Here is a 288,358-nt window from a genome sequence, read left to right on the forward strand (position 1 = left end):
TAGAGCAAAAATATAATTTTTTTCTTATTACATCACAATTGTTGGATTAGCAATTCGTAACTAAACTGTCATCTTCCAACCTAACCAAGATCTCGACCTCCGACATTCAGCAGTCATTTTACATCAGTTACCCTAATGATAATTCTCAGTATACTTTCTCAACTCTTTCCCTTCATCGCTGATTGCACCGTTACTTAGTCCAACAAACGCTATTACATGTTATATATGGATATTTCAGTTCAAATAACTTTCTGGAGTATCTGAAACTGGCAAGTATTGTGCCTCTTCTGAAGAAAGATGACGCAGAAGATATTAAAAAAAAATCCACAGATCCATTTTTCTGCTGTTATCAGTGTCTGTTATAATAGAATTCATAATGAAAGGCAGGCTTATGAATTACTCGAACAAATACAATCTGCCAAGTAAAGAACATTTCTGTTTTAGGAGTAGCTGAAGTGGAGAATCAGGCATAGCAGACATTAAAAAAGTAATACTCGATGCGCTGTACAAAGATAAATGTGGGTCAGGCATATTTTTTAATGTATCAATGCCCTTTCATACCACTGACCATTAAATTCTACTAAAAATACTAGAGTCGTTAGGAATAAGAGGAATATCCAATGACTGCTTCCAATGATATCTGATAAACAGGGTAAAAACGGTAGAAGTGATCCAGCCTTCAAATAAAGCAAAATTTTTAGTGACAAATTAGTCAGAACACAAGCACGTTAGCATATGAGTCTCTCAGAGCAGTATCTTAGCATCGTTATTGTTTCTGATGCATATCAACAACAGTCATGAGTCAAAAAATGCTTAATTGACCGACTGGATGCACTTGTAGTTCAGCAGTGTCGCTAATATACAGTATATAATTTAAGACTCGTAAGACACATGAAAAATTCAACAAAAGTTCTTGTACATATACGCACAAAACATTCTCGCGTCATGACAAAAAATGCCTAATCGAAGGATGTAACGCAAAAAAGGCACATACTGGAACATGACGAGCATACTACTTCGTCGACCGCCTAGCACAAACGACAGCCAATAGAATGTGCAGGGAACAGCACACAGTCCTACACTGGACTGGCTTGTGAGCGCCACTCAACGAAAGAAGTCAATATGCAAATATACTGCTCGGCACGTATTGGGCGTAATATATCACCGTGGACTGTCATAATTATTTCAAACAAAGGTGATGACCTTGAGTGCGAGAGTGTATCCTAATAAATACAAATAGTTGCAAGCTCAGCTTCAAAGTGAAATGTAAAATTACTTATACATTATTTACACTATGAATGTGTAAATGAAATTTAGATGAACAAGTTACAGAGCCTAGTCAAATGCAAAAGACACCATACAGTTTCTCAAACAGTTCTCAGATTGTGTCATCATTGTACATAGAAGATGTCATTTCCTTTTGTTAGCAAAACTAAACGTGAGCTATGCTAAGTATGTAGCTAGATCGTAGCACTGCTAATGTTGTGTGAACTGAAATAAAAAAAATGTGACAAATATGCACAAAAATAACAGCAGATGTACGTAAAATTTAATCATAATCTACATGGCTAAAATTTGGAAAACTACATAATATACTAACTTCGGTATCTTCGTATTTCATCAGGCATCAATACAAAGTTTATAGTCGTGCGGGAAGTGCATGTGAAGTCTGCATGGCAAAGTGAATTATTATATTCGTCTTTGTGTAGCACGTACCTTTAGCGTTTTGTCTGGCGATTAAGCATTTTTTGAGTTATGGCACAGGCACATTTTGTGATCAGTAGTTGCGAAGACTGGTGGTGCATTTTTGATATTAGTAACATTTCACATATTACATTGATCTTTCATTGTCTTTTAGCCTTATGTATCTCTTGTTGAAAAGCAAGTCATCTGAATGTCACCGTTTAGCGAGCAACTGCTTGTGACATAAAAAACGCGTGTGCAGTGGCAGTTGTGCTGGTACCATTTATTTATGTTTACTGCAGTATACTGTGGTGAGGACCTGTGATGGTTCACTCTAACCTCTTTCATTTTATTGAGTTCACGATTCATTGATCCGTCCCTCGTGGGGATATATCTAGAACAAGTGCAAATTATCCATTTGCATAACTGTATTAGTTGCTTAATTACCTCTTTCGTTTTATTGAGTTCACGATTCATTGATCCGTCCCTCGTGCGGATATATCTAGAACAAGTGCAAATTATCCATTTGCATAACTGTATTAGTTGCTTAATTACCTCTTTCATTTTATTGAGTTCACGATTCATTGATCCGTCCCTCGTGGGGATATATCTAGAACAAGTGCAAATTATCCATTTGCATAACTGTATTAGTTGCTTAATTACCTCTTTCATTTTATTGAGTTCACGATTCATTGATCCGTCCCTCGTGGGGATATATCTAGAACAAGTGCAAATTATCCATTTGCATAACTGTATTAGTTGCTTAATTACCTCTTTCGTTTCATTGAGTTCACGATTCATTGATCTGTCCCTCGTGCGGATATATCTAGAACAAATGCAAATTATCCATTTGCATAACTGTATTAGTTGCTTAATTACCTCTTTCGTTTTATTGAGTTCACGATTCATTGATCCATCCCTCGTTATGATATATCTAGAACAAGTGCAAATTATCCATTTGCATAACTGTATTAGTTGCTTAATTACCTCTTTCACTTTATTGAGTTCACGATTCATTGATCCGTCCGTCGTGGGGATATATCTAGAACAAGTGCAAATTATCCATTTGCATAACTGTATTAGTTGCTTAATTACCTCTTTCACTTTATTTAATTCACGATTCATTGATCCGTCCATCGTGGGGATATATCTAGTACAAGTGCAAATTATCCATTTGCATAACTGTATTAGTTGCTTAATACTGATCAGGATCAGGCTGCCATTATCAATGAGTTGCAGAACAAAGGTATGGAATTACAAGTGAAGTTGAATGCATTAGCACAGAGCACCATTCGATTTGGTGATAATGAGCTGGTGGTTCTCGTGAGAATATGGGTGAGGTTAACTGGAAGATGAGAGGGAGTATTAGTAAGTGAGTAGGGCACCATTTTGCTGAGGTATCCAACCCAGTTTTGCCGACATTATGTGGTGCTGATAGACACTCAATCGAGAATGTTCAAGAAATACATTTTTGTGGTCTTATTTTACCTGTAAAACCTATGCCAGTGTTCTGAAGACAGAGAATTCAGTAATTTTTTAAGTTTTAATTCTCTTGTCTCGTGGTTGTTTGAGCCAAATGATTAGTTCCATCTTGTATGATCTTAGTGCAGTGGGAGATTTATGAAAAATGCCTGTATGGCAGCGACTGTCAACGGGACCAATTATTTCACTGTACAATCATGATTTTGGCCTATGATCAGTTTCAAATATCATGATGTTGGACATGATTTGATTCCTTTGAACGAAGTCATTGTTGAAACATATTAAACTTGGTAACAGGAGTAACATCTGGACTATCAATTAGGCATTTTACCAACAGCGTTTCATATTTATGTCTCATAAGTCTTTAGTAAGTGAGAGTGCATCTGCTTTGCTTTCGAGAGAATTTAAGAGATTTTGCTTTCAGAACTGTACATCATATATCAGGACCATTCCATATTACCCTCAGCCTCCTTTCGCTGGGAGGATGAATCTTAATCTGAAGTGTGGTCTAATAACACTTCATTCTCAACCTCGGACAAAATGGGATAGGCGTATTCCTCGGTTGAATCTAGCATTTGGCACCGCCGCTCAAAGGGTCCATAACATGACCCTGGCACCTTTAATGTTCATTTATTCTACCAGTTTTCTCGTGTCGAATCTTTGGACAATGAATGGTCTCCTCTCCAATCGCCTAGCTTCTGAAGCTATTCAGACTAATTTGAGGGGAGCAAAGATTAATACTGACCATGCACGTTGCAGGGTAGGCACCCTGCCATGTTGAATATTGGAGATGTAGTTTTCACTGAGAATTTCTGAGCCCAAGTGAAGGCTGAAAAGGAAATGTCATACAAGTTGTTACCCAGTTTGTGGGACCTTGTAATATTGTAAAAGTACCTACATCAGTTAGCCATCCGGTTGAGGAGCAATTCACAGGTGAGATGCTACGAGTACCACAAACCATGTTAAGACTGTCTCTAGAAAAAATTTTGCAGATCCCACTCCCAGGCTCTTTACGAGGGTCAGTCAAAAAGTAATGCCTCCTATTTTTTTTCTACGTTTAATTGTCAGGAAATTTAAATGCAATTACATAGGTTGAAAACCACAACATTGAGGATCATTTTGTCATTTTTCAATGTAATCTCCGCCCATCTCTACAGTTTTGGTCCATCTTTGAAGAAGGGCATGCATCCCAGCACGGTAAAAATCACAGCTCTGCTTCCTAAGCCATTGACGCACGGATGTTTTGACGGCCTCCTCATCTTCAAAATGAATCCCACGATGAGCTTCTTTTAGTGGCCTGAACAGATGGAAGTCTGATGGTGCCAGGTCAGGGCTGTATGGGGATGAGGCAAAACTTCCCATCCAATTTTGACAATCTCGTCAGAGGTGTGACGACTGGTGTGTGGTCTTGCATTGTCATGCAAAAGAAGAACATCTGCCATTGATTTTGTTGGGCGAACTCGCTGAAGACGTGCTTTAAGTTTTTTGAGGGTTGTAACGTATTGAACAGAATTTATTGTGCATCCCTGCTCCAAAAAATCAACCAGAATCACACCCTCTGTATCCCAGAAAACTGTTGCCATAACTTTCCCTGCCGATCGCACAGTTTTGAATTTTTTCTTCCTCGGCGAGCTTGTGTGACGCCACTCCATTGACTGCCTCTTTGATTCGGGTTCAAAAAAATGCACCCATGTTTCGTCCCCGGTCACAATTTTTTTTCAGAAACTCATCTCCCTCCAAACGGAAGCGCTGCAAGTGTTGGGAGGCTATTGTTTCCCTTGCCTCTTTATTCTGATCGGTTAACATTCTTGGAACCCACCGTGCACAAACTTTTGAGTACCCCAATTGTTTAATAATCGTGATCACACTGCCTTTACTAAGAGAAATAATGCGACACACTTCATCTGCAGTCACCCGACGGTCACCACGAATGATGTCATCAACTTGCTGAATGTTGTGTGGAGTCACTGCACTCACCGGCCTGCCGCTCCGCTTTTCGTCAGTCAACGGTGTTTGCCCTTCAGCTTCCTTACAACGACGAACCCATCGTCTAACAGTGCTGACATCCACTGTCACAACACCATACACCTTCTTCAGTCTTTCATGAATGCGTATGGGCGTTTCACCTTCTGCATTCAAGAATTCAATCACACAACGCTGTCTCAAACGAACATCGATGTCGGCCATCTTACAAACTTCTGCTGTGCTGCCACCTATTGACATAGAAAGTTACTACTGCAGTGGATTGCAGAAGAAGGTTTGAGGAATGGCGCCAAATTCAAATTTTTCACTTAACTTAATTTTTTTAAGTAGAAAAAAAATGGGAGGCATTACTTTTTGACCGACCCTCGTAGTTTAGTGAGGTTGGGAGAAATTGAACTGTACCATCTTTTATTGATATTGTACATGGTTATGCTCTTTTAGTTTTTATCGAGCAATTGCTCCAAATGTGGTGTCCGAGAGGTCACACGTGGCGACATCCAAGTAATTTGCATGCAAACTGGGCCCGCAGGGTGACTCTCTGTCTGCAAGTCAAGAAGGAAGGTTCCAAGCTAGAAACAGGAACACGGTATCCATTCCGAGTGGACAAGCTGAGTGGGCAACCCCAGAGCAGCGCGTAACCGAGTCCATGAGGCTGGTGTGGCGGCTATGTGAGTGTGCTGACGGGAGGCGAAGTGGGCAGCTATAAATCCGGTGAAGGCATCGTTGAGTCGTGGGGCGTGGCCAAAGAAAGACGTGTCACGAATGGGTGGCGTATGTGAGTATAAATGCATAAGACTGCATAAGATGTACATGTAGCCAGGGCACTGGGAAGCAGGAGAGGTTGCGTTTTTGTGGCAAGGGACCCTGGACCTACATGACCAGCTACGACAGAATGTTCTGGAAGGACGACAGGACACGGGAGGCGAGCGTGATCGCGGGGGATTGCATCAGACGAGCCTGTATAAACAGGGCCGCTGGTGCTGCTAGGAGATTCCTTCGACAGTTGCCTCAGACGCTGGACCTGAGTTACTCTGCCCTCGAGACTGGACAAAGTTTCTCGTGGGGTACATGCAGAACTGGCCAACTTATGTGTTGGTGCCTCTAAGGGTTTGGCAGTGGTCTTATCCTACCTCTTGTTATATCTCGGTTATTTTATCATAAGTATACGTTCTTTATCCCACCGAGTTCCCTCATCAGCAAAGAATTGTTTTCCAGCACCAGGACTTCGAGCTGGACGAGCCACCTTATTACTGGATTTAACGTCTAGCTCCCATCCTGATCCGCTCGTAGGAAACTACAGACGCGTCAGACTGGTGTGTCAGTTACCAATTCGAGCATTCTCTAAACTACCAAAACGAACTGATCTTAGTGAGCTGTTTTCAGAAAATTTCTTGTTGCTGTTCACTTGCACCGCAGAGCGAATTTTAACGTCCGATCTAGTCTGGTTTAGTGCTATTTACCGTAACTTCACTCTCTGTTCGACTGCAATTGGTTTTTTACTTCGTGTTTGGTATTGGTGCCAAGGAAGTTAAAAAACGTGAAATATATTTGTAGATGCGAATACGGACAACCATTAAGCGTATAATGAAAAGACGACAATGAAAATTTGTGCTGTACGGGAACTCCAAACCGGATATCCCGCTTGACATGCGCGCTCGCCCAAGCGGCTTTGGTTATCCATGCACGGCTCACGACCAGACCAAAACTTCCATATGACGTCGTTCATGCGTCAGAATCTGCACCCATACACAGTACGTAATTCCCGTACAGCGGAAGGACATTTAAACTGAAAGTCGCTTCCTGGTATCGGCGGATTAAATGCGATATTGCAGTGTCTATCTTGTTAAGAAGTACGATGCAAAGTTCCTTCGGACGTGCAATGCTAGTCAATACTGTACCTTTTTCTTAATTTTATTCGACTATGCTTCCGTCATCACCGACGTTTCTTGAAAGTTTCAGGCTGGCTTCTGGATACGGACAATGCAACGTGTAATCCTGTGAAACTTCCAAGAGGTACCCACTTTTGTTCACTAATTATTGTGCATTTGTTTAATGTGTTATGTTTAAGAAGTACCAATGACTCGCCGTTTGACCAGCATCCTGTAGAATGAAAGATCCCGTACTGTGAACTGGTGTCTGGTTTGGGTCCTGCCCGCACTCGATTGATTGAAGAAGGAAGCTATGTGGACACCTGTTGTTATTTATAATGGTGTTGTAATCTTTCAGGAAATCATTTGTATTTTGTTACATAATGAACGCTGTGCTGGTTTATTTTAATAAAATTGTTGATGTTCCAGTGATGTTTATTTGATGGCCTAGGCCTTTCACTTCTCAAGTACACACTTGTCTGACCACTAACATACTGAGACCATAATGAGGCTATTTTCATCACTGTCTGAAGGAGTGCGTCTTAAAATTTTTTAAACAAAAATTCGCTGCAGCTGCTCTGAATGGTTTCCCCATTCCATGCCCTTATTTTGCTCATAGAATGTTTTGTTTTACTGAAGGTAAGCCGATGTGACAAAATGTTGAAAGAGATCAACCACGTAATTTGTGAAAATACTTTCCAACTGTGACATAATCTCATTAAGAGTAAACAGTGATACATCAAAACTCACCTTAATTTCACTTGGAATGAATGTGAAGGATATTAATTTTTCAATAAAAGATCATAATCCTTCATGTAAGAGTCTGTTTTTCATATAAACGTCTGTAAAAGCTTGGGGCTAAGTGTTTGGCAATCTCGTAGGTCGGAGAGTCAATAGCGCTAACAATGGTCTTAAGTGAATGCGAGGTTTGTGAAACTTATAAACTATATAGCTTTGGTGGCTATGCTTCTGACCTGATGAGGCTCTTATTGTCAGAGGGAAAAATCTAAGTCTTTTATTAGTTTATTTGTTAGTCTAAGAAGAGAAATTGTTGGGTCATCCTAAGCGCTCTATATATTCCTGATTATAACATGTCCCTAATTTTACTGCAATGGTCTTCTTTCTTCTTTTGTACTGGAAAATTTCCCCTCTCTACAAAAATTACCGCCCACCTTAACCCTGGAACACTAAAGGGGAAAATCTTTACAATGCTACTATACTATCGTAAGTTTTACGACTCCATATTTCACTCAAAATACACCATAATTTAAAGTTCATACACCAGTTAATTACAATTCTAAGATCCACAGTGGTATGTCACATACAGAATAAGTACAAAATGTCCTTTTTTACACCCTATATTGACGATACCAATTCGTTAACAACTGCAGTCGTAGAGTTACGATTGTTGAAGTTAAGAAACACACATTAGTCTCTAATGACCTGGATATCGACCGGATATTAAACCCTACTACTGCTTTATTCTTTCCTTAGGGAAGAAAATAGCAATTTTCGTCTGAGCAACAAGGATAAATCGGCAGTAGCAGTACATGCATTGGAGCCAGGGAGCCACCACGTTTTTATGAAGTTTGAATCTTTACTATGCAATGCAGGGAGAGTCAATAGCAATTCAAAACACAAAAATAATTTTAAGAGAAAAAGAAGGAAGTTTGGCGTTAGACATGTTGTGGTCAGTACTGCTAGGTAAACCTCCATAACACTTGTCGAAACGACTCCGCGATCTTAGGTAGTATACTATGACGTCACGTACCGACCGTTGCCTGGAGAAACAGTTCTGACACCTGAAATCGTCTGAAACTGTAACTGCTGTCTGAGTTCCTATAGCCTCTGATGATGTCTCCAACATTGGAAGACGAAACGTTAGGCTGAGACATATGCCTTGGAACAGGACCTATTGCTCATAAAACAAATATCACCAAAAACGCAAATACCGGCCGTTTAAAAGTCTGTATGCATTAAAGCTGTTGGTGGTGTGACTGTGAAGTGAAAACACAAAGGAGTAACCACAGACAAATCAAGACCCGGCAGATGTCATGTATAGAGGGACAGGTACCACCGAGCATCGGAGGGGACGATAGTAAACAATCGCATTAAATCAGTGGAAGGAACCACTCGTGAGTTTCACAGTGCTTCCGGTACTCCCGTTAACACAAAGACCCTGCGTATCTAGTGAAAAATAATCAGATAGAATGTTCGGGCAGCTCTTCATACGCAATACATTTACGTAGTCAGTGCTAAGCAGTGTTTGAGGTGGAGTAAAGAGTAGCGCCACTGGACAGCGGATGACTTGGAACGAATGATTTGGAGTGAAGAATCATGCTATACCTTGTGACAATCCGACGGAAAGGTTTGTGTTTGGTGAATGCCTGTATAAGATTACCCACTATCATGTGTTGCGGCAACAGTGAAGTATGGAAGACGTGTTCTTACAGTGTGGCGTTTTTTCTCGTGGTTAGATTGTAGAACACGTATTATACTTAAGATAACCCTAAATTCTAAGGAATATAAATACATTTTATTGCGTTGTGTGCAATGTACAGTAGAGGAAAGTTTCGGAAATGGTGGCTGTTCGTATCAGCATGACAATGCACCCTACCCTATAGCATCACCTGTGAGCCAATGGTTTGTGGACAATAACTGGACTGAAATGAACTAGTCGGGCCAGAGTCCCGATATGAATCCAGTGGAACACCTTTGGGGTGAGTCAGAACGTTGACTCACTCCAGACACCAGTATCCAACATCACTGTCGTTCTAGTTCTGGCATTTGGGGAGGAATGGGGTGCCACTCTTCCATAGATATTCAAACAAATCCTTGAAAGTGTCCCCAACGAAGTTCAAGCCTGCATAAACGTGAAGGATGGAAATGCACCTCATTAATGTTGACTAACGTGTCTCCAAATACTTTTGATCAGAGAGCCTATATTTTCATGCCACTGCTTAATAACTTGGCGTTTGAAACTCGTGGCCAAGAAAGCAGATCACTGTCTCTGTGGGCTGACACAAGACTCTTCAGAGTGCCATGCAGAAGGGGATATTCTTTTGCATGAAGCTACAGGCAGGCTGTGTTGGTACAGAAACAATCGCCGCCCAGGTCTTATGGCAGGACGAATTACCTGTGTATCCAGCCTTGACGCCGCTGCCAGTGCTTCTATACTGCAATCCATCGAAGTATCGGAGCTAGACTGTAGCAACGGTGACCCAATTACCACACACCCGTGCCTGGTGCCGTGCCACTACAACAGCCTATGGGATGAAGAATAAAGTATTGTCAAAAATGGGGTGGAACGAGTCTTCATAGATACAGCACACTTCCGCTGTGCAGAGCCTGTGATCGTTTGCTGCCAGCTCCGAGAGGTACTCCAAGCCAGTCATATAGATGTGGGTCATCCAGCCTGGTATTATCAGACTCCAACTCCGTCCCAAGTGAAACTATGGGTTGTACTTAACTCTAGATGTTGCCGAGCTGAACTCGTGCCTCGAGCTAGAACACCACTTCCTGACTTCTGCCGTCTTCAGGTTCCTACATGGGAATTCATGGTTCATACCTGGGCCTGAGTAGCTGCCAGGACACCACCTGCCATATGTGGGCACTCTGTCTTGATTCTGACGCCTCTGCAGGCCACTTTCTCTGATCTCGCCGATCCTTCACTGGCGTCTCAGGTTCGCCTCCACACTCAGGACTGCACTGAACCAAGAATCTCCACCAGCCTGTATTGCTACCTTCTATAAGGCCCGTCATTGCTGTGTGCTGGCCTCCTGCTGGGGGCCTGAAGCTGTGTTTTGCTCGCCAGAGTGCTTACCATGTAACTTCACACTGCTACCTTCTGTTGGACTGGGTGGCACTGTTTGCCACCATTCCATTAGGCCACATGCTGAGTTCAACACCCTCCCCGCACTTGAGGGCGGACTTACATCTGTGGGTGCTGAGTGCAGGAAAACACCAATAGGACTGCTGTACCTTACACAATGAATAAACACACTACTGCTTATCATTTGTATGATATGCTGTCAACCACACTGCACTATTTACCTACTGCACTGCCAGTCTTCTGATAGCATCATCACAACCTGTAATGGAGTGCATAAATGTACCAACCATCTTGACCCCATGTACAACGAGCGCCAGAAGTGGCCATTGGATTTTGGCCTACGAAGACAGCGTCCTCAGCAGGGAGGAGTGAAACAAAAATGTTTTTCCACTTTCGTATTTGTTTCGCCCGGATTGACGGATGCGTTTTAGGGTCAAACTCGTTTGGATAGATAAAGACACGGATTTAAGACCGCTTAAGAGGCAGCTAAAGGCTGAATAGTGGGGTATACGGCCAGTGAGGTAACCAGAATCTAATCGGTTATAGAGCGCCCTGTATGGAAACAGTCCCAAGGACCCGTTTGACATGACATGGGTATGGGCATTACGCTACTGTCGTGAATCAAAATGGCTACTGTTTAGGTGCAAAGACGAAGAATAATAAAGTGATGTGAAATACTTAAGGACTAAACTAACTTTCGCATGATGTGCCAGTGACAAGTAACACAGAGCTTCGAAACTTGGGCCACTAAAAGAAAGAACTGCTACATTATAGTACAGACGGTAACGGAAAGAAATAGCCAATAGGACGTGCAGATACGACATTTTTATCAAAGACAGTAATTAAAATGAAGTCACCACGATTGATGATGGTCCCTTGGACTTTACAAAAGGCGGAACATGGTTTTTAACAAAGTTTATGGTCGGCACTAACGGCACATCAACCTCTCCACCTGCGCTGTTCAGTGCGGTCGCGTATTGTCAAGTACAACAATGAAATGAAAAATCTTACATGGTGAAGGATTACAGTGTCACAATAAAGATGACCTTAAGTGAACCATAGTCTAAGATTTAGTAGCCACTATGCTCATGAAACCTTATCCCTACCCACAACATAACGCCTGGGACACCAAACGATCATGTTGGACAATGCCATGTGTACCCTCATAGAGGATGGGAACATGTAATGAACCCAGGAACATTGCCGAACATGACTGTTGGATCGCTATGTAGTACACTGTACCAGGTCTTTCTATTCATGGTCCAAGTTTCATCGATCTATGTTATTTGGCAGTGACACACCAAGCGAAATTAACATTCATCCTATGTATTTCAGTGTTATCGCTAGATACAGTTTCATTGTTCCCATTTTGTGTTTCGCCTGTATTGCATAAATGCTTCGTAATGCCAGAGTGAAGAAGAAGGGTGGCACTTACCCCTGAAGAAGAGGTTGAATCTTTGATAGAGCAAGTATCCTAGTGGAGAGTGAATGCTGTAGACCTCGCATGACCAGTTAGACGTTTTAAAGGAAGAAAATGCGGAACTACATAAGCAGTTAAATGCTGTAAGTGAGAGTAGGGTCTCGTTCTGTTTGGCTGCTCCCATATTATATTCAGCCACAGCTTAATCCTCTTACGGGCAACACAGGAGATAATACACTAGCATATATAGATAACCTATTGATAGCAGGAAAGCTGGGATTTTGGACAGAACCAGTGTTACAGATGACCAGATTGGCGTTGACAGGAGAAGCAAAAACTTATGTTATGTACAATGAGGGCCTAAGAAATACTGAAACATATGACGAACTCAGGAAAGGCCTTATTTAGCGAAACAGGAGGTAAAACAACTGCAGATGCTATCGATAACAATTAAATAAGGTGTTGTAAATGCGAAGTGAGTGTATCGAAAATAGATAGGATATGTAAGGTCAGTGGTGATATCAACCAAGTGATGGATAGTATTGAAACGAATAGGATCGTTCTGCTGGAAGCATAACATAGGGCATTCGATGCATTATAAGGAGACTGCCAGCTCGTATGTCAAGAATTGCGCAAGCAGAATTTCTGAGGGACTACTCTGATACTATTAGTATAGCTATAGTTCAGACGAAATCCCCGTATAGAGAAAACGAAAACAAAAAAACATCTTCGCTCCTGATGTAACTTGCTATTGTTGAGGGCGTTTGGGTCACCAACCACAGTGTAAAAAAAGTGAGAACCTAGAACATTATTAGCAGAAATTGGAAATAAAGGGCGTAACGGAAAGGAACGGAACGCAAATAATTAAATGTTAATCAACAATAGGAACTCCTAACTCGTTAAACAGAGTTCCCAGTTAGTTTTAACGCCAAAAAATGTATCCAGTGACGGAGGTTTGCTTTATTGTCGTAGAAGACGATAGGCAACGTAGAATTTTGTTAGACACAGGGGCTCATGCGTCTGTGGTGAGTGTGAATCTTTGGGGAAGAGGCGGCTAAACGGTCAACGGTATGAGTTATGTAGATAGAGGATAAGGATGTACGATTGCTAGGTTTTCACGTTGGAGCAAAGTAATTCCAGAAAGGTGTGGAAGTTTTGCCTCATGTGGATGAAGAGTACTGTAAAATCCTTGGGGTAGAGTTCATCTACAAGTACCGAGCTAAAATTGGCCTTACTTGAGCAACCGATGGCAAAACTTGGGGGAACATTGTTCAACCTGGAAAAAACTGTGAACAGTAACGTGCTGCCGCAAAGTTCATCTCTCGCACAGGACAAGCCAGTTAAACTACATTAAAAGTTACTACATCTCAGTTCGCGTGATATAGTACTGCAAATTATAGAGAAACTACTTCGGGTGAATTTGGAAACGGCACTACTTTCGAACGTACTCGTATTACAAGAGATAAACCACTAGAAGAAAACGATGAACTATTTAATGTGTGATGTTCATCTACAATAGTATTTATGAATGTAGGAAATAGACCGTGAATGAGTAATGCCTTTTGGTGTGGATACTTTTGGTACTGAGGACGTAAGTTTGTCCAAGGGATAATCAGTTACCAGTTTACATGTTCTAGATGAAGATTATCCTGACAGATCAAGTTTGGATCCTAGCTATGACCAAGCCTTCAGTGTGACTTCATTATGTGTGAAAGTACAGTATTTGGAAAGAATGGAGAAGCAGCAATGGCACGCGTACTGCAAGCCGTATTAGGGTACCCCATTACCTATGACTGGTAACGCGGAAATTCATTATCCAGCAACTTCGCGACGGCATCGAAGAAGAAAGTAACAGCCCATGTGGTGCACTATCATCACAGTTGCTAAAAAATCTTTGGCAGTATGAAGAAATATCGATTCTGTTATGATTACCTGTACCTCAACAGTAAAAAAAGTAGATGCATTTCCAATACTGAATATAATGGAAACCCTGGATGACTAGGAACTATGTAGATATTCCTCCATAGTAAACCAAATTAGTAGATGTCTTCAGTTAGAAGTAATGGCAGAGGACCGATCTTAAAAGATGTTTACGCTTCCTTGGCGTCACTTTCAGTATTGGCGAGTGGCATTTGGGTTGAAAAACGCACCAGTCACATTTCAACGGTAATTGGAAGGCGCTTTGTGGGGCTTACAGCTGAAACGGTGTGTGGTGTTCCTGATAGTATTATCGTGGTTTGAAGGACGTAAAGGAACATGCACAATGGCTGAGGAAAGTTTTTACAAGATTATGTTCAGAACAACTGATCCTCCGCACAGAGAAACGCCATTTTGAATCAAAGGAAGTGAATTATTTGGGACGCTTAATTAGTCAGGATGCAGCAGCCACAGAGAGAAAACTATATACACCATAAGGAGCCTTCCAACACTGCAAGTAATTAAGTAATTGCAGTCTTTTTGGAAAAGGTGAATTACTATGGGAACTTCCTTATGGGATTTGTTGAAACAGCACTGCAGCTCATGCAGTTGTTAAAGAAAGGTGTGAAGTTCCAACAGATACCACAGTGTAAAACTGCGTCTGAAAAATTGAAAGAATTGTTAACAATTAGTTCCATACCGAACTTCTGAGATTACACAAAGGACTTCATTTTGTCACGTGAGGCTATCAACAAAGTGGTGAGTTGCATTTTAAGTCAGGAAGCCGCGCGGGATTAGCCAAGCGGTCTGGCGCGCTGCAGTCATGGACTGTGCTGCTGGTCCCGGCAGAGGTTCGAATCCTCCCTCGGGCATGTGTGTGTTTTTGTCCTTAGGATAATTTAGGTTAAGTAGTGTGTAAGCTTAGGGACTGATGACCTTAGCAGTTAAGTCTCATAAGATTTCACACACATTTTAAGTCAGGGAGTACAGGGGTCGGAACATCCATCTCCTTACAGATCAAGGTAGCTGAACAAAACTGAAAAGAATTAGTGTACTACTGTCAAGCTTAGTATACGGTATGACGTAATTTCACTGCTATTAGTATAGGAAGAAATTTAAAGTTCTAACAGATTATCAAGAATGAAATGGTTGTTGGGATTGAAGGATCCATCACGTAGGTTTACATGATGGAAATTAAAATTGGGTGAGTCTGAGGTTGAAGCGGTTCACAAACCCAGACAGAAACGCAGTAATGCAGATGGACTTAGTCGGAATATTCACGTAGTGTAAACAAAAGATAGTAGGGTTGCTGAGCTGCTGTGAGCTCATTCTGTTGACGCAGACTGTTAACTATTTGCAATGCATCCCAAGTTGGCTATTAGGCTTGTGTAGTAGTCCTTGCCATACTGCAAGAAAAAGTGGTAAAAAAGCACATGATCACGTATTCTCTGCTCATGGAGGGTGTAGAACCACAGACTGAAGAGTAACTGGGCATTGATTGTGGAGAACATGAAATCAAGACGTAGAACAGTATGTGAAAATAAGTGTGCCATGTACACTATGTATGGATTTAAGTCATCAACGTGTGACACTACAGAGATCGTCAGAGGCTAATAAACATTTTGGTTACATAGATATTTTGTAAATTTTAAGTTTTAACAGCAGAACACCACTATGTTCTGACTATTATAGATATTTCTTTTATTATGTCGCAATGACTGCTATTCAAAACCAACAGGCTGAGATGGTTGCACGTGTAAAGGTAAATAACTGGTTATTAAATTTCAGTGTTCAGGAGACGATAGTCACTGACTAAGGCACCAGTTTTATGTCAGAAATGCTGAAGCAGTTACTTCATTTGCTATGTATTCACAAGCTGAGAACTAGCTCATTACATCCACTGGTTAAGAGAACAATATAATGCCTGGTGTAACGATAAGTGAGATGCTAAGCTACTGTGTGAATAACCACCATAATGTTCGGAGGACTTTTTTGTCATTTGTGATAGATGCTCATAATTCAAAAACCCATGACAAAGTGGGGTATGGTAGAAAAATGACTTCACGATTTAAAAATGGCCAAATCAGAGGTAAGGAAACACGGTGAACCTGTGCAGAAGTTCGCAGTAACACTAAAAAAAGTGTGCGGTTGGGTTATAAAAACTAATACAAAGGGCCTTGAGTGACAAGAAAAGATAAGACTAAGTAATGTTAAGCTACCAGAATAAATAGGTGGGTATTGCTGACAAGCTCGTATACCTTGAAGGGTAAAACAAAGAAATTCGTCAGCCAATAGCAAGATTCAAACCATGTTATTTACTTCACGAGTAAATGTCAAGTTATCTACGTATACCATCACTGTACATTCAGGGCATATTCATTTATGGGCACAAGCGATTCTTTGCCGCTGGTATCGGCAGTACTCCATCAATGATTAGCGGGGGTATAGTTGTGGGGGTGGGCACAGACCGTATGCACATTTCCACATGAGTTACGATCACATACCCAGGGACATTATGGAAAGATGTTATATTTTTATATGTTTTTACGCTGTCGTGGCAACGAAGAACGTCAGATGATGGAAACAGGTCTTTTATACATGTTCGGGGGTTTTAGCAGATGTGAAGCTAGACTTGGACAAGAAGCTCATGCAAACACTTTCAGTACGGAAACAGTGGCCAGCAGTGTTCCTGGGAAAGATTGTCTAACCAAATTTTCTGTAATATGCAGTTTCTATGGCCTGTTTATCTAACCCTAAATTTTCTCAAGAATAACTGATAGGTGTAGATGTTGATGTAGATATATTAGCGTGACTGTCACACATCGCTTTGCCATTTTGTTTCAGCTGTGGTCGGAGTAAGTTTTAACTGGTCTCCTGAGCTTGGGACATTTTGTTGGGACTGGAAATTATTCGATTTCTCACCCAAAGGGGGTGGGTCTGGATGGTTTGACAGCCCCATAGGTTCAGCAGAGGGCTTTTCGCGGTATCTCAAAAACAGGCCCAGATGTAGAAGTCTTATTCATTTATGTTTCCTTAGCCAGCCAACTATATGCAAGTCTCACGGAGTTTGGAGTCATTTTATTTTAGCTTCCTATAATTTTCAGAGATTTGCTCTGTATTAGTCCTCGACAATTGCTCATTTGTTTAGATTCTCCATCTGACTTACATTTTGAGACCCCAAATGTCCTGCAACTTCCCTAAGGTTAGGCGACACTTAGATAATAAATTTCTGCGATGTTTGGTTCATTGTGACGAGTTTCTGTTGTGTGCAGTAGTCAAACGCTATGATTAAAGGTATGAGAGAGTTGCTAAGAAGTGCGAAACGCAGGTGTTTTTATAGCAGAGGTAATTGGTGCACAAGTCTTACTTCATCCTTTTCCATGTCTGGAATTGAGTCACTATTCATGATAACTGTGCTGTCCGCTCGGTGTAGGAACATTTTGCATACTTTGCATCTAATTTCCACAGGCACTAAATCAGCTAACTCTACCCTGATAAACGTCTTCTTTACAACGCGAGGAATGTAATTTTCAACTTATTTACCTATTCTTTCGCTTTTCATAGTATCTTAAGGTCACTCGCTGGTAACGTCATTTTCCTTGTCTGCGTCTGGCATGCATGTCCAATTTACATCTGTTACTCTGATAACATTATCAATACTGTTTCTCGGAATATACGTCCTCTCTCGTTTCACAGGATGTCCTCCAGCTTACCTTCTGGTTCATAACGCTTTCTACAGGAAGTCATGAAAGTAGACATATATATTTAATATTTATTGATTAAAATTTATACACAATTAGCATTTTTCACATATCGTTAAACCTAGGTTGATGATAAAATATAGAATGCACGATGACAATAAAATGGTTTATCCTTGGCTACGCTATTTTTATTTAACATTTAGAGGAATACCTTCTCACATAAGTTTGGTTGAATGAACTGAAGAATGAGCTCGTGCCTTTTTAATAGGTATAAATTAGAAAAATGGTGTCTAAACAGTAGCATTCTACCCACAAATTGAAAGCACAGCAACCATACGATTGGAGAACTTACGCTCCTGTACACGAAACCCCAAGTCTCGTTATTGACGATTAACTCGTTTTTTGTCGGTATCCTTTGCCGACGCTACGAAAGCCTCAAGTACTGGTTCTTTATTTGGCCATGGTGTCAGCTGCAGCAGTTGATTGTTGAACCCGATAAGCATGAAACAATCTAGTGTGGTACGAGTTGCAAAATTCGTAGCTCAGTAGCTCGAAAGACCATGATCTACCATTTCACTCGATGATATATACATATATAATCTGTTGACGATATACAAATGATTTGTAGGCTCTGGTCAAAAATACAAAACTATATCTAAACGCTTCTACCAAAAGCGATAACCCATTCTAAAATTTTACATTGAATCTGTTTTGTTTAGAATTAATCCCTCCCCCCCCCCCCCCCAAATAGTAATTGGTGCGACTTTCTTCTTCCTGTTCACTGGGCGGAAGAAATGGAATATGAACTATAAGCTGTGAAAGAACAAGCTGCAATAGTTTCTCAGCTGAGGATTTGATTTGCCTGTTTATACAGATTTTTGTAAAAATGTCGCTATGAGCTTATTCATTCGGTTTCCTTTAAAACAAACATTATTAATGTAAGGAAATAGTAATAAAATATAACGCATTAGAAACTATGTATGTATATACGCGGCAGGAATCTTTGTTATGGGTGTACTGATTTGGGGACAGCTAGCTCATTTTTAAGTAAATGAGTATTAGTGTTCAGCATAAAATTTCAAAGCACGGAGGCGACGAGCTTATTCAATCTTCCATTCAGGTTTCTAAGTTCAACACAGTTCATTATCATCTATATTCACATGTGTTGCCCAAGATAAATTATAATTTTCCTTAACTCCTATTTCTTGCTGATATTCATGCTCCGGAAACATCGACGTGCATTGTCCTATTAGCAGTTTGTCATGATTATATAATATACAGTTTTACATAAACCTAGAAGAAATTATAGGAACATTGAGAACCACCATCAGTCGTACTGATAAAGGCACAGAGTGCTGTGTTGTGGAGGCAGAAGCGGTCTTTAAGTTTTCTGCTCTTCTCGGCAGTAATTATATACCTCTTTTAATGCTCATATAGTCAATTTTTTACGAAAACATAACTCAGAAATAATGCTAGTGAAGCATAAGGGCCGCTGCGCTCTTATCAGATTTTTTTTAATATTGATAAATTCATGACGTATTTCGAGACACGTTTAGAATCCGACTTTTAAAAACATTTAGCTGATACGAAACTCAGTGTTTAAAACCAGATGTACATTTTCAAAGTGAGATCATTTTTGAAACTTCCTGGCAGATTAAAACTGTGTGCCCGACCGAGACTCGAACTCGGGACCTTTGCCTTTCGCGGGCAAGTGCTCTACCATCTGAGCTACCGAAGCACGACTCACAGCCGGTACTCACAGCTTTACTTCTGCCAATATCCGTCTCCTACCTTCCAAACTTTACAGAAGCTCTCCTGCGAACCTTGCAGAACTAGCACTCCTGAAAGAAAGGATATTGCGGAGACATGGCTTAGCCACAGCCTGGGGGATGTTTCCAGAATGAGATTTTCACTCTGCAGCGGAGTGTGCGCTGATATGAAACTTCCTGGCAGATTAAAACTGTGTGCCCGACCGAGACTCGAACTCGGGACCTTTGCCTTTCGCGGGCAAGTGCTCTACCATCTGAGCTACCGAAGCACGACTCACAGCCGGTACTCACAGCTTTACTTCTGCCAGTATCCGTCTCCTACCTTCCAAACTTTACAGAAGCTCTCCTGCGAACCTTGCAGAACTAGCACTCCTGAAAGAAAGGATATTGCGGCGCACACTCCGCTGCAGAGTGAAAATCTCATTCTGAGATCATTTTTGCCTACCACTTCACTAGAGTATTTCACACAGCTGCAGACCATTCTCTTGTGTAACTTGCACGCAAGCCAGTTACTCATCGCACCCATTTGCCGAGCAACACGCACTGCCGGACCTTATGCAGAGTTTAACTCCACTGTTAACTGATTTTGTGTACACCGTAAGTAAGGGCACTAGAAGTCACCGTGGCACTGTCACACGCACGTGGGTTCCCTACGAAGCCGTGCCCTGATTGTCCTGTGGCCGCCTCGGCGAGACAGCGTAGCTAGAGCACGTAGTCTGGACCAGTGCTGCCGATATCACAGAAAAAGTTATTGCGCCGCGTTGAGCGTTGAGCCGGCCTCATGAGCAGGCGCACTCGCAGTCCTCCGGCACGGGGTACGGCACCTTGAGCCACGTGCACCGGTACTTCTTGCGTCGCTTCTTGCGCCGTTCCACCTCCTTGCGCAGCCTCTCCGCCGTCCACACTTTGTTCGTCTCCAGGGACTTGCGCAGCCTGAAACACACAAGAGCGCACTGTTACTTCAACCGCTTCACACTGTAACTTAATGAAGCGTATGAACCCTGCTATACCAGCGAGTATCGATATGTCGCTCACAAAATGAAACGTTCATACAAAAACTATGTCCATAAAAATCATTTCGCACCTGAATATTTATATTCCACTATTTTCGATTAAATATATACACTAATGACCAAAGACTAATAATTTTCCACAGTAATTAGCGCAAAGAACGTGTAAATTGTGATGAAAAAACTTCGGAACACGAAAATGTGCTTACTTTAGTAAGTGAAGTGCGACCTCCAGCATGTGATCAGATGAGGGGAAACGCAGATGTCAGTCAAAAATTCTAATAACTGTAAGTAATCACTTACTTGCCCAAAAAAAGCAAAACGTGAACTATTTTATGATCTACAAATATCATGTGTCAAAACAAAACTGTGTCAAGATAGATTACCCTGAAAATGCCGTGAAGTAAAAGGGGAAAGGTGTCTGGAACAAATAAAATACACTACGTCACGAAAAAGCGGTTTTTTAAATTTAGAAAACGGATAATTATAATGTTCACTACATCTTACGTTTGAAAACATATTTCATGCAGAAGACGATGGTGATATTTAAAATACAATACTATATAACAAAGAAAACAATGCTTTCAAAAGGCATGGTACGCTGCAGTCGAATATAACTAAACAACATGTTATGAGTTAGACCAGCCTGAGAAACACATGCTTCTAAGAAAGACAACGAAGCCACCAAGGCAGTCAGCCAAACAAACACGTTGTATCTTAGTGTGGTGTTATAACTTTCGATGCACTCACTCAAAATAATGACCAGCATTCGGTCCGAGGACAAGTATGCAACATTGAAGAGGGATACGGCAACAGTGCCCTCTGTGGCTCAGACGGATGGAGCGTCTGCTATGTAAGCAGGAGATCCCGGGTTCGAGTCGCGGTCGGGGCACGCATTTTCAGCTGTCCACGCTATACATATATGTTATGTATATCAACGCCTGTCGACAGCGTTGGGTCTTGACTTAATTATCATTTCGACGCAAGACTTGGTTCGCTGCAGGACCCACGTACTGTTTGGCCAGGCATAATGTGGAGTATTAATTGGGCACAGCATAAAGCAAAGCATCTAGGTTAACCAGTGATTAAGAAGAGCGCTGGTTGCCCAAAATTAATTGTAGTTAAGAGCATGTGGCCGTACATTGTCATGGTATAATGGACCACGTCGGACTGATTGCACCGCTACGAAGTAAGACCCCTCCAGTTTACCAAAAAATGGTTCAAATGGGTTTTAGCACTATGGGACTCAACATCTGAGGTCATCAGTCCCCTAGAACTTAGAACTACTTAAATCTAATTAACCTAAGTACATCACACACATACATGCCCGAGGCAGGATTCGAACCTGCCACGGGATACGGTGGCACGCTGTTTCGGACTGAAGCGCCTAGAACCGCTCTGTCACAAAGGTCGGCCAAAATTGTAAAAGGCTTGCCAATGTTAGCTGCGTAACTTCCGATAGCAAACACTTAAGCAACTTTCGTGTGTTAAGGTGTGTAATTCTCAGTAAGAGCTACCTGAGAACATCATCTCCGTATCCGTAACTTACCGAGTGTGTCATTAGTGAACTGAAAGTGTTAGTGAACTGATAAGACTAGTGAAGTGTATCGAATTGATAGTTTAAATGAAGTGAACAAAAAGTTACTTTTTTGGACTTGCTAATTAAGTGCTGGTTATTGACAAGCAATTTGACAAAGCAGTATATTTAACAGTACTTAAGGTTCAGACAATTTTGTATGAGAAGTAACTTACGTAACAATAAGTCAAAGTAGTGAACTTTAAAAATCAGTTACTATTGTAGAACACTCAGTTTAAATACTAAAGTTACTCTTTTCGAAAAGTTTACCTTTTGCAAAACAGTTTAATAGCAGTTAGGATTACAGTGAGAACCACAGTTCAGTTGTTAAGTAACTGGTAGTCTAAAGAACTAATAAACAATGTCATGCAGTAGTTGCAATTTTGCTTCTGTCCATGACTGAAATTTTTCTTGGAGATCATCGTGGTTTGATAATGTGCGCGAGACACTGGCCTTGCAACTGTCCACGCCTGCCAACATTCTACAGTAGTAACGTAATGTAATTGCAAAGTATGAGTTTTAATTAATTCCGCTCACACTGAGTGATCTGGCGACCGTTCACTTACAGTAATTTCTGAACGGACTCAAAATTAATTCATAATTTCGGATCAAAATTGCACTAACTAGTTTCCGTATTATTTTGTACATTTTTTGATTTCTGCAGGTGGTAACTGCGCGAAGCACCTGACTTCTTCCGGGTAATGCTTTCACTTCGGATTCCAAGCCTGTTTCGAAATTAAAATCAAACCATTAGCAATACGGTAATTCATTAATTAGACTATCATCTGGAGAGGAAGAGGGGGCTGCTTAAGACCAGAGACTGTGTTCGAAGTCAGCGTGCAATAATCACTCACAGACGGCAGGTGACAAGTCTAACAATGGAGGATATATAAAACGTGTCCAGGGAACATGGTAAACAGTGCAGTCGTTGTTGCAAAGCAGCAACTGAGCGATTTATCTGACGGTCCAGAAGGGCCTTATCTGATATTGGGCCAAGGGCACTAAGTTTTCAATGTCTGCCACCGTGGTTAAAGTATAAAGTGCGTGGCAAAATGGCGCTATCCAAAACCGGCGCCGTGGTAACTGTAGTGCACCACGGGCCATAGGTGACAGGGGCTGTGGTGATATAAGGTCGAACAGAGGTGCAACTGTTGAGCAATTACCCCTCCAGATGAACCAAGAGGCTACAAACAGTGTCTCCTCAAAGACCATTCAGCAAACGTTGCTGTGTATGGGCCACCATAGCAGGCGCTGGATTCATGCACCGGGTACTGCCAGCTGCTCATCAGAGACGAAGATTGGAATTTCCATGCCCATACCGCAGTTAGACGTCCATTGAACGGCGACACGTGGTCTTTCCAGATGAATCAAGTTTTACGCACCATCGGAGTGAAAAGTATGAAAGCCAACACCCTATAACAATCGGGCCGCGGGAAGAGAGAGAGGTATGGTCTGGGGAATGTTTTCGTGGCATTCCCTGGGTGATATCGTCCCTCTGGACGGCACAGCGGATGAACAAAAGAATGCAGTTGTCCTTGGGATCGTATCCAGCCCTCCGTGCAATTTATTTTTCCTCAGTACAAAATGGCTCTGAGCACTATGGGACTTGACATCTATGGTCATCAGACCCCTAGAACTTAGAACTACTTAAACCTAACTAACCTAAGGACATCACACGACACCCAGTCATCACTAGGCAGAGAAAATTCCTGACCCCGCCGGGAATCGAACCCGGGAACCCGGGCGTGGGAAGCGAGAACGCTACCGCACGACCACGAGCTGCGGACTTTCCTCAGTACAGTCGCACTTACCAACAGGGCAATGCAACGTGTTACACAGCTCGCAGTGTACGTGCATGGTTCAGAGACAACCGGGACGAGTTTACGAAACTCCTCTGGCCATCAGACTCCCCGGATTTAAGCCGAATCGATAACATGTGGAACCACCTCGTTCAGAGTGTTCGCGCCATGGATCATCAGTCGAGAAACCTATCGCAACCGGCCACGGCTCTGGAGTCGGCATGGCATCACATTCCTGCCTGGACCTTCCAGAACTTCAGTGACTCTCCTGCTGCATGTCTAGCAGCGGTCAGCGCTGTAGAAGGTGGTAATTCAGGCTTTTTATAGGTCATCACATTAATGCGGCTGGAGAGTTTAATATATACTTTAATCTGATCTCCAGTTTGTAAGAGCCGGCCGTTGTGGCCGAGCGGTTCTAGGCGCTTCAGTCCGAAACAGAGTGACTGATACGGTGGCAGGTTCGAATCCTGCCTCGGGCATGGGTGTGTGTGATGTCCTTAGATTAGGTTTAAGTAGTTCTAAGTTCTAGGGGACTGATGACCTCAAATGCTAAGTCCCATAGTGCTCAGAGACATTTGAACCAATTTTCAACCAGTTTGTAAGAAGGCATTTACTGGCAGGTGTGAAACTTTCCGAAACACTGGTACAATATGCCATTCATGCAAAATACGTACAATTTAACTACAGAAGAATGGAAAAACTGTTAGAAGCTCTCCACGCGGAAAACCAGTTTGGGTTCCGGACAGTTAGACTTGAGGCCATTAAGTTCTTAATGACTTGTCTTACAAGATAGACTGAAGAAAGGCAAACATTAGATTACAACGTCCTACGAATACTGTCCGAATTGGCCGTGAAGTCCCAACGGCAAGGACCGCCGTGTCATCCTTAGTCCTTAGACTTCACCGGATGCGGATACGGAAGGGCTTGTGGTCAGCACACCGCTCTCCCGACCATTATGTTTTCGTGACAGGTGTCGCTTCTTTTCAATCAAGTAGCTGCTTAACTGGTCTCACAAAGGTTGAGTGCATGCCCCCCTGTCAACAGCACTCGGCAGGCTCAGGCGGTGACTCCTCCAAATGTCAGCCAAGCCTAACAGCGCTTAACTTCGCTGATCTGACGGAAACCGGTGTTACCATTGTGTGAAGGCCGTTGGCAGTATAACATTCTAGAAAGTTCATAACAATATTGGCTGCAATACACTCTTTAGAATTCTCAAAGTAGCACAGATAAAATTTGCGGAGTGAAAGGGTATCTATACTGTCTACAGAAATGACAACACAGTTATTACAGTCAAAGGGCATGAAAAGGTGTCAGTATTTGTGAAGGGAGTGATTCATATTTGTAGCTTATCCCCGATGTTATTCTATTTGCACAGTGAACAAAAAATAAAGAAATTAAGGAGGAAATGCAAAGGGACTTTACTTCAGGGGAAAGAAATATAAGTCTTAAGAAATTGGGCTTCGGATGATCGGTTGATCAGAATGGTAAGATAGATCTTACCAAAAGTGAAATAACTTCAAAGGAATGTACTTCAATTAAAACAGGCGCTGCTCAATTAATTGTATGAGGAAACGAGACGCTAACAGTAGTAGCTGTGCTCTGAGTTTTTAAACAAGTGCCGGCCGGAGTCGCCGTGTGGTTCTAGGTCCTACAGACTGGAACCGAGCGACCGCTACGGTCACAGGTTCCAATCCTGCCTTGGGCATGGATGTATGTGATGTCCTTAGGTTAGTTAGGTTTAATTAGTTCTAAGTTCTAGGCGACTGATGACCTCAGCAGTTAAGTCGCATAGTGCTCAGAGCCATTTGAACCATTTTTTTAAACAAGTAGAGAAGGTATAAAATATCGATTTCAAACGCTAGAAAAACTTTTCTAAGAAAGAGATATTTTTTATAATGAAATATAAATTTGAGTGTTAGGCAGTATTTTCTGAAAGTATTTATCCGATTCGCATCCTTGTACTAAAGGGAAAGGTGTACGATGAACAGTTCAGACAAAATGTGATGTTTTCAAACGGATGTAGATTGTAATATTATAGTAGCGACGCTGAAATGACGTTTACTGCACCACACCAGTCTTCAGGAGCGTGTTTAGACCACAACAAAAACCATCCAGTTTAAACAATAAGCGTAACAACAGAAATAACTGTAAATGAAATTATTCTCTGAAACAATTTCCTTTCTTACAGGCAATCAGTTTTGGAACAGTAATTCTCCACCTTCAGACATTTATCAGTGAAAATTCCAGCTATGTGACAAATTATGGCACGTAGGTAGGCTAAGGTCCCCAGCATAAATTGGCGTAAGCAATCAACACTTGCCCACACTCAAATCTATGAGGGTGGGAAATTAGTCTTCTGAAAGTGGAAACCATCAAAAAACAGCATTGTAGCAGAGGTGAATTTTAGTTACTGTGATTACCAACTGCCATTGACGGGCTACGAACGATTATGCTCACATGCTAAAAAATCTATAGAGAGAAATGAAGACTACTGTTAAATCGGTTTTTCAACTGAAACTCCAGTTTACCGCAAGAAGTCACCTTTACTTTGCCTCCATTATCTTCTACTCTCCTTGCGCTCGCAAATTCAGTTCTTGGGAATATTTTTAATATTTTTATACATTTATATATAATACCACAGTACTTTGAAGAACAGAAATTGGACCACTTGAGAAGTAAAGCTTCAGAAGCAAAATCAAGATCAATTATTCGACTCAAAATATAATAAATTATAAATCATTTGGTGCTTGTCCTTAATGACTTTAAGCAGCGTGAGATTCACTTCCATTTGGAATGTTAAGTTACTTAAATAAAAGCCAAAATAAGCTGATATGCGTGCCTTTACCGGTTTCTGGCCGAATTTTATTGATGAAGTCTTGTCAGGTTATCAGTTGAAGTGTTCATCTGAGGATAACAAACAGGAAACTTGTTGAAAAGTTGGCTTCAAGACAATATAGTCACTCGGTTGATATCTCGAGAGGATTCCATCGGATGCTACGTTCTTTGTATGGAACTATGATAAAAAAGTCTGAACTAATGTTTCGAATTTTGTGGTGCTGATGTCACAAAAATATGACTAATTCTTACACAGAAGACGTCTTTCCGACACATTCATAATACGCGAAGTAACCAATGACTGACCACTCTGCTTAGAAGTTCGAAATGCAATATTTGATGAAAACCATCCAGACACACTATGTAATGTGGAACTGACCATTGCATGTCTTGACATGCGGACCTACCAGTAAAAAAGAAAGCGTGGAGTATTTATGTTGTTAGTAGAGAATCAGTAACAAAAGAATGGGTCTCAGTGACTTCGAACGTGGAATAGTCATCGGGCGTCAACTGAGCAACAAATACATCTGGATCATTTCAACCGTTCTAAGGCACGCAGAGTCGACTGTAGGTGATGTGAATGAGTGGAAACGTGATGGAACAACCACCGCCGAAGTTTTCGGAGAGTGGTCGTCAATAATCGAATAAAATCACCGGAACGTACCATTGGTGAGATCGAAAGTCCTGTCAGTAGTACAGCTAGTATGACTCTCCGTAACTAGTTGAAAAAATGTGGTGCAATGTTCAGATTGCTCCTCATAACCCACACACTTCTGTTGTCAATTCTGAGCGACACTTGAGATGGTGGAAATAAAAGAGTGACGCCACTGGATTGTGGATAACTGGCAACGAGTGATTTAGGGTGATGAACCACAGTGGCAATCCGATGGAAGGATTTGGACTTGGCGAACGCCTGGAAAACGATATCTATCATCATATGTAGCACCAGCAGTGAAGCACGGGGAAGATGGTGTTATGGTAGGGCTACGCGAATGTTTCTGGTGAATAGTGTGAGTCCATTACTGTGCTTAAGAATACGTTACATGTGGAAGGATATAATATACACTCTAAGAAAAAGAAAAGGGTAAAAAACACGCAACAGAAGGAATTACTCGAATGGAATGAAAATTGGTAGACGTGATATACAGTTAAAGACAAGCAAATTTTTACGACTTCAGAAGAATTCTATGATGAATTCAAGAGAATGAGCTTCACAAATTAAGCAAGCCAGTACCGCATTGGTCCACCTCTGGTCCTTATGCAAGAAGTCAATCGGCATGACACTGATTGATGGAGTTGTTGGATGCCCTCCTGAGGGATATCGTGCCAAATTATGTGCAATCGGCTCGTTAGTTTGTCAAAATCCCGTGCCGGTTAGGGGGCCGTACCCACAGTGCTCCAAACTGTCCCAGTTGGGAGAGATCCAGCGACGTTTCTGGCCAAGGCATCGTTTGGCAACGACCGAGACAAGCAGTAGAGACCCTTGTAATGGATGGGCGGGCGTTATCTTGATGAAATGTGAGTCCAGGATGACTTTTCATGAAGGGCAACAAAAGGGGGAGTAGAAAGTCGTCGATGTTCCGCTGTGCTGTAAGGGTAGCGCAGATGAGAACCAAAGGGGTCTTACAATGAAAAGAAGGGGCACCCCAGACCGTCGCTCCTAGTTGTCGGACCGCATGGCGGGCGACACTCAGGTGGGTATCCCACCTCTGTCCGCGATGTCTCTAGAAACTTCTTCGGTCTGGAATCTCAATTAACGGAGTACAGTTGTCTTCAGTGATGCGTCCCTGTTCGAACTGAGCCACAATGGCCATCACATCTATCAAATTCTGTTGGTAGAGGAATAGTTCGGATAGTTTGTACAGGCATGACAGTGGAGCCTGTCATTAAACAAAATGGTTCAAATGGCTCTGACCACTATGGGACTTAACATCTGAGGTCGTTAGTCCTCTAGAACGTAGAACTACTTAAACTTAACTAACCTAAGGACATCATACATATCCATGCCCGAGGCAGGATTCGAACCTGCGACCGTAGCGGATGCACGGTTCCAGACTGAAGCGCCTAGAAGCACTCGGCCACAACGGCCTGCTGTCATTAAACAGCATCTGTGTAGTAATGGTTTGTGGATAATAACATTCCTGAAACTGACTGTCTTGATCAGCACTGCAACCTCAACGCCATGGAACATCTTTGACGTAAGTTACACCTTTGACTTAATGACAGCCAGATTCTGCTTCTTCTTGTAGTCGCTTGCTCCAGTCAAACAAAGGCATGGGCTACAAAATTGGATTTGTCCTGATTTGATTCGGTATAGCTTCTCCCTGTATGGATGTCCTTGCCAACAATTTCTTGCTATACATACGACAGTCCAGGTGCAGATGTGTTTACGTACATTTATGGAAATATTTGACTAAAGCCTGAAATAATATTGCATCCAAATTGTATTTTTTAGTGAGCTTATGATAGCCAAATTATAAACCAAGGCTCTTCCACTTAAATAACGATTAGTTTATAACATTACTTTCATAAAATAATAAAGATTCGCATTAATATGAGTGTCACGAGTGAAACGAAGCAGAATAGCAGGACATTTAGTTAGTAAATTTTGTTTGTTTACAGAGATCAAAGTGAACCGGTATTGTAATTTTAAACATAACTCACATTATTCGAGAGGAAGAACTGCTTCGTGAAAGGGTGTTCTATATATCTACACATATCTACATCTAGACACACATTAAGAGCTAAAATCGTGTCTAGAGTTGAAATACAAAATTTCATTTGGTAGGTAAAATGTAGGACTTTGATTAGAGATTATCTTTGTTATGCTATTTTCTAGGGCAGCTACAAGGCAAAGAAAATAGTTAGAAGTGTGAGCAGAATTATTTTACGCGCAGACTGCAACATTACAACTGTAGGCAAAATGTAATCAATATGTTTTGTATTTAAAGGAGCACAGCTGATTTTTTCTTAAATAGAAGAACAACCATGGTCATTTTTATATATGATTTGTTAAGCATTTTGGGTGGGGATGGGGTGGGTGGAAATCGTCTTTTTGACGCTGTCGGATCTGAAATTGTGACCCACGCGACAAACACTGCCTTCTAGACCACCCTTCAGTCATGGCTGGCTAGCGGACGGCCTAAACAGCAAGGCGAAGCCAGCGCAGCAGTACTTTGGCAGTATTCAACACACGTAGCTAGCACCGACTTCACTAGTTTGTGCGTCTCTGTCACGTGCAGCCAACCAGACAGAAGTGTGGTCTCATTCGAGTGAGCAGCTATTCAAGCAGAAGCCTGACATCACTCCGCATGAGAGCTCTGACTCAGATTGCCCTCAAATCACTCCGAACTAGCGGAAGAAGTGCAATGAGACAATACGAATCTAGCACGATGCTATTGCTACTCTGACTGCTACTTAATATTATAATCCACTACTAATTGAACAGGGAGAGAGAGAGAGAGAGGGAGAGAGAGAGAGAGAGAGGGGGGGGGGGGCTGGGGCTCCAGAGAGATACACGGGTGCAAAGCTATGTACGCCTAATGTTGTACTTATTGTAAATAAGTACATTTATGTGTTGTGTGTACTTGAATGTTGATTCATATCTTTACACTAACAGAGACAACTGTGTTGTGAACTTAGTTCTCAGTCACGACAGTATTATATTCCTGTTTTACCAGAACTTGACTTGAAATTTCATGGTTCCCAGTAATATAGAATGTTATTTTCAGGTTATATTAATCATAGCTGTATTGGAGTTACAAAGGGAGTGGACTTGTAAACACGTTAGTGGTATCGTCTAAAGATATAACTGAGTCCGCCAAGGTTGTGACAGAAATAAAAAAGTATTTTCATTACGAGCATATACGAGATTAAATGTTAGAAAACAGAATCAAAGTTGCCCCGGAAAACTGGTTTAATTTAAACAGAAACAAAAATACTGAAAGTAATAGCTTTAGTATGAAAGAACGTGGATTTATATTCATGAGCTGCTTATTAATGAAATGCAAAATATTTATTCGTACCAAATTACTCTAATTATTCTCTGGTAAAAAATCTCGAAACATATATTAAGTTATAACGGCAAAATCACTTTCATTTAAATATCAGTGTCAACTAAAAAAGAAAAAGTTAGATGCATATTTTCCAGGTTGAGTGGATTAAGTACTGCAACATTGTTTCATAGACAGTTTTAATGTCAGATGATGGTCGCTGGTGTCGTATTTTAGTAACAAGTGCGCTGTGAATTGTAATATTGTTTCCTCTCTCTCCTATAAAATCGCTATCATAAGTGGTGCGACCGAAAGGAAAAACCAGCCAGTAATTTTTTTAAATAATAACCAGTATTTATTTCCCCTGATTTGTGTTTGTAACGTATCAAAGAAATATTCACAGTGATAGTGATACATAGATTTTATTATTCACTCGCGAGTAATCCACAGGTATAGCCCCCGTGACGTGTTTGATAAAATAAACAAATAAAATAATGTAAATCACTGAACATCTAAGACGGTGTACTATCACCTTATTTCAGTTTCACGTTGCTTCCAAACGGCCTTCAAAAGCATCAACAGTTTTGTTTTCAGTATTTCATAAACTGTTATCAGAATATAAAAATTTAAAAATTTAGGAGTGATAATTTGACATCACAGGTGTAGCAAAATAGGAGAAGGATTACAATTAGAAACCGTGCGTACACCTTGAGGCGGTTTAAGTCACGGCGCGCAGATACCCAGGCTGTGATCATTCAGTATTTGAGAATGACAGCACTTAATGGCTTCCAACAAACTTTAAACATAATTTTCTAAATTTTTTCTCACTTACTTGCTCAACGTCAAATATTTAACATATTAAATCATTTGTAATCGGATGCTTGAAGGTGTTGTTGTTGTTGTTTGTTGTTGCGGTGGTCTTCAGTCCAGAGACTGGTTTGATCTAGTTCTCCATGCTACTTATCCTGTGCAAGCTTCTTCATCTCCCAGAATCTGCTTAGCTTATTCAGCTCTTGGCCACCCTCTACGGTTTCTTCCCCTCCACGCTGCCCTCCAGAACTAAACTGGTGATTCTTTGATGCCTCAGAACATGTCCTATCAACCAATCCCTTCTAATCAAGTTGGGCCACAAATTTCTTTTCTCCCCAGTTCCATTCAGTACTTGCTCATTAGTTATGTGATCTACACATCTAAGCTTCAGCATTCTTCTGTATCACCACATTTCGTAAGATTCTGTTCTCTTCTTGTCTAAACTAATTATCGTCCATGTTTCACTTCTATACATGGCTACACTCCATACAAATACTTTCAGAAACGACTTCCTGACACTTAAATCTATACTCGATGTTAACAAATTTCTCTTCTTCAGAAACGCTTTCCTTGCCATTGCCAGTCTACACTTAATATCCTCTCTACTCCGACCTTCATCAGTTATTTTGCTGCCCAAATAGCAAAACTCATTTACTACTTTAAGCGTCTTATTTCCAAATCTAGTTCCCGCAGCATCGCCCGATTTAATTCGACTACATTCCATTATCCTCGTTTTGCTTTTGTTGATGTTCTTTTTATATCCTCGTTTCAAGACACTGTGCATTCCGTTCAACTGTTCTTCGAGGTCATTGCAGTCTCTGACAGAATTACAATGTCACAATCTTCTCCATGGATTTTAATTCCTACTCAGTATATTTCTTTTGTTTCCTTTACTGCTTGCTCAATATTCAGATTGAATAACATGGGGGTAGGCTACAACCGTGCCTCACTCCCTTCCCAACCATTGTTTCCGTTTCATGCCCTTCCACTCTTATAACTGCCACGTGGTTGTAAACAGCGTTTCGCTCCCTCTTTTCGACCTCTGCTACCATCAGAATTTGAAAGAGAATATTCCAGTCAACATTGTCGACAGTTTTCTCTATGTCTACAAATGCTAGAAACGTACGTTTGTCTTTCCTTAATCTATCTTATAAGTCGCAGTGTCAGTATTGCCTGACGTGTTCTAAAATTTCTACGGAAACCCAACTGATCTTCCTCGAAGTCGGCTTCTACCAATTTTTCCATTCGTCTTAACATTTTGTAGCCGTGACTTATTAAACTGATAGTTCGGTAATTTTCACATCTGTCAATACCTGCTTACTTTGGGATTGGAATTATTACTTTTTTTTTTGAAATCCGTGGGTATTTCTCCTGTCTCATACATAATGCTCATCAGATGGTAGAGTTTTGTCAAGGCTGTCAGTAGTTCTAATGGAATGTTGTCTACTCTCTGGGATTTGTTTTGACTTAAGTCTTTCAGTGCTCTGTCACTTAGGAGCTCGATTCTTTAAAGAACTGAGGGTTTAGTAGTCATGAGAGAACATTGTCACAGTGAACGCTCATCGTTACCCCACCTTCCTGTGCTTGTATTAAGTTACCCATCTCTGAAACCATTCTGTACGTTGTGGCCTGGCAGACTGCTTGCCTATTCCTGGCTGTTAGTAGCGTTAACTCCTGTGGATAGTGGTGGTGAATATTTTCGCGCGCCCGAGAATTTTGTCTCAACTGTCGTATTTGAAAATGGAGAACCTTTTACCCATTTATACCAGCTACCAAAGTGATGCAGTGTAAGACACTGGAATCGTATTCTGGAGGACAGCTGTTCGAATAGCCGGTCAGCTGTCCAGATTTAGGGCTTCTGTGATTTCCTTAAGTACTTGAGGTAAATGACAGTATGATCTCTATTCAGTTTGAAATTGAAACTCGTTGTTGAGTCCGCATTTGGCTAAATGGCTCTGAGCACTATGGGACTTCTGAGGTCATCAGTCTCCTAGAACTTAGAACTACTTAAGCCTAACTAACCTAAGGACATCATACACATCCAAGCCCGAGGCAGGATTCGAACCTGCGACCGTAGCGGTCGCGCGGTTCCAGACTGTAGTGCCTAGAACCGCTCAGTCCACATTTGCTCACACACTCACTTACAACAATGAAAGCAGCTTACAGGACAGGTGGCAGACTCAGAAAACAAGGACTGACGAAACCTTACAGAACAGATAATTCATATAGACAAAATTAAGGACAATCAATACCAACACTGACAAATACAACAAATCTGATATTTATCGACTTATAGAGAGTGCAGTTCAACTTAATCTGTGATGTCAAAAGGCATGGAATACAGTAATATCTTGTCGAAACCTGTTTTGCCCGGCTTAGTGCAGCAATTGGACGTGGCATGGACACAAGTCTTTGTAAGTCCCCCGCAGAACTCTTGAGTCACGCTTCCTCTACATATGTCCACATTTATGAAAGTGCTGTTCACGAAATGGCCTCTCGATTATGTCCCATAAATGTTCGATGGGGTTTATGTCGGACTGTCTGGGTAGCTACATCATTTGCTTGAATTGACCAGAATGTCCTTTATACCAGTCACGAACAACTGTGCCACAGTGACATGACGTCGTTGTTAAGAAACATGGAGGACATGAATGGCTGAAAATGGTCTCCAAGTAGCCGATACAACTATTTAAAGTCAATGATCGGCTCAGTTCTTACAGCGGACAGAGGGTCCATTCCATCTAAACACAGCCCGCACCATTGCGAAGGCACCACCAGCTTGCATGCGTTGTTGGCAACCTGAGCCCACTGGTGAGGAACTGCAGAGCCATGTCGTGCTGTTAGCAAAGGCACTCGCGTGGGTCGCCTACTGCCGTAGCCCTTAAGGCCAGATTTCGCCGTCCTGTCCTAACGGATACGTTCGTCGTACTTCGTACACTGGTTTCTGTGGTTCACGCAGTGTTGCTTGTCTGTTAACACTGACAACTCTACGCGAAAGACGCTGACCTCGGTTCTTAGGTGAAGGGCGTCGGTCACTGCGTTGTCAAAGGTGAGAGGTAATGTCTGAAATTTAATTTTCTCGTTACACTCTTGACACTGTGAATCTTGGAATAATGAATTCCTTAACGACTTTCACAGTGGAGCATCCCTTGCGTCTAGCTACTATGAGTTCAGAGTCTGTTAATTCCCGTCGTGCGGTTATAATTACGGCGCAAACTTTTTCGTATGAATCACTTGAGCACGAATGACATCTCTGCCAATGCACTGCCTTGCATACCTTGTGTGCATGATACTAACGCCATCTGTATATGTGCACTTCGTTATCCCTCGACTATTGTCACCTCAGTGTATATACAAGCTGAAATTTCAGTATTAGACTTACAGACCACAGAAGAGCATTAAAATGTGACAACTGTCAGTTTACGTTCTCAAGACACCTTATTGATATGAACTAGAGAACCCCACAGAATCTAATAACTGAGAAAATTTACCAAATGCGGAAAGCCGTATCAGATAGAGGAGAAATAATAAATGAATACACAGCTCTTTGCAGTGCAACCCTGTTCTCGTCCCTCAAAGGACTGTCAGAGGACCAAACCCTTGACCAAACACGTACAGGCACACAAACACACACACCAGATACGCATGTAAAAGTCTAAAACCAAAACAAGATTCAAAAATTACACCCAGAATACATTCAACTCTTCGCGGGTCATATTTTCGTATCTTCTAAACAGTGACACAGTGTAGGTTAAAAAGTACAGTTTCACAGTGAAGATGATGTCGAAACCAGAGAAATTTGTGGAGACATATTGGATACATAGACATAAACACGCACACGTACAGACACCCAGTCTTTCACAGAAACAAAAAGATGTTAACCACAACTCTAACATTCCGAGTGATAAATTTCAGTGTAAATAAGTTCTATACAGTTACACAAATGACAAATTGTGAATTAAAAACAGCCATATCGCAAAATATCTCAAGCAATAAAAATCGCAGTATGTGATAAGAAGCTACACTAACATATCCTGCATGTTTTCAAATTTGTGAAGCTGAAAGTCCATATGTGAGAGAGAGTGTTGTACTTTGAAACACTTTCCACACTTCTGCCTCTAGCCCTATAAGAAAATTTTCATTTACTGCATGTGAAATTATAAAAATTACTCCGGGAATGGAAGGACTTTACAAATGTGAAAAGTTGTTCCAATGTAAAAAATGGCTATGTATGTAGGAACAAATATTCTGTTCCAATTTAGAAGTGTTGGAATCTAGAAAATCTTGTGAAGACTGTATTTAAGTGTATGTATGTTACAATATTACTTTACTATATACAGGGGTTGGACAGAAATGTGGAAACGCTCCGAGATATGCATGTCTGAACATAAACGCAGATACCAGCCAAACCACGAGGTTGGGCAATTGTATCTAGCCATGAACGATACCTGTGCAATGTCCTCAATGCGTTGCATGTATCAGTCTTGGCCATAACAGCGTTTGTGTATCTGTCAGCGCATTATGTCGGAGCTAAATGAGTTCAGACTTGGGCAATTTGGAGCGACTGGTATGATGGGTGCTTCCGCAATCGGCATAGTGGAAGCGTTCGATGATTAAAAGAAGCCCAATATCGAAGATTTGTACCGTATGCAGCGAATGCGAAAGAACATCATCCGCTAAGCGGCAACGCAGAGGGATGTGTTTGTTGAGTGATCGTGGCGGACGGTCATTCAAAAGGATTGTGTCGAAAAATAATACAACGATAACGGCGAAAGTCGCTGCAAAACTGAATGTCGCACTCGAGATGTCTGTGAGGACCAAAACAATACGAAAACAGCTCCATATGCAGGAAACTGGAGGGTAAGCTGGAATTTCGAAACCAGTTATCAGTGACGCAAATACTCGTAAGAAGGAAAGGTGATGCCTCAGCCATAAAACCTGGACTTTGGAGCAAGCGAAGAGAGTCATTTCTGTGGATGAGACATGTTTCACTCTGTTTACAACTTCTGGTCGAAATTATGTCCCGACCGTGAAATCTGACGGGGGTTTATTTGGGCTATCATATCGTGGTGCTCCATCGCGACCATGGTTTTTCCGGAAGAGTGCATTACCGCCAAAAATTTTGTGATTATTTTGGTGACTGAAGAAACGATCGCACGCCAAGATTGCTAAAAAAGTATTTCGGTCATCCAATGAAATTCTTTCTTAGCGATGTCGGCTTATGAAGTTTTCTTCAGTTACCATTCACCGCACATCGTCACCAGGCTGACTAGGTCAGGAGTATACAGTGATCATTTTTGCTGATCACGTTCATAGCGTGGTACGATGTTTGTTCCCAAGTGATGACGCTGTGTTCGAAGAGGACAGGGCCTCTGCTCACGCAGGCCGAAACGTCATGGTCTGGTGTAGTGAGCGCGAAGATAAGTTGTCGCGTGCACCCTGTCCGTGACAATCACCAGTTTGTATCAGTGAGCCATTGTGATCACTTTGGTGAGAAGGGTGCGTGATAGTGATAACCCTACATTATCGACACCTGAACTTGTAAGAGGTCCATGACTGAGGAATTTATTGCTAGCGCAGTCGAGCAGATCTAACCGATTGATTGCTCACGCGCTGCCTGCGATATGTAAGCTATAATAGAATCGCAGACCAGAGAGGACTGTCGACAGTAGTGGTGGTAGCTCGCAGTTGGCTGGTTGGGCCGGTCGTGCCTGAGTAGTATAAGGGAAAAGCAGCCCCGCGCGTATCTAATTTGTTACAACTAAATTTGTACTATTGTTATATCAAATCCCATGTCAATGTTTTAAAAAAAAACTTTTAATAATAATCTTTTTTTTATAAAATCAACTTTTTGACAATCGTTCATCTGAATTTAAAGAATTTACTAATTTCTGCAGTCCATGGTCATTCCGGGCAACGGCTTTGCTGCAATGGATACACCGGTTCCCCTCAGATCACCGAAGTTAAGCACTGTCGGGCAAGGCCGGCGCTTGGATAGGTGACCATCCAGCCGCCATGCGCTGTTGCCATTCTTCGTGGTGCACTCAGGCTCGTGATGCCAACTGAGGAGCTACTCAACCAAACAGTAGCGGCTCCGGTCAAAGAAAACCATCATAACGACCAGGACTGCGGTAAGCTGACCACACGCCCCTCCTATCCGCATCCTCAGCTGAGGATGATGCGGCGGTCGGATGGTCCCGATGGGCCACTTGTGGCCTGAAGACGGAGTGCAATCCATGGTGATCCCAATTATCGTAAAGAAAAAATCAGTTTTTCTTTTTATACATGACAAATCTAGCGCACTCCAGGCAAATGCCGGGATGGTTCCTCTGAGAGGGCACGGCCGAATTCCGTCCCCATCCTTCCCTAATCCGATGAGACCGATGACCACGCTGTCTGGTCTCCTTCCCCGAACAACCAACCAACAAATCTAGCGGCCAGCATTGCACTGGGCTGTTCCAGAAACATTTCTTGTAGGAGCAGATATGTAACTGATTACTTCTCAGAACTTCACAAAAAAAAAAAAAAAAAAAGATCCTGGCCGGTTGTCGACAAGTGTAACCTCCCAACAGAATATATATATATATATATATATATATATATATATATATATATATATATATATATATATATATATATATAAAATTACATATAAAACTATAACATTCACATTTAGTGTAACCTCAAAACAGTTTATTATTCCATAACCTCGCAATAAGAAAGTGACTAACCTCCCAATGAGAATTGTGACTCACATATAACCTTTCAGTAAGTAACTGACTGTGAATTTGAACTGGTAAATTTTGGACGTCAGCAGTGCTGCGTCATGGCCCTGAAAGACCATTCAGAACAAACTGAAAATTCTTACCTCAATGAAGTCGCCGGATAACTTGTATATATCTGCCCCTATAAGAATTTTTTTGGCAGAGCCCAGTGCAATGCTGGCCGCTAGATTTGTCATGTATAAAAAGAAACGACTGATTTTTCTTTACGATAATCGGGATCACCATGGATTGCACTCCGTCTTCAGGCCACAAGTGCCCCATCAGGACCATCTGACCGCCGTGTCATCCTCAGCTGAGGATACGGATAGGAGGGGCGTGTGGTCAGCACACCGCAGTCCTGCTCGTTAGCCGGCTGGTGTGAACGAGCGGTTCTAGGCGCTTCAGTCTGAAACCACGCGACCACTACGGTCGCAGGTCCGAACCCTGCCTCGGGCATGGATGTGTGTGATGTTCTTAGGTTAGTTAGGTTCACGTAGTTGTACGTTCTAGGGGACTGATGACCTCAGATGTGGAGTCGCAAAGTGCTCAGAGCCATTTGAACCCGGTCGTTATGATGGTTTTCTTTGACCGGAGCCGCTACTGTTCGGTCGAGCAGCTCCTCAGTTGGCATCACGAGGTTGAGTGCACCACGAAAAATGGCAACAGCGCATGGCGGCCCCGATGGTCACGCATCCAAGTGCCGGCCACGCCCGACAGTGCTTAACTTCGGTGATCTGACGGGAACCGGAGTATCCACTGCAGCAAAGCCGTTGCCCGGAAGGACCATGGACTGCAGAAATTAGTAAATTCTGTAAATTAAGATGAATGATTGTCAAAAAGTTAATTTTATAAAATAGATTAATATTAAAAGATTTTTTTAAGAATTTACATGGGACTTGATATAACAATAGTACAAATTTAATAAGTTTCCTTTAATTTACGTCTATGGTCAAAATCTTTTCTGTTTAACAGATTACCGGTTTCGGTCTTTAATAAACATCGTCAGATCTGTCTCATTAGGACTTTGTTTTTATGAAACAGATCTGATAATGGTCATTGAAGACCGAAACCGGTAATCTGTCTGTCAAACAGAAAAGATTGTGACCATAGACGTAAATTAAATGAAACTTATTACTTATACGGGTCACTGTGTTTTTGACGACAATGTCGCAGCTTGTGTACAAATTTAGTTGTAACAAATTAGATATGCCCGCAGCACGAGTGGCTCAACCACCCGACAGTGAGCTACCACCACTACTGCCGACACAGCTCCCACTGCAGCCGACACTGCTCTCTGGTCTGCGATTCTATTATAGCTTATATGTCGCAGGCAGCGCGTGAGCAATCCATCGAAATTACATCTTCTCGAGTGCGCTAGCAAAAAATTCCTTAGTGGTGGACCTCTTACAAATTTGTCAGTATTTTTCAGGAAGAATGGGGTAAGATTCCCTCGAAAACCGTAAAGGCCCTGTATTTATCCTTCCCGAAATGAGTGGAAGCTGTTTTGAACGTCTGCGAATTTTCCTACACCGTACTGTGTTACCGGTGTTCCCACATTTGTGAGCACCCTCCGTGTAACGCACCTGCAGTGCCAGCGCAGGATGTGCAGGTTGCGCGCGACGCCCGGCTTGCAGGTCATGCCGGGCGGCCAGGAGCAGGCGCGGCGCGCGTCGCTTGCGTTGCCCTGCAGCGCCGCCCCCAGCGCCGCCCCCAGCGCCGCCCCCGCCGCGCCCTCGCCACCGGAGTCCCCGGAGCGCCGGCCCGGCGCCAGCGCGTCCTCGCCGACGGTGTCGCCGTCGTCGTCCTCGTCGACGAGCAGCCCGTCGAGGATGCGCGGCGCGCGGCTCTCGGCGGAGTCTGCGCCGCCACCCGCGCCGCCCCCGGCGCCGCCCGCCTGCGAGTCGCCGCAGAGGCCGCGCCGCACCCAGCGCGGCCAGAACTCGACGCCCAGGTCGGTCCAGGCGAACGAGATGGGGCAGGAGGCGCGCGCCACCAGCCACGCGCGCAGCGCCGGCCGCAGCTCGGCCGGCAGAGACTCGGGCAGCGGCAGCTGGTCGGCCAGGCGCCGCAGCTGCGACACCGACGGCCGCTCCTCCTCGCGCTGCAGAGGAACAACACGCCACACGCTGCCTCACTTCACCGAATCTGGCAACCGTCAGGTGACGAAACTATCTGTATTAATTCACAATTTTCTTTATTGTTTCCTAGGAAGGGTAAAGGCACCAAAGAAGCAATTTTGACGTTGCACCTGATAATGGAAGCAAGACTAACGAAAAATCAAGACACGTTCATAGGATGTCTCAACCTGGAAAATCAGTTCGACGATGTAAAATGGTTCAAGATGTTAGAAATTCTGAGAAATATAAAAGGTAAGCTATAGGGAGAGACGAGTAGTATACAATAACATATATAAGAACCAAGAGGGAATAATAACAGTGGACAACCACGAACCAAGCGCTCCGATTAAAAAGGATGTAACATAGGGACGCAGTCTTTTACTTCTACTTTTATCTGAACATCGAAGAAGTAATGATGGAAATAAAAAGAGGTTCAGAAGTGCAATTAAAATTCAAGGTGAACGGATATTGTAAGTAGGTTGTTTAGGTTTTTATCGGCATTGTTGCAATTTTCGCTATTGTAGTCTTGGGCAGTTGGCTGTTAACAGGGAGTAGCGTTGCGCAGTTGGAGGTGAGCCGCCAGCACTGGTCGATGTGAGGAGAGAGATGGCGGAGTTTTGATAGCGGATGATCTGGACGTGTGTCCATCGGAGACAGTAAATTTGTAAAACTGGATCTCATGAACTGATATATATAATTTTGAACACTATTAAGGTAAATACATTTGATAACTATGCCTATCAGTAGTTAGTGCCTTCAGTAGTGCAGCTCGCTGTATTGCAGTAGTTCGAGTAACGAAGATTTTTGTGAGGTAAGTTGATTCATGAAAGGTATAGGTTATTGTTAGTCAGGGCCATTCTTTTGTAGAGATTATTGAAAGTCAGATTGCGTTGCACTAAAAATATTGTGTGTTAGTTTAGTGTTGTTCAGAATAAGTAAAGAGAGAAATGTGTGAGTACGTTCAGTTTTGCTCAGCTGTTTAAAAATCAAATAATGTAAGTGGTTTATCAGCACAGTAATTCATAGTTTTTTCTAAGGGGACGTTTCAGTATCAATGATACGTTTCGCTGATGACATTGCTATCCTGCGTGAAAGTAAAGAAGATGATCTGAATCTTCCTGGCAGATTAAAACTGTGTGCTGGACCGAGACTCCAACCCGGGACTTTGCCTTTCGCGGACAAGTGCTCTTCCAACTGAGCTACCCAAGAACGACGCACGACCCGTCCTCACAGCCTTAATTCCGCCAGCACCTCGTCTCCTACCTTCCAAACTTCACAGAAGCACTCCTGTATACCTTGCAGAACTAGCACTCCTGGAAGAAAGGATATTGCGGAGACATGGTTTAGTTGAAGGTAGGAGACGAGGTACTGGCGGAATTAAAGCTGTGAGGACGGGTCGTGACTCGTGCTTGGGTAGCTTTGTTAGTAGAGCACTTGCCGGTGAAAGGCAAAGGTCCCAAGTTCGTGTCTCGGTCCAGCACACAGTTTTAATCTACCAGGAAGTTTCATATCAGCACACACTCCCCTGCAAAATGAAAATCGTATTCTGGCTTTACATGATCTGCTGAATGGAATGAACAGTCTAATGAGTACAGAATATGGATTGAGAATTAATCGAATAAAGATGAAAATAGTGAAAAGTGGCAGAGATGAGAACAGCGAGAAATTAAACATCAGGACTGATGGTCACGAAGGAGATGAAATTAAGGAATTCTACTACTAGGCAGCAAAATAACTAATGATGGACGTAGCAAGCAGGATATCAATAGCAGACTAACAATGGCAAATGTGTATTCCTGCCCAAGAGAACACTGATAGTATTAAACGTAGGCCTTGGTTTGAGGAAGAAATTTCTGGGAAGGCACGTCTGCAACACAGCATTGTATGATAGTGAAAGGAACTGTAATAACATGTCTTAATTTTAGGAGGACATTACTGGGAATATAAGTCTGGAACATTGCACTATTTTGGGATGAGTTATGGAATATGGCAAAACCGGAAAAGAAGAGAATCTAAGTGTCCGTGGTGTGGTATTACAGGGACATGCTAAAAATTAAATGGAGCGGTAAGAAATGAGGTATGTTTCCTCAGAAACATTGAGAAAAGAAATATTTAGAAGACATTGACAAGAAGCAGCTACAGGACGACAGGACATATGTTAAGTCTTCTGCAAATAATTTATATGGAGAAAGGTATAGAAGGCGAAAACTGTAGGTGAAGACAGAGATTCGAATACGTCCAACAAACGATTAAGGACGTCGGGTTCAGATCCTATACTGAAATGGTAAAGGGGAAAGTGAAGGGGGGGGGGGCAGTTGTGTCGGGCTGTCGTACTTAACCCTTTTTGTTTGTTATTAATTGTAAATGGCGCACTCAAATGTAATAGTTTGTGTGATTAAAGAATGTAGTGACGGTAATTATTTTGGAACCTTAGCGAATTGCGCGCTATATAGCTGGCGTCAAGTGTCTGGCTTGACAACAAATTCGTCACTACATGGTATAAATGGACCTAAACGACGTATGTCGTACAACGCTTTTTACGAACAGTTGCAGCACAGTCTTAATATACAACCGCAGCACTCACTGCTATAAGGCTTGTTACCATCTAAGAGTCAGTAAAACTAGCGCCATTCATGAATGAGTTGTATGTAACTGCAGTTAACTACACGGTAAACAAGAGAGGATACTGTATCCCGTACATAAGAAACAAGCTTCTGGTTCTGATATTTGTTGTTCTATTACAGCACCAATTTCGGAACTGGTTCCTAGTGTGTTGGGAAACGACTTTATTGCTGTTGATATATTATCAAGGCTGCGTGGCAGTTTTACCTCCAACGTCCTTTTTTTCCATGGCATACTAGTTTTACGCTTCAAGAACTGGTTTGGCTCGAAGTGTAGCGAACAAAATTTCACTTTTTTGTGTAGGTATACGGGGTATTTCTGCGGCTGGACAAATCTTCTGTTACTTACTCGCCATTTTGTACTCTAAAAGACACGTTAAACGTCACAAAATGTCTCTACCAGGGACGTCGTAGTTACGGAGTAACCTTTCGTGCCAGAACTATCATATGACAGCGAACAGATAGTCGCATTACGACACGTTACTCTGTGGCTGTGACAGGTGATCTGCAGATGTGCGACACTGCCCGAAGCCGGTCACTTTTAAACTAAAAACAGCGATTAACAGACAAGAAGATAACTCTGTTTTGTGTATATACTGATCGCGGATATATCCCTTGTGACAAATATATCCAGTTTTGGTAAATCATCAAATATCGCTTACAGCTGAGTAGCTTACTTGCCGCTCGGAGTGTTGTTCCCGCAGTATACAGCAAAAACGAGTACGAGTCCTGCAATCAGAGAGCACTACTGGAGAGATTACTCACAGGTGTGTTTGCCTATAAAACTGTGACACTCTTTGGAGGAGACGCCATGTTAGCGAGAGGCATGCCATTCGCAGTTGTTAGCAGCGCTAGGGTTTTGCGACTGATGTCTGATGTGTCAGTGAACTACCAACTAAACTTAGACAGCGTCATGTAAAATAATTATCAGCAGCAGAACCAGCAGCTCCACATTTATGGATTAGGATCGACGAACCTATCGCGACTTCAGCTTCTTAGTTACATCCTTTCTTGGGCCGACCTACAACCCTTAGTCCTCTGGGTAGACGTTACAAAGATTTTTTCAGGATATCTGCACTGTTTGATTCTCTTTGCATGTTCTTCCTTGACTGCTTAAATGTGTTGATTTTTTATATTAGAGCAAATATTTTAAGCTGATTTCTAATACCTTCGTTTCTTGATCCAGCTTCATGCTAAAAAAAGTCTTACTTTCATTTCTGATGCCTCTATTAGTTTTATATCTTTCTTGTTTGATATCCAATACTCAGATCCGTAAATCAGCAATGGAACAGCTTGTGTTTTATAGAATTTCACGAGCCTTTGTGTAGTTGTCCTTTTTGATTAATATCTTTTTTAATATTACACAAAGACCCTGAAAGTTTGTTGTCTTCTTCTTTTACATTTATCATGATCAAAAGAAGAGGTCGCAGCCCTGGAAGTTAAAATAACTTTCTTTGTTTTCTAGTACTAGTTTTGATCGGACGTGTTGTTTTCCTCGGAATGCCATTCCTTTTGTCATTTCTGTAGATATTTTGAAATCATGATTTTATCCAATTTGAAGAAGAAGAATACATTAATTTTTTTGTACAATGATTCTTATCTAGGTTTATTCCATTATTAATATTTGTCTTCTCATTCCACTTTTAATCTTATCATTTGTAAATAGTTTAATAAAATAGAGAAAGTACTTCAATCTTGCTTAACTCCTTGGTTAACTATCACGTGATTTTTACTTATTATGTTACACGTTTTTATTGCAAAATCCAAATTTAATTTCATTGTATAAGGTTATTATGGACAGTATGAAGTGAAGCTGAAATCCATATTGACCAGGATTTTGTCTTGTTTAAGCTGTCAAACGGGTTGTCATAGACGATAAAAGCTGTCTGCGTCTCACTATTGAGTTCTTTTCTTTTGTTTATCAATATTTTCAACTGTTGTGGTTTGTCGTGATCCACTATGATCTTTAATCAAAATTTTTTAGGCTATTGGTCTTAATCTTGGAGTTAGTGAAGTGTTAGTAAACAACCACTTCATTTTGAAATAACTTACGGGGATGCAGCCGGGTGATGTCATTCGACATTAGCACACCCCGCCAGTTTCACGGAAAAACTGTGGCAAGTAAGTGCTGCGCGAAGGAATTTAAAACCCCGGTTTTCAGAGAAACTCCGGAAAGATAATACATCACTGTAAACACTAGAACCGCCACTAACCAAAGATGATCAGTCTCAAATGTATCGACAGTGAAATTAATAATCGACGGATGAAGTAGCATAAACTCTGCCCCTGTGTTTCTTGACAAGGGAGAGAGCAGGATTCAAAGCAGAATTTAAACAAAAATCAACATATCTATTTGTATGCTTACTTGCTAATTTAATTTCAACATCTTCCTTAATCCACTACCCCAATAGCTGAAAGTGCATGTCAGTGTCTCTGTGTTGTTATATCCTGTAGGATGCCCGGTGCCAAGACAATGTTCTGTGGTGGCGTATTTGCATGGCTGTGTTGCGCTTATGCTCAGTACAGCTGACCTCGACAGTCCCGATATTCTGACCCGTATATGACAGGCCACGGTTGCAAGGAATAAGATTGTCACATATTATTGCAGATTTGTTTATGGAAGATTTCAGATTGTCCGCACAGCTTAAATCTTTTGTTGTTTGGCCTCATGGCAGTGAGAACCTGAATGACTTTTTAGAACACCTGAATTCAATGCTCCTGAATATTTGTTTCACGATGAAGGTGGAAAAGGATGTCTGTTTTCCCTTCCTTGAGGTGTTGGCGAGGAAGGAAATGGATGATATGTTGGAACATGCCATTTATAGGAAGCATACTCAGATTGACTTGTATCGGAAGGTTGATAGTACTCACGATCAACTTGAAGAGGTTCATCGTACTTTGGTACACAGGACCCATGTCATATCTGACTTTGAGAGTTTGTCAGCTGAGTTAGCCCATCTCGCAGTCACCTTTCGTGAGAATGATTATAGTGAAAGGCAGATCAGCCGTGCGTTACGCTATCGAATGACTGTGAATCATGTGAGTGACAATAATACTGAGAGAGCACTAAAGTCTACACCCTTTTTTCCTTATGTAGGGAGCATATCGAACAGTATTGGTTGTTTTTTGCGAGAGTATAATTTGAAGTATTTGTATTTTTTCAGGTGGGGATATTCAACCGCCAAATACTCGTAATTGTAAAATTCGTAGTGAAACCTTCAGTTGTCATTTATTTTGCACAATTTGCTAATAGTTTCGGTCAACGGCCATTATCCAGCTCGGTTGGCATAACAGCAGTAAAGTTACACCACAATTTGAGCAAAAGTAATTTGCTCTTTTAAGACCACCATAGTACGCACAATAAGAAATGTGTACGATAATTTTTATCAAGAAGCAAGTCCACATCGACAGCTAGTAATGCATGCTATGGCAGGCTTAAAAGGGCAAATTACTTTTGTTCAAATTGTGGTGTAACTTTCCTGCCGTTTACACTAGCTAAGCTTGATAATGCTCATTGATTGAAACTAGTAGTGAAATGTGCAAAATAAATGACAGATGTATGTTTCACCGTGAACTTTAACAAAGATGTGAAGGGTGTTTTTCGAACATGAGTTAATTTCATGGTTCTTTTAGATTCCGTAAAAGATGATCTTGGTTTTAGTAAGGCCGGTGTCTACCGCATTGCTTCCAGTTGTGGCATGCAATGTATTGGTCAGACTAAGAGGGGCTATGAGGACCGTTATACTAAACATAAGCGATACACATGCTTACAACAGCCTAGCAAATCCGCCATTGCAGAATACTGTCATGACACCGGTCATCCTACTGAATATAACAACACGGAGATTCTGGCATGCACTTCCAGTTATTGGGCAGTGCTATCAAGGAACCAGCTGAAAAAAGAAAATGTGTGTGAAATCTTATGGGACTTAACTGCTAAGGTCATCAGTCCCTAAGCTTACACACTGGTTAACCTAAATTATCCTAAGGACAAACACATACACCAATGCCCGAGGGAGGACTCGAACATTCGCCGGGACCAGCCGCACTGTCCATGACAGCAACGCCATAGACCGCTCGGCTAATCCCGCGCGGCGAACCAAGCAAACTTATCAATATCGAAAGTGGGTTTCGTTTGAATTCTGAATGGAATCATGCTCCCAAACTTGTCAAAAAGCGGGTGGGGGGGGGGGGGGGGGACATAGTTTATGCTACCTCACCCGTTGATTATTAATTTCACTATCGGCAGTTTTGACGTTGGTTGGTCATCAGTGGTTTGTAGTGGTGCTAGTGTTTGGAGTGTATGTGAGTGTTGTATTTCCAGAGTATCTCTGAAAACTGATTTTTAATTCGTTTGCTCAGCGCTTACTTGCTGGAGGTTTGCCTCGAAAATGGCAGCGTGTGCTCCTGTCGAAATGTCGGCGGTTGTCGACGACGTCACGCGGCTGAATTCCCGTAGGTCATCTGATCATTATGTGAGAAACTCAGGTCTCAGTAATTTCATTTCTCCTGTTCAGTGGAACGATTTGAGGGTGTGTCTCGATCCAACAAGGCGACAGTGGCGCCAGCGTTACAGCTTTGCTTCACAGAGTGGACTCTCCGTATAGTACTGGGCTCATTGTTGGTGACAGTGATCGCGGTGGCAAGGAGTGAGTGTTTGCGTAGCGGCAGTGCCCTGTTGGCGGGTACTCACGATTGGGGGCGCGCTCTGGAAGGGGGTGTGCGCGCGCCGCATCCAGCGGGGGTCGAAGTCGCTGCCGAGCCTGCGCAGCAGCGTCTCGTCGTGCAGGTCCTTGCGGCGCGGCCGCACGGGCGGCTTGGGCGCGCCCACCCAGAAGTTGAGCGAGGGGGCGTGGTCGCGCTCCGGGGGCACGCCCACCAGGCCCGTGTTGTCGGGCGGCAGCAGCGCGCCAGCCACCGCCGCCAGCATCACGCAGCTCAGCGCCGCCGACACGGACGCCGACGCCGACGCCGACGTCATCTGCTGCCACATCCACATCGTACATTAGTTACTCCTCTACGGGCACGTACCAAAATCGTACAAACTTTGTCAAATGGCAAGATTTTTCGCCTTTGCCTGTGATTCTGTAATCTGTAACGTCACGAAAACTACATCTTGATACTTTAGCTGCTGTGACATAGGCTTTTACAGAGCCTGGCGGAATGAATAGTGGGATATAAAGGGTTTTGCAAATGGTTCAAATGGCTCTAAGCACTTTTTTTCCACTAGCTGCTTATTTTTTACGATCCACCGTCTAATTTCTTATGGTGGGTCGTATGTTGCCACTTAGCCGCTGTGACTGGGTCCGGGGTCCGGTGTGACTGAAAGTGACACCATCCCGGCTCCCGTACCCTCTCACACCGCTGCCTGTGTCCCGACACGTGGAGACGTTCTCTATTTGTTTACATCCACTTGATATCTTTTTTGTGCAGCATTAGAAAAACTTATAACTAATACAAAACCAAGTGAGATATTAATAAACAAAACTGAATTAAATATTTAGAAACAAGGAAGGAAGAGCATTTAATAGAGAAGAGATAGGTATAATATTGCCCGTCACCTCGTTGTGGGCGGCGGCCCGGGTCTTGGAATGACCCTCAAGACGCTGGCCATCGCTCACCATTCCTTTAACATCTACCATCCTAAAACCTAACTTAACTAAAAGAGATTAGGCTACGTTAAAGCTAGAAACTAAGACCTGCATGTCCAGCCTGCTAAACTATTTACGATATACAATAGAGAGGTAGCTGATTTCGTGCTTGGCTCAAAGTTGCTAATGAAAGGGTTCTTGTGGTAATAGTAATAAAGGTAATGACGCCAACCGTTTGTGCTGAGCCTACAAGGCTCCTAGTAGAGTACATGAGGCGCAAGCACCTCCCGGCCCCGCCGACAACACGACCTGAACGGTGGTTTTCCCCGATCTACCATAGGTATCCGTCGGGTTGGGTTCAAAAGTGAGGAACGGCAATCAAGATCCTTCGATCCAGGCCGTGCGCCGCCTCTTACCAGGAGGCGTAGGTCCCTTGAAGAGGTGCACTATGGCTGTTGAACACTATGGGACTTAACATCCGAGGTCACCAGTCTCCTAGACTTAGAACTACTTAAACCTAACTAACCTAAGGACAGCACACACGACCATGCCTGAGGCAAGACTCGAACCTGCGACCTTAGCAACCGAGTGGTTCCGGACTGAAGCGCCTAGAACCGCTCGGCCACAGTGGCAGGCCAGGGTTTTTAGATGAAATCATGGTCCAAGTAGGCTCTATAAAAATAAACTCCGCCCGAACAGACCGTAAATGCCCAGCGGTACCGACCGGCCGCCGTGTCATCCTCAGGCACACGTATCACTGGATGTGGATATGGAGTGTCATGTGGTTAGCACACATCTCTCCTGGCCGTATGTCAGTTTACGTGAAGAAAGGCTCTATTAGTTGTATTATCTATGCGATTGGCCAGTTTCAACCTTGGTCATTTTCAAGCATGCACCATAAACTTCCAGTCAAAGACTAAAATTGGCCAATCACAGCCTATCTGTACCATGTCTGCATTCTCAAAACACGTTGTGGCCCTGGAGCCCCACAAAAATAAAATTTTAAATTTTGCTGAGCGATTCAGCAGCTCCTGCCAATGTCGCTTAATGTGACCCGCAATGTCATTCTGGCCTTCATAATCCACGCGCGAAGTATTTATATTCTCTTATTCACTATGTGCAGACTATAAGTCCTGCATAAAAAAATGAGGAGGAAATTTTATGTAGTTAAAATTTGTACTGGGATACGTTTTTGCTGGAGGTCAATGTTTTCGAGTTATTCAAAAAAAGCACCTCCACCCCATACTTATCCCTCGGCAGTCAGGATTTCTAGTATGTTTTTTTTTGATAGTTCCCCCTGCCAGTATACAAAAATTTCCGGCTACACGAACTATTCAAGTTATTTTACCTTTATGGATTCTGTTGATTGCGCTATTACACCACCAGCATAGTCGTCTATTTCGTTAGCATTATTGATTTGAATGTGCCCGTGAGGGTAATGAACAAACAACGATTTTTGTAAACGTTAGCTAAAAATGATTACATAGACAATTCGATCGAAACTTAATCCTTAAAAGCACAGCAGTATCGTAGTCAGAAGGCCTGACGGTTGCAACGATGAACTTGTTTATTTGAAATGCGTTCTCCTGTTAACGTTATGTGTTAGATAAGGTATTTCATGAATCGAGTGCGGAAAAAAAACTGCGAAGCAAATACCGAAAAATAAAGGAGAACATGTTTGGCACGTTGAGGTCAGCATACGTTGGCTTACTCATTCTGTCGTCGCAGATCACGTCTCTCAAGACTCACACTTGTGTACTCATTTCAAAAATATTTCACGGACGTTGTTGCACTCTTTGTGATCAAAAACGAAGTTGATCATATAGCGTCAGAGATATGACTTTTAAGAAGCTGACAAATGAAAGGAATAAATTTAAAATAAGTCTTTAAAATTACTAAAATAACTATGGCCAGCGAAATCTCTCTGTTCATCTAACATAGATTCAGGATTTTTGATTTTGTGGAGATACTGTATATTTCCAATAGTTTCGACAGATTCAGGGTCTTCAATGTGTAGTTCTACCAAATTGTTTCCCACACTGTTGATAACGTGACGGTTTCTAGCATATGGTATGCAGTAACTGATTCTTCGTAGTGATCACGTCAGGCTAAAATACATCTCTGAAGAATCTTTAAAATGTGAACACAAATGTGTGGCGACAGTGTGAATAAACCAGAGTATGCTGACCTCAGGAAGTTAAAAATGCTCTTCCTTGTTTGTTCGGCAATTGTTTTTCTCGTTGTTTTTAATTATTTATCGCATTCGATTCACGATATACAAAACCTATCTCATAACAGGAGCCGGCCGGGGTGGCTGAGCGGTTCTGGGCGCTACAGTCCGGAACCACGAGACTGCTACGGACGCAAGTTCGAATCCTGCCTCGGGCATGGATGTGTGTGATGTCCTTAGGTTAGTTAGGTTTAAGTAGTTCTAAGTTCTAGGGGACTGATGACCTAAGAAGTTGAGTCCCATAGTGCTCAGAGCCATTTGAACCATTTTCATAACAGGAAAACACATTTCACCCCACTCAAGAACAATTATAAATTATGTACTAGACGAGTTTCACTTTAAGATGGACCCACAGTATCCGAAATTCATTGTGTAATTTAATGAAACACTAAGAATTTGTAGGTGAAAGTTTAGGTTTTTATTCAAACTTCCTGTGAGGAAATAATTCAAAATTTCATGTAATTGTTGGCCGAATTTAAGAAATTAATATCCTGTCATATTCTAATCATTAAGAGGTATAATCTTAAGTTAAGGATTTAATACAATAAGACAAGTATTAACAGTTACAAAATGTGTATACGTCTTAAGGCAGCGTAACTGATTACGCGTGTTATATTCACCCACTATTTAAGAATGAAATCAGTTAGTGATTCTTAACAAAATTTATGCATAATTTCAAACCTTTACGGAGCTTCCTCTTGATGACAACCCCCACAAAATGATGAAAGGGAAAAATTTTATCATTTACTACAATTTCTCTTTTCATACAGTAAAACTTCAGCATCTGACATGATGTTTTAATTTATTTCTTCTTTACCAACACATTTTGCATACAGTACCCACAGATACAACTGAATATTCCTGGAAAAATATATCATTGTACGTCACATAAAAATAGGAGATACGACGTAATAAACATTGAGACGTGGGGAAACCAAGTTCTTGCTTAAAATGTATGAAATTATTTCAAAACTTTTCTCAAATTTTTCTCGATTACGTCAAATGTTTAACGCATTAACTTAATGGTAATCAGACATTTGAAGCTGTTTTATACGTGGGAGTTCGAGTCTTTGCTGCTTCATGGCTGATTGGACTACTGCAAAATGTAGAACTTATATTATACAATGTGGCTTAAATCCTGTTACTGCACGGCTTATTGCGTTGTGATTTGCTAAGTCGTGGCAGTTCACACGAAGACTTTTCTCACTCATTGATCGTAGCATAGGCTATGTGGTAGCGTTGCCTTTATCCTGGCCTCTGATTGGCTAGAACTACGAGACGGAAACTCTGCTGCGGATTCAGAATGAGTTCAGTGGCGTCGATCTCTGAGTGCGGTCGTTAACTCAGAAGCCACTGGTAGAGAAAGTTCGTGGCCTGAGCAGAAGTATGGTTCAAATGGCTCTGAGCACTATGGGACTTAACTGCTGAGGTCATCAGTCCCCTAGAACTTAGAACTACTTAAACCTAACTAACCTAAGGACATCACACACATCCACGCCCGAGGCAGGGTTCGAACCTGCGACCGTAGCGATCGCTCGGTTCCAGGCTGTAGCGCCTAGAACCGCTCGGCCACTCCGGCCGGCAGCAGAAGTATGTTCGCTGCTCAGAGAGCATACAGTTTTATTCGATTTTAACTGCATTTATTTTGTTGAATTACGAAGTGTGTAGCAGGGCAATTGCGGCTGTATCAGCAACTCCGCAAAGTGTTGTGTCAAGAACTACAAATATGGAACAAATTCCTGAGATTCTCTAAAAATTAAGAATTAATTACTGGAGAATATACATCCATATTCCTGTAACAGATTCACAGACCCAGATTTAGAAAACCCAACCTACGCCTAACATGTTCATGTAATGGAACTGGACAATGGCTCATTTTCGCCACATGTAGGACTTGACGATACACACAAATAATCGGATTACTCGAAACAATGAAACAAACACATTACTCGACATAAAGAAAGAAAAGGATTAATCGATGCACTGACTTCCTCCTGAAATCACAAAAACTTTAGTTTTCCAGTAAATAAATAGTGAAGTATTAGTTTATTTACATTCAAATATAAAAATTTGTATTCGAGTGATGGATCTAATATATGATGTAGTTTATAACATTAATTTAAGTATTCTTTAAATAACGTAACTAATTTCCATATATTCGATTTATTTCAAAATTATAATCGTATTTCTAGTCATTTGCACTGCAATTGTTAATTACAGTCTTCTGAAATAACTTCATGGAGTTGGAGCAAGAGAAGTGCGTTTGTATTTTTATGGCAACGAACACGCTGATGTCGTTTCTTCAGTTCCCTCCAGAGCTGAGCATTGTCCCAGGGGGTCGACATCAATCGAGAATAACCCATTCAGCGTTCCTGAAGATCGTTGCCATGACTTCACCGTTTAATAATGCAGCTTTGAATTTTTCTTCGGAGGAGAGGTTGTCTGGTGCCGCTCCATGGATTACCGGATTTGTTTCCGGATCGAAGCGTTGAGCCCATGTTTCATCACAAGTGATGCTGTTCAAAAAAATTTTTGCTATCAGCCTCAAGAAGCGCAAGGTATTCCGCACAGACAGCTCATCGTTGCTGTTTGTGATCTTCTGTTAGGCGGCGAGCAAGCCAGCGGGCACACATCTTTGAATATGCCAGTTGGTTGACGAATATGTGATCACTACCAACGAAGACGTCGAGTTGATCAGTGAGGTGTTTGAGTGTCATCCGTCAATCTGCTCAAATGAGAGTGTCCGGATATTCCAACAATGCAGGAGTCGCATCACGAGGGAAATCGGACAGGTTTTCGCGAACTTGTTGATTGACGACAGACGCCTCGCCAACGAGTCACAGAGCTTTTCTTCACTGTCTAGTCTCCGCAGACATTCTGCAAGCGCTTATGAATATTTGCGAAGTTCTGGTTTTCCGCCTAAAGAAACTCGTTGACAGCAGTCTACTTGGAATGCGCCTCCGCTACAGATCTTACTTTGTAGGTTACGTATAGCGCCGCCACCTATCGAAATTTCATGGAACCATGGGGGCTGAAGCGGGAGTATTCCAAGATATACCAAAATAAGTTACGTATTTCTCCAGCCGAAATTGGCAGATAAATGGTGTGTTGCTTTACTTAACGAACAAAGGAGCAAAGTGATATAACGCTTACTAATGTTAGCGTAGACTGTTATCTGAGGAAAGCACTCTAGCTGAAAGGGAAGGTGGCCAGAATGGGCTATATGAAGATGGTATCTTTATACAGTTAAGGTTAACCGGTCATTGACCTTATTCCGCACGGATGAACATGCATTGCCCGAACTCTTACGGGACTCGGTGAGATTGTCTGCCACGTGTAATGAGTGTAATGGGCAGGAGCAGGACGAATGTAGTGTGTGGACATTAAGTTGGGAATGTGGGTCTCACGGGGAGCGTGCAAGAGATTTGCCGGCACGGTAGTTCAGCGTGTTCGGTCAGAGAACTAGCGTGTCTCTGTAATAAAAAAAAAAAAAACTGAGTGAAACAACGAACTTCAATGATTGTCATGTGACGTCCGCTTCGACCAAATACACAAAAAAAGATGGATAAAGCGTCTGCCATGTAAGCAGGAGGTCCCGAGTTCGAGTCCCGGTGGGCACACATTTTCAACTGTCCCCGTTGATGTATATCCTGTCGGCAGCTTAGTGTCTTGACTGAACTATCATTTCATTCAGAATGGGCTATCGTGGAGTAAACTCCGCCAAGAGGACTTCTCACGCCATGTCCGAAAATCGATTGCGCATCGCATTTCACAGCCATGACATAGGTCAGCGGTGAAGGGTAACATGAACGCCTGGTACGAGTGCTCCAAAGCGGACAGCGTATTCATTTAAGAGGATGACTAACGTTTTGTCCGTTAATATTATCCGTTGTAGTAAACTAAACGATTACAGGATACACCTCAGAGAAGGACAGCAATTTCGTTGGTAGTAGTCTCTTCCTATGACAGCAGACAGAACCTATTGTCGTGACGTTTCTCTTTTTACGCGTTTCCCGATGGCACCCGGAACAAGTCGCTTACCTGCTGCTGCCTTCGAACGGGTGTGGTGTGGTGTGGTATTTCCTGCTGCTGCGGAGTAAGCCTGACCGACCCCTCCGACCCCTTTGACCAGCAGTCTCTGGCAGCTGAGGCGCTGGCAGTTTATAAGCGTCCTCGCAGTCTGCGCTAACTGGCCATTTTGCTACCACGACGGCCCTCCTAATTTTCTCTTGGAGACAGACGGCAACCTTTTCTGAATTGTGTGGGCCTGGCACGCGTGTTTTGGTGTTCGGTCACCGCAGATTTGTTACGTTAACGGGGCCATACGTAACTTCCCCGGGCTGCCAAGAGCCCACCTCGCCAGCCTTGGTCACACTCCCAGCGAAGTTCACACGTGTGGGTCCGCCTTGTCAAGGTTATCGACGGCTTATTTAGTGGAGCTAAGTGTATATCTCGCGCTGTTTCTGCTGCAGTATATTGACTCCAAGCAGAAGTGGAGATAAGAAACTGCTAAACATTTCTCTTTAGATTTTACCATGGTCATTTCCACTGTGTCGTTACTCAGCCTGACAAAGAGAGCGACGACTCAGAAGACATGGTCGGGTGTCAGGGTAACTTCGTACACGTACAGTCCGTCAGCAGATATGTAAATGACTAGCCAGTCCGACAAAGCTTCGCATTTGCTAAATATGTATGGGAACTGGATATACGTCCTAATCTCCTCCTCCACTCTCTCCTCTTCCCCTCCCCCCAATCTCTCTCTATATCCTCCTCTCACCACTCTCTGTCCATGTCCTTCTTTTCCCTCGCTATCACTCTTTCCTTTTTCGTCCCTCTCTGTCCGTCTCTTCTTCCTCCCTCTGTCTTCCCTTGAGATCTGTTTATTATTACTGCAAATTCAGACCCCGTAGTAGTGTCCTAATCATAAGCCAGTGAGTCATAAATATAACTTTTCTGTTTTCTCTCAAAGCTGGCTGAGAGGCAGAAAACCAAGCAGAAGATTTTTGTGTACAATTTTTGTTTAAAAATGTATATATCACGAGAAAGAATATATATGGGAGAAACAATTTATCTAACTTTTATATTCCGTGCTATCGTAGTTAAAACTGACTGCAAGAAAGAAACAATAATGCCATTTTTCAAAACAGACAACAGCCAACATTTTCTTTCTTGCAGCCGATTTTAACAGATAACCTGTACCTGTACATCATTGGTTAAAAATGATTATAACTTTCTTTCGTCTCAATGTTATTTAGGGTACTGTGTAAAATTTGAAGTAAATCGATCAAGAATTTTGATATCAACGTTTTCAGTTTCTATATTAAATATAGGATTTTAGATTATATAAATTTTAAAACATATAGGCTTCGCCCGTCGTAATGTTCATTATATTGAAGTAACAACCCTTACTCTTTATATATTACGTATATATTTATATATTATATATATTTAAAATGTATAGTCTATGTCCGTCCGAACGCGCATAGGAGTAGGCTTAGCGTTTACAAATTTGAGTAAATCGTTGAGGAAATTGGTCAAGAGCTTTTCGAGAATTTCGGTAACGCGGTTTCTTATATATATATATATATATATATCGGTAACGCGGTTTACTCAAATTTGTACACGCTAGGCCTACTACAATGCGCATATGCGCATTCGGACGGACATGGACTATACATTTTAAATATAATATAACATAAAAATATATCCGTTATAATACCGACGTTTTTTACAGTGCTTCTGTATGGAACCTCGCCGATCCGTTCCGTGCGGGCTAGGAGCTTGGTCGCAACACATAATAGTTCGCACAATTGGAGGAACATTTATATTCACCGCCGGCCGGTGTGGCCGTGCGGTTTTAGGCGCTTCGGTCTGGAACGCATGACCACTACGGTCGCAGGTTCGAATCCTGCCTCTGGCATGGATGTGTGTGATGTCCCTAGGTTAGTTAGGTTTAAGTAGTTCTAAGTTCTAAGGGACTCATGACCACAGATGTTAAGTCCCATAGTGCTCAGAGCCATTTGAACCATTTTTATATTCACCCATATCATCACTGCAGTAGGTACTGGGAGATGAGGAAACTTGCACAGGATAGGGTAGCATGGAGAGCTGCATCAAACCAGTCTCAGGACTGAAGACAACAACAACAACAACAACAACATATCATCACAATACATTACAGTTCAAATTTCATTTTCAATTGGAGATATTGTATTATTTGAAATATTGCCACATGTTAAAATAGTAACAAAACGAAAAGAAACGTTGACACGCTAAAAAATCTTACACGAAAGAATAATGTACGGAAGTCCGTTTCCTGTCAAATACGTCGATATCACACGGTAAGATGATGTTACTACGAGTGAAAGTTTAACAACTGTACACACCTTATTACAGAACTGCATCGACACCCATCTGGTTTGCACTTAACGGTTTAAAACATTAAGAACCACACGATGAAAATGATCAGTTCTTAAGCAGGACGAAAAAAGTCTGTAATGATCCAACATTGATTTTGCCGCCAAGTTCCGCCATTTCTTAATCGACAAAATGTCTATTGCCTATTGGAATAGGCGCAGAGGTTTGTTCGGTGCATCAAAGGGCTATATCAAATGCATTTTTAACATCTGTATGCGATACTCGAGCCGTGGGTTCATTGTCTTCGTTGTCGTCATCATCTTTCTCGTTCTCATCGCTTGTTCGAGTTACGGTTTCAATGATTTGGTCGTCAGTTGATTTTGCTTCCGTTGAGCAGTCAACATCAGCTGTACTAATCCACTCACTTATGTCACTGGACTCAACGTCCGACTGTAAAAGTAGCGTCACATGTTCCCGTTTAGTTGGTGGCATAATTTTTTTTACACACTTCAATATGTAAGAAGAACACTGTGACTAATTTATAAATCAAGTGCGTCGACAAAAACACGTTTTGATACATTTATAAACAACTTACTTAAACTGATCGAACCATCGCACCTGTCAACTGCCTTCTCATCCACATCGTAGACGATAAGCCATTGACAAGTCCTATGGCATCGACAAGCGTACGTGAACATATACCGAAAATGGGATGGTCGAACTAGAGGACAGTCGAACCATATGAGGTCAGAATGAGGTTCTACTGTACCATATTTACTAAAAATGTGCAGCCTATGGCTTTCCGAACGTTTATTGAGTGTTAAAATCTGAAGTAAATTAGTAAAGAATTCGTGGCTTTTGGTAAAAAAAACAACGTTATATACACTGAAGGAACAAGGAACCTGGTGCACCTGCCTAATATCGTGTAGGAGCCGTGCGAGCGCGCGGAAGTGCCGCAACATGACGTGGCATGGACTCGACTAACGTCTGAAGTAGTGTTGCAGGGAACTGACACCATGAATCCTGCAGGGCTGTCCATAAACCCGTAAGGGTACGACAGGGCGGGTATCTGTTCTGAACAGCACGTTGCAAGGCACCACAAATATTCTCAATATCGTTCATGTCTGGGGAGTTTGGTGGCCAGCGGAAGAGTTTGAACTCAGAAGAGTGTTCCTGGAGCCACTCTGTGGAAATTCTGGACATGAGGGGTGTCGCATTGTCCCTCTGGAATTGCACAAGTCCACCGGAATGCACAACGGAAATGAAAGGATGCAGGTGATCAGGCAGGATGCTTACGTATGTGTCACCGATCGTATCCAGATGTGTCAGCAGTCTAACACCACTCCAATTGCACACGCCCCACACCATTACAGAGCTTCCACCAGTTTGAAAAGTCCCCTGCTTACATGCAGGGTCCATGGATTCATGAGGTTATCTCCATACCGTAGACTTCCATCCGCTCGACACAATTTGAAACGGGACTCGTCCCACCAGGCAACATGTTTCCAGTCAACAACAGTGCAATGTCAGCGTTGACGGACCCAGGCGAGGCGTAAAGCGTTGTGCCGTGCAGTCATCAATGGTACACGAGTGGGTCTTCGGCTCCGAAAACCCATATCGATGATATTTCGTTGAATGTTTCGCATACTGACACTTGTTGATGGCCCAGAAGTGAAATCTGCAGCAGTTTGTGGAAGGGTTGCACTTCTGTCACGTTGAAAGATTCTCTTCATTCATTGGTCGTCCCGTTCTTGCAGTACCGTTTTCCAGCCGCAGCGATGTCGTAGACTGATGTTTCACCTGATTCCTGACACTAACTGCACACTCGTGAAATGATCGTACGGGAAAATGCACAGTTCATCGCTACCTCATAAATGTTGTGTCCCATCGTTCGTGCGTCGAATGCAACATTACGTTCAAACTCATTTAAATTTTGATAATCTGTCATTGTAGCAGCAGTAACCGATCTAACAACTGCGCGAGACGCTTGTTGTCTTACATAGGCGTTGCCGGCCGCGGCGACATATTCCGCCTGTTTACAAATCCCCGTGTTTGAATACGCATTCCTATACCAGTTTCTTTACCGCTGCAGTGTAATTAACCAGCTGTTCATACAGTGGAAGATCGGCGAACGGCGAGATAGAAGAATACAGCCAAATTAATGAAGATTATGAGAAAGAAAGGAATCCAGAAGACGAGAATCCGCTTCTCCCAGACGCCTGCGCTTTTACAGAGCGCCTAGCGCCGTTTTTACGGGAGACGCTTCCTGCTGCTGCACACGGCTGCCGCATTGTTCTCGGAAACCGGTCCCGTCACGTGCCGTCCACTCGCGGACGTGATCGCTTGGTAACCGCTGCGCTACTCCCCCAAAAATCAGTACTGGATGCAGGGCTGCGCGGCCTCTCACCCCGCTGCCTGTGGCTGTCCCGTATATCAGACCGCGAGGATAATGGGGTCGGCCAGCCTCGGCCCTGACATTCAGCCGCTACGTCGCCGCTAACGCAAGCTGTCTCTGACGTTCATTGCTTACGTCCTCGGCGGACAGATAAGCAGTGTTTGGTATAATGCCCACTAAAAACAGCTCAAGGAAAGGTCTGCACCATCTGCATATCTGTGAGCCTGTGTAGACTAAATTCAAGGAGAGAAGGGAATTAAACGAAACAATATGGCTAAAGAAGCGAAAAAAAATATTTTCTGTGGAATAAAATCGAAACAAACACTCTTTGAAATTCTGGAGGTGGCAGGGGTAAAATACAAGGAGCGAAAGGCTATTTACAATTTGTACAGAAACCAGATGGCAGTTATACGAGTCGAGGGGCATGAAAGGGAAGCAGTGGTTGGGAAGGGAGTGAGACAGGGTTGTAGCCTCTCCCCGATGTTATTCAATCTGTACATTGAGCATGCAGTGAAGGAAACAAAAGAAAAATTCGGAGTAGGTATTAAAATCCATGGAAAAGAAATAAAAACTTTGAGGTTCGCCGATGACATTGTAATTCTGTCAGAGACAGCAAAGGACTTGGAAGATCAGTTGAACGGAATTGTAAGTGTCTTGAAAGGAGGCTATACGATGAACATCAACAAAAGCAAAACGAGGATAATGGAATGTAGTCGAGTTAACTCGGGTGATGCTGAGGGAATTAGATTAGGAAATAAGACACTTTGCTATTTGGCGAGCAAAATAACTGATGATGGACGAAGTAGAGAGGATATAAATTGCAGTCTGGCAATGGCAAGGAAAGCGTTTCTGAAGAAGAGAAATTTGTTAACATCGAGTATAGATTTAAGTGTCATGAAGTCGTTTCTGAAAGTATTTGTATGGAGTGTAGCCATGTATGGAAGTGAAACATGGACGATAAATAGTTTGAACAAGAGGAGAATAGAAGCTTTTGAAATGTGGTGCTACAGAAGAATGCTGATGATTAGATGGGTAGGTCACATAACTAATGAGGAGGTATTGAATAGAATTGGGGAGAAGATGAGTTTGTGGCACAACTTGACTAGAAGAAGGGATCGGTTGGTAGGGCATGTTCTGAGGGATCAAGGGATCAGCAATTTAGTATTGGAGGCCAGCGTGGACGGTAAAAATCGTAGAGGGAGACCAAGAGATGAATACACTAAGCAAATTCAGAAGGATGTAGGCTTCAGTACGTACTGGGAGATGAAGCAGCTTGCACAGGATAGAGTAGCATGGAGAGCTGCATGAAACCAGCCCCAGGACTGAAGACCACAACAACAACAACAACAACAACAACAACAATAATGAGTATGCAGATGCACAAAACGTGAGTACGAAAGTAACTTCGGTATGTTGTGTCACGGCCAAGTAAAAAAGCTCGATGAAACATGGACCATTCATTGAAAGAACTATTACAGTATAATACAAAACGTAACTGAAAGACATCTGCATTCGGACGAACAGAAATTATGCTTTTATTCAAAGACAATAGTTATATTCAAGAGACAGCGATTCGTGACGTCCCCTCCATATTACAAAATGGGAAACATGGTTCTTAATACGTTTTGTGATGACCACAGACGCATATGCATGTTCTGCAACGTGGTTCTCTGCAGGTCAAAAAGTTGGTAAAGAGTTCTTGTGACAGGACGCCCATTTCCTCCACCAGCGCTGTTGACAACTGCTGGAACATGATCATTTGATGATCAATGTGTTGCGATGTGGAGAGACACAGTTTTGCACGGGCGTATTGACCTCAATATCTCTGAGCACCGTACGCTCATAGTTTAATTGGAGGCTGCACTCCTACACAACGTGTGTCTTTCAGGTGTGCATCCGGCCCTGACTTCATTTTTATGGCTGACAGTGAACGAGAGTGTCGAACAGCGCAAGTGGAAGAATTCTGGGAACGAGAGGCTATTCGGCGACTTTACTGACATGCCTGTTCACTCTACTTAAATCCCACTGAGCGCGTGTGGCAAGCATCGTGAAGAGGTGCTGCAGCACGTCCACATTCTCCGACAACCATCCAACATGTGGAGAATGCAACACCCGACAGTAAGAAGTCCTCACCAACCTTGCGGCCAGCATCGGAACACATTGGAGAGCTTGCATTGCCATCCGTGATGAACACACATCCTATTAAGAATCACATCTCGCTATTTATAATGTCCAGTGAGCCTTCATGAATCGCGGTGTCTGCAATGTAATTATCGTCTTGGAATAAAAGTGTCATTTCTGTACGTCTCATTGCGTATTTCTTTCAATTAATCTTCTCTCCTATACTGTATCACTTCTTCCTATGTATGCTCATAATTTCACTGAACTTCGAAACTTGTCTCTGGAACATAATTCGAAAATTACTTTCGTCCTTAAGATTTCTCAATAGTGTATTTCGGTTCTATAGCTCCGTGGTAAGTTTTCTAAGAATCACATTAGGCTTTCCGACATGACCTGGTGAGCAAGTCGTAACTGTGAGATGTTACATAAACATAAGGACGTATGACAGCTAGTAAAGACAAACAGTCGTCCGATGTGGCCGAGCGATTCTAGGCACTTCAGTCTGGAACCACGTGGCTGCTACGGTCGCATGTTCGAACCCTGCCACAGGAATGGATGTGTGTGATGTCCTTAGTTAGGTTTAAGTAGCACCAAGTCTAGGGGACTGATGACCTCAGATGTTAAGTCCCATACTGCTTAGAGCCATTTGAAACATTTTTTGAAAGACAAACAACAACGCTACTGTTTATGCTTGAGTCAGAAATACGTACGAGGGGTGTTCAATAAGTAACGAAACACTTCTTTTTCTCAAAGATGGCTGGTTGTATTCAGGTAGGCTGTATTATCCCCCACTCTTTTGGCTATAAAATCCTATTTTTCTACATAATCTCCTTTCAGTGTGACGGCGTTACGCCACCTTACTGAGAGGCCCTGTACCACTCTACTGGTTGATATCGGAGCCAGTGTTTTGCTGCATCAAAATCCTCTCAATCATCCATGTACTATTCCTTGTGCAGTGCATCCTTCGTTGGTCCTGACAGATCGAAGTCAGAAGGTGCCAGATCGGGGCTGTATGGTGGATGAGAAAGTCCAATGACGTTTTGTGAGCTCCTCTCGGCTGCGTATGCTTGGGTGAGACCTTACATTGCCATGCAGAAGGAGAAGTGCATTTGCATCATTTCAAATGAGACTGTCTGCACGCTCCAACAGTGCAAGAGTCACTGCTGTAGGCGGCCGGCCGTCAAGCAGCAGAGCTGACAGATTTAAGCGACTTCGCTGCAATGACGGCAGACGCCTCACCCGACGACTCGCCGTGCTTTTGTTCTCTTCCAGATTTCCATAGACATTCTACAAGCGCCTACAAATGCCTGCGCTCCTCTCAATGACAGCTCTCTGCTTCGAATGCACCCCCGTTACAAACGCCATTTTGAAGGCGACGTACGCCACAGCCAACCATCGGAACCTCATGAAACTATAGGCATCGAAGCGGGAATATTCCATTATGTCCCACAACAAATTTAGCATTCCTTCAACTTAAATTGGCCGAGAAAAAAAATGTGTTACATTACTTATTTAATGCCCCTCGTAAATATTGATTGACCAACAAATCAGGAAATTGAATAATTAGACTGGCAAATGCAACAATGTGATGAACTTGTGTCTCCAAATCACATGTGCTCAGAACTTTGTAACCTCCGAAGCACTCGGGATGGCATGAACTATATCGCGCTCTGTACAGGATCTTGGGCAGAGTAATCATTGAAAAACTTAGCTTGTGACTTGCTCTTTTCCCATTCACAATTCACGTAATCCACTCCAATTCCGTATCATAATCTGTTAGTGACTTCTCCCACAGTCAATTCACACTGTAGTCAGAGATTAGCTTCTAATCTGCAACCATCCATCTGCGAAGTCCTGGTTTGCCCTCCTGCCACCGTTTCAGCCTCGCCTTCACTTGCCAAGCGAGTGGGAACGGTAGTTAGAACGGCCTTCAAAGTCTAGGTATTCCCGCGATTGCTCCAGGCAAGTACCGGGATGGTTCCTTTGAAAATGGCTGATTTCCGCCCTCTGTCCTTTCACAATCCGAGTCTGTCTCTGACGACCTCGTTGTCGACGGGACGTCCTTACTTCCTTCCTTCCTCCCTCTCGCCTTTTCGGGAGGCACCATAAGCTTCCTAGATGATAGTGCGAAGCTTTTCCTGCATCACAGAGGATGAGGGCTTCCCAGCCAATGGAAGTGCTCTGCTCTGCTCCAAAGTAAAGCCCGTCTCACCTCGCTTACATATCCTACGTCCGCTTCTGTAGCTGAGAGATCAGCGCCGCTGACGGCCATGCGCGAGATCCGAGTTTGATTCCCGATATTGCCAGGAGAACTGGAAAGGGCTGCGCTCAGCCTTGTCATGCCAGTTGAGGAGTTATTTGACCAAGCAGTAACGGCTCCAGCTACGCTATACCCGGCAGTGGTCGGAAGAGTGGTGTGCTGCGTCCCCCCCCCCCCCCCTCCCCAAACCGCATCTTTGTGACGCCATTGACTGAGAAGGACATGGCGGTCGGTCGGCCCCTTTTGTCCCCTCTGTGGCCAGACCGACGGTGCTTCCCTTGCATATCCTTTGGCTCTTAAAACTGCATTCTGGTTGCTGTACTACTCCAAGTATTTCCCCCTCTCCTGTGCCAACCTCTTCATATCGGAGTAGCCCTCACAACCTACTTTCTAAATTATTTGCTGGATATATTCCATTCTATATTTTCCTCTACAATTTATATCCTCTACAGCTCCCTCTAGTACCATGAATGCTGTTCCCTCTTGCTTAACCGATGTTCTGACATCTTGTCCCTTCTTCTGGTCAGTGTTTTCCATATATCTCTTTCCTAACTGATTCTGCAAAGAACCTCCTCATTCCTTACTTTATCAGTTCAACTAATTTTGAGCATTCTTCTGTAGCACCGCATGTCAAATGTTCGAGTCTCGAAACGTACAGTCTCAGAAATGTCTTCCTCAAATTAAGCCCTTTCTTTGATACTAGTAGATTGCCATTGGGCAGGAATACTCTTTTTGCGCCGGCCGTTGTGGCCGAGCGGTTCTAGGCGTTTCAGTCCGGAACCGCGTTGATGCTTCGCTCGCAGGTTTGAATCCTGCTCGGGCATGGATGTGTGTGATGTCCTTAGGTTAGTTAGGTTTAAGTAGTTCTAAGTCTAGAGGACTGATGACCCCAGATGTTAAGTCCTATAGTGCTTAAAGTCGTTTTATTCTTTTTGCTCCGGCCGTCTTGTTTATTTTCCTTCCTCCGTAACAGAATTCCTTAACTTCATCTGCTTCGTGATCAGCAAGTATGATGTTAAGCTTTACGCTCTTTTGTATCTGTTACATCTCATTACTTTCATTTTCAATTTACCCTCAATCAATATTCTACACTCATTAGACTGCTTATTCCATTCAACACATCCTGTAATTACTCTTCATCTTCACGGAGGAGAACAACGTTATCAACAAATCTTAGCATTGTTATCCTTTTACCATGAATTTTAATCCCACTCCTCAACATTTCTTTTATTTACGCCACTGTTTCTTTGATGTACAAATTGAAGAGCAGTGGCGACAGGCTACATTCCACTATTTCCCTATAGCTTACCGATGTTTTTCTCAGACTTTGGAACGTGTTGCATCATTTTGAATTGCCGACCTTGAAAAAGGTTTCGACAAAAGCTTTCGACAACTACCATGTTGTTGTTGTTGTTCTGGTCTTCAGTCCCAAGACTGGTTTGATTCAGCTTTCCATGCTACTCTATCCTGTGCAAGCTTCTTCATCTCCCAGAACCTACTGCAACCTACATCCTTCTGAATCTGCTTAGTGCATTCATCTCTTGGTTTCCCTCTACGATTTTTTACCCTCCACGCTGCCCTCCAGCACTAAATTGGCGGTCCCTTGATGCCTCAGAACATGTCCTACCAACCGATCCCTTCTTCTAGTCAAGTTGTGCCACAAACTCCTCTTCTCCCCAATCCTATTCAATACCCCCTCATTAGTTATGTGATCTACCCATCTAATCTTCAGCATTCTTCTGTAGCACCACATTTCGAAAGCTTCTATTCTCTTCTTGTCCAAACTATTTATCGTCCACGTTTCACTTCCATACATGGCTACACTCCATACAAATACTTTTTAGAAACGAATTCCTAACACTTAAATCAATAGTCGATGTTAACAAATTCCTCTTCTTCAGAACCGCTTTCCTTGCCATTGCCAGACTGCAGTTTATATCCTCTCTACTTCGTCCATCATCAGTTACTTTGGTCCCCAAATACCAAAACTCCTTTACTAGTTTAAGTGTCTCATTTTCTAATCCAATTTCCTCAGCATCACCAGACTTAATTCGACAACATTCCATTATCCTCCTTTCAAGACACTGTCTATTCCGCTCAATTGCTCTTCCAAGTCCTTTGCTGTCTCTGACAGAATTACAATGTCATTACAATTCCGAATTTTTTTTTTTTTGTTTCCTTTACTGCTTGCTCAATGTACAGATTGAATAACATCGGGGAGAGGCTACAACTCTGTCTCACACCCTTCCCAACCACTGCTTCCCTTTCATGCCCGTCTACTCTTAAAACTGCCATCTGGTTTCTGTACAAACTGTAAATAGCCTTTCGCTCCCTGTATTTTACCTCTGCCACCTTTAGAATTTGAAAGAGAGTATTCCAGTCAACAGTGTCAAAAGCTTTCTCTAAGTCTACAAATCTAGAAACGTAGGTTTGCTTTTCCGTAATCTCTTTTCTAAGATGAGTCGTAGGGTCAGTATTGACTCACGTGTTCCAATATTTTTCCGGAATCCAAACTGATCTTCTCCGAGGTCGGCTTCTACCAGTTTTTCCATTCGTCTGTAAATAATTCGCGTTAGTATTTTGTACCTGTGGCTTATTAAACTTACAGTTCGGTAATTTTCGAATCTGTCAACACCTGCTTCCTTTGGGATTGTAATTATTATATTCTTCTTGAAGTCTGGCGGTATTTCGACGGTTTCATACATCTTGCTCACCAGATGGTAGAGATTTGTCAGAACTGGCTCTCCCAAGGCTGTCAGTAGTTCTAATGCAAAGTTGTCTACTCCCGGGGCCTTGTTTCGACTCAGGTCTTTCAGTGCTCTGTCAAACTCTTCATGCAGTATCGTATCTCCCATTTCATCTTCATCTACATCCTCTTCCATTTCCATAATACTGTCCTCAAGTACTACTGCCATATGCGGAAAAAAATGAGTATAAACTGCAAGAGACTTCGTAGCACGCCAGGAACAACACCACGTGTGACGAGTCTGGAGCACTCTCGAAAACGCACGCGTTTCACCTGTGTGGCCTCGTGTGCAGTCAGCCGGTGAAAAGCGTAACTGACAACTATGCCTGCAAGTCTTAATTACAGCCACATGGAAAGAAAAATAGAAAGGAAAATAAGAAGTGAAGGAGATGAAGAAAAAGTTTTAGGGTACGCCGCCGCTGATGGGCTATTTAAATTAGCAGTAAATCTGGGGTGCGTGATGGCTGTGCGGGGAGGTCGTAAAGGCGCCTCGCGTGGGCGAGGCGTCTGCCGGACTGATTTACGAGGGACAGTAAAGGCGCGGATGTCGGCCACGCACGGGCAGCAGGTAGTTCTGGCGCGCCGGTCAGCGCCTCTGCCTCCATCCTCCACACTCGGCTGTCTGCAAGGGGCGTGGCATTCCCAGCCTGTGACCTTTCCTCCTAATGTCGGTGGTAGAATTTGCATGTGCCGTCACGCATGACTGTGAGTTCAGCACTACAGACCCTTCTTTTTCGTCAGAGGAAACGAGCGAGCACAATGTACACTGATGTTCAAAATTAAGGCAACAAGCCGCTGTTTTCCCGTCCTGTGTCCAAGTCACAGTATAATCATACCAACTGTCAATAGATGTCCGTATGATCGTGTTCTGCACATTAAACGGCATTTTGGTTCCAACAATACCACCACTTGCGAAGTAGGTTAGAGATCAGATTAATAATGTTGCTCACGCAGCACTATGTTCGCTTTATAGGGCAACAACAAAGTTATTGTGGATGGTATCGTCAGATTGGAAATAATGAAGTCACTGTACAAAAGTCATTAATTTTGGCACTTATCTTGAACGGATTTCCACGTAGATTTCGTCGAAGTTGTTATGGCTCATCTTGTTGATTCTAGGGTGATTCCACTTTGGCTGCTAGAAGGTCCAGATCTGTATTTTAGCAATATTTGAAGACCTAAAAAGTGCGTTTCTCAGGAAATTCTTAATGATCAATCAATCCGAGATCAGAACAATGGTATGATAGAAATAATTTTTTACTTGGTGTTCGTGATCCACATTTTTATTAAACTTCTTGTAAATTCACACATACTTCTTCTTAATTGTCACATCATCAAGAAAACAGTTTTGTAGCAATCTTCATATATTTAATTTTCACTTTAACCGAACACAAGACTTGACTGTTCTTATACAAAGCGAAAAAACAACTTAACTTCTGCAAAGTGAAACAAAGACTGCTCTTGCGCTTTCGCGCCAAAACGGTTACACGGAAGTCAAAGATTATGACAGTCTCACAGAAATGTGAACACACAAGAACCATATCACTGTAATATATCGATTCATCGGAGTATCTATACATTAATAAAACCAAATGTAAATATTGTCACAAAAATATGTCTATTACTTCACAGAAAAGTAGTACGATATTACTGGTATCGAGAACTGGGGCTGGAGTGCTGTAATGGCCACGTAAGTAAAGAACCATTACACGGTCAACGGACGACCACGCCAGCGATGACGTCAGGAAACCTATCAAACGGCGTAGTGTTTGCCGGGTAGTCCCACACCCACGATCGCTGTGTACACAGTCACAGACGGTGCAGTATGGGACAGAAAGGACGCCCGCAAGATCCTCTGCAGTGGAGAGTCATAGGAAAAATGGAAGCAGTACATTCGCAAACTGATGTGGCCCAATAGCCTAAACTGAATAGTTCTGCTGTTTCTGGTGTGTGGCGACAGTATGTACTGACCGAAACTGAATCCCGAAGACCAGAGTAGGGGCGACAGCGTGTGGCATCAGACCTAGAGGACCGTTATTTGGCTGGAAGAGCAAGACGGTACCGCCTTGGCACTGCACGGCAGTTGACATCTGAAATGGTTCAAATGGCTCTGAGCTCTATGGGACTTAACATTTGAGGTTCTCAGTCCCGTAGACCCTAGAACTACTTAAACCTAATTAACCTAAGGACATCACACACATCGATGACAGAGGCAGGATTCGACCCTGCGACCGTACGGTATTGTATGGGTGTTTCAGGGGATCTGTACTGAGCCTTAAGTGTTAAGGAAAAAATTGGATACGTTGCGCTATTTCCTAGCTATTTAGCAACTGGCGTAATTTTCATGTTGGAGTGATCTGGAAGAAAGGAGAGTAATGCACATGAGATGACGGTTCTTTGGATATCTTGTATGGTAATGAAATGTGTTTATTTCGTGGCGATGGTCGTTATAACGACAAATCTGTAACAAGTTATAAATCTGGCTAGCACAAACATGGTTTCTGAGGTTTGAAATAGGCGGCTCTAGAGGGCCTCGTGCTCTTTTGCTGGTACTGCTTGTTTGAGAAAGGTCTAGTGGAGTCGGTGATCGGCACTTGGCGGAGTCGGAAGTTGGATTAAGTTTTTCTTAGCGGCAGCAAAGGCGCTCCGTTTCAGCGCTTACAATTAGAAAATTCACCGCCATGGAATTGGAGCAGCCATATGGTCGTAAGTCGTTGCCAGATTGCTCTTGAGTGCTGTGATTTTTTTTTTCAGCCGAACGGCATTGGTTTGGCACAAGTGGTTGTGTATTGCAATGAACTTTTATGAATGATAATACATTATAATTGAGATAACTTCACTGTCCTTTTTTTATCGGGATTTGGACGTTGATTTCATAACGTGGTTAACTGAATGGATCGGGGACTACAGTAAATTCGAGGAATGTTGGAATAGTGAGGTCCGATCGGTCGCCAAATGTAAACCACAGTGGAAACCCAATGAAGCTTTGCATAGAAGTGTTGGACAATGTTTCTAGTGTGTCCGTCGATAGGCGTCACGCCGGTGTTTTCAGTTCTGAGTGCACAATGATTACGTTAAGATACCTAAACACATAGTGTCTCCCGCCAAGTATGGGTGCCTGCGAGAGATTTCGCATGATTTCATGCAGTCCACACAACGTAAGTGTAATGCATCTTCATGACAATTCTCGGCGGTACACAGCAGGGCCAATGAGGATGCACCTGCAACGTTTTAGATCATAACCCACCATAGAGCCCGTAATTAGCTACCCTTGAGATTCATCTCTGCTCACACGAACCGCTGGCTTAAACGACACTTTGCCACAACAAACTGCAGATCAGAGTAGGTAAGCACAGGCGGCTGCCTTCTTCGACGAGAGTATTGGAAAGTTGGTACAAAGCTACGACGGATGCCTCAGTCGGAACGGAAACTGTATAGAGAAGTAATTGGAAGTTGCAGCTAGCAGTTGCAAATAAGACATTTTTGATTTTCACTGTGGTTTCCATTTCACGACCAATCAGCAGACCTTACCTTTTAAATAGCCTTCGTAACTCACGATTTTACTCAAGTTATCTGCATTCGCTACAATTTTGTTATTTAACTTGAGGCGGAACAGACAGGTTATTAATAACCCTTTTGCAATGCCATCATTATATATGAGTATGATTTACTGCCAACGCAGTATTTCACTGTAAATTAGATTCATCACTATGTAAAGTACATTATTCATTTACCTCTATCATTTATTTCTTGAGTTTTATTTAAAGTATTTTATAAGTTATTTATTTATTTGCTTTAGTTCCTGGATTCATGTATGTGCGATCGGTGCTTGCCTGTAAAACCTTTCGATTAAACAACGGGTGCTCTTACTAGGACAACAAAAGCATAGAAGCATTGTCCCACTTCTGAGCCAGATGAGTCCACTAAGGGAACACCCACTCGCATAGTTGGTCTGTTTTTGACTGAAAAGATCGACGACTGCCGACCACCAACTCCACCGTCCCTTCCTCAAGTAGACTACACCAGTAAAAGAGCACGAGGCGCTCTAGCGCCACCTATTTCAAATCTCTGAAACCAAACCGTGCTAAGCAAATTCATAACTTGTTACAGAAGGTCAGAACTTGAACATCCCGTTTCCACTTTAGCAGTATGGAACGACATATACTTAAAAGAAGGCTCGACACCGATGATGAAGACTACCGTTGATAGCTTGGGAATTCTCCTAATCTGAAGCACCTAGTGAACCGAGGTATTTTTAGCCGAAAACCAGCATACATGACACTAAAATTTGCGTATGTTGCTGCTGTCGCGAATCTTATTATTCTCATTCCATTCAGGTTCCATTACTGTCAGAATAATGGCCTACGGTTTGTGTGTACAACCAGTTAGAGTGAAGAAATGTATTTGAAAATAATTCATTTTGTTCCTTCACTTTCCTCTGCACTTACTGCAGCAGAACAAACTGATGTCACTAGCCTCCTAACCACCTGGATGTCTGGTTAATTTGAGGGTACAGTAAACAACGCTAAACTGAACATACGGAGGAGAATGCTTGCGAACCGTAAAGTTAGGAGAAAATGCAGTAGGTGGAGCGAAATACGTTTATATATTACTGTTTTTCTATTTAGTTAATTCATTTTGATTTGAAATCTCTCAAAGATCAACTACTATCAACAAAAACAATACAATAAGAAGTAGTTGTTTCTTGAAAAATTATTTGCAATGGACTTAGATTTATTCTGACCATATCAGAGACTTTCACTTATAGGACTGCTGTGTCTTTGCGAAATTCCAGAAGTGCAAGTCGCTCCGACTCTACGTCAGTTCTTATCTCCACCTAAAACTGGGTAGTTGATTTGATTTTCTTGACAAAAGAACGCAAAAGACTTAGCTTAGAGAAGCCCAGTAAAGATTAACGCAAGCTCAGTTAATTAATGCTGTATTATGTACACACAAATTTACTCATGTATTTATTCTATTATTAAAAGTTAAAAAACAATTGTGAATGAAGATACCTCGAAACAAGATTGAAATTACTTAAACTTAATTACCGAAGTTAATCTGAACCAATTTTAATTGAGATAAACCCAAAACAGACAAAATTAAATTACTGTAATATGTCCGGACAGTCAGCAACGTCATATCTTTAAAAAATAAACATACCAAAAATTCTTTCTGCTACTTATAACAAAAATGTCTGTTATCCAACGGAACGCTACGGAATCGTCAGCACCCAGCCCTTTTTAATTCGGAGTTCTAACATTCCTCGAGGGGACCAGTTTTATGACGTAAAGGTTTTACAAATAAAGAAAATATTTTATCTACTATTACTAAGACGTATGAACCTGAAGTGATATAAACTGGAATGAATTCATAAAATCAGTTGTATGGATAATGAACAGGTTATTTAAATTTGTTGAAAGAGTTATTACAAGGCGCGGCAAACCGACAAAGCGGATCGTGGTCTATTCGGGCGCATAGCTCTTCAAGTACTTGTGGATCGTACTACGTCAATTTACAGAAATTATATTAAGGATTACTGACTGTGAGACATTTGTTTAGGTATGGTTAGAGGAAACACGACGTCATTTTCAAGAAAAACTACGGTAGTACTGCTGACATTGGAAACAGGTGCTAAAACGAATATTTGCAGATGTATCGGTTAAGGAGCAGAATCCCAAATAGTACATGTGAGAAATCATACAGAGGGTCATTTATTCGTTGCTACGTTCATGTGTAGAACTGGAAAATAAGTGGCTAATAACGAAACACCATCACCCACGTATTATATAATGGACTGCATACCGAATGTATCGAAAGAGGTTCAGGTGTTATCTCTTGCTACTCTGAAGTATTCCGAATAGTAATTCATTAATTTTATTATTGCATTGAATAGCCTGCCGAACGAATGAAATGGTGCTAGATGACAGGTGATAGTTTCTGTCTCTAATATACATAAAGTTCTGAAATACATAAATAAATAGAAGCCACGCACAAGAAATTTATGTTCCAGAAATTTTGTGTGATATACTGAGTTCGTTGGGGATAGCTTTGTATAAAGCTCCACACGTGTGTTACATGCAGATATGAAGTCAAGAGGTCCCGGTCTCTACGACACGCTGCGCGCCTTAACGTTTCAAGTGTGGGCAAAACGCATCGAGCTACTGTACGAAGGGTTGCATAAGTGGTAGGCTAAACCAACACATTGAGGAAAACATACGTATAACGAGTTTCGCGTGTAAAGGTTTTCTAAGCAAAGAAAGGTATAGTAGACGGGCTTCACCGTTGCCTTCCTCCGACTTTTAAATATGTTTCTCGAAAGTGTAATAGTGTTTTGTAGATGTGTGGGTTAGGGACAGTAAAATGTTCATACCGAAAAGACGTTCTAGAATGAAAAACGATATATAGTCTATCGTGTCTGAAGTCGATCAGTGAAAAACAATTCGCAACGGCCAACAATGCCTTCATTATCAGCGTATTTAGTACTTATGCGGTCCATCATTACAGTCAGACTAATTCATCACACACGATAGACAACTATGTCAACAGTATTTCGCAAGACTCATTCTCAGCCTTACACTTACGCGCTACTGCAACAAAATTCCTGTTACACAGATACTTTTGCGGAACTTTTTACCAACAGACCTATTCGTACTACGGTGTGTCACTGAAAGGTTACAACGAAACTTGCCAGAAAAATAAATCCGAGACAGAACCAATGCTGTTCGAGGGCAAAGAGTAAACTGTGTATTCCTAGTCATAAACCCGTATTGTCCTCGCCAGAGAAAGCCAGCCCACAACTGTTGCAACTGGTCCTTGATATATTAGATACTGGCACCGTGACGGACTTTTCGTCTAAGCTGCTCCGACACACCAACAAGTGTTTCCTAGAGGAAAGCGCTCAGTATCTTGCTCTCCACAGGAGTACCTTAACATCACGTAGGCAGTTCATATGCCATGTGCGGACGAGTATTGTCCTAATGAAAAAAGGCAACACGATGCAGTCGCATGAGATATAGCATATGAGGGTTTCGGTGACGTAATGTTGAACCGCCAGAATTCCCTCAGTCACCACCAGCTATGACCTGATTTCATACCCAATGGGTTCCCACACCATGACACCAAAAGTGATGCTGCTTTGTGTCTCCAAGACAATGGATAAATAGGACCTTCCTGAGTCCGCCGACCATAGTAATCCGGAGTTTTTCAGAACCAAGATTCATCGCTGGACGAGGAGGGATGCCATTCATCAGCAGTCTATGCTTGGCTGTCATAGTATCACTCCAAAAGCAGGCGTTTGTGTTGTGGATTTAACGGCAGCCTACACATGGGATGATTTCGGCTGCTGCTAGTCTCCAACCAATAGTGTGGGTTACACAGAATGTAGCATGGAGTTCATCACTTGTCCTCCGATGGTATATGCAGATGTGAAGGGGTACGATGTGCTTGGATCACAATACAACGATGATGCTCAGGCGTGGTCGATCGGAAGCTGGACGACGAGTATGCCTGACCCCATGTTCCCATGCAATTCCATATCAGGTGTCTATAGCATCCATCCAAATGCCCCACAAATCTTGGTGTTGCACGATTCGATCCGCCGGTCTACTGTAGACTTGTAACTTGTTACGCAAGGTGCGGAAGTGGTGCTTTCAGTGCTGAAAGTAGCCAAAAATTTTAAAATCAGAGAAAGGCCATTATTCCACTAAGTTTACATTTTGCGGTGTGACGACACGAGAAGAAAAGAAAAATAGGTCAGCAAAGCCTAAACGAAAATGTAACACTAATGCTCAAGGAACGTAAACTACCTCTTTAAGAAAAACGATGCTTCGTTTAAAACTAATGCCAGCAGATTTAGAGAACCAGTGTCCGGGAAAGATTGCGCAACAGTTCTGCATTTTCCGTCGTCAGTCTCGCCTAGCGACCATGAAAGTAGGAAAAAAGTCTGCGTGCAGAAACTTATAGACATCATTTTTCCTTTGCTCGAATACGTGCAGGATCGCGGCAATACGATTCCCTAAATGTCTCTCTTTTTACAAGGCAGGTCGTTTCATCAGCTCGTGACGAATTAGCTTCTTACTTACGGCTTAAAATGTACTGTTGGCTTTCACCAGACCATTTTTGTAAATGGAATGTCGTTCAGTACAAATCTGGACCAGCAGTAATGAAAGCGTGTTTTCTGAGTTAACAGTAATCCTTAAGAAGGGAACATGCTACTACTAAAGGAGACACATCATTCACTCCCTTCTCCATTGTCTCCTGACCAGGAGTCGGAAACTTAAGATGCAACATGAAGTCACGCAGGATTTCTGCGACTATGACGTAAACTTAAGCAGATTTATATCGCGGCTGAATATGTCGCTAGAATAACTGATCACCTGCTGTTCGAAAATTCTTATTTACTGAGGTGTTTCGGGCGCAATCCATTATCAGAACATAAAAAATAAAACTATTCATACAAAGTATGGAGTCACGTGTGCCAGCGAACAGCCTCAGAATTCAGCTCCGCATCTTGCATACTAAACACATCTTCCTAGACAAGCTGCCTGCCAAAACCGTGGTTACTTGATATTAGCTCTCATGGTCCAATTATTCACCACAGCCTAACACTGCAGTATACAGTCATGGCGGTAGCGAGAGGGACTCTTAGCTGATGCTGTGTGAAGAGGGTCCAGCTGTTTTAGAGTAATGGGAAAACTGTTAGTACCTGTGTTTTAGGTTTTATGGCGTGACGGGGACGAATGCCTTTAGAGGTGTAAGTCCTTGAACAAAACTTGAAGATGAGAGCTAGTGTTCTAGAATCACGTTATTACTGGGAGTGTACAACAGTTTAAGTTATCTAATCAAAACTATCAGGAACCTATTACTGGACGTAAATACGGGGAGTGTCTGCTCTTCATCCTTATGATGCCTTAAACACTGCTGGGGAGCCTTTCACTGTGGTTCAAATGGCTCTGAGCACTATGGGCCTCAACTGCTGTGGTCATCAGTCCCCTAGAACTTAGAACTACTTAAACCTAACTAACGTAAGGACATCACACACATCCATGCCCCAGGCAGGATTCGAACCTGCGACCGTAGCAGTCGCAGGGTTCCGGACTGCGCGCCTAGAACCGCGAGACCACCGCGGCCGGCTTCAATGAGGTGCCTGAATGTCTGTGGAGGGATGGCAGCCGGTTATTTCCTAAGTGCCGAAGCCAGAGAAGGAAGTGATCTTGGACGCTGGTGTCTGGAACGAAGGTGACGTTCCATCTACATCTACATCTACATGCATACTCCGCAAGCCACCATACGATGCGTGTAGAGGGTACCCCGTACCACCAGTAATCGCTTGCTGTTCCACTCGCAGACAGAGCGAGGGAAAGTGACTTTCTGTATGCCTATCAGAACTAATTTCTTTTATCTTCGTGGTCCCTACGCTAAGTGTATGTTGGCTGCAGTAGGATACTTTCTCAGTAATATTCTTCGAAATAAATGTCCTCTTCCCTCCAGGGATTCCTACTTTGGCTCCCGATACATATCGGTGACACTTCCATACTGATCGACACTAACAGTAACCAGTCTAGCAGCTCCACCTCTGAATAGCTTCGATCTCTTCTCTCAATCCGACCTGTTACGGATCCCAATCACTCGAGCGCTAGTCAAGAACAGACCGCACTAGCGTCCTATATTTGGTCTCCTTTGAAGATGCCGCCCCGGTAGCTGAATGATCAGCGTGACGGACTGCCGTCTTAAGGGGCCCGGGTTCGATTCCCGGCTATATCGGGGATCTTCTCCGCTCAGGCACTGGGTGTTATGTTGTCTTTGTCATCATTTCATCCCCATCCGGCGCGCAGGTCGTCCAATGTAGCGTCGAATGTAAGAAGACCTGCACCAAGGCGGCCGGACCTGCCCCGTAAGGGGCCTCTCGGCCAATGACGCCAAACGCTCATTTACTTTTCCTTTACAGGTGGACCACTCTTTCCTAAAATTCTCCTAATAAACCTAAGTCGACCATTCGCCTTCCCTACCACAATCCTCACATGCTCGTTCCATTTCATATCGCTCCGCAATGTAACGCCCAGATATTTAAACTGCGTGACTGTGTTAAGCAGGACACTACTAACGCTGTATCGGATATTACGGGTTTGTTTTTCCCACTCACCCTCATTAACTTGCCAGGTCATCTTGTATAAACCTGCGGTCACTTATCTTCGACACCTTCCTGTACACCACAGTGTCATCAGCGAACAACAGCAGATTGCTACCTGCCCTGTGCCAGATCATTTATGTATACAGAAAATAGCAACTGTCCTATCACACTTTCCTTGAGGACTCCTGATGTTATCCCTGTCTCCGATGAACATTCATCCTCGAGGACAACATAATGGGTTCTATTACGTAAGAAATCTTCCAGTCAGTCACATATCATAATTCCGATGATTCATATGCATCAACTGTGTACGGGTCGTTGATAGAAATCAAAGGGGAGAGTTGGAAATGTGCGCCCGACCGGGATTCTATCAACGTCCCGTACACAGCTGATGTTTGTAATTCATTGAAATTTCATTCTTCATGGCTGTCAGATCCACCAGAGTGTCTGTTCTTTCGAGCACGTCCCAAAGAACAGACACCATACACACATATCTGGAAGTCCATTACGTATGAACGTACCTTCGTTAACAGTCTGCAGTGGGGCATCGTGTCGAATGCTTTGCGGAAATCTAGAAACACCCCCATACCGTAACGCCATCTTCTCCGTACTGCACAGTTGGGTCCAAACATGATTGCAGATAACGTTGCCGAGGCATTCGCTCTCTTCAGATCCTTCCACCGGATTTCCACTACGTGTATTGTGATTATTCATTCCGAATCGCTTCTTTCCAGTCGTCCACTGTCCAGTGTCGTCGTTCTTTATACCATCTAAAGTAGCGCATAACATAAAGCACAGAAACGTGTGACTTATGAAAACCTGCTCGACCATTGCACCTCATTCTTTTAAACTTCGCACCCACACTTATTGTGCTACCTGGACCGTTCATAGTATTTTGGTACTGACCAGTGATTTCTGCCGTTGATTTCATGGGAGTATTTAGAGTGACCCTTCTCAATGATTGGCGCTCCCTGTCCATCAGTACATGAGATCTTCTGGTCTTGGTTTACCTGTCGTTGTTCCTTCCCGTTTCTCAGTCACATCGTCAACTGTCGACTTGGGCAGCTTTCGAAGGGTGTAGATGTCCTTGTTAGATTTGTCACTCTGGTGACATCCAATGTCCAATGAGCTCCGACCGGCCCATTACTGCTTCCCTTATTGACAGCACGATACTCCCCCCCCCCCCCCCTGCTATTACTGTGTCGGGTCCATTTCACGTGCCATCTAGTGGTCAATGTCGGATTGCACAGGGAGGTCCGGATGCTTTTGAACAAATAGCGATACTTAATTAAATAATATGAAACGTTTAATGACCGCTACGTCAAGTCCAGTAAAGAGGGTAATGCCAAGGCTGTAGCTATGAAGAAATACAGTGGGAAATACGTACTAGTATGTACGACTTCCAGCACTGTTCATTAAAGGGCCTGGTTAAAACTGTTTGAGACACGGGACTTGGACATGGCTCTTTGCCTTTCGCAAGCAAACAGTTGTGGTCGAGTCTAGATCTGGCGAATTTATTTAATTTATAAGGGAAAGTTCTTTACTGCGACTACTATGTCGCAAAGTATCACCTGAGTCAGCTGTTTCATCGTTTCTCTTTCTTTTCCAACCATCGAGTCCTCTCTAGCAACTGAATTTTGTATTTATTCCCTGTAAATATGTATAACCTTTCGTACAGCAGCTCATGTTTTTGATATACGGGGGACGTGCCGAAGGTAAGTTTTTTTCACTGTTTCCACACGGAAACTTTCTTGCGAAAAACACCATCAACTATAGACCTTGTTCTATTTTGCGTCGTAGTCGTCACAAACACTTGTAAGGGCGTGCTATCAGTTCGAAGAAACCGTTCTGGTAAAACTCCGCCGGTCTGGGTGGCCGAGCGGTTCTAGGCGCCAAAGCCTGGAACCGCGCGACTGCTACGGTCGCAGGTTCGAATCCTGCCTCGGACATGGATGTGTATGATGTCCTTAGGTTAGTTAGGTTTAAGTAGTTCTAAGTTCTAGAGGACTGATGACCTCAGAAGTTAGGTCCCATAGTGCTCAGAGCCATTTTTTTGGTAAAACTCGGTACCCTGCTATGCAAGGAATTGTCGCACATCCTGCTCCGTATCAGCACTGGTTTGGATGTGAGGTCACGAGGGTGCGGCTTTCATTGCAGTGTCCTTCTCTGAAATGCAACACCAGCGACATGACCTCCACACCGTACACTGTCTGTAGGTGTTCACACATTACGGACGCACTACTCCCACGTGCCCATTCATACTTCATAACACCAAGCACTTCCAATGACGAACACGTTGTTGGTACACGTCCGTCTGCCATCGGAAAGTCTACTCGAATAACCTAAGGCACGCCAGTCTGATGGAATTCTCTTTCTTTTAGCTCTCTGCACATGCGTCACTCCTCCTCCGTTGACGTCTATTTTGTCGTTGAACCAGACACTGGTGTGGACTCATACGGCGTTTCTTTGAATCACCTGGTGTACCATTTTCTCTTTCAAAAACGATGACGAAACATACTTTCGGGACGTCTCTCGAATCAAATGTGCACTCTGACTGTTACTACAGCAAGAATTATAGGAATTTAGAAGAGTATAACATCTTTTCTCTTTATCCTAGGCTGGCCAGTTCTGCTTGCTACATCTTCCTGGGAATGGACAAAGATTTAAATAGAAAGAAGCGCACGTGTCCAGACTGCGGACCCTGAAACGCCCTGACAGCGGGTGGTAGAGGGACGCGAACTCTGTCGCGTGTTGGTGCGGTACTAATGACCGCAGCGACGCTGCTAGAAATGTCACGCAATGCCGCGACGTGGCGGCTCATAGGGAAGCCAGACGGGTTAATGAGCGATGCCGCCGAAAAGCCGGCGACTGGCGCCGCTATGGCGTCTCCTCATGACCGCCCTCTGGCCTCGCCTCGCAGACCGAACGCGCTCGTGGCCAAGAGTCAGCATCCTAAAGAGAACCGCCTCATTCGGAGACGCATTCAAAGCGTTAGGCATAATTATTTTATACTCTTTCTTCGCCTGCTGCCTCAACGGACCACAGCTTGTCTGACAACTCCCTCATTCAACAGCAAACATGACTGCGAACAGTGTATACACTATTTGATCAAAAGTATGTGAACATTTCTCTGCAATGCTGAATACAACTCTACATATCGTGAGAGCCGGACTCGCTGGTATAAAAGAAGGCGGTGAGTATTGTGTTACACTCATACAATCAGTAAGAGCATAATGGGTTCGTCAGGATACATCGACATATCGATATCGAAATGGCAATACTGAGCGCCCATATTTTTATTTGAGGTTCTTCTTTTGGAATTGTAGTAGAGCATAATTTTACCTTCACCCTTTGAGAAGGAGTCTTAGTAGTTTTTGAGCTTTCATCACGTCCAGTCTTTCTCTTTGACTGTGTGAAGCAAGTATAACTGACAGGGGGAGGGGAGGGGGGTGGAACGATGGCGGTGGGAATGGAACGTGTGAGAGGAAACGCTGACGTAATGGGCGCTATGCGCTACCAACAGTAACTGCTACGTTTAACTTCACCACACAGTTTTGGCACTGCAAATACTAGGTCGCTGGCGTTTGCAGAAATGAAAAATAGAAAAAAAAAACAGGAAAGTCGACATGAAGTTTTCCAGACAAATCCGATATGTGACGAAACCGAACGACGTACCCATCAGACACAGTTTATTGCGGCACTTACCTGCAGTTCGCCAACCTTAAGCGTGGGTCCTTTTCCTTTCAATTCGTGGTATAAGGGGGATAAGCAGATTTCTAGCTTGTTGACGCACAGAATATTTAATAATAAATCAATATTTAAATATTCATCTCTAAAATTGGCAGTATGTTTACAATGTACAGCCGATTCTCCTTTTTTTTTTTTTTTGCCAGTACGTCGATATATTCTCCGTCGACATACCGTTAATTTTTTCGATATATCAGGAGACTACTGTGATTTATTTATTGTTGATACATCGGATTTCCAATATTTTTAAAAATATCAACATTCCTAAATCGATGTCACCTTAGTAACAAAACCACAAGGGCATTTCGACCCTTGCACAGTTGCTCAAGCGGGCTGTTTGTGTTGTGATTGTGAAGTGGAAACGCGAAGGAATAACTTGTGTTTCAAGGTGTTACCAGCAAGCCAACTAGTACAATAAGAGTGCGTAGGGAGTTAAAAAGTATGTAGTACACTGTTTTGATGAATAAAGCTATAACCTGTGACAATCCGATGGATAGTTTGGATTTGGAGAATGGCACAAGAACAATATCTGCCTTCATTTGTAACGCCAAAAGCGAAATACGGAGGACTTCATGTTACTTTATGGGGATGTTTCTCGTAGTTGGTCCCGTTATTATAGCACTGTTTACTGCGTATAATACAGGAACAGTTCGGTGACGATGATTGTATTAGCGCAACAATGAACTCTCTCATACAGCAGCTTCAGTGAGACAGTAATTTGTGGATAATAATGGACTGAAACGAATCATCCTGCCTAGAGTTCTGCCCTGAACCAAATGGAACGCTTAGGGGATGAGTTAGAAAGTGGACTTCGCTCCAAACCCCAGCGTTCAACATCAGTACTTTCTCTGGTTTTGGCTCTGGAGGAAGAACTGGTGCCATTCCTCCACTGGCAGTAACACACTTCACTGAAGGTGCTCCAGCAGAGTTCACGCTGTCATAAACTTGAAGAGTGGACCCCATATCCATGCCCACTAATAGGTGCCCGTACTCTTTTTTTTGGATATTGTATCTACCACCCAGTTCCATACATACTCGCACGTTAACGCCAAATCTCTGACAACAGAAGTTAAATACCTATTAGAAGAAGAGGTGAAATGAAATTTCACGTATTGACATTTTATGATACCTTATGTCGGTGATTACAAAATGACGTTTGTCGACGGTAGAGCAGAGATGTGTTTCTTTATGTCGTTTTTGGGAAGATGAATATACGCCTTCGAATATATTGTTCCTAATTTAATATCAATAAAGGTTGGGGGATTGATTCTCTGAGAACATAGGTCTGGAGTGAAAGCGACGGTCAGTTCAGCCCCTGAAATATCATTGAAACAGGCAATTTCGATGATAGTATGCTATAAGGGTATACGGGCCGTCAGATCACTTGAGCCACCTCATGAAGACACTGCTACGTCATTGCCAAGCATGTGTGCCGGTTGGGGGTCAGCATATACACTGTTAACATAATTTTTTTAATTTATTTTCTTGCTTTTTAAACTTGTACCTTTGATTTCCGAAGTGCTGTCTTAGGGACCTGCATCCAACCAGTCTTATGACTGAACACTCCCGCAGCAACAAGATCTTCTACATGAATGGGGTAGACACGTGTAGTAAGTTTCAGCTTACGCATCGCAGCTGTAAGTTTACCTTGGAGTCAACTGTAAGTAGCTGGTTCAAGTAGTTTGCTAGTAAGGGTCCGCTGGTGCAGCTCGTTCATTCGCTCCCTGGTTCGTTACCAAGGGGGCTGGCCGAAATGGCCACAACGCAGCAACAAAAGACGTTTTGAGTTCTGGTTCTAGTAAATGCAATCCAGTTAAAACTGTGTGGCGCTGTCTTCCGTACCACCTTCAGTGTAAATAGAATCGAGACTTCACATTGCATTATTGACCTCGGAGATCGCCTGGTCACATTTTTTTTGGGAGGGGGGGGGGACGAGCGGGGATGTCTATGCCCTTCTTTCCAACAATTTTCAGTAAACTGCGGCGTCGCATGGCAACAGCAGAGAATGAAGTTTAACTATCATCTGTATATTTCTCTTTCGTCCTGTCAAGGGTACGCTTAACCTCATACGAAAGGTAAACGAAAACTTTGATTCTAAACGTAATTGTAAGAAGTGCTCTAAAAATGTATAACTGTTGAACACTGTCGGTCTTAGATTGCATACTAGTAACGTATTAAAATGCATTTTGTAAAACAATATACAGTACATTACATTTTTAGTTAAAGCTAAAAGCAGTGGACAAACAAACTACATTGCCCATTAGATGTAATAATTTACTAGATAAGTTTTAAAGTCTTTGATCATAGGCTTTGTTATCCTAAGGCTGAAACTGCACGAAAGTGCGAAAATAAAATTAAAATTAACAGTTGTGGGTCTCATGGAAACACTGAAGAAATTCATAGCAATGGCAGATCCGGGATCAAATAAAAGCTTGTATGGTCAGGTGGTCGCTTGGAAAATAAAAATCTACTATAAATAAATTCCGATCTTTATGGGGAGATATTCCTGTCTTTATGTGGAAATACAGTCTTGTGAAATCAGATAAAACTCTTTGAAACACCCTGTATTCCAATCACACCTTTTGAATACCCGTAAGCCAAATACATGAAGATTTAGTTTTCCCTATACCATTTCTAACAGTCTTTCAATCTACTACGCCACCATTTCTTAATTGCGCTTGCCTTGTATGGTAGTGTGGTTAACGAGACTTGCTAATAGCATCGTGCCTTGCGTCGCCAGAGGTTCCTTCCATGGCGCATTTAGGGAGTGGCACAGACCTGGCGGTCCACCGCTAATTGCGTTGACTGAAGTTAAAACAACAGCGAACAAGGAGAGGCTGTAATGCTCTGCTCAAGGACGCAGCCGCGTCGTCACGACACGTTTTTCCACGCCTCACGTCTCGCTGTGGTGGAGTCAGGAGGTGAGATCTTCCCCTGCAGCGGTAACGACAACGACGAGAATTATGAGGTTCTCTCGATGTGGCTGGCTGACATCGTGTTTCATCTTTGCCAGTGTGACTAGCGGTTCCATTTTAGCAAACAAAATATTTCGACGACTCGTCGAAATGTTGAACGCAAAATTGAAACCGTTAGCATGGTTGGAAATCCGACAGGGGTGTTAATCGTGGCCTCTCAATATTCCATTTTATTGCAAGGCAACTAAGATTGAGAGGCATGGAAAGTAGAACATATGACGAACAAAATTCGTCTTGCTTTCCGCTCCAAGAAACAGAGACGTTAATTTATTTAATTAAGTATCCGAAGCGGACCCAGTTGCTTTACAATCATTAAACTTTGTGTTCCGCCTTACGGCAGGTCTTGTCATGGGGGAAGCCTCGTCAAAGAGGTCCATCGCATGGGCGTCTAGGGAAGTGGTTCCAGTGGTGGTTTCCCGTTGCCTTCCACTGATGATGATGAAAAGACACTGAGGACAACACAACACCCAGGCTCTGAGCGGAGAAAATCTCCGACCCAGCGGGGAATCGAACCCGGGCCCCTCGGCGTGACAGACCGCCGCGCTGACCACTCAGCTATAGGGGAGGACATCCAATCACTAAAGTATCTTAAATCTGTCTGTGCAGTCGCTACAAATGCATATCTATTTTATCATACGATTTCCGCTTTGTTCGCGTTAAACATCGCAAATAACGGCATTTTTTTCCTGCACTGAGGTGACAAAAGTCATGGGATACCTCCTAATATCGTGTCGGTCCTCCTTTTGCCCGGCTTAGTGCAGCAACTCGACGTGGCATGGACTCAAAAAGTCAATGGAAGTCCCTGCAGGCATACTGGGCCACGTTGTCTCTATAGTCGTCACTGTAAAACTGTTGCAGATGCGGGATGTTGTGCGCGAACTGACCTCTGAAATGCGTCCCGTAGATGTTTCGTCGGTTTCATGTCGGGTGATCTGGGTGGCTAAGTCATTCGCTCGAATTGTCCACAATGTTCTTCAATCCAATCGTAAACAACTGCGGCCCGGTGACATGACTTCGTTGTTTAGGAATGTGAACTCCATGAATGGCTGCAGTCGGTGGAGTGGAGACCTCCTGTGAACAGTTCGTCCCAAGGCATCCCAGATATGTTCAATAATGTTCATATCTGGGGCGTTTTGTGGGCGGCGGAAGTGTTTAAACTCAAAAGAATGTCCCCGGAGCCACTCTGTAGCAATTCTGGACGTGTGGCGTGTCGCATTGTCCTGTTGGGATTGCCCAACTCCACCGGAATGCACAATGGACATGAATGGATGCAGGTGATCAGATGCTTACGTACGGGCCGGCCGCTGTGGTAGAGCGGATCTAGGCGCTTCATTGCAGAACCGCGCTTCTGTTACGCTCCCAGGTTCGAATCCTGCCTCGGGCATGGATGTGTGTGATGTCCTTAGGTTAGCTAGGTTTAACTGGTTTTAAGTCTATGGGACCGATGACCTCAGATACTAAGTCCCATTGTGCTTAGAGCCATTTGAACTTGCGTACGTATCCAAATGTATCAAGAGTCCCACACCACCCCAAATGCACTCGCCTCACATAATTACAGAGCCTCCACCAGCTTGAACAGTCCTCTGCTGACATGCACGGTCCATGGATTCATGAGGTTCTCTCCATACCCGTCCACGTCCGTCTGCTCGATACAATTTGAAACGGTACTCGTTCGACCAGGTGACATGTTTCCACTCATCAACAGTCTAATGTCGGTGTTGACGGGCCCAGGAGAGAAGTGAAGCTTTGGTGTTGTGCTGTCATCAAGGGTACACGAGTGGGCCTTCGGCTCCGAAAACCCATATCGATGGTGTTCCGTTGAATGGTTCGCACGCTGACACTTGTTGATGGCACTGAAATCTACAGCAATTTGTGGAAAGTGTTGCGCTTGTGTCACGCTCTACGATTTTCTTCGGTCGTCGTTGCTCCCGTTCTTGCAGGATCTTTTTCCTGCAATGTCGGAGATTCGATGTTTTATCGGATCCCTGACATTCATGGTACACTCGTGAAATTGTGGTACTGGAAAATCCCCACTTCATAACTGCCTCAGAGTTATTGTGTCCTATCGCTAGTGGGGTGACTATAGCACCACGTTCAAACTCATTTAAATCTCGATAACCTGCCATTGTAGCAGCAGTAACCGATCTAACAACTGCGCCAGACACTTCTCTTATATAGGCATTGCCCAGCGCAGCGCCATAATCTGTCCGTTTACGTGTATCTGTATTTGAATAGGCATGCCATCAGTTTCTTTGGCGCTTCATTGTAACACATTTGAAGCTGGACCACGTGCTGACCGTCACCGCCTGTCTCCGCACCGGCTGACACAGGAAACGGACCCACTCAGGAGGATCAGCCGGGAAGCTGAGATGCCTGCAGGCGCGGGGAAACCCCACGGCCGGTGGTCCGGCCTGCGGGCTACAGTGGGCCAGGCAGGCAGGGTCCACGGCGACCTTCAGCCAGCCACCGCACCAGCTGCCCAGGAATTCCCGGCGCGTCCCGCACTTCTTGCCGCTTCTCCGTCTCCCGCAGCAGCCGCAACTACTGCTCCTGGTGTAGTGTCTGACAGGCGTGCCGCGTCACGGCTACACGCGGCTGCGAGGCATAGGATTTCAATTGTAAAGCGGCCTCCAGACGGTCAATATATTGTGCAATAATACATATTGCGCAATATTATTGACCGTACGTAGATGAGATTGAAGGTTGTGCTGGATATTGTGCAATATATTGACAAGTCTACGTCAGTTAGATTATACTGAGGAAAACTGCATGGATGGTCTCCGATTAGTATTGTATGAGGGGCATTCAATAAGTAATGCAACACGTTCTTGACTCTCGACAAATTTCGGTTGAAAAAATGGGGAAGTTGTTGTGGGTCATGGTGAAATATTCTCGCTTCAGCCCCTATAGAGCCGGTAGCTGTGGCCGTGCGGTTCTAGGCGCTTCAGTCGGGAACCGCGCTGCTGCTACGGTCGCAGGTTCGAATTCTGCCTCTGGCATGGATGTGTGTTATGTCCTTAGGTTAGTTAGGTTTAAGTAGTTCTAAGTCTAGGGGACTGATGACCTCAGACGTTAAGTCCCATAGTGCTTAGAGACATTTGAACCGTTTTTAGCCCCTAAAGTTTCACGAATTTTTGAAAGGTGGTGCCGCTATGCCTAGCGTTCAAAATTGCGTCTATAGCGGTGGTCCTTTCCAAACAGAGAGCTATCATTGAGTTTCTTCTGGCGGAAAACCAGAGAGTTGTAGACATTTATAGGTTCTTGCAGAATGTCTAGAGGGACCTGATAGAGAACAAAAGTACTGTAAGTCGTTGGGCGAGACGTTTGTCACCATCGCAAAAATGTCGCGGAAACCTGTCCGATCTCTTGCGTACTGGCCGGCCGCAAACGGCTGTGACTCCTGCAGTATTGGAACGTGCGGACACTCTCATTCGAGATGATTGATGGATCACAATCAAACACCTTGCTGTTCAAATTGACGTATCTGTTGGTAGTCCTAATACACTCACAGGTGTATGGCCTCCGGGCTGCTCGCTGCCTTACAGAAGATCATAAAAAGCAAGGAAGGACCATTTGTACGGAACTGCTTGGGCGTTGAGAGGTTGATTTGTTTCTTTTAATATGTGGCAGGGGGCTGATAAGTACGTCGTTGAGTGTCCATAAACTCTAAAAATACACACACACACACACACACACACACACACACACACATCGTGGCAACATTTGTCGAACATTGTCACAGGCGATGAAACTTGGGTTCATCACTTCGGCAATCCGTGGAGTGGCATCACACGACCCCTACTCCGACGAGAAAGTTCAAAACAGCACCCTCAGCCTGTAAAGTCTTGGCGACGGTTTTCTGGGACTCTGGAGGGGCTGTTCTGTTTGATGTCCCCCCTCATCGTGGAACGATTTACTCGGAAGTGTATTGTGCTACCCTCAGGAAACTGAAGAAATGACTTCAGCGTTTTCGTCGGCACAAAAGTGCAAACGACCTTCGTCTTCATGACAACGCAAGGCCTCACACAAGTCTGCGCATCCGAGAGGAGTTCACAAAACTTCGTTAGAGTGTTCTTCCTCATCCACCCTACAGCCCGGACCTCGCACCAGCCGACTGCCATCTGTTTGGCCCTACAAAAGATGCATTCCGCAGCAAGCAGCACGTACATAACGGCCACGTTATCGATGCAATAACACGTTACAGGCCCTCCTAACGAGGTGGCGTAAAACCGTCGCATTGACCGGATATTATGTTGAAATACAGGGATTCGTAGCCTAAAGAGCGGAGAATAATATGGTGTATTGGAAACCTGAATAAAACGAACTCACTCTCAGCAGGAAAGTGTTGCGTTACTTACTGAACGGTCTTCGTACATCTTCGTAAGCTCGTTATCTTACGCTACACTGTTTATTTTGCAAGACTTGTTATGTTATGATGTAGAATGCTGATGTTCATTTGAGAATTATTGTAAGGCTATAGAGATTTGTCAGCTTTACGGCGTGTTGAGTGAAACGCGTACAGTAATTGTCAAAAAAAAAAAAAAAGCAGAGTTATATCATTAATTGTTGTTGAAATATAGGGAAGTGTACTCGGAAGCACAAAAAGTTCAATTAGCAAGGAAATTGAATTCATTGCTGACAAATTATAGGATCGGAAAGTGAAGCTAGTGCTGACGAGCTACTGGAGAAAACACTTTAGCACTTTTGATGTCACGAATTTCTTCACGGCCAAGCAATGTGATTAGAATGTATGTAAGTCTCTTTTTTTAAAACTGGATATACATAAAAATTATTATGCAGAAGTAATAAGAATTATGTATGTAACCATTTGCGAAAGTACCCCCAATAAGCAACTGCACCACAGAAACGTTCGATAATTATTTAGCTCGCTTATCCTCCAGTTACGTAGTAAATTTTCATGTAGCAGTCTTCTACTCTTCTTATATTCTCTCACCTTTTATCACGCATTGATCCATCTACGCTTCCTCTTTTTCCTATGTGAGTGAAAAGCCAGCTCAAGCGACAAATTGACGACTGTATCCACCATGTTTGCAAGTCCTAGATTTCACGCTAATATTGCCCAATATCGATTCTCATCGTACAGTTGATCGTCAATATCGGGTGTACAATATTATTGTCAGTCCAGGGGCCGCTTAAGTAACAACAACACGTCATTTCCTCCAAGATCTGTACAAATTGGTGGCCATTATGACTGCAACATCAGGATGGATCTACTTCTATTCCTACACTTCGCAAACCACCTTATGGAATGTGACGGATAGTACTTTGTGTACCGTCGCTCCCCTCCCCCCCCCCCCCTTTTCTTGTTTTGGTCATGAATGGTTCGCGGGGAGAACAATTGATGGTAACCCTCCGTTCTGATCTGAACTTCATGGTCTTTTCAAGTGATATACGTGGACGAAGCAATATAGTGGCTCACTCTTCTAGGGACGAAAGCTCTCTAAACTTCAACTAAAACCACACCATTATACAGAACACCTCTCCTGCATTGTGTACCACTTGATGTTGTTGAACATCCCCGTCACGCTTTCGCACATAGTAAATGAACCAGTAACGAAATGCACAGTTCTTCTTTGGATCTTCTCTATTTCCTCTTTCAGTCCTATCTGGTATGTATCTCATACTCGCGAACGATATTAGCGTTGGTCGAACGAGTGTTTTATAAGCTACCTGCTTTGTGGATGGACTACTCTTTCCAAAGTAGTCTCAGTATGGCACCTGCCTTATCTGCGATTACCTTTATGTGGTCATCCCACTTAAAATCATTCCGTATGGATACTCCTAGATATTTTATGGATGTCACTACTTGCAGTGATTGTTCTATAATCGTGTTGTCATCCAAAAATTTGTCTTTATGCTCAATACGTCTCAACTGTTTATATTGAGTGTCAAAAGCTATTTCCTGCACCAAGCATCACTCCTCTGCAGGTATTCTTGCATTTCTCTAAACTTTCCTAGCTATGAGACTTCTCAGTACACACAGTATCATTCGCTAAAATGCTCTCAGAACTTCCGACGTTATCCTCTAGGTAACTGAAAAGTAGTGGACCAGTAACACTCCCTGTACATTTGCGCCTGATGAACTCTGTCAGCTGAAAATGACACGTGCGTTCTTTTTCCCAGAAACTCTTCGGTCCAGTCACATAGCTGGTCTGATATTCCGTGCGCTCGTATTTTATTTACTAGGCGGCAATGCTGAACTGTACCGAACACATTCCTGAAGTCAAGCAGCTCGGCACCAACCTGAGCACCGGTATCTACTGCTTTCTTGTTCTCGTGGACGTACGGAGCAAGCTGGGTTTTACAAGATCGTTGTTTTCTGAGCCCGTGTTGATTGCTACGTTTTTGCTCCTTTAGCAATACTCAGACGCAATCAGAACGGTTGCAATCTATACCTCTACGCAGTCAGGGCTTTTACGAGCGCTAAACAACCTTTACTAGAGTGCTACGTACGTCTATGTTTCCACGTTGTTCCACTGCAGTTAAATGCGACCAGTGTTGCCATGAATTGAAGCGGTGTCTTCTCAGCCACAGCAGTAAGTTGGCTGCGGTTCCGTAACGTTAATGAAACCAGTACTAGGTCTATGTTACTGGAACCTGACTCCACGAGCTTTGTAGTGACGATGCGAACGGCCATTTGCTTCAATACTTATTGCGCTGAACTAGTACGGCCGGTCTAGTATAGCCGGCAGTGTCTGCATTTCTACAGCTGGGCGATGCCACCGAAGCAACATCTGGGCAAGATGTGGAATACAACTGTGAAGCGTGCTACATGGGGAAATTCGACAAGGGCGACACAAAGAAACATGCTGCACTTGACAAATTGTTGCTACCTGCATGCACCACTTTTCGACGAAAACCGATGAATTGAACCTATGTCGCCAGCTATCCGGCAGTCAGTGGATCCGTACAGCTTGTCATGCGATGCGTATTGGACAACTGAGAAAATTACTTCATTTATTTAAGATCGTCATAATTCTTGTGTAGTGGCCACAAATATAAGAGATTAATACAGGCTACGCTAAGACTGCTCACCACCAAATTTGGCTGACGCGTTTTGGGAGCAAAGAAGAAAATGACGTTTGTATATCACTATACGTACAAGGCGTCCCAGGTAACTCAGCCACCTCATAGGCTACATTTCCGAAACGGAACAAAATGTGAGAGGTGCAATTGCCTAGGGATACACCTATGTCAGGGACTCACACAACTGCAGGTATTCATAATCCATAAACGTAAACGAACATCACTTTCGACACAAAGTTATCTTTCTTAAGTAGTCCACGTATTTTTTTTCTATAGAAATGAAAACTGGAGGAACAGTTAGTAGCGGCAGACTTATTTTAACCGTTCTAAACCTCGTACCTTCTGAAATATGTAGACTTTAAAGGATGACACAATTTCTGCAGTAATGGATAGCGCAATGGTTGTCTACAGCAGGCTTCAGGACAGTGTAGGCAACCCACATTACGGCATTCCCTCAGAAACTGTGACACCAGTCCTTCATTTAAAGTCTGAGGCCACTTATCCTAGAGGATATAAGCTTTATAGCAGTGAAATCAAGTCTGCCATCAGTAAGTGTACCTCTAACTTCCATTTCAGTAGAAAAACATACATGTGTCGCTAGGACAAAAAGGTAGATTGTGTTGTAGGTGATGATTGTTTATTTGTAGACACTCTGCAACCCCCCCCCCCCCCCCATTGTCTGCACATTTGTGCATCTCTGGCTAACGTTTCATTTGAAAAATACTAACTGTGCCAACTCATGTGTCTATTTTCTGCCGCAGGTAATATGCAGCACACCTGATTAGTAGACCCTGCCAGTTCGGTGAAATCTCATCGTCCCAAGGCCGGCGAACACTAAAGAATGCCTAGCGTCACTGGGGGGCGTCAGCGAACATTTTGTCTGTAGCAGAAGTTGTCCCCCATCATGAGAAAACGGAACCACCTTGTCTATATAACCTTGTATGACCTTATTTTTCCTGTATATCTCTGCAGAGTCACGGGGAACATATGTTATAGTGAAATACATGGTTTAGAGATCTTAAACATATACACCAATGAAAGATAACAGTCACCTGTAGTTAAATATCTCAGCCGCCAACAGTTTCACATCAGCCCGTAGTGCTTTGCAGTAGTCGGTGTCTGATTTTCTCATCATTGAGTTTATCTTATCATTCGGTTGCCTAAAATCTTCTGAATTCATCTGTACGTAAATTTTTAAATAAAATTCCATTGCCAGCTTGGAGAGCTCCAAAAAAAAAGTCTTTTAGAGATTGTTGACCTTCAAGAAAGAGTTCCTTTTTCTTTATCGTGGCTTTCTTCTCTTTCCTCTCATTTTGTTAATAAATATCAAGACTAAGAATGTTGCTGTTGCTGCCGTTTGCAAAGACACGACACACGTTTCCAGAATGAATTCTCCCTCTGCAGCTGAGTTTGTGCTGGTCTGGAAGTTCCCGGCAGACAAAATGTATGCCAGCACGGGACTCGATCGTGGGGGGTCTTTGGCTTTCACGGGTGAGCTGCCCAAGCACGCCTCACGACCAGCAGTGACAGATTTACTTCCACCATTCCCAAAGGTAAAGTTCCCAAGTTCGAGGCAGTCCAGCACACAGTTGCAATCCACCAGGAAATTTCCTGATGTACGAGCTCCATTCAAAATGTAATGCAACAGAGTTTTTTTTCTGAGAGCAGGTTCCTTATTTCAGGATTCCAACACACCATATCATTTCCCATTCTTTTGGCTACAAAACTCCGCTTTTCAACATAATCTCCGTTCAGTGTGACAGCCTTATGGCACTATCACTGGGAGGGGCCTGTTTGCCTGCATGGTAACACACTACTGGTCGAGGTGGGGAACAACGTTTTGCTGCAACAATAATTTCCCCGTCATCCACGTACTGCTTCCCCGATAAGTAATTTTGCACTGCTGCTCTGCCGTTGCTCTTTATGCCCTTCAGTTAGGCAGCGAGGAACCAAGTAGGCACACTACTTTCTGTATCCCAGGAGGTGGGCGCGAGTGTCGGCACTACCTACAGAGTCGTCTAGTCGAGCAGCGAGGTGTTTGATTGTGATCGGTCGATCACCTCGAGTGAGAGTGTCCGCACGTTCCAGCGTTGGAGGAGTCATAGCTGCCGGCCGGAGAGGTCTTGAACGGCGCGACCGCTACGGTCGCAGGTTCGAATCCTGCTTCGGGCATGGATGTGCGTGATGTCCTTAGGCTAGTTAGGTTTAAGTAGTTTTACGTTCTAGGGGATTGATGACCTCAAATGTTAAGACTCATAGTGCTCATAGCCATTTGAACCATTTGAGTCATAGCTGTCTGCAGCTGGCAGGCTCGCGGGTAATCGGTCAGGCTTGCCCGGCTTGGTTGTAATGATGATAGGCGCCTCGCCCAAAGACTCACCGCGCTTTTGTTCACTACTAGGTCTTCGTAGGCATTTGGCAAGGGTCTATAAATATCTGCGATCCTCTTGTTTTCTACCAAAATAAATTTAGTGACAGCTCTCTACTTGAAACGCACCTCCGCTATGCCATTTTGAAGCCTGCGCATAGCGTCGCCTCGTATCGGAACTTCACGAAGCTAAAGGGGCTGAAGCGAGAAAATTGCACAATGTCCCACAACTAATTCATCTACATCTACATCTACATGGATACTCTGCAAATCTTACTTAAGTGCCTGGCAGAGGGTTCATCGAACCATATTCCCAATTCTCCATTAATCCAATCTCGTACAGCGCGCGGAAAGAATGAATACCTATATCTTTCCGTACGAGCTCTGGTTTCCCTTATTTTATCTTGGTGGTCGTTCCTCCCTATGTAAGTCGGTGTCTACAAAATATTTTCGAATTCGGAGGAGAAAGTTAGTGATTGGAATTTCGTGAGAAGATTCCGTCGCAACGAAAAACGCCTTTCTTTTAATAATGTCCATCCCAAATCCTGTACCATTTCTGTGACACTTTCTCACATATTTCGCGATAATACAAAATGTGCTGCCTTTATTTGAACTTTTTCGATGTACTCAGTCAGTCCTATCTGGTACGGATCCCACACCGAACAACAGTATTCTAAAACAGGACGGAGAAGCGTAGTATAGGCAGTCTTCTCAGTAGGTCTGTTACATTTTCTAAGTGTCCTTCCAATAAAACGCAGTCTTTGGTTAGCCTTCCCCACAACATTTTCTATGTGTTCCTTCCAATTGAAGTTGTTCGTAAATGTAATACCTAGGTATTTAGTTGAATTTACGGCTTTTAAATTAGACTTATTTATCGTGTAACCGAAGCTTAACGCGTTCCTTTTAGCACTGATGTGGATGACCTCACAATTTTAGTTATTTAAGGTGACCTGCCACTTTTCGCACCCGATTTTCTTATAAATCGTTTTGCAGTTTGTTTCGATCTTCTGATGACTTCATTAGTCGATAAACGACAGCGTCATCTGCAAGTAAGCGAAGACGGCTGCTCAAATTGTCTCCCAAATCGTTTATATAGATAAGGAACAGCATAGGGCCTATAACACTACCTTGGGGACGCCAGAATTCACTTTTGTTTTACTCGATGACTTTCCGTCAGTTACAACGAACTGTGGCGTCTCTGACAGGAAGTCACAGATCCAGTCACATAACTGAGACGATATTCCATGAGCACGCAATTTCACTACGAGCTGCTTGCGTGGTACAGTGTCAAAAACCTTCCGGAAATCCAGAAATACGGAATCGATCTGAAATCCCTTGTCAATAGCACTCAGCACTTCATGTGAATAAAGAGCTAATTGTGTTTCAAAAGAACGATGTTTCCTAAACCCATGTTGACTGTCTGTCATTAGACCGTTTTCTTCGAGGTAATTTACAATGTTGGAACACAATATATGTTCTAAAATCCAGCTGCATATCGACGTTAGCGATATGGGCCTGTAATTTAGTGGATTACTCCTACTACCTTTCTTGAATATTAGTGTGACCTGCGCAACTTTCCAGTCTTTGGGTACGGATCTTTCGTCGAGCGAACGGTTGCATATGAATGTTAAGTATGGAGCTAATGCATCAGCATACTCCGAAAGGAGTCTGGACCAGAAGACTTGCTTTTAGTAAGTGTTTTAAGTTGCTTCACTACTCCGAGGATATTTACTTCTACGTTACTCATGTTGGCAGCTGTTCTCGATTCGAATTCTGGAATATTTACTTCCTCTTTTTTTGTGAAGGCATTTCGGAAGGCTGTGTTTAGTATGCTTTGGCAGCACTGTCTTCGATGGTATCTCCATTGCTATCGTGCAGAGAAGGCATTGATTGTTTCTTACCGCTAACAAACTTCACATACGACCACAATCGCTTTGGATTTCCTGCCAGGTTTCGAGACAAAGTTTCGCTATGGAAGCTGTTATAAGCATCTCGAATTGAAGTCCACGCTAAATTTTGAGCTTCCGTAAAAGATTGCCAATCTTGGGGATTTTGCGTCTATTTAAATTTGGCATGTTTGTTTCGTTGTTTCTGCAACAGTGTTCTAACCCGTTTTGTGTACTAAGGAGGATCAGCTCCGTCGTTTGTTAATTTATTTGGTATAAATCTCTCAATTGCTGCCGATAATTCAACACATTTTTTGAACCGAAGCTTGTCGAGAAAAATGAATGCGTTGCATTACTTAATGCGCCTCGCATTTGTTGCTCCAACGGAACTGACTGAGGTACATGCTACAAAGATAGACAGTTCGTAGCATGCGGTTTTAAGCAATACACCTTTACCGGCGACAGCATCTTCGCAGCACGATCTCACGCAGCCCACCACAGTTGGCAAGACTAGGCAGCATGTTGTATGGGAAGTGTGGCAACGTGTCTCCTAGCGCTGCCACGCTGGGACTACGCCTCTAGGCAACAGTTTTCCTTCCGCAGATGAGGAGCCCGCGGCCAGAGAGTAGAGGAGCCGAAGAACCGGACTGCTGCTGGGCGCTAACGGGTCGCTACTTGCTGCGTGACAGCAGCACCAGCAGCAACAGCAGGGCTTTAAATCGCCGCCGCTAATGAGCTGGGAGGACGAGAAGAAGTGGTGTCGAGCTGCTGCAGCGGCTGCGCTGGTGAGGAAGTCGCCACGGGCGCCTAAGCACTGCCACTCCTCTCACATTACAGTTGGACTAACAAACCACATGTAACACCTATAACGCCTCTCGTTGTTAATAAACTAAAGTAGCTCCCATATTAGTTCCCATGCCCACGAAATATAACTTCAGAAAATGTCCCAAGCCCCTCCACAAGTAGTAATTTACGAAATAGAAATAAGAGACAAATAGAGGGAAATCTATAGTAGAAAAATAATAGAAAAAGAAAAGAATTTTAATCAAAAATTTTGGAAACATGGGAGGGGGGGAAACGATAGAAATGGTTAAATTATTAGTTATTCTTATATATGAGAAAATCAATATTATAGTCACAGAACGTAGGTCTCGAACACCAAAGACAGCGTTTACTAAAGTATATATAGACATACAATGCAATTATGATACTCCAGTCTCTATCCTCTAGTCTGTTCGAAGTCAATTAGGACGTACAGGTTTAGGAAGCAACAATAGGAGCTTTATTAAACCAGGGCGCAAGAATAAATCGTAACGAGATTGTTTTTTGGGAAGCATTAATTTAAGATCAGAATTATAACTTTTGTCATATTAGAGGAACTTGGAGGTGATCAATAATCTCTCTGACTTTAACGTCACTTCGTGTGAAGATTTAAATATTTTGCGGAATTCACGATTTTTGGAGAGATTCGGACTTTGTATTGTGATAATGAAAAAGGTTTCCTTCACGCGACTAATAATCACAGTTCGTGACAGTTTATGGATATTAAACGGGAACAGTCTTTTTATCGAAAGTGTCAGAACATTGCTTAGTATTTCTGATATTGACGGGATTCCAGATTAGATACTTATTCAAAGAACCCCTTTGAATGAGATCGTGTGAATGAACTGATTTATTAATAATTATTGTTAAATAAAATAACGTGTTAATTTGAAACTGACTATTCGTCTTGAACTTTACTTCGATTTAGGTTCATAAATAATTAGGTTACGTGATTTTCACCAAGAATAAACTGCAGACTAGTAACTGAAACAAGTGAACGAGAATCTATTGAAAACACTAGTATTAATTTACTTACAGCTTTTTCCTTCAGAACTGGGAAGGCAATACGTGTAGTGACTAACTGGGGTTAATTTAACAGCAAGCCGGGATAAAACAAAACCCTTCAGTACCAAGCAGTGTATAGATAAATCAGCATTCCTACTTTCATGCAAGTTACGGAAGTCGGCATAGAAAAAAGGGTCGCTACACACGGCAGTTCAGTTTAGGCTTATTCTGTGCACCTACGTCACGCGTCCTCCAACAGCCAATGTACATTCAGTAGTGTTCTGAGCGCTCTGCTGTGGATGTCGAAGCTAATACTGAATCACTGAATATGATCGTAGCGAGTTGTTTAGAGAATTTTACTTCCGTTCGTTACGAGTTGCCATCGTTGATGGCAACGGTTAACGACAAATTCTATATAAGCAAGCGAGAGTCATAATTTGGTGGAGACGCGCTTTCCTCAAGCAGAAAGCACATGTATGCATGTATTGCTACTGTCGTTTGAAATCGACAGCACAGCACCTCCCCATATATGCCTCGACTTGTGCGAAGCACCTCATGAATCGGACTGGACCCCAAGACGGGCCTCCCAAGGATCGTTTTTCTCAAACCAATGTCCGAAAACCGCTTCTGGTCGGTCATGGTCGCATCCCAACATCGATTCTCGAAATACGTGGTTTGGCTGCCGGGTTTCAGCGCTCCTGTCAATTTCACCGCCGTGTGAACCTTGCCGCAGTGGATACTCCGGTTCCCGTGAGATCACCGAAGTTAAGCGTTGTCGGGCGTGGTCGGCACTTAGAGGGGTGACCATCCAGGCCGCCATGCGCTGTTGCCATTTTTCGGGGTGCACTCAGACTCGTGATGCCAATTGAGGAGCTACTCGACCGAATAGTAGCGGCTTCGGTCAAGAATACCATCGTAACGACTGTGAGAGCAGTGTGCTGACCCCACGCCCCTCCTACCCTCATCGTCCACTGAGGATGACACGGCGGTCGGATGGTCCCGGTAGGCCACTCGTGGACTGAAGACGGAGTGAACCCTTTACTGCAATTTTTCCTCTTATAGCAGCAGTCAGAGATAATATTCGCTTTACACCTGTCGAATTCGTTCGGTTAAGAACAGAGTTCGCACTTTCGTAAAAAAATTATCCACGCAATTTCAAAGACAGAAAGGACAGATAGTAGCGAAAACTATTGCACATGCATCTAAGCTGCTGACAGGAATAAAGCAAAGAAAAAGGAGAAATAAAATTGAGACTCTATTAGATGATAGACAGTTTGGCTTTTAGAGAAGGTAATAGAACCAGAAAAGCAGTTCTGGTTTTGCGCTTGATAATGGAAGCAAGACTGAAGAAAAATCAGTGTACGCTCGTAGGAGAAGTCGATCTAGAAAACGCTTTCGACACTATGAAATGGTGAAAGATGTTCGAAATTCTGAGAAAAATAGGAGTTAGCTACAGGGAAAGACAGGTTAATATACAGTATGTTCAAGAGGCAAAAGGGAATGGTAAGACTGGAAGACCAAAAAACGAAGAACTCGGTTTAAAAAGCCTGCTTTCGCTCCTGCTGTTCCATCTACATATCCAGGAAGCAAGACTGAAATAAAAGTTCAAGACTAGGATTAAAATTCAAGATGAAAGGGTATGAATGATAAGATTCCCTGATGACACTGCTATCGACAATGAAGCTGAAGAAGAATTACGAGATCGACTGAATTGATTGAACGGTCTAATGAGTACAGAACTCAGACTGAGACTAAATCGGAAAAAGACAAAAGTAATCGGAAGCAGCAGAAATGGGAATAGCGAGAAACTTAACATCAGAATCATCATCATCAGCCACTTCAATCATTAAATGATGTGGCCGAGTCGTGGATTCAGGTAGGCTTTCAGCAGTCTTCTCCAAGTGGGACGGTCTTGGGAAGTTGTCTGACATGTGTTACCAGCGATCTTCTTGATGTCTTTGTCCCATCTGTCTGGTGGTCTTCCTCTAGGCCTCCGGTGCTCTCTCGGACTCCACTCCAGTACTAGCTTCGCCCATCTGTTGTCTTTTCTTCTTGTGACGTGGCCAGCCCACTGCCATTTTAAGGAACCTAATGTCTCTAAGATGTCGTTAACCTTCGTCACATACCGGATGTCATCTGCTCTTTTCCTATCCTTTCTTGTATAGCCCAGCATTGATCTCTCCATGCCTCACTGCGCTGTCCTAAGTTTCCCTTTTGTAAACGAGTTCAGTGTCCCTGTGTCGCAGCCATGCGTCATCAGAGAAAGAATGCGTTGATCAAATACTGCTTTCTTCAGATTTACTGGCATTTTTCATCTGAATACTGTTGAATTCTTCCCAAATGCTTGCCAGCCGAGTTTGATGAGTCAATAGATTTCTGGCCTTACGTCTCCCTTCATATTTGTAATCTGGCCAAGGTAGACATATTCACTGACCTCTTCTAATAGATTGTCCTTGACTTTCACATCTCCAGCTGGGACCCATTTGTTGGACATTACTTTTGTTTTGGAAAGGTTCATGTTCAAGCCAACGAGCTGACATTCCGATGAAAGGTCTGTAACTAAGTTTTGGACCTCTGCGAAGTCTTTGGCCAGAAAGGCAATACCACCAGCAAATCTCAAGTTGGTAAGCCTTCTTCCATTAATTTTAATTCCCTTACCTTCCCAGCTCAGCTTTGACATAGAATGGGTGCCACAAAATAGGCGAAACTAAGGAATTCCGCTACGTCTGAAGAAAATAACCCAGACGAACGATGCAAGGAGAACATAAAAAGCAGATTCACTCAGGTGAAAAGACTGTTCTTCATCAAAAGATGTCTCCTAGTACCAAACGTCGGCCTTAATGTGAGGTGAAACTTCTGAAAATACATGTTTGGAGCAGAGCGTCGTATGAGAGTGACTCATGGACTGAGGGAAGCGTTTTAGACGTGTGCTACAAAAGAATATTGAAGATTAGTATAAATAACAAGAAATTATAGGGTTTTCCGCAGAACTGGCGAAGAAAGGATATCGAAAATACTCAGAAGTAGAAGAGACACGTGTTAAGACATCAGGGAGTAGCTTCTGCGGTACGCGACTGAGCCGTAGAGGTCAATAATTCTCGGGGAAGAAAGAGATTGGAAAACATCTAAGAAATAATTGAGAACGTAGAACAGAAGTGTTACTCGAAGATAAAGAGGTTAGTACAAAAGAGAAATTCGTGGCAGGTCACATCATCGAAGCAATCCAAAGACTGGTTGCCCGAAAAAAAAAATAAAAAATAAAAAAATAAAAAAGGGCAGCTGTCTACAGTAGATTACTAGAGGAATGAAGCGTTCTTATCACCAGAAAAATGTGCAGATTATGCACCGTTTTTAAGAAGGATCGTCAAACAGGCACACGCAAGTGTAAGCCTGTACCGCAGACTTCAATACTGACGTCTTTTCGTAGCATATTACAACATTTCTGGAAACCGAAACTCTTCTCTGTTGGAATCAGGATGGAATGCAAAAACAACGATCGCGTGAAACCGAACTCGTACTACTCTTGCATTGGGCCCAGAAGGCAGTAGACACCAGCACCCAGTTTCATTCCGTGTTCCTTGATTTCTGGAAGACGTTCACTACAGTTCCACACTATAATGAACGAAATACGAGCTTATAAAGTACCAGCGCCAGCTTTGCGGTACGAGTGAAGAGTTCCTGTCAAACAGAACACAGTGCGTCGTTTTGAAAGAAAATCTTCAGACATGAAAGTAACTTGAAGTTAATAATTGTTAATATTCGTTCGCTAATACCAGTGACAACAGCAGGTCTTCCTGCATTTCGCTGTTTTCTGGCGTGGTGATTTTCCTTGTACAAGAGCATCATCCCCAACCAGCATCCTGTAATATCCGTTGTTCACTGTGACTGAAATCTCACCCCAAACTTCTTTTGTGAATAAGCTAGTGATTGTTTAATAAATCGCTGAAGCAAACATTAGAAGCTTATATTCCATCACTCTAATAACTTGCAGTGCAACAAACGCACTTGTTCTTGCAGAAGTATACATAGGAGAAAGCGTAGGAAGCGATCTGAAATGAAGTGCGATGAGGACGTAAAAGTAAATGTAGGAAAAGCGGATGTCAGGCTGGAAACGTAATCAATTCACGAAAAAATGTCTTACAACACATTCGTTCGATCGATTTTAGAGCACTGCTCGTCAGTCTGGGACATTTAAAAAGGTAGGATAAATAGAAGCGACAGAGAGGATGCAAAGAAGAGTGAAGTGATATGTGACCGGTCCATTCTGCAATCGGCTGTGACGTTACTGTGATGCACCCTTCCTGTGGCAGATGCTACAAGAGTGATAATCTACATCTCAGAGAAATGGACTGCCAAAACTGCAAGAACATACGTTCCATACCGTCTTGGACAACATATTACTTTCTCATTGACGGTTACAATGTCTGTGTTTACACAGTATCTGTATCTCCACCCTGCAATGTCCATCAGACATGCGTGCATGTTTGAAGAACCAGACACAGTTCTGAATATTACAGCTGTAGTAAATATTACGTGCGAATCTGGGATGACGACAGCTGTTCGTGACAGATGAAAATTTCTGCCGCACCAGGACTCTAAACCGGATGTCTTACTAATGGCCAGCGCTCGCCTTAACCGAGTGCGCCTCCAGGAGCGCTTCAAATTTCCATATGTCACAGAGTACACAACCCTTAAACTCATACATTTCGTGATTCAAGCAGGAGCAGAGGCAAATGTTTTATCGTCATTTTAGCCCGTCGAGGTAAGGATACATTTTTGATGGTTACAACGTATGTGGTTATACAGTGTGTGCAACTTTACATTAGAATCTCCTTCACATGTATCAATGCCTCGACTCGCTAAAGTGATAAAATATTTGTCTCTCCCTGTGTGATAAACACGAAACGTGCGAGCAGAAGTGTTGTGGACTCGGTGACATATGGAAGTTTGGATCGGTTTTTGAGGTGTGCTCGGATAGCCGAAGTGGTGAAGTGGTGTGCTCGCGATAAGTGGGGAATCCGGGTTCGCATCCCTCACCGGCACTACTTCTGATGTGTCACAAACAGCTGATGTCAATGCGGATCGGGAAAACGCGGATCCATTTCGTAATACTGCTTCCTTCTGGACACACCCCTACCTCCACCCACCCCCACCTCTACCCTACACTTCCACGTACATCTCGCGAAATGGACATGACTAATAAAAAGGATAAATTATTCTTGTAGCGGCTTACAGCAGTCGTTCTTCCCACGCAAGAATCGCGAATGGAACTGGGGAGAGGGGAAGTTAGAGCGGTACGAGAAATGTTTGAAAGTGAAAAACTGTCGCTTAGCAACACGAAAAATCGTAGAATCCTATGGTTGTAATATCAAAGATTAACAAATGGAATAAGCTAAGTCATACAAATACGTCGAGGTACATTAAATAGAACGTTTGCTTAGGTTCAGCCAAAGGTAAAGCAGATGACAGTCTTCTGATCATTGTAAAGGTGCGATACAAGGACTGTTTACAAAACGTCTTGAAAACAAATTCGCCACTTGATTGTAACATACTATTCATCTATGATTTTAATTTTATAGCCATTCTGAACATCAAGCCGATATGTCACAAAATGTCCGCCCTTTCTAAATGATATGACATCATCGGAATGAAATAGTAGAAATTTCTTTCAAAAATGTTCTACACGACTGTCGCCTCTCACGAAGGAAAAGTCATTAACAGCTCACTAAACACTAGCGCAGCGTGTCCTGGAATGTGTCTCTAGTGCGTGGTACCCTTAGGAAACGGGGTTCACAGGATATATTGAGCATATACAAACAAGGGCAGCATAAATGATCACAGTTAGTTAGCCGCATGGGAGGGCGCCACGGAGATGCTGGAAAACGTGAACTGCTCGATGCTGGAAGATGGATGTAATTTATCCCACGAAAGCATGCATACAACTTTCCAAGAATCAGTTCGAAATGAGGATTCTGGAACTACACTTAAGTCATTACATACCACTCCCATAGTGGTCCTGAAGACAATATGAGACTAGTTATAGCTTCCACACAGGAATTTAAGCAGTTACTCTTCCCACGCTCCATACGTAAAAGGACAAGGAGGAAACTAAGACAGTGGGAACTACTCTCTGACATTGATTTCACGGTGTTTTTTTTTAGAGCCTAGCTGCAAATGTAAAAGTACCCTCAGCCACACACTGTAAGGCGGCTTACTCTGTACTCATGTATACTATCTGATCAAATCTCTGTGGACACCTAGTAGTGAACGTTAACAAGACATGTCGCACGTCTTCGCCTTTATGAGGACTGGTATTCTACTGGGGACACATTCTGTGAGGTTTCTGAGTGTCTGTGGAAGAATGACGGCCCATGCTTTCTCAAGGGCAAAAATAAACCCAAATGTGTTCCGTTGGGTTCACGTCGGCATTCTTGGCAAGCCACTCCATTTCGGAACATTATTGTCCACATATCACTGCCTCTCAGATGGTGCTTTACGATAGGATGCGTTGTCATGCTGATATAACCATCGTCTCAGAACTGTTCGTCTACTACACACACTAAAAAATGCTGTAAAATGATTTCACTAGTGGCGACTACACGTGATGGCAGGTAACGTTCTCCAGGCATACAGCAAATCACTCTTTTCCAGTCATCTAATGTGCAATTTACACTACCTGAATCATTGCTTAGCACTGAATACAAAAATGTAACTGCTCGACCATTGTATCCCACTATTATTAACTTCCTACTCATACTGTGCTATCTGGACTGCTGGTAGCACAAGTGATTCACGATTGATTCGCGAATGAGTCCTTCCGCTGATTTCCTACGATTTTTTTCAACGATCTTCCGGAGTGCACGATGGTCCCGGTCAGTCGGTACACGAGATCTGTCTGGCCTTGGTTCAGCTGTGATGGTTCCTTCACCCTTTCACTCCGCAATATCATCTCCAACAGTAGATCTGGGAGTCTTTACAAGTGTACAGTTCTCCTTATAGATTGTAGCTCAAGTGAGATTTAATAACTAGTCAACGTCTGCAGTCAGTGATCTCTACTAACCGAACCACTCTAATGTTACAACACTCCCCGCCTCCTTATATACCGTCCCACCCGACTCTCGTGACATTTGGTGGTCAGTCTCGGATTTCATAGGTATGTCCAGTTACATCTGATGAAACAATATTCGATAACGATAACAGAATTGTACCCCTGTCTTCTTCCACTACTGATTCTCTAAACTCACCCACCACTGTTCCCTGGGAGTCAAATGACCTTCCTTCCAAAGATTGCAGTTTTCGTTTCTCGAGTGTCTCGGTTACAATTTCGCAAGAGTTACACCGACCTGACTTGAGGCATTCCTATTTGATAACTCCAAACTCTGCACCTATATGGTTCTCTTGTCAAGGGAGAAGCAAGAGCCACCTCAGTGACACTTCTCTGTGATGTCACTATGACTTGTACGTGCCCAGTTTCGACTGCTGGGGACGTCTTTCGACTTGCATGGTCGTATCGAGTTCTAGTCAGTGGGGGAAGCCACATTTTTAAACTACTACGTATGTCCTATGAATATAAGCTACTTCAAATATTTAGGATCTGTCGAAAACGCGCCATTGTTGGTTGTAATTAAATATAAGGTAAAAACATAACGGCAGCTGAAGTTTTCAGTGTGTCTAATTAAGAAAACTGGTATCTAGTTTGCAGCGTCTGCAGTGGCGCAGTGGGTTGCATGTGGAGTTCTGAAGAAGAATATAGGCGGTGCGTTGGTTCGCCTCCTGCTACTTAAAATTTTGTTTTCTTTCGCTTTCCTAGAAAATTCTTCGACGTTATTCGTTTAAGGAGTGTTGTTTTATAATATGCGATATTACATGTAAGAGCGCTCACCCAGGAATGAGATGTCGATGTCAATAATTAATGTAACACGCAGATGCGAAGAAATGTGCATTTGAAAAAAGAATTAAAAATAACTTCGTCTCTGTCGTCTGTGAAGTATAAAAGGAAGTTTACAAGCTAGTTATTTTAGGAGACTTTTTTTCCAAAGACGAATAGCTTCAACGTATGCAGACGAAATGTGTGCTTCTTCTGGTACAGGAACGTACGTGATGCTGTTTTTCTCGTTGTTTCGGTTACTATCAAGTGCAAAGGAGGAAGTTCATTTTTCTTGCAGTGAGCTGTAACTTTTGCGCAAAATAGAACATGCTTCTCACAACCAGCATACTTTTACCATTGAAGAGGCCTATTATTGAGTTTTTACGTAATACATAATTACGTAAATAACGAGTGTTAAGTTGGCAGATTTTCACTTTCAACGAAAGAAATGGCAAAAATAGTTTCCAAAATTGCAATGAATGTACTAGAAGAAGACATGAATTATTGTTTTAATTCGTTGGCGAGACTGCTACCAAAGGCACAACGATATCCCGTATTTACGACTTTTTTAATGTTTCAGAAGAATATTATTGTAATACTATATTTATTCAAATGTGTGTTAAATGTTGTGGGACGTAACTTCTAAGGTCATCAGTCCCAAAGCTTACACACTACTTAACCTAAATTATCCTAATGACGAACACACACACCCATGCCCGAGGGACGGCTCGAACCTCCGCGGGACCAGCCGCACAGTCCATGACTGCAGCGCCTAAGACCGCTGGGTTAATCCAGCGCGGCAACTACATTTATTATTCGGAGTGGAAAGCAAGTATAATTTCATATATGCCACTAGAGAAAATTACGTGTTTGGTTCTGAAATAAATAAACCGATCAGTTAAAACGAAGTAAATAAATAGGTCAAATCAAAGAAGAAGGGAGAAAATGTGACTTATCCACTGTAGCGCAACCAATACGTCCGTTTGATTTTTTTAGTACTAATGAGGCACATACGATAGTCGTTATTTGCAGACCATTTCTGAAAAGAACATAACCTTGTTACCCACGCATTAGTTTTGTTCTTGGATATACACTCCTGGAAACTGAAATAAGAACACCGTGAATTCATTGTCCCAGGAAGGGGAAACTTTATTGACACATTCCTGGGGTCAGATACATCACATGATCACACTGACAGAACCACAGGCACAAAGACACAGGCAACAGAGCATGCACAATGTCGGCACTAGTACAGTGTATACCCACCTTTCGCAGCAATGCAGGCTGCTATTCTCCCATGGAGACGATCGTAGAGATGCTGGATGTAGTCCTGTGGAACGGCTTGCCATGCCATTTCCACCTGGCGCCTCAGTTGGACCAGCGTTCGTGCTGGACGTGCAGCCCGCGTGAGACGACGCTTCATCCAGTCCCAAACATGCTCAATGGGGGACAGATCCGGAGATCTTGCTGGCCAGGGTAGTTTACTTACACCTTCTAGAGCACATTGGGTGACACGGGATACATGCGGACGTGCATTGTCCTGTTGGAACAGCAAGTTCCCTTGCCGGTCTAGGAATGGTAGAACGATGGGTTCGATGACGGTTTGGATGTACCGTGCACTATTCAGTGTCCCCTCGACGATCATACTAGTATACACATACTAGTATACAAATAGCGGTAGTATCGCGTACTCAAGATATAGAAGGACAGTGTGTTGGTGGAGCTGCCATTTGTACTCAGGCCATTCATGTGAAAAGGTGGCTCACGTAATTATGACCTCACAACGGGAATCAATATTTTGAATGCGGAATGATAGTTGGAATTAGATGCATAGGTCATTCCATTTCGTTAATCGTTAGGGACTTCAATATTACGATGTCCACTACTTCAATAGTGTGCAGAGAATACCCATTTTTAGGCATTTCCGCTCACCACGACCGAGAGCAAGAGGCATCAGCGTAGAGCTGTCGATGCTAAGCACTGCTTAAAATAACCGCAGAAATCCGCGAGGGACGCACTACGCACGCATCGGTTAGGACAGTGCGGCAACATTTGGCGTTAGTGGGCTGGACTCTAGACGACTGGAAAACTGTGACCCGATCAGACGAGTCCCGATTTCAGTTGGTAGGAGCTGACGAAAGAGTTCGAGTGTGGCGCATGTCTCCCGAAGCCGTGGACCTCAGTTGCCAACAAGGCAATGTACAAGCTGGTGGTGGCTCCATAATACACTCCTGCAAATGGAAAAAAGAACACATTGACACCGGTGTGTCAGACCCACCATACTTGCTCCGGACACTGCGAGAGGGTTGTACAAGCAATGATCACACACACGGCACAGCGGACACACCAGGAACCGCGGTGTTGGCCGTCGAATGGCGCTAGCTGCGCAGCATTTGTGCACCGCCACCGTCAGTGTCAGCCAGTTTGCCGTGGCAAACGGAGCTCCATCGCAGTCTTTAACACTGGTAGCATGCCGCGACAGCGTGGACGTGAACCGTATGTGCAGCTGACGGACTTTGAGCGAGGGCGTATAGTGGGCATGCGGGAGACCGGGTGGACGTACCGCCGAATTGCTCAACACGTGGGGCATGAGGTCTCCACAGTACATCGATGTTGTCGCCACTGGTCGGCGGAAGGTCAAGTGCCCGTCGACCTGGGAGCGGACCGCAGCGACGCACAGATGCACGCCAAGACCGTAGCATCCTACGCAGTGCCGTAGGGGACCGCACCGCCACTTCCCAGCAAATTAGGGACACTGTTGCTCCTGGGGTATCGGCGAGGACCATTCGCAACCGTCTCCATGAAGCTGGGCTACGGTCCCGCACACCGTTAGGCCGTCTTCCGCTCACGCCCCAACATCGTGCAGCCCGCCTCCAGTGGTGTCGCGACAGGCGTGAATGGAGGGATGAATGGAGACGTGTCGTCTTCAGCGATTAGAGTCGCTTCTGCTTTGGTGCCAATGATGGTCGTATGCGTGTTTGGCGCCGTGCAGGTGAGCGCCACAATCAGGACTGCATACGACCGAGGCACACAGGGCCAACACCCGGCATCATGGTGTGGTGAGCGATCTCCTACACTGGCCGTACACCTCTGGTGATCGTCGAGGGGACACTGAATAGTGCACGGTACATCCAAACCGTCATCGAACCCATCGTTCTACCATTCCTAGACAGGCAAGGCAACTTGCTGTTCCAACAGGACAATGCACGTCCGCATGTGTCCCGTGCCACCCAACGTGCTCTAGAAGGTGTAAGTCAACTACCCTGGCCAGCAAGATCTCCGGATCTGTCCCCCATTGAGCATGTTTGGGACTGGATGAAGCGTCGTCTCACGCGGTCTGCACGTCCAGCACGAACGCTGGTCCAACTGAGGCGCCAAGTGGAAATGGCATGGCAAGCCGTTCCACAGGACTACATCCAGCATCTCCACGATCGTCTCCATGGGAGAATAGCAGCCTGCATTGCTGCGAAAGGTGGATATACACTGTACTAGTGCCGACATTGTGCATGCTCTGTTACCTGTGTCTATGTGCCTGTGGTTCTGTCAGTGTGATCATGTGATGTATCTGACCCCAGGAATGTGTCAATAAAGTTTCCCCTTCCTGGGACAATGAATTCACGGTGTTCTTATTTCAATTTCCAGGAGTGTAGTTTGGGCTGTGCTTACATGGAACGGACTGGCTCCTCTGATCCAACTGAGCCGATTAGTGACTGAAAATGGTTATGTTGGGCTACTGCAGCCATTCACGTGCTTAATATTCCCAAACAACGATGGAATTTTTTGGGATGACAATGAACTATGTCACCTGGGCACAATTGTTGGCGATTCGTTTGAAGAAAGTTCTGGACGTTTCGAGCGAATGATTTGGCCAACCAGATCGCCCGACATGAATCCCACCCAATATTTATGGGACATGATTGAGAGGTCAGTGCGTGCACAAAATCCTGACGGTGTGTGGCGGAGGGTACTTTGAGTACCTCTATCGGTTCTCCCTTCTATTCCAGTCTCGTATTGTTCGTGGAAAGAAGGATTGCCGGTATGCCTCTGTGTGGGCTCTAATCTCTCTGATTTTATCCTCATGGTCTCTTCGCGAGGTATACGTAGGAGGGAACAAAATACTGCTTTACTCCTCGCTGAAGGTATGTTCTCGAAACTTCAACAAAAGCCCATACCGAGCTACTGAGTGTCTCTCCTGCAGTCTTCCGCTGGAGTTTATCTATCATCTCCGTAACGCTTTCGCGGTTACTAAATGATCCTGTAACGAAGCGCACTGCTCTCCGTTGGATCTTCTCTATTTCTTCTATCAACCCTATCTGGTACGGATCCCACACTTCTGAGCAGTATTCGAGCAGTGAATAAGAGGACTGCAACCTACTTCCTTTGTTTCCGGGTTGACTTACACACTACTTAGACTAACTTAACCGTAAGGACAACACTCACACCCATGCCCGTGGGAGGACTATTAGTGACATGGCACCTCTAACCGCGTGGCTGCACCGGTAACACTCTCGCATTTATGGACGGCTGTAGAGGCGGCATAGCTGAGTGTTGCTGCAGGGGACTTCCAACCACTTTTTGAGTCCATGCCACGTCGAGCTGCTGCACTACGTCGGGAAAAAGGAGATCTGACGCGATATTATGAGGTATCCCATGACTTTCGTCACCTCTGTGTATCAATACGGTGATGGTGCTAATCTCAAGTGAAATAGTGAGACTGTATCGTCTCCGTAAACACATTCTTCCACGCAAGACTCACCGCGCTCAGAATCAATACGACCACGAAAGTTGATAGACATCCACGACGGTCGAAACTGGGCGTGGACGTGTCATAGTGACGTCGCGGAGAAGTGTCACAGAGGTGTAGACAGAGTCTCCCGTATCGTCAACGTCATCTCAATGTCGTGCAACACCGCGGCTGTGAAAATACGATAAAAAGCGAGCATAGTGTCTGGTGCCGGTCTTTGAACGGCGCGGTGGAAACGATCGGCGCTGCATAGGCAGCTGCAACCGCAGCAGCGGTGGCGGCGGCACAGTGGGGGCGCGCCCTGCGGTTTTGCGGCCGCAGGCGCTTTTTGCAGACAGGCGCGCTACACCCACCTGGCGGGCGCTCGCCGGCTGTACCGCCCGTCGTTGTTCCATGCCGTGGGCGTCTCGCCGGGGCGGCTGCCACCGTTCCTGACAGCAGCTAGTGGCCGCGACAAACAGCTGGATCGCTGCCGCTCTCGTGTCAAAGTTTCTCAGACACGGACATCTATACTCCGGAACCCACGCTACGATAAGCGGTGCAGTATTCTTTGGGGACCACAATCATGTGTCCCCTTACCTGTTCCGTTCGTGAATGCTGGTAGGGAAGTGTGACTGTCGCAAGTCTCTGAACAAACTCTACTTTCTCCGATTTTGTAGTCTTCATCATTTCGCGGTACGTACACTATTTTATCAGAAACGTGTGGACACCTCTGTCTAATGCGAAATTGACCAACAGACGTCACAGAAGCCGAACCCACCAGAATAAAATTAAGCCGGGGGTATTTCGTAGCGCGTAGAGATGCAGTAACCATAGAACGGGTCGGCCAGGACAGCTCAGTGACATCGAACGTCGATCTCGTGATAAAGCCAAGGAACAACGAAAGCTCAACCGAGCTCATGTGCTGGCGGCGTCACGATACGTCACATAAATGGACATTTGGAGAAACGGAAAGTAAGTTTTTGTTGTGCGACTTGTGAATTACAAATTATTTCAAGACTGTGTACGTGTGAGCGGTGTATGAGAAAGATTTAAAAAAACTTCCTGGCAGATTAAAACTGTGTGCCGGACCGAGACTCGAACTCGGGGCCATTGTCTTTCACGGGCAAGTGCTCTACCAACTGAGCTACCCAAGCAAGACTCACTCTCCGTCCTCACAGCTTTACTTCTGCCCCTCTCCTACCTTCCAAACTTTACAGAAGCTCTCCTGCGAACCTTGCAGAACTAGCACTCCTGAAAGAAAGCGGAGACATGGCTGCCAGGAAGTTTCATATCAGCGTACACTCCGCTGCAGAGTGAAAATCTCATTCTGGAAACATCCCCCACGCTGTGGCTAAGCCATGTCTCCGCAGTATCCTTTCTTTTAGGAGTGCTAGTTGTGCAAGGTTCGCAGGTGAGCTTCTGTACAGTTTGGAAGATAGGAGACGAGGTAGTGGCAGAAGTAAAGGTGTAAGGACGGGGCGTGAGTCCTGCTTGGGTAGCTCAGTTGGACAGATATTGGCATTCCTGTTACGCTCCGCCCCTCACACAATCAGACACACTTTTTTTCCCCCAAGAATCTTATTTCCCGGTCCAAAAAATCAATGCAGTGACATGGATACGGAGAATGGTGGTGGGCTATGTCTGTAACGAATCGGAAAAGGACAAAATGGATTTTTGGCATTTTCTCCTGGATGGACACACGAAGCTGCAGCAGCATAAGAAATATCGGCAAGACTTCGCTAATTACTTGCGACTTACATTTACCGACCCGCCGGCCAGACGGGGAGTGACGGGTGAGAGATGAGATAGACGAAGAAACCGAGATAGACATCGATCACAGTTACGGACCCATAGTTAATTTCGAGAAGATGACCCGGTCTTACACCAACGTCTGGAGAACGAGTCGATAGATGGCTGTCTTGCTCTAACGAACGTGATCGGTGTCGCCCCCGACACGAATTTCATTTCATTGCTACAGCAGCATGTTTCTTTTGTATTTGTACTATCTGCAATGTCTTCATGTCTTTCATTTGGACATTTTCAGTTTTATTCATTTCCTTAATTACTTAATTTTCTAACTAGCCACTATTTGTCAACATTTGGACATTGTAGACACTATTTATACGGTAGGTAGTACAACAACATGTATGTCAGCAAAGGTTGTAAGTCTGACATTGGAAAAAAATAATAAAAAAACAATTAAAAAATAAAAAATATAGTAGCGTTGAAGTCTCAGTCTGAGCTTCAAACCACTTTTACCCCATTTTCTCCTACTGTAATTGTAAAAAAAGTGGTCAAGGCGTAAAAAAAGGGTTGGTAGAGCACTTTCGAGCGAAAGGCAAAGGTAAAAAAAAAAAAAAAGGTTGGTAGAGCACTTGCCCGCGAATGCGGAGAGATGGCTGCCAGGAAGTTTCATATCAGTTACAGAGTGCAAATCTCAATCTGGGAAGATTAAAAAAGTTAAATAATACCACCAAAAATCACAAACAGCGATGTGATGTAAAAATGAAAGAACATTCTTTTTATCTGTATAATGAAAATGAACATGACCAGAGACTATTGCTTTATTGAATGCGCTCTTGTTTTTGCTTCGTCTTGAGGTAGGCCGCCACTGTAGCGCTGGGTAATAATTAATGGACGTTTTTCTCTATTTTTTGCAGAATATAATAGAAATTGTTATTATAAAGTGTGTGTTATTGACTTTTTTGTCACCTCTTATGATCGCAACTATGAATTGTAATTAACAGCATTCTTACAGAACTTCGTAGTGCAGGGAGTTCATCTCCCCTAGCAGGATTTAGTCGGCCGTTACGCTGACTGTATTATTTAATTAAAATTTCATGTCATAATATTAAATGAAAGGGGGAGAGACTTCTCAATTTTTATATTTCATTAACTTCAAAGTTAAAAAGCGTTGTGATAAATTTCATTAACTAATATCCACTGCACTGAATGAGTTCAGTATGTTTGATTTTTGCCACCTAACGGCAGATGAGATTCTCCCCACTTCTGCCTTGCAGATAATGAACAAGAAATATGGAAAATCATTACATTCAATAATCTCCGCAATATCTCAGTTAATCTTTGTGTCATTTGGTACATAAGTAATCAGTAGCCCCAGAGACCTATGTTAATAATTACAGTTTGCGTGAGAATACGCATATTTTCTTTTCTAAACAGCAGCGCTCACGTAAACTATTTATTACAAGGCGGTGAGTCGCGCGTTGTGTTTAAAAAAAATATTATATCGTGCGTACTTCGGGGCAGCCGATGTCCGTACGAGTGTTATAGCGGTATAAGTTGATTAAAAGTCTCATGCTAGCCCACAATATTTAAAGCCACCCCAACCAAAATCATAAAATATATCATTATAAAATTAAAAATATATAATTATCCCGTGATAAGTGGACACACACACTCACACACACACACACACACACACACACACACATTAGCGGACTGGGATGAAATCAGCGGAAAGAATCACACGTCACTACAAAAGTGCTATCAGGAGTCCAGTTAGCACAATGGCTGCGAATTGGGAGTTTAGAAGAATTGGGTACAAGGGACGAGTAGCTGCTCACAAGCCACACATTGACAAATGCTAAGCTACACTGGCGGTGGTGTACAGAGTGGACGCTCGATGACTAGAAACGAGTGAATTGGAGAGATAAATTACGCTGGACGAGTCTGGGTTCGGCGATTGGTTAGAGAAAGTCACCTGCCAACATGTGTAGTGAAAACAATGATGTGCGGAGGGTTTAGTTGAAATGGCTCTGAGCACTATGGGACTTAACATCTATGGTCATCATCCCCTACAACTTAGAGCTACTTATGGTCCCCTTATAGCGCTTTAGTAATTGTTAACTGTGGAAGGGTATGAGCAAATTTTACAGCGTTGTACGGTGCGCACAGCAAAGGAAAGGTTGGAGACGTTGACTGCTTGCATCAGCCAGACAAAGTACCCTGCCACAAAGCAGTATCTGTGAGGCAATGTTTTATGGACAGAAACGTTTGTGGAATGGACTGACCCACTCAGAGTCCCAATCTCTCTTCCAGAGCCTAGTGTCCAACATCACTACCATCTGTTAATTCGTTTCTTGAGGAAGAATGGGCGACCATTCTTTGACACACATTGAGAGATCTCTTTGAGAATCTGTCCAGAAGAGTTGAAGCCGTCGTACAGACGAAGGATGGACACACTCCGCGTTAATATCCACTATTAGGTGTCCGGATACTTTCGGTCTAATAGTGTATGTTGGATGATGTACGAAGGTTGCCCAGAAAGTAATCCACTATTTTATTTTCTTCCGCAATTCTTTGTTCAACATAATGAGAATCACACACAGGAAAGAATTGTGTTTTATCCACACGCCTTATTTTTCCACTTAATCTCTATGCCGTTCTGTGGCTTTCCTCTAGCACGAAATACAGGCGTGTATGCCATGTAGGTACCAATTCTTGTCCTGGTGGCAGACCCAGTGTTTCACTATGTGAATCACGTCCTCATCGTACCCAAAATGTCTTCCACGAATGGCATCCTTTAATGGTCCAAACAACATCGGCTAGCTGCAACATGTCATATGTGACAGCCGTGGATGGTCTTCCCGACCTTTTCAAATCATGGAGCTCAGACGAACCGCCTTCTAATGACCTCACCCTCCGTGCCCAGCGAGTAACCGTACTTCTGTCGACAGCAGACTTTGCACTACTGTTTGCGAATATTCCCCACAGTTTATTTCTCTGCAGTGACAATTTCAATGACGGCACGTTTCTTGAAACATACATCACCTGCAGACGCCATTTTGAAACTGTCCTGCAGCTACGCTATCATTCGGAAGTGAAGGAAACTTGGCACGCTCACTCAAGAGCCTTCAAATAATACGTACGTAACGTTTCACATTTGTAACACTGTTTTCGGCTGAGGAAAAAAATGCGGTGCATTACTTTCTGGCCAAAAATCGCAACATATTGCCGGACTTCTTGGTGCGTGCATTGTATGAATTTCAATAGTAACTTGACCGTAATGCTCAAATCCTCACTTCTCTTGTATGCTACTGATTTCTGTTGACCATCTGCGTAACGCTCAATCGCTTACGCTATTTATCAGAGATTCTCTGATTCTTTTGTTAATCCAAACTGCTAAGGATCCCACACTGACGAACAATAACCAAGAACCAGTCGAAAAGTATTTTCTAATCTTCTGCTTTCGTGAATTTATTACGCTTCCTTAATATTCTTCCTGTGAAAGTTATCCTGTAATTTCCTTTTGCCGACGTTAAACTTTAGTTTGTTGTATACGGTTGCTCCTAGTTATTTTACTGTTACGTGTAATCAAACAGCAGTCTACCACTTCAAATATTTTTACGCAGTATGTCACATTTATTTTCGTCTTGGTTGGCAGTCCCTTCAACAATTTTTGATGCTCTGTACATCTCACTGTATTTCAGTTAAGTCTTCTGACTTTGCATCTATCTTGTAGACATCGGCGTCTTCCACAAGCAGGCCCTCGGGTCTCCATATAGTCTCCACTGGACCAATTTTATATATATTAACAGTAACTGAAATCTACCACTCCTGTGGTGTACTCCGGAAATTGCCATCAAATCTATTACTTTCGTCGCATAAATTACTATGTGTTCCTGGTATCTCTTGATCCTTTTACAAATGTGGTTCGATTTTCACTAAAAGACAGTGCGGAACTGTATCGAATTGCTTCTAAAAGCCAAGGAACACAGCATTAATCTGGGAACCTTCTCTACAGTGATCTGAATGCTATGGACGAACAGAGCAAGCTGAGTTTCACACAGCTGCTGTTTTGCGCAGTACATGCTGATTCCTACACAGGAGGCTTCCGTTCCCAAGAATAGTCATAATGCGTGAGCATGACACGTGTTCCAAGAGTCTACTGTAACGACACAGGCTCACAATAATGTGCCTTCTGTGACGGAACGTCACATAAATTGACATTTCGAGAAAAATTAAAAGGTTTTTTTTTGAGTGTACGTTAAAAAAGATGAAAGACTACGTCCGTGTGCGTGATGAAAATAAAATATTACGAAGTGTAGTTTATTATCTGTAAAGCTCGCAAGCAGCGATTCGATTAACAAATAGCCATTTTGTATATAGTATCTGTGCAACTTAGATGAAGAAGAACAGAGATACTTTTTTGTGTATACTTTTTTTGTCCTGGCTTTTTTCGTCTAGAGGAAGGCCGCCATTGTAGCACAGTTTGGTATTTAATGTAAGTCTGTCGGTAACGTATCAGAATATATGTCCAATTTTATTAGAAACTGTTGGTTATTGAAGTAGTGAGCACCTCCCATTATAGCCACCATTAATTGTAATTAATAGCTCTATTTCAGAACTTCGTGCTGCGGGTAGGTCTCTTTCCCTAACAGCTTTTGGTCGGCCATTTCGCTGACGATATTTTTTAGTTAGAAATTCAGTCTGTAATATTAAATGTAAATGCGGGAGACTTCTCTATTTCGATCTTTTAATAGTTTCAAAGCTAGTAAAGTAAAGACAAATTCCATTCATTAATGTTTTTCGTACTGAATAAGTTCAGTATATTTAAGATTGGCCGCTTAACGGCAAATGAGATTCTCCTTAGTTTTTGTCTTGTATATAACGAATAGTAAATACAGAAAAATATTCCGTTCAATAAGCATAAAAAATATCTCAGTTTCTTTGTGAAAGTTGGAAAGTTGGTACATAAATGACCAGTAGCCCCTGAGAACCAAATTAATTATTACAGTTAGCGTAAAAGCACCCATATTTTCTCTCCATAATAGCAGTGCTCACGCGAACTATATGTTAGAAGGCGGTGAGTCGCTCCCTGTGTATAAAATATTATTTCGTGCGTACTTTGGAATAGCCGATGTCCGTGCTTATATTATCGTGTTATGGGTTATTTCAGAGTCTCATGCTAGCCCACAATATTTAACAGAGTTAATAATATTGCAGTATTCACTATTTATTTTTTGATTAAGCACTGTAAATATAGAATTTAACAAAACTACCAATCCCGAGTAACGCGATATTTCGTCAACAATCCTTCTCAAAAACAAGGATTTTTCACTTTTCTTTTAATGGTTTAGCGTACCTCCTTACTCCAGTGACCAACGTTCCGTTTCTGCTGAAAAGGAAGCCACATCTTTCATGTAATCCGTACAGAATCAAAACAAAAACTCCATTCAGTACAACAACAGTAAACACTGCTGAAAACGAACATTAGCTACAATTATTTGCCACGGTTGCAATGACACTACCTTCTACGCCAGTTATTGAGTACAACAGGTACTGGATCACTGGATCATTAGAGTCATAACATGACCATCTGTAGACGAGGCGAAACAGAAATGGCACGGTAAAACTGTGAGGCGAAGTGGGATCCGATACGGAAATGAACTTTTATGTTGGTGGTAATGTGTCGTCGATAGTGGGAAAACCGGAACAGAGGAGAATTGATATTGATAGTACAGAAGAATGTTGAAGATTAGATAGGCTGATAAGATAAGGTATGAGACTATTCTCCGCGGCATCGGTGAAGGAAGGTACATACAGAAAACACTGAGAAGAAGAAGGAACAGGATGATAGAACATATGTCAAGAACATCAGGGAATAACATCCATCGTATTAGAGAGAGCTGTAGAAGGTAAAAGCAAAGGGAAAGATAGAGATTTGAAAACATTATGCAAATAACTGAAGATGTAGGGTGCAAGAACTACATTGAAATGGAGAGGTTCACACAGTAGAGGGATTCGTGGAGGGCTACATTACACCAGTCAATGACTGATGACCCAAAAAAGAAATGTTAAATAATGAAAATGCCGCATTGTGCACCTGCCATCCAGGGAGCTATGGGTGGCTGGAGCTTAGGGAGACTGGAGTACAAGGCAGTACGTGCAGAACCTGTCCGGCGTGTGATGAATGCGCTGATTGGTGGTGACTGCTCGCTCTATTCGCGTGACTGCGGGCAGAGCTTGGCCGGCTGGCAGGCGTGCCCGAGCGCAGAGGCGTCGCCCGCCAGGTGTGTGCTGGGGGCGTGGGTGCGTGGTGCGTGGTGCGTGCAGCAGGTGTGCCTCGCTAGGACACCTGACTGCCGCCAACACTCGGCCCGATCACTGCCACCTACGGCTGCAGCCTGGCTGCCCAAGGAGACCGTGCAGTCTCACGGAGTTCCTGTACCTGCGGTACATACTTACCGACGTGATACCACACTGATATCGGTATACAACAGTCCTGCATGCATTTCAACACGCAGTATCAGCACACTACTCAACATCTCACCGCGAGTAATAGTCGCTGGAGAGCTGAACGCAAAACACCCAGAATGGAATTCACGAATACGAAATCCCAACGGCAAAAAGCTGTATAGACATTCACTAGGCAGAAACTACATTACACTAGGGCCGACTGAACCGACGCACATTCCCTATAAGAGAGACACAGGCCCTCATCAAGGGCATTACATCGTCACTCACCGTTGCCGTTGAAAACGATCTGCCGTTCAACCACCAACCTGTAATACTATACATTGAGGGAACACTGTCTCACATGGAACAACACAGGACGTTGGGCTACGGGCGTGCGAGTTGACATTGTTCATGGAAACGATCGATAGCCACATCCCACCCATACACGAAATCAACGTAACAGCACAAATTGACGAGACAATACAAACCCTCACTAACGCCGTCCAGGACGCAATGGCGGGCACCATACCTGAGCGCACCTCACAACAACACAGTGCGGCCCTGTCCCATGAAATACTGGGCCTAATCTCAATTAGGAATCGCCTCAGGAGACAATGGCAGCGCACCAGGCGTCAGTACTTCAAACGGCACATTAACAGGCTACAGGCGATCATACACGATAAAATACAAACACACAGAACACAGCAGTGGAACCAAAAACTCGATGGGCTGGAACCCACGCGACCTGGCGTGTGGCAACTAGCCCTACACTTCACCAGGGAGAAAATGTACACCGCAACGCTTCAAGGGCCTGACGGACCTGCATACTCAGCGTAAGAGAAAGCAGAACTAATGGCCCGCACACTCGCAGCGTCACTCACACCGAACCTGGTACCATCAGATCCAGTGTTCACTCTTTCTACTGACCAGGAGGTTACACGCATTTAAGCCCAACCATCGCGCGACGACATTCGACATGCTAGTACAGCCGAAGTCTCCTGGGCTATAATGCATTCCACTGCTAGGAAAGTCCCTGGTCATGATGGCATTCAAAACCGTGTCCTCCAGGAGTTCACGGATAAAGCCACTGAATACCTAACACACATAACGAATGCCATACTAAACCACCAACACTTCCCCGCCTTTTGGAAGACGGCCAAGGTCGTGATGTTCAGGAAGCCGGGGAAAGAGCACAGCCTCTCACAAAATTACCGATCCATCAGCCTTCTGTGCTCGCTCAGCAAGTTGGTTGAGAAGGTGATTCTCAAACGCATCACTAGTCACTGCATAAAAAATGATATCCTGAGACCGGAGCAATTCGGCTTCAGGAATCACCACTCCACAACACATCAACTCTTACGGGTCGTTGAACATAACAGATGGCTTGAACACAAACAAAGCAACAGGGGCGGTGTTCCTGGACATCGAAAAGGCTTTCGACCGTCTATGGCACAACGGCCTCATTCGCAAACTCAGCGACGTGGGATTCCCCGAAAGGCTGGTGCGTCTCATACATTCATACCTAACAGACAGGAGTTTCAACACTGGCGTGCAGGGAAAACAATCAACACGACACGGTATACACGCGGAAGTACCCCAGGGAAGCATCCTAGGGCCCCTACTGTTTAACGTCTACATAAACGATCTCCCAACCATACACAACACAACGATGGCAATCTAGGCGAATGACACAGCCATCTACGCGGATGACTGAGCCTTGGTTGGAGAAATGGCGTGTTAGAGTAAACGTCGACAAGTGCGAAGCCGTTCTGTTCACTAGAAGACCGAAGCAACTGCGCAAACACCGATACTGCAGACCAGTAACTCTACATGCACGCCCAATACGTTTCCGTGAGAAAGTCAAATACCTCGGTGTCTGGCTGGACCGGAAATTACTCTGGGGGGACCACATACAACACATGACCAACCGAGCCAGCGCGAGGCTCAAACAGCTCTACCCTATGCTCAACAGGCGTAGCACACTGAACAGAGGGGTGTCGACGTCCATGTACATGACACTTATCCGACCCCTGATGACGTACGCAGCTCCTATCTGGGGCTACGCTGCGTCCACACGCCTGCGCCGTCTGCAGCTCATACAAAACAAAATATTCACAATCATAAGCAATGCTCCACTATACACACGCATCGCGGACCTACACCGGGAATACCGACTTGAGACTCTCACAGAGGTAATCCACAAACTCACCACAAGACTATACAGAAGCTACACACATTCGCAGAACCCGTTTATTCTAAATCTGGGGAACTACGACATAAAAGACATACTTGTAAGGACCTAACATCTATGGCTAAGTACACGAAAACACAAAAGGTGCAAATGAGCCCCTGTTAATCAGACGTCATTACTGGATATCCAGCTGGAACACCCTTGCTGAAAACTGGCACCACGCAGGGAAGCCGTACTCTACACTGCATGCAGACAAGCTCCACCCCCCCCCCCTTCCCCCTCCACACAGTGAGATGATCTATAGCCGATCTCCCACTACTATATAACGATATTGATTGTTCCAGCAATGCAGAGGCTGCAGCAAACTGGGAAACATCGCCATCGCTTGCCACGGTAATGATGCACGGTACCCACACTAACAAACCCAACCTTGCATGAACTATCGCAGCTAGTAAGCCACTACTGCTCTTACTACCCATCCCACTACCGGTTTTTTTCCCCACGGCACGAGCCTTGACACTTTTTTCCCTCTGCTCTCCAAACTGCTACCCTCATTCGCGTTTCGTCCACTATCTATAATCTTATGGACCGTGTTAATGCGTAGTGTTACCCAGCATCCTGTGAGCGACCTATTAGATAACTAACATGTTGACGGAGGTGACAGTAGAACTTTTGGTCTGGTCACCATGTTGGTGCGGGCGTGGAGGAGCCCCACCTCTATAGTAGCGACGTGATTTTTATGGGTGTCTCGGTGCAGTGTATTCACGGGATGTTTTCGGCCTTTACGACACTTCCACAAATAACCTACCCGCCTCCCTCCAATGCTCCGAGAAGTGATCGTGTGATTGGTCACTGCCGGATTCGCTACAGTCCAACTGGAGGCGACGTAACAACCATAGCACTGCACGAACGTGATGAAGACATCTCAGAAGTAAAAACTTTATACACATAACGGAAATAGCAACTAGGCCAGAAATACAAAAAGATACTATCAATTTCACACTTGAGTTATCGATTATTTACAACAATTTCTACTTGATCAAAGTTGCAATGAGCACTCGATCTCTGCGGCTGGTAACGGCGGAGGTTCGAGTCCTTCCTCGGGCATGGGTGTGTGTGTTTGTCCTTAGGACAATTTAGGTTAAGTAGCGTGTAAGCTTAGGGACTGATGACCTTAGCAGTTAAGTCCGATAAAATTTCACACACATTTGAACAGTTTTTTTGAGCACTCGGCGAATTTCACATAGGCGATAGTACTGTAATCCCTGCCGGCCGGAGTGGTCGTGCGGTTCTAGGAGCTACAGTCTGGAGCCGAGCGACCGCTACGGTCGCAGGTTCAAATCCTGCCTCGTGCATGGATGTGTGTGATGTTCTTAGGTTAGTTAGGTTTAATTAGTTCTAAGTTCTAGGCGACTGATGACCTCAGCAGTTAAGTCGCATAGTACTCAGAGCCACTTGAACCATTTGAACTGTAATACCTATAGTAAGCGGTGTCGTCTTTGTGGTGGATACCGGTGCTTAACACCCTCAGTGAACAGCAGATTCTATTTATCTATTCTGCAAGCTATTAAAACAGCAGGAAAAAAATTAAGAAAATTTTACTTGTTTGTGAACACAGTATATTTCTGTGAATATATAGTTAAATTGTGAAATTTAGTATGCAGAACTGACACTTCTGATAGTGCTAGCAAGTGATGGCGTGGCAGTATCTTGGCGAACCAAGACCTGATGTTTTAAATGGGTGAGTTATTTGGACAATGTGCTGGCTGTGACAACAGTTGGACTCCCTCTCTATTCAGGTTGCTCAAGACACCATAGAGAACTTGCGTTCTTGCATTATTTTGCTGAAAGATAACAGGTAGCTTGAAGACAGTTCGTACCAAACAGTTTTCACGCATCATAAATGTAGCTCCAGCTATCGAAATTATCGACTATGTGAATCAGAGGTGGTCATGTTGCTTACTCACTGGCATGCCGTACCTTCACACAAGGAGCTGTGTTCATATGATGATGAATGCAATGTGGCAATGTTCGTTCTTGTTGAAGCATCTGCACAATGATATGTACATCATTTGTTACTGGCATAAGTTGCCACTACTTGATAATTATCAAAACAAGAGCAACAAGTTCAATAAACGTGGGATAAGATTCGTATGCTTCCTGAGATCTGAGCACTTGTTCATGAGAGGGGGTCTCCCTAACGCCCACTATTCATAAGGATGACCGACGTGACATTTGTGGAGGGCGGTGCGTCTCTCTCCTCTTACCCTTCGATGTGAGAAAGCACGCACTCTCTAAAGCACAGAAATCGTTCATGATTGCATAAGACAAAAAGACTATAAGATGGCTCACTCCTTCAGCTATTGCTAATCTTCGCTCACTTGCTCGAGGACTTTCGTCCATTAAATATAGCAAACGCTCATCCATCTCAGGCCTGCGGACTGTGTCTGTTTGGGTTTTTGGCTGCTAGAGAGCTTGTATTGTTGCGACTAGGCTAAAGTAGGCCGAACAACATATGAGATGGGTCTCAACTTAGAGGGTAGGTGCTCGCAGGCTACTTTCATTTGCTAAACTATAGCAGAAAATCGTATCCGCCACATCACTTGTGGAGTAGTAAGCTCTCATTGCTAAAAATGGTGGAAAAAAGTAAACCAATCGTACGTAAAATGGTACAATAAAAAACATAAAACTAAAGTTTTCTGTGTAATTATGTAAACAACCACGATACACACACGACATACACGGTGTTGCGAGTAGTGCCCTATTCATTAACACACAACATCACAAAGTACAGTAGAACGAACTCGAATCGTACAACTATACACAATAACACACATCTGTCCTTAGGGTACTGAGATACACAGAGACAACAAAACACTTTGTCGGCTCTGCTGAAGAAGATTCATGGTAATCATACGCTCAACCAGCCTTCTTTCAGCTCCTCCTGTGTACAAGTAAGCGTGAGACGTGGGATAACCAATGAATACACACTGGTGAGAACAGTGTCCATTATTTTGGAATAATTATCGTTTGTACATTGTTCTGACTGTCCAGTTCGAAATGGACGAGCAATTTCTCTCCTGCAACAACCGTCGTGATCAGAATGAGATTTTCCCTCTGCAGCGGAATGTGCACTGACATGAAACTTTCTGGCAGATTAAAACTATGTGCCGGACCGAGAATCGAACTCGGGACTTTTGCCTTCCGCGGGCAAGTGCTCTACCACCTGAGCTACCCAAGCACGACTCACGATCCGTCCTCACAGCTTCAATTCTGCCAGGACGTCGTGTCCTACTTTCCAAACTTCACAAAAGCTCTTCTGCGATCCTTGGAGAACTAGCACTCCTGGAAGAAAGGAAGTAGGAGACGAGGTACTGACAGAATTGAAGCTGTGAAGACGGGTCGTGAGTCGTGGTTGGGTAGCTCAGATCCTAGCGCTCTTGCCTGCGAAAGGCAAAGGTCCCGAGTTCGAGGTTCGGTCCGAGACACAGTTAAAATCCGCCAGAAAGTTTCAACTGCTGTGATGTTTCATATACCATCAACTGTTTGTCAAGGAGTACGCACTCAACTTTCATACGTTATGATACCGAACATAGTAGCAAAAAAAATCAGAAAATTACATACGTACGACGAAGTGTTCTTTCCCTACTCTCCTCAATAAGAAAAATCTTTAACCATGAAATCCCTAAAATAAGTAACATTTACAATAACAGTTCAATCAATTACACGTAAAATATGAAAACATAGAACATATTCCTAAATTGGTTAAGCAAAGTAAGGTCCTTATGATAATGATCCCTGCTTCCTGCCACGGAGCGCTGCACAGTTGCGTCTGGGGCGCGTCTTCACAGCCGAGCAGTAGGGAAAGTAGACTCCAGTTACAAGGGGAGCCCGTGATAGCCTCTAACATCCAGCACCTACACACAGGTACATCAGTTACATGATAGACGCGTAGAATTTTACTTGCGATTTTCCCGATATTGCCAGATTAGTACACCTTACTACTTGCGCATTATGTTGTTTTAATGACCTACCAAAGGTGTACAAAGTTTGAAGTCAACCTGTGATCGCAACGTTGTGGCCTCACTTTCTTGGTTGAAATGGCTCTGAGCATTATAGGACTTAACTGCTGTGGTCATCCGTCTCCTATAACTTAGAACTACTATACCTAACTAACCTAAGGACATCACACATATCCATGCCCGAGGCAAGATTCGAACCTGCGACTGTAGCGGTCGCGCGGTTCCAGACTGAAGCGCCTAGAACCGCTCGGCCACTCCGGCCGGCCTTCCCTTTCTTAGTTGCATGTACATAGTCTCATGGTTTTTGTTATTAACTTCAGTTTCACAGTTCATGTACGTTTTTTAAGGATGTCATATGTTTTTCTGCCATTGCAAATAATTTATATTTACTGTACTGAGAGAAAGATGAATAAGCGTGCTGAACAAGTAGTGTCTTTAAATTTGTAATTCATTTGCTCGCTTGTCAGTTGTCCAGCCTTCTTATTTGAGACATAGTAGCGAGCAGATAAGATTTTAGAGATGTAAATATTATATTTGTGAACCTGAGAGAAATTTTCTGGAATACTTCAGTATGGAGCTGAAAACTTGTTTATAAACATGTGTTACTGATGGAGGAGATTTTATTTTGGTGGAAATTTTCAAGGTAACCAATGCATTCGCAAGAATGATAACTTTGTTAGTCAGTAATATTAACTGAAGGATATCTTTGCCTCCCAGACAATTAATAACATTCATGGTTGGTATTAATTTGACCTCTTTGTTTTTATTATGTCACAAATAAACCTACTGGTTGGACTGTCTAATTTTTGTATTAAGAAAATTTCGTAATTCTCACCGTTTCCTTATCTTGTACACTCGTTTTTTTACAATAATCACAGTTTAATATTTCAAGAAGGACATTTTATAAAGAAAATACCTTCTCAATCATTCTTAGTGAAGTTTCGAATATTTTGTACCGCGTACATTGCACCTTACACCACACGATGCCGTACATTGTTTTTGACAAGCAAAAAATTCAATTTTATGCTGACAGTTTAATTTTTTTTTTAGCTCGTGAATCTGCTGATTTCTATTTGCTTTCGGGAACGTCAATACGAAAGAAGGAAGGAAGACTCTGTTTAATGTCCCGTCGCCATCGAGGTCATTAGAGACGGAGTACAAGCTCGGATTGTGTCGAGGATGAGGAAGGAACTCGGCCGCGCCCTTTCAAAAGAATCATACTGGCATTTGCCTGGAGCGATAAGGGGAAATCACGGGAAACCTCAATCGGAATGGACCGACGGGGGTTTGAACCGTCGTCCTCCCGAATACGAGTTCATTGTGACGTCAGTGCACCAGACAGAAAACAGCGCTCTGAGCGTGAAGCAATTTACTTTTATTTCAGTGTAGGTCTCACCTTGCATTCTTATGAACAAAAAGTTCTTAGTCAGAATTATCAGGTGTTGTGCTAAGCAAGCAGACTAATTTACGGTTTACGATGTAGGTAATTTCAAAAAGTTATTTTTCTTCTGAGTAGAGCAGTATTTAATTTTTGTAGACATTTCAAATCAGAAATTACACTTCATGTGACGCAACTTCGTAAACTACTTCAGTATTGAGTTTCAGTTAAATATTTTCCACTGAGTACACAAATAGTTACTTTGGCATTTAATTAGATTATTTTTCATTATTTCAAATTAAATATTTCATTAAGTTTAAAGTTTTATTTCACAGCACTGTTCACGTGCGCTATGCAGGGACAGCCAACAATCAGCAGTTGAATACGAAATGTAAAGGTCGCGTTATACGAGGATAGAGTTTTTGAAAAAAAAGAGTATTCAGTATTTTCATTTATAGGTAACATTCTATAGAGAGCTTACAGTTTGTTCACCATTGCCTCCCATAGACATGATCCGTACATACTTTAATTGTACACTATTTAACTCACATGTGCACACAATAAAACTTTTCATTTCTTTTAAAGTCTTAAAATAAGTTTTTATTTTTATTTTCCTGAGATAGCATCTGAGGGTCGCCATTGCGTGTCGAAACCGACAATGGTTCTGTCATCAAAAGAGATTGTCTCAAAAATGAACAAAACTTTACAACAAGTCAATCACCGCCTCCTTATACTGCAAAATTGTTCGCTAACAGCTGATGAATGAAAGTGTTTACAGCCAGCATAAGACTTTCACATCCACTGAACAAGATGTACCTACAATCTAAATTGAGAAGGTCTCGCAGAATAGTATTAGCCCGCTTATGGAGACCTTGCAAACGAGAAGAGAAAATAGTCTGAGAAGTACAGGCAGGTTTTGGAGCGGGTCCGTGTGAACCTCAGAAGACTGCGGCGGGAGCCTGAGTGCTCCGGACGGTGGAGTGGGGCGTGGTGTCTGCGGCGTGAATCACTGCGTTGTCAGAGCCGCGGATGAATTTTAAAACGAGTGGACGGCCAGACGTGGCTATTGTGTCGGCGGCGTGAGCCCTGACGCGATAGCTCGCGCGGCGCAACCGCGAAGTAAAAAAAGTAGCTTAATTACGCTGTCAAGAGCGCCGTGGAGCACAATGAGCTCCGCTGGCTGGGACTGCCGGCCGCCGAGATTGGCCGTGAGTCAAGCCGGGCGCTACTCGACCCACAACAGGTAGCTAGGTAGGTAGCTAACACACGTCGGCGTAACGCCTCTTGTTCCGAGTAGAGCTAGCCATCATTGGGGAAGAGAGCGTAGCAGTGATAACAGGTGAGAAATCAGATCAAAAAGAAGCGCCAGAAACAAGAATCTACCTGCGAAAGATGTGTATATTTCTATTGTCTATTGTCAAACCACAATTTATGAAGGATGCTTATATTTTATCAATAGGATTAAGTAGGAACAATTAATATTTGACATGTTGGAAATAATTGTGGTAGCAGGGAATGTCTGCACCAAAGTATTGTTGGCAAGAGATACCGCACATTGATATAATTTTAAAAAATGCGGAAGAGACAGCGTATGGATACATTTTAAGAAACGAGCGAGAAAGACCGTGCATTGATACATTTCGTAATGGTAGCAGGGATTGTCTGCACCAGAAAGCATTGTTGGCAGGAGAGACCGCACTTTAGTGTTCGTAGGAAGTCAGTAGTAAGCCAGATATGAAGCGAGTCGGTAGCAGGTTTGATGCGAGAGGTTGAGAGGAGCTACTAGCTATGATTTACAAGAGATTGTAAACGGATGTATAGAGACATCAGCTAACTGTTATCGTAAGAGGAACTAATATTATTGAATTAATTTTCTGAGAAACTCAAGACTACTGAAGGTATGTTTGCGCATTGCTAGTTGTAAGATTATTGTAAAAAGTAAGTCCTATTTGAACGTTTGTAAAATCATTTCATTCAGAATATAATTAATTTTTGCCAGCAATATTGCATTGCTGATTATAATCCATCTCAAAAACCATCAACGTAAAACTTCGCAAAATTTTATTGTTGTCAAGAAAAAGCTTAACTATGAATTACGTAACTTCAGTCAAATTAATTAAAAAATAACGTCAGCTTTGCTATTAAAGAATAACGTCAGCTTTGGTAATAAATACAACCACTTATTATGACAGCCCACCAGCAGCTAATAGACTATAGTAAAACAGAGTAAGTATATTCATGTCGCAGTTCGATGTAGCAGTCAGATGGCGATCCAGTAACAGTAAAAAAGGTAAGGAACAGTTTTGGGTTATTGCAGGTAACGACTGAGGGCCACGACGACGACACATTCTATGTTGCGTCGAAATAATCAGAAAATAGCTTTTAATAAGCTGCATTTAAATTTGTAAGTGAAGATTGAGAAAGAGAGTTAATTTCAAAGGGAAGATTTCATTTGTAATTATTAAGCAGGAGAAGGTTTCGTAGGTTATTGTAGAAGGGAAGGTTGCGTAACAAAAGAGATATAGAGGAGACGGGAAGGTTTCACCTGAATCCACCAAAGTGAAACTGTAAGACGTTAGCGGCAGCAGCGCATTGGCATGCTTGATATACACTTAGCCATGGAATACCTAATAAAATATGGTCGGAACTCGTTTAGCAAGACATTGTGCAGCAACACGACGTGGCACAAACATCTTTGGATGACCCCTGCAAAAATATTGAGCCATGCTGCCACTATAACAATCCATAATTGCGAAAGTCTTGCCGGTGCAGGATTCTGTGCACGCACTGACCTCTCGATTATGTCCTATAAATGTTTGATAGGTTTCATGCCGGGTGATCTGGGTAGTCAAACCATTCGCTCAAGTTCTCCAGAATATTCGTCAATCCAATCGCGAATAGTTATCGCCCGGTGGCATAGCGCATCTTTGTTTGCTATCATGAGGTCCATGAACTACAGAAAATGGTCTCCACAAAGCAAAAAGTAACCATTTCCAGTCAATGATCGGTTCAGTTGCACCAGAGGAACCAATCCATTCCATGTAAACAGAGCATTCCGCAGCCACCACTTGCTTGTACAGCACATTGTTGACAAATTGAGTCTGTGGCTTCGTGAGGTCTGGGCCACATTCGAACCCTACCATCGGGACTGTTCTCACCAGGTCACGGTTTTCCATAGTCCAGGGTCCAACCGATACGCCACGAGCCCAAGAGAGGCACTGCAGGCCATGTCGTGCTGTTAGCAAAGGCACTCGTGCTGGTAGTCTGCTGTCATAGGCCATTAACGCCAAATTTCGCCACCACTGTTGTAACGGATACGTGCATCGTATGCCCCACATTGATTTCCGCGGTCATTTCGCGCGGTGTTGCTCCTCTAACAGCACTGACAACTCTATGCAAACGCCGCTGCTCTCGGCCGTTACGTGAAGGCCTTCTACCATTCTTTTATCTGTGCTGAAGTCTGGTATTCCCGGCACACTCTTGACACTGTAGATCACAGAATACTGAGTTCCGACATGGAATGGCCCACGCGTCTAGCTCCAACTACTATGCCGAATTTGAAGTCTGCTTATTCCCGTCGTGCATCCGTAATGACGTGGCAGACCTTTTCACATGAATCACAAATAACAGCTCCACCAATGCACTCCCCTTTTATATCTTGTGTACACGATACTACCGCCATCTGCATATGTGCTTATTGCTTTCCCACAATTTTTGTCACCTCACTGTACGACGAAGACGCTAAAAATTCATGAGGAACCCCGAGGCGAATTTAGTTACTTTCTACACTTCAACAAATAATAGGCTATGTACTGAAAGTACATCGAAGAAGCAACAAAGGACGTTACACATGCGGTATACTGGCCAGCGAATGTCACACAGAAACGAAGAAGTATCCAGTGCGCCCCAAGGAAGCGTAACTCGACCTTTTATGCTCTCAATATACCTAAACGATTTATCAGGCAGCATCAGTAGCATTACAAATTTTTTCGCTTGCAATGTTGTTGTTGTTGTCTACAGGGAAGTACTGTTGGTGGTTGGCCATAAGAAATGCAGAGAGATTTGTAAAATATTTTCACGTGATGTAATGAATTGCATTTCTCTTTAGATGTAAATTAGGTAAGATATTGCCTGTAAGAAAGAGCGTTATAAGTTCACTGCTAAACATCTTGAGAACTTCCCGTCGTATAAGTATTTACTGGTAATCGTAAGAAGCTGAAAGTAATATGAAAATATGCAGAATCACTAAGAAACAAGCAAGTGTAATCGTTACAGAAGAACGAGAGGAGATGCTGAACAAATCGAGTGGCGAACTAAGAAGAGGATAGTAACGGTGATAAGAAAACATTGTGTGGGATGATGAAATATGGAAAAAGTAATAAGGTACATTCTAAGTACCTAACGGACGATAGTGGAAACCTCCTTAATGGATCACGACGCGATTAAACAAATTTGGAAGTCTTACTTTGAAGAGTTATTGGAGAGTCATTAAATGTAAATTACATACAGCATACACAAAAAGAGAGTGCTATATCACATCCATTTGACTCAGACGGTGTGACAGACATAACGAGGATGGATATACATCAAAACTAACAAATCTGCTGATATTGATGATATAACTATAGAGCTGGCCAAATCCATACAAACTGCTGGAAAAAATGGACATACAGATTCTTCTGTAAGGTGTGGAAAGGGGGGGGGGGGGGGGGGGAAGTGCCCGTTGATTGGAAAATTGGCACCATAATGCCAGTTTTCAAGAAATGAGAGAGAAATAAATGTAACTATAGAGACAACGTTTTAACATCTTATTGGGTAAATTTTATGGAAGTAATAGAGAGCATAAGATCAGACCCTTAATTGAAGAAAATCTCTTGGAACATCAGTATGGAATCAGGAAGGGGGTATGAAAAAGAAATTTAACTTATACTCTCCACCAATTAATCGAAAAATACTATGAACATAACCAAAACCTGTGATTAACCTTTCTGGATATAAAGAAATCGTTTGATACCGTGAAGAGGGAAAAGGTGTGTGAAACAGCAAAGAAAACTGGAATACAGGATGGCATGGTACACAGGATCCAGAAGTTACATTAAGATACCGACAGTAAAATGAAAACACCATTAGAAATTACTGAAACTTTGGCATGACACCTGGGTTAAGGTAGGGTGGAGATCTGTGTGCTCTTCGTTTGATTACTGTAATGAACGAGATCCAGAGAAAAGCACATTAAACCATTGGATGTGAAAAAATGTTGTTTGCCGATGATGTACGTCTCCATGGCGTTTCTAAATAAGACCTTCAAGATCAAATGAACACCTAGGCAGAGGCTATCAAACTGTAACAGTAATGGCCGTGGAACTTAAAAAAGGCGACGCAGTTCTCGTGGAACCCTGTTGGTCTCATCTTGCGTAGGGATCGTGAGGAAAATATAACAGAGGTTGCAGCAAGTAGAAAGACCTTTATACAGTTACTTTTAACACGTGAATGGAATAGGACAGAAAATTAATTACAATGATATAATGAAACCTTCACTAAGCACTGCAGAGTGGCATGCGGAATGGGTGTGTAAGTTTGGAATAAACTGAAAGACAAATTCGGAAAATAAAATGAAGGAAAGGAGAATAAACACCAACACAGAGATTTGCAAACAACAGAAACCCTCGGGATATAAGTGGTGGTGACATAAAACATTTTAAAGGAATTGTATAGTATAATGAATAAAGATCATGGCTTATGGTAAGTAACAAAGGCAATGGTGCTGAAAACTAATAGAAAAGAGAATAATTACGCTGTCTAATGGGAAAAAAAGTGAATAGCTCAGAAGGAGAGGAGCGAAAAAAATGAAAGTTCACGGATTGCGACAGTATATGCTGTTACTTCCGTGCTTTCAACACCGAATCCTATTTATAAACACCTAGGAAGTAGAACCCGCTTAATAGTATGGCGTAGCATCCCCCTCCGGTAAAGATGTATGCACTGATTCGGCTCGTAGAGGCGTTATAAAGCCGTTACATCCTCCCCTGAGGCAAGCTCGCCCAAAACTATTGTAACTGGTACTGGCACGGAGTTATCGGAGCTGGTACCGCACATGCATCATCGCGGAAGGATCTGTGTATCTCGCTGGCTCCAGTTGTACTTCATCTTCACCTATAGAATTCATAGTGATATGTGCCATGTGTGGAGGAGTACCGTCCAGTCGAAAAATGGCACCGAGGTACCATATGAGGACGTAGGATGTCCGTGACCTACAACTCCTCAATCACTACTAGCCTTGACCTGAAGTCACACTCGATGGCTCCTCAGTCCATGACGTTAGGAGTAATACCTCTGTGGCTCTCCAAAAAACTGGAAGAATGGCACCTCTTTCCAGGTCGCCTCCATACTCCGCGACGACGGTCTTTCGCCGTTGTGCAGGACCGTGATTCATCACTGAACACAATGCGACGTCATTCATTAGCAGTCCCTGCTTCCTGGTCATGGTACAACTACGAACGCAGCTGTTTGTATTGTGGTGTTAACGGCAGCTTACGCACGGAACAGTAATTCTCTATTACAGATGGTGTTAGTCTCCAGGCATTGGTGCAGGGTGACTCAGAATGTAGCATTGAGTCCATTACTTCTTCTCGGATGCAAGCGAATATGTGAAAGGGGTTACGATGTGCTTAGTGCGCAATACGGCGACTCTCCCTTGTGGTGGTCAGGCGTTGTCGACCTAACATCGACGACTAAGTGTGCTTGCTCTCACGTTCTCATGCAATCCAACGTCGGACCACTGTAACACTCGAATGCCCCACGAATCCGTATATCGAGCCGACCGAATAGAGGCACACAATGAGACCCTTTTCGAACTCAGTCCAGGGCTGATAACGCTGTCTCACACCTGTATGCGACATTTCTGTGTGTTTTACATTGATCACTCAATGTCTGACACTTTTCACACTCCTTACATTCTTTGTTAGGCCTCACAACACTAGACACGAACATCACTAATGCACTGTGGTGGCATTTCTATCTGTCACAAAGAATTGCAGCTCTAGTCATCATTTACAGATTCACCGATGTAGTATCCCTGCACGAAATTATGTTGAAATCCGATCCTGTCTTGTGTGTGCATCAATTTTTTTCTGTCATGCAGCGCAATTTCCTAACATGGAATTCGTGAACCATAATACAGCGGAAGATGTCAAACAATTCTCCTATCGATGAAGTAAGATTACAGAACATAGCTGAAGAAAGAAAGAAAGTGCAGTAGAACTGACACAGGAAAAGAAACCTTTCTTTGTTGTTGGTATAGTATACTGATATGGTACTGCGGAAAACGCTCCTAAAAGTCTGTAAGACAATACCGAAAGGAAGCGAAGCACGGACAGTGGGTAATACAGAAAAGAAGAAACTGGAAGCATTTGAAACGTGAAGAATTTAAAAAAAATGAAATGGATGAATCAAATACAGAATCAAGAAGCACAAAAAATAAAGACCTATAAGACTAAAATATATTAATCGTATTATAGAGGAATTTTGGTGCAATAGTTACGTAGACGTCGAAAGGTTGCCACTACATTATACTTTAACCTGAGAGCTCATAATAGTCTATGACCCTGGTTTTAATTGCCCTGAAACATTCCTCTTGATATGAAATCTGACCCATAAGTGAAGAAACGCTACCTGATGAGCTTTCGTTTTAGATTTCGTAGGCCGGCAGTTGTGACCGAGCGGGTCTATGCGCTTCAGTCTGGAATCGCGCGACTGCTACGGTCGCAGGTTCGAATCCTGCTTCGGGTATGGATGTGTGTTGTGTCCTTAGGTTAGTTAGGTTTAAGTACTTCTAAGTTCTAGGGAACTGATGACTTCAGAAGTTAAGTCACATAGTGCTCAGAGCCATTTGTGCAGATTTCGTATGACAAGGAAGTTTCGCATAGCGCAGCAGAATATTTTAAGGGATACGATATTGCACTGCCTGTGTTTTTCCGAAGTAAATGCAATATTCTTTCCGAAATGCATGCATGTCCAAAGAAATAGACATTGCGCCGATTACTGCCATTACGCAACACCTAAAATGTATTCGCACTTGCGAATACGGACAACCATCAGCAGTAGAATGGAATGACGACAGGGAAATTTGTGCTGGCTAGGGACTCGAACCCAGATTTCCCACTGATCACCAGTGGTCTTCTTACCATTAGCGCACCTGAGCACGACCCACCGCCAGACTCATACTTCCATATGTCGACATCCACGTGTCTACAACCTGCACTCGCACATCCATTACATTCATTATGTGTATTCCCGTACAGGGGAGACATTTTATTATCATCTGGCAGACGTTAGTTTGTGTTCTGGGATACATGGTATTGTGTCATACTGCAGGCCCACTATATATTAAAATTATGAAGATATGGTGGACAAAGTTTTAATTCTTAAGTCTGCCGTTCGATGGGATACTATCGAAACTAGTTGCAGTGTAATATATATTTTAGCAGATTTGTAGTTATGTACGTGCAAATACGTTTCACAAGAGCTGTGGAGCAAAGCCTAAGAAATATTTTATGCACAAGACGTCATCTTTCCTAAAAGTTACTGAGGCTACGGTACCCAACTGTGAGACATTACTCACTATGTTTGCATGAGCGTAACGTTCGTAAACGAACCGTCACACAGTTACATGAATTAATAAAGAACGGTTGCTTAAAATAAGATCCTGAAGGCACACGATGTGTGCAGTTACGGATGAGAGACTGCAAATCTGGCAGCGGTGTTTTGGCATAAATAGCAGCGGGGAATCCCCTCGACTCTCAGGAGTGCAATGTGCGGGTAACTGCCACACCGGCCTACGAGAACGTCTGCTATCAGGCGGCAGTTATCACCATTATATAGTTCAGATGTGCTTAGTATTGTTTCTAAAATAGTTGCAACAGTGTTAAAATGTAGTGAAATGGTAAAAGATTCTAATCTGACTGGCCCATTGTTTTCAACAACGCTAGGATTGTGGGGATAATCTCCATGTATCCTAGAATAAGATTTTCACTCTGCCACGGAGTATGTGCTAATATGAAACTTCCTGGCACACTCGAACTCGGGACCGGTCCCGAGTGCGAGTCTCTGTCCGGCACACAGTCTTAATCTGCCAGGAAGTTCCCTGTATTCTACAATATAAGTTACTGCAAATCCCGGTATCTTTCGATAAGTCCAACGAGGTCTGAAAACATTACTGAAAAAAAATGTCTAGGGAATAAACAGCTGCCGACTTGTTGCTTCTCCCAGAATTATCGGCTACTTAAATCAGTAGCAGTATTCAGCAAAACCCACAACGCACGGGTTAAATTCAGACCAGGGTAATTCCGAGATTAAGTTACAAACTGTCAAGGGGTGATGATGAGGGGTAAATATTTAAATCTGAAGTAAGGGACCCTGGCCCGGAAACGATCGAGTCGAAAATTACAAGCGAAAATCGTTCTGATACATCTGACAGTGGAATACGTGTACTGGTAATGTTGTTGCTGACACTGCAAGGGTACGGAACTCTCAGAGTTGGTAGTATGGACCGAAACGAGAAAAAAGTAAAGTAAAAATGGCCCCAAATTCACATATTAAGAGCTATGAGCAGTTGTTTGTATTCACTGCTGTGAAAATTGTCTCTACTACTGAATAAGTGCCCATAGCTCTTGAGATATGCATGTCAGGGACCATATTTACTTTACTTTTTCCTTAGTCAATACTACCTCCTTCATATAGACGGAAACAAAAAAAAATGGTTCAAATGGCTTTAAGCACTATAGGACTTAACGTATGAGGTCATCAGTCCCCTAGACTTAGAGCTACTTACGCATAACTACCCTAAGACCATCACTCACATCTATGCCCAAGGCAGGATTCGAACCTGCTACAGTAGCAGCAGCGCGGTTCCGGACTGAAGCGCCAAGAACCGCTCAGTCACAGCGGCCGGCCGACGGAAACCAAAGAGTTTGCAGTACAAGAGATGTGTTTCACAGTATCTAAGACGAACAAGTGCTCTTAGGTCGTAAGGTGCGCATTTTAGAGTGCCCCACGTTGTTCCGTAGTACCACAACTGGAAGTTGCCTACCCTTCCATGTTACCAACAACAGTACCGATACAAGTATTCCACTCTCAGAAGTAATAGAATTATTTTCGCTTATATCCTTCGAATCTGTCGTTTCTGTACCAGGGTCCCTTAACTCAGACTGATACATTTACTTTCTTCATCACCCCTGACATCTCACGAAACGTAGAGGTTTCGTCGCGTTTCAGATCGAGAACCAGCCGAAATCAAGGATATTGTACTCGAGATAAACGAGCAATGTGTGCTGCTCTCTATAGCCTACATTAATGAAAATATGAACGCTCGAAGTGGCCTTGTGCACTTCGTGGCTTGGTGAAAATCGCAAAATATTCAAACGCGCCTTCGAAAACGGTGCTGGCGATGTGCGGGTATCAACGGATCACAACGTATTGTTAGTCGCGCAAAAAAGACCACCCCCATACAGTCTCCGAGCCACTGTGGATCGTGCGAGTTTATGTCTTGCTATACTCCTGCTAAATGTAGTTACAACTGCCTCTGCTGCTTGACATGGGTCCATTTTTGTGTATTGAACAATGTTGCTGTCATCTGCTGCTGCAACGAACCTCGATCGACCACTTCCTGCTCTTCGGGCAGCACTGCCTGTAGTTCGGAACGCTTCCTGCGCAAGTGATACAACTCTGTGAGTAGTACCAAATTTTTGGGCTATGCTCGTCACACTTCGCCCTTCTTCCAGTTTCCCGATGAGTTTTCCCCGTGCCATCCAGATGTTATCTTCAGGCTACGCTGTAGTGCAGAAAACTACCACGGTGCTCGGTAACTGCTCGCTGACTGACGCACACTATCTTTTCCCGTTCCTTAAACTGCCTCGCACTGCAAGGCCAGCCCAATTTGGCAATACAGTCGCGTTGACCTCACGCCATGTCACTTAATTACTTTCTGCGCACGATTGTGAGACGTCCTTCAACATGCTTCGGCAATTCATTTCTAACGAATTGTTAGGTTATTTTACGAGGGTGGATGGGAAAGTAAGGTCCGATCGGTAGCAAAATGAAAACCACAGTGAAAATCAGAAACTTTTTATTGGTAACAGCTAGCCACACCTTCCAACTACCTCTCTAATTAGTCGCCGCTCCGACTTAGACAAACTTTCCAGTAACCTCGTTACAGAAAGCAATTCTCTACGCTGGTCTGCCTTTCGTTGTTTATACCAAAATGTTGTCTTCATAACCAGCGGTTCACGTCAGCAGAGATGAGCAACGGAGGTAGCCAATTAAGGGCTGTATTGTGGGTCATCAAACGCTTCCCATCCAAAACGCTGCAGGAGCTCCTTCATTGCCCCTGCAGAATGCGGCTGACAATTGCCTTGAAGAAAGAAAGGCATGACATGACATGTATGTTATGTGGCCTGCATAGCTTCAGGCGAAGTCTCTCACCAGATCCCCATACCTGGCGCGAGACAATGTTTTTTTAGGCATTTCTACATGTTCACTTTGCGCTCTGAACTTACAAGAGAGAGCCGACCGGTGTGGCCTAGCGGTACTAGGTGCTACAGTCTGGAACTGCGCGACCGCTCCTGTCGCAGGTTCGAATCCTGACTCAGGCATGGATGTGTGTGATGTCCTTGGGTTAGTTAGGTTTCAGTAGTGATAAGTTCTAGGGGACTGATGACCTCAGATGTTGAGTCCTATAGTGCTCAGAGCCATTTGAACCATTTTATAAGAGAGTCATGAAGTGACAGACAGGTTGGGTTGGGTTGTTTGGGGGAAGAGGCCAAACAGTGAGGTCATCAGGGAAGGATGGGAAGGAAGTCGGCCGTGCCCTTTCAAAGGAAACATCCTGACATTTACCTGGAGTGATTTAGGGAAATAACGGAAAATCTAAATCATGATGGCCGGACGCGGGATTTAACCGTCATCCTCCGGAATGCGAGTTCAGTGTTGACATGAAACGATAGACAGGCACACTTAAGGCACTGCCAAACATATCTGTGCAAACTTCCATCGGATTATCACAGCGGTTTCCATTTCGCGTGTAATTGGACCTTACTTTCCGAATAAGCCTCGTAACTATCTCGTACATAAGCCTTGCATAGCATTGTAGCAGGTTATTTGATATTCTTTTAAAAAGAAAGTACATCCCATGACTATTGTGATAGACGGAAGACTTGGGACCATACAGAAAATTACACCATTTGCGTGTTGGCGCAAGCTGAGATCCTTGTTTCATCATGTCGAACTTTTTACGAACTATGACGGATATTCCTGCACATACGCCTTATGTGGGCATTGAGAGAGTGCTAGCTACCCTACTGTGACTCTAAGCACTTATCTTCTCTCAATTTTCTGCAAGTTTGGTACCAGCTGAACGCTATGCCACAGTGCAACGCTCTCGAAAGTGCAACGAAACATTCGTTGCACACGATATTTCTGTTCATCTTTTGTTAAATTTCTCAAGGCAAAGACTTAAATTTGTCCCCGGAATCAGATTCGGTGTAACACTTAATTGGCGATGGTGGGCAGCAGTGCCGGGAGGCGGGCGGCACAGTATATTTTCAGTTGAGGATGTATTGTGTACGCGCTCCAATTAGACGCGCCGGCATGGCGCCAGCCCCGAGCCGAGCGGCCGCTGCCACCGCCTGGGCAGTGGGAAGGGGGAAGGTCCCGGGCGGTCACACCACCACTGGGGTCAGGCCCCGACTGCCAAGTGCGGCCGAAACTGGCGGCCTGTCGGCTGAAAGGCGTTCAGGCACTGGTCACATCGGGCGTGTCAGACCAACACCGACTCAAAGGAAGGCCTCGCCGCTTGTTGGCGACGTCACGTCAGCTAAGCACAGTGAACGCCAGGTCTGTTGCAGGCAGAAACGCCTGGGCGTGGCTATCACTTATTTTTGGACATAATGTTTGGTATTGTTTTGGATTCTGCAGTTTTATTTAGATGAAAGATTTTCTTACTATCGTACAGCTACAAATGAAGATCATAGTTCTGTACTACTGAATCCTGCAGTAACAAACGTAGATCAATATGAGAAGATGCTTTGCCCCATTGCAAGCTGCGGAAATTTTACATTCAAGTAACTATATTTACTTGATCCATTCTGTTATCGAAACTTACCCCAACCCCCTTACAATGAACTCGTTTCTTTTATTTATTTATTTATTTTCGTTTGACATCGCCACTGGAAATGTGAACTAATTTACATGTGTAAATGTCAAACTGTTGCCAGTCATTAAATTACAGTCGTTTTCAATGAAAGGAATTCTAAACAGAAAACAAAATAGCTTCATACATCGAAAATACTGCTGAGCTTAATCTTTTTTTAAACATGCACATTAGAAATGATAAATATTCCCCTCTTGCAACTGAAAGGAGAAACTTCATAAGATAAAAAAATTTTATTTGATATAACAAGTATCTCTCCTTTGCCTCTTCTTCTGTCCCCATCCCCTCCCCAAACGTGTACAATCGGAAGATATTTAATTAACATTCAGTGCTGCTCACCCCCTAGTCAACCAAGATACCTAAAGAAGAGCACCAATATGTTCACAGTTTCTTGTAAAAGCAACCCAGTACCAACGTAACTTCCTCAGATTTACAAAAATGGTAAAGAAGCACTAATTCTGTTGCTGCTGGACCATGAAGTTGTTTTTGTATATCAATCCTTAAAACAGGTGGAAATTTATGTTCAGGTGTTCAACATTTGTTAAGAATTGCACAATTAATTGATTGCAGAAATTTCTCAGAACAATGTATGTTGGTCAACTACCGCCAATAGTTTCACATTTTCCTGTGTCAGAGAGGGAGACACCACCATTATGAGTATGCCTGCAACAGACCTGGCGTTCGCCGTGCCTAGCTGACGTGACGTCACCAACAAGCACCGAGGCCTTCCTTTGAGTCGGTGTTGGTCAGACACGCCAGTGTTGCAGTCCTGTAAGTCAGAGTGGTTTTTCAGGCTTGAGATTATTGCGAATGAGATAGTTGTCAGAGTGGTTTATTCATGGCATTCACAACTATGTCTGTTTTCGATGAAGAATGATCTAACTTTTTACGGTCATAATTTCTCGCACTAGAATTGAATTATGTTCTGATGGCTTTATGTGTAACAAACCCTCCGTTCTTGTTTCGTTGTTGGCACTCCTGGTTCCCAAGGCTCGATGAGATATCTTTAGTATTCCACACAGCAACAATGAAGGTGACGCACGATTAGCAAAATGTGTCTATGAAATCTTAATCTGAGGCCCATGCAGTGTTAGAGGAGGCCTCTGGAGAGCCTTCCCTGCAGCATAATTGTTTACAGAGGGGAGACGATCAGTTTCAAAGAAAGGATGACCGGCGCTCCATTTACTGCTCTTACGAAAGAAAACATCACTACCGTTGCTGTCATTGTGAGAGACGATCGACGAATAACCACACAAACACTTTGTGAAATATTCTAAATTTCGTTGGCTTGTCGCTCACAAGTTAGTGGCAGAAAATTGACACATGATACATCTCGGTGGATTCCAAGACTGTTGATTCCCAAACAAACGTGTAGGTCTTGGTACAGCTCAACGAATACAGTTGAAGTTCATGTTAGAGGGAGATCAGGAGATTTTTTTTCCAAAAGGTGATCGCTATTGCTGAATCTTGGCTACATCATTTTGATACTGACAGCAAACAGCGAATCTCAGTGTGGAAATCTCCTTCATCACCAACCTCCAGGAAAGCGAAAGTGGTTCCTTCGGATTAGAAAGTTATGGTCGTCTCATGTTTCGATATTCGTGGATTGGTTCTGTTGTGACCAGACGAAACTACCGGGTGATTGAACTTTCCCTGTGTAACACCTTATAACATGGAAACTAATCACCGTACGAGTACCAAACTTGGTAGCATTAATGTCCAGAGTACGGGGTGCGTTATTTCCATGCGTCACAGCGCCACCGTCCGGTTCCACCAATGGCCACCAGGTACTGTGATCAGTCATCGTGATTCATGATGTCACACACGCACATGACCAGTCGCATTGCACTTGTCAACATGAGCTGGGACAAAATAAGCAGGGCATTGTTGGCGAGGCTCTATTATCAAAATAAAAGTAATACTGCAGCTGCACTTCGAGAATATCTCCGGCTGGAATGATTACTGAAAGGTCCTCTGTCTCCACCTGCTACACGGAGAGCGATGAAGACCTTCGGATCAACTAGAGAACTGGGCGTCGCTCCGGGGAGACGCCGACGGCCGGTTGCAACGCAGATGGTTGATGAAATCGCTGTTGCTATGGCAGACAACGCTGCGCACAATTCCCTATCGTCAGACAGTGGTCGTGCTGTGTCACAAGAGTTGAACTTCCCGTGGTCCTCTGTACGGAAAATGCTTCGAACCATTCTCAAATGGTATCCGTACAAGAGCCATATCGTACAGCAACTTGCACCACAGGATCCACAACGACGTATGGACTTCGCTCTCCACTTTCTCGCAAGGATTGAAGTTGAGGAGGATTGGCCCTGGACCATCCTATGGACAGTCGAAGCTCATTTTTCTCTGACAGATGAGGTGAACACACAGAATTTCCGAGTGTGGGGTTCTTCACCTCCAATCACTGTACATGAGGTTCCTCTGTATGGTGAACGTGTCACCGTATGATGTGGCTTCACAGTTGCGTTCACCATTGGCCAATTCTTTTTTGAACAGGTTGGTGCTCGAGGGCCAAAGAGGTGCAGAGTGACTAGCCAACGTAACTGCAATCAGCTTCGCCAGCATGCCATGCCCGCCCTACAGCAGAGAGATCAGCCGATCGTTTCCAAATGCATGGCCGGCACCATCACCACATCTCACTTCCTGTGATTTCTGGTTGTGGGGCTACGTGAAAGGCAGGGTTTGCCAGAGGAACATCCACACATGTGCTGATTTGAAGCGCAACGTATCGAGAGAGGTAGCCAGCATGCCTACGGACATGCGTCGTTCTGCTGTGCAGAATGCAATCCTGCGCTTTCAGACTCTTCTGGGCACTGATGGGTGCCGTATTGAGCCCCTTGTGTAGCGATAATGGTACCTGTATGTAATGGTATGATGTAACTTAGCAGTACTGTAAAAGTGTTTCAGTTAAACTTTTTCTGCATTATTTCTCTTCTCCATGTCCTTGACATTAATGCTGCCAAGTTTGGTCCTCGTACGGCAGTTAGTTTACGTGTTATAACGTGTTAAATAGGGTCAGTTTAATTATCATCATCCGGTATTTTCGTCTGGCCAGCACTGTGGTTTGTTTGATTTCTCTTAGAGAAAGCTCATCAAATTAGAAATCATGAAATATTAGTTCACTTTATAACATAAATTTAAAGAAATTGCTTAACTTTGATACAGTTCTTTGTCACGAGAGTGTTTGATAATTTACAGCTTCACTGACTATGAAAGAATCACTTGGTGCACAGATTAAGAAACTGTACATTTTATCATAAGCCTTAACTGTTACTGCTCTACACTATGATGTTGACTGCTGTAGCTGAGGTCTCGAACTGGCCCAACTCTCGCATGCTCAACACTATATTCAACTCAGTGTATGAGCGCTGTTGTGCTGGGAGAAAGGGCGTGTCTTCAGAAGTGTCTCCCTCTGGTAGTTGCAGATTGCAGAAAGCCCCCGCTAATGTCTGTCTGTGGTATCGATTCAAGTTGCCGACATTGGTGTGCTACTGCAATCTCTGGATGATACCACAGGTTCTACCTAGACACACACACACACACACACACACACACACACACATATCAATAACGGAACAACACCACAGGGATTTTCTGAAAACTTTGCAAGTCCGTATCAGGCGCAAAAGACCACAAATCTGTGAAACAGGCAGAATGCAGCGTCACGATAACGTACGGCCGCATACTTCATATATTGTTACTTACTATATTGCAAAAATCAATATGAAGTGCACCCCTCCACCCCCCACCCCCCCTCTACAGTCCGAGCCTTGCTCCGTGTGACTTTTTTCTACTCCCTAACCTGAAGAAACACCCTAGTGGGACTCATTTTCCATCATCAGAAGCAGTGTATGGAAGTGATTCTGAAGAACCTTTCAACAAATTGTTGCAGTCTGGCAGAAATTCTGGGACAAGCGTATCGCATAAAAATTATAAGGAAAAGTACGTTATCAAAAAAGTTATGATCTTTCATTACTTAATAGCCTCGTACAGTGGATACCTAATCGATAGTGTTAAATCCACTATTCCCTCTGAAAACCACTCGTAATGTAGGTGCGAGAAAATGAGAGAAAGCTATCCCTGATATTATTTATCAAAAGATTAAGTAATGTGTCACTCATAAACCTACCACCGATGCAGTCACAATGAAAAATACTTTTCCTGTTACGCCAGTATGAAAAAATTTAAAGCACAAATTAAATTTGCCAAAGTGGACGGTCTGTGACTGCAAAATATTATTTCAAAATTCATTAAACGGCAACGACCACAGGACAGTGTGACAGGTTTCACATGACCATTGCAGCCATATTAACATCTTCTAGCTGCCTGCAACAGACATCTGAAGCCGGTATAATGCTGCACTGGCTTGTGTCTGTTGCAGTTAAAGAAACAATACAGAAAAATTCTATTTCAGTACTGAGCCAAGAAGTTAGTTACCACGGAGACCCTAAAACTAATACGAAGACGATGTCATATGATGCATGGCTGCTCTTCATAAATGACGAAACCGAGAAACTGTGCTTTATTACCATCCTTCGACGTACATTCTCATGAAAATGTACCAGTATCTCAGTACAGCATTAAAGTTTTAAAAACCTCTGTGTAAAAAAATACGTGATAAACAGTATTAAGCATAGACGCTAGAGAGAAAACACGGAACGTTAGTATTCTGCATGCAAGAGGATATATGACTACGTCTCACACATATCATACAACTGAAATAGCGGTAAAGTGAACTATGTTTGTTTGAGAAGGCTTCACGCTTCTGAAGCAGTTGATTTAATCTCCTTAGTTTCCTTCATGTACTAGAATGTAAAGAATATAGTTATTTCTATTTGGGAGCCCAAAGATTATTTTCATATTAACTTTCCATTTAGCGGCGTTTCTTCTTCGTTTTATTTGCAGTTGACTTAGGAGCCTTGTATGACACTTGGGCACTTGGCACTTGGCACTTGGGCACAGTTATCTGAACGAAAAGCACCGCAAGTATATCTTATTGTCGTATTACAGCATCCTCTGTTGCACCAAACATATTTAGTACTTTAGATGAAGCCGTGGTACAGCAACAATGCGGCGCGGGGTAGCCGTGCGGTCTTAGACGCCTTGCCACGGTTCGCGCGGCTGCCCCCGGCGGAGGTTCGAGTCCTCCCTTGGGCATGGGTGGGTGTTGTCCTTAGTGTAAGTTGGTTTAAGTTACGTTAAGTAGTGTGTAAGTCTCGGGACAGATGACTTCATCAGTTTGGGCTCGTAGAACTTACCACAAATTTCCAATTTTCACAGCAACAATATATTCTTCCGGGTGCGTTTCATTTCGATAGTGTGCCTATGTACCTATGAATGAAGCCATACAAGTGCTTCTACATCGATTGCAAATAGACAACTAACGCAACTGGATGGAAATTTGATGTGTAATTACTCTGTACGATCCAAAGCAAAATAATTTACAGTTGTAGCCCTCATTACCTAGCGTCACGGAATGAACTCGAATAATAGTGTTACTCAAATGAATCGAAGCTACACAGCTGATTACGTTTAAATAGGGAGATTATGTTTTGCTAGCAAGCTACCAACGACGTCTTTTGTGAAAATTGGGCGTAATTTCTGTTCCACCAGGATCTGTCTTCACGGATGTCTGACTAAGGATACTAAATGCAAGATTTTACGCTTCAAGTGATTTTTTTAATTTTTTACTTTATCGGTCACTTAGTCACGGTAGTTAGCCTTCTCCATAGGCCGGAATTCCCAAGCGGAGGGCGTAGCAAATGTGCTTCTTAGCACACGTACCGTCAGAACTGGATAAGGATGTGGACTGTCTGTTAGCAAAAGAGAAAATCTGACTCACCGACGGAGACACGGTCGCCTAAAAGCTTTTAAAGCAGCGGCCGCCGATATTGTCAGAGTCGCCACTAGGAGCGGCGAGATGTGAGCTCATGCTGAAGAGACAGTGGCAAGGACAACTTCCGCAGTTCGTTGCCTCTAGGAGGAGTTGCAATCTAGTACTGAAGCCGCAGGCGCTACATATGAAGGGGTTGAATTTTATTACACGCTGTTATACCCGGTTAGATGAGCCGATATAGCGTTGGCCGCGGAAGGTACAGAAATGGGTTTGACTCCTGCTCGGACATAGTTTTTATCTACCAGGAAATGCCAGTTTCTTGACCCACAAATTAATTTCATTCTGTTGTACCTCTTCACTCAAGCTTGTAGTGTAATTGCCATTGTTGGATGGTAGATGCCCCAATAGTGGAGAGCTAGATACCATGCATATTTTTTCGTGCTTACATTAATTTTTTAACAAAGGATGCTTACTTTTATCACTTATCTGTATATTTAAATGATTTCTGTTAGGTTTACATTTATTATGCGCTAATAACAGATTTTATAATATTTAAAGTTTGTTAAAACACTCCAAGACAAAAAAAAAAATACAACCAACTAAGGAATTATCCGAATGGGAGAGAAATTGTTAGTTGTGAGGTACATGTGAAGACGAATGAAGTTTCAGAAAAATTGGATGATTTATTCAAGAGAAAGGGTTTTTAAGTAGGCTGTTAAGGTTTTTATGTTGGTAACGCCACGAAGCGCTCTGTATCAAAATCACTGACTGTGCTGGTGCAGTCTGTGGCTGGTTGGCATTGTTGGAATATTCGCTATTGTAGTGTTGCGCAGTTGGATGTGAACAGCGGGTAGCGTTGGGCAGTTGGAGGTGAGCCGCCAACAGAGGTTGATGTGGAGAGAGAGATGCCAGAGTTTTGAGAGGTTGCTATAAGCGGGCGATCTGGACTTGTGTCCGCCATAAAAAGGAAATTTGTAAAGATGGATGTCATGAATTGATATATATATATATATATATATATATATATATATATATATATATATATATATATATATATATATATGATGACTTTTGAACACTATAAGGTAAATACATTGTTTGTTCTCTATCAAAATCTTTCATTTGCTAACTATGCCTATCAGTAGTTATCTTTTATTTAGCTGGCTGTATTAGCACTCGCTGTATTGCAGTAGTTCGAATAACGAAGATTTTTGGGTAGGTAAGAGATTCATGAAAGGTATAGGCTATTGTTAATCAGGGCCACTCTTTTGTAGGGATTATTGAAAGTCAGATTGCGTTGCACTAAAAAATAAATAAATAAATCTGTGTCAGTTTAGTGATGATCAGAATAAGTAAAGAGAGAACTGTCTGAGTACGTTCAGTTTTACTCAGCTGTTTTTGAATCAAATAACGTAAAAGTTTACTAGCACAGTCATTCATAATTTTTCTAAGGGAAAGTTTCAAGTTTCACGAGCAAGTTCAAATTCAAATGTTTCAAATGGCTCTGAGCGCTATGGGACTTAACATCTAAGGTCATCAGTCCCCTAGAACATAGAACTCCTTAAACCTAATTAACCTAAGGACATCACACACATCCATGCCCGAGGCAGGATTCGAACCTGCGACCGCAGCAGTCGCGCGGTTACAGACTGAAAATTGAGCAAGTCAGTAGCGCATTTGTCCACCTCTTACCCTTACGTAAGCAAATCGGCATGACACTGACAAAGCTGTCGGAGGTCTTCCTGAGAGATATAGTGCCAAATTATGTCCAGTTGGCGCTTTGGATAGCCTAAGATGGTTGCAGAGTCCTGTGTATAACACTCCAAACGTTCTCAATGAAGGAGAGATCCGGCAACCTTTCTGGCAATGGTAGGGTTTGATAAGCACGAAGATAAGCAGTAGAAACTCTCGCCGTATGAGAACGGTTATTATCTTGCTGGATTGTAATCTCTGGATGATGTGAAGGTCGATGGCATCATGTCATGACGTCACACAAATGCAGGATGCTTTCCGATCGGTCCCCTGGTATTTTCAGTGGGATGATAGAGGCTAGCACGAGTGGGGTGGTTGTGGGAATCTGGAACATTCTATAGAATTAGTACAGGAATACTTTAGTAAATCATTTTTACTTAACTTTGTCCACTACACTCCAGTAACATAACTAATAACAACTATCTTTCTTGAATACAAATGACTCATTAACAAACATTAACTATTATACCACAAGCAAGATAACAAAATTCTGGTATTACGTGCTTAATACATGCACGAACTAGAGGCTGCGAAACTAGCGAGCTGAAGGCTATTCTAATCTGACTTCGCTCCTGACCTGTCGCTTACTCGGCGGGTGCGATCTGCCAAGTTTCTGTCCGTGCCATACGGCGGCGCTACAAATGCCGGCGAGTACAAAAAGCTTGCAAGTGCTTGACGGCTATCTACACTCCTGGAAATTGAAATAAGAACACCGTGAATTCATTGTCCCAGGAAGGGGAAACTTCATTGACACATTCCTTGGGTCAGATACATCACATGATCACACTGACAGAACCACAGGCGCATAGACACAGGCAACAGAGCATGCACAATGTCGGCACTAGTACAGTGTATATCCACCTTTCGCAGCAATGCAGGCTACTATTCTCCCATGGAGACGATCGTAGAGATGCTGGATGTAGTCCTGTGGAACGGCTTGCCATGCCATTTCCACCTGGCGCCTCAGTTGGACCAGCGTTCGTGCTGGACGTGCAGACCGCGTGAGACGACGCTTCATCCAGTCCCAAACATGCTCAATGGGGGACAGATCCGGAGATCTTGCTGGCCAGGGTAGTTGACTTACACCTTCTAGAGCACGTTGGGTGGCACGGGATACATGCGGACGTGCATTGTCCTGTTGGAACAGCAAGTTCCCTTGCCAGTCTAGGAATGGTAGAACGATGGGTTCGATGACGGTTTGGATGTACCGTGCACTATTCAGTGTCCCCTCGACGATCACCAGAGGTGTACAGCCAGTGTAGGAGATCGCTCCCCACACCATGATGCCGGGTGTTGGCCCTGTGTGCCTCGGTCGTATGCAGTCCTGATTGTGGCGCTCACCTGCACCGCGCCAAACACGCATACGACCATCATTGGCACCAAGGCAGAAGCGACTCTCATCGCTGAAGACGACACATCTCCATTCGTCCCTCCATTCACGCCTGTCGCGACACCACTGGAGGCGGGCTGCACGATGTTGGGGCGTGAGCGGAAGACGGCCTAACGGTGTGCGGGACCGTATCCCAGCTTCATGGAGATGGTTGCGAATGGTCCTCGCCGATACCCCAGGAGCAACAGTGTCCCTAATTTGCTGGGAAGTGGCGGTGCGGTCCCCTACAGCACTGCGTAGGATCCTACGGTCTTGGCGTGCATCCGTGCGTCGCAGCGGTCCGGTCCCAGGTCGACGGGCACGTGCACCTTCCGCCGACCACTGGCGACAACATCGATGTACTGTGGAGACCTCACGCCCCACGTGTTGAGCAATTCGGCGGTACGTCCACCCGGCCTCCCGCATGCCCACTATACGCCCTCGCTCAAAGTCCGTCAACTGCACATACGGTTCACGTCCTCGCTGTCGCGGCATGCTACCAGTGTTAAAGACTGCGATGGAGCTCCGTATGCCACGGCAAACTGGCTGACACTGACGGCGGCGGTGCACAAATGCTGCGCAGCTAGCGCCATTCGACGGCCAACACCGCGGTTCCTGGTGTGTCCGCTGTGCCGTGCGTGTGATCATTGCTTGTACAGCCCTCTCGCAGTGTCCGGAGCAAGTATGGTGGGTCTGACACACCGGTGTCAATGTGTTCTTTTTTCCATTTCCAGGAGTGTATTATCGCAACCTCTAGCGTGGTGTTGACACCACACAGGATGGTTTCCATGAAGGACAACAAAACCGGGCGTAGAACATCGGCGACGTACCGCTGTGGTGTAAAAGTGCCTTGGGTGACTACCAACGGTCTTGCTACGAAAAGAAGTGGCACCCTAGACCATCACACATGGTTGTCGGGCCGCATGGCTGGCTACAGCCAGATTGGTACCCCACCGCGGTCAGGGGTGTCTCCACACAAGTCTTTATTGCTCCTCGAAGCTCAGTTTTGGGCGGAACTCGTTAGTGAAAACGTTCTACTCCAGTCAATGAGATTCCAGCACAACACATCAGTACGTAGACGATGTGCAATGCCCATTTTGTTGCCCTTCACCAGGAGCCATCCTGGGTTTACATCTCAGAAAGATAAATTCCCGCCTGCAGGAGGAGATATTTTCTACTACTTGTCGTATTTTCCAGAGTTTACCTTGGTGAACAAGGTCGTTGAATCTCTCCCCAATCGAGAGTGTGTGGGACGTTATGGGCACAATCCTCCAAAAGCTCGGTATTTTGCAAATTGGACAGAATTTGGAATGATATCTCTCTGGAGGACGTTCAGCGACTCTAGCAAGCCGAGCAACTGCTCGCACGAAGGCCACCAATGGACCAACGCGTTATTGACTTGCTCAGTGTGTGAAATTCATTCTCTTCAACAATTCATCAATTTTTTTGAATTGTAAGCATTCGTTTCTCGATTTCCGTTGCGTACGGGTAATTTCTTCGTGCTGCGTCGATTTTTTTGAAAGTGTTTTGCTCGCAAATAAAAGAGTTCATTCTTTCAATACACTTCAAATAATATTACAGTAATCATAAGAATGATATCTGTAGACACGCTTGTACAAAATTATATAAAATCCTTGTCAAAATATTAATACTAATTTTGAAATGAATTTAGATGCAAAATTAACAATTTCAGTTACTGTTCTGAAATTAATCAACTGAGCCTGCTGCTGTGGCGGAGCGGTTCTAGGAGCTTCAGTCCGGAACCATGCGGCCGCTACGATCACACGTTCGAATCCTGCCTCGGGCATTGATGTGTGTGATGTCCTTAGGTTTGTTAGGTTTAAGTAGTTTTAAGTGTAGGGGACTGATGACCTCAGATGTTAAGCCCCATAACGATTAGAGCGATTTGAACCATTTTAACCAACCATTACCTATATCGCAAGATTTTTTCGATGGTCATTAACAGCCGTATTTTCAAACATTAACACTGAGGTTTCAGCACAAAAATCTGATAACACTTTGTAAATTTATATCTGTAAATAGTTTTGTGCTACTGACAACAGAATATGGTATTTTATTATTATTATTATTATTATAATTTTTTGCCCTTAAGGCAGTGACTGAACTTGAATATTACATGGTTATTCAATTTTCCCCTTTTTATGTGTATTTCTTCTTTTTCTCTCCCCAAAATATCTTCATTCTTTAACTGTGTTCGTGTTTCCTTTGCTCGGTCCATATTTTCCCCCGGCCTCTTCCTTTCTTTTACTTCAGATTTCGTCTTTATAATTTTGTGTCTGAATTTTTCTTGTTCATCTACCACTTTCTTATTCAGTCTTGCTTGTTTTAGGTCTTCTTCTAATTCATGAAACCAGTTTTGTTTTCGGATTGAGCTGTTGACTATATCAAAAAACCACTGTAAGAGTCTGATGTTGTTCATTCTATGTAATTCTATGTATCTGCCCAAAGAATGTTACCCGATGTTTTCTGATTATGTCTGTGAGTCCGTCAGTATATTTGTGCAGTTCTTTGATTGGCCTCTTCATCCATACACCACCTCTTTGTGCTGCTCCAAAATTTTTCGAAGGATTTGACGTCTCTGTGAGGCCTGATGCTTGTGGTCGTTTCTGTTGTTTAGAGGGTTTCCGGCAGTGCAACTGTATTGTATTGCTTCAGTCTCTCCTGTCTTGAGATGCTTCTTTTATTGCAGGACGTCCATGTAAGTTTGTGCGCTTTCTGAAGTTTATCTGTTCGTTCTGTACTGGATGCCTCGTTTGATCCTCCTATGTATTCTCCAAGATACTTGAATTTTTCAGCTATCTTAACCAATCAGTATTTTGATTGCATTACTTGTGTATTGTTGTTCTTCCTTTCCATATACTGTGTTCTCTCGTATGATGGCTTCTTGAGCTTCTTCTCTGTTGTTGCTGAGTATTGCCAAGTCATCTGCGAATATTACAAACAGTTGACATTTTTATAACTAATGTACACTGTTTGTTGGGTCAGTATTTGGGAGTAGTATTTTGTTCGTTGAGTGCTGCATTCAGAAGAACATGACACCGGATTTTTGTGCAGTTTAATTAATTGGTTGATTTGTGGGAGGGGACCAAACAGCGAGGTCATCGGTCTCAAAGGATATCCCAGCATTTGCCTGAAGCGATTTAAGGAAATCACGGAAAACCTAAATCAGGATAGTCGGACGCGGGTTTCAACCGTCGTCCTCCCGAATATGAGACCAGTGTGCTAAACATTGCGCCACCTCGCTCGGTCTGCTGTTTGGTAAGTGAGTGGAAGAAACTAAATATGAAAATATTTATAACCGTGTTTTGCGCCTGGAAAAGAATAATAAAATTGTAATCATAAACGGTGTAAAGTCATTTTTTTTTTTCACAACAACCTTGGACCAGTATTTCCTGTAACGAAAACAAGTAAGTTACATCTTATTATTATCGTAAAAATTTCCATTTCATTTCTGCCACGAAGTGACGTAGTGCTATTATCATACAAAGGAAAACCACATGTAAATAATTCTACATAAAGATAAATGGAAATATCATGTAGCGAGGGCCACCCGTCAGTTAGACCGATCGGCTGGTGCAAGTCTTTCGAGTTGACGCCACTGCGGCGACTTGCGTGTCGGTGGGGATGAAATGGTGATGAAAAGGACCACACAACACCCAGTCCCTGAGAAGAGAAAATCTCCGACCCAGCCGCGAATCGAACTTGGGCCGTTAGTCATAACATTCCGTCATACTGTCGCGCAGACCACTCAGCTATCAGAGCGGACTACATAAAGATGAAAATGGATTACGTTTAAAGCCGAATGACTTTCCGTACCACACTATCCAGTCACGTTAATGTGGTTATCGCCTATATTCGACGTCAACGTGTAGTAACCACTCACAGACGACAGGTCGCGGCACTAGGAGTGAAGGTTATATAAAGTGTGTCGGGGAAAGCGGGAACCAATGCCGTCGTCGTAACGCGGAAACGCAGTGATTTTTCTGACGTGCAGAAGGGCAAGATGATTACCTTTCGGGGTAGAGGTCGAAGCACTTCAAAAATGGATAAGTTTTTAAACTGTTGGCGTGCCGCCGTTGTTAAAGTATACCTTGCAAGGAATAACGGAGCTATCCAAAACCGGCTCCGAAGCAACTGTGGAGCCGCCACATGTCATAGACCACAGGAGTGAACGACAGCTGCGGACATGTGTACGGAGGAATAGAAGAGAAACTTTTGAACAACTAAGCGCCTAAATGAAACAAGGAGCTACTGACAGTGTCTCCTCAACGACTGTTAAGCGAACCTTGCTGCGTATGGGTCTCCGCAGCAGGCGCCTGGGTGATGAACCCATGCTGAGAGCTGTTCATCGACGACTAAGGCTGCAGTTTGGTGTCAGCACTGCACCTCGACATCCACTGAGTGGCTACAGGTGGTCTTTTGAAACGAATTACGTTTCATACTCCATAGGTGTGAAATGTCTGAAAGAAAACACCCTGCAACAATCATCAGAAGGGTCCAAGCTGGGCGGAGGACATTCCGTGCCGTTTCCTGGACAACCTCATCAGTCTGGAAGGTACAATGGCTCATCACAAGTACACATCAATCCTTGGGGACCATGTCCATTCCCACATACAGTTTGTTATTCCTCGGCATGGTGGCATCTACACGTAAGACAATGCAACGTTCCACACAGCTCGCAGTGTGTGTACGTGTTTCGAAGAACACCAGGATGAGTTTTCCGCGCTCTGCTGGGCGACAAACTCGTCGGATTTACACCCGATCGAGAGTCTCTGGGACCACCTCAATCGGGCTGTTCGCGCCATGGATCCTTAACCCAGAAGCCTAACGCGGCTAGCCACAGCACTGAAGCCGGCATGGGTCCACATCCCTTTCGATACCTTCCAGAACCTCATTCACTCTCTGCCTGGGTGTCTCGCAGCGGTCAGCGTTGTAAAAGGTGGTTATTCAGGCTTTTCACAGGTGGTCACATTAATGCGAATGGACAGTTTCTATCTTAGAGTGTCGGAAAAACTAGGATAAATAGATTTTTCTGGGAACAGACGACGGAGATACGCTCAGGACCAAGCACGTGATTAATTGATCGCTACTGACAGTAAGCGGCTTTGTGCTGTTTTGTTGAAAATGTATTATAAGTTTGAACCTCTCGTCAGCGACGAGGTCATTAGAGAGAGAGAGCACAGATTCGGACTGTAGTAGGAATAGTACTTACGTGGATCAGACTGTTAGAGCAGTCGAGAAGAGGGGCAAGGGATACCAGCGACACACCTGATTACATCAACCAAATCAGATCAGCTGTCGCCGGATACTGCTTCGAACATAATCATGTAATGAGACCCACTATGTGATCAAAATTATCCGCACACCCCCAAATTCATACTTTTTCGTATTAGGTGCATTGTGCTGCCACCTAATGCCAGGTACTCCATATAAACGACCTCAGTAGTCATTAGACATCGTGAGAGGGCAGAATGGGGCGTTATGCAGAACTCACCGACTTCGAATGTGGTCTGGTTGTGTGTCACTTGTGTCATACGTCTGTACGCGAGATTTCCACACTCCTGAACATCCCTAGGTCCACTATTTCCGATGTGATAGTGTAGTGGAAACGTGAAGGAATATATACAGCACAAAAGCGTACTGGCCGACCTCGTCTATTGACTGACAGAGACCGCCGACAGTTGAAGATGGTTGTAATGTGTAACAGGCAGACATCTACCCAGACCGTCACACAGGAATTCCATAATGGGTTAGGTTCCACTGCAAGTAGTATGACAGTTAGGCGGGAGGTGAGAAAACTTGGGTTTCACGGTCGAGCTGCCCCTCATAAGCCACACATCACGCCGGTAAACGCTAAACGACGCCTCGCTTGGTGGAAGGAGCGTAAGCATTGGACGATTGAACAGTGGAAAAACGTTGTGTGGAGTGACGAATCACGGTACACAATGTGGCGATTCGATGGCAGGGTGTGGGTACAGCGAATGCCTGCTGAACGTCATCTGCCAGCGTGTGAAGTGCCAACAGTAAAATTCGGAGGCTGTGGTGTTATGGTGTGGTCGTGTTTTTCATGGAGGGGACTTGCACCCCTTGTTGCGCGAGGCGCTATCACAGCACAGGTCTACATTGACGTTTTACGCACCTTCTTACTTCCCACGGATGAAGAGCAATTCGGGGATGGCGATTGCATCTTTCAACACGATCGAGCACCTGTTCATTATGCGCGGCCTGCGGTGGAGCGGTTACACGACAGTAACATCCCTGTAATGGACTACCATGCATAGAGTCCTGACCTGAATCCTATAGAATACCTTTGGGATGTTTTGGAACGCCGACTTCGTGCCAGGCCTCAGTGACCGACATCGATACCTCCCTCAGTGCAGCGGCCCGTGAAGAATCGGCTGCCATTCCCCAAGAAACATTCCAACACCTGATTTAACGCTTTCCTGCGAGAGTGGAAGCTGTCATCAAGGCTAAGGGTAGGCCAACACCGTATTGAATTCCAGCATTGCCTATGGAGAGCGTCACGAACTTGTAAGACATGTTCAGCCAGGCGTCAGGATACTTTTGATCACATAGTGTACGATGAGACCAGAAACTTGTGCAAATTCCAAGTTTATAGGACAGCATAATTAAGGAATCTGTCGAAAGAAAGACGTTACAAAATCTGACAAACCGGTACAGATGTTTCAATTTAAATCAGGCTTAGATTTCGCCACACAGTTTATCAACATCTCGCCGGCCATCTTACCCAACAGAGTTGGTAAACGTTCAGTGAATTTGCGTTTTAGGGAATACGAATGCGGGCTTAGGGGAAAAAAATGATCATCAGAGGGCGTAGCGGCCCCGAGGAGACGAAATCGGCTATCAATAGCGGCGCCAAGACAACAAACGCTAGTTGGCAGCGGGTACACAACACAGCACAACTCGCAACTGAGGAAGACCGCTGGGTCGGTCGTGGAAATAATTTGCATAAATTCGAATCAGGAACTCATCTGAACGGCAGAAAGCAGTCTGGGCTAGTGGTGTGGTGGCAAAGCGCGTGCATGGAATCCCAGAGGTCACCTCTGAACTGTAGGTCCCATTTTCCTAACTGGATACAAGGGGTAAATTAGGGACACACAAGCCGCCGAAGTGCGTCTAATTGAAAACTTTTCCCCAGGTACTGAGCCATACACAGTAATTCTTGCCCGAAAGCACATTTCAGGTGGTTTCTGGCAACCCCCAGCGATAGTCTCGACCAAAAACCACACATGGTAACAGTTCAGATTAAAAAAGGAAAAAAGACACGTCACACCATACTTCAGTTTCCAAAAACACAAACGGAGTTTATTGGCTTTTGTTAGCCATCACCAATTCCAGTTCGTTCATTAACACGATCTCCAGCTGATTAATGACTCGGCACTCTGCTAGTGAGGATGTATATATTCACTTCAGTAAAACATAAGTCTAGAAAATCGACAGGTGAAGTAAAATTTCATGGTCAGACACTGAAACGTACTCGCGAATTCTTTCATAGCTTTACGTGCAAATAGAGCCAGTTTGTTGCTGGTACACTTGTGATATACTCCACAATGGAAAAGAAGCCCTTCTTACCCCTTAGAGCCCAGGACTACAGTTCCATCAAGCACGTTGGCAGTTCGCAGAGGCCGGGGCATGGGCCCGAATTGTACTGTTACATGAAAGGAGTGGAAATGAGATGGAATGGAAAAGAAATAGGAAGGTAGTAAAGGCTTCCAGCCTTACACTGCATTACGGCAATGCAACGGCGAGAACTGAAATATTTTTGCCGGATCTGGGCTTGAAAGTACAAGCTCCGTTTCTCTAGAATAGCTGCCATTTTAATCTCATTTTTTCGTTATTGCTCGTTGCATTCGTTAGGCGGACGTCGCATGACAACTGTTCGTTCACTATTGATCCATTCACAGATTTTTTTATAACAGAGGGCAACTAAGCCTCTGACCGAACACGCAGAACTACCGTGGCAGCTCATGCTCATTTTCTCTGTACCGCTCTAATTTTAGTAAATATAATGCCGATACAAATACTCCTTAACTGCATCGGCCATCCCAACACGCTTTCCGTCGGATCCAAATTCCCAGCTTTTCTCTCGCGGCACCGCCAACGATAGTCCCCCAATAATCCTCTACCTTTACATTTCTGATTCCCAACGTCTAAAATCCTACTGGATCTAGAAATCTGCTAGGAGGCGGGGTTCGCTGTGGTGCGGCGAGCAGGAGATTGGGAATTTCGGTCCTACTGAAATCGGGCCCGCATCGCCGAGACGTTTGAAGCAACCATTCTACAAAAGCAGAGCATCGTTGTTCGCGTCCCGGTTCAGCGCAAACTTTCAACTCTCGCCGTTGCCTTGGCGCAACGCTCTTTGTAGCTGGATGTTATTATTTCCTTGCTGTTTCTTTCCCATTCTGTTTCGTTTACATTCCCTTCACCACATATGTATGATCCAGTTGCTACATCTGACGTGCCCGGCAGAAAAGACACCACTCATATCTATGATTGCACTGTTTCCGGGTCCAAGCTACGTTTGCGGTACACGAATACACGTGCTTTGTGAGTGAAGAAAGCGTGTATCCCTCACATTGTGTCTCTCGCTTGCTTACGTAGAATTTGTCGTTTGCTACCACCATCAGCTCGCAAGAAATCGAGTAAAACATCACTAAATAAGACGCTAAAGCTCGCACTGACCACGACGTTCAGACCAGAGCACGCAGAAAAAGTTCAGCCTCGACCGCTACAGTTCGTGACTCCAACTTTACCCTTCTACACACGCTCAGTTGCTGGATGACTGCTTGATTTCACGACCCTCAGACCGCCCCGCAAAAATAGTCTTATATCCAGGCTTTAGAGTCAGTCACTCCCCCTCCTCAAATGAGGGTCAGCGTGTCTGAATGCCATGGAGCGGGCGTGGGCTCCATTGCCGACAGGGTCGGCGGTTTTCTCCGCCCGGGGACTACGTGTTGTGTTGTCCTTATCATCATTTCATCGCAAACAACACGCAAGTCACCCAGTGTGACGCCATCTGAAAAGACTTGCAAGTCGGCGGCCGAATTTCCCCAGGGGGCTCACGGCCGTACTATCATTTCATTTCAGTCAGTTGGACGCAAAAGTAGAATGCTGGCATTTCCGTAAGGCAGTTTTCTGCTTCCGCTAACATCTTTTGTAGAGTTCCTTCCTGTAAACGATCTTCAAACTAGTGCTGTAAAACACATGCCAACAGGGGAAAGTGGCCAACCTTTAAGCCAGCAAACTATGCCCGACTACAACCCTTTTAGATGCATTCTGGAAGCACTAATCATCTCCAGGCTGCTTAAATCCCCCTCCCCCCAGCTATCACTTTTGCTACTGGGTACCAGAAACCAGCTCTGGTGTCTACAACCGCCGGAGGCCAAACTAATGGGTGCGTCCAGAAATGACACACTAGTAAGCAACACAAAATGATCGCCTGCCTAAAAGAGTATTGGTCCGCCTTTGGCGTGCAATACATGAGCGATTCTGCGTAACACCGGTAAGTACTTGCTACGTCTCCGCCGGTATGTGCCACCAGATCACACATAACATGCAGTTCCCCTAAACTGTGGACGGGTGGTTTAACAGCCTGAAGGAGGAGCCGGATACCATCCCACTTGCGTAGAATCCGGTTCATATAAGGAGACTTTGGTGGCCAAGACATCTATCTATGCTCACTATCATGCTCTCAAACTACTGTAAAACGATTGTGGCCTTCAGCCGCAGACAGTCGTCCTGTTGAAAGATGTTGTCGCCATAGGGAACGACATCATGTACGAGTTTCCAGATGGTCCTCAATAATTTCCACGTAGTCTAGAGCAGTTACAATGCCTTCGACAACTATCACAGATCTCGTGAAAGGCTATGTCAGTATTTTTCATATCATAATACTCTACCACAGGCCAACGTTCGTGGTGCAGTACACATTTCGAACAGTCGTTTAGCTGAATGAAGGCGTATTCATATACGGTCATCGACATGGTCTAACAAGAAACGTGATTAATGTGACCACGCGACATGTTTACATTGACCCACGGTCCAATAATTCCATACCCACAACAGTCTCAACTGACGACCGGAATATGTAGGGCGTCGTCTGCTGCCGGAGTCACACGTTTAACAACGTTATCTGGACGATTTGTCAGGAAACAAATGCCCCTGCACCACCATTGAACTATATTGTGCCGGCCGGCGTGGCCGAGCGGCTGTAGGCGCTACAGTCTGGAACCGCGCGACCGCTACGGTCGCAGGTTTGAGCCCTGCCTCGGGCATGTATGTTGTGATGTCTTTAGGTTACTTAGGCTGAAGTAGTTATAAATTCTAGAGGACTGATGACCTCAGAAGTTAAGTCCCATAGTGCTCAGAGCCATTTACTCTATTGTCAGATATGCCATAGGTCGGCGCCTTCTGCTTTACAGACCGAGCAAGCCACCGACCGGCACCTTCTGAGATGAGGCGTGGAAGTGCAAACCTTGTCGCGTAATCGTGGTGTGCCAGTCGTTCATTCACTTTTCACAGATGGTCACGACACCAGTACGTGAACAGCCGATATGCTTCAACATTTCCGAGATGCACATTCCCAGACGCGGAGGCATAACATATGTCCTTTGTGGAACCTCCTTATGTCGGTGGATTTCCCCACTTGCAGCACTCATCGTCGCATGAATGGTTCCAAGTTTGCCTCTGATCTGCTTGTGATTAAATTGGCGGTGTCCTGAGCGCTGCAGTGCGGGCTGTATACATCGGAGGACGCTGAAACGTCGGTCATATGTTCATTAATCAGTGCACTCACGGAGTATGCTGAAACAACTGGAAGTCTCACTTTCTGGCATGAGGTGAAAATATGGCACTGTAAGCACTCAGAATATGAAATGTTTGCTGCCCTGATGTCAGTATGTTTCAAGTCAGTATGTTTGTCACTTAGCGAAGCGAGTTGAGTTCTTCTGTGAAGTGACCCTTCGAGTAAAACGCTAAGTGGGTTGAGGCTTTCCGTACTAAATGCAATGCCAGTTGAGAAAAATGACGGTGAACTGCTGTTGAAGCTGTTGTATCAGTACATCAGCAGTAACAACTCTACGTTTCGGGAATATCGACGACAGAAACAGCTGCGAAGAATCCCCATGTCAATAAATGGACTAAAGAACATGATCAAGATAATTAGAGAGACAGGTGAATTAGGTGGTGCAGCAGGGAGAGGGAGGCGGCTCATCCCCATGGCAGTTGTTGATGAAGTTGCTACAGCTGTAGCCGACTGTGCAGAATATCCTTCAAGTCCTGCGGCCAGTGCTCGAGATGTGTCACGGGATTGTCTCTCAGCTGGCCAGCAGTTGAAAAGGTTTTGCAGCCCATTTCACACTGGTATCTCTACAAGAATCAGAATGCGCACCAAATGAAGTCCCAGGATCGGCTACAATACCGTGACTTTTCCTTTCGTTTCTTCGCATGCATGGAAATAGATGACACGTAGACAGGGAATATTTTACGGACGGATGAGCCACTTTTGACTCCGCGCGGTGCCATGAATATACGGAACTGTCGCATATGGTTTTCTACTCAGCCACCAGTTGTGCAGGAGCATCCACTGCTCATTTGACTATGTAGTACAGTTTCACTAACTCCTTCATTTCCGGCCCGTTTTTCTTCAGGGAGATGGCACGTTGCGGCCCTGTTAGGTGTACAGTTGTGGGGACCTCCTTGTGGAATACGTGCTTTCGGCTTTGCAACAACGCAACTGTGTCCATAACACTACTTTCATACGAGATTGGGTCACATCACATGTCGCTTTCCTGATGAATGATTTGCTTCGAGAAACTTGTGGTAACGAGTGTATCATCTCTAGGGAATTCCATGATGTGTGGCCTTCCAAATCCCCCAGTCGAGATCCATGTGACTTCTGACTGTGCGGACAACTGAAAGATCGTGTCTACCAGGGATATATCCGGACTCTTCCTGATCTGATGGATAGTACATGACGACATATCGCTATGGTTACACTGAATAGGCTGCGACCAACTGTCGACTACGTCATGTTACAGATGCAGCATGTTGCTGATTCCGGAGACCAGTCTGAACACACGTTGTAACTTGTGACCATAGCCCAATAAAAGTGCAAGAACCATGTATGTAATCGTTCTTCCCCTTTTCCTGCACCTACACCAAATTATGACTACTTACATTGTCATATTTTCACCTGGTGGCAGAAAGTGAGACTTTTTTTTCAGCATACTCTGAGAGCTCACTGGTTAATAAACAGGCCTACGATGTTACTACGTCCTGTGATCTATACAGCCCGGACTCCAATACGCGGAATGCAGCAGTTTAATTAAACTGAAGCGCCAAAGAAACTTGTACAGGCATGCGTATTCCAATACAGACATATGTAAATAGGTTGAATACAGCGTTGCGGTCGGCAACTCCTATATAAGACAAAATGTGTCTGGAGCAGTTGTTAGATCGGTTACTGCTGCTACAATGGCAGGTTATTAACATTTAAGTGAGTTTGAACGTGGTCTTATAGTGTGCGCACGAGCGATAGGGTACAGCAACTCAGAGGTAGCGATGATCTGGGGATTTTCCCGTACGACCGTTTCACGAGTGTACCGTATCAGGAATACGAAAGGACATCAAATTTCCGACATCGCTGCGGCCGGTAAAAGATCCTGCAAGATCGGGACCAACGACGACTGAAGAGATATTGTGGCGTCCCCGCACTCCAACCGCGTGCTGATATTGTCGACGCCGTAGAGCTGCTACTGCCACAGCTCTCGCAGTGGAGTTGAGACACGATGCGCGATGATATATGTCCGCATTGGTGAATGGGAGACAGAAATGCGAACTCGTGCGATGGATGCTTCTTCTGATTTAAGATTGAATGATTCATTGCCCGGATATGCAGTAGTTGTTAAATCTTATCTTATCCGCATCGTACACACCACCAATTGCGAGGAAACAATGTATTATCACTCTTCTCGTACGTTGTTGGATTGTTGCTATGGAGTTGTTGAACCTGTACGAAGCGAGATCCACAGATACTTTTTGATCAAGTCTGAGTGAATCTACGCCGTAATGTTTAAAAAAATGTTCAAAAGTTCTCTTTTCAATTAATGAAGTAGGTATTTTGATATTCAGATTAGATTGTCCCTGTTGAACAGTCGTTGGTTAACTATCATTGATTAAATCACTTAGTAATGTAGTCCACGCTTGATATTTCACATTGAACGAACAGTTTTTTGTTCCTTGGACACTAAATGCGTTATAAATTTTGCACCACACGCACACGTAGTTGGTTAGTAAAGTCAGTTCTATTAAAATTAAGTTTCTTGCCAGCTACGACAATTTGACTCTTCAGCATAATTGTATTATCTTCGTGAAGTCGTGTAAACGTGTCCTACTCGAGACTAATTGAGTGTAGTCCTTTGATATACTATCCACTCTTCTTTTAGTTTCAACTATTTGAAAGTCAAGTCCAATATTCACTAGTTTCGTCAATAAAGTTCAATTAACCCGTTATGCACGGTTAAATGCGTCTATCAGTTCCTGTCTCTGCTTAGAAAATCAGTTTCTGAAGTTCGTGAATCACGTCACGCAAGAAACACTTCTGGACGCAAAACAATCTCGTCGCGTTCCGTACTCTCAATAACTAAGACAAGAATTGTTCTCGCACATCTTTACAGGACGAGAGCCAGCAAGCAACTTCTTCTGTGAATTGTATTGTAGGCGTATTGAATTTCTTCGTTGCGCTTACAGCTCTCTTCCACATAAAAGTTATCTCTGACTAACATCACCTTGGACTTGGCTTTCAAGATGTTAATTGCAATTACCACTAGGATATTTGTCCATTAATTAAATCTGAGATTTCTTCCTCCCCTTTTCATAACAAAAGTTCTCAGTGATGTATAATGTTGTTGTTATCAAATCTTCTTGGTGTTAGCTTATCGGCAAAGATGAAGTATTTACCAAGATAGCTCTTCCCTACTACATTTTATGATATTCTGTCTTAATTGACTTTAACGGGGTCGTTGGGGTGTTATAATACGTCCAGCGTGACATAAGTGTAAACCTTCCGCAAATTGCTGCAGATTTCAATGCTGGGCCATCAGCCAGACTCAGCGTGCGATCCATTCAACGCAACGAAACATAATCTATATGGGCTTTCGGAGCCGAAGGCCCACTCGTGTACCCTTTACAACTACACCCGACACAAAGCTTTACGACTCACCTTGGCCCATCAGCAAAGACACTTGACTGTTTATGTGTGGAAACACGTTGCCTAGTCAAACGAGTCTCGCTTCAAACTGTATCGAGCGGATGGACGTGTACGGGTATAGTGAGAACCTCATGAATCCATGGACGTGCACGTCACCAGGGAATTGTTCGAGCTTGTCTAAATCCTCGCACGAACGAAAAAATGGCTGGCATTGAAATAAGGGTCCAAGGAATAGAAAAGCAACTGAAATCACTCAACAGGTCCACTGGACCTGACGGGATACCTATTCGATTCTACACAGAGTACGCGAAAGAACTTGCCCCCCTTATAACAGCCGCATACCGCAAGTCTCTGGAGGAACGGAAGGTTCCAAATGATTGGAAAAGAGCACAGGTAGTTCGAGTTTTCAAGAAGGGCCGTCGATCAGATGCGCAAAACTATAGGCCTATATCTCTGACATCGATCTGTTGTAGAATTTTAGAACATGTTTTTTGCTCGAGTACCATGTAGTTTTTGGAAACCCAGAATCTACTCTGTAGGAATCAACATGGATTCTGGAAACAGCGATCGTGTGAGACCCAACTCGCTTTATTTGTTCATAAGACCCAGAAAATATTAGATACAGGCTCCCAGGTAGATGCTATTTTCCTTGACTTCCGGAAGGCGTTGGATACAGTTCCGCACTGTCGCCTGATAAACAATGTAAGAGCCTACGGAATATCAGACCAGCTGTGTGGCTGGATTGACGAGTTTTTAGGAAACAGAACAAAGCATTTTGTTCACAATGGAGAGACATCCACAGACAAAGTAATCTCTGGCGTGCCACAGGGCAGTGTTATGGGACCATTGCTTTTCACAATATACACTGCTGGAAATTGAAATAAGAACACCGTGAATTCATTGTCCCAGGAAGGGGAAACTGTATTGACACATTCCTGGGGTCAGATACATCACATGATCACACTGACAGAACCACAGGCACATAGACACAGGCAACAGAGCATGCACAATGTCGGCACTAGTACAGTGTATATCCACCTTTCGCAGCAATGCAGGCTGCTATTCTCCCATGGAGACGATCGTAGAGATGCTGGATGTAGTCCTGTGGAACAGCTTGCCATGCCATTTCCACCTGGCGCCTCAGTTCGACCAGCGTTCGTGCTGGACGTGCAGACCGCGTGAGACGACGCTTCATCCAGTCCCAAACATGCTCAATGGGGGACAGATCCGGAGATCTTGCTGGCCAGGGTAGTTGACTTACACCTTCTAGAGCACGTTGGGTGGCACGGGATACATGCGGACATGCATTGTCCTGTTGGAACAGCAAGTTCCCCTTGCCGGTCTAGGAATGGTAGAACGATGGGTCCGATGACGGTATGGATGTACCGTGCACTATTCAATGTCCCCTCGACGATCACCAGAGGTGTACGGCCAGTGTAGGAGATCGCTCCCCACACCATGATGCCGGGTGTTGGCCCTGTGTGCCTCGGTCGTATGCAGTCCTGATTGTGGCGCTCACCTGCACGGCGCCAAACACGCATACGATCATCATTGGCACCAAGGCAGAAGCGACTCTCATCGCTGAAGACGACACGTCTCCATTCGTCCCTCCATTCACGCCTGTCGCGACACCTTGGAGGCGGGCTACACGATGTTGGGGCGTGAGCGGAAGACGGCCTAACGGTGTGCGGGACCGTAGCCCAGCTTCATGGAGACGGTTGCGAATGGTCCTCGCCGATACCCCAGGAGCAACAGTGTCCCTAATTTGCTGGGAAGTGGCGGTGCGGTCCCCTACGGCACTGCGTAGGATCCTACGGTCTTGGCGTGCATCCGTGCGTCGCTGCGGTCCGGTCCCAGGTCGACGGGCACGTGCATCTTCCGCCGACCACTGTCGACAACATCGATGTACTGTGGAGACCTCACGCCCCACGTGTTGAGCAATTCGGCGGTAGGTCCACCCGGCCTCCCGCATGCCCACTATACGCCCTCGCTCAAAGTCCGTCAACTGCACATACGGTTCACGTCCACGCTGTCGCGGCATGCTATCAGTGTTGAAGACTGCGATGGAGCTCCGTATGCCACGGCAAACTGGCTGACACTGTCGGCGGCGGTGCACAAATGCTGCGCAGCTATCGCCATTGGACGGCCAACACCGCGGTTCCTGGTGTGTGTTCTTTTTTCCATTTCCAGGAGTGTATACACTCCTGGAAATGGAAAAAAGAACACATTGACACCGGTGTGTCAGACCCACCATACTTGTTCCGGACACTGCGAGAGGGCTGTACAAGCAATGATCACACGCACGGCACAGCGGACACACCAGGAACCGCGGTGTTGGCCGTCCAATGGCGAAAGCTGCGCAGCATTTGTGCACCGCCGCCGACAGTGTCAGCCAGTTTGCCGTGGCATACGGAGCTCCATCGCAGTCTTCAACACTGATAGCATGCCGCGACAGCGTGGACGTGAACCGTAGGTGCAGTTGACGGACTTTGAGCGAGGGCGTATAGTGGGCATGCGGGAGGCCGGGTGGACGTACCGCCGAATTTCTCAACACGTGGGGCGTGAGGTCTCCTCAGTACATCGATGTTGTCGCCAGTGGTCGGCGGAAGGTGCACGTGCCCGTCGACCTGGGACCGGACCGCAGCGACGCACGGATGCACGCCAAGACCGTAGGATCCTACGCAATGCCGTAGGGGACCGCACCGCCACTTCCCAGCAAATTAGGGACACTGTTGCTCCTGGGGTATCGGCGAGGACCATTCGCAACCGTCTCCATGAAGCTGGGCTACGGTCCCGCATACCGTTAGGCCGTCTTCCGCTCACGCCCCAACATCGTGCAGCCCGCCTCCAGTGGTGTCGCGACAGGCGTGAATGGAGGGACGAATGGAGACGTGTCGTCTTCAGCGATGAGAGTCGCTTCTGCCTTGGTGCCAATGATGGTCGTATGCGTGTTTGGCGCCGTGCAGGTGAGCACCACAATCAGGACGGCATACGACCGAGGCACACAGGGCCAACACCCGGCATCATGGTGTGGGGAGCGATCTCCTACACTGGCTGTACACCTCTGGTGATCGTCGAGGGGACATTGAATAGTGCACGGTACATCCAAACCGTCATCGAACCCATCGTTCTACCATTCCTAGACCGGCAAGGGAACTTGCTGTTCCAACAGGACAATGCACGTCCGCATGTATCCCGTGCCACCCAACGTGCTCTAGAAGGTGTAAGTCAACTACCCTGGCCAGCAAGATCTCCGGATCTGTCCCCCATTGAGCATGTTTGGGACTGGATGAAGCGTCGTCTCACGCGGTCTGCACGTCCAGCACGAACGCTGGTCCAACTGAGGGGCCAGGTGGAAATGGCATGGCAAGCCGTTCCACAGGACTACATCCAGCATCTCTACGATCGTCTCCATGGGAGAATAGCAGCCTGCATTGCTGCGAAAGGTGGATATACACTGTACTAGTGCCGACATTGTGCATGCTCTGTTGCCTGTGTCTATGTGCCTGTGGTTCTGTCAGTGTGATCATGTGATGTATCTGACCCCAGGAATGTGTCAATACAGTTTCCCCTTCCTGGGACAATGAATTCACGGTGTTCTTATTTCAATTTCCAGGAGTGTATAAATGACCTGGTAGACAGTGTCGGAAGTTCCATGCGACTTTTCGCGGATCATGCTGTAGTATACAGGGAAGTAGCAGCATTAGAAAATTGGAGCGAAATGCAGGAAGATATGCAACGGATAGGCACTTAGTGCAAGGAGTGGCAACTGACCCTTAACATAAACAAATGTAATGTATTGCGAGTACATAGAAAGAAGGATCCTTTATTGTATGATTATATAATAGCGGAACAAACACTGGTATCAATTACTTCTGTGAAACATCTGGGAGTATGTGTACGGAACGATTTGAAGTGGAATGATCATATAAAATTAATTGTTGGTAAGGTGGGTGCCAGGTTGAGATTCATTGGTAGAGTCCTTAGAAAATGTAGTCCATCAACAAGGGAGGTGGCTTACAAAACACTCGTTTGACCTATACTTAAGTATTGCTCATCAGTGTGGGATCCGTACCAGATCGGGTTGACGGAGGAGATTGAGAAGATCCAAAGAAGAGCGGCGCGTTTCGCCACAAGGTTATTTGGTAAGCGTGATAGCGTTACGGAGATGTTCAGCAAACTCAAGTGGCAGACTCTGCAAGGGAGGCGCTCTGCATCGCGGTGTAGCTTGCTCGCCAGGTTTCGAGAGGGTGCGTTTCTGGATGAGGTATCGAATATATTGCTTCCTCCTACTTATACCTCCCGAGGAGATCACGAGTGTAAAATTAGAGAGATTCGAGCGCGCACGTAGGCTTTCCGGCAGTCGTTCTTCCCGCGAACCATACGCGACTGGAACAGGAAAGGGAGGTAATGACAGTGGCACGTAAAGTGCCTTCCGCCACACACCGTTGGATGGCTTGCGGAGTATTAATGTAGATGTAGATGTAGATGAGCTGCTGGAGGCTCTATGATGGTGTTGGGCGTGTGCAGCTGGGGTGATGTGGGACCTCTAATACGTCTAGATAAGACTCTGACAGGTGATACGTACGTAGGCATGCTGTCTGATGACCTACATCCATTCATACCCATTGCGCATTCCTACGGACTAGAGCAATTCCAGCAGGACAATGCGACACCCCTCAGGTCCAGAACGGCTACAGAGCGGCTCCAGGAACATCCTACTGAGTTTGCACACTTCCGCTGGCCACCAAACTCCCCAGACATGAACATTGTTGAGCGTATCTTGGATGTCTTGGAAAGTATTGTTCAGAAGAGATATCCAGCCCCTCGTACTCTTACGGATCTATTGACGGCCATGCAGGATTCACGGTGTCAGTTCCGTCCAGAACTACTTCAGACATTAGCCGAGTGCATGCCACGTTATGTTGCGGTACTTTTGCGTGCTCGCGGGGGCCCTAGACGAAATTAGGCTTTTCAGTGTATAACCAGCCGGTACCTACCTTACGGTGCCACGAGCCACCATCGGCACCAGGTGCCATTCAGTTTCACGGTGGGCGAGTTCATAATGTTTTTTCTCGCCGTTATGTGGTAAAACAAGTACCGCGTCTGCACGATACTTGCAGACGATAAATAATAATGAGACGCAGACACGCTGTCAGCTAGCGGACTGAGTAATCGCCGGGTTGCAACAGCAGCGTGGCGGCGGAAGGCCACGGATGGGCGTCGCCGCGTCGCGGCCATCCATCTGCAGGGGTTCGGCTCGGCTTGCTGTGGACCGCAGGCCGGCCACGTCCGCGCCGAGCTGTCGGCCACGAGCGCACAATTTGTTTGGCCATTGTATGCGCGCCGCACTCCGTGGCGAGCCGCGGCGCGGCGGGGAGAGGAGAGGAGAGGAGAGGCGGGCCCCGCCGCGAGCTGCCGGCTGGCCTTGGGCGAAAGCCCCGGGCGATGCTTCTGCAGCGGCTGGTCGCTGATCGACTCGCAAAGCGCGGGACACGGGCTTAAATGAGCGAGGAACGGTAACTCGAGGCTCGCACTACTACGCAAGTAACTATCAAGCATCTGTTTCCAAAACTTAGCGTATCATCTATATTGAAGAAAATCAGCAAACAGGAAGGCATGACAAATTTAATTGTCCTCTTGGATTGTTTGTTAGTATGTCTCGTGTACCAGGAAGACCTACACAAAAAATAACGCAAGCGACCGCCACCACTTACTTGCAACCGCTCGCCTGAAGTCTCTGAGGTCCTTGCAGCAACATCCAGATGGCGCTGTAAAGCACACACATCTTTCTGCTTTCGTGACACTTGCTCCAGCGCATAGTACATTCTCAAAAAGAGCGGATAACAAGCAATGGCGAAAATTGTTAACTGTCGACTACTTCGTTTCTGCCTTGTATTGGCAAATATAATAATCCTTCCGCTAATAGGCTCAAAACTCACGCACAGTGGGCGTTATATTCAGGCATATCTGCACCAACAGTTACTCACGGACCAGTAGTACTGTTCATTGCCTACACTGAGCTGAGTACACTGCTACGAAGATTACCTTCCTCGCTTCAGTTCGGAACCGCGTTGCTGCTACGGTTGCAGGTTCGAAACCTGCCTTGGGCATGGATGTGTGTGATGTCCTTAGGTTAGCTAGGTTTAAGTAGTTCTAAGTTATATGGGACTGATGACCTCATGTGTTAAGTCCCATAGTGCTCAGAGCCATTTGAAGCATTTGAACCATTACCTTCCTACTTAGTAGCCACTATTCATGGAGAACATTAACCAGAATGTTGGAATGTGACATTCAGTTATTGTTAAAAGATCAAAGACTGTCAAGAGACAGCAAAGTTATTTAGATATACACTGAAGAGCCAAAGAAACAGATACACTTGTCTAACCGTGTAGGGCTCCCGCGAGTAAGCAGAATTGCCGAAACACAACGTGGCATGGACGCGACTAATGTCTGAATAGTGTTGGACGGAACTGACACCGTGAATCCTGCAGGATTCTCCATAAATCCGTAAGAGTACAATCGAGTGGAGATCAGCAAGTTCCAGGGCATCCCAGATATTCACAATAATGTTCACGTCAGGGAGTATGGTGGCTAGCGAAAGTGTTTAAACTCAGGAGCTTGTTCCTGGAGCCACTCTGTAGCAAATCTGCACATGGACATGGTATCTACACGTATCAGGGGTCCAGTATCACTCCAACTGCTTACGCCCCACACCAGTATAGAGCTTTCACCAGCTTGGAAATGGTTCAAATGGCTCTGAGCACTATGCGACAACTTCTGAGGTTATCAGTCGCCTAGAACTTAGAACTAATTAAACCTAGCTAACCTAAGGACATCACACACATCCATTCCCGAGGCAGGATTCGAACCTGCGACCGTAGCGGTCACGCGTTTCCAGACTGAAGCGCCTAGAACCGCACGGCCACACCGGCCGGCTCGCCAGCTTGAACACCCCCCCCCCCCCCCCCTGCTGCCATGCAGTGCCCATGGATACATGGGGTTGTCTCTATACCCCTACACGTCCATCTCGATACAATTTGAAACGAGACTGGTCCGACCAGGCAACATGTCTCCGGTCATCAACAGTCCAATGTCGATGTTGACGGACCCAGACGAGGCGTAAAGCTTTGGATCATGCAGTCATCAAGAGTACACGAGTGGGTCTTCGACTCCGAAAGCCCTTATCGATAATGCTTCGTTGAACGGTTCGCACGCTGACACTTGCTCGTGGCCCAGCGTTGAAATCTGCAATGATTAGCTGAAGGGTTCCACTTCCATGACGTTGAACGATTCTCTTCAGTCGTCGTCTGCCCCGTTCTTGCTGGATCTTTTTCCGGCCGCAGCCATGTCGAAGATTTGGTGTTTTACCGGGTACCTGATATTCAAAGTACACTTGTGAAACGGTCGTACGGGAAAATCCCCACTTCATCGCTACGTCAGAGATGCTGTGTCCCATCGCACGTGCGGCGACTATAGCACCACGTTCAAACTCACTTTAATCTCCATAATCTGCCATTTTAGCAGCAGTAACCGATCTAACAACTGCGGCAAACATTTATCTTATATAGGCGTTGCGACCGCAGCGCCGTACTCTGCCTGTTTACATATCTCTATATTTGAATACGCATGCCTACAACCGTTTCATTGGCGCTTCAGTGTAATTGAATTAGGTTTAGGACATCAAATGTCTTAATGAAACTATACAACAGCTTACTACCACTTTGTAACACACTATTAATGACTATTATTTCTTGTTTCTTACTGTGCTGCAGCATCTTCGATGTACTGGCAGTCTACTGAACAAGTCCGCATGCACTTAAATCAGCCACCATCAAGGAATCATAGCAAGGGAACAGTTTTCTACTGCCTTGCATATTTGAGCTGAATTAATAGTAGCATTCAGTTACTACATTCACAACGGCATATATGTTACGTAGGTTATAACCTTGTAGCTTCCTTGACGCTGGATATTGGGGACTTCAGCTGTAAATTATTTTGTTTTGCAACACTTAAGCTATTTTAATTCTAATTCTCCAGTCACGTGTACCAGCCGACTACTTTATTTGCAAGCAGTTTCGAAGGCTTTATATTCAGGAATTTAGGCATAGTTATCGAAATGACATACACTAGAAGTTGGAAGCCATCCATCAGAAAAGTCATTCAAATGATTTGTCTTAATGTGAGCTATTAGTTGCAAGTGAGCTGTAAAGGCACACTATGCACGGATTTCGTCTGCTATGAATGTTACACTCTTTGGCTGCATAGCGTAGGTATTTCTAGGTGGCCAGTATGGCGTCAGTGCTGCAGAGTTTAGAGCATGTAGACTGGAAGACAAAGCAGGCTCTTGTGTTTCCGGGATAGCTAAAGCTAGATGAGTCATAAGGACACCACTCACTCTAATTCGATGGCTTTGTGTAACGTTTCTTTTCAATGACCATTTCTATGGTGTAACATACAGGAATTTATGGTGAAATCAATGCTTGCAAACGCGCATTTGTATAATGTGCCACTACGCCAGAAAAATGTACGCACTGTTCATCAGGCTCTATCGAGATATCGATATTGTTCAATTTGAGTTACGAGTGTGTTGTTGTGTGGTCTTTGGCTCAACAGATATTAGTACTGTCATCTCAGTATTAAAAAAACAAGATGGCTGCAGCACGCTTGACATTCGAGAAACAAAAATGTATTATGAACTGGTTTTTCAAGTTTGATAATGCCATTCAAGTACAACGTTAGTGGAGGCGAGAGTTTGAAACAGAACCATCAACCCGCCTAACAACTAAACGCATCATTGACAAATTTGAATTGCATGGAACGATTTGTGATATATTCACAAAACAAGATCAAGAAGACAGCGTACAGCTACAAGTCCAGCTTCGTCGCCTCTCGTGTTGGAAAAGTTTAATTCTCCACAGAAGTCTGCTACGCAATGAGCACGTTCAGTGTGGGTTAGCAGTACAGGTGTACGAAGAATTCTGAAAGCTGCAAATTGAAAGTTTGCATTGCACGATTACTGCACGTGGTTAATGATGACGATCCTGATCGCCGAATGCAATTTTGCGAATAGCATCAGCAAATGGTAACTGATGCCAAATAATTTATGATGAAGTTGGTCTGGAGAGACGAGGCACGATTTAAACTTAATGGAACCGTGAATCGGCATGACATCTGTATTGAGCACCGGAAAATTCGCATGTTTACGTGAATAAAGTGGTCAAGCCACAAGAGGTTCATGTGTGGTGTGGACTTTTTTTTTTTTTTTTGCTGTCGCTGTAGAAGTGCGCCTGGAAATGTTACGCACATCAATTTTGCCAGGTATACGTGTGCTTTGTGGAGCTGATGAGGAGGTCTTCTACCAATAGGACGGGGCGCTAGTACTCTACCACCTAGCTGTACGTGCTTTCTTGGATGACAATTTTCCGGGACATTGGATTGGACGAAGAGGGCCCATTGAGTTCCCTCAACTGTCTCGCCAGATCTAACACCTATGGACTTTTACTTGTGGGGAAGTGTGAAAGAAAACGTCGATTGACGTAAGCCACGTTCGTTAAAGGAACTTCGCCAGAACATTACAGCTACATGTGTAGCGATCTCCACTGTAACATTGACTGACGTAGATGAGGCAACCGCTCGTCATTCTGATCCATGCATAACCGCCAGTGGTGAACATTTTAAACATTTAAAGTAACCATGTGCTAAACTGAAGGTTGTACAACATATGTGATCAACTATTAAATGTAAAATAAACGCATGAGTAATACTTTTCGTTCCTTAAAGTGTGTCTAAATTTTTATGGCACTCTGTATTTCTTTCTAAACGTTTACAGCTAAATGGATGTAACTTCCTTGCGTCCAAGGTTAAATCCGTTGTTCAAAGCGAGGGATTTAGTTCCATGTTTTGGTTCATTATCACTGTTTTATTTATTCATCGATTAGTATTGGACGTGACGTACTTTATTATACCACTTATTTAGTATTAGTGTGGGAATTTAACATTATACGGGGTTCCTTCTCGTTCTATTTCAAATTCTTTGTGGACTTGTATTCCGCGCGCTTTGTTAAACGACAAATATTACCTTGCTACTGCAATTTCTCACTTTTTCATTCAATGATAATGGAAAGACATTATACATTTCTTTCGAATTACTTTCCTCCCGTATTCATTTCTGAAATTATTATATTTAGTATGGCTATTTCCGTGTGCTCAATTGTTTCGATTTAAACCGATAGTTGATGGGAACGCAATTTACTATACAAAGGATCAAATGGCTCTGAGCACTATGGGACTTAACTTCTGAGGTCATCAGTTCCCTAGAATTTAGAACTACATAAACCTAACTAACCTAAGGACGCCACACATATCCATGCCCGAGGCAGGATTCGAAACTGCGACCGTGGCGGTCGAGCGGTTCCACACTGTAGCGCCTAGAACCGCTCGGCCACCCCGGCCGGCTATACTAGACACGTTTAGCCTTGAGCAGAACGGGTTTTCATATATGAAATCAGTAGAAATATTTTTAATTCTCTACATGCAATTTATAGCAAGTAGGGTATGACGTCAGGTCAGGGCTGGTAAAAACTGAGAGAACAATAGTACGCCAGAGACATGAGCCGCGCCCCAGTACCTAGAACATCAAGCACCAGTTGCAGTTGTTGGACAGCTTGCCTTAGGAGAGGATACAACGGTTTTATGGCACCACTGTCAGCTGAACAGGGGCATGCGTCGTGGCCAGAGAGAGTGCATTGTCGTACAGAGAAGTGGTCCCATATAGGCAAGTTCTTTATAAATTTAACTGCATTTTGTAATCACTGCAACAACATCACTTATGCTCTCAACTCGTGAAGTTTCACTTCCTTTCCTCCTGTCCTTCTCGGTTTCCGCGCTATTTTTTCTCCCTCACCTACTAAGTATCTGTATTTCCAAGACTCATCTCCTCCTGGGTGATTTGTCTTCGTGCATATTTTGTAATACAGTATTACGATAAGTAAAAGCGTTTCTTAAGAGTACCTTATAATAGGCTACTTTTATTAGGATTTTAAAAATCCTGCCTTCCGTTATTCGATTTTTCTGTGCTTTTTAATTGGAATGTTTACTATAATTTCTCCTTTTATACTCTATAGAGGCGACCCTGGACACCGCCTGTTTGTTGAGTCTGGAAACTCTTACTGTTGGGGTAAAAGGCACACACAGTGCTCAGTCATGCGATGGATCTCTATCATGCTGGTAGTGAATTGGGCACATACTGAGAGCCTCTACAATTTGTGCTTGAAATCTTTATTGGCTACGCCTCACGAAGTGCTTTATTTTACCAGTGGTATTACGCGCATTGGTCTTAATTTGTTCATTTTTTAATACCTTGATTTGTTATGGACTTTTGCTAACGCGATTTCCCGTACTGACAACGATTTCCCTCTGTTTTCGTAAATTTGAAGACATTTCCCAACAACTGAAACTCGTTATCTAACTTCTTCTTTCCATTCCGATCAAGACAAATATATAGTGATTATTGATACGGTGTTGCATTAAATGATTATGTCTCTTGTTACATCGCCTGTGCTTCAAAGAAGCGTTACAAAGTAGTCAGTACGTACGTTGTTGTTGTTGTTGTTGTTGTGGTCTTCAGTCCAGAAACTGGTTTGATGCTGCTGTCCATGCTACTCTATCCTGTGCAAGCTTCTTCATCTCACAGTACCTACTGCAAACTACACCCTTCTGCATCTGCTTAGTGTATTCATCTCTTGGTCTCCCTCTAGGATTTTTACCCTCCACGCTGCCCTCCAATACTAAATTGGTGATCCCTTGTTGCCTCAGAACGTGTCCTACCAACCGATCCCTTCCTTTAGTCAAGTTGTGCCACAAATTTCTCTTCTCCCCAGTTCTATTCAATACCTCGTCATTAGTTATGTGGTCTACCCATTTAATCTTCAGCATTCTTCTGTAACACCACATTTCGAAAGCTTCTATTCTCTTCTTGTCTAAACTATTTTTCGTCCATGTTTCACTTCCATACACGGCTACACTCCACACAAAACTTTCAGAAACGACTCCCTAACATTTAAATCTATACTCGATGTTAACAAATTTCTCTTCTTCAGAAATGCTTTCCTTGCCATTGCCAGTCTGCATTTAACATCCTCTTCACTTCGACCATCATCAGCTATTTTGCTCCCCAAATTGCACGTACGATTTGATTAATGTTTGCTGGACTCTCGGGCTATTAACTAACACCGTCGTTGAGTATGGGAACTAGTACTACGGAAACTTTAGAACCTGCCCAGAGTCAATATGGAAGATCGCAGTAGAGCTACATATAAAATGGAAGATACGCTTGTACAGACCAAGTCGAAAGAAGTCTTAGGTTTCTTCAGACAACTTTCGAAAGTGAAGTTCATCTGTTAGGGAACCTGGTCCAGCTAATGAAACCTTTAAAAATTCTGTTTGAGGAATTTCTGATAATCAGATTTAACACTTCGAGCATTCTGAGAAATTTGCTGTGCTTTACTACCAGTCAGACGTTAACAATAATGACTGCGCCGGGAGTAGTTGAGTCACATTTACATTCACGATTCGCGACCACTCTTACCCATTGACTTCGGGTTTATTGTCATGTACTGCAGCTGTCGTGACGGTAAAACGCCTCTCTGTTCTCAAACTGCTTGGTGGCTGTGTGATGTAGAGGGCAGCGTGACACGAATGCTCTTCAGCGATGAAGACTGTTTCCGTTCCCGTGAGTGATGTCAGCCGCTCGCATCTGCATTTATAATGCACCCTCCTTGTCTCGTTACATAAATCACTGTACCACAGTGAAGGCGATAAAAGAAGTACGTAGCTGCACCATTCTACGCGATGAAGTTCCTCCTCATGGCTCCACGCCTCTATTGCCAGAATGGAAGTTACCTCTCGCAACGAAATTACTTAAGAGAAGGTCACGCGGGCCGAATAGCCGTTTCTGAATCAGTGGCCTCTTACATTCCAAATAACTCTCTGTAAGACTTCTTCCCACAGTTACAGAGTTCACAGTCTCTCATATTAATTTTACGTGTACCCCGAATGAAAATAATGTGAAAGAGTATAATTAATAATATTATAGGGCTGGTGAAGTTCAAATAGTTCTGAGCACTATGGGACTTAACATTCGAGGTCATCAGTGCCCTAGAACTTAGAACTACTTAAACATAGCTAAACTAAGGACATCACACAGATCCATGCCCGAGGCAGGATTCGAACCTGCGACCGTATCGTGTCTAGAACCGCATGAGCACACCAGCCAGCAGCTGGTGACGTGATAAATACTTTATTTACATCTGGAACATTATAGATCCTACAACTTTTCCTTGAGTAGACGTTTGCAGTTATGAACACAATTTATTTGGCTTATTACACTGAGACAATACAAAAACACAGCAAAGACAATGAAGTATAAGTTCGATGTCACACAAACAGAAGATAGCCCACCATTATTAATGTCCATGAATAGTCCGAGATCAGAGCAAAGTCGTCAACAGATAATGGCCGACACATGTACTGTTTGCATCCACTGTTTCCACAAAGCGTTTCTTCCTTGAATCTATATTATTTCTTTCAGTGAGATTTCTTTCCTCCAGGATGTTTAATCTTGAAGAATTTCTAGGACTCCACAGACAGACGTCAGCAATACTTGTTTGCAATTGTGTGCAACCATTTAGTTGAGTCAGGGCTCGAAGCTTTGTTCGCTTTGAGTACTGTACTCTAATCAGTTTTCAATACCAGGATTGCTTGTAAATTTATCGGAGAAAATATTAGTCAACCTTTAAAAGATCACACTAATTGCTTTGGAGAGATATGGATGGTGGAGAACGCGGTCATTTGACCCTTGACTAATGACCTCACGTCATGGCAGTGAAGCAGTGCGTGTATACCAGTCTGTTGCATGGAATCAATGCAGTAAGAATGATAGACGTTTGGACGTGTCCATGACTAAACAGTGAATTAAGTTCCCAGAGTTTTTTACTTTAGTACCAGGAGCTTTAAACCTGTTCAGTAATGTCATGATTAATAGAAAGGTGCACAAGAATAGATCTTTTTTAACGACAGTCTATTTCGGTATTTATCGTCGTTGTCAGGTACCTGTGAATACAATTCCGGTGAGACCGCGTATGAATGTGAATGTCATTTGTCTGAAAGTGGCTATATTGTAGTTCTAAGTCTAGGGGACTGATGACCTCAGATGTTAAGTCCCATAGTACTTAGAGTCATTTGAACCATTTTTTTCAAAAAGAAAAAATCTGGAAATTATGGTAGGTTCCTGAGGTCATCGGTCGCTAGACTTACACACTACTTAATCTAACTAAAACTAACTTACACTAAAGACAACACACACACTCATGCCCAACGAGCCGCACGAACCGTGGCAAGGCGCCAAAGACCGCGAGGCAATCCCGCGTGGCATGAAGAAGAACTTAAAAAGCGTCTATACAAATGACGTTGAGCACAACATAATTACAAAATTATACTACAAACGTAAAACACCGCAGCAGAACATAATACAAAACGAGATACGACTAACTCGAGAAACATCACCGAAACAAAAAATGAGATTCGTACCAACAGTCTTCGTAGAATATCCAACAAGTCCATAAATATTCAACTAGACTATCGAACCAATAACGAAGTATCAATAACATTACGTTCCAGCACCAGTAGAACGTCGAAATATGGTAAGTCAGACATACATAAAACCACATGTAGCAACCGTAATAACTTTAGCAGTGGCGTACCGTGAAGAAATTTTAACTTCAGATATGATGAACACATTAGAAACAGCGAGAATAATCAGTCGAGCTTTTCTCTACATTTGAAAAATCAAAAACACACTACTGACACAAACCCTGAACAGAATACCAAAAGCCGGCCGCGGTGGTCTCGCGGTTCTAGGCACTCAGTCGGGAACCTCGCGATTGCTACGGTCGCAGGTTCGAATCCTGCCTCGGGCATGGATGTGTGTGATGTCCTTAGGTTAGGTTTAATTAGTTCTAAGTTCTAGGCGAATGATGACCACAGATGTTACGTCGCATAGTGCTCAGAGCCATTTGAACCATTTGAACCACAATACCAAAAGGTCTTGCAGTGAAAATTCTTGAAGATATATACTGTAACGTTCCCTGGCAGCACACACAATATTAATAAAATGAAATGGCATTTAATTGTACTATGTACGCCGCTATGAAGCAATTCGAATGTACTGTAATGTAATTACGAAATATGTTAATATCTGCGATGAAAAAATGTAAAATATAGCCACAGATGAAAATAATGTTGTAAGATTACAAAGAGATATTCAAAATCAGCAGTAGTATAAAAAGCGCTACATAATGTGTATTCTTTGTCGTCTTCCTCTAGAGCTGAGAGAGAGAGGATTCCGTGACGTAGCATTATATGAATGAGTAGGCTTCGTTTGTCTGTATCTATCTTTAGCCGCCATTCGAGGAGAAATCATCAAGGTCTGTAATTTTGATTATTGTTATGGTCTAAATACATTATAATTTATCAAAATTGTGTATTACTAATGTAAATTAGCTTGCCCATGTCATCTATAATATTTCAGCACTTTTAGCGATTATCGTTGGTGTTGCTGGGCTGTGCGGCGACCGAACGATTTGCAGCGGCGGCACATTAAAAAAAATTGTTCCGCTGTAAAATTAACCAAACCCGTAAATCGGGAGCAGGTAAAATTAGCAGTGAATTACGAAATATTTTTCTTTTACAGCGATCCTGAGGCTGACTGAATTTATTACTGGTTTTACATTTATGCATTCATAGGCGGATAATTAACGTTGAAGTTGTTAATCTGTTGGTTCTTTCCATTTCTAATGCAAATAACTTAAACGTATAGTGAAGTGTGTTTTCTCAGTGATAATTAAACGTTCAGGTCGGCTTGGCAATATTTAACCATTTTATGCTAACAGAGACAGTCTTGTGTTCCATAGCTAACGCCGGGAAATAATTCAGTAAATATTTAAAAACCAACTGCATCTAGAAAATGTGTGCCAAGGCCGAAATACGTAAAAAAAATTTAATTTAAATAATTTTCAAAGTCATAAGTGTTTTTAATCAGTTAGTTTGAATTTATCAGCAAGAGAGGGTTGCTAAGGTTCACGTTATTTTATATGTGCTCAATTCTGTCTAAATGAATTTTTATTACCACACGTAAATAAGGGGTTCTACAACAAAGTTCGTACTGAAAGAGTAAATAACATAAATATTTAAAGCCATTTCTCCCCCCCCCCCCCATTTTTTCATCCATTCATTCATTATTACATAATAATAAATATTCTTAATAATTTTTTTCGTTAAAATACACAAACGAAATGTACCCAAAAGCTATATTAAACCAGCATACATAATTTAGACACAAATACCACCTCAAATACTTTATTGAGCTTTTAGAACACGAAAAAGGATATCTCTCAAGTAACGTTTGGAACAGTCACAGATAATGCCGACAAAGTTTGGTTACTAAAATAAATCGCTGTTTATATGTATAATCTTTGAACATATAACGTCGTAAGAGTAGAACTGTGAAACTCTTGCCAGTCCATAATAACGTTTATTTACCTCCTAATCAAATGGTTCAAATGGCACTAAGCACTACAGGACTTAACTGCTGTGGTCATCAGTCCCCGAGAACTTAGAACTACTTAAACCTAACTAACCTAAGGACATCACACACATCGATGCCCGAGGCAGGATTCGAACCTGCGACAGCAGCGGTCGCGCGGTTCCAGACTGTAGCGCCTAGAACCGCTTGGCCACTCCGTCCGGCACCTCGTAATCACAACACTGAGAGTTATAAAACGGTTCACTAATCGCGTAATATGGACGACACATCATTCTACACGTGAGTACAATATAGTCACTTTAATATGAATGACATTCAGATTTTTACATGGTCTCTCCTAAATTGTATCCGCAGTTACTTGCCAATGGCATTAAATTACTATAAGCAGCTATTCTGGTGCATTTTTCTAATAAAAAATTGCCAGAATTTTTTGATTCTTCTACCAAACTGTCCAACGTTAAGCAGTGGTGTACCATTCGAAGCCAAGTAACAAACAGAGGATGACAGACTAAAGGCTGAAGTACTAAATGTCTTCTTCCAAAGCTGTTTCACAGAGGAAGACTGCTCTGTAGTTCCTTCTCTAGATTTTCGCACAGATGACAAAATGGTAGATATCGAAATAGACGACAGAGGGATAGAGAAACAATTAAAATCGCTCAAAAGAGGAAAGGCCGCTGGACCTGATGGGATACCAGTTCGATTTTACACAGAGTACGCGAAGGAACTTGCCCCCTTTTTGCAGCGGTGTACCGTAGGTCTCTAGAAGAACGTAGCGTTCCAAAGGATTGGAAAAGGGCACAGGTCATCCCCGTTTTCAAGAAGGGACGTCGAACAGATGTGCACAACTATAGACCTATATCTCTAACGTCGATCAGTTGTAGAATTTTGGAACACGTATTATGTTCGAGTATAATGACTTTTCTGGAGACTAGAAATCTACTCTGTAGGAATCAGCATGGGTTTCGAAAAAGACGGTCGAGTGAAACCCAGCTCGCGCTATTCGTCCACGATACTCAGAGGGCCATAGACACGGGTTCACAGGTAGATGCCGTGTTTCTCGACTTCCGCAAGGCGTTCGGTACAGTTCCCCACAGTCGTTTAATGAATAGAGTAAGAGCATATGGACTATCAGACCAATCGTGTGATTGGATTGAGGAGTTCCTAGATAACAGAACGCAGCATGTCATTCTCAATGGAGAGAAGTCCTCCGAAGTAAGAGTGATTTCAGATGTGCCGCAGGGGAGTGTCATTGGACCGTTGCTGTTCACAATATACATAAATAACCTGGTGGATGACATCGGAAGTTCACTGAGGCTTTTTGCGGATGATGCTGTGGTGTATCGAGAGGTTGTAACAATGGAAAATTGTACTGAAATGCAGGAGGATCTGCAGCGAATTGACGCATGGTTCAGGGAATGGCAGTTGAATCTCAATGTAGACAAGTGTAAAGTGCTGCGAATACACAGAAAGATAGATCCCTTATCATTTAGCTACAAAATAGCTGGTCAGCAACTGGAAGCAGTTAAATCCATAAATTATCTGGGACTAGGCATTAGGAGTGATTTAAAATGGAATGATCATATAAAGCTGATCGTCGGTAAAGCAGATGCCAGACTGAGATTCATTGGAAGAATCCTAAGGAAATGCAATCCGAAAACAAAGGAAGTAGGTTACAGTACGCTTGTTCGCCCACTGCTTGAATACTGCTCAGCAGTGTGGGATCCGTACCAGATAGGGTTGATAGAAGAGATAGAGAAGATCCAACGGAGAGCAGCGCGCTTCGTTACAGGATCATTTAGTAATCGCGAAAGCGTTGCGGAGATGATAGATAAACTCCAGTGGAAGACTCTGCAGGAGAGACGCTCAGTAGCTTGGTACGGGCTTTTGTTAAAGTTTGGAGAACATACCTTCACCGAAGAGTCAAGCAGTACATTGCTCCCTCCTACGTATATCTCGCGAACAGACCATGAGGATAAAATCAGAGAGATTAGAGCCCACACAGAATCATACCAACAATCCTTCTTTTCACGAACAATACTAGACTGGAATAGAAGGGAGAACCGATAGTGGTACTCAGGGTACCCTCCGCAACACACCGTCAGGTGGCTTGCGGAGTATGGATGTAGATGTAGATGTAGAGACTAAGTATCAGTGGTCGTAAAACGATCCTAACTGACATGGAGCGGAGGCGGGTATCACGTCTTATCAATGACAGTCGGTTCCAAATCCAACAGGAATTGCTGCTATTAGTGAAACAGGTCCACAAGGAACCAATTTTCGAGTGAACACTGCGAACAAAATCGGAAGCAATGCTCACTTGCAGTCGGTTTCCTCGCTCAAGTCCGATGTCCTCAGGTGCACATGAAGTTGGACGTCTTCAGTGATTCAAACGACACAAAAACTAAACAGTTGCTGGTTTGTAATGTGGTCCAAAGAGTCGCGGTTTTGTTTCTTTTCAAAACAAGTCAGACGCTGAAAGCACTGTCAGCCCCAATTAGAGGTTTAACACCCATAGTATGTTCAGGCCGGAGGTGGTTCTGTAATGTTTTTGGGGTGTTTTTCGTATCATGACTTGGACCGCTCATTCAGGTTACCACGAACATGAACCAGGATGTTCATTTAGAAATTTTTAGTGACCAGATATTACTCTCCGTCCTACATCTTCGAGATTACTAGGTTGCGAACGTTCTGAAGACATGAGAACAGTTTTGTTTACAGAGATGCAAGCATAGGTTCGTATTTTGACGAGCGGTCAGACAGCCCATTGAGTTTCGAGTGGTGTGCTAAATCTTGTGCCGACTTGCGTTGGTGGTACTTCCATATCCATGGTAGGTCAAACTTCTCTGGAGAGGAAGTAGTTTATCTCGGGAACGGCCATGTTTTGGAGAAAAGTAGGAAGTTGCCTTGATAACAGCTTCCATTCTCGCAGGCAGACGATCAGACAGGTGCTGGAAGGTTTCTTGTGGAATTCCAGCCCATTTTTCACGGAGTGCTGAACTGAGGAGAGGTATCGATGTCGGTCGGTGAGGCCTGGCACGAAGTCGGCGTTCCAAAACATCACAAAGGTGTTCTATAGGATTCAGGTCAGGACTCTGTACAGACCAGTCCAATACAGGGATGTTTCTGTCGTGTAACTACTCCACCTTAGGCCGTGCATTATGAACAGGTGCTCGATCGTGTTGAAAGATGCCATCGCTATTCCTGAATTGCTCTTCAACTGTGGGAAGCAAGAAGGTGCTTAAAACATCAACGTAGGCCTGTGCTGTGATAGTGCCACATAAAACAACAAATGTTTCAAGCCCCCCCCCCCCCCCCCCCATGAAAAACACGACCACACGATAACACCACTGCCTCCGAATTTTACTGTTGCCACTACACACGCTGGCAGATGTCGTTCACCGGGCATTCGCCATACCCACACCCTGCCATCGGACACGCCACATTGTGTACCGTGATTCGTCACTCAACATAATGTTTTTCCACTGTTCAGTCGTCCAATGTTTACGCTCCTTACACCAAGCGAGGCGCCGTTTGGCATTTACCAGCATTATGTGTGGCTTACGAACAGCCGCTCTCACCCCACGCCTGTCATAGTACTTGCAGTGGATCCTGATGCAGTTTGGAATTCCTTTGTGACTGTCTGGATAGATATCTGCCTATTACACATTACGACTCTCTGCTGTCGGCGGTCTCTTTCAGTCAACAGACGCGGTCGGCCTGTACGCTTTTGTGCTGTACGTGTCCCTTCAAGTTTCCACTTCACTATCACATCGGAAACAGTGGACCTAGGGATGTTTAGGAGTGTGGAAATCTCACGTACAGATGTATGACACAAGTGACACCGAATCACCTGACCACGTTCGAAGTCCGTGAGTTCCGCGGAGCGCCCAATTCTGCTCTCTCACGATGTCGAATGACTACTGAGTTCGCTGATATGGAGTACCTGGCAGTAGGCGGCAGCACAATGCACCTAATATGAAATATGTATTTTTTCGGGGTATCTGAATGCTTTTGATCACATACTCTAGCTAGTGTTGGACATGCCACACCTGATGTGAATTGAGAACCACCTTTCTTGCCGAATTGAGGACATTATCAAGGATGAAGATGTTGTTGTACGATGTTAGCGTGATGCAATTGTCGTTGCTGTCCCACTTTAGTAAATCTGTGCTGTAGCCAGTCAATGATACGGGACAATGCGGATAAGCCGAGACTGGACCCGCAATCCTCAAACGTCAGCATTGACATGGGGGCTTGTAACAAGTGTCTAGCGAGAGCCCTGGGCAGAGCTCGCAGCAGGTTATCCGAGGCCCGCGGCCGGCGCCGCTTTACGAGCCACGACGCGGGTTCAAGGCAGCCTCCCAACTTCTCCACAGACGCCTGCGGCGCGGCTTGACCAACCAGATGTTCCTTGGTAACGTCCCTTGAGTGGAGAAGGCTCGAAGAACTTTTATTGCGAGACTCCTCCTCCTCAACGCCACACTGCATATTGTTTAAAGTACAGAGTGTATTAAAAAGACGCATCCGATTCAAAATAATGTCATAACTACACTACTGGCCATTAAAATTACTACACCACGAAGATGACGTACTACAGACGCGAAATTTAACCGACAGGAAGAAGATGCTGTGATTTGCAAATTAATAGATTTTCAGAGCATACACACAAGGTTGGTGCCGGTGGCGACATCTACAACGTGTTGACACGAGGAAAATTTCCAACCGATTTCTCAAACACAAACAGCAGTTGACCGGCGTTGCCTGGTGAAAGGTGGTTGTGATGCCTCGTGTAAGGAGGAGAAATGCGTACCATCACGTTTCCGACTTTGATAAAGGTCGTATTGTAGCCTGTCGCGATTGCGGTTTATCGTATCGCGACATTGCTCTCGCGTTGGTCGAGATCCAATGACCGTTAGCAGAATAAGGAATCGGTGGGTTCAGGAGGGTAATACGGAACGCCGTGCTGGATCTCGACGGCCTCGTATTACTAGCAGTCGAGATGATAGGCATCTTATCTGCATGGCTGTAACGGATCGTGCAACCACGTCTCGATCCCTGAGTCAAAAGATGGGGACGTTTGCAAGACAACAACCATCTGCACGAACAGTTCGACAACGTTTGCCGCAGCATGGACTATCAGCTCCGAGACCATGGGTGCGGTGACCCTTGACGCTGCATCACAGACAGGAGACTGTGATGGTATGTACGAATGGCAAAACGTCATTTTTTTCGGATGAATCCAGGTTCTATTTACAGCATCATGATGGTCGCATCCGTGTTTTTGCGACATCGCCGTGAACGCACATTGGTAGCGAGTATTCGTCATCGCCATACTGGCGTATCACCCGGCGTGATGGTATGGGGTGCCATTGGTTACACATCCCGGTCTCCTCTTGTTCGCATTGACGGCACTTTAAACAGTGGACGTTACATTTCAGATGTGTTACGACCCGTGGTTCTACACTTCATTCTATCCCTGCGAAACTCTACATTTCAGCAGAATAATCCACGACCGCATGTTGCAAGTCCTGTACGGGCCTTTCTGGATACAGAAAATGTTCGACTGCTGCCCTGTGCAGCACATTCTCCAGACCTCTCACCAATTGAAAACGTCTGGTCAATGGTGACCGAGCGACTGGCTCTTCTCTTATGTACGTATAGCTAAGGCGTATCAATGAATTTTATATATCAAATGTATTTTCTGTATAATACATGCATAAAAGTAAAAATGTAATCTATTTAAGGAATACTGCACTCAAGTAGCAATGAACTCCGTTCTATTTTTACTAACAAATTTACAACCATAAGTGTATTCTTAATGTAAAACTAAAATTCATGTACTCCATGTCTTAAATGCTCGATCAGTATTTAATCTGCACAATGCCAGGTGTATGTATTTAAAGTATCACACAGAATATACTACAACAACCAACAATAAGACAAATAAACAACTACTGAATACCATGTAGCGTCCTACCATGGAACACTCTAAGTAATATGTCAATACACACAAACACAGTAAACACACATGAACATAAACCATTTTAGATGAGAATAGCTCATGGTTCTACGGAGACCTTCTCACCTGAAATAGGTAGAAGTAGATTACTGTCATCCAACAAGCTATTTAGACTGTGTTACACATCCAAATATAGTATATCACTAGCCTCTACCGTACTGCAACTTATTTTCTCCACACTTAACGTATTACATTCTTTTTGACATTTATGTTATATAAATTATATGTTCCTCAAATATGCAGAAACAAATTACATAGAAACACTTTAACAATTGTTAAGCATTGAATTCTCTGTAACCTTAGGGAAATTTTTACATAATGTTCTTTATATTATTTAAAATGCACTAACAACCGTATACCAATAAGACTGTAATAATAAGAAGTCTTTGATGTTAGATTTACAGGCATCCGACCCAACTTACATTTTATGTCGGTGGGTTACGCTGTACTTTTATTGAAATAAATAAACCAAATGTTCTTGCTGGTTGCAGGCAATGATTCATGATGTGCATCTCACACAAAGCCTTTACCTGCAAGTACACGAAAAGACCTTTTACCTGGAACCTATAAAGGTGAAATTTTTTTTAAACGTAGAGTAATGACATTTCGGGAGTACATTTGTCTAGGTGACATATTTAAGTGATTAACATTGTAAGATCGCAGTTTAATGTAAGCGAGAGATAAGCCATTGCACATGTGAAATGCTGGTACATTAGTAACCAGTGTAACCGCCAATGTTGAATACAAGAATGCAGACGTGTGTGCATTGTGTTGTACAAGAGTCGGATGTCAGTTTGTGCGACAGAGTTCTATGCCCTTTGCATATGGTTAGTCAATACAGAGACGCTTAATTCTGTATGTGGATGATACTGGAGTTGTCGTCCGATGATGCGCCGAAGCTGCTCGACTGGAGGCATATCTAGTAATAGAGTAAGCCAAGGCAACATGTCGACACGCTGTAGAGCATGTTGGGTTACAACAGCGGTATGTGGGCGAGTGTTATCCTGTTGGAAAACTGCTGTTCATGAATGGCAGCACAACAAGTCGAATCACCAAATTGACGTCCAGATTTTCATTCAGGACGCATGGAATAAACACGAGAGTGCTCCTGCTGTCATACGAAATCGCACCGCAGACTATAACTCCAGATATAAGTCGAGTATATCTAGCAAGCTGACTGATTGGCTGCAGGCCCTCAACTGTCCTCCTACTAGCCAACGCATGCACATCATTAGCACCGTGGCAGAACCAGTTTTCACTAGACAACAACGGACCTCCAACGCGCCCTCCAATGAGCTCTCGCTTGACACCAATGAAGTCGCAAATGGAGGTGGTTTGGGGTCAGTGGAATGCACGCTACAGGGCGTCTGGCTCGGACCTGTACTTGAAGTAACCGATTTTTAACATTTCGTTGTGCCACAGTGGTGCCAATTGCTGCTCAGATTTCTTCTGCAGATACAGTACGGTGCGCCAGAGCCAACCACTGAGCATGAGGGTCTTCCCTCTCGGTAGCGCCACTGGGACGTACGGAGTTCCGCCTTCTTACTACCGTACGTTCTCCTGACCACCGTTGAAAACTACGTCCCTGCCAACCCTTTCTGCAATATCGCTGAAGAAAAACGCAGCTTCTCGTATTACATGACCTTGTTCATACTCAGTGAGGCGCCGGCCGCTGTGGTTCAAATGTTTCAAATGGCTCTGAGCACTAGAACTTAGAACTACTTAAACCTAACTAACCTAAGGATAGTGGTGTGGTTCCAGACTGTAGCGCCTAGAACCGCTCGGCCACCCCGGGCGGCAGACTGCTGTGACCGAGCGGTTCTAGGCTCTTTCGTCTGGAACCGCGGTGCTGCTACAGTCCCAGGTTCGAATCCTGCCACGGGCATGGAGGTGTGTGATGTCTTTAGGTTAGTTAGGCCTAAGTTGTTCTAAGTCAAGGGGACTGGTGACCTCAGATGTTAAGTCCCATAGTGCTTGGTGCGATTTGAACTCAATGAGGTGTTGATAATGGCGTCTTTGTTGCCTTAAAGGCATTCTTAACTACCATCAACTCACCAGATCCAATCTCAAATGTAACTAATGCTCACGACCGTTACAGAGTGTATTTGAAGCAAACCTGATTCGAATCGTGATAGCGGCGCTACTATTGCCACTCTTACGAGACTAGTGAGAATTTTGAATAAATTTTTTGGGGTAATTCTTCTGATACAAAAAGGGTATTTTTGGCTCAAAAACGGGCTGTCCGAGCTATATGTGGTGTAATTTCGAGAACCTCTTGTCGACCCCTATTCAATAGTCTAGGAATTCTGACATTGCCCTCATAGTTTATATTTTCTTTAATGTCGTTTGTTGTTAGCAATATTAGCTTATTCCCAAGAGTTAGCAGCTTTCACTCAGTTAATACTAGGCACAAATCAAATCCGCATGTGGAATGCACTTCCTTGGTTCTTGTGCAGAAAGGAGTGCAGTATTTTGCTGTATCCATTTTCAATAAGCTACCACAAGAACAAAACAATCTAAGCAGTAGCCAAAACACTTTTAAGTCCAAACTGAAGATTTTGCTCATGACTCACTCATTCTATTCTGTCGAGTAGCTCCTGGAAGAGCTGAAAAATTAAGCAAATTCCAGTTTTACATTGTTGATTTTCTTTATTTACACTTACGGCTTGTCGCCTGAATATGTTTCTTATATTTCATTTTATATGTTTCTACTATCGTGTCATAAGTTCATGTATTGACTCGTTCCATGACAATTGAGACTTCATATATATATATATATATATATATATATATATATATATATATATATATATATATATATAATTTTTCAGATAAAGAAACACGCCTACCAACTTTCGTTTAGTCACACGTTTGGTGTAGGAATATTTGTTACGTCCATGTATTCTTCCAGCAAATTTGGTTTAGTTATTTATTATAAATTTGGTTAGTTAGCATAAGAAATGTTTCTTTCGGTTAGCGTTCATACGGCCCTCACAAGAAGGGTAGTCGTAATATTTTAACGATAAAATTAATTGCTTTTTTGTTCGTTCGCAGAGCTGGCTCCAACTGAAACACCGCATAACACAGTACTTTAGGACGCCGCTAGGGCTCCCAAAACAAAATGCCTCAGCCCACTAATAAAGCGCGGTACCATTCGGTAATTCGTTCTCGGTAGCAGCAAAATTGTCGTAGTTGTGTCAGACCAATCCACGCTGGTAAAGAAGTCCTCTCGCTTGGTCTGACACAACCGCAACACATCTGCTGCTAACGAAAACCAATTACCGCACGGTATTACGCTTTATGAGTGGGCTGAGGCATTTCGTTTTCCTGTCCCAGCTTCGTTCTACGGTACTGTGGCGTGTGAGTTTCAATGTGTACCTGGTCCGCAGGCGTGCGCCTGAAGACAGACAGAACATAATCTACGAGGCTTAAATTTTTCTGTGTTAATATTAATACTTTAAACATTTACATTAAAAATTTACAAAATCTACGTCACTATATCGCAGATAATATACAATATCTTAATTTGAAAACTATTTTCGGATGTTCTACAACCATATTTAGAACAATCGTGGTACAGTACCATGCCATCCTACTCAACAGTGATAGACTGTAACGTCTGTATAGCTTGGCACATGCTCATATAAGAGACAATTTCAATAAGATGCTCGTTTTACAAACAACATAAAAAGCTGATCCTAAATCATGCTTAAATAAAATTGCAGTTACGTGTATAATATTTTAATTTGACTTGAGTGCAATTTCATTAAGCATGATTTTGGATCAGTCTTTTATCGAACCTCTCTCTTATATGATAAGCATGTCACAAGTTATATTAACGACGTGGTCCATTCGTATTCTATACGCTGACATAAACTTGACCATGATTAATTTCAAGAAGCTCGTATAAACAACCGAGACTATTTATCACATTTTATGATTGTGATTTAGACAATTATAAAAAACTTTTATAGTTAAAAAAAAATCTTTTCTCCATTCTGATAATATCATGTGCTATTATTAATATTATAGCTCGTAATGTTAACGGAAAGCAACAGTCCATCCTCCGAAATAGATTCATTGCGGAAGGTCGTAATTCGAGTCCTCCTTTCAAAATCTCAGGAACACCGAAACACCAGAATTCATATAAGTGATCACGAAACGGAAAATTATCTAATGCCATGCAACGATGCAGAAGAATCGAATCGACTGAGTGATGTACAAAGCATCTACATTTCTATCATAATCCGCAAGCCACCTCTTGGTGTGTGGTGGAGGGTCTTTCTGGTACCACTAGCCCTGCTCCACTAGCGAATGGTGCGTGGGAAAATCATTCTCGGTAAGTCTCTGTATGGGCTCTAATTTCTCGTATTTTGACGTCTTGTTATTACCCGAGATGTATGAGGAAAGAAGCAATATGTTGCGCTACTCTTCCCGGAAAGAGCTCTCTCTAAACTTCTGTAGTAAACCTCCCGATGATGGACAGCGCCACTCTTGTAACATCTGCCAATGGAGTTTATTGAGTATCTTGCCAACGCTCTCGCGCCGACTAAACGATCCTGTGACGAAACATTCGGCTCTTCATTGGATCTTCTCTATTTCTTCTATCAGCCCTACCTGGTAAGAATCGCTTGAACAAGTACATTATAAGCCACCTCGTTCGCGGATCAGGTACATTTTCCTAAGGTTCTTCTCATGAACCTCAGTCTCGTATCGACTATTCCTACTGTTTGTTTCTTGTAGTCACTCCACCTGAGGTCGCTCAGGATAGCTACTCCTAGATATTTTACGGTAGTTGCTGTTTCCAGCAATTTAGGGTCAGAGAGACGTACGTAACGGCTCCCATATGGATGCAGTGTTCTTTGAACTCCGGAAGGTATTCGATACAGTTCCACGCAGTCGTTTAGTGATTGTTATACGAGATTACCGAGTATCGGATAGTATTTGGAACAGAACTCAGAATTTCCTAGCAAATAGACCTTAATTTAGCATTCTGCACGAGATGAAATCGAGAGAGGTAAAAGTAACTTCGGGACTAGCCTAAGTGTGCGTTTGCAGTATATATTAATTATCTAGTGCATTATACTGGAACCTCTGGGAGGCCGTTCGCAGACGAGAGATGCAACACCAGATGTCTAGAGCGAAAAGGAGGAAGACCAGCTGAGGATCAGCGGGTGGTGCAGTAACGGGCAGTAGGCTAAAAACATAAATAAATGTAACACATTTGGACGTACAGGCGAAGAGATCAAGTACTGTCCACTCTGGAATCTTCACCAAGTACATCCATAATTCAATTCTCCCAATGGTGGTAACACAACAACGAATACAGGAAATCATATGCGGTATTTGTAAGGACTGAAATCTTATTTAGACAGATCATTTTACAGGTCAAAGGTCTATACTCGAGTTACAATCCAGTACCCAGGTTTAATACATGAGGAAAATTATGACGGCGCAAAACTGGCTGCAGGTATCAATCTCAGGACAGAACCTGCATTTTATGCATCAGTTACTTCACTTGATGCAATTAATATAGGTTAAGAGATATTTTGATCACATTTACACAAAAATACAAAAAAAACCAATCACAGTATTACACTCAGTCAGCAGTGCTTTGGCCATTCCGAGGGCGATGCGAAAGTAAATTAGCTGATCCTTATTTCGTTGATATAGAATATTCATTCGGGTATTATGGCGCCTGCATAGCAATAGCACCAACGTATTCTAAACTCTTCCATGTGCACCAACAGTTTGATGTTGGACATCTCTATAGCATTAATTTAAAGATTTTATAGTCATTTGGCTGACGGCTACCGTAAATGTAAATTTCCTCTTGTGGTACTTTTAAAGATGAATGGACCACACACTGACATCACATTCCATCGTGTATCAAAAATTTCACGTAAAGACACACATCCTCGCTGGTTTACATACGTTAAAACACAACCGATAGGGGAAATAAGGGCATATAACGTGTGCTGTGCTTACGTATCGGAAGGCTAATGACGGGCAATGATGATGATAAGGTAAAATGTTAAAAATTATAAGGCAGGGAAGTTTTGCGAGATGGTCTGCTATTCTGTGAAATGTTAAGTACTTGCTATATGTCTACTGTGTCGGTAGGTAGGAACTTATTTGTTAATATTTTTAGTGTTTTATTAGCGGTGCTATTCTTACTAAGCTTAAAGCAACAGCAATTAAAAAATAATTTTAACGGAGTACTTAGCAGTTGGCTCTTGGAAGAACCAAGATGCATCTCAAAACACTGCCACTTCGAAAAAATTACTTTCCATACATTTATTTGAAAATTCGCCTTTCGGCTTCACTTCGGCATTTCAATATTGTACTCTTTCCTATTCAATCGTGACATAACTCTGTGTAATATGTCATGCTGCATCCTTCGCCATCTCTCGCACGGCAATTGTGATCCAATTTAACCATCTCATTCGATCTGTTCTTTATTCATTCGACTTAGGATTTCAGGTCACACGTACCTACATAACACAAAATCAAAACTATTCCTGTCTCTGATAAGACGCTAGTAACTTTTCAGTATTGCTACCTGAATTTTAAAAAATCTCATATCCCCATGCATTATCGTCTCATCAGTGTCATGTAGATCCTACGGCTGTACCATTTACCATCTTAAAAAAAAAATAACAAAATGTCACAATATTTGTGATGGTTTAAAAGTGTGCTCCCACCTTCAGTCACCCTGAAGTGGCTGGCTTGACTCTTGAAAGAACAGAGACAAATAGTCCCTCAGAGTCATGGATTAACTTATATGGCTCATCTCCAGTGTCATACAAAGAGAGATAAACACGCTATTGAAAGTAATTCGTTCGTTGGATGGGAAAATGCGCTCGAAATTCTTCCTGATTCTTTCCGGCAATAGCAGGCAATGAGATGGCACTGTTGTTCCCATATCAATGGTTCAAATGGCTCTGAGCACTATGGGACTTTATATCTGAGGTCATCAGTCCCCTAGGACTTGAAATAATTAAACCTAACCACCCTAAGGACACCACACACATCCATGCCCGAGGCAGGATTCGAACCTGCGACCGTAGCAGCAGCGCGGTTCCGAACTGAAGCGCCTAGAACCGCTCGGCCACTCCGGCCGGCCCCATATAAATGATGAACAGTACAAACAGTAGGTATACTATACTCCACCTTGCTGTCATGGCAACTGTCTGTTCTTCGGGCGTACTATTTGGTATGTCAGTAATCTTGTCTTCAAAATTCTGAGGATGAAAAAACCGGTCACCAGCGAGAATTAGTCCAGCTACCTCCTAGTTGAAAGCCACAGCAACACTTCGACTTAGTTACCACCGACGCCCCGACTTATCATCTGGCGTTCATCTGCACTCCATTTTGAACCGAATCAATAAAAAAAGCCTCCGATATTCGACACGTTTATAGTCTTGCAGCGTCCCGGCCGCCTTTCTGCTTCTTTTGACTCGTGTCGACACTAAATATAGCCGAGAGGCCTCACTGCTTCTTCTCAGTCGAGGTTATTCTTCTGCCGAGTCCGATCTTATCAGCGCTGCAGCAGGTTTTGCTTGCGTTTTGCTGACTCGCTGCGGCAGCAAACCGTCTACGACGCCATCCAGTAATTCAGTGAACTCTGCAGCAGACTCGCGTTCTTCCACCACCGAGGAGCAAACCAAGACCGGCAGTGCGCTGTCACTAAACATTACGGCCGTGCCGCGTGTGTTTGGACTGCGAATTACTGCCCCCGTTAAAACATCAGCGTTACTCTTACATCTGACCGCGGCTCACCGTCACCCTTATTAAATACCCTGCATTCCGTTTCACAGGTTACGCGGAGCAGGAATTCACAGGAGGTGCGACTAGATCGTACTTCAACTGCCGGCAGTGTCGGTTGGTCTCCTGTGTAATCTTAGCCTACATCTTGCATACTAAATGTTGTCTGAGTGGAGTCAACGCTGTTCTCGCGTTGGTTTCTTGCACGTGCAATGAAAATAACAGCACTAGTCATAGGTTTAATACTAGTGATCGAAACAGCCCCCATTATTCACAGTTTCACAATGCGCAAGATATACGTAGAAAATAAACAGTATTTTTAGAAAATGAGACTTTCGCTACCACTCAACCGAGTCCCCACCGGTATTTATACACTTATCTCCACGGTGAACTACTGCTTTTCTTTATATATGATCCAGAGAAGACTTTGTCTTGTTGTCTGAACAATTTTCGCACAAATTCTTTTACCTCCTCGTTTTTGCTAAACTTCTTTCCACATAATGCCTCCTGGAATGGACAAAAAAATTTTAAATCCGAGGGACCCATGTGTGGATTGTAGGAAGGATAGAGTGGTATGTGGCAACCCTTTTTTTTCTCAGTGGTTTCTTGGGTCAGAAGGGTGGTGTGAGGGCCAGTATTGTGTAGCAGTATCACACCTTTCCTTTCTGATTCGCGATGTTTTTCTCCCATTGCTGCCTTTACTTTCTTCATGAGCATGTCTGTGTCTGTTTACTGGACGCTTATCTTCTATATAACGACAAAAGACGACATACTGAACATCCGAAAAGAGGACCAACGTGACTTTTCCCGCTGATCTTTACATTATGAATTTCTTTCCGACTTGTGAACTGATGTTCCTCCATCTACATCTACATTTGCATCTGCTTGCTTACTCTGCAGTTCACACTTCAGTTTGTGGCAGAGGGTTCATCGAACCATTTTCATACTACTTCTCTACCATTCCACTCTCGAATGCGCGTGGGAAAAATGAACATCTAAATCTTTTCATGCGAGCTCTGATTTCTCTTATTTTATTATGATGATCATTCCTCCCTACGTAGGTGGCTCTCAACAAAATATTTTCGCTTTCGGAAGAGAAAGTTGGTGATTGAAATTTCGTAAATAGGTCTCACCGCAAAGAAATCTCTTTTGTTTCAGTGACTGCCACATCAACTCGCGTATCATATCAGTGACACTCTCGCCCCTACTGCGCGATAACACCAAACGAGCTGCCCTTCTTTGCAATCTTTCGATGTCCTCCGTCAATCCTACCTGGTAAGAACTCCACACCGCGCACCAATATTCCAGCAGAGCACGGAGAAGTGTAATGTAGCCTGTCTCTTTAGTGGGTTTTATCGCACCTTGTAAGTGTTCTGCCAACAAAGCGCAGTCTTTGTTTCGCCTTCCCCACAATATTGTCTATGTGGTCTTTCCAGTTTAAGTTGCTCCTAATTGTAATTCCTAGGTTTTTTGTCGAATTGACTGCCCATAGATTTGTGCGATTTATCGTGTACCCAAAACTTATCGGATTTCCTTTAGTACTCATGTGGATGACCTCGCACTTTTCTTTGTTTAGTGCCAATTTCCACTTTTCGCACCATACAGAAATTCTCTCTAGATCATTTTGTAATTGGAATTGATCGTCTGATGATTTTACTAGACGATAAATTAGAGCGTCATCTGCAAGCAATCTAAGGGGGCTGCTCAGATTATCACCTAGATCATTTATGTAAATCAGGAACAGTAGAGGGCCTATGACACTACCTTGCGGAACGCCAGATATCACCTCTGTTCTACTCGATGATTTATCGTCTATCACTACGAACTATGACCTCTCTGACAGGAAATCACGAATCAGTCACACAACTGAGACGATATTCCATGTGTACACGGTTTGATTAATGGTCGCTTCTGAGGAACTATATCAAAAGCCTTCTAGGAATATGGAATCGATCTGAGATCCCTTGTCGGCAGCACTCATTACTTCATGGGAATAAAGAGCTGGCTGTGATGCACAAGAACGATATTTTCTGAATCCGGGTTGGTTATGTATCAATAGGTCATTTTCTTCAAGGTGATTCATTATGTTCGAGTACAGTATATGCTCCTAAATCCTACTGAAAATTGAGGTCAGTGATACGTGTCTGTAATTTAATGGGTTACTCCTATTTCCTTTCTGGAATATTGGTGTGACTTGTGCTACTTTCCAACTTTAGGTACAGACCTTTCGTCAAGTGAGCGGTTGTGTATGATTGCTAAGAAAGGCGCTATTGTCTCTGCTTATTCTGAAAGGAACCTGATTGGTATACCAACTGGACCGGAAGACTTTCCTGTTTTAAGCAATTTGAGTTGTTATATCTACTTTTATGTCACTCAAGCTAACAGCAGCTCTGGTTTCGGATTCTGGAATATTTACTTCGTCTTCTTTCATGAAGGAATTACGGAAAACTGTATTTAGTAACTCCGCTTTAGTGACACCATCAACGGTAACCTTTCCATCACTATCGCGCAGCGACGGTATTGACTGTTTTTTGCCATTGGTGTACTTTACATACGACCAGAATCTCTTTGGGTTTTCTACCATATTTTGAGACTATGTTTCATTGTGGAAAGTATTAAAAGCATCTCGCATTGAGGTCAGCACTAAATTTCGAGCTTCCGTGAAACTTAGGCAGTCTTGGGGATTTTGCGTTCTTCTGAATTTGGCATGCTTTTTTCGTTGTTTCTGCAGCAGTGTTCTGACGTGTTTTGTGTACCATGGTGGATCAGTCCCGCCTCTTATTAACTTATACGGTATGAATCTATCTATTGCAATCGATACTGTACCTTTGAACTTGAGCTATATCTGGTCTACACTGACATAATCAGCTTAGAAGGAATGGAGACTCTCTCATAGTAAGACATCAAGTGAATTCATACTTCGTCTTTGGAGCTCTGGTTCAAGTTTCATCACATACTAAAATATTGTTTAGAAAAGGGTCATCTTCTCTTTCGTAGCGTTCTTTAAAATCTGTACTCACTCTGGGTCTTGTTTCCTTGTGTTGCTGTGTTAACTATTTCGAGACCCCCTACCTTTTTTACTGTACTTGAGTTTCTTTCTGGTAAAGCCGCGAACTGTATCGACACTTACTGCAACTGTTTTCGCTACATGTTTATCTGTAACACATCACTCTTCCACTGATAATGTATTCAGTGAGGGTTTCAAGCGAAGAAGTTGACACTCCAACTGTTCGGTCAGTAAGTTGCTCGTCAGTCCCTAAGATTGGACCGTTTTTGAATTGTTGTACTCACTTATAAAAATTTCCGCGTTTCATACACCTTTCACCATTCTGTAATGTCATTCGAGAAAAGATTTTAGCCAATTTTTCACTTCCAGAAAGCAAAAATGGTTCACTGATCGGTGTACAACTAATGTGGAAACTTCAAGCGGACACTCAGTCGTTAAATGCAATACTGAAGTTACAAGTAAAATAACTTTTATCCGTCAGCAGTTTTCAGCTCATCCAAGTGATGCCAACCGGAAGTCATGAAAATACAAAACTCAACATGAAATCTGTTTCATTCCTACTGCATTTTTGTCTTTTTATTTTTTGAAAGTCCCTCGTACATTTCAGAATAGTTAACATATTTAGAGTGGACGTAATTTACAAAATTTTAAAGCAAATTAAGTTTAAAGTATCAGGTAAATGCTTAGACTGTCGCCATAACAAGTACTATATTTCCAACTCATCAGAAATGTTTCATATCAAAGCAGGACTCGCTGATGTGAGGCATAAAAGTGCAAATAACTGACAGACAAACGAATTGACTCCCTAAACAGCCCAGCAACGATTCTGAAACTCTTGCTATTCGATTCCCATTACTCCTCATAAAACCGTTCGTTTGCAATACTGGGAGGATTGTTCTTCTAGTGAGGCAGTTTACAAGCTTCTTTCAGGCCTTCCACATATGCTAGCCTTGTGTTTCAGCGAAGGCTTGATTTTAGACAAAATTGTGTGACAGCTATTGACAGTTAACAGTAGAAAGAAGAACGTATCAGCTACTGACACATGATCTCGCTTTAAAAGTGAGCGGAGCGATGTAGATGTAGAACTACCAACATTGTTAAATGTTTTCACAGTAAATCACTACTCAGAAAATTGATGTTTAATGTAAAGCGTTGTATGATCGTCAGAAATTTGTTTTATCAATTGTTTCTCACTTTCTGGCTAAATTTTCCGTGTAACATTTAATTTTCGCAAGTGTGTGCAACCGAAAACTTCTGGATAAGGTACCACTGTGACATAACAACTCTATCTGTATAGCTGAGAAACAGTGTAATATTACTGCCTTCAAGGATTTAAGATATGATTCCTGAATATTAAGAAAAATAGTAGGCTGACTTGTAGCATCAAGCAGATTATTAAAATTTGGCAGCCAAACGCACAGAAAGTACGGAATATCCTGTTCAAGCACAGACAAGCTAATAGTTCGTCACATCGCGTACGAAGATTTTTTCTGCTATCAGTCGGATTTCATGTGTTATCCACTTTACTCACAATCGCAGCTCGGGCTTTTTGAGGAGTAGCAGAATTTCTTTGATGTTCGTTAAGCAGATCGTATTGGACACCTCGGTACTGGGAAATTTAAGAGTAAAGGACATCGTTACAATGAAACAAAAATTAAATTAAAAACTAAGTAGAGAAAGGTTGTAAAGTTTTTGGAGTTGTTTCTACAACACTTGAATACGGTTTGACATGAGCTGTGCATTTTGTTAGTGACTCGTGAAAATTTGAGGCGGACCGGGATGTATGCACCATTGACGCAGAACTCTGTTACTATGCCCCCTTTATACTGTAGTTACAAGAGCATGAGATGGTTGCAGTGATAATACAATCTGGTAATTCAATGAAGTAAATGTGATTTTCTTACCTGAACATATATTTCTAAAGAAAGAATCAAATCACGACAGACTTTTCCATCGCAAGACAATGTCGTGATTACAAAACACAGTACTTTCAGTGATCCGTATCAAAGGTATGCTCTTCGGCCTTGTCATATTTTCCTATTTGTTCCACTGAACAGTATTTAGCACTGTAGTTTAAACAAAATGTTACTGTAAATGGAAAGCATTATACAGCTTATTCTCTACAGGATTAATTTATTGCGTTACCCATTTTTAGACTTACATAGCTATCATCAGACTTTAACTGGCTGTTGTCGCCAAAGACGTTACAATGTTTGTAAACAACATTGGAAAAGATTTTACACATCTAGATTGAACCAAAAATACACAGTAAATGGCATCGTTGGCAGTGTAGTGGCAATGAAAGTTAAAAATTAAAAAGTTGAACAAAAAATAATTATAAGTGGAGCAAACAGGAAAAACATTAACACTAAACTGGAAAACCGTGCCTGCATAACAGCTTACATTAATAAACACAAAATTAGTACTTGACAAGGGTACTTCAAGAGGTATTAAACATGGAAAGTAATTCAGAAACTAGTTAAGAAAGAGAGTTAACAATTGTAAAAACATAATATATGGCGTGCCTAAGCAATGTCAATAAGATAAACAGGAGCGAATAAATGCAGCAGTACAAGGGAACACATAGTAAATGTCAACTTTGACATTGTGATGGTACAGCAATTTGAAAGGTAAAATTATGAACAATAGATAAATTTAAAGTATCAAACAGAAAAACGTTATCACTATACTCGAAAACTATGCCGATATAACAGTTTACATTAAATAAACTAAACAAATAAAATAAAATTAGTACTTGGCGAGACAACTTCAAGAGGTATTAAGCATGGAAAAATGATACAAAAACAAACTAAAAGAAACAATTAACAACTGTAACTGTAGAATTATGCAGTTCCTAGTAATCTAAGTAAAATAAAAGAAAGTAAATACAGGAAAATGGATCGATTTACCAAACGCTCCCTTTATACTTATTTATTGTTCAACTTTTTACCTTCTAAATTGCATTACCATCACACTGTAAAAGATATCATTTAATGTGTGTTGGTGCCTCAATCTAGATGTGTGAACATTTTCCAACGTTGTTTACAAAAATTGCAACTTATTTGGCAACAATATGCATTTGAAGTCTGAAAATAGTCTTGTAAGTCGAAAGCCTGTTAACGCAATAAATTAATCCTGTAAATTACACGAAATATAGTGTTTTTCATTTATTATAATGTTGTTCTACTAAGAACCGACGGAATAATCAATTAACATGACAAAATTTTACTGATCCCAACCGTTACCTAGGCTACCATTCAGTCAAACTTTTTTTTTCCTGTTTCTCCAGACTAGCTCCTGCAGATAACTGCAGTCACTTTTGTCACTATAATCGGAGGAAGATTAAATGGGTCCTCAGTGTCCACTGCGATCTCGTCTGGCGCCCGAAGCTAGTTCAGTACTTTAAAAACTGTTCAGTAAACGCTCTTTACTTCAGGAAGCCATATGTCAAATGACCTATTTTAGAATACTTTTAGAATACTATATGCATTCTAACTTAATTTCCTTCTGTTTTGTCCAATATAACGCGTATGGCTTCAAAAATGTTCCCTCGAATGTTGCATGATTCCTTCCCACAACAAAACTGAGGAAAAACCATCCGCATGCAGTGTAGGAGGGCAACTCACACACGAAACACTAAACAAACGAGCACTTACCAGCTTACACCCTCTGCTGTTCATAGTACTGTAAAAGTGGCAGCCCCTCATCTGGAGGACAGAGAGAGACTGTTTTAGTAAACAAGTGGAGAAGCGCGCCACTGAACAAAAACTCATGCACAGGTCACACAATTGAAAACACGCATCTACAGAAATGGTAGCACAGTCTTAAACTAGCTTGCAGCCCATAACAGAATATTGCTTTAAAAAATTTTCTACGCGTGAGACCCCAGTAAAATTTTAATAACGTAATGACACATGGAAAACCACAAAATGAGTCCTGAATGATATCAGGACAATATTCCACCGATGAGTGAATGGACGTGGATGGACAATAAAATTCATTATATAATGAGACACAGTGAAGTTGGAAAGCGTCTACACGCAGCGTATATTTCTTTTTGTGGACACACTACTTTCGGCTGTCGGAAGCTAGTAAAGTGACTGAACATTCCGCAAAACTCCGATACCTGAGTTAAACAAGACCGCAAAATCCAAACAACTGTTCTCGTGTTAGTGCCTTCACCCACGCACAGCCGTGCGCTATTGTCCCAGAACGTTGGGCAGTATTTCGTCTGTAGGAGTTCTGGCGGTATAGCGCCGACGATGCTTGCCCACCCTGATCATTACGTAAGTCACTTTTCAAAGACGTGACTTTTGAAAGATTTCTGGTACACTTCGGAATATTTGATGAGATATGTAGCTAAACTCAGTATTTCTAGCCCATAGAATGGTTCGGATGTAAAATCATAGTAGGAAGTGTGCTTCCTTCAAATTCCTTGTAGCTCTCTGTGGACACCGATGCATAACGTAGTAACGAATTTCGTGTCAATACGTGTAGAAGAAGCGAAGTTTTAGTGACACGTTGCTGAACAAGGAATAAGACATAGTTTAGAACTACGTCCACAGTAACATCCGTCAATTAGCCAATACAAAAACAGTCGAGCCACTTCTGATTTGCTGCTATTTGGGTAATTTATGGTTTATTTTATTGCTGGATCACTAATTCAACGAGTTAAGCATCTTTCTGTTGCATTAACTGGGTATCAAAAACCTAGAGAGGATGGCGCCATAGTTGTCACGGAGGACTAGCACACGTGAGGAGCAAGGTTGAAATCTCGACTGAGCCATCCCATATTACCGGCTTGGCCAAATTACACAAATCACTTCCTTCCCCGTCATTGCAGTACCCGAATCTGAGTTTCGACTCTAATGACATGTCCTGAAATGACAGATCTATAGTAGTACTGTATGTGTTTACGTGCCATGTAAGTGACAAATTGGGCAATATCTCTGGTGTTTTGGAACCCCTGATTCAAAATAATTTGGCGGAACTGAGAACGAAATTTTATTTCCTTTCTTTCTTTTTCTTCGTCCGTAATTTGTGTTACTTACATTACCTGAAATACTTAAATCTTTGTGCGTGTAAGCACTGTACAAGTTACGTAGTTAAAGTACTATGCCCAAAGACGTTAATATCGATGTTAAAATCATACGAACGGGGAAAAGAAGACGGCTGAGAGGGGGCAGAGTCGAGTGAGCAGTAATGGCGTTTCTTGAAGTGCTGCGCGAGAGGCACATAGAGTTGCAATAGACGACTTTAAGAGTAAATCATCTTTGTGGAAGATGATTTAAGTTGAGCGTAGCATGTCGGGATTCGAGGTGTAACAATCAAAGAGAACTGCTACAGAGCGTGTCGGTCTCTTGTGCTACAATTAAACAAAAAATAACGTTACAATTTGAAATGTCATGTATGCAAGACAAGAAGACAATATACAGGGTAGTGAAAAGGTGAGGTCTAAGCCCTTGCGCTACACAATCGATAAACGATTCCCCGTTTGTTTCCAATAAATAGTGAGTGTGCGATCTATTCAACTATAACCGATGCACCTGTTTATGTAATCCCAATCCTGACTGGAAACCGTGCAATAATGTGTTCTAAATAGATTTCGTTTATAAAAATGCCATATTGCAATGGTTTATCATTCATTTACAAGCCATAATCACTTTTAACGGCACATATTGTGGTATTTAAACCGAAGGAGTTGCCGTAATCGGGCACAGCGAGGCGCATATAGAAAAAAAAGATTTCAGTATGCCTCGACATCTGCTTAGGTCAACAAGTACAATACTGGCCATTAAAATTGCTACACCACTAAGATGACGTGCTACAGACGCGAAATTTAACCGACAGGAAGAAGATGCTGCGATATGCAAATGACTAGCTTTTCAGAGCATTCACACAAGGTTGGCGCCGATGGTGACACCTACCACGTGCTGAAATGAGGAAAGTTTCCAACCGATTTCTCGTACACAAACAGCAGTTGACCGGCGTTGCCTGGTGAAACGTTGTTGTGATGCTTCGTGTAAGGAGGAGAAATGCGTAACATCACGTTTCTGGCTCTAATAAAGGTCGGACCAAAGCCTATCACGATTGCGGTTTATCGTATCGCGATATTGCTGCTCGCGTTGGTCGAGATCCAATGACTGTTAGCAGAATATGGAATCGGTGGGTTCAGGAGGGTAATACGGAACGTCATGCCGGATCTCAACGGCCTCGTATCACTAGCAGTAGAGATGACAGGCATCGTATCCGCATGGCTGTAACGGATCGTGCAGCCACGTCTCGATCCCTGAATCAACAGATGGGGAAGTTTGCAAGGCAACAACCATCTGGACGAACAGTCCGACGACGTTTGCAGCAGCACGGACTATCAGATCGGAGACCATGACTGCGGTTACCCTTGACGCTGTATCACAGATAGGAGCGCCTGCGATGGTGTACTCCACGACGAACCTGGGTGCACGAATGGTAAAACGTCATTTTTTCGGATGGAACCAGGTTCTGTTTACAGCATCACGATGGTCGCATCCGTGTTCGTCGACATCGCGGTGAACGCACATTGGAAGCGTGTATTCGTCATCGCCACACTGGCGTATTACCCGGCGTGATGTTATGGGGTGCCATTCGTTACACGTCTCGGTCACCTCTTGTTCGCATTGACGGCACCTTGAATAGTGGATGTTACATTTCAGATGTGTTACGACCCGTGGCTCTAGCCTTCATTTGATCCCTGCGAAGCCCTACATTTCAGCAGTATAATGCACGACCGCATGTTACAGGTTCTGTACGGGCCTTTCTGGATACAGAAAATGTTCGACTGCTGCCCTGGCCAACACATTCTCCAGATCTCTGACCAATTGAAAACGTCTGGTCAATGGTGGCCGAGCAACTGGCTTTTCACAATATGCCAGTCACTACTCTTGATGAACTGTGGTATCGTGTTGAAGGTGCACGGGCAGCTGTACCTGTACATGCCATCCAAGCTCTGCTTAACTCAATTCCCAGGCGTATCAAGGACGTTATTACGGCCAGAAGTGGTTGTTCTGGGTACTGATGTCTCAGGATCTATGCACCCAAATTGCGTGTAAATGTAATCACATGTCAGTTCTAGTATAATATATTTGTCCAATGAATACCCATTTATCGTCTGCATTTCTTTTTGTTGTAGCAATTTTAATGGCCAGTAGTGTAGGAGAACGTTCTTTACATACATCTTCGGTCTCTGTAAATACTGATATCAAACTGAGAGGAACAAAGTAAATTAGGTCATATGTCCATTCAGAAAGCAACAAGCAATTATTTTTCGAACTTACGTGCAGTTTGAATACCCCATTACCCGAGAAAAGATTTTGCCCATTCTGAAACGGTTTGGTAGTCTAAATTAAAGGAAAATTCGTCACTAATAAGTAAGTCAACAATTTTTTTTCTGAAATGAGGTTGGTTTTATTCTGGATCCAATACTCCGTATTATTCATAACTCTTTTGACTTCACAACCCTTGATGTGACACCTTTTTGTCACCTTACTGGGAGGATCCGTATGCCCGAATGGTACCACTCTAACGGTCGACGGGGCCTACGTTTGCGGCATCAATATCCTCCCCATAATTCACTTATTTCTTCTAGTGGAGTGCATTGCTCATTGAGCCAAACAGATGGAAGTCGAAAATACGAGATCTAGGCTGTAAGGTGTGTGTGAGAGAACCGCCTAAGGAAGTTTTGGGACTGTCTCTCGCATGCACAGACTTGTGTGACGCCTTGCGTTGCATGGAGAAGGAGAAGCTTGTTTCCATTTCTGTGGTGACGAATACGATAAAGTCGCTTCTTCAATTGCTTGTTGGTAGCGCAGTGCAGTTCAGAGCTGATCATTGCACTATGAGGGAAGACATAAAACAGCATAACCCTTTCAGAGTCACCAAAGACCGTCGCCATGGCTTTACCGGCTGAGGGTGCTGGTTTGAACTTTTTCTTCGTAGGAGAGGTGGTTTGGCGCTACTCGATGGATGGCCGCTTTGTTTCCGGTCCGAAGTGCCGAACCCATGTTTCATCGCCTGCGACGATGTTCGACAAAAAAAACAAGAACATGTTGCGTTACTTACTGAAAAACACTGGTAACATACTGTTTGAATACATAATTATTGGGAAACATAGTCTGCACATGAACATCAACAAAAGCAAAACGAGGATAATGGAATGTAATCGAATTAAGTTGGGTGACTCTGACGGAATTAGATTAGGAAATGAGAAACTTAAATTAGTGAAGGAGTTTTGCTATTTGGAGAGCAAAATCACTGATGATGGTCGCAGTAGAGAGGATATAAAATGTAGACTGGCAATGGCAAGGAAAGCGTTTCTGAAGAAGAGAAATTTGTTAACATCGAGTATAGATTTAAGTGTCAGGAAGTCGTTTCTGAAAGACTTTGTACGGAGTGTAGCCATGTATGGAAGTGAAACATAGAGGATAAATAGTTTGGACACGAAGAGAATAGTGCTACAGAAGAATGCTGAAGATTAGATGGGTAGATCACATAACTAATGAGGAGGTATTGAATAGAATTGGGGAGGTGTTTGTGGCACAACTTGACTAGAAGAAGGGATCGGTTGGTAGGACATGTTCTGAGGCATCAAGGGATCACCAATTTAGTATATGAGGGCAGCGTGGAGGGTAAAAATTATAGAGGCAGACCAAGAGATTAATAAACTAAGCAGATTCAGAAGGATGTAGGTTGCAATAGGTTCTGGGAGATGAAGAAGCTTGTACTGGATAGAGTAACACGGAGAGCTGCATCGAACCAGTCTCAGGACTGAAGACCACAACAACAAGAACACCAACAGGCAGCCTATCCAGAAACAGTTTGGCAGACGAAATTACAGAAAATTTGCTATATGCACTGGACCGTTCTGAAGTAAAAGTGTATAAAACTAAAATTACAATTAAATATATATAATAAAAAATCAAAGCCTTGATCGCAAATTTCTTTTATAGGAGTGACCGGTTTCAATCCTTTCGGATCATCTCCAGACTCCAGAACAGCAGGTGGACTTCCATGGAGCAAGCTGCGCCGACCCACGACGCTGAACTGACTGCTCGCTGAGCAGTCTGAAGATGATCCTTAAGGATTGAAACCGGTCACTCCGGTATAAGAAATTTGCGATCAAGGCTGTTTTTTAATCATATAGATTTAATTATATTATATAAGATCGCTGATAATGTTTTCAAAAATTTTATGAAATTACGATATTCACATTTCTTTCTTTTACATTGTACGTATTTAGTAGATTTACAAGAATGACAAAGCTATAGTAAACAACAATGAACTTATTAACGAGAGATAGTACTAAAATTTAGTAGCAGAAATTGTTTCCTATTACATACATTTTACATGTGTCATTGTTGGGTATTTGGGTAAAATTTCTATTTCTTGTCCCATCAAAAAGTTACGAAGGAAACCGAGTGTAGGCGAGCTGTCTGCTAGTCGTCTAGCTTGTTTACCGAGAGTGCAAAACTCGCAAGAATCAAGCGTTGTGTAAATGTTTGTCGGACTGTTTTCGTACGAACAGTGCCTGCGGTCTGCAGTAGAGTTTCAGTAGCACAATGACTCACAGTTTACAGAGAACAGGTGCTTCAACGAATGCTTGCGACTGCCCAGCGGCGAGCGCCAGCAAATACACAAAGTAACCGGCGGTGGACGTGGAGAACTGCAGACGGCGTGCAGACGGCTTCTGGGAGTCATAGTTCTGGGGAAGCAGCAAAAAGCGGAGCTTAGTCACCCGTACATCTAAACGCCATCTATAGCAAGTGAACTCGTGCTGCACCAGTTGTTGTTCCAAGCGTGGCGTGACGTCAATCGCTGGTTTAATTTCCAATTAGCGTTGGACAGATAACAAAATATTAGTTACAGTGCATGTGCTAATTGTGTGGGGTTTAATACCTTGATACGCTACTATAGGAAATGGCTTCAGGGTTTGCTTCGCCAAGAAGCCATGGTGACACTATCTTTGAGTGCGTTGCAATAATACCTTGGCCTCCATCAATACCACACCATCGATCCTACAATGTATCAACTAAATAGAAGGTCTCACTATCTTATCTTCTGGGGTTTGTCATTCTGTCCTAGTATTAGCTGCTTCCTGCAGCTAGCATACTGACGACCTTTTCTCCACACTTGCTACTGAAAAAATACGCATCGGGGACCCATCCCCCCCTTTGCATCGAAATATTTCATTTCCCAGCTTGTGTCTGCGTAAAGAGGTGAAAAGTCACAGTTCCATATGCAAGAACATGGAAATATGAATATTTATCTACAGATACATCCTCGTCTGAAAACATCCTTTTAAAGGATTTTGATACACGATAAATGATTATTTTAAATTTTTGTGGTGCAGGCCTCTTCGTATTGCGGGTCCCTGGACTGTGGTCCTGCGGTTGACTATCGTAACAGTGAAAGAAAGAATCTGTAACCCAGCGTCTAGCAAACAACTCGTGGTTGTCGGTCCATATAGCGGGCGACAGTCAGATTGCGATCCCAACGCTTTCCGGGGCGTCTCCAGACACTTCTTTGTTGGTCACTGGGCTCACTCAATCAGTGAGAACAATTCTATTCCAATTAATCAAATTCCACGCCGAACACGTATCTGGAGATGCCCTGGACAGCGGTGGGATCCCAAATCTGACAGTCGCCAGCCATAAGGCCCGACATTCACGGGTTATTTTCTGAGGTGCCATTTATTTTCCTAGCATAACCCCCCGTTTTTCATCCGCAGAACTCTTACAGACAGCGGTACGTCGACGATATTCTACGCCCCGTTTTGTTATCCTTCGGGGCAAGGCATCTTGGTCTTACATTTCAGCAAGGTAATGGCCGACCACAAACGGCGAGAGTTTCCACTGGTAGTCTTCATGCTTGCCAAACCCTACTTTGGTTAGCAAGGCACCTGGTCTCTCCCTAACTGAGAACGTTTGTAGAATTTCGGGCAAGGCCCGCCCACAAGCTCGGGGTTTTGACAACGTAACACGCCAATTGGGCAGAGTTTGGCACGATACTCCCCAGTAGGTCATTCAACAACTTTATTACTCAATGCCGAGCCGAATAACTGGTTGTACACAATCCAGAATTGGACCATCGCGTAACTGAGTTGCTAAATTTGTGATCCTCTTTGTCTTGAATAATCATGTATATTTTCTGAAACTGCGATTATTTGTTTATCTGTACATATACGTCTCATATACCCATTTCTGCCCTATTCAGATAATTGCTTCATGGTGTGTTTATTTTTTAGAGTAAATGGATAATTCTACACGGAACACACATGTCTGTGACCGCTGACGGCAGAAGAAACGGCAAAAACACAAACGCAGTTTTAGTTGGAAGATATCAACATCCAGTTTTTAGTGCGTTACACTGCCTCTTACGTGATCTTGCGGTTAACGCTACTGATTGAGACACGGAAGTCCCGGTTCGGGAATCAGAAGATCTGGAATGGGGCCGACCCAGCGCTGTGCTCCATGTGAGAAGCTGCTTGCATAAGTAAGAGACCTCATAAACTCACAAGCAGGCTACGTAGCGCCAGACCGAAAGCAGTGGACCGAGCCGCGAGGAACAGAAAATTTATCACATTGTCGAACAGGATTGAAGAGTAAAAAGACTTCGATATAGATGGAAGCTTCTACAAAAATAAGGATGAATATTAAAATTTTTTGTGGAGGAAGAGGAACGGGGGAAGGGGGGCGGGGAGGCAGCCGAATCATCACAAATAAAAATGAAATAGAATGCTCTCCGACGATGTAGATTGGATTCTCCGATGAAAAGTTTCCGCACACCTATTAGTGGATATTAATATACGTGCATCAACCCTTAGTCTTCATGAGGATTTGAACTCTGACTGGGACGCTTTGAAACAGGTGTCTGAATGTATGTGGTGAAATGACACCCCATTTTTCCTCAAGAGGCAAAACCACAGAAGAAGCGACGTTTGACGCTGGGGTCTGGTGCGACTTCGACCTACATCAAGCCATACCGTTGGCTTAATGTCGGGAGTCTGGGCAGGCCAGTCCAGTGTTACTGTCAACAAAACATTATCTCACAGACGATATATTATGACAGGGGGCGTTGTCATCCTGCTATAAACAGTCATTGTTTCCGAAGGGTTCCATTACTGTGCACAGTACACAATTATGTAAAATGTGTGTCTATCCTTCTGCTTCTAGCGTTTTCTTTTGAGCTGTGAGGGTATAACACCCTAATCATGAGAAACACTCTAATGCCGCAACAAAACCTCCTTCCTTCTTCGCTGTTGCCACTACAAACGATTGCAAGTGACTCTCCCCAGGCATTCATCAAATCCAAACCCAGGATTTCCACCTGGTATAGCGTCGTTCATCACTCCACATCACCGGTTTCCCACCATCGACTGTCCAATGGCATCGCTCTTTACAGACCTCAAATCTCGCTTCCCACTGACGACTGAAATGTGAGGAGCTGCTTGACTATTCTACCTCAGTCTCTTTTAACTCCGTAACCACAGTCACCGGTCGAGCTCGACTACTGGCAACGCTTTGGAACTCGCGAGTGACTCCTTCTGCTGATTTCATGCTTCTTTATTTTTTTTCTTTATTTTTTTTTTCAACCACCCGCTACAATACTCAACGGTCCTTTTAGTATTAGTACAAGAGGTCTATCTGGTCTTGGTTTAACTGCGGTTAAGTACTCACACACATTTTTATTGAACAGTCGGTTTGGGCAGCTTTAGAAGGGCTGAAATGTCCATGATGGATTTGTTACTGACGTGATATCCACTAGTCCATGTCCGAAGTCGTTGAGTTCTCCTGGTCGCGCCAGTCTGCTGTTAACACTCCTCTACTGACAACAAAATACTCTGCATTTCCTTCTGCCCTGGCGCGTCTGCTTCTCGTGACACCTAGCGGTACATAGTGGTGTTCTGATACATATGATCAAAAAGTTCACTTACTATTAAGACTTGATAGTGGTCGTACAAGAAGTATCAAAACAGTAGTAATTTTTGAGAACATTTCTTGGGGAGACCAGCTGTCCGGAAAAAAAAAATCTTTTAAAAATGAATTCAAACAGTCTCGACCACAAAAACATTTATTTTGTCGTAACCGGGTTCGGTCAGTTTTTGGCCATTTTCATATCCTCATACTGAAATATGAACATGGAATGGATTTAGATTGAGGCCTTCCACAGGTGGAAGCACAAGCGGCCAAAGACACTGCTAGCTAGGGCATAGCCACCTATGGTAAACTAACATACGCAAACAAGCGACAAACGTCGGCAAGCCCCTGCATATCAGCAACACTGACTGGTAACTACCAGCTGCTATTAGAGCCGACCAACAGGCCACAGCAGGGACACCGACGAGCTCACCCACAGACGTACAAACAATCCGCCAACATTCCCACAGACTGTGACCTATCGGACACAAGATCGATAATAAATCTAACTGTTGCAGGTTGCTGACGCTGAACGACGACTCTGCACCAGCACCCAGCGCCAGCCGCCGAGCAGCACAAACGCACAACGTCAAGGTATCGACATGCATGATACCCACTACTAACAAAGTCTATCCTTGCACGACCTATCGCAGGCAGCAAGACAACCGTTACTGCTCTTATCACCCGACATAACTATCGCAGAGGTTTTTTTCCCTTGGCTCTTGCCTTGGTACTTTTTTTTCCTCTGTCCTTCAAACCGCTACCCTTCGTTCGATTTCGACCCAATCTATCTCCAGATGAGCGCGTATTAATGGTTAACCCTAACCAGACGTACGCAAACATCGCAGTACCCACATCCTGCGACACCTCACTTTAGTGAATACTAACCCTTATGCTGAGATGGCAGTAGACCTATTATGTTTGCCATCATGCCAGTGAGGGCGTGGAGGGACTCCATCTCTTTTCTTTTTTTTAAAAAAAAAAGGGGGACTGATGACCTCAGAAGTTAAGTACCATAGTGATCAGAGCCATTTGAACCATTTGTTGCGTTCCACTCTGGAACGGAGCGCAGGAAAAACGAACACGGGCATTGATTTCTCTTCATTTTACCATAATTGTAATTTCTCCTTGTGTAGATTGGCACCAATAAAATGACAGTATCATCTGCAAACAATCTAAGAGGACTGCTCAGGTTGTCTCCAAAATCGTTTACATAGAACAGGAGAGGACCAATAAAACTTCTTTTATGGACACCACGTTAATGCTTATTTGTTGATCACAACACTAATCGTAGGGAAGGGTGTGCCAGCTTCACTGAAAGAATTTTCAGGATGTGTGGTCCACCAACGAGGGAGGTTCGTTAAAAACTCATGTTGGAATGATACTTCAGTACTGTCCTTCAGTCTGGGAACATTTCGAGACAGAAATGACATGGGAAATAGTGAAGGTCCAGAGAAGAGCAGCACATTTCTTCATAAGTTCGTTTAGCAAGCACAAAAGCGTCACGAGAGGCTTATACAATTCCAGTGACAAATGCTACAAGACAGACGTTGCAAAAGAAGATATATTTAACTGGGCACACATTCCACGAAGGGTCAATGAAGACTGCATTTTGTACATAACGATAGTATCTGTTCCCGAAAGAACAGTTACCGTAGATGACCATGCACCTTTGCTAGAAATGAAATGATAATTAAATGGACACCCTAGCTGCAAACAGGCGTTTATCTACTTCATTAGGGACATGTACATCAACTTCTGTTTGCTGCCAGGGTGTCCATTTCATTATCGTTTCATTTCTAGAAAAGCTGCATGGTCATCTACGGTAACTGTTCTTTCGGGAACAGATACTATCGTCATGTATGGTTAAAATATGGCTTCCCGGCCATTGACCTTCTTGTGCAAACGCACACACTATGTCCGAACTCGTACGGGACTTGGTAGATTAATCTGCCACGAGTAATGAGTATGATGGGCAAACATCTCTTAGGCGCACTACGAATGTAGTGGTGTGGACATGTTGGGAATGTGGGTCTCACGGGGAGCGTGCAAGGGATAAGTCCCTGCTGTCGCGCTAACCTCTGTGCCCGCGGTGGCTCAGATCGATAGAGCGTCTGCCATGCAAGCAGGGGATCCTGGGTTCGAGTCCCGGTCGGAGCACACATTTTCAACATGTCCTTAATGAAGTACATCAACGCCTGTTTGCAGCTAGGGTGTCCATTTAATTATCGTTTCAAACTGCTTTTTCCTGCATATGCACCGGAAAAGACCATGAAGGTAATCATCAGAAATTACTATTATATGTTTGCTATCCGTTCTTTGGGACATGTCGAAAGAACAGACATCGCATATATAATACCAATATCAAAGCCGTGAGTGCATTTCATGATATCTTTAGTGTAGATGCTTCCTAGATCCGACCTGTTGTGGGAATCATGCGAGATGTTGCAGGCAATGAGGAAAATCGACAGGACGGTGCTACGGAAATAGTATGCGACAAGTTGGGAATTTGGATCGGACGTAAAGCGTGTTCGGATAGCCGAAACTGTTAAGGCAACCTCTTGTGCAAAGCGCGAAATAATGAGTCGAGTCCTGCTGCGTCAGAAACTTTCGGCACTAAATTATTTCAGTGCCCTGAAGCGTCTGACGTCAGTATTTCTCCGTCATCATAAAATTCTAGACATTAGTCCTTACACGGAGGCTTATCAGCATTCGTTCTTGAAGCACGATATACGCTATTGGAACGGGAGAGGCGAAAAGTGATAGAGGTAGACAAACTAACTGCCCCCTCACATCGTAAAATGGCTTCCGGAGTGTAGATGTAGTATATGTATACTCATCTGTTCAACGCGTACACAGTCGTAGGTGACACACATTTATGGATACTGGTCTCTTTCTTCGCAGTCTTCCTGAAATATCAAAAAGTACAATTGCCAAAAAGTGTGTGATTCCAATTCTCCTCTCCTCCTAGCAACACAGACGAATTCGCCAGACACCCGCATGTTACCAGTAGACTACTTCAGCTCGTGCTACTGGAACTGCAACTCCCCGCCAGTTTTGTTGAGCGGGGCAGGTGATTAGACGGCTAACGAGGCATACGAGCGGTAATCGTAAGTCATGTTAGGTACAGACACGAGTCACCGCGCTGCCAGGGGTCAACGCGCCACCAAACACGTTCCCAGCCAGCGCACACGGCTCACTTTGCAGCACACGCAAAGGCGACTGACGGTCGGTGTTCTATACAAAGTGCATCCAAACTATCTGAAAAATGTTTTTTACCACTTGCACAACTTAGAACATGTGTGGTCTTAGACGAGTTGAATTGCAGTTTCACAAAAACTGAATAGATTATTCTAGAGAAAGAATTTCACAAATTGAGCAAGTCAGTAGCTCTTTCGTCGACCTCTGCCCTTACGCAAGTAGTTATTCTGCTTGTTTCTGATTGACAGAGTTGTTAGATGCCCTTCTGAAGGAGATGGCGCCAAATCCGTCCAGATGGTGAGTTAGACCGTCAAAATCCCGTACTGGTTCGAGGACCTGCCCACATTTCTTCAAACGGTCTCAGTTGGGTTTTGATCCGGCTACCTTGTTGGTCGAGGTAGGGTTTGGAAAGCACGAAGGCAAGCGGTAGAAAATCTCGCTGTGTGCGGACGGGCATTGTCTTGCTGAAATGTAGGCTCAGGATGACTTACCACGAAAAGCAACAAAACGGGGCGTAGAACACGTTCAACGTACCACTGTGTTTGCAACGGTGCTGCGGACGACAACCAAAGGAGTTCAGCTATGAAAAAAAAGGCACGTCACACCATCACTCCTGGTTGTCTGACCGTATGGCAACCGATACTCAGGCTGGGATCCCAGTGCCGTTTGGGACGTCTCCAGACACGTCACCGTTGGTCATGGGAGCTCAGTTCGGCGCGGGGCTCATCAGTGAAGACAATTCTACTTCAGTCAGTGAGATACCAGGCCTAAGACGTCCGGAGGCTCCCTGGACAGCAATCTATTCTCGTTAGTCCAATTTTATCATTGTTTTCTACCCATAATCCTTGAAGTGTTTTATCAAAGTTTCTTTGCCTATTATATATATTACTGCACTCCTCAGGTAAACATCCCCTTTTCTCAACAAATTTTAATCCTGGAGGAATGAATGAGGTATCGTTAGAGAGGTATTTTAATTGGCTTCTGACATTGCATAATGATTTTGCACTAAAACGTTATACTTGTGAAAGATTTTAACGTAAAAGTGGTTCTAACTATCTTATAGAAAATGGTATCAAGCATGCCCAGCTTCAGATCAACGTTTCACGAACCTAACTCGTAGACTGGGAATAAGACACTCCCTTTCCATATTGAGGGCAACGGCCTTGCCGCAGTGCATACACCGGTTCCCGTCTGATCACCGATGTTAAGCGCTGTCGGGCGTGGCCGGCATTCGGATGGGTGACCATCCGGGTCGCCATGCGCTGTTGCCATTTTTCGGGGTGCACTCAGCCTGCTGATGCCAATTGAGGAGCTTTTCGACCGAATAGTAGCGGCTCCGGGAGAGCGGTGTGCTGATCACATGCCCCTTCCATCTGCATCCTCATCTGACAAGGCAACATCCCCATCGCACCCCCCTCAGATTTAGTTATAAGTTGCCACAGTGGATAGGCCTCGAAAAACTGAACACAGATCAATTGAGAAAACAGGAAGAAGTTGTGTGGAGCTATGAAAAAATAAGCAAAATATACAAACTGAGTAGTCCATGCGGAAGATAAGCAACATCAAGGATAGATTCAACTCAGGAGCGCCGCGGTCCCATGGTTAGCGAGAGCAGTTGCGCAAAGGGAGGTCCTTGGTTCAAGTCTTCCTTCGAGCTAAAAGTTTAATTTTTTATTTTCAGATAATTATCAAAGTTCAGGCACTCACACATAATCAAATTCGCTCTCCAAAATTCCAGGACATATTCAGATTTGCTGGGACATACGCAGGATTTGACTGTCTACACAAGGAAAAATTTGAAAACGTTAAAACATATGTTTTGACAGAGCACAGGGAAAAGTGTGCGGCCGTGAAACTGTTGGATTCATTTGTTGCAGTTTATGTGACAAACTCTTATGTTTTCATCACTTTTTTGGGAGTAATTATCACATCTACAACATAACCTAAATCGGGCAACGTAGAAGATTTTTTTTACCCATTCGCCAAGTGTACAAGTTAGGTGGGTCGACAACATATTCCTGTCATGTGACGCACATGCCGTCACCAGCGTCGTATAGAATATATCAGACGTATTTTCGTGTGGAGGAATCGGTTGACCTATGACCTTGCGATCAAATGTTTTCGGTTCCCATTGAAGAGGCACGTCCTTTCGTCTACTAATCGCACCGTTTTCCGGTGCGATCGCAAAACACAGAAACTAAACTTATTACAGTGAATAGAGACGTCAATGAACGAACGGACAGATCATAACTTTGCGAAAATAAAGAAAGTAAACTTTTCACTCGAGAGAATACTTGAACCAAGGACCCCTCGTTCGCAGCTGCTTACGTCAACCACGGGACCACGGCGCTCCTGAGCTCACATTGTCCTTCATGTTGCCTGTGTTGCGCATGGACTACTCAGTTTGTATATTTTGCTTATTTTTCATAGTTCCACCCAACTTCTTCCTGTTTTCTCGATTGATCTGTGTTCAGTTTTTCAAGGCCTATCTACTGTGTCAATTTATAACTAAATCTGAGGGGGGTGCGATGTGGGAGGTTCCCTTGTGAGGATGATACGGCGTTCGGATGGTCCCGATGGGCCACTTGTGGCCTGAAGACGGAGTGCTTTTTTCCATATTGTATTACTACAGAGACCGTTATATTTGCTTTAAAGTACTTACTAACTCGATAACTTGTATAAAGCATTGTCATACATAATAACCATGACATTGCGGGACTCCATTATCCCTGCCCGTCCCGTCGTTATTGTTGTTGTGGTCTTCAGTCCTGAGACTGGTTTGATCAGCTCTCCATGCTACTCTCTCCTGTGCAAGCTTCATCTCCCAGTACCTACTGCAACCTACATCCTTCTGAATCTGTTTAGTGTATTCATCTCTTGGTGTCCCTCTACGATTTTTACCCTCCACGCTGCCTTCCAATACTTAATTGGTGATCCCTTCATGCCTCAGAACATGCCCTACCAACCGATCCCTTCTTCTAGTCAAGTTGTGCCACAAACTTCTCTTCTCCCCAATCCTACTCAATACCTCCTCATTAATTATGTGGTCTACCCATCTAATCTTCAGCATTCTTCCGTAGCACCACATTTCGAAAGCTTCTATTCTCTTTTTGTCCAAGCAATTTATCGTCCACGTTTCACTTCCATACATGGCCACACTCCATATAAATACTTTCAGAAACGACTTCCTGACACTTAAAAATCTATACTCGATGTTAACAAATTCCTCTTCTTCAGAAACTCTTTCCTTGCTATTGCCCAGTCTACATTTTATATCCTCTCTATTTCGACCATCAGTAGTTATTTTGCTCCCCAAATAGAAAAACTCCTTTGCTACGGTAAGTGTCTCATTTCCTAATCTAATTCCCTCAGCATCACCCGACTTAATTCAACTACATTCCATTATCCTCGTTTTGCTTTTGATTATGTTCATCTTATATCCTGCCCGCCGTACTATTACGAATATACTTTTCGAAACAGCAAACATATTTGCCATTGTTGCCTTGAATTGTGATTCACCTATTGCTACTACGACCTAACGTCTTACTTAATGTACGCAGTGCAACCAAAATCTTATAATACAGTTAGAAGGTATTGTAGCCTTCGTGATACACCAGGTAAGAAGCGAACACTAAGTTTTAACCTATAAATTTCGCAATTATTTACTTCGTATTTTATAGTCGTACTTCTCATTAAAGTTCTCTTCAACAAAATGTAAATGTAAATATAATGGTCATAAAGTTAGAAATTACAAGTAATTGATGGCAGTCAAATATTTTCCTGAGTAGCAACTTACAGCCGCGTGTAGTGGCCGCGCAGTTTGAGGCGTCACGTCACGGATTGCGCGGCCCCTCCCGCCGGATGTTGGAGATCTCCTTCGCGCAAGGGTGTGTATGCTGTTCTTAGTATAAGTTAGTTTAAGCAGTGTGTAAGTCTAAGGACCGATGACCTCAGCAGTTTGGTCCCTTAGAAATTCACACATTTGAACACTCTTTTAGAAATTTAATTTTCTTTACTTCTTTTATTTTGTGTTTACATTTGCTCTGTAATTATTAACCTTTGTCAAAAAAAGGCTGCTGTAAATGCTACTGTGATAATAACTGACAAGCTTAAGATGCGAAGGGAGAAAAAAAAAAAAAAAGAATCTTGGCAGTGAGAAGCGCCCTTCCGAAAGGATGGCTGCACCTCAAACACCTACTCACAGAGCAAGGCGGCATACCCACAACTACCCTTATCCCAACGACAACACTTGTTCCAGTTACTGTTACCATTTAAAACTACGAAAATGCCAAAGTTTCGCATGGGTGTCCTGATTGTAGTCATGCAGAATCCTCCTTGTGTTTGTTAAGTAATTTCAAGCGTTTGTCTACCAAGTACATTTTCAATGTTTGATAATATATCATACACAACTCAGTGAGATGGTGCAATGGTTAGCACAATGGACTCGCATTCGGGAGGACGACAGTTCCAACCCACGCACGGCAATCCAAATTTAGGTTTTGCGTGATTCCCCTAAATCGCTTCGGGCAAACGGCGGGATGGTTCCTTTGAAAGGACACGGCCGATTTCCGTCCCCATCTGTCCCTAATCCGAGCGTATGCTCTGTCTCTAATGATCTCGTTGTCAAGGGGACGTTAAACTCCTCCTGCCCCTCATATACACACGTAAAATGTGTGTGTGTGTGCGTGTGTGTGTGTGTGTGTGTTCCACATATTCAACTAAATTTTGTACGAGTACTGATTGTCTAGGAAGAAGTACTTTACAGGAGAGAACCACCTAGCTCCTGTACACATTGGGGGTGGAAAGCATTGGTAACTTCTGACATGTAGGCTTCCCTACGCGATGGGTGTGTAGCTTGGGTAAAGAGAAAGAGAGACAGAGAGGGAGAGAAATGGTTCAAATGGATCTGAGCACTATGGGACTTAACATCTGTGGTCATCAGTTCCCTAGACTTAGAACTACTTAAACCTAACAAATCTAGGGACATCACACACATCCATGCCCAAGGCAGGATTCGAAACTGGACCGTAGCAGTCTCGCGGTTCCCGACTAAGCACCTAGAACCGCTCGGCCACCGCAGCCGGTGGAGAGAGAGGCAGACAGAGAGAGAGAGAGAGAGAGAGAGAGAGAGAGAGAGAGAGAGAGAGGAGGGGAGGGGGATGAGAAGGAGATGGATAGTGCTACCGGGAGAGTGTGGGGGAGGGCGGGGTAGGAGGGGGTGGACAGAAGGACAGGTAGAAGGAGATGTACAGACAGATAGGTGAGTAGGAGATGACGAAAGAGAGAGGTTGGATGAGGAGATGAACAGAGAGAGAAGGAAGGACGAGATGGACCAATAGGAGACTGAAAAAATAAGTTCCTGGGCAACATCGGGTGTTTCAGCTAGTGGGAGATAAAGGGGCGTTGATAATACGGATCGTTCAGGCATACCTGCAGTTCAATGGAAAATTCGGAAGTGGGTATTGTTAATTGTCACGTATGATCAACGGTTGGTCAAAAAGTATGCAGTTATCATCATCTCTACTTGTTCTGTTTTGTGACAGGTGCAGGCATGGTACCTCATCACTCATTCCCGTCTTGTGCTTCCCTCTTCAGTTATCTTGTGCTCATCGATTTGTTCCCTTACATTGTTTTGAGGTGGTATCTTCCATTTCTTCTCTACCTTTTCCGTTTCACCATGCCTTCAATCCGTTGCTGGTGTAAGCACTGGTGTTCAAGATGTATCCAAGGGATTCTTTTTTTCTTTCTTCCCGTAGTTGTATGTATGTTGTATGTTAACAGGGGACCTAGAAACAACGGAGAGGCTCCTTCCCCGCCGCAGCCGCAGTGGTGCACAAACCCACGACGACTGCGGCAGTCCACGTCACCCCTCCGCCGCCCCACACCGAACCCCCAGGGTTAATGTGCGGTTCGGCCCCCGGTGAACCCCCCTCCCTCCCAGGGAACGTCTCACATCAGAGGAGTGTAACCCCTATGTTTGCGTGATAGAGTATATGACAGCAGAACAAACACTGGTAGCAGTTACTTCTGTAAAATATCTAGGAGTATGCAAACGGAACGATTTGAAGTGGAATGATCATATAAAATTAAATGTTGTTAAGGTGGGAGGAGGAGGAGATTAGTGTTTAACGTCCCGTCGACAACGAGGTCATTAGAGACGGAGTGTAAGCTCGGGTGAGGGAAGGATGGGGAAGGAAATCGGCCGTGGCCATTCAAAGGAACCATCCCAGCATTTGCCTGAAGCGATTTAGGGAAATCACGGAAAACCTAAATCAGGATGGCCGGAGACGGGATTGAACCGTCGTGCTCCCGAATGCGAGTCCAGTGTGCTAACCACTGCGCCACCTCGCTCGGTGGTAAGGTGGGTGCTAGGTTGAGATTCATTGATAGAGTTCTTAGAAAATGTAGTCCATCAACAAAGGAGGTGGGTTACAAAACACTCGTTCGACCCATACTTGAGTATTTCTCATCAGTGTGGGATCTGTATCAGTTCGGGTTGTCAGTGGAGATAGAGAAGATCCAAAGAAGAGCGGCGCGTTTCGTCACAGGGTTATTTGGTAAGCGTGTTACCAAACTCAAGTGGCAGACTCTGCAAGAGAGGTGCTCTGCATCGCAGTGTAGCTTGCTGTCCAGGTTTCGAGAGGGTGCGTTTCAGGATGAGGTATCGAATATATTGCTTCCCCCTTTTTATACCTCCCGAGGAGATCACGAATGTAAAATTAGAGAGATTCGAGCGCGGACGGAGGCTTTCCGGAAGTCGTTCTTCTCGCGAACCATACGCGACTGGAACAAAAAATGGTTCAAATGGCTCTGAGCACTAAGGGACGCAACTTTTGAGGTCATCAGTCCCCTAGAACTTAGAACTCTTAAACCTAACTAACTTAAGGACGTCACACACATCCATGCCCGAGGCAGCATTCGAACCTGCGGCCGTAGCGGTCTCGCGGTTCCGGACTGTAGCGCCTAGAACCGCACGGCCACTCCGGCCGGCTGCGACTGGAACAGGAAAGGGAGGTAATGACAGTGGCACGTGAAGTGCCCTCCACCACACACCGCTGGGTGGTTGCGGAGAATAAATGTCGATGTTGATGTACGCGTACGTGGAGAACTTGTTTGCACAGCAATCGCCAACATAGTATACCTGAAGTGGAATAAGGGAAACCATTATCCAAGGCAGATGGAAAACCGCCTGAAAACCATCCACAGACTGGCCGGGTCACCGGACCTCGACACAGGTCCGCCGGGCGGATTCGTGCCGGGGACGAGGCGCTCCTTCCCGCTCCTAAAAGCCGTGCATTAGATCGCTCGACTAACCTGGCGGGCTTTTTTTCCCCTTGGAGTGCCTAAGAAGTTTCTGCTCGCCACAGATACACGGATGTAATTGATTGGAAGCGCATACCAGTGGAGTAGGAACAGGAGACGAGGGGTTTTATGTTTTTTTTATGTTTAGGGAGAGCAAGAGGAATGGATGGTTTTTCTCTGCTAGAGGTTGGTGGAAAAGATGAAGTAGGTCAAGTGTTTTCTCTCCGACTCTCCTTTCGTGATAGAATATTATAGAGGTTGCACGGATGTAAAGGCGGCTACTTCGGTCTGTGTAGGCTCCATTGTAGTAAGAGCGCCAGCAGTAGCGCGAGTAGCGAGTAGCCAGTAGGGAGTAGCGGTGCAGCGACCCCCCGCGGCGCGGCGCTTATTACGGCGGCTGACGCGACGATATGCAGCGTGTCAGCGGCCGCGGCGCGCATTGAGCGCGGTGACTCGGCGGATCGCGGCGCACGGCTCACGGCCGGCGGCGGCGCGGCCTGCAGCTCAATCAGCCGGCGTCACGCGCCGCCGCCGTACAATGTCGCACTGGCCGGCGCCGGCGGCACTCGGCGAGCGGGACCGGGCGCGCGGCCGCCGGCCGCTACCGCTCTACAGCGGAGCCCGCCTCGCACGGACCGAGATTCGCCGCGAGATTACCGCGTGGCTCGCACGACGGTTCCCAAGCAGCCGCCACTGACTGCGTGGCCGTTTGCCTGCACTGAGCTTGGCGTCTTTTCGAAAGACAACTTTCATGTGGGTATCTATAACTACACTACTTGCCATTAAAATTGCTACACCAATAAGAAATCCTGATGATAAACGGGTATTCATTGGACAAATATATTATACTATAACTGACAACTGATTACATTTTCACGCAATTTGGGGACATAGATCCTGAGAAATCACTACCCAGAACAACCTCCTCTGACCTAATAACGGCCTTGATATGCCTGAGCACTGAATCAGACACAGCTTGGATGGCGTGTACAGGTACAGCTGCCCATGCAGCTTCAACACGATACCACAGTTCGTCAAGAGTAGTGACTGGCGTGTTGTGACGAGCCAGTTTCTCGGCCGCCATTGACCAGACGTTTTCAATTGGAAAGAGATTTGGAGAATGTGCTCGCCAGGGCAGCAGTCCAACATTTTCTGTATCCAGAAAGGCCAGAAAGGGCCTGCAACATGATCTCGTGCATTATCCTGCTGAAATGTATCGTTTCACAGGAATAGAGCCACGGGTCGTAACACATCTGAAATGTAACTTCCACTGTTCAAAATGCCGTCAATGCGAACAAGAGGTGACCGAGACGTGTAACCAATGGCACCCCACACCAACACACCGGGTGAAGAATACACGCTTCCAAAGTGCGTTCACCGCGATGTCGCCAAACACGGATGCGACCATCATGATGCTCTAAACAGAACCTAGATTCATCCGAAAAAATGACGTTTTTCCCATTCGGGCACCCAGGGTCGTCGTTGACTACATCATCCCACGCGCTCCTGTCTGTGGTGCAGCTTCAAGGTTAACCGCACCCACGATCTCCGAGCCTGATAGTCCATGCTGCTGTAAACGACGTCGAACTGTTCGTCCAGATGGTTGTTGTCTTCCAAACGTCCTCATCTGTTGACTTTGGGATCGAGACGTGGTTGCACGATCCGTTACAGCCATGAGGATGGGATGCCTGTCATCTCAACTGACAGTAATACGAGGCCATTGGGATCCAACACGATGTTCCGTATTACCCTCCTGAATCCACCGATTCCATATTCTGCTGACAGTCATTGGATCTCGAACAACGCGAGCAGCAATGTCGCGATACGATAAACCGCAATCGCGATAGGCGACAATCCGACCTTTCTCAAAGTCGGAAACGTGATGGTACGCATTTCTCCTCCTTACACCAGGCATCACAACAACGTTTCACCAGGCAACGCCCGTCACCTGCTGTTTGTGTATGAGAAATCGGTTAGAAACTTTCCTCGTGTCAGCACGTTGTAGGTGTCACCACCGGCGCCAACCTTGTGTGAATGCTCTAAAAAGCGAATCATTTGCATATCACAACATATTCTTTCTGTCGGTTAAATTTCGCGTTTGTAGCACGTCTTTTTCGTGGTGTAGCAAATTTAATGCCCAGTACTATACCTGACATGGGTCTTCTTCGAACGACATAAACAATTACTCCATATTTAGATTATGGTTTTACTAATAATTTTTCATTCGATCAGAGTGCTGTCTCAGAATACGTGGTGTCTACAAGATACTCTTACGTTGTATTGTATTGTATGTTAACTGGGGACCTAGAAACGACGGAGAGTCTCCGTCCCTGCCGCAGCCGCAGTGGTCCATAACCCCACGACGACTACCGCAGTACACTGCACCCCTCCGCCGCCCCACACCGAACCTAGGGTTATTGTGCGGTTCGGCCCCCGGTGGACCACCCAGCGAACGTCTCACACCAGACGAGTGTAACCCCTAAGTTTGCGTGGTAGAGTAATGGTGGTGTACACGTACGTGTACAATTTGTTTTCACAGCAATCGCCGACGTAGTGTAACTGAGGCGGAATAAGGGGAACCAGCCCGCATTCGCCTAGACAGATGGAAAACCGCCTAAAATCCATGCGCTAACTGGCCGGTTCACCGGACCTCGACACAAATCCGCCGTGCGGGTTCGTGCCAGGGACCAGGCGCTCCTTACATCCCGGAAAGCCGTGCGTTAGACCGCACGGCCAACTACCTTACGTTTATTAACACTTTTTATATACACAGCAGCCCGCAGCTCAGCAAGCCGTAGGATCCAGCGCTTGCGTGGTTCAAGACGACTGCATCGAACGTGGAGTGAACGTATGCCCTTACATGGCGGAGCTTACGCGAAATACCTACGAGAAGGACAGGCTATGGCGCGTACGTCACAGGACGTGGCATTGTAGGTCTTACGAGTGCAAGCAGCTGTCTCCGGCACGGACCGAGTAACTGTTTCAAACAGTTTAATAATTCTTGACCGTGCGTTTAAATGCATCCAAGTTCTCGGTAGCATACGACGAAGTTAAGACCTTTTCCTTAACATATTGATGTCTTATGCGCCCTACACGGAGTCGAGCATTCCCGAAGTCTGGCGGAGAAGCCTACGAGTGTGGCGTCCCAAGTTCGTTGCAGGGCTTGTATACCTCGTTGGCCCCAAGTCGGCTTGTCCGCTGCTCCGTGCACGGCCCATGGAAACTAAAAGCGTAATTGAAAAGCTACCCACTAAAGGTCTTAACTTTGTAGTATATATCGCGAAGCAATAATGAGAAGAAGATGAGAGAAATTAGGAGCGTCCAGAGGCATAAGCAAATGTCATAGGAAAGAAAGCTTATGATATTGGAACGATGCACTGTTCCGCTATGCACTGTACAGTTCTTCCTGGAACATGTGTGTATATTTGGGTGTAAATAGGACAGTATGTAGCATGGCAAAGATGAAGTGGTAATTGTTTCGGATATATATAAACCTTAAACAATTTCCATTTCATTATTAACTGGCTTTCGGGGCGTACCCATACAGTCATCTCAGCAGTGGAAAGTGTGCTTCGACAATTCAGGTTATTCATTAATGTCAAGCGGTTTCCTGGTACAAACTTACATATGCTTGCATTTGTCATGTGACGTCATGAAGGCGATTTTCGTGTCAGTTTTGACGATACGAAAATAAGGACAACACAACACCCAGTGTCCATCCGGAGGAAACCTCCAACCCAGCCAGGAATCGGAACCGGGCCCCTTTGGTTAGCAACCTGCCACGCTGAGCCCGTAGCCACCGAGGCAGACTCGGAAATGCAGCAGTGGCGCTGAGATGGAAGATTGACCGAGCAGTCGGCTGGATTTGTAGTAGTTGCGTGCGGACGTTCAAAAGGATGAATATTCTGGAGCACAGTGGTGACAAAGCGGATGATGTCTTCGGCATTGGGCGAAAGGTACAGGGAGAGTTAGCTGGATGAATGGGATAGCATGTCAATGGGGCGTATAGTGCTGGCAGAGGATTTAACTTTATCATTAGATAACAAGGTTCGGTGGGAGTGATGGTAGGTATTGCATTTTTGAGCTCGCTGTAGATTAGTGGAGTTAGTGTGGGATTTGATGTCGCGGTTGATCACTTGGTGACCTTTGATGAGGCTATTCTGGAAATGATACGCATCGATTTTGGAGCGCGAAAGTTCTACTTCGTGAGAATGAGAGCACCACGGATGATACGGTGATCGATGGTTGTTGAAATGTTTTGGTGTTTTTGTGTTCTGCTCTAGTAGCTTAACGCGTAGAGCGATAGCTTGCTAGACTGAGCGGTGAGCAAGATACAGATGAAATCCGCGCGACGAATTAACGACCTTTTTGTCTGGTACACCGGCCACCTCAAGATTTTTTTCGTACAGGTTTCCATATACGTCAAGCAAACGATGGCCATTCCTCAATTCCCGCTTCAGAAAATACGATAGCCAAACGGTTGAAATACGATACCACACAGAACAAGGTTTACACGGTTCACACACAGATGGCGAACATGAGTTTCCTCCTTTAGGTTGACGACCTTGGGCACAAAGATGAAATAAAATAAAACTGCCAGATCATGACAACAGAGGATCCCATATCACGGGATAAACGCGAGGAAAGAAAGAGCGAGCGAGACGGAGAGCTCCGGTGCTATTTTACTTCTAATATTCTTTGAATCCTGTCTGAGTTGGACTTCTGGGAGTCGTGTCGGAGTCTGATGTCATAATCTGGAAATGCGGTCATACCAGAAGACGCTTTGTTGGAACTTAACCTCCTGGTACTCAATAATTGCTCCAAATGGTTCCGTTACTGCTTTAACTGATGCCTGTACGGAAGAGGTGTGCTTATCTGATAGCCAGACTTTCCACTGATGGCAACAAATAGATCTTCACCTACTGAAACAACGTCTTATGATAGTTGAGATACTTAGGACGTTAAATCGTAACGAAATATGTACCATACACATTAACACGGCGCTTCAAATTTAAAAATAATATGTTTCATCAGACCCGAATCTCAGTTGCCCATGAATTATTAAGAGCACGTACCTTCCAATTTCCTCTTTATCCACCTAGCTGAATAGGCTTTATTCTTCTTTCTTCGCTTATTAGCCTTCGCCAGTACACTACTCAGCAGTAACATGTCTAACAACGCTCATATCTTCAGCACTTCAGGCAGTCATTTTACTACCAAACAGCTAAGCGCTGATCTTACATTGTGCATTGGGTTCGGAAGACGTGTTAGCCGTTAATGCTGCCCAATAGTGATGTACGCCCACGAGCAAAGATAAAGTCGAAACTCACTCTTTGTCGCACCGGTTTAAAGTGGAGTCTCTAGTGTGTAGCATCCTATCAACTGTACACAATACGACTACAAATCAGGAATGCTGGAGCAATGTACTCATTACTTAAGGGAGGTATTGGCATTTTATTTATTTATATCGTAATCTATGAGACATAAAATCCTCAGGGCGAAACATAGCTATTAATTATGAATATCGAGACCTTTACTTACTGAACCTTTAAAAAACTAGAAAATTATTAACGAAAGTCACAGAGGCACAGGCGTGGTACACATTAACAGAGGTGACGGGTGTGTGTGACATTGTAGGAGCCAGCGACGCGGGGTGGGTGAAGAGATGTCAGCGCCGATGATAAGAGGATAAATGTCGTGATGTAACACGCAAACGGCATTGATCATGAATACTTGGATGAATGAAAACTAACAAGTAACGCATAAATGCTGTGAGACACGTAAAACGGTGCACGTGCGGTACAAATCACTTCAGCAACAGCAGCATTTGTAATTATAATGTAGTTTGGTATAAATAGATTCTCAACTAGCGAAAGTGTAGTACATGCGTCTACACAGAAACTGGAAGAGTCTAGAGTATGCCGAAGTGCACAATAAGCAGACAAACACCTATAATTTCAATATTTAATACTAATTAGATATGAAATATCGAATAAATAATTTATGAAATCTGAACGGAGCTGTGTGTCACGAAGCTTACGAAGTCACTCACTGATATGAGTGCATTTCATACTAAACGAACAGAAATAAAATTGTTTAGGAATAACATTTACAGAAAATGCGCATATGACTGTAAGTGTAGAAGATTTTCGCACTAGATGCTTATAAATCTCGAGTTATACAGAGGTGATGGGCATCAAAAGAATTCCCCATAGATCGACACTTCAAAAGTAAGTTAACATGTTAATTCTTTTTTTATTATTTTTTCTTAATTTCTGTTTCTTTCTAATCAACTAGGTTTTCTATACTAATTGTTAAGCTATAATGTAGAAAACAAGTTACTTTAGCATTGTGTTATTATAGCTATGAATTTAAAAAAATACCAGACTGTGAAGAATTTTCAACGTACTGAGAATATCATAAGATCTCCTTTGGACACGCAAAAGGACAGGTTATCAGGAAACAGTAAATAACCAGGCATAGACGAGGTGTAGACAATCAGTAGTTACTCAAGAATGTGCATAGCAATAAGCAGCAGCATCGCAGTGAAGCCACAGTGAGTGATAAGGGGCCAAATCGAACATTTTCAGGCTGAGCCATCACCCACTAACAAGCGTCAACGATCGACGTAAGATGAAACATGGGGTATGACACCTTTTAGCATTGGTCACAGTCCACACTCTAATCTAATGTACCTCCACAAAATGAAATTCAAGTGGTTCAAATGTTCAAATGGCTGTAAGCACGATGGGACTTAACATCTAAGGTCATTAGTCCCCTAGACTTAGAACTACTTAAACCTAACTATCCTAGAGACATTACATACAACCATGCCCGAGGCAGGATTCGAACCTGCGACCGTAGCACCAGCGTGTTTACGGACTGAAGCGCCTAGAACCGCTCGGCCACAGCGGCCGCCCATACAAAATGAACTGCTAGTCTAATGATAAATGCCAAACAGTGACAATGGAACAACGTGTAGAGAAGTGTCTTCAGGAACAGGCATTCAAATAAAGTGCTACGGCTCTACTTGCCTATAGGCCCACGCAGATGTCTCAGGTGCCGGGCACAAACATCAGCCCAGGGTTCACGCAAGAATGCAGAAGTCTCTGATGGTGACAAAGGAAGGAGCTGTTATACCAAACACGCAGAGCTTAAGAAATGCCGCAAATAATTGTGACGTCTCACGGTAGGTAGTCAAATACATTACGATTTTCATCTCTTACGCCATGTGCTATTCAAGGAAAAAACTTATTTGTGGACTTGTTGTCAGAGTTTTTTAGCTTACACCCGACAACAAATCGTTTGTAACACGAAGTATCCGTTTTTAAGTATGCTTTAACAGTATGTCTCAAGTATGATCTGATCTGATACGTACTTTCCATATAGAAAACTTGCAACTACATACAATACAATATTATTAAGATGAAGATTGTTACTACTTTATGAATTCAAGAATTTTTTCTACGTAAATTGTTTTAGAGTAGTTGGAAAGGCTTTTTACAAAGCTGCTATATTTTTTACGAGCTAGCTTTTGGAAACCGAATAATGTGACGTAGTGGATAATGAGCCGTTTTCTGTTAGAAAGGGCAGGTTAAAATTCTCTTCCTGTACTGTTCATTTAAGATTCTAACGGTTCGCAATCGTAGCACTATTATTCCCTGAAATCTACTTTGCTTCGTCTTTAATTATCTCAGTTTCTGTGACCCGAGAAGCTCTAACGTTACATTCCTACTTACTACCCGCTAAGACAGGTACACTAGAACAACATGGAATCTGCGTTATTAAAATTTTTTGTCTTCGCGATACCTGTGTCAGTTCTGAAATCAGAAAAGTACCAGAGTTCAGAGCTTTCAGGACCACCCAATTCAAATGAGAGACAGTCAGTCTAAAGCCTCATTATCTTCCCAGAATAGTAGTGTTGCTTTTATCAATAATTCCCGGAACAGAAACCAAGACATAAGTTATGAAGCATAGTTGCACAAGCATATTTCAGCTCTTCTTAACGAGCGGAAAGCTTGCATTTCGTGTAAGAAGACACTCAGTGAAATTCGGTGTCATCACCAGATTTTTCACCTTTACAGACTGTTTTAGGTAAAGTTTAATCTGTCACCTGCTTCCTTAAAGAGATAAGTTACTATAGTTTTTTGCATTGAAATCGACTTACATCCCAGCAACGGGTCTGTTTTCAGTCGCCTCATATCAATATATTTTATTAAAGAAATCACTGGTGTGGGAAAAAAATAATGTGGGAGTTTCGATAGTGTTAGATTAGGGCTATAATTAATACGGAAATCCTTAGAGACCACCCTGTAACAACTTAAAGTAAAGGTAGAAATAAGAAGAGAGAAGTAATACACGCAGAAACACAATCGTCATTATTAATTATCACCAATTTTGTGCTGAAATTTTGGTAAAATCCAGCAGGACGACCATCATATACTAAAGTCTGTGTGACAAAATTGTTGTCAGTCGAAAACTCCATGTGGACGGTTCTGTGAAAATTCAGCAGAAAATTAAGACGCTTTTTGAAACATTGTACTGTGTTCAGCAGCTATGTCATTGCTAAATGAAACCGCGAATAAGGAAGTTATTTTGCTTCTTCGAATATAGTCCAGCGGGATCGCATCCTTTCTCGGAATAGTGACTGCCTGCGTCTTTGCCAGTATTTGATGTGTAACATGCCTTAGTAGCGTTCCTAGCTATATGTACTGTCCCAAAGAAAATGTCAATAAAGCGCTGAAGTGAATAAAGCAGAACGCAAAGAATAATATTACATTTTCTTTACAAGAACAGTGTCAGTAGAGATTCATGGGAAGATATCAAGCGCAGGGGGCAGTATGGAGCAACCGAAATCAGCTCTTACTAATTTAGTTCGCATGAAATTAGTCACTACTCACAGAATTAAGGCAATATTCGAGTTTCTTCAGTTCGAAATTTTTGATGTGAATCATACTGAAACTGGCGTGGAAGACAAGTCTAAGACAGAAAAAAATATGCCACTATTTGTCATAAAATATCTGTAACACCAATCAAGTGGTTCCTCTGATTACTGCGATTCAATACTGCCAGCTTCCGAAAGGCGCATACAAATCAAAATATCAGTAATTAAATCAGTTTCATAGACATAACACGAGATACTTTATTTCTGTTGGTGAACATATGTAGCGTAAACGTGCGCATTTATGAAAAGTATTATATACATACTTAGAAAACATTTCAGGACAATCTCGTCTTCAGTACTGCTCTGTGTACACTTGTTTTTTTCTAAAAGTCCTGTGTCGTATATTGATATTAATTACATGCTCTTCACATTATTTAAGTAACGAAAAATGTCAAGTTGTGGCTTAATCCACTTTAACCCTTATACATGAAGATGGTCCATGACTAAAACCGGCCGGTATTTGGGTTTACATGAAAAGCGGCTGATGGTCAATCATGCATTTTATGCGACAGATTTCACTGGAAAAGCAACATCGGTATCAAAATGACACATACAGCGGCTAAGGCTTATAAAGGTATGGAAAAATAGCTAATATCATGACTTACACACACAAGAAAGAGCTTTAATGATAAAACATATTTATCAGTAAATTAGCGGACAAACACACACACACACACACACACACACACACACACACACATACACAAGGATTTTTGCATCATGTTAGCAGCTAAGTTACATTAAGCTGAACGCCGAAAGCGATGTTCCTTCTTCGGAGCACAGTTAAATTAGTGGAAAACAACAATCTCTGGCCCGAACGCGAAGTGTTATTATTAACATATGAAGGACTTCAGTGCCGCTGCTGCGTATGATACTGCAGCTCACATGAACACGCTATTCATGGCAAAGAATTTTCATTTTACATCTGATGATAGTACAAAAAGGCATTAAATCCGGTTATGTGTCAATAAAAATACTTTCCTACCGATGCAGTTAATTAGAGTTCCGTGCCTCGAATTGTACAAACGACACCCTTTTGTTGCCCCTCTTTCTGTCTCTCTATCCGACTGTTACGAACACTTTCCCTCAGGAAAGAATAGATGTATCAAGTTCGCCCGGGTTCCCGGATTCGATTCCCGGCGGAGTCAGGGATTTTCTCTGCCTCGTGATGACTGGGTGTTGTGTGCTGTCCTTAGGTCAGTTAAGGTCAGTTAGGTTTAAGTAGTTCTAAGTTCTAGGGGACTGATGACCATAGCTGTTAAGTACCATAGTGCTGATAGCCATTTTTGTATCAAGTTCAAATTCACGTCACATACTAAGATCTGTGGTCCCTTGTGGGTGCACAAATTTTAAGCTTCTGAGTCAGTGCAATCAAAACATACGGCCATTAATGTCACTTATTTTGATACTCGAAAACTTACTCATCAAAACCTATGGCGTACTTCCATTGACATAGAAACATTAAATTCGACAAGAAGCAAGATTTCACAGTATATATAAAGAAAACATTCGAAAATTGCTAATTTGTGATCATTTAACACGAAACAATTTTTTTGTTATTTCTCATCCGTCTGTCGTTTTGACTGTCCATCTGTTGAGATTTTTTCACTTGGTGTATCAAGTTCAAATTTACGTCACGTTCTGAAGTCTGTGATGCCTTTGCTGTGTAAAAATTTAAGCTCCTAAGTTAATGTAATCAAAAGATACGGTCATTTATGTCACATACTTCTGATAATCGAAAATTCACTCGTCGAAGCCTCTAGCATTATTTTCTTTGACCTAGAATCATAAAATTTTGTGAGAAGCTAGGTTTCAAGGTATAAGTAAAGGAATAGATCTGATAATTGGTAATTCTATTTGTATGACATGAAAAAATATTTCTTTTGTCACTTTGTCTACCCGTCTGTTAAGACCCTTTTCCTCTGGAACATGCTGGCGTACCGGGTTCAAATTTATGTCACATACTAAGGTCTATAGTTCCTTGGCGGTGTAAACATTTTAAGCTTATGAACATATTCGGTTAAAAGATACAGTCTTTCACGGCACATATTTTGATGTTCGAAAATTCACTCTTTAAAGTCTGTAGGATGCTTTCCTTTGACGTAGAATCACAAAATTTTGCAAGATGCTTGGGTTCATAGTATAAGTAAAGGAAAATTATGATAATTGGCCATTTGTTGTTGTCTAACACGACAAAATATTTGTTTCGTCGTTTTTTATCCATCTGTCTGTTTGTCTATCCGTCTGTTAAGACCCTTTTCCTCTGGAACATGTTGGCGTATCAGGTTCAAAATTATGTCACATACTAAGGTCTATGGTCCCTTAGCGGTATAAGCATTTTAAGCTCCTAAGTATATTCAGTCAAAAGACAGGCGATCTATGGCAGGTATTTTGGTACTCGAAAACTCACTCAGCGAACCCTTAGAATCATGAAATTAGGCAAGAAGTAAGATTTCACAGCACAAGTAAAGGGACACATCCTGAGTTGCTAATTTGTAAGTATATCACACGAAAAAAATGTTGTTTTCTTCAGTTGCCATCTGGCTTGAAATTTCAAATTAAAATATTCTCGAAAGTCTTGGTATCCCTGGGACCGATATCTTGTTAGTATCAATGTCGATAACTACCAAAAATATTCAATATCCTCGATTCTCAGAATGGATGAACTGTCGATATACTTAACTAATCTTGTACGTAACTTTCAATGTGCGAGTCCTAATTGCACTTAGCCAATTTTTTTTATGTTACTAACAGTGTTGCTATCGCTACGTACGTACCATTACTACTTCCAGCATAGTTAAAAGCTTATTGCGTCTTTGTAAAAGAGACAAAGCAAACAAGTGCAAATGGCATACAATTTACTTCCCTAATCTGCATAACATAAAGCCTCGAATCGTTATGTCACGTCGTCTCGACACGTGTTAATGTTAGAGATCATCTAACTACAATTACACGGTTGTAGTACAACAAAACCACAGGGTAGCAGCAGGTATGGAGTGTGACCGACCGCACGTGGGTCGTGCTGGAGTCCGGACGCTACTCACTGCAGACGGCCCGGCGGCTTCGGCCTCGGCGGCGCTGATGGCCCGCGAGATGGCATCGGAGAGCGAGACGTTGACGAACTGGGAGACGTCGCAGGTGGCGGCTGCGGCCGACATTTGCGCGTGCAGCTGCAGCTGCAGAGTGCACGGCCGCGGCTGCGGCGACTGCCGGACCGCGCGCCGCGGCGCCGCTCGGCTCGCTCCGGGCGCGCTCGGCGGCCTTCGGGCCCGCCGCCGCAAACACTCCCCCGACCCCCTTTGGCAACTTTCGCACCGAGCATCACGCCGCGACTTCTGCATCCACAATGCCTTAGGTGGCGCAGCGTTCAAAAGCTATGTCCTCTCTTTCCTGTTACGATCGGATGCCGTAGGCTTCCGAGAAGTGAAATGTAGCTTTTTCAGGTGGTTTTTAGGACAACACGTCGGTACAAAATCCTACAATCTGCAGTCAACAATGTACAACAATTCTAAATCCAAAGGCGCGAGGGACGTTGACTGTGATGCAACACATTTTTTTCTCGGCCACTTTCAGTTGAAAAACCACGGAATTCGATGTGGGAGATCGTGGAATATACTGCTTCGGTGCTTATATGCTGAAGAGCCAAACCGACCCTGTTGCTGTCACGTCTTCGTATGAAGCAATTGTATAACGATTGGAATTCACAATATCCAGTGATTTATGGTACTATACGTACGTTGCTTTCCGAATGAAATAAAATAATATGTTAAAGAATACGATTGTTGGTGAATTTTGCTGACATTGACAATAGGTTGATAATGTTGCCTACAACCCGCATCCTTTTTGTGACCAACTTTACATCTCCAGACTATGCAGCCTCCGTATGAACTCCAATTTCTCTGGTTTTTCTCGTCGCCGTCATTTCGCGAGACAAATGTCGTAGTAAGTTACCTGTTGGCTGACTCTGCTAGGATCGTGTGATTTCAGGATTTCACTAGTAAACCTCTCCGCGGTCCAAAACGCTTCTCTTGTGTCTGCCGATGGTTGCTTGAGTATCTCCGTAAGGTCTCGCGACTGATACATGTGTTCGGGACCGATCGTGGGTTCTTTGTTGGAAATTCCGTTTTCTTTTTTGTACTAAACCAGCGTGATAAGCGTCCCACGCTGATGAAAAATTGTCAGGAATCAGTAGAAAGAGATTTTTTAAGCCACTTTTTCACGATGAATTACATTTACTTAAGACCCTTCCGATGGGTCTCCGCTTGGCCTAACCTCTTTCTACAATTACATTTATACCATTAAAAACCCCAACCCGCCCTCCATTCTTTGAAGAATAATCGAACGCCCATGTACGAAGTGTGTGAGAAAAGTAACGATACTCATTTTTTTATGTATCAAAGTTTTTCTGTTTTTAAATCAAGAATATTGTCCCCTGCAAAGCAGTTCCATTCGGCAGCTATGCAGCAAAAATGTTCAAATGTGTGTGAAATATTATGGGACTTAACTGCTAAGGTCATCAGTCCCTACGCTTACACACGACTTAACCTAAATGATCCTAAGGACAAGCACACACACCCATCCCAGAGGGAGGGAGAACTCGAACCTCCACCGGGACCAGCTGAGCACTATGGGACTTAACTGCTATGGTCATCAGTCCCTTAGAACTTAGAACTACTTAAACCTAACTAACCTAAGAACATCACACAACACCCAGCCATCACGAGGCAGAGAAAATCCCTGACCCCGCCGGGAATAGAACCCGGGAACCAGGGCGCGGGAAGCGAGGACGCTACCACACGACCACGAGATGCGGGCGCAGCGCCTCAGATCACTCGGTTAATCCCGCGCTGCTATGCAGCAGCAGAGTCGTTATTGCCATTATTGGTAGCAACGCTGAAAGGCTTCAGCTGGTATGGCCTTTAACATGTCGGTTACATTCTTCTGAACGGTCTTTATAGTCCCACAGTTACGTCCTTTTAAGACATTTTTCAATTTCGAGGAAAAGAAAAAAATCACAAGGACTCAGATCAAGTAAATAGCAGGGGCTGTGGAGCAACAGGAATGTCTTTTTAGGTGAAAAATTCCGTGATGGAAGTGGCCTTACGAAATGGGGCGTTGTCATGATGCAACACGCACTTGTCTGCAATGTCGTTTCCCTGAATCTTTCAAGGATATCTTTGTGCAATGCTTGGTTGACAGTCTGTCCTGGAAGATCAAATCCTTTATACACGATACCTCTACTGCCAACAGAGCAAATCAGTATTGTTTCAATCTTTGATTTGCTCATACGAGCTTATTTCGGTCGAGGAGATGTCTCAGTGTGTCACTCCTTGCTTCGCATCTTTGTATCGTGACCGCACTCAAAAATACAGGATTCTTCATCTTACATCACACGACTGACCCGTTCGTGGTCATTGGCAATTCTCTCAAGAAGGTCAAAGAAAACGTTTCTCTGATTGTCCTTCCACTCAGTTGTGATTTCTCGGCACCATTTTAGCACAAACCTTTCGCATATGCAAATCTTCGGTCAAAAATTGATGCATGGTGAAGGTATACAAGTTTCACAGGTCACACCTCATCCATATTGTTACACATCGGTCTGACCTCCCTGAGAGATGATGATCTTCAGCTTGTTCTCGGCCTCCCAAAAGCAATTTGTGGTAGCGAATATCTTGTCCTCTTGATAAGAAATGTTCTACATAGGCCAGTTTCAACTTTTCAAATGTCACACTCACCGATTCCCCAAGTTTAACACAAAATTTGATGGCATAACGTTGCTCTAAATTCCGCTGTTCCATTTTCGTAACACGTAACATGAACACGACTTTACTGATGGCGCTCTTAAAAATCACATGATGGCTGATACGGAGCTGAAACTCGGAGTGAACATCTGGAAGGGATAGACACATCGGTCTACATAAGTATAACAACACAGCGTTTCCAGATAGCTCACACTGTTGTCAGTCTCATTACTTTTCTTACACACCTTGTATAAAACAGTTTAAAACATCTGATTACTTTATAAATGAGTCAGTATGTTAACAGTCTGAGTACTAAACCCTCATAACATTTACTATTGCAGTAGGATATAAAACATGTCATTTTGTGCTTAATTTGGTATGTAACATATAAATGAAGATCTAATAACTGCAGTTAACTAATGTATAACTTATAAATTATGACTTCGTTCGAATAAAATATGGAGTAGTAAGCTTTACGATGGTTTAGTAACAACATAATACGAGAGTTACTCGGAAAGTAAGTAACGATCGGTCGCGAAATGGAAACCACAGTGAAAATCTGATGAAGTTTTCCACAGGTGTGTTGGGCAGTGTCTCTAGTACGCCCGTCAATCGCGTTACGTCGTTGCTTTTAGTTCTGAGCACACAGGGAGCACATAAAGATACCTAGAACAATAGTGTCTCCCGCCAAGTACGAAGAGGGCCTGGTGAGAAATTTCACCTGAAGCTATGCAGCCAACATTACATAACTGTCGTGCGTTTTATTCTTCAAGACAATTCTCAGCCGCATTCTGCAGGGGCAATGAAGATGCTTCTGCTTCGTTTTCAATTGGAAGTGTTTGATTACCCACAATACATACCGTAATTGTCTCTTTCTTAGTTTCATCTCTGCTCACATGAACCGCTGGCTATGAAGACAACATTTTGGCACAGACAACGAGCTGTAGGCCAGCGTAGAGAATTGGCGGAAAGCGCTGGCGGCTGATTCTATAGAGAGGGTATTGGAAAGTTCTTACAACACTACGCCTAACGTCTAAGTCGGATCGGAGACTATGGAGACAAGTAGCTGGAAGTTGTACTTACTGTTGCAAATAAAACAGCGGTAGCACCCACCTGGGCTATTTCGGCCGTCGAGTTGCAAGTTTTTTCAGTTGATTCCACAATGGGTGACTTACAGGTCGATGTCGATGATTAAGTAATGATGAGGACAACATAACATTCAATCCCCGTGCAGAGAAAACCTCCGACTCGGCCGGGAGTCGAACCCGGTGCTCACATTATCAAACAGTGGATGAGTATAGTCTTGGTTCTCTGCTCTATGTTCTAAGCAAAAGCAGATTTTTCACGTATGTCAGTGCTTTTAGCGTCACGTCCCCTGATACGTTGCAGATGGACATACTAGTCAAGAAATAATAAATTGGGCCTAACGCTGAAGTTGTACTGAATGACCGACACAAAGGTACTAAAGTAATAAACTTCTTCCTTTCATCATTTTGTGAGTTGTGTCAGAAGGAAATAGTTTCGTAAAGCTTCGAAATTACGTGTATAATTTTTCGGAAGTCGCTAAGCTGGATAAACATAGTGTGAGTAATTTGCACGCCTCACGACACACGCACACATTTTCTCCTAACTGTCTCGCTGCATTACACCCCTAACATAAGATTACCCCTCTTAATGAATAGATTACGACAGCATTATAAATTTTTAAATGACGTCAGTAATTATATGAAACACTGAAAATCATATTCTTGTTTCCTCTGGAAGTCGTTAAATAGGCCTTCCGTAACTGGGACTTTCCAACGTCCACCATGTTACCCGTTTAATAATATAAATGACCATCCGACATTAGGTCGTTACACCTGGGTGTTTCTCTGTTATTACTCCTTCCATTGATTTACCGCCAATAAGCGTAATCGAACATTAAAGAATTTTTCTGCCTGTTCACGTACAATACATTCGTTTACGTTCAGGGTCAGCCCTCAGTTGCTGCACAAATCGTCGATACTCTGTAGGTTTTCCTGCAATTCGGTACACCCTTCTAAAGTTACAACACTATCGCGTTATGAACCAGGTCAACTACACATCTCCCTTTCAAAAACTTCCGAGTCTGATTTCATTCCCGGCGTATAAACAACGACAGCACAATAATTACGATGGGAGCTTCAACTAACAAATGCAAACAACAAACGTGCATGCGACCAGGCCGCAGTGAGCAGGCTGTCTTAAGTAGAGAATGTGCAGCCGTAGCGTGTTAGCGTTGCTGTGTTACGAATCGCGTTGGAGGAACATCTCTAAATCTAGTGTGCAAGACATCCTCCAGAATATTTTGAAGAAGAAAAACGTCCGTGCAGTCTCGCACACCTAGACTGCCGAACGGCAAAAATGATTGGTGTACTTCTGCCGCGACTTGACTGAAATCCAAAAAGCAGAGTTATTTGCTGGAAAAATCATCACGCGTGACGAGACGTTGTGTTATCAGTACGAATCTTTTACGAAACGTCAAAGGCCAAAAATTCACATGCAGTTTCAACGCTTTGAGAACATAACCGACATTCAAGCCATTGTGATGAGCGACTTGATCAATACCCCGAACAAGTAATTTCTCAAAATTACACATGGTTGTTTAAATATTCTGTGCATTGTACTCAAGTGAGGCAAGAAGTGGAGGGGGGGGGGGGGGCGGGGGAGAGTGGAAGTATAGGGCACCTATAGCATAGAATTAAAACCATCATCTTAATTTTTCTGGACCGACAAGTTATATATTCATCTTGGGGTTGAAGCTGAAGTGGCAACTCAATATATAATGTTTGACAGTGATGGAGATGAGGAAATAGGAAACTTAAGTGACACAGGCGTAGAAATAACAATTTGAAATAGTAATTTTGGCTTAAACAGTTTATCTACTTTGAGGTGTAAGGGGTTGCAGATGACAAACAGTGGAACAAAATAGTCACTGTAGAAACAGGACACATCAGAAAAACCACGCCATGTGGTAAAAAGGTATGAATTCATACTTTGTGTGTTTCTTCAAATATCTGTTATTACGATTTGGAAATTAATAGTTACATGTATACAAACAGTAAAGAACATTCTTTATCTTTAACAGATGAAAAACAAAAGCCCACTGAAGATTTTGCAACTGCAGTGATACATGTTTGGGTTAAAAAACAAAATCGTGTTTCGCTAAAGACGGACCCTATCCAAAAGCATACATAACGTTATATATTGTATACAATAACTACCCAGTATTCCTGAAATTACCTTCACGTCTGTCAAATTCGTTCTGTTAAGAACAACATGTTGAATTCGATCTGCTTGGAAGTCCCGAATCCACTTACAAATCTGGTGCGATATGCATTGAGCTCGTAGTAAACTATAATGCCGACCAGTAACCAATGCCTTCCAGAAATCGAGGAGCATGTCAACCCGAGCGCCGTTTCTACGGTATGGTGTGTGTCTCGTCGACCAACAGAGCGAGCTGTGTTTTACGAGAACCCTGCTACAAAACCCATGTTCATTTTTAGATACAATATGTTCATTCTCTACAAAAGCCATGGTGGGAGAGCATAAAACACGTTCCATAATTCTATAAAACATTGGCGTCAGCAATACAGGCCTATGATCATGTGCACTCGTGCGACGACTCTTTCTGGAGACGGATATTACCTACGCCTTGTTCCCAGTTTCAAAAGTGTCTTATCCGTTCTATATGCCTTTCCACTGCTGAGTGGTTTTATTTGATTACTATTTCACGATTATCTGTCTCAGTTCTGGCATTTCGTCGATCGTGCAGTGACTGAAAGCTGGAAACGAATTGCTGTCTTCCGCAACGTAACAATATCAGAAGACCGAATTCATTATTTCCAATTTCTCTCTGTCATTTTCAACTTAGTGCGTTTATGTACGAGGGATACCCACAAAGCAACATCTCTTAGGCGGGAACCATGAATATACGATACAATTAGAAGTAACATTATTGTTCTCACTTTAATGTGACGTGAAAAGAACATACGTAAACAAATAACAAAGTTATGGGGTAAAGTATTGCTTATTACTATAATAAGATCACTGCTAACATCGTATTATAAATGTGGAAAAACGAGAAGCTATTTAGAATAGTTCAAATGAAAGGCCAACAACTTCCGCCAATGAATACTAATCCCATAAAATTGAAATACTCCTTTACGAAAAGTGGATTATTCAATTATTACCACCAACCTCTGTTATGTGCCATCGATTTTTTAGTCGGCATTTCTTTTATTTAAATTACTACCATTTCTGTAGATAAACGTACCAGTATTTCAGAGATCGTGGCGTACTGGTGGAAAGTAGTAAAAAAATTTGGACGAACAGAAACGAGAAAATAACGAAATTGTGGCAGACAAACAAATAGTGAAAACTAGGGAACTAAGCGCTAATTTGTGCACTACGCATGTTCTTTCACATAAACTATTGACTTTAAATGATTTCGCGAACATAGAAGATGTCAGAATGACGCTTCAAGAAATGATCGAGCATTAAGGGTAAATATTTTGCTATCTTCAGTATTAGCAAACCACTTCAGCTGTATTTATTCCTTCTTTATTTGAATACTATCGGTTTCGTGGCGCTAAAAGCCACATCTTCAAGTGAACATGTAATTAAAACATTAGAGCTGAAAAGCTCGGAGCCGGCTGGAGTGGTCTAGAGGTTCTAGGCCCTACAGCCTGGAACCGCGCGACTGCTACAGTCGCAGGTTCGAATCCTGCCTCGGACATGGATGTGTGTCATGTCCTTAGGTTAGTTAGGTTTAAGTAGTTCTAAGTTCTAGGGGACTGATGAGCTGCGCAAATAAGTCCCATAGTGCTCAGAGCCACTTGAACCTTTTTTTTTTTTAAAAAAAAAAAGCTCGGAAAACTCGGAACTTTGTACACAACAATCGTTGTCCGTCAGTGTTTTGTTCTGACGGACAAAGAATGATGGATACAAAGCTCCGAGCTAAATTCCCAATATGTCTACTCATAGCTATGGATGCCCTACCTACAAGGTTTTCTGCTAATATTTTGTTGTTTGGTAAATTCTAGTATTTTTTTATCTGCAACACTAGTGAAGTCAGTAAAGTCTTAAAAATACATACATTTTAGGCAAGCTCGAGTAAAGAAAGCTCCGCAGCTCGTGTTGTCTCGTGTTGTCCCCATCATTTCATCATCATTCATGAAAGTGGTGAGAGTGGGCTGTGTAATGGTTGGGAATTTATACGGGAGCTGATAAGCGCAGTTGAGCGCCCCACCAACCAGAATATCATCATCATCATCATAATCATCTAGTAATGAAAGGAAAGAACACCGGTATTTAAAGTATTATGAAGAGCTAACTTTTTAGAATCATTACCTTGAAAATAGGAGTGTAGTAATGTGACGTTCTTTGAAGTTCTCGCAACAACCTTTCCCACAGTAAGGAGGGGAAAGTGCTAAATGCCAAGACCAAAACGGCCGGTGAGGGCAGTTTCACTTGTAGTATATTTAAAGCACTTACGTACAGCGGGGAGTAATTTCCACCTTGATATGAAGCGTTATCCATGTAAACAGTTACTTTTGGACCGTTCCCTTGCTCCGTCTGTAAAGTGTTAACAAAGCTGTGACGTTCTCTTACTCGTATTTGCGTAGCAGACAGAAGGGGGAAAATCCATTACTTCACGCACGACCAACTGACAGCGTTGCGGTTTATACAGCGGTGTACGTGCGTACCACACTGAGTGGGGTTCTAGCAGGAATACTTCTAGTGACTGTACATTCTCCGTAGAGGCGTGGCGAAAGTACGTCTTCACTCTTTCGCACGATCATCGATTCCCTTCGTGTAGCCGTCTGGCTTTCGGTAAGCTAAAGCTATGGTCTGCGTTCAACCCTCACATTAAAACTTCAAATGAGGTCGTTTGGAGTCTCTAAGCGGTGTGATTAATGCCTACTGGCATCACGACACTAAAAATCTGCCAGCGACTGGCGCTTAAGCGTGAATACCAAAGCTGTGACTCCAGTGTGCGCGAATACGCCAACGAGGGCTCTTACGAGACCCGTAAACTCTCTACCCTTCCACGCGGAATATGTATAGCTGCCTGTAACACTTGCACACCTTCTCCGGCGTGTTCACTGGGGACAGCACGTTCTGCGCGGATATCCTACTCTGCAGGAACCATCAAGGACGAAAGTCTCTCGTACGTTTTCTGAGCAGTTGCTGCACACGAAAATGTCGGATTTCGGGATGACGTAAGCCCCGTATTCTCAAACGCTGCAACGTCGTTCCAGCGTGCCAGCAAGTCGTGTGCCGCATACAAATCTCCGTCAAGTATCACTGTGCGCTGTGATCGTTCAGAACACTGCTTATGTGTTATGAATTACAGCTGGATCATGTTTTACAAGTTACAACTTCGCAGGAGTCGACCCGATAGAGATACGGGCGGTGCTTTTCCTATTTCCACACACTCTCGCATCCTCATTGTCACAGCCGCATATACGCGTGATTTTAATAATTGCGACAAGCTGCAGGAAACGATCCCTGAAAGGATAACAAGCGGAAAGGTCATATGAACATACGACAGGAAATCCTTCCCAAGTGAGGTATACCAGCTTGAAGCGATAGTGTAAGTTTCGATGACTGAAAGCACACATGAGAACATACGAGGCAAGTGGGAACGTTCTGTGTCACTACTAAGAGGCTAGATCCACTCTCAAGCAAGACTCAAGTGAGCTGGAGCACCATCATGTAGGAGCCACGTTAGCCTTCGTACCACAAAAGGCACGTCTTCCCGAAGGGGAGACAGGGTCACCAGAAAAAAAAAATGCAGATACACCTCGCTTGTGAGGCCTTGTGGATGGATGACAATAGACTGAGGCTGAACCGGTGACTGATGCTCCTCTTACACGTAGCATGGGAATATTTAGTAGACCACAGGTGGGTGTCGTGAAGTTTACGATACGCCCTCGCAATGGTACCGTTATGACTATGAGGCGTGAAAGAAATATCATCACCGTGGTGGCCTGTGTGAAGAACTAGCATCTAAACCGTCGCCACGAAGGCAAGTCTGTAGGTACACTCTAATACAAAAGAAAAACGACTCACCATGATGGAATCCTCCGAATGGGACGGACATCGGTAGATCAGACGCTTGTAAAGGGAAACAAATGAGAACAATTTCAGAAAAATTGGATGATTTATTCAAGAGATAGAGCCTGGCTCTGTTGCAAGCAGTTATTCAGTCTTGGAATTGGTTAACAGAGTTGTTGGAGGCATGCAGTGCCAACTGACACGATAGGTCGTCAAAACCCCTAGTTGGTTGGAGGGCCCTGCGCATATTGCTCCAAACGTTGTCAATTGGTGAGGGATCCGATGACATTACTGGCCAAAGTATTGCTTGGCAAGCACAAAGACAACTTAGAAATTCTCTCTGTGTACGAGAGGGCATAATGTTGCTGAAATGTAAGCCCAGGATGGCTTTCTATGAAGGGCAACGAAACGAGGCGTAGATACCATCGACGTACCACTGTGCTCTTACGTTTCCACGGATGCCAATTAAAGAGGTGCTGCCATGAAATGAGATGGCACCCCAGACCATCTCCTCTGATATCGGGCGGGTGACAATCAGGTTGGTAGTCCACCACTGTCCGGGCGTCTCTGGACGCGTCTTCAGACTTTAATCTCAGTAACTGGAGTATAATTGTCTTTAATGATGAATCCTTCAATGAAATGAGACCCAGTGACCAGCGAAACTGTGTCTGGAGGACCTCTTTGTCGTCATCCGCTGCACCTTTACAGTACAATGGTGCACTGACAATATTTTTCGGCCACTTTTGCTACCGCTCGTGGCAAGCCATCGTGGGCTTATATTTCAGCAAGATAATTCCCGCTTTGCTTTGTGCTTGCCAAAGCCTACTTTGGCCAGCAAGTTCATCGGATCTCATCCAAATTGATAATCTTTGGAGCATTACGGGCAGGGTCTTCCAACCAGCTCGGATTTTGACGATCGAACGCGTCAATTGGATAGAACTTGGCACGGTCATCTCATAAGGACATTCAACAATTGTATTAAGAAATCCCAAGTCTAATAAATTTTTGCATAAGGGCCAGAGGTCGACCAACGCATAAAAGTCTTTCTCAATTTGTAAAGCATATCCTCCTGAATAAATCATCCAGTTTTTTTGAAATTCTGTCCACTTATTTGCTTGTACATGTACATCACATTTACCGATTTCTGCCCCATTCGGATTATTCCTTCGTCGTGCACCGCTCTTTTCGTCTCAGACTGTACAGGAAGCAGCAGCGGGAGGAGTACGACACGCTGTGACGAATAATGCAGGTTTGCTGTAAGTGAAGTGTAACAATGATTTTAGTGGCGCTAAACGAACAACAACCCTGTTCGAAGGCGCTGCGGAGTCTAGAAGTTGATTTTACCGATCTCTCACCCTTGGACCGAAAAGTTTAGTTTTCTCTGGCGGTGCTGCCATGCATTGAAAATTAGATGCAGTATGGAAACATAAATCATTGAATACGATGTATAAATAACAGCTACGTGCAAAACCATATGCCGAAACCGATCGTCCAATGGCTAAATTGTAACAGAATAGCATGTCTCCCATTCCCCGATTTGAATAATGGGACTCCATTTCACTGCTTACGATGTTCACACTCTGCAGGATCCGTGCTGAATAGTGACAACTCCAGATACGAGTAAATGGCCCACATCTCAACACGAGTTTGTTTATGGATACTTGTTCATATGATTTTTCGTTAGACTGGTCTGTATTATATTCTTAACTGGGATACTTTTTTCAAACATCCTGTATGCTGAAACGAAAAGAGATTTAAATTAATATCTACCACTTGCACAGTTACACATTCTGAATGAATAGCGTGAAGACAATATAATGTACAGGTGTTCGTCTGGGGAAACTGAAAATCAAACTTGAATGAAGTGAGAAGTCTATATTTAGTGTGTATTGCCGATTCTAGCTCACGACTATGAATCAATGATTGCATCTTACTAAAAACAAAAAAATAAAGAAGATTATCGGATAAGCAACGACTTCAAAATGCTGAAAACAGTAAAAAATGATTGGATGACAAACAAAGATATAAGATACGGGGTGCGAAATAAACAGGGAACATGGACTCGTGGATTTCGATATCGTATTTTGAATAAGGACTTGTCTCGAAATTTATTTCAAACGACTCCTAATGGTGATGATCCTGATGATGATGACAGTGCTTATAAATTAACAAGGCCTCGGAGTGGTGAGACCAAACAAAACTCCTTATATATCTTCCCCAATCAAAGAACGTCATATCATTGTTGAGATACTTAGGACGTCAAATCGTAGTGAAATATTGTACACATTACCGCATTACTTCACATTGAAACAGTAAGTTTCGTTTAACTCTAACCTCAATTCTCCATGATGCATGGTGTTTCTGCTCTTCATCCAATCTCCTGTCCAGTAACTTTATTTCACTTATTGTGTACCTTAGTTCGTCAACCTCACCCAGATGCGAAAAATAAAGCGGTCTTTTACTTCAGATGATAATTATGTTTGTGGTTTTAAGTATGAAAACCATCCTGACATCTGACCCCATTCTTCGTGATATCTACCAAACCGTATAACACAGCCTGATAAAACACACTGTAACAGTGGCTGATATCATTCTTATGCGCCGTATCTATCAAGTTTGTAACTGTTGTAATAAGAACACTGGGATAGGTACGGACATGAACCCTGTGTTTGCTAAACATGGTCCAGAGATAACCGGCGTGCTACCTCAGATGCTGTCGCCTGCCTCAGCAAGAGGAACTGAACCGCCCTCGATGGAACGATCTCAGAAGTCAACCGAGTAGTAGAACAACACAAATCGCAGTCACTTCCTTGTCTAAGTTTTGCTGCATTTCCAGTGACCTCGTCGCCATGGAACACAATAATTCTCCATTTTTCGTAACATAAAATTCAAAGATGCCATTTTCAACGAGGTACTAGCATTGCTTTCGCAATATTCCAGAACGCTAGTTTACAAACACGACTGTAATAATATTCTTGTCAACGTGACAGTGACTCTGAACGAAATATATTTCTCCAAACGTAATTTCCTCTTATGTTAAATAACGATGGCCGAGCGGTCCTAAGCGCTTCAGTTCGGAACCACGTTGCTGCTACGGTCGCAGATTGGATTCCTGCCTCGGCCATGTATGTGTGTTCTGTCCTTATGTTAGTTAGTTTTCAGTAGTCCTGAGTCTCAGGGACTGATGACCTCAGATGTTAAGTACCATAGTGCTCAGAGCCATTTGAAACATTTTTTTAAATAAAGACGTCTCAACGGACTACTAATACCAGGCTCAAGTGCAAATATATGTCATAATGAATTAGACCTTACTTCTCGGTGACTCCTAGGTTAAGAGTAGTACCCAAGAAGGATTTTCTCCTTTATAAGATACCTCATTCCAAAGGTCCCATTCATGCCCGTTTCCAACACCTACCCCTAAAGCCAGTTTTGCATTTGAAACGCAACATTTACGCAAATGTGTGCATTTTTCATCAAGAATTAACGAAATGACAATACTAACAATGATGATAGTAGCGGGGCTTCTGCTATTATTCTAAGACCGAATTTCAAGCACATTGTTGTACTTAAGGAGTGTTTGCTTACTATTGCGTTAAGTAAACTTAACCATAGCTGTATAAATGGCTATTTTAAATCTTTCTAAGACGCTTCATGTAGATTTCGTTATGAGTATATGGTGTAGAAATTTGAGGCAAAGAATTTTAAAATGTGTTAACAAACACACATGTGGCTTAATACTCGTATATCGTTAGCTACCTCCAATATTTACGATGACTTTATAAGTGAAGTGCACATATGGTTTGACAATTGGGTTATCGTAATAACTTTTATAACATTCCACGCGTCAATGAAGACAAAGCGTGTTTAATGTAGGATGGATGACCAGTGGGATTCATAAGACTGAATGCAAAGCAAATAACCATTGATGATTGCCTTCGAAGTATAGTAAATAATTGATTAATTGGCTGTTCGGTACATAATTTGATTCAAGGTATATAGAGATTCCATCATAAAGGAATGTAAATTGACATTCTCTGAAAAGATGTTAAATGAGTCATATTCGATGGTAAATGTGCACTGTTGTATGATATCGCTTTCGAGAAGGCAGCGGTATTCAGTAGATTTGGGTGCAACAGGAGACAATTTGAAATTGATTTAGCAGCAAAATCTTAATTGTGGATGGATCTGAAATGTGAACCTACTGACTGTGAATGTAATTGTAACCTACCTGAAGCAGGGGTAGAAAAGGTGTAAACTCAAACTGTAACCCACATGTGACGTTACTGTAATGTATGGAAATTGTAATTTGTATATTGCAGATACAGAAAAGATGCAAAGGTAGCAATAACTGGAATTGTAGCCCACATCTTATAGATCTATTATGACAATGAAAATGTAACTCAGTGATTATGGATGTGTTATGGAATGTGAGTGCTTGTTGTAGATGATTTGTGAAAAATGTAACGAAAAACTTGCCTACTATGAGCTGCTTATATCAGTGTTTGTATTGCTGTTTACACGTCATGCCTGTTTCATCCTGCGTGGCAATATTCCGTCTCCTTCATGTAAGTAAGCAATTGCCTTGATTATATCACCCGATAGCTTTCAGAGACTGCATGCGTAAAGAGTTGACTATGTGCAGATAAGCAAAGGATACACATTGCAAACAATTGCGTCCAGACGTTATGCAATAGCCATCACCACCGGAAGAGAATGATGTCATGCCCTTCCCAACATTAACATAGGAAGCCATCCGATTAGTCTACATCCAAGAAAGTGTTGTGGCTCAAACAGTTGAGAAATGTGATGGGACAAGCTGATGTTGCTGCAAAATACTGATCTGCGACTGAGCGAATTATCACACAACTGGCATAGAAGCCTAGTCTGTTACCGAGAAATTAAACAGAAATGGGTGAGGGGAGGATGGAGGATGGAAAGGCGGCCGGGGGGAAGGGGGGGGGAGGTGAGTGGCGTAGGAGAGCGGGAGTGACTTAGGACAGGGGTGGGGTATCACGTTGTCATGCGCTTGCACCTGCCCTGCCCCTGCAAGCTGGCAACCCGACGGTGAAAAGTGAAAAAAATGTTCAAATATGTTTGAACTCCTGAGGGACCAAACTGCTGACAGTCATCGGTCCCTACACTTGCGCAGTACTTAAACTAACTTACGCTAAGGACAACACACACATCCATGCCCGAGGGAGGACTCGAAGCTCCGCCGGGAGCAGTTCGTGACATGGCGCCTCTAACTTCGCGGCGACTCCGCGCGGCCGTGGAAAGTCAAATTTGGTCTAGAATTGCTGTTTCTCTCATCTCACAGTCCAACGTTCCCACTGCATGCCTACTCATCTCTAGCCCACCTCAGGTGGTGGCTGAACCGAGGAAATTCTTTGATGGATTCCAAGAGATAAGAAAAACTCGAGACAATGACTCAATGGAAGGTGAGTAGAAAACATTAGGAAATATGCTGCAGCACCATACAAGCCTACAACGCACGTATAAACACCTTAATGATACAACATCCTTTATTTTTACTTCTTTACAACTTCTGCATTGTCGCTCTAAAAATATCCGCCTCCGCGATCGTTAGACCGATGCATACCTATTTTGCACTTCTGAAAGCAGTGTTTGAAATTGTCTTCTGAAATCATGTTCACGATATCCGTCGCTTTTTCTTCCTCAACTTCAGCTTTCTCGAATCTCGATTCTTTCGGTTGAGATTTCAGTTTTAGGAACCGAAAAAAGCCACACGGAGCAAGATGTGTTGAGTATGGTGGACGTTTCGGCTCAGGGATCCCATACTTAGCCGTAAACAATATGACAGGCAACGGGATCTTTGGCACCATTTTTGAACAGACGTCTCTCATGTCAAAGTCTTCGTGTAAATTCTGCCGAGTTGTTTCTTATAAACAAATATAATATCATAAAAAATAAGCTTTCTGTAAAAATTGTTAAAATTTTCAAAAATTTTCTATATAGGAAAGTTTTCAAAATTTTTAAAATACATATAATTCAAATGTTTATCGACTAGATAGACATTACCCAGCATGTGTGTCTTTCTTGTAACTTTATTCATTCCGCAGATATGAACAGCAAGACGTCTTTAAGTAGTAGTGTAGGTGTCTGTCGATTGGTCTACATTGTAACAATGAATATTATTACTGTAATACCCGTGTAAGAATAATGTATTGTTGTTAACATCTGTGTTTTATTCGCAGTACAAATCTTGCATGCAGATCAGAGGTAAAATTTCTGCAGTTACTGGATGTTTAAAATAAGTGTTACATATTCGTGCAGGATATAGTACTGGTCAAAACTAGAGGAAGGGTTTCTATAATGATAGGTCTGGAAACCAATACCTGTTCCGATATAGGCCGTTGAAGATCTGCAGTTCATAGTCTGATATTTATTTACAAAAGAGGTATGATTTTCAAGAGATGGCGTAGTAAATTATCACAGTATGTACATATGGGTAGATGTACATCTTCAAGCACTCAGGTAGGTGGGGCAACAGGATCCCTTCTCTATCAACGTAAGGGCACGAATTTTGGGTGACAGACTGATGGGGCCGCACGCATTTAGAAACATATTAATAGATGCTGTATATCATCGACTTAAGCGCGATGGATTCCCAGCAGTATCTGAGAGCGTCGCCCTTGCAGAAAGAGAATGACTGTGGTTCTCGTGCGGCAGTACCTCACCGCAGCGTTTCGTGGGTGATAGATTGGTCCATGATGTCCGCTGGAATAGCCTCCCCGTTCACTGGACCTGAATCCGATGGATTTCTGGCTATGGGGACATTTAAAGCTATGAGCAGACGAAGTTGCACGAGCGCGTGGCTAATGAATGTGACCAGGCGTACCTGAAGGAGCGCGTGAATGGCTGTGAAGAAGGGCTGAAAAATGTGTCAGGATTTCTCTCTGCTTATAGCACATACTTTTAAGTAATGCACAGACGAGGATGAAAGGACAGATTGGCCCTTATTCCAAAAGGTACTGATTTCCGGACATATTATCGGAACCATTTTTTTCTAGATTTGAGCAATACTAGCTCCTGTAGGAAGTTGTGACACTTTTTTTTTGCACTCTTCCATGGGGAAGTGATATGCAAATATACAGATGCGGGTAATAACGCGTTCACAAGGTATAAAAGCGCAGTGCATTGATTGCGGAGCTGTCATTTATGCTAATTGCTTCATGCGAAAAGAAAATATTTCCATCTTGATTACGGCCGCACACCGGGAGTTAATAGACTTTGAACGTTGAATAGTAGTTGGAGGTAGACGCTTGGGACATTCCATTTTTGAAATAGTTTGAGAATTCAATATTCCGAGATTCACAGTGTCAAGAGTGAGCCGAGAATGCCGGATCTCAAGCCTTACCTCTCACCACGGACAACGCAGTGGCCGACAGCCTTCACTTAACGACCGAGAGCAGCGGCGTTTAAGTAGAGCTGTCAGTGCTAACAGACAAGCAACAATGTGTGAAATAACCGAATAAATCACTGTGGGACGTACAACATACGTGTCCATTAAGTCAGTGCGGTGGAATTTGGCGATCATGGACTTGGCAGCAGACGACCGAAAGGAGTGCTTTTGCTAACAGCATTACATCGGCTGCAGCACCTCCCCTGGGCTCGTGAACATATCGGTTGGAGTATGGCCTTGTCAGATGCGTCCCGATTTCTGTTCGTAATACCTGATGATAAGGTTAGAGTATGGCGTAGAACACGCAACGCCATGAACCCAAGATATCAACAAGGCACTGTCCAAACTAGTGGTGGCTCCATAATGGTCTGGGGTGCGTTTACATGGAATGAGCTCGGACGTCTGGTTCAACTGAACCGATTACTGACTGTAAATTGTTACGTTCTGCTATTTGGATATCGTTTGCAGTCATTGAAGGACTTAAAGTTCCAAGACACCGATGTCGTGTCACAAGGCCACAATAGTTCACGACTGGTTTGAACATTCTAGACAACTAGAGCGAGTGGTTTGACCACCCAGATCGCTCGACATGAATCCCTCGAACGTTTATGGGACATAATCGATAGGTCAGTTCGTACACAAAATTTACACCGGCAATACTTTCGGAATTATGGACGGCTGTAGAGGCAACATGGCTCAATAGTTCTGCAAGGGACTTCCATCGACTTGCTGCTTCCATGACACGTCGAGTTGCTGCGCTACGACGCTGGGCAAAAGGAGGTGCAACAACATTTCAGGAAGTGCGTGATGTGCTGCGAATACATAGAAAGAACGATCCCTTATCATTTAGCCATTTTGTTGCGACGCTTTAGCAACTTCCCCGTTCAGTGCCTCGAGGCTGGAAGCAACACCTGCAATTGGGGAACTCGCTGCTCAGTAATTTGCCGTGTGTATCTGGGAAGTGGTCAACCGGAATTGTCATGTGGTCGGCGTGCGCGGATTCCTGGCAGCGGGCAGGACTCGCGTCCAGACGGCGTCCTTGCTCGATGCAAAGAGGCGGACGAGTCACGGGTGACGCGTGACGCACGGTGAGAGCAGGCCGTGCCACGCCACGCCACGCCGCCAGCTCAGGGTCAGAGTGTGAGGTGCAGGCTGCAGGCGCCGGCGTGCGTAGTCGCGGCCATGGCCGCCTTCTCATTACCCCGCTGCCCTTCCAGAGACCTGACGCCTCTCAATGATGCTGACGTCTGTTGCAAAGTCACTAGAGGCCCGACATCTCTCTAATCGATATTGCAGTGCCTGTGTTATTCTGATTACGATGCGAAGTTCCTTTTGACATGCGTGCATATCCAAAGGAACTTTCCATCGTAATCAGAATAACACGGGCACTGCAATATCGTATTTATCTGCCCATACCGGGTAAGCGACTTTCAAGTACCGGGTGATCAAAAAGTCAGTATAAATTTGTAAACTGAGTAAATCACGGAATAATGTAGATAGATACGTACGAATTGACACACATGCTTGGAATGACATGGGGTTTTATTAGAACCAAAAAAATACAAACGTTCAAAAATGTCAGACAGATGGAGCTTCATCTGATCAGAATAACAGTAATTAGCATAACAAAGTAAGACAAAGCAAAGATGATGTTCTTTACAGGAAATGCTCAATATGTCCACCATCATTCCTCAACAGTAGCTGTAGTCGAGGAATAATGTTGTGAATAGCACTGTGTAGCATGTCCGGAGTTATGGTGAGGCATTGGCGTCGGGTGTTGTCTCTCAGCATCCCTAGAGATGTCGGTCGATCATGATACACTTGCGACTTCAGGTAACCCCAAAGCCAATAATCGCACGGACTGAGGTCTGGGGACATGGGAGGCCAAGCATGACGAAAGTGGTGGCTGAGCACACGATCATCACCAAACGACGCGCGCAAGATATCTTTCACGCGTCTGGCAACACTTTTTTTTGTCCTAATAAAACCCTATGTCATTTGAAGCATATGTGTCAGTTTTTACCTGTCTATCTACATTATTCCGTGGTTTATGAAGTTTCCAAATTTATACTGACTTTCTGATCACCTGGTACAACACCTGACCTGTACGGGAATAGACATAATGGACGTACGACATATGGAAGTTTCGGTGTGGCTGCGAGTCGGGCCCACATAACCAAACTGTAAAGTAACCGCTCGCGAAAAGCTTCAAATGCAGATTCGAGTCCCGCTCCGGCACAAATCTTCATTGTAGTCATTCCATTCTACAGCTCATGGTAGTCCTTATTCGCACTTTCCAATTCATTTGACATATCTCTGCAATCAGTACTCACAGGAGATTTTTCTGCTATTGCGATCAAACTCTCCGCAGAATGCATACCAACAGCAGCTGTGAATAAACAAGGGTACATCCAGATTTCATCGTCAGTCAAGACTCCTTTTATATCTGACGTCCTGGGCGGCTTCAGTGCCGTCGAACTACCTTCAGATCTGAGTTTACCTTATATTTAGTCCAGGGAAAAAAATGACACCATGGTTACAGTGACAGCTTAGGAGAAATAAGAAAGGTCGGTAATGTCATTGGCCATGTGTGGCAAGGTTCCGGGTTTTAATTCCGGTATAAGTTTTAATTCGCCTAGAAGTTTCAAATACTACAGCCTTAACATCTACACTACTGGCCATTAAAATTGCTAACCATGAAGAAACGCAGATGATAAACGGGTATTCATTGGGTAAATATATTATACCAGAACTGACATGTGATTACATTTTCACGCAATTTGGGTGCATAGATCCTGAGAAATCAGTACCCAGAACAACCACCTCTGGCCGTAATAACGGACTTGATACGCCTGGGCATTGAGTAAAACAGAGCTTGGATGGCGTGTACAGGTACAGTTGCCCGTGCAGCTTCAACACGATACCACAGTTCGTCAAGAGTAGTGACTGGCGTATTGTGACGAGCCAGTTGCTCTGTCACCATTGACCAGACGTTTTCAATTGGTGAGAGATCTGGAGAATGTGCTGGCCAGGGCAGCAGTCGAACATTTTCTGTATCCAGAAAGGCCCGTACAGGACCTGCAACAAGCGGTCGTGCATTATCCTGCTGAAATGTAGGGTTTCGCAGGGATCGAATGAGGGGTGGAGCCACGGGTCGTAACACATATGAAATGTAACGTCCACTGTTCAAAGTGCCGTCAATGCGAACAAGAGGTGACCGAGACGTGTAACCAATGGCACCACATACCATCAAGCCGGGCTGCACGATCCGTTACAGCCATGCGGATAAGATGCCTGGCATCTCGAATGCTAGTGATACGGTGCCATTGGCACCCAGCACGGCTTTCCGTACTACTCTCCTGAAATCACCGATTCCATATTCTGCTAACAGTCATTGGATCTCGACCAACGCGAGCAGTAGTGTCGCGAAACGATAAACCGCAATCGCGGTAGCCTACAATCCGAACTTTTTCAAAGTCGGAAACGTAATGGTACTCATTTCTCCTCCTTACAAGAGGCATCAGAACAACGTTGCACCTGGCAACGCGTCAACTGCTGTTTGTGTACGAGAAATCGGTTGGTAACTTTCCTCATGTCAGCACGCTGTAGGTGTCGCCACCGGCGCCAATCTTGTGTGAATTCTGTAAAAAGCTAATCATTTGCATATCATAGCATCTTCTTCCTGTCGGTTAAATTTCGCGTCTGTAGCACGTCATTTTCGTGGTGAATAATTTTAATGGCCAGTAGTGTATGTGTGTAGATAAGGAACGCCATAGGGACTATAAAACTATCTTGGGGAACGCGAAAAATCACTCATGATTTTCCGTCGATTACTACAAACTGTGACCTGTGTGACAGGAAATCACCAATTCAGTCACGTAACTGAGGTGATATCCCGTAAGAACGCACTTTTACTACAAGCCACTTGTGTGGTACAGAGTCAAAAGCCTTTAGAAGTCTGTAAACACGAAATCACTGTGATATCCCTTGTCAATAGCACTTATCACTTCGTGTTTGCCAAGAGCTTGTTGTGTTTCACAAGAAAGATGTTTTCTAAATCCGTGTTGACTGTATGTCAACGGACCGTTCTCTTCAAAGTAATTTATAATGTTCGAACACAATATATGATCAAAAATTCTGCCGCATATCGTCGTTAATGATATGGGCCTGTAATTCAGTGGGTTTCTCCTCCTGAGGTTCTTGAATACTGGTGTCAACTGCGCAGTTTTCCAGTGTTTGGGTATTCATCTGTCGAGCGATCGGTTGTATACAATTGTTAAGTATGGAGTGTTTGCATCAGCATACCTAGGTGGTATACAGTCTGGACCAGAATGTGATTTAAGTTGCTTCACTAAACACAGTTATAAAAATGCCAGAAAATATGTAACTGAGGGCTTTAAATTCCTTAGGTTCTTTTAAAATAATAGTTGATATCATATTACTCGCTAACTGTAAGAGCCGGAGTGAATTTATAGGCTTTTATCATTGGTCAACAACCAAAGAAAGTGGCTGTCTTCTGACTCATACACACGCTATCCCAGAAATATTGCGGCACACTTCAAGGGGCTATAGAAGGTGTTTTCATAAAACAGTCAAGGGTAGAAATCGTCATCCAGCAACATTACAGATCGTCCAAGTTACAGGCGCCAGCCCCTGCCGCTTTTTTTCACCCCTTCGGGAGCAAGCTTGACTCTGTATGCTCACGGAGCGTAGGCAGAACGTTACCGAGTGTTCTTTGCTTTTCAGTGATCGCCCCTGCTTCCCCAGGTCGCCAATGGAGAAGACAGAACTAGCTGCTGCGTAAACAAATCTTGTCTCCTATAAATGCGATGCTCTATTGCCATGTTAGATGACGGTTTCCGACATGGGTTTCCACCGGCAGATTATTTTACACCGAGGCAAGAGAGCATCACATTCATAGGGGACAATGCTTTCCTACGCAGCAGCGAGCTCCATTTTCTCTCGTGGCGATCAGTCCCGATCACTGAATAACAAACAACATTGCGAGACGTTCCTCCTACGGCCCGTCAGCGCACAGTCACGTTTGCTGCCGAAGGAGTGGCCTAGTGACAGACGCCGGCTGCTGTAACTTCGACACTCTGTAGCGTCATTGGATGACGTTTCTGGACACATGATCCAACCCTCGATTTGTTTAAGACACCCCTACAACCCCTCGAAGCTTTTAGCAACAATTCTGGAACACTGCGTATATTTTATTTATCATTATTTTGAGCTTTTCCTCATTACAGAGGCTTATCTCCAACATAATAATTTACTTGGAAATTACAATACAAACGATAAACGTTCTTAATCTATATTCTCAAAATATTTCTCCAGGTGTTTCGATCTTGTGTGTCTTCTTCCTCTGCGCCCATTCTCCTCATTGTGTGCTGTACATTTTGGAGCCAGGTGGTCATAGGTCGTCCTCTTCTTCTTCTCCCCTCCGGTTGCCACTCCACTATCAATTTTGGTATTGTGGTTTTCTCCATTCGTCGTACATGACCGTATCACTGTAATTTCTTACTATCCATTACGTCATATATTCTTTCTTTCATTTCCATTCTCCTTATTACTTCAGTGTTCCTTATCTTTTCTTTCCTGGAGATTCTTGCCGATCTTCTCCAAAAGTAAATCTCTAGAGCTTGTAATTTTTTAACGTGCTTCTTGTTAATTGTCCAGGTCTCCGTTCCATACAGAACCACACTCTCTAATATGGATTTGTATATTAATTTTTAGTTCCGCTCATTACATTCCTGCTCCATAAGACTGAGTTAAGCATCCCAATGACCCTCCGTCCGCTACTAATTCCTTTATTGATTTCTGACTCTGCTTTTCCCTCGGTTTCTAAAATGGATCCCAAATAACAGAAAGTGTTTATCTTTATGATTTTCTTTCCTTCAATGTATAGCTCATCTGAATCATTAGTCAAGTATTCTATTTTTTGGTAATTAATCTTGAAACTCCAAGTTTTGTATGCTACTGCTAGTTGATTGCACATATAGTTAGCATCCTCCCCATCTTGTGCTACGACTACTTGATCATCAGCAAATAATAAATGATGTAGGTAAACTCCATCTCTTATTTCTAATCCCATACGATTACATTTACGAGACCATGTTCTAAGGCTAATATCTATATAGATTTTAAATAATGATGGTGACATGAGACAGCCCTGTAAAAGGCCTTTGCTTGTTCTAAATTTCTGTGAAAGTTTATTTCCAACTTTCACTTAGCAAATGTTATCTTTATACATCTGTTGTATTATTTTAATCAAGGAAGGGTTTATGTTGCCATATGTAGTGCTCTCCAAAGTAATTTTCTTGGAACAGTATCATACGCTTTTTCTAGATCTATGAAAATTAATCCTATGTTTTTTTTATTTTTCCCTATGTTTCTCCAAAATCTGTCGTAATGTGAAAATATGGTCTACACATGATCTCCCAGCCGTGAATCCACATTGTTCTTCTTGGGTTCTAAAACTTTTTTCTAGTTTGTTTCTAATTACTTTCGCAAAAAATTTCATTAATATGTTTGTAACACAAATTCCTCGATAGTTTAAACAAATTTTGCGATCCCCTTTCTTAAATATTGTATTAATACTGCGCATATGACTGCCAGTATTTAAATTATATTTATAAAAGAAGAAAGAACCATAAGTTACAAAGTTAGCCACCCAATACCAAACATCCAAGAGAAAATTTCTGCCACAGATTCCGGTGAGGAACAAAAATTTTAGCCAACAGCATATGTGAGGAACAGGGAATTCTAATTGAAGATAAAATTTTCGCTTTAAATCCAACATTATTCTTTCCTGATTCCAGTACTGACGGAATTTAATATTCATTAGACAAGCACTTTCACACTGTGACTATGTGAGACAAACACTTCATCTCCAAATTAAATTTTACTTTTTGGCATAAACCAGATCCCTCGTCAATGTTTTATGTCAGATCAGAGTTTTATTGCTTTCGTTTTGTAAATAAAAACTGCCATTTGTTGCTGCAATGTATTTTATTCCTTCCAAACACGCTACGCCTTTTTTACTTTACGGCATCATCAGTGGAATTGTTCTTTGCGTTTTTGGTTGGCATCTGCGTTTCCTGTCATCTGGTCACATGTTGGAGGTCGCACTATAACTTCACTTACGAACCATAAACATGTTTTCATGTTATGAACTTCTTTTTTCATAATTTTCATATTGTTTGCCCTAATAGCTGTAGAGCACTGAAAACCAAACAGGACGATGTAAAGTGAACACAGTGTTTACGACTGCAAAGCACAATTTTCGGTAAAATATCTACAACTCGTGACACAAAACTAATAGTGCTCTACAGCAGTTAAGTCAAACAATGTGAAAACTACGAGCAAAAAAGTTCATAACATTAACATGTCCTTGCGATTCGTAAGGGAAGCTATAGTGCGACCTACAACATGTAACCAGACGAGAGAAAACGCAGATGCCAACCAAATACGCGAAGAACCATGTCACTGACAATGCCTTAAAGTAAAAGGCAAAACGCGTCTGGAAAACAAAATACATTACAGCAAGAAAAGGCGGTTTTTATTTACAAAACGAATATTTCTGTGCTTGCTGCGGATGATAGCCACATAAACAAACTTTTAATTACTTTTTTGCACATTAATCAATACTTAGCATCCTAATGTGGTGACCTATTTTTATGGTTGTACATGGTGTGATGTAATAAAGCTTAATGCACATTATGAACTCTCTGATACAGTTGCATATCGATAATTTAATTTGTAAGTCAATAACCTAAAACAAAATATTTTGTATATAAATGTCATATTTTGTGCAATACTCCTTACATCCGACGTAAATACAAACATATCTGTAAATGTTATAAAGTTGTTCACATTATTTCAGATAGATTTTAGTAGTCTTTACGTAAAGAATATGAATCAGTTAATATAAATACTATCTTTGCCAACGGCGTGATAATAGGATTCTTTGGTCACAAATATAATCGCTGTCGAGAAGAGAAGTTGTGGGAGGTAGCCGCGTTAAGTCGCTTGTAAAGTGTAAACATGCTTTGTATTTTGTTAGAGTTTGTAGCTCATGTGAGCAAATGGAAGTTATTTTTGTTAACCAGTTTAAGTAGTTGACAATACGTAAGTTAAAAGTGTGCACTTGGATTATTCCGTAGTTAGTAAGCCATGCGACATTTACAATCTTCGAAAGTTTCATGTTTCCTCATACACGAAAATCAGTAGACAACAGTCATAGTCTGAAGACAACGAAGCCAACACATAAAACCAGCCAGGTACCAGAGACGAAGACAGTTTAAGGTGAGAATGTAAGCTATCAAAATTCCGCAAATTTGCATAGGCTTCATCTCTAGTTAGATTTGTCAATGGTGCTTTAACTTTTTATTGAAAGTGGCATGTTGTAATGTGGCTTACTGAAGCTCGTAACGTATTACAGTACATTAATAATTTTTACTTTTGGACCGTCTGATCGCAACTGAAGTAGACACAATTTTTTTGTCATACGCTTTTCGCCTTTATTGTTTTCAAGGCATCTTCAGTGGGAAGTTTCGTGGATGTGGGTCTACAAGTTGTACTCTTTCACCTTTGTTACAGCTGTTCTTCTTATACCTACCATTTGAAATTTCGTTTTCACACTTCACAGGGCTAGCAACTGAATACTCGTCTTATTGTTAACATGACAGATATGTTAGCAAGTGTCTTGAGAACGCCCATAGTTCGCATCACATATGCATTTTGCAGTTTTTAGCGCATAGTAAATACGTAAATGTGCCTAGAAAATACTGTCTCCAGCCAAGTATAGGTACCTGCCGAGAAATTTTGAAACCGCACATGACGTAACTGTCATGTATTTCCTTCTTCTTGACAATCCTTCACCGCACACTGCAGGAATAATGCAGACGCTCGTGCAGCGTTTTCGATGGGAAGCGCCTGATTACTCACCATACAGTTCGGACGTGGGTCCCTCTGATTTTCTCTCGACTCACATGAACTGCCGGCTTTGAAGACAAAATTTTGGATAGACAACGAGCTGCACACCAGCGTAGAGAATTGACGAAGCTCAGACGGCTGCCTTCTATTTCGAAATTGGTACAAAGCTAGATAGATGTCTAAGTCGGAGCACGGATGTGTGGAGAATTAGCTGCAAGGTGTAGGTAAAAGTTGCAAATAAAACATTTCTCATTCTCACTGCGATTTCCATCAGATCAGAACCCACTCTTTAGACAACCCTCGTACGTTGGGACTCCAGAAAGTTACGTATGTTGTCCTTTGTTAAGATCATTGAGCAACAAGAGTGGACATTGGTAGAAAAGAGTGCGTCTTCTGGATTTCCTCCTGAAAGTCCTGCTGTGGTAGGAACGACAGGCGCATCACAGTGTGAGAGTCAAATTGAGCGCCAGCTGGAAACATACTTCAGAGCGGAAGTACGTAGAGAAGTGCGATTTTTGTGGGCCAAACGTCTAAACTGCAAACAGATTCACCGTGAAACTATGGTACTTGGTAGACCAAACGCAATGATACGTCGAGCCGGAATGAAATGGAGCCAATAACATAGCCAAGGCCCCACAGATGTGGATGGTGCAGATCGCGAAGGAAGGTCAACGAAACGACCAGAAGACAATGTCTAGAGAACGTCTAGACAACGGTTTTGGCAAGCTGAGAGAGCATCTGGGCTGAAAGATTTTCCAACGTTGAAGTCGTTCACACAGCAATTCCCAAGTTGCTCCATGTCCAAGGAGCGTATTTCTGTCGTCGAGGAACTGAACGGTTGGTAGAAGGCTCCGACCGTTATTTGTAAAGACTTGGTGACTGTGTGGAAAAACAGTGTCACGTATCTGCGTCGTTTTGAAGTGTAGTGCAACATTCAATAAAAATTACTCACCCTGCCATAATAATGTGCAGCTTAGTCTTTAAAGTAGTGCCACACGAACGACAACTTACTGTTTCGTCAATATGTTCGCTGATCAGCCAGAATATTATGAACACTTACCTAATAGCTGGTATGTCCACCTTTAGCACGGATAACAGCGACGACGCGTCGCTGCATGGAAGTAATGAGGTCTTGGTAGATCGCTGGAGGAATTTGGCAGCACATCTGCACGAACTAGTCACCTAATTCGCGTGCATTCCGGGAAGGCAGCCGATGAGCTCTGACGTCACTTTCAATCACATCCCTGGTGTGTTCGATCGGGTTGAGAAATGGTGAGTTTGGGAGCCACCACATCACCTGGAACTTGCCACTGCTGCTCGAACCACTCGTCCGCAGCTCGTGGTCGTGCGGTAGCGTTCTCGCTTCCCGCGCCCGGGTTCCCGAGTTCGATTCCCGGCGGGGTCAAGGATTTTCTCTGCCTCGTGATGACTGGGTGTGACTTTGATGTCCTTAGGTTAGTTAGGTTTAAGTAGTTCTAAGTTCTAGGGGACTGATGACCATAGCTGTTAAGTCCCATAGTGCTCAGAGCCTCGAACCATTCCCTCACAATCCTGGTCTTGTGATACGCACATTATCTTGTTGAAAAATGCCACTGCCATCGGGAAAAATGATCGTAATGATAGGTGTACGTGGTCTACAACCAGTGTACGATACTCCTTGACCGTCCAGATGCCTTGCACGAGCTGCACTGGACCCATGAATGCCGTCGTGAATGTCCCGCAAAGCATAATAGAGCCGCCGCCAGCTTGTCTCCATCCCGCAGTAGATGTGTCATGGAGCTGTTCACCAGGAAGACAACAGATTCGCGCTCTTTCATCGGCATGATGAAGTTATCGGGGTTCATTAGACCATGCAACGCTCTGCCACTGCACTAACGTCCAGTTCCGATGGTCACTTGTTCATTTCAGTCTTAGTTTCCTATGTTGTTGTGCTAACTTTGATTGTTCGCTCCGGAGGCCGATCGTTAGGAGTGTTAGGAGCACTGTATGTTCAGATACACCTGTACTCTGCTCAGCATTTAAGTCTGATGTTAGTTCCATCACAGTTCGCTGCCTGTCCTATTTTACCAGACTGCCAGCTTACATCGTCCGACATGTGTAATGAGGGGTGGCCGTCCAACCTCACGTCTGGACGTGGTTTTACCACGTGTTGAAGAAATTCACCACAGCACCCCTCGAACAACCGACTATTCATGCCGTTTCCGAAATTCTTGTGCTGAGCCTCTTCACCATCACAACCGACCATTGGTCGAACTCAGATTGTTCGCCTTCCCCATTCTACCTACACTGGGACAGAACCCTCACTGATGCTGCATGCACCTTGCGTGTGTCTGACTGGCAGTCATTCCTCGCCAGGTGACGCTGCTATTGCCTGCACGGGTTTATATCGATAGTAGGTCAGTGGTCATAATGTTGTGGCTGATCAGCGAATAGACGCTAGTTTATATAACTACAAATGTATTATTGCTGTAGCTCATCAAGAAAGAAATGAATTCGGGATTTAGCAACTAGTTATACAAATAATCGATAAAACTTGTGTTGTTTGAGATTCATTTGGACGAAAAGACTGTTGCGCAGAACACACTACTACAAAATGGAGTAAAATACCTCTTTTGTAACAGCTACTATGTGAATAAATCAACGTATACAAAATATTTACTCTTGTTATGACACCTTGTTTCTGCCAAGCGAAGCCTGTAGAAATTATAAAAAAGAAAAACGCTGCAAATGTTAGGTTTTAGTCTGATATTCATTAGTCATAATTGCGAGAAATTTTTGAAACAGCCTGCCAAAAAGATGAAATACTTTTCATGTCTAAAATTTAGATGTCAGGGAAAGCAATTATGCTATAATACACCGTTCAAGATCACATTTTTCCTTTTATTGTTCAAGTAGTTTCTCGCCATTTGTTGCCCCGTAATGTCTAGTTAATTAGTACATAATGATATTGGCAAGCGTTAAAGCGCCGTATTTCTCTCTTTTTCGGCTGTAACTCACTGTGAAATTGCCGTGCATACTCTTAGCGTCAGGTTATACCTCACTTTTCTGATCTGATACTCGCCGAACCTGTTACGGTAGAGCTAGGCTTGGTCTCAGGTTCGCCATATTTTGCGTCGCTGCAACTAATCACGTCCAAAATCTGTGCTTGGTTGCTTGTGGCTGCAGCGCGCTGCCAGCCAATGAAATTTACGCCCCAATTTCCCGCCCGGTATTCACAAAGTACAATTGCGGCCTCAGCAAGGAGTCCTGGTATCAATAACCGGAAGGCAATTGAAAGTAAACTGTTGCGTTTGTTCAATAAATCACACCAGTACTTTCGGTAAATCATTGCAGCAACTGATGTGCAAACAGACACGGGATTTCTAAGAATATCATCCTTTCGTATTCGCTGGTGACAGTGCTTGGAGAAGTATCAACACTGAAACAGTCGCAAACAAAGTAATCGTTTGCCTTAGCCATCATAGTGCGTCAATAAACATCGCCCTCTAGTAGATGATACGCCTTGTCTCCCTTAACCTGTGAACCGACCCGTCCAACCACTGACACCGGGACCAACCAGGTAACGTGGAAACCGAATGACGGTGTGGGACATTACAGGGGTCGCAAGCAAATGTAAATTTCACAGCGAGCTGGGAACTATCATTTCTTGTCGCTAGGCTTCCGGGTTTCAATTCCCGTTCCGTAACTGGTAGTTATATGGGCAAGGTTCAGTAACCTTGCCAAGCACTTGTCGTCAGCTGGCGCTAATGCTGTTTCACTTAAAATGAAATTCGCTTAGGCCACAAGAGCATTAAGAGTGTAAATGCTCCACCAGCTGATTATTGATGCATGTATACAGTATCAGAAACGACACGGACAATAGGCAGCACTATATCTGATTACACGAAACGTGACCCAGTTGATAAATCACGCATACTAATGTCACTAACTGAAATAGTCACGTGCAGGGATCAGATCCTCGTCCGGCCATTCAGATTTATGTTTCTGCGATAATAGAATTCCTTATGATGACAACCTTTGGTAAAAAGTTGTCGATACATAAAACACGTCAAATTAAAAGTTAAAATTCAAGCATTCGGGGATCAGTTGCGCGGTCATTACGGGCAGGAAACCAAGTTTTGACTCTGTACGAGTTGTAGTTAAGACGAATAGATGAAATGTGAGGGTGCAGTGCCATGTAAATATGGGAAGGTTCTGAGGTTCTAACTAATATGTTCTGTTCAGAAGCGCAAACACTGAGAACTGATGGATCAACACACACTACGTTGAAGAAAAAAATACTCTGCTTTATCATTTTTGATAATTTTGCGAAGAGGCATTTGAGTAGTTTTGGCATGTCGTACTCTGACAGAAGATTACCTCGTGACGCAAATCACTTTCAATCAGTAGCACTGCACATTTCAAACATTACAAAAATTAGGTGGCTGTGTGCAGTGTTGTAGCAGAGTGGCTTGTTGTTCGGATTGTAATGACGCATGCAGTATCATACGATTAATGCGCTGTCGGACTTTGTTTTTTTCAGTATATGTTAGCGAACTTACGCAATCAAGTCATGTAATTTACACATGGTTAACATGGTTAAATAGGAAGTTCGACCTGAATTAGTCATAAATGAGTTATGTTCGCCAATGGGAGAATCGAGTGAAATAAACAAGTTAATTATGACCATGAACTTTAATTTCTTAGATAGTGTAGACCATCAGATCTCGACCCAAGCATGAAGATTCCAGGCCCATGTCGTATTATTAGTGCTGCGATCAGGTGGGCTACGAGTTATTACCAACATTTATTTTTACTGGTTGCAAACGGTTAAAAAGGGAACCATTATTCTAATTACTATTAATTAAATAACAAAATGTTGTGCAGATGCGGTGCTGGCAGCTACATGTAAGCTGACGTTTCATATTTTGCGATTTGAGCATTTGATATCCCGGTGGTAAGTACTCGTAGATTGCCCTGGAAACCCTCACCACCAAGGTACCCCACAAAGGATACAAATCCATAGACGAGATGAGATCGTGTTCTCTGAAACCAGGCGCTACGTCTGATGGTTACTACGGATGAAAGCAGGAAGTCTGTAAAGTGTATATCATCGGGAAAGCAAACTTCTTCTCAGAAAGTTGCCCAGATGATGTGTTTGTTTCCTGTACGTCAGACTTCGTGGAAAGTGCCAGCAAGCGTTAGCATTTGGAGTTGATAGTATTTCGTTTATTTTAGCCGATATTCTCAGAATGTGTCTTCCTAGCAATTTCGTAACACGCAGCTTTCAGTTTTCTTGCAAAATAAATCAAGAAAAATCCTAATAGAACCGGGAGTTACGGTAGCAGGCTTAGAAATTTCCGATGCAGTTAAACAAAAGCAATCTGTATCCTGAGATTAATTTTTTTACAATGCGTAATACCGCCATATTAATGAGTCTTGCAACTATAGAAAGTAGAATTCAGTCAGTAAATTGTCAGTAAAGAAAGTTGTCAAATAGGTAAAGAATTCGTGGATATATGTTCTGTCTTTGCAACTAAATGAATGGAAGTTTGTTTTTTGCCCCATGCGTTTCGCTTCTTTTATGTATGAAGAACATTCAGTGGCCTGTAATAAGTGTTTGTTTTTATATATGTAATAAATGCATTATACTAAATGCATTATGTAGCAGTTAAGGTATGTTACTATGTTACGGTTTCTCATGTTACCCTCTCTTTTTTTAGATTAGGAAACACGTTTTGCAGCACAGATTCCGAAAAGTTAAATGTTCATTTGGTGTTAATTACGATTTCCAGTGTTACTAGTCAATGGACTGCTTCTCTAGCCTATAAAATTTTAGGTTACCCCCCCCCCCCCCCTTCCCCACAGTACCCTGTCACGGCACGCAGTAACGTCTTCGTCTTTTCTCGGCTGAAGAAACGATACCTTGGCAGGTAGTTCCAGAATGACGAAGAGGTGATTTTCGACGTTAAATGTTTCCTGTACAACCAGAATCAGATCTCTACAAACAAGGTCTCCGGCAAATTGTACACATTCGGGAAAAATATATCGGTTTGAAAGGGGGGCGAGGGGTATACTTACGCATCAAAAGTGTTCGGATGCCTCTTAGTGAGTATTAATATGGGATGCGTTCCGGCTTTGTCTTTATCATGGCCTTATCTCTGTTGGCGACACTTTCAATGAGATGTTTGAATCTGACCGACTACAGAGGACTGGGAGCCTATACCTCCTCAAGAGCTGAAACTAGGGAACATTTGACCCCTGGGTTGAGGAGCAAAGTCGACGCTCTTCCGCGTGCCGAAGATACTCCAAGAGATACGTTGGAAATGTTGGTAGGCAGTCGATTTCCGTAATGTTAGTGTCCAGAATCATTGTCTCACAGATGCTGCCTTATGACAGAGTGCATTGCTGTGCTTCTAAAAACAGTCTTCGTCTCCAAACCGTTACTCTACTGTTCACAGTACACAATACTATGAAATGTGCCCATATTCTTCCGCGCTCAGCGTGTTCTCAGGCGCAATAAGGGGACTACATCCTAGCCACGAAAAACATCCCCATACCGCAACACCACCTCCTCTGTACTTCGTCGTTGGAACTAGACATGTTGGAACGTAACGTTCTCCGGCATCCGCCCAACCTATCCATCGGACAGCCACACGTACAGCCTGGTTCATTACTCCAAATAACTCGTTCCTAGTCGTCCTCTCACATGTGGCGTCGCTCTACACCATGCCAAACACTGCTGGGCACTGATCACGGAAAAGTGTGGCTTGTAAAGAACTGCTTGACCGTTGTACCCCATACTTTTAAATCCTTAAGCACGGTCATTGCACGAGCTGGACTAGTGGGAGCACTTTGGAACTCGCGAGTGATTCCTTCCGCTGATTTCATACGAACTGACAACCAGCATCTGCAATGCTAAACAGTTTCCGTCCGTCAGTGCACGTGGTTGTTCCTTCACGCTTCCACTTCATAATCACTTCACCAACAGTCGCGACGGGCTGCTTCAGAAGAGTTGAAATGTCCCTGATGGATATGTCACTTAGCCGCGCGGGATTAGCCTAGCGACCTAGGGCGCTGTAGTCATAGACTGTGCGGCTGGTCCTGGCGGAGGTTCGAGCTCTCCGTCGGGCATGAGTGTGTGTGTTTGTCCTTAGGGTAATTTGGGTTAAGTAGTGTGTAAGCTTGAGGACTGATGACCTAACCAGTTAAGTCTCATAAGATTTCACACACATTTGAACATTTGATATGTCACTTAGGTTTCCAGAACGAGATTTTCGCTCTGCAGCGGAGTGTGCGTTGATGAAACTTCGTGTGCCGGACCGAAACACGAACTCGAGACCATTGCTTTCTCGGGCAAGTGCTTTACCGTCTGGGATACTCAAGCACGACTCACGCCCCGCCCTCAGAGCTTTACTTCTGCCAGTATCTCGTCTCCTACGTTCGCAGAAGAGCTTCTGTGAAGTTTCGAAGGTAGGAGACGAGATACTGGTTGAAGTAAAGCTGTGAGGACGGCTCCTGAGTCGTGCTTGGGTAGCCCATACGGTAGAGCACTTGCCCGAGAACGCCAAAGGTCCCGAATTCGTGTCTCGGTCGGGCACAAAGTTTTAATCTGCCGGGAAGTTTCAAGTCGACGACTAGAGCACATCCGAAGTCACTAAGCGCTTCTGACCGACCAATTCCGCTTTGCTACTGACAACGCATGCCCCTCACCTCATGTTACACTGTCAGGTCCGCCTCTAATCAAGCCTAATAATAAATTCTGCTTGACACAGGGATGACCGATACTTTTGACCGGGTAGTGTATCTAGCTACAACGCCATCACCAAGTTTCGTGTCTGCAGCTTGATTAAAACATTTTCACTACTAATTGCATATACATGCTAAATAGTTAATGTCTAATGATGATAATGATGCATGCATGCGTGTGCTACGAATTGTGTGTGTGTATATGTATGCGTGTTTGTGTGTCAGCGTGAACGGTCACGGCGGCGTAAGCCGTCCCCTTGTGTGTGCTGGAGCTGGTGCTGCCGGCTCGCCCGCGGCCGGCTGCAGATGGTATCTGGCGCGGCGAGTGATGACAGGAGCGGCCGAGAGGCGCTGGGTGGGCGGTCTGCGGACAACAAAGCCCTACCCAGCCAGAGCCGGCCACAAAGGGGCCAGCCGCGCCGTACATCAGCGGCCGCATCCACCCCCTCCACCCGCTGCCGCGCCGCACACCTGTTCCGCCGCTCTGCCTCGCCTCGGTTCGCCTCGCCGCTCCACTCCGATGAAGTGTGGTGGCCAGTCGGGGTGTCCTGCTCCACACTCGATAAACACTCCAACAGCAGCGTCGGATCTCTCCGAGCTTGTAGCAAAACGTCTACATCTACATCTACAGAGTGGTCCACTGATCGTCACCGGGCCAAATATCTCACCAAATAAGCGTCAAACGAAAAAACTACGAGAACAAAACTTGTCTAGCTTGAAGGGGGAAACCAGATGGCGCTATGGATGTAGTGTGGTGGCCAATCGGGGTGTCCTGCTCTACACTCGATAAACACTCCAACAGCAGCGTCGGATCTCTCCGAACTTGCAGCAAAACGTCTACATCTACAGGGTGGTGCACTGATCTTGACCGGGCCAAATATCTCACCAAATAAGCGTCAAACGAAAAAACTACGAGAACGAAACTTGTCTAGCTTGAAGGGGGAAACCAGATGGCGCTATGGATGTAGTGTGGTGGCCAATCGGGGTGTCCTGCTCCACGCTCGATAAACACTCCAACAGCAGCGTCGGGTCTCTCCGAGCTTGTAGCAAAACGTCTACATCTACATCTACAGTGTGGTCCACTCATCGTGACCGGGCCAAAAATCTCACGAAATAAGCGTCAAACGAAAAAATTACAAAGAACAAAATTCTTGTAGCTTGAAGGGGGAAACCAGATGGCGCTATGGTTGGCCCGCTAGATAGCGCTGCTACAGGTCAAACAGATATCAACTGCGTTTTTTTTTTTAACAGGAACCCCCATTTTTTATTACATATTCGTGTAGTACGTAAAGAAATATGACTGTTAACTTGGACCACTTTTTTCGCTTTGTAGTAGATGGCGCTGTAATAGCCACAAACATATGGCTCACAATTTTAGTCGAACAGTTGGTAACAGATATATTATTTTAAATTAAAACACAGAACGTGGATACGTTTGAACATTTTGGTTGTTCCAGTGTGATGCATGGTGTTACAGCGTAATTACCTGTAAATCCCACATTAATGCAATAAATGCTCAAAATGATGTCCGTCAACCTCAATGCATTTGGCAATACGTGTAACGACATTCCTCTCAACAGCGAGTAGTTCACCTTCCGAAATATTCGCACATACAATGACAATGCGCTGACATTTGTTGTCAGGCGGTCTCGGTGGATCACGATAGCAAATATCCGCTGAACGTGCGGGCGGTGGTATGGTACTTTGACGACCAATCCACCTGTCATGAAATATGCTATTCGGCTATTCGATACCGCTTCAACCGGACGCAAGCTACGTGCCGGACATCCATCATGTTACAAGTACATCGCCATTCTGTCATGAAGTGAAACATCTTGTAGTAACATCGGTGGAACACTACGTAGGAAATCGGCATACATTGGACCATTTAGATTGCCTTCGATGAAATGGGAACCAATTATCCTTCCTCCCGTAATGCCGTATCATACATTAATCCGCCAAGGTCCCTGATGTTCCACTTGTCGCAGCCATCGTGGATTTTCTGTTGCCCAATAGTGCCTATTATGCCGGTTTACTTTACCGCTGTTGCTGAATGACGCTTCGTCACTAAATAGAACATGTGCAAAATTCCGTAATTTCTCTTGTGCCCAGTGGCAGAACTGTAAACGACGTTCAAAGTCGTCGCCATACAATTCCTGGTGCATAGAAATATGGTACGGGTGCAATCGATGTTGATGTAGCATTCTCAATACAGACGTCTTTGAAATTCTCGTGCAATTCGTCTGCTACTGATTTGCGGATTAGCCGCGACACCAGCTAAAACACCTACTTGAGCATCATCATATGCTGCAGGTCGTGGTTGACGTTTCGCATGTGGATGGACACTTCCCGTTTTCTGTTCTCTTAAATAACGTAACCGTCTGGCGAACGGTCCGGACACTTGGATTATGTCGTCCAGGATAACGAGCAGCATACATAGCACACACCCGTTCGGCATTTTGATCACAATAGCCATACAATAACACGATATCGACCTTTTCCGCAATTGGTAAACGGTCCATTTTAACACGGGTAATGTATCACGATGCAAATACCGCCCGCACTGACGGAATGCGTGATACCACGTACTTATACGTTTGTAACTATTACAGCGCCCTCTATCACAAAGCGAAAAAAATGGTCCAACTAAAACATTCATATTTCTTTACGTACAACACGAATATGTAATAAAAAATGAGGGTTCCTATTTTTAAAAACGCAGTTGATATCCGTTTGACCCATGACAACGCCATCTAACGGGCCAACCATAGCGCCATCAGGTTTCCCCCTTCAGGCTAGACGAGTTTCGTTCTTTGTAGTTTTTTCGTTTGATGCGTATTTCGTGAGATATTTGGCCTGGTGACTATCAATGGACCACCCTGTATACTCACGGTGTGTCCAAGGATATTTCGTGTACCACTATCGCTCCCCCCCCCCCACCCCCCGTCTCCCCTTCCTGTAGCTGATGCTGTGCTTGAAGAACAACGGTGGGTGAACTCGTATCTTTCTAATTTTACCTTCAACGTTTGCTCGCGAGATGTGCGTAGGAGGATGCAATATATTGGTTGATTCCTGTAGGAACATTCGCTTTGGAACTTTACCAATGAACCACGCCTTCCTATAGAACGCCTGTCATGCAGTGTCTGCCGTTGGAGTTGACTTAGCATCTCCGCGACGCTTTACAGAAACTGGCGCTCTTCTTTGAATTTCCTCAGTTCACTCAATCAATTCTATCTGTTTACGGGTCACAGACTATTTGTTCTTCGCTCTGATGTCACACACCGTGTGTTTAGTAGTTTTTAAGTGCAACCCAAAGGCAGTGTTGGGTCTCCCATACATATGCTAATTTATATCAGCCATACGATCGTTGTGTCACAACAGGACGCATTGCAGGAATTATTGACAAATTTCATCATGGTGTAGTGTTTATCTAACCGACATTAGGACATGGAATGAATGTTTAGCAAGTGTACGTACAACTTGTACGAATAGTGTCTTGGTTGTGTCACCATTGCCTGAGTTACCTAGTGTTATCATTTCTCGTTAATTTTTGTCAGAAATGAGGTCATAATTCCCATCGTATATTCTTCAACTGATGTTTTTACATTTGAAAATGACGATGTAGTTCGATGACACCGGTAATGTAGCCCTCCCTTTTTAAAGAACTGTAAAGCCAAATAAATTTTTTAATTGTATTTTAGTCACACTCCTTATGACAATCATGTCAGGTTATAGATTCAAAAGAACAGTTTCACATGTTTACCAAAACTTATGAGAAATTTAATAATAAAAGTATCAGCGGCCGCAGTGGCCGAGCGGTTCTAGGCCCTTCAGTCCGGAACCGCGCGACTGCTACGGTGGCAGGTTCGAATCCTGCCTCGGCAAGGATGTGTGTGATGTCTTTAGGTTAGTTAGTTTTAAGTAGTTCTAAGTTCTAGTGGACTGATGACCTCATAAGTTAAGTCCCATAGTGCTCAGAGCCATTTGAACCATTTTACCAACAGCCCTAATACAGAATGAGAATTTTACTCTGCAGAGGAGTGTGCGGTGATATGAAACTTCCTGGCAGATTAAAACTGTGTGCCGGACCGAGTCTGGATCTCGGGACCTTTGCCTTTCGCGAGCAAATGCTCTACCATCTGAGGAATAGGAGACGAGGTACTGGCAGAAGCAAAGCTGTGAGAACGGGGCGTGAGTCGTGCTTGGGTAGCTCAGATGGTAGAGCACTTTCCCGCGAAAGGCAAAGGTCCCGAGTTCGGTCCGGCACACAGTTTTAATCTGCGAAGAAGTTTCTGCCCTACTGCAGTCTGAAATGACGCTCTTCCTGTCGCTACCCATTACCCCCCCCCCCCCCCCTCGCCACCCTGTTTGCATGCACCCTATCTGTCTGCGTCTAGTGTTACACCATATGAAAATGTTACAAAGTTTTCGAAGGGTTTGCGAATCGTGTAACTAATGTAGCACGTGGGTACTGGCCTTTTGTTCACCTAGTCTGGTATGAGAAGCAGCCTAAAAATTACAACCCAGGTTCTCCAGCACATATCGTTAATTTGCAGTTCGAATTCTATCCGCTATCTTCGTGCCTCCCAGAGTCGAGGAAGCGGAGTGTTACTGCGCGCGGCTGTATGTGTGGGTAGGGTCTGATCCCCGACAGTACGTTGGACGTCAATTTCGAACATTTGCACCTACAATGGTTTCTCAGGAGGTCTTACTGCATTTCTCTACAATTTCGTAACTTTGTGACTCTTCTGTTTACAGCAACGCTAGAGTACAGTACAGAATGTAACTGGAGGAAATGAGACGCTAATGTATAGTACAGAAGGTAACTAAAGAAAATTAGATGAACAGAAATGACACATTTGTTGAAAGACAATATTTGTACTGAAGTCACCACGATTCGTGATGGTCATTACAAACGGCACCTTTTTGCAGGTCCTTCCTGATCAGACAAACTTTTGTACTTCACTATTAACGGTTTCGGCTAGTGCCATCTTCAAATCCCTTATAAACAAAAACAGTGTCCAACCAACTAAGTTCAATTCGCTGTCGCTAAATCTATAAAAGGCCTGGTGCTACATAAGAAAAATGAAAAGTCTCTACACGCTTAACAGTCATGTTGTTGATGTGATCTTCAGTCCTGAGACTGGTTTGATGCAGCTCTCCATGCTGCTCTATCCTGTGCAAGCCTCTTCATCTCCCAGTACCCACTGCGACCTACATCCTTCTGAGTCTGCGTAGTGTAGTCGTCTCTTGGTCTCACTCTACGATTTTTGCCCTTCACGCTGCCCTCCAATACAAAATTGGCGATCCCTTGATGCCCCAGAACATGTCCTACCAATCGATCCCTTCTTCTGGTCAACTTGTGCCACAAACTTCTCTTCTCCCCAATCCTATTCAATATTTCTTCATTAGTTATGTGATCTACCCATCTAATCTTCAGCATTCTTCTGTAGCACCACATTTCGAAAGCTTCTATTCTCTTCTTGTCCAAACTATTTATCGTCCGTGTTTCACTTCCATACATGGCTACACTCCATACAAATACTTACAGAAATGACTTCCTGACACTTAAATCTATACTCGATGTTAACAAATTTCTCTTCTTCAGAAACGCTTTCCTTGCCATTGCCAGTCTACATTTTATATCCTCTCTACTTCGACCATCATCAGTGATTTTGCTCCCCAAATAGCAAAACTCCTTTACTACTTTTAGTGTCTCATTTCCTAATCTAATTCCCACAGCATCACCCAACTTAATTCGACTTCATTCCATTATCCTTGTTTTGCTTTTGTTGATGTTCATCTTATTCCCTCCTTTCAAGACACTGTCCATTCCATACAACTGCTCTTCCAAGTCCTTTGCTGTTTCTGACAGAATTACAATGTCATCAGCGAACCTACAGGTTTTTATTTCTTCTCCATGGATTTTAATACCTACTCCGAATTTTTCTTTTGTTTCCTTCACTGCTTGCTCAATATACATATTGAATAACATCGGGGAGAGGCTACAACCCTGTCTCACTCCCTTCCCAGCCACTGCTTCCCTTTCATGTCCCTCGACTCTTATAACTGCCATCTGGTTTCTGTACAAATTGTAAATAGCCTTTCGCTCCCTGTATTTTACCCCCGCCACCTTCAGAATTTGAAAGAGAGTATTCCAGTCAACACTGTCAAAAGTTTTCTCTAAGTCTACAAATGCTAGAAACGTAGGTTTGTCCTTCCCTAACCTAGCTTCTAAGATAAGTCGTAAGGTCAGTATTGCCTCCCGCGTTCCAATATTTCTACGGAATCCAAACTGATCTTCCCCGAGGTCGGATTCTACTAGTTTTTCCATTCGTCTGTAAAGAATCCGCGTTAGTATTTTGCAGCTGTGACTTATTAAACTGATAGTTCGGTAATTTTCACATGTGTCAACACCTGCTTTCTTTAGGATTGGAATTATTATATTCTTCTTGAAGTCTGAGGGTATTTCGCCTGTCTCATACATCTTGCTCACCAGATGGTAGAGTTTTGTCAGGACTGGCTCTCCCAAGGCCGTCAGTAGTTCTAATGGAATGTTGTCTACTCCGGGGGCCTTGTTTCGACTCAGGTCTTTCAGTGCCTATCAAACTCTTCACGAAGTATCGTATCTCCCATTTCATATTCATCTACATCCTCTTCCATTTCCATAATATTGTCCTCAAGTGCATCGCCCTCGTATAGGCCCTCTATGTACTCCTTCCACCTTTCTGCTTTCCCTTCTTTGCTTAGAACTGGGTTTCCATCTGAGCTCTTGATGTTCATACAAGTGGTTCTCTGTTCTCCAAAGGTCTCTTTAATTTTCCTGTAGGCAGTATCTCTCTTACCCCTAGTGAGATAAGCTTCTACATCCTTACATTTGTCCTCTAGCCAACCCTGCTTAGCCATTTTGCACTTCCTGTCGATCTCATTTTTGAGATGTCTGTATTCCTTTTTGTCTGCTTCATTTACTGCATTTTTATATTTTCTCCTTTTATCAATTAAATTCAATATTTCTTCTGTTACCCAAGGATTTGTACTAGCCCTCGTCTTTTTACATACTTGATCCTCTGCTGCCTTCACTACTTCATCCCTCAAAGCTACCCATTCTTCTCCTACTGTCTTTCTTTCCCGCATTCCTGTCAATTGCTCCCTTATGCTCTCCCTGAAATTCTGTACAACCTCTGGTTCTTTTAGTTTATCCAGGTCCCATCTCCTTAAATTCCCACCTTTTTGCAGTTTCTTCAGTTTTAATCTACAGGTCATAACCAATAGATTGTAGTCAGAGTCCACATCTGCCCCTGGAAATGTCTTACAATTTAAAACCTGGTTCCTAAATCTCTGTCTTACCATTATATAATCTATCTGAAACCTGTCAGTATCTCCAGGCTTCTTCCATGTATACAGCCTTCTTTTATGATTCTTGAACCAAGTGTTACCTATGATTAAGTTGTGCAAAATTCTACCAGGCGGCTTCCTCTTTCATTTCTTTGCTCCAATCCATATTCACCTACTATGTTTCCTTCTCTCCCTTTTCCTACTACCGAATTCCAGTCACCCATGACTATTAAATTTTCGTCTCCCTTCACTATCTGAATAATTTCTTTTACCTCATCATACATTTCTTTAATTTCTTCCTCATCTGCAGAGCTAGTTGGCATATAAACTTGTACTACTGTAGTAGTTGTGGGCTTCGTATCTATCTTGGCCACAATAATGCGTTCACTATGCTGTTTGTAGTAGCTTGCCCGCATTCCTATTTTCCTATTCATTATTAAACCTACTCCGGCATTACCCCTATTTGATTTTGTTTTTATAGCCCTGTAGTCACCTGACCAGAAGTCTTGTTCCTCCTGCCACCGAACTTCTCTAATTCCCACTATAGCTAACTTTAACCTATCCATTTCCCTTTTTAAATTTTCTAACCTACCTGCCCGATTAAGGGATCTGACATTCCACTCTCCGATCCGTAGAACGCCAGTTTTCTTTCTCCTGACATCCTCTTGAGTAGTCTCCGCCCGGAGATCCGGAATATTTTACCCAAGAGGACGCCATCATCATTTAACCATACAGTAAAGCTGCATGCCCTCGGGAAAAATTACGGCCGTAGTTTCCCCTTGCTTTCAGCCGTTCGCCATACCAGCACAGCAAGGCTGTTTTGGTTATTGTTCAAGGTCAGATCAGTCAATCATCCAGACTGTTGCCCCTGCAACTACTGAAAAGGCTGCTGCCCCTCTTCAGGAACCACACATTTATCTGGCCTCTCAACAGATACCCCTCCGTTGTGGTTTAACCTACGGTACGGCTATCTGTATCGCTGTGGCACGCAAGCCTCCCCACCAACGGCAAGGTCCATGGTTCCTGGGGGGAGGAATAGTCATATATAAAATAAAATATTATGATGTAGGTATGAGCATCAAATTATACATGTAAGTACATAGTAGGTGCTGATGACGAACGAGGATGCGTCTGGTATTCGTATAAATAAATGAGGCCAGCAGAGGGCACTATAGATAGGGTCCATGTGTAACCAGTATTACAAATGTAATGATTAACCATGGACCTTGCCGTTGGTGGGGAGGCTTGCGTGCCTCAGCGATACAGATGGCCGTACCGTAGGTGCAACCACAACGGAGGGGTATCTGTGAGAGGCCAGACAAACGTGTGGTTCCTGAAGAGGGGCAGCAGCCTTTTCAGTAGTTGCAGGGGCAACAGTCTGGATGATTGACTGATCTGGCCTTGCAACATTAACCAAAACGGCCTTGCTGTGCTGGTACTGCGAACGGCTGAAAGCAAGGGGAAACTACAGCCGTAATTTTTCCCGAGGACATGCAGCTTTACTGTATGATTAAATGATGATGGTATCCTCTTGGGTAAAATATTCCGGAGGTAAAATAGTCCCCCATTCGGATCTCCGGGCGGGGACTACTCAGGAGGATATCGTTATCAGGAGAAAGAAAACTGGCGTTCTACGGATCGGAGCGTGGAATGTCAGATCCCTTAATCGGGTAGGTAGGTTAGAAAATTTAAAAAGGGAAATGGATAGGTTAAAGTTAGATATAGTGGGAATTAGTGAAGTTCGGTGGCAGGAGGAACAAGACTTCTGGTCAGGTGACTACACGGTTATAAACACAAAAGCAAATAGGGGTAATGCAGGAGTAGGTTTAATAATGAATAGGAAAATAGGAATGCGGGTAAGCTACTACAAACAGCATAGTGAACGCATTATTGTGGCCAAGATAGATACGAAGCCCACACCTACTACAGTAGTACAAGTTTATATGCCAACTAGCTCTGCAGATGATGAAGAAATTGAAGAAATGTACGATGAAATAAAAGAAATTGTTCAGATAGTGAAGGGAGACGAAAATTTAATAGTAATGGGTGACTGGAATTCGGTAGTAGGAAAAGGGAGAGAAGGAAACATAGTAGGTGAATATGGATTGGGGCTAAGAAATGAAAGAGGAAGCCGTCTAGTAGAATTTTGCACAGAGCACAACTTAATCATAGTTAACACTTGGTTTAAGAATCATGAAAGAAGGTTGTATACGTGGAAGAACCCTGGAGATACTAAACGGTATCAAATAGATTATATAATGGTAAGACAGAGATTTAGGAACCAGGTTTTAAATTGTAAGACATTTCCAGGGGCAGATGTGGACTCGGACCACAATCTATTGGTTATGACCTGTAGATTAAAACTGAAGAAACTGCAAAAATGTGGGAATTTAAGGAGATGGGACCTGGATAAACTGAAAGAACCAGAGGTTGTACAGAGTTTCAGGGAGAGCATAAGGGGACAATTGACAGGAATAGAAGAAGAATGGGTAGCTCTGAGGGATGAAGTAGTGAAGGCAGCAGAGGATAAAGTAGGTAAAAAGACGAGGGCTGCTAGAAATCCTTGGGTAACAGAAGAAATATTGAATTTAATTGATGAAAGGAGAAAATATAAAAATGCAGTAAATGAAGCAGGCAAAAAGGAATACAGACGTCTCAAAAATGAGATCGACAGGAAGTGCAAAATGGCTAAACAGGGATGGCTAGAGGACAAATGTAAGGATGTAGAAGCTTATCTCACTAGGGGTAAGATAGATACTGCCTACAGGAAAATTAAAGAGACCTTTGGAGAGAAGAGAACCACGTGTATGAATATCAAGAGCTTAGACGGCAACCCAGTTCTAAGCAAAGAAGGGAAGGCAGAAAGGTGGAAGGAGTATATAGAAGCTTTATACAAGGGTGATGTACTTGAGGACAATATTATGGAAATGGAAGAGGATGTAGATGAAGACGAAATGGGTGATACGATATTGCGTGAAGAGTTTGACAGAGCACTGAAAGACCTGAGTCGGAACAAGGCCCCCGGAGTAGACAACATTCCATTAGAACTACTGACGGCCTTGGGAGAGCCAGTCCTGACAAAACTCTACCATCTGGTGAGCAAGATGTATGAGATAGGCGAAATACCCTCAGACTTCAAGAAGAATATAATAATTCCAATCCCAAAGAAAGCAGGTGCTGACAGATGTGAAAATTACCGAACTATCAGTTAAATAAGTCACAGCTGCAAAATACTAACTCGAATTCTTTACAGACGAATGGAAAAACTGGTAGATGCGGACCTCGGGGAGGATCAGTTTGGATTCCGTCGAAATGTTGGAACACGTGAGGCAATACTGACCTTACGACTTATCTTAGAAGAAAGATTAAGAAAAGGCAAACCTACGTTTCTAGCATTTGTAGACTTAGAGAAAGCTTTTGACAATGTTGACTGGAATACTCTCTTTCGAATTCTAAAGGTGGCAGGGGTAAAATACAGGGAGCGAAAGGCTATTTACAATTTGTACGGAAACCAGATGGCAGTCATAAAAGTCGAGGGGCATGAAAGGGAAGCAGTGGTTGGGAAAGGAGTGAGACAGTGTTGTAGCCTCTCCCCGATGTTATTCAATCTGTTATTCAAGCAGTAAAGGAAACAAAAGAAAAATTTGGAGTAGGTATTAAAATTCATGGAGACGAAGTAAAAACTTTGAGGTTCACCGATGACATTGTAATTCTGTCAGAGACGGCAAAGGACTTGGAAGAGCAGTTGAACGGAATGGACAGTGTCTTGAAAGGAGGATATAAGATGAACATCAACAAAAGCAAAACGAGGATAATGGAATGTAGTCAAATTAAATCGGGTGATGCTGAGGGAATTAGATTAGGAAATGAGACACTTCAAGTAGTAAAGGAGTTTTGCTATTTAGGAAGTAAAATAACTGATGATGGTCGAAGTAGAGAGGATATAAAATGTAGACTGGCAATGGCAAGGAAAGCGTTTCTGAAGAAGAGAAATTTGTTAACATCTAATATAGATTTATGTATCAGGAAGTCGTTTCTGAAAGTATTTGTTTGGAGTGTAGCCATGTATGGAAGTGAAACATGGACAATAACTAGTTTGGACAAGAAGAGAATAGAAGCTTTCGAAATGTGGTGCTACAGAAGAATACTGAATAAGGTGGATAGATCATGTAACTAATGAGGAGGTATTGAATAGGATTGGGGAGAAGAGAAATTTGTGGCACAACTTGACTAGAAGAAGGGATCGGTTGGTAGGACATGTTTTGAGGCATCAAGCGATCACAAATTTAGCGTTGGAGGGCAGCGTGGAGGGTAAAAATCGTAGAGGGAGACCGAGAGATAAGTACACTAAGCAGATTCAGAAGGATGTAGGTTGCAGTAGGTACTGGGAGATGAAGCAGCTTGCACAGGATAGAGTAGCATGGAGAGCTGCATCAAACCAGTCTCAGGACTAAAGACAACAACAACAACAACAATGATTAAAATGAAGTATGCGTAGTCATTTATTAAAATTACTTCACAGATCAAAATTGACTTCCGACAATAAAGCATGTACTGACATACAATACGTGAATTCGACCCATACTTAAAATCCACAACAAAAGTGCAAATAGTAATAATTTGAAGCTCCTAGTCTAGCAAAGTTAAACACACAATTGTGTAAATGCTCGTATAAAAAATCACCTCTATGAAACGAAATCTGCCAGCATGACATAATAATTAAACTGTAACCATTAGTCTAGGGTAATTAACGAAACACTGACAATTGATTAAAAAGTTTTGCATCACCCGGATTTCCAGAACACCTGAAGCTAGATGTTGGCTGTGGATATTGTATCACAGACATAGTCCCTTTGACTGTTCAGAGACGTCACTAAACCCGCCCTAATATGTAAACAACCAACCATGAGCAGCGGCTATGAGGCGGAGAGGGTCCGACGCGCCGATCACGTCCAGTCATTCCACCGGGAAGGATGTACGCGGCTACTGTTGTCTGTAGTTCAACCATGCATAGACGGTCAATACAGCGGTTCGATCGCGTCCGCATTGTTACTTTGTGCCAGGAAGGGCTCTCAACAAGAGAAGCGTCCAGGCATCTCGGAGTGAACCAAAGAAATGTTGTTCGGACTTGGAGGAGATACAGAGAGGCAGGAACTGGCGATGACATGCCTCGCTCAGGACGCCCAAGGGCTACTACTGCAGTGGATGACCGCTACCTATGGATTATGGCTTGGAGAACCATGACAGCAACGCCACCATGTTGAATAATGCTTTTCGTGCAGCCACAGAACGTCGCGTTACTACTATAACTGTGAGCAATAGGCTGCATGATGCGCAACTTCATTCCCGACGTCCATGGCGAGGTCCATCTTTGCATCTACTACACCATGCAGCGCTGTATAGATGGGCCCAACAACATGCCGAATTGACTGCTCAGAATTTCACGTTATCTTCAACGATGAGTGTCGCATATGCCTTCAACCAGACAATCCTCGGAGAACTGTTTGGAGGCAACCCGGTCAGGCTGAACGCCTTGGACACACCGGCTAGCGAGTGTAGCAAGGTGGAGGTTCCCTGATGTATTGCGGTGGCATTATGTGGGGCCGACGTACGCCGCTTGTAGTCATGGAAGGCGCCGTAACGGCTGTACGATACGTGAGTGCCATCCTCCGACCGATAGTGCAACCATATCGGCAGCTTATTGTCGAGGTATTCGCCCCCATCGTGCACATCTTGTGAATGACTTCCTTCATGATAACGATATCGCTCGACTAGAGTGTCCAGCACGTTCTCCACACATGAACCGTATTGAACATGCCTGATATAGATTGAAAAGGGCAGATTGTGGACGACGTGACCACCAGAGGAATCTACGCCGAATCGCCGTTGAGGTGTGGGACAGTGTAGACCAACTGTGCCTTGATGGACTTGTGGATAGTATGCCACGACGAATACAGGCATGCATCAATGCAAGAGGAGGCGCTGCTGGGCATTAGAGGTATCGGTGTGCACAGCAATGAGGACCACAACACCGAAGGTCTCGCTGTATGTGTGATTTTCATGAGCAATAAGAAGGTGGAAATAATGTTTATGTTGGTCTCTATTCCAATATTCTGGACAGGTTCCGGAACTCTCGGAACTGAGATGATGCAAAACTTTTCTTGATGTGTGTACATCTGGATTGGAATCTTAAAGGCGCCGCCTCGTTTCTTCTCAGCATGAAGCTTTTTTGTGGCGGAATCATCAGCAGTTACTATCTACCTACATGTGTAATTTGACGTTGATACTCACATCTGAATATTTTATGGTACGTATGGCTGGTACACATGGCTGTTAACAGTGTAATTTTTTCTTATTTTTCTTATGTAGTACCAGCCCTTTATCCGCCCCCGGTAGCTGAATGGTCATATGACGTCAGTTCTCTGGGCCCGGGTTCGATTCCCGGCTGGGTCGAGGAATTTGTGCTGTCCTCATCATCATACTATGATCCTCATCGACTGCAGGTCGCCGAAGTTGCGTCACTTTGAAAGAACGGCACCCGGCGAAGGGTTTGCCCGACAGGTGGCCCTAGCCATACGATTAAATAAATAAACCAGCCCTTTTATAGATTTAGAGTCAGCAAATTGAACTTAGTTGGTTACACCATGTTTTGTTTGTAACAGATCTGAAGATGGCAATAGCAAAACCGGTAAAGTGTAAAAGTTTGTGTGATCAAGGCGAATCTGAAAATTAAAGTGCCACAATATGACCAAGGACTCGTATTCACACTTTATGTCTTCAGTTAATTGATTAAAAGCGGCGTAACGTGGTTCTTAATACGGTGTGTGATCATCCTGGACGGCTCTGCACATTCTGAAACGTGCTCCCATACTGATCATGTCACGGCGTAACATCGATTATTAGCATGTCGCTATTTGCCTGTGACACACCTTTGTGAATACGCAAAGTTAAGTATTGTTATTTATCTTACTGCAATAAACTTTATTAATACGATTTGCTTGAATTGTTGTGTAGCGATCCGAGAAAGAAGGTATTCTAGCCACCCCAAATTAGGCGAGTGGACAGAACACCACAGATCAAATGGTTCAAATGGCTCTGAGCACTATGGGACTTAACAGCCATGGTCATCAGTCCCCTAGAACTTCGAACTACTTAAACCTAACTAACCCAAGGACATCCCACAACACCCAGTCATGACGAGGCAGAGAAAAGCACCACAGATCACATTATTGGTAAGGAGTTGTTGTGCTAGGACGTTGATTCCTCCAACTACGCGACTGATAACTGCCGGGTGGCCGTTCGTGCTCGTGGACGTCCTGCAGTATGTCTGCCCAACGCATCTTTCACTTGTTCGATGGATTTAAGTCGGGGAAACAGGTAAGCCTGCCAGTTCGCTAAATGTCCTCTCATTTCAAGGGTTCCTCCACCCGCGCAGTTGGATGCGGTCGCGCACTGGCGCTCAATAAAAATGAAGTGAGCGCCGAACGCACCGCTGAAAAGACGCACACGGGCAATGGGTACAGTGTCACAACCGTGACTCTTGAGTGTACAGTGTTCAAAGATTTGGCGGCCGTTACGTCCATGCATCATTATTCCTTCTCGCACCTTAAAGCCCGGACCATCAAAACAATCATGTTCGACCGTGTTACTCGTACCCTGACATGGCGAGAGGTGGGAACACGTAATGCACCTGGAAACATTGTCGAACATCGTCGTTTTCGTGGTCCATGTGTTATGTCTGAGGAGGGATAATGTTGCTTGAGCTTAGGCCTACTGACCTCCAAGCCTTTCAGCGGGGTACACTCATTGGTCAACGTTATCGTATATCTTCCCCATGCGCAGTGTGTAAGAGCTTGACATTTATAATTTCAATGTATCAAATCAACAAGTGAGCATATGAGAAACAAAACGAATTGAACACACAAATTTAAAGACGCTGCCATTTCCATATACCGGGTGATCAAAAAGTCAGTATAAATTTGAAAACTGAAAAAAATCACGGAATAATGTAGATAGAGAGGTAAAAATTGACACACACGCTTGGAATGACATGGGGTTTCATTAGAAAAAAGAAAAACAAAGTATTGCCAGACGCGTGAAAGATAGCTTGCGCGCGTCGTTTGGTGATGATCGTGCGCTCAGCCGCCACTTTCGTCATGCTTGGCTTTCCAGGTCCCCAGACCTCAGTCCGTGCGATTATTGGCTTTGGGGTTACCTGAAGCCGCAAGTGTATCGTGATCGACCAACATCTCTAGGGATGCTGAAAGACAGCATCCGACGCCAATGCCTCACAATAACTACGGACATGCTTTACAGTGCTGTTCACAACACTTTTCCTCGACTACAGCTACTGTTGAGGAATGATGGCGGACATATTGAGCATTTCCTGTAAAGAACGTCATTTTTCCTTTGTCTTACTTTGTTATGCTAATTACTGCTATTCTGATCAGATGAAGCTCCATCTGTCGGACATTTTTTTTTGGTTCTAATAAAACCCCATGTCATTCCAAGCATGTGTGTCAATTTGTACCTCTCTATCGACATTATTCCATGATTTATTCAGTTTTCAAATTTATACTGACTTTTTGATCACTCGGTATATGCCGATTTTTTGTAGTATAGAAAATCACTGGAGAATGATATAAAAGCCAGAAACTAGTTGTGAACCAATCAAATGAATACATCAAAAGTGAAAAAATGGCAGTTTCATTGAGGAAATTTATGATTGTGTTTCCCATTACGAAGGAAAAATTCATCTTGTCTCTTTGACAACACATATACTAGTATAAATGTTGTTATTATTCTTACTAAAATGAGAGTAAATTTCTTGTGCAAACAGTATAGCATTGTAGAAAATCCTATAGCGCTGGTGCTTTTATGAAGTTCGATGTTCATTACCGGAGAAAACTAAGCAATAGAGGCAGGAGATTAACACTGCGAATACACGAGGGCGTTTGAAAAGCCCGTGCAGAGTCCAAGAGATGGCACCACCAGCGTGTATCGAGGTCATGTTTAGTTAGTAGCATCTTTGGAAAGAACGCACACAAAGTTTCAGCCATATTGGTCTGTTTCTTTGTGTTTGGCATTCGTGTGAATCAAGGAAGTCGAGTTATTGTCAAAAAAATGGTCGAAAAAGAATTTCGTGTGGTGATTAAACATTACTTAATAAAAGGCAAAATGCCTCAGGAGGCTAAACAGAAGCTTGATAAACATTACGGTGACTTTTAACCTTCGAATAGAACAGTTTATAAGTGGTTCTAAAATTTTCGGAGTGGCCATATAGGCACAAGTGATGCTGAACGTTATGGACGCCTCGTGGAGGTTACGACTCCAGAAATCATTGATAACATCCATAATATGATGAGGGATGACAGAAGAGTTAAGGTGAGTTAGATTACTAGTGCTGTGGGCATCTTGACTGAATGGGTACATAATATTTTGCATAAACATTTGGACATGAGAAATCTATCCACAAGATGTGTTCCGCGATTGCTCACGCTTGACCAAAGACGAAATCGTGTGAAGTGTTGCAAGGGTGGTTTGCAACTGTTCAGGATTTTAAGCGTCGTTTCGTCACTGTTGATGAAACATGGATACATTACTATACTCCTGATACCAAAGCACAATCTAAACAATGGATTACCAAGGGAGAATCTGCACCAAAAAAAGTGGAGACCATTCCTTCGTCCGAAAAGGTTATGGCGACTGTCTTTCGGGATTCACAAGGGATAATCCTCATCGACTATCTGGAAAAGGATAAAACTATTACAGGTGCATATTATTCAACGTCACTGAACCGTTTGAAAACTGAGCTACAAGAAAAGCGCCGTCGATTGGACTGCAAAAACGTCCTTTTCCATCTCGACAATGCACCAGCACACACCTCAGCAGTTGTGGTAGGAAAATTAATGGAAATAGGATTCCAACTCGTTTCGCATCCCCCCCTATTCTCCAGACTTTGCTCCCTCGGACTACAATTTGTTCCCCAATTTGAATAAATGGCTGGGGGGACAATGATTTTAGTCAAACGAGGAGGTGTTTGCAGCAACTAATATATATTTTGCATACTTGGACAATTCCTATTATTTAGAAGGGATGGAAAAATTAGAACAGCTTTGGACGAAGTGTATAAGTCTAAATGGAGGCTATGTCGAAAAATAAAAAAGGTTTACCCCAAACACGTAAGTAATTTTTGTTTTTGCATGGACTTTTCAAACGCCCCTCGTAGTTCCTGGTTAATGATTAAACGACTGCAGACGGTTTCTTCTTCTGGCACCACTTCGGTCAATTACCCATGTTTCGAAGTCAATCAAATAATGTGCTTGCCTACCCATCACGCAAGTTACAAATGAATGTCTGTTTCTTTCCAATATCTTATAATGTGTGGATAGATTTTTGCTGTCGAACAAGATTCATAGTAGTTGTAGGTGGTTCACATCCCAGATACAAGCTTTCCTCGTGAAATTTGCCCTGCTGATGGACGTAATTGGAACTGGTGAACAGTTGGTGATTTCGATCTGCCATTTGTTGATTACGATTTTAAGTTTAAGTGCGGCCCGTCTTTAAAACCCACCTTATGCATCAGAGCTGCTACCCGAGATGCATAACAAGAGTGCCATTCCTCTCATAGACAGCTCTACATGGACGAGGTGTACTGTAGTCCCACCGCTTACCACAACAACGTTAATGCGAGCAGGGATCTACCTTGCTCCGCTCCCAGGAACCCATCTGAAAGCGGCAAAGGTAAAGGCACACAAGTCAGTACATATCCATGCAGTCGAGCACCACGAGTCGTCTCTGTAAGAAGGTCCGGTGTTTAGAGGAATAACTGGTCAGCCCTGCATTACGCCAAGTCCGGTGTAGGAATGCGCCCGTCATGGAGCGGCCAACGACAGCACGCGGTCGGCAGCGCCGTGGAGCGAGACAACTTTCCAACCAGCGCTGCCCTGCGTCGCGGCTGCACGGCGACCGCGGACTCTGCCGGAATGCGCGCTTGTCTGGAGCTGGGATGTGGCGAGTGGAGAGAAAGCGACGCCTCTTACACAATCACACGCCATCTGCTACGGTGAGGATACGCCCCGACCGCCGGTCATCAGTCCAGGAAGGATATAAGACAGCTACACGCACACCTCATATCAGGAACCTGTGCGCCCTCGTCACTGGAGCTCAGTTCGAAGCGGGACTCATCACTGAAGACAGTTCTACTACAGTTAATGGTATTCCAGGCCGAAGACGACTTTGGAGACGCCCCGGACAGCGGTGGGATACTGACTTCCGTCTGCCGTGTGACCCGACAACCAGGACTGATGGTCTGAGGTGCCACTTCTTTTCACAGCAGGACCCCTTTACAACGCAACGTAAGTCGACGGTATTCTGAGCCCCGTTTTGTCACCCTTCGTAGCAAACCATTCTAGGTTTACATTTCAGCAAGATAATAATACTAGACCACACTGCTTGTCTTCGTACTTTCTGAACCCTATCTTGGCCAGCAACATCGCAGGATCTCTCCCCAACTGAGAAAGTTTCCAGCATTATGGGTAGGGCCCTAAAGCCAGCTCGTGATTATGACGTAAGGCGCCAAGTGGAAAGACTGTGGCAAGATATCGCTCAGGAAAGCATTCAACAAGTCTATCAACCAGTACCAGGCCGAATAACTGCTTCCATAAGGGCCACAGAGGTGGACTAATATATTATTGAATAGCTCCGTTGGCAAAGATCTGTGTCTTGAATAAATCATCCAATTTTTATGAAGCAGTAATCATCTGCACATGTACATTACTTTCACTGGTTTCCGTCCCACCTGGATAATTCCTTCACAGTATATATTCCTTAGCGTGTATAGATCTACATGGATACTCTGCAAATCACATTTAAATGACTGGCAGATGGTTCATCTAACCGTCTTCACAATTCTGGTTCGAATGGCTCTGAGCACTATGAGACTTAACTGCTGTGGTCATCAGTCTCCTAGAACTTAGAACTACTTAAACCTAACTAACCTAAAGACATCTCACACATCCATGCCCGAGGCAGGATTCGAACCTGTGACCGTAGCGGTCACGCAGTTCCAGACTGAAGCGCCTAGACCCGCTCGGAAACTCCTGCCGGCTTCACAATACTCTATTATTCCAATCTAGTATAGCGCGCAAAAACAATGAGCACCTATATCTTTCTGTACGAGCTCTGATTTCCCTTATTTTGTCGTGGTGATCGTTCCTCCCTATGTAGGTCGGTGTCAACAAAATATTTTCGCATTCTGAGGAGAAAGTTTCGGATTGGAATTTCATGAGAAGATTCCGTCGCAAGGAAACACGTCATTCTTTTAATGATGTCCAGCCCAAGTCCTGTATCATTTTTCTGACACTCCCATATTTCGCGATAATACAAAACGTGCTGCCTTTCTTTGAACTTTTTCGATGTACTCTGTCAGCCCTATCTGGTAAGTATCCCACACCGCGCAGCAGTATTCTAAAAGAGGATGGACAAGCGTAGTGTAGTCAGTCTCCTTAGTAGATCTGTTACATTTTCTAAGTGTCCTGCCAATAAAACGCAGTCTTTGGTTAACCTTACCCACAACATTTTCTATGTGTACCTTCCAATTTGCCGCCCGTTGTGGCCGAGTGGTTCTAGGCGCTTCAGTCCGGAATCGAGCTCCTGCTAAGGTCGCAGGTTCGAATCCTGCCATGGGCGTGATGGTGTGTGCTGTCCTTAGGTTAGTTGGGTTTAAATAGTTCTAAGTGTAGGGGTTCTAGGCGCTACAGTCTGGAACCACGAGACCGCTACGGTAGCAGGTTCGAATCCTGCCTCGGGCATGGATGTGTGTGATGTCCTTAGGTTAGTTAGGTATAAGTAGTTCTACGTTCTAGGGGACTGATTACCGCAGAAGTTAAGTCCCATAGTGCTTAGAACCATTTGAACCATTTTTGATTTCAGATGTTAAGTCCCATTGTGGTCAGAGTCACATGAACCATAGCCTTCCAATGCAAGTTGTTCGTAATTGTAATACCTTGGTATTTAGTTGAATTTACGGCTTTTAGATCAGACTGATTTATCGTGTAACCGAAGTTTAACGAGTCCCTTTTAGCACTCTTTTGGATGGCCTCACGCTTTTCGTTGTTTAGAGTCAGCTGCCACTTTTCGCACCATTCAGATTCTTTTCTAAATCGTTTTGCAGTTTGTTTTGATCTTCTGATGACTTTATTAGTCGACAAACGACAGCGTCATCTGCAAACAAGCGACGACGGCTGCTCATATTGTCTCCCAAATAGTTTATATAGATAAGGAACAGCATAGGGCCTATAACACTACCTTGGAGGACGCCAGAAATCACTTCTATTTTACTCGATGACTTTCCGTCAATTACTACGAACTGTGACCTCTCTGACAGGAAATCACAGATCCAGTCACATAACTGAGACGATATTCCGTAAGTACGCATTTTCACTACGAGCCGCTTGTGTGGTACCATGTCAAAAGCCTTCCGGAAATCCAGAAATACGGAATAGATCTGAAATCCCTTGTCAATTGCACTCAACACTTCATGTGATTAACGAGCTAGTTGTGGTTCACAGGAACGATGTTTTCAAAACCCATGCTGATCGTGTTTCAATAGACCGTTTTCTCCGAGGCAATTCATAATGTTCGAACACAATATATGTTCCAAAATCCTGCTGCGTATCGATGTTAACGAAATGGGCCTGTAATTTAGTGGATTACTCCTAGTACCTTTCTTGAATATTGGTAATAATGTACGATTTAGAGAGCAAATTTTCAACCCTTCCTCCAGAATCAGTTGTCCTTCTTAAAAAGTAGTTGGTAACAACACATTATGTAAAGCTAAATCAACGAAAACTTCATACGCGCCTAAAATTTAGTAAATTTCTAATAATCTGTTCCTGAGGCCTCACATCGTCTGTCGTTATTCACACGTATAAATTCTTCCATCTCAGTCTTATTGAATCTAAACTTCAATAGCCATGAGGCTATGTTTGCTGCTCACAACCGTATTGTTGGTGGTGGTCCAGATAATGTATTAAGCGAAAGCCTTTGTTCGTGATCCAAAATTGCTTCATGGTAACTGTCGAATGGATGAGGATGAAAGACGTGTCGTAGGAGGATAAACGGATTTTTTGGGAGGGCTTCACACTACAGGCAAAATATATTGTACTACCAATAGCCTTAATTATCAGCATTGCTCTGACTTTCATTGTTCACATTCAGTTACTCCACTCATGCTCATAAATTAAGGATAATGCCGATATATGGTGAAACAACAATCTGTTGGGCGGTTTGGGGGTTTAAATCACCTCGGAGTATGACCATGCGTTGAATTTGTCCTGCGGTCGTCGCACGGTGGCCCTAACAGCAGTCCACATACGCAGAGGTGTGTTGGTGCATGTCAGAGTACGGTGCTGCGAGTAAATTTGCAGACGTTTTCAGACGTGCTAATTGTGACTGTATTTTGAAAATGACTCAAAGAACACATATTGATGCCTTTATGAGGAGTAGAATACTAGGGTGACTGGAGACTGGTCTAACACAGCAGGTCGTAGCACGGGCCCTCCGTGTGCCATAAAGTATGATCTCAAGATTATGGAAACGATTCCAGCAGACAGGAAACGTGTCTAGGCGCTACAGCACGGAACGTCCTCAGTGCACAGCACCACAAGAAGACCGATATCTCACCATCAGTGTCCGCTGACGGCCACGGAGTACTGCAGGTAGACTCGCTCGGGACCTTACTGCAGCCTCTGGAACAGTTGTCTCCGGACACACAGTCTACAGACGACTGAACAGACAGGGTTTATTCACCCGGAAACCTGCAAGGTGCATTCCACTGACCCCTGGTCACAGGAGAGCCCGTAGAGCCTGGTGTCAAGAACACAGTACGTGGTCATTGGAACAGTGGCCCCAGGTTATTTTCACAGACGAGTCCAGGTACTGTCTGAACAATGATTCTCGCCCGGCTTTCATCTGGCGTGAACCAGGAACCAGATACCAACCGCTTAATGTCCTTGAAAGGGGCCTGTATGGAGGTCGTGGTTGGATGGTGTGGCGTGGTATTATGATTGGTGCATGTACACCCCTGCATGTCTTTGACAGAGGAACTGTAACAGGTCAGGTGTATCGGGACGTCATTTTGCACTAGTATGTCTGCCTTTTCAGGGGTGCTGTGGGACCCAATATCCTCCTGATGGATGATAACGCACGGCCCCACCGAGCTGCAAACGTGGAGGAGCACCTTGTAACTGAAGATATCAGGTGAATGGAGTGGGCTGCCAGTTCTCCAGACGACACTTCAGGAGCTCCGATAGGCACTGGTGCAAGAATGGGAGGCTATACCCCACCAGCTGCTCGACCACCTGTTCCAGAGTATGCCCACCCGTTGTACGGCCTGTGTACTTGTGCATGGTGATCATAGCCCATACTAATGTCGGGGTACATGCGCAGGAAACAATGACGTTTTGTAGCACATGTGTTTCGGGACGGTTTTCTCAACTGATCACCAATACCGTGGACTTACAGATCTGTGTCGTGTGTGTTCCCTATGTGCCTGTGCTATTAGCGCAAGTTTTGTGTAGTGCCACGTTGTGTGGCACCAAATTCTGCAACTATCCTTAATTTATGAGCATGAGTGTATATGCACAAAACGGCAGTACATAGTGTACTCTGAGGGGGGAAGAGACGAAATGAAACTTCACTTTTGGGACAGTATGTGTTTTTGTTATCTCAGTGATTACAAAATCGTCTCAAATTTACAAATAACATGGCAGTGTGAACCCATCTACCAGTATGATCTTGCAACGCCTGTACCCTAGATCCATGCAATAATTCTGTTGAGTGTTGTGTCAGAAAGTCACTGCATGCTCTCCTAAATCAAGCTGGGTCATAACTGCTGTAACAGGTCCTTGCTATCCTAGATACTGGTGCCGGGAGGGAGTTGATGTCCTAGGTGATTTCACACGTGCTCTATAGGGGCCAGATCTTGGTAGCTTACTGGCCATGGGGGTAGCTACCTTAACATAATTCAGACATCTGGTAGAGACATATACCCTGTGTAAACGCGCGTTGTGATGTTGAGAAATGCCACCACTAAACTGTCACGTGAGAGGTAACACATGAGTGCACAGGATGTCCGTGACGCACCATTCCGTTGTCAGAATTCTCACAGCCACCACCTGAAGTCATAATAGATGGTGGGTCCCCAAACCATGACGACGCCAGGACTAACACCGCTGTGTCTCTCCAAAACATTAGAAGTCTTACGGCGTCTCGTTGTCTCTGTAGAGCTGTACCACGGGAAGCAAGGAGAGGAAGTTGATGGGGGGCCGGTATCTTCTTTCTATAATAGAAACTGCGCGCAATTATTAACCGGGTTATTTATTGACATAAACAAAGAGCTACTTAACTTAAGCTTCTATGTGCTATGGTACAAGCTATCTGTTCTAGTCCACTTCAGCCTCACTGCTAGTGAAGTACAAAGTCCGCTATATACACTAATCTGTTCGCTATGTGCTGCCTGATTCTGTGCTGGACACTAAGACTGCTTCTCCGGCTTGGTGACACGCTGGAACTCACTGGTGCTTCAGACTGCGACAGACTCGAACTAATTCAGAGTAACGGACTCTAACTACCGGCGGCAGAGAGAGC

At 43.5% G+C, this 288,358-nt stretch overlaps 1 protein-coding gene and 1 pseudogene across 1 annotated transcript; one reads left to right on the plus strand and one right to left on the minus strand.

Moving 5' to 3' along the window:
- Positions 1 to 18,616: 18,616 nt before the first annotated feature.
- LOC126355055 (uncharacterized) lies at positions 18,617 to 230,645 on the minus strand. Its single transcript, XM_050005212.1, has 6 exons — positions 230,509 to 230,645; positions 198,724 to 198,774; positions 47,873 to 48,163; positions 40,025 to 40,542; positions 20,101 to 20,588; positions 18,617 to 19,532 (listed from the first exon to the last, which is right to left on the minus strand). Exons 1-5 carry the CDS (start codon positions 230,620 to 230,622, stop codon positions 20,435 to 20,437), a joined length of 1,128 nt encoding a protein of 375 aa, XP_049861169.1. The 5' UTR covers positions 230,623 to 230,645; the 3' UTR covers positions 18,617 to 19,532; positions 20,101 to 20,434.
- On the plus strand, positions 212,372 to 212,489 carry LOC126356701 (5S ribosomal RNA; annotated as a pseudogene).
- Positions 230,646 to 288,358: the final 57,713 nt, after the last annotated feature.

This window comes from Schistocerca gregaria, chromosome 3, assembly GCF_023897955.1.
Source record: "Schistocerca gregaria isolate iqSchGreg1 chromosome 3, iqSchGreg1.2, whole genome shotgun sequence".
NCBI classification, from domain to species: Eukaryota; Metazoa; Arthropoda; class Insecta; order Orthoptera; family Acrididae; genus Schistocerca; species Schistocerca gregaria.

Excerpts from the sequence above, each read along its gene's own strand:
- LOC126355055 (XM_050005212.1), bottom strand. The coding sequence starts at position 230,622 with ATGTCGGCCGCAGCCGCCACCTGCGACGTCTCCCAGTTCGTCAACGTC. Across the intron at positions 40,543-47,872 it reads TCCAGAGCGCGCCCCCAATC|CGCGAGGAGGAGCGGCCGTC; the intron begins GTGAGTACCCGC and ends GTTCCTCTGCAG. Across the intron at positions 20,589-40,024 it reads ATCCTGCGCTGGCACTGCAG|GCTGCGCAAGTCCCTGGAGA; the intron begins GTGCGTTACACG and ends TGTGTGTTTCAG.